At 43.4% G+C, this 261,286-nt stretch overlaps 1 protein-coding gene and 1 pseudogene across 3 annotated transcripts; one reads left to right on the top strand and one right to left on the bottom strand.

Moving 5' to 3' along the window:
- Positions 1-14,386: 14,386 nt before the first annotated feature.
- LOC119505685 lies at positions 14,387-15,452 on the top strand (annotated as a pseudogene).
- A 27,320-nt stretch (positions 15,453-42,772) lies between these two features.
- DAPK1 (death associated protein kinase 1) lies at positions 42,773-244,319 on the bottom strand. 3 transcript variants are annotated; one of them, XM_037851022.1, is made up of 26 exons: positions 243,938-244,319; positions 242,875-243,043; positions 142,202-142,423; positions 112,016-112,154; positions 109,325-109,454; positions 109,111-109,159; positions 109,002-109,028; positions 108,345-108,497; positions 107,926-107,971; positions 105,958-106,047; positions 104,028-104,120; positions 99,910-100,029; positions 99,346-99,444; positions 97,992-98,090; positions 96,572-96,670; positions 95,350-95,547; positions 93,689-93,886; positions 88,325-88,423; positions 82,449-82,526; positions 69,419-69,641; positions 59,177-59,365; positions 52,888-53,085; positions 51,631-51,769; positions 50,479-50,599; positions 47,872-48,060; positions 42,773-44,402 (listed from the first exon to the last, which is right to left on the bottom strand). In XM_037851022.1, the coding sequence occupies exons 2-26, from the start codon at positions 242,934-242,936 to the stop codon at positions 43,170-43,172; spliced, it is 4,293 nt and encodes a 1,430-aa protein (XP_037706950.1). In that variant the 5' UTR covers positions 242,937-243,043; positions 243,938-244,319; the 3' UTR covers positions 42,773-43,169. The 3 variants fall into 3 exon arrangements, with proteins under 3 accessions (XP_037706950.1, XP_037706951.1, XP_037706952.1); XM_037851023.1 differs by lacking the exon at positions 243,938-244,319 and adding an exon at positions 243,406-243,545; XM_037851024.1 differs by lacking the exons at positions 242,875-243,043; positions 243,938-244,319 and adding an exon at positions 238,135-238,157.
- Positions 244,320-261,286: the final 16,967 nt, after the last annotated feature.

The following is a 261,286-nucleotide window of genomic DNA, read 5'->3' as shown; positions in this document are numbered from 1 at the left end:
CCCCAGGGCAGTTCTGGGCTGCTGGGCTGTGTAGGGAGGCTCCCAGTCTGCTGAAATCATGGCTGAATGGGGCTTTGTTAATTCACACTGCTCTACCTTCCCAACTCTGGGACAATCAGCTGAGGTTGCAGGGAAGGCTAATGTCCACGCCCAGTTTTGTGGTGTGTGCCTGTTATTTGAAGCACTTCCGTCACACTGGGTTGTCTGGGGCAGTTCTGGGCTATGGGGCTGGCGATGGGCAGGAGTGTTTCCTGTCCACCAGGATGATGGCTGTGAGCAGACACCCCCCTTTTCTTGGGAAGTTGTGGTGTTTAGTGAATTTTCTCAGCCACTGGATTATTGCCTTTTGTCTCAGAGCTCTCCTAGTTCTGCTCTTGACTTGACCAAATTGCAAGTCTTTGAAGCTTTCTGTATTGGGCTTCTTAGAGTAATTGTTTTAGAAAAGGAAAAAAGGATTAAAAAAAAAAAAAAAAAAAAAACGGGCCCTCCTCAGAGATCTAATGGGTTATTGAAATGCTAAGAGACAAAGCAACCAGGGCCATTAAGGAAAGGTCCACAGGGCAGAGAGATCAGCTTTTCTTCTGGATTTGCATATGCGCCTCAGGGCCTGAGCTCGGGCCTGAGCTCTGCCCTTCCCCTTTCTATGTTCACCAGAACTCCAAAAATCCTCCGCTTTTATTTTGGAGTTTTTCGTGTTGTTTTTTTTCTATGCCTGTCTCCTCTCTGCTGGGCTGGCTGCTCTCAGATTCTCTGGTGTCTGGTGTCAGTCTATCTATGGTTGGAGTTTTGATCAGCAGAATGAGTTTCCGATAAGGGCTGCCACTGCAGTTCTCCCTTCTCCTTCCCGGAGCTGACAGCCCCTCCTCCCACGGGACTGAGCCTGGCAGGGAGGGGCGCGGGTCCCCTGGCCGCAAAAACTTACAGATTTCGCTGATCTCAGCAGTTCCACGTTTTCATGAGTGTTGTATGAAGTATGCCCAAAGTCAGATTGCTCTGTGGTGTCCAGTCCACGCAGTTCCTGGCTTTCTACCTACTTTCCTGGAGGAGTAACTAAAACATACAGCTCACCAGTCTGCCATCTTGCCCCGCCTCCCATAATTTCTTAATGCATTACAGAAGTGTGGTGTTGCTAACCATTTTGTTCTTATCACTACTCTTCTACCTCCCTTCCTTTGGAAAATCACTTTGAGTGCTAATTATTAAAATGTTCACATTTTAGTCTTGACCAAACCTTCACTCTGCCTTTGATGATAAAATGCGTTTGGCAGAACTTCCCGATTAGTACTTAAAATGCAGTATCTGTGAAAGTATATTCTTGGGTGCATCTGTGTAAGTTTCTTCTGCTTATGTGTAAAACAGGGTTTAATTCTTTACCTAGTCACTGGAAGTTTTAAATCGGAGGGGAACTCATAAATTCAATTGGTGATATTCAAGACATTGAAGTCGCTTTTAATGCCCCTCTCTAATATAACAACTCCCTCCAATGTGTTTAAATTCACAGAGCCCAGAATTTCTCCTAAAAAAACATAATCCAGAAACTGTCCATTTGTGAAGTGGTACAATACTATTTGGAAGCAAATAGATAGCAGCCTGTTTATGATTTGATGTTCATATGAGAACACTTAAATGTATTTTTGAGTTACTGTACCCTTGCTTTTCCTTTGGGATTAAACAGTCAAATAATTTGTCAATTCAGTCAGTCAATCAACAAAAATTAATATGTCCTTGTGCTGTTCAATAAGAATTAATTACACTCATGCCTTTATGTTGTGCTCATTGTCCTCTACTGGGTATAGTTCAATCATTTATTTAGATACTCTGCACATGTAACTTTCATAACAGCCTTTCTCAGGCTCAGCCTTTCCATTTTAAAATTTGACATTACCACAGTAATACTGATTTTACAGCAAATGGGCACACATCATGCCAGATATATTTAAATAAAATTATGGCCAGATATCTTGGTGCAGTGGGTAATGAGGGACCTCTTATGGACTGAATCATGTCCCCATGAAGACATGGTCCAGTGGATGTGAAGCCATTTGTAAACAGGATCATTGAAGATTCTAGTAAGACGTCCCCAAACTGAATCAATGTGAGCCTTCATTTAATATGACTGGATTGCTTAAAAGCAGTGGGAGTGAAGAGGGGACAAGGAGACAGATGACCATGTGACACATGCAGAGATTGAGTTAGGGTTTGCTGACAAGCCATCATCAGAATGCTACAGATTTTGGATGAAGCATGGACTGCTGATCACTTGATTTTGGACGTTTAACATCCAAAATTATGAGACAACAAATTCTTGTTTAGGCCAACCAGTCTCTGGTATGTTATAGCACCCCTGACCAAACAGGAACTGATTTTGTGGAACTTCCCCCAAATCCCTCTTGCCCACCCCGCAAGACTATAATCCATAATGTCTACTTTGGATGCCAGATCTAGGGGGAAAAAATCTTTTCAAGGCACACAGTACAGAGTGACATTAGCAAAATCATTGAGTAAGGAACTCCAAATCCCACCCTGTATAAAACAATGAAAAAATAGGCAAAACCTGTCAGAATCAACTTTATTGGAACCCTGGAAATTAACCAAGGGCTTGCAGCAACCCAAGGAAAATTTATTCATGAAAATATTTGATTTTCAGTAGGAACAGCAAACTTTGTGGCCATTTTAACTTATTGAGCTCCCATCACCTGCTTCGCATCTCGTAGTAGCTAAATGGTAGCTGGAAAAATAACATCCTGCATTCCCAGGGCTGGAGGGCCCAGGCAGGCCCTCATTGACAAAGAACACACCTGTCCGGTGGCTCCTAGAAGACAGACTCAAAAGGATTTTCTCTGTTTCAATGATTTGTTATTGCATCATTGTTTGTGATAGCAAAAATTTGAAAATAACCTAAATATTTATCACTTGGGGAATGTTTAATCATGGATTACATGTGTACTAACAATGAAAGGTGTCCTGCATACACCGCTGACTACAAAAAGCAAGTTTTAGAACAATGTCCATAGTATGATCCCATTAAAAGCGACGATAAAATAACTTTTTTTTTTCACTAAAAAGTTGGAATGTCTTTAATACTTGTAAAGTTGGCCCACGTATCTTTCTTCTCCGGGAGAGGATGGTGTGTAATTAGACATGAATAATATGAAGAGAAAAGTAACAGCACAAGATCAAATTAATTATATTTTTCTATTAGAATTACATTTTATTAGAATTGTGGGGAAAAAAAACCTCTAAAAATTTTCCGATTCTTGTAAGTGGAAAAGTTTCCAAAGGAATCCTTACACTTCAAGAGGTATAATTTTCTGAGATGTTAACTTGGTTTATCATACTGTACACTTTCTCACTGCAATAGGAGATATCAGAAGAACACAGTGTCCCTCAACATCACAGGTGCAAAGAATTTTGAGGAACCCATGTTAATGTCACATTCAAGTAATACGCCACATCCACATGAACATTTAGTTTCTATCTTAAGTACTTTCAAAAAGCAGGGACTAAAATGGGAACACAGTTCAAGATGGGAAGTTTCTATTTTGCCACTTGAGAGGGAGAGAAAAGAAACGACCTTCTTGTTAAGACTACATGTAAGGGACCAAAAGAGACGTAGCTGGAAAGGTCTTACTGTATCCTCACTAATGAATACAAAATATTTCGTAACAACAACTACATGATTGTCAGGCACTGTGACATGTCTTTACATTTAATCCTTTCATTGACTGCCACAAGAACCCTACAAGGGGGTAGGAGGTTTGAATCCCCAACTTATGAGATGCAGGCACTCATAAGTGTCAGGTAAGACACGTAAGTATTAAGAGAGGTTAGGTAACTTGTCCAAGGTCACACTGCAAAGAAGTGGGAAAAGCGTTCTAAATCACATCAGTTGAATACCAAAGATGCACAACAGTTCAGGCTTAATGAGGAATTCAACTGAATCTGCTTTTCAGTCCCAAATCATTGAGTGATCTTTTCACTTTTTTTCTGGTTTCAAATTGCTGTTGATGTTGTCTTGAGTAAAGGCTACTGACAGTCCCTTCTTCTGGTGAATTGGGGGAAGTATCTTGTTAGAGAGTGGCTTAAACACAGGAAACAAAAATAGGATGGATGAACCCTTCCTATAGACTAGATCCCTGCTAAAGTGGTTGAGAGCAACCTGGTGATCATCCTTACATGGGATCTGGCACAGGGAACCCATGGGAAAAGCTGCAGGCCTGATTTTGCAGTGGAACGCATGTTATGAAGAGATAATGCAAGAAAGTTCTTTCTGGGGCTACATGAGTAATAAAGTCACATAGTTCAAACTCTCCCAAATATAGGAAGAACTATGGTAAAAAGTTTCTTCCATCTCAGTCTTCACCTCCAACCATGTAATATCTGTTGTTGGTTTCTTATGTGTTCCTCCAGAATTTCTTCATGCATCTAAGAACACATACAAATATAGATTCTCATTTCATTCTTTTCTTTTCTACAAATGATAGCACATTATAGCCTAACACTTTTATTTTCTTTACTTTTTCCAATCAACAATATACTTTACACTTTTATATTGTTTGAAAAAAAATTTTACAATAATATTTGTTCCTTTGATATTAAAACAAATGAAAAATGTCGGGCTAAAATGGATGAGAAAGGGTTGCAATTGTAGAGGAAAGGGCTACTCATTTTCATTCACTGAAATGGGCAGGCCACTTCCAGCAGTTGGGAAGCTAAGCGATATTTTAAAAATTGAGACAAAAATAGCTATATCAGGCAAAGAAGTATATCAGTAGATAACGAATTTGCCCTCTGAGCATGGATTTTGCTCTATTTAGAAAGATAATTCCACATCTCTAAACAGTCACTACTTGCTTATCCTGAAATATCTCTGTTCAAGCACTCCATGCTATCTGTTCACCTTCTGCTCTTCAGCCCCACACTGTGTTGAGAGAGCAGCGAACATAGCAGAGAAGGATGTGGGCTTGGAGTTGGGGCCGCGGGTGAGTAGCTGCCCTGCTGCTTTCCAGCTGGGGGACCTCCTGACAGATTCTGTAACTCCCCCAAGCCTCTGTCTCCTCATTCAGAAAATGGAGATGATATTTATACTCTCCTTATAGGACTGTTGTGAAGATTAGATGAGATAATATGTGCAAAGCATTAGCACATATTAGGGCTAACTTAATACTGCCTTATTGTGGGGTCAAAGACAAAATCCTTCCAAAGGGCTTAATTAATTAGGAAAATATTTATTCCAGGATTTGATGGACAAGCAGTCCTCACCTTTTTCTTTACTTCCAGTGTTCCGGTTTGCTAATGCTGCTGTTATGCAAAATACCAGAAATGGATTGGCTTTTATAAAGGGGATTTATTCAGGTACAAATTTAAAGTTCTAAGGCCATAGGAGTTTGCAAACTAAGGCATTAACCAGAGGATACCTTCACTGAAGAATGGCCAATGACATCCGGAACACCTCTGTCAGCTGGGAAGGCATGTGGCTGGCATCTGCTGGTCCTTTGCTCCAGGTTGTGTTTCAAAATGGCTTTCTCCAAAATGTCTCTGGGGTTTTATCATAGTTCCTCTCTCTCTCTCAGCTTCCTTGCTTCTTTCTCCCAGGGTGTTCCTCTCTAAGCATCTGGGGGTCCTCTCTTAGCTTCTTGGGGCAAACCCTGGACTTCTTCTCTTAGTATCTCCAAATGTCCTTCTGTCAGCATCCCCAAATGTCTCCAAGTGTCAGCTTCAGTGCCTGTGTTGGCTCCTGGCCCCTTTAAATACTCCAGGGAGCTAATCAAGACCCACCCTGAATGGGCAGGGTCCACACCTCCATGGAAATAATTTAATCAGAGTTCTCACCCACAGTTGAGTGGGTCACATCACCATGGAAACATTCAATCAAAAGGCCACACCTTAATCAAGACTAATCAGTCTGCCTCCACAAGATTGCATTAAAGAACATGGCTTTTCTGAGGGACACAATATATCCAAACTGGCACATCCAGTGAACCAAGTTACCAAATTGGTCCAATAAATCATAAAGCTATAGAGATAATTAAGCATGTGTTAACAGCAAAGATACAGTTAGCTAACTTTATTAAAATATGCTCCCAAACTGATCAAGGTAGTCATACCTATCCTAGGACTATAGTCACAGAACCCAAAGTGCAATCCCTTGTTTCATGTGTTTGACCTGTCATAATAGAGTTAATATCACATTTTTAATTATAGATAACTTTACTTGCCTTATTAGAATTTAGGGGAGCTTTTGAGAGATGCTTGAATGGCTCAGATTTTCTTAAAAAGTGCACAAGATCACAATGCACTGGCCTTACATACCCACTAGAATGGATAAATTTAGAGAGGGTTGGCAATAATATGTGTTGGCAGGGATGTGGAACAAATGGACCTCTCCTGCATTACTAGTGGGAGTGTTAAATGGCAAAAACCACTCAGGAGACATGTTCAGCAGTTTCTTACGAAGTTAGCCGTACACTAACCCAATGACTCAGCATTTCTCATCTTTGGTAGATACTCAGATAAGACCATTCATAGCAGTTTTATTATAATAGTTCCCAACTTGAAATAGATGGATGAAGTCCATCCACAGGAGAATAGATAAACACACAGTAGTATATTCATACCCAGCAATATGGGAACAGATAGACAATATAAACTTTAAAAAAAAAGCTTTTATTTTGAAATACATTCAAACTTACAAGACAGTTGTAAAAACAAACCCCATACAGAGAGCTCTACCCTACCCCTACCCTCTACCTTGTCACCAGATAAGCAGATCCACTGATTTTAACTTTTTCTTTTTTGCCACCATATTAATTACGGCTCTGTAGGGAAACAGAATCAACAAGAGATATCTATAAATATAAGATTTTATGAAAGTGTCTTATGCAACTGTGGGTATGCACGAGTCCAAATTCCGTAGGGCAAGCAGCAAACTGGCAACTCTAATGAAGATGTCCAATGAAATCCTCAGGCAGCAAACTGGCAACTTCAATGAACTCCTCAGGAAACACTTTGCTGGTTAGCTGAAGAAGAAGTGAAGGTCCTCTGTGTTGCTTAAAAGTCTTCAACCGATGGGATTAAACCCAGCTGATTGCATTCTCTCATTGTAGAAGACACGCCCTTCGTTGATGTCATCTGTCACAGCTGCAGCCAATTGACTGATGATTCAATAAACCAGCCTTCTGGTTTATTAACCAGCCACAAATGTCCTTGAAGTAATGGTTAGGCCAATGTGGCAAAGTTGACACATGAACCTAACCATCAAAGTCACATTTGTCATAACCTATCTATGAATCCTTCTATCTTTCTGTCTATTTATTTATCTATCCATCCATTTACCCATTTTCTGAACACTTGAATGTAGGTTGTATACACCCTCCTCCCTGAACATTTAATATTGCCATGTACATTTCCTAAGAACAAGGATATTCACTTATGTAAACACCTTAAGAGTAGTTATCAAATTTAAGAAATTTAACATTGATGTAAAGTTTATAGCCTCTATTCCAGTTTTTTCATATGTTCCAATAAGGTCCCTTTGAGTCTTTTCTCCTCTCTTGCTAGATCCCATCCAGGATCTTGTATTTCATTTAATTGTCACTGTCTCTTCAGTTATTCCTTCTTCTTTTTTTAATTATGGGCACATGTTCTAGTTTGCTAATGCTGCCAGAATGCAAAACACCAGAAATGGATTGGCTTTTATAAAGGAGGTTTATTTGGTTACAAAGTTACATTCTTAAGGCCATAAAGTGTCCAAGGTAAGTCATCAGCACTCAGGTACCTTCACTAGAGGATGGTCAATGGTGTCCAGAAAACCTCTGTTAGCTGGGAAGGCACGTGGCTGGCGTCTGCTCCTGAGTTCTGGTTTCAAAATGGCTTTCTTCCAGGACGTTCCTCTCTAGGCTACAGTTCCTCAAAAATGTCACTCTCAGTTGCTCTTGGGGCATTTGTCCTCTCTTAGCTTCTCCGGAGAAAGAGTCTGCTTTCAATGGCCATCTTCAAACTGTCTCTTATCTGCAGCTCCTCTCTTCTCAGCTTCTGTGCACTTGGGGTCATCACCCGCAGTTGGGTGGGTCACATCTCCATGGAAACACTCAAAGAATTACAATCTAATCAACACTGATACGTCTGCCCACACAAGATTACATCAAAGATAACGGCATTTTGGGGGACATAATACATTCAAACCAGCACAGCACATATATACAATATTAACTTTCCCATCTCAACTACTCCCAAGCATAACATTCAGTGAGATTTATCACATTCACAATATTGCAGTATCCTCAATACCTTCCATTACTAAAGTTTCCCGTCTTTCCAAATAGAAACCCAAACACGTTTTGCTTTAACTCCTCATTCCCCTGACCCTAGCAACCAATACTCTAATTTTCATCTCTCTGAACTTGCATATTCTCTGATATTTTCTTTGTACTTACCCTGGGGCTTAAATTTAACATCCTAAATCTATAACAATCTCATTTGCTTTAATACCAACTTAACCTCAATAGTAGATGTTCCTGTACTTCTCTGTCCCCCCATCTTTATGTAGCTCTTGTCCCAGATTACATGCTTATACATTATGATTCAAAACCATTGATTTATCATTACCTTTTGTGCACTTGCCTTTGAGATCCTGTAGGAAGTAAAAAATGGAGTTACAAACCAAAAATACAAGAGTACTAGCATGTATATTTATTACCCAAGATCTTTGTTTCTTCATGTTGCTTTGCTCTATTGCCTGTTGTCCTTTCCTTTCAACCTGCAGGACTCTCTTTAGGGCCGATCTAGTGGTGATTAATTCCCTCAGCTTTCATTTATCTGGGAATATCTTAATCTCACCATTTTTGAAAGACAAGTTTTTTCAGATGCAGAATTCTTGGCTGGCAGTTTCTTGCTTCAGCACTTTAAATACGTCTTCCCGGTGACTTCCTGCTTCCATGGTCTCTGATTAGAAATCAGCATTTAATCTTACTGAGGCTCCCTTGTATGTGTCAAGTTGCTTCTCTCTTGTGGCTTTCAGAATTCTATCTTTGGCATTGACAGTCTGATTATAATATGCTGTGGCATGGGTCTGATTGGGTTTATCCTATTTGGATTTGAGCATCTTGGATGTGTATATTCATGTCTTTTGTTAAATTTGGGAAATTTTCAGCCATTATTTCCTTGAATAGTCTCCCTGCCCCTTTCTCTCTTTCTTCTTCTTTTGGACTCCCACAATGTGTATATTGGTTGGCTTGATGGTATCCCACAGGTTCCTAGGCTCTGTTCACTCTTCTAAATCTTTTTTCCTTCTGCTACTCAGACAGAATGATATTGACTGTCTTATACGCCTGCTCCAATCTGCCGTTGGACCTTCTAGGGAATTTTTAACTTCTGTTACTGTGATCTGCAACACTGTTTGGTTCCTCTTCATAATTTCCATCTCTCTATTGGCATTATGTTTGTGTTCATCTGTTGTTTTCCTGATTTCCTTTAGTTCTTTGTCCATGGAATCCTTTAGGTCTTTGAGCATATTTAGGACCAGGTTTTAAAGCCTTTGTCTGGTATGTCCCAGATCTAATCCTATTCACTGATGGTTTCTAATGTGTTAATCTTCTTCTTTACCTAGGCCATCATCTCTTGTTTCTATGGTTTGCATCTTTTTGTTGAAACCTGCATATTTTGATACTTTAATGTGTTATTGCTGGAATTTAGACTTTGTGGTGTCTGTTCCTTAAGTTTGTATTCAGCAAGTGTTAAGACTGAGTTTTCCTCCCTGAATTCCAGGAGATACAACAAAAGAAGAAGAAGGAGGAGGAGGAGGAGGAGGAGGAGAAAGGAGGAAAAGAAGAAATCACACTTCCCAGTCTTTGCAGATTGTGACCTGTGCAAGTGCTCTCCTTCAGGTCTTATCCATACAATGGGTTGTATGAGAATAGCTCCAGGCTGAGGCATAACGGCCTCCCTGATCCTTCCTGTGCATGTGCCTTGGCTTGGGCATGCACAATGTGGCCCTAGGAATTCCCCTGTCTATGGGGTTCTAAATGTCCCCTCTTCCCTAGAAAACAGTTTCCTCATGGTCCTGGGGCACTGCACTGTATGTCCTACAGCCAGCAATCCCTTGCCCCAGGCAGCATGATTTGACTACAGAAAACTGTGGGAGAGCTCAGTGAGCTGCCTTCTACATGCAGGACAAGTTCTGGGGTGGTGAGTCTCTCAGGCCACCACAGGATAGATTGTGCCAGACACACATACTCCCAGTATGTGTACAAGGGTTATCCTGCTCCCTCTGAAACTGGGACCAGGGATTAGCACTTGGGAGCAGGGGTTGGCTCTGCTCTGAGCTGGTGAGGGGGCAGTCAGTTTACCCTGAGATCTTACTGCTTTTACAAAGCCTTTTTCTTGATTTGGTGCTTGCCCTGTTACTGCAGTCCTTTAACTGTTTTCTGGAGCCCTGAGGGCTGTTTCTGCCAGTTGTTGCTGGATGTTCAAAGCAGAGCTGTAGACTGTCCCACAGGAAGGGGAAAGAAGCAGACACCTTTTAGGAAAGGGAAGAAGAAGGGGGAAAAAGCAGGGATCTGAATTTCTTTCAACAGGGGAAAAGCTTTAGTTTCTGTTTTTGATTTTTCTGTTTGGACAGTCTCTGCTCTGCTGAGGGGAATTTTGTCTCTATTACACTTTATGCCCCAAGTCATTCTACACAAAATAAAAACCCCAGAACAATACTGGCTTTCAAGTATTTATGATACATTTATATACTTAGGGAAATCTCTCTTTAAACAATTTATTGCCGTTTCTTTGGGATAGTTATCTGGTCTAGTGCTTCAAATTATTGGAGACTATGAGTTCTTTAAATGCAATTCTTCCTCTCAAATTAGATATTTTTTAAAAGTGCCCAGAAATCCAATATTTTAAGCTGTTTCTTTCATTTAAGCCTTTAGTGTACAACTGAGTTTGTCTTTATTTGATGACGTTTGATGTAAATAGGTTAAAAAGTGAAAACTTTACAGACAATTGATTTAGTTCCTTTCTCATCTTAACCTGGTAAGTTATTAATCCCAGCTGTCTGTAAATGCCTAATTAAAAATCATCATTTCAAATTATATTTGAGCGCATTGCTAAAAGGAAAAAAATCCAGTGTTCCTGTGCCTTGGCTGACCTTACTAATAGGAGCACTAGCAGATATAAGGGAAATGTGAACAAAGAAATACTGGCTCCCTCCTTCTGTTCCCTACATCTTCTGCACCCCAAAGAGTGAGTAGCGGGCAAGTGGGGGCAGGGAAAGAGGCCAAGAAGGTAGTGAGATGAAGGCTCAATGAGGTCAAAAAGTGGGTGCTGGCTTAACTGTCACTCAGTGCTTGAAGCACCCTCACATTTAGGGGGCTGGCATTTTACAGTTTGCACCCCCAAACGTGAGCCCACATGAACTTCACAGCCACCCCAGAATGGGGTTGCTAGTTAGGGCAGGTATGAGTTTCCATTCTCCAAGGAAGGAATCCAAAAAGTTACATGACTGATCATTTATTTCTCGTGTTGAGATGGTGACAGATCTGGGACTAGGAGCCATGGCATCTGACCTAGTCCACAGCTCCTCCCAATTTATATTGCTGAGAATGAAAACTAGGAAGGGTGAAACTGCATCTTTGCAGATGAAAACATCAGCTACAGGAGCAAAAGAGTAGCCTTTGATGCTGTCCTTCCAAGCTCTATTTCCCATTTAATGTTTCTGAGCCAAAAACAAAACAAAACAGAACAAAACAAAACCCCTCTTTTTATAGCATTCAGTTCTTTGCCTCTGGAGTAGAATTAATTTTGCCTATTCCAGTGAGTTCCAAAGGCAACAAAGTGATTATAACTATACAGAATTGCATCAGTAATGCATCTGCCTTCTCGTTTCTGCCTCACCTGGGCTCGTTTTACAGGTTTTCTGGTCAAATGTGACTTAGCAAAAAACACTGTTCTCTACATACTTTTTTGGGATCCTATGGTCCTTTATCCCTTTTTTTTCTGTACTTTACTCTGTCTTCTAAAATAGCATTAAATGAGACAGAAATGAGACACTGCCTTTCTCCTGGGTTGGTTTTGTTCATTGAAGGAACATGGAAAGTTGCAGGATTTTACAGAAAGTATTAACTCATTTGGAATTAAGGCTGTGTGATTGGAGCAATAAATTCCTTCTGAATGAAAAGCAACAGAGAAGAAATAAGATATGCTGAATTAAATACCTTAGCAATTCAAATTAAATCTCTATTTGATCAGCTGAGCAAGTTAAAGGTGACTGACATCTCAAAGGCTTCACCTCAAATTAACCTCTTCTCAATTTTGAGCAACAGCAAAGGGTTTTCTATGGCATATTGTTTGCCACTGTTTACATGCCTGCTTCAAAATAGCTGAAATACTGGTGTAAGTATCTTGTAACACATTCTGTAGGCTTGTTGGGTGACTCAGCCACTCAACTACTGCATTTGTACAATTGTTAGTTTGAGTTGTAGTCAACTGTATAAGTACATGTAAGCACTTGATCCAAGAAAATCAAATACTAACCAAACCTAAAGAGGTTAACAAAAACTATTCCAACTCAGAAAAAAGCATAATTTCTAGTTTTGAAATTTTCTTTGGAGCCATTCATCCACCTGCTTCTGTACCAGTATTTCTCTCCAGATGATGCATCTTCAGGTTTTGTTTGCCTCTCGTTGACTACCTAAAGCTAACTGGGGTAACAGGGCAGAGAGTTTGGTACACCTCCAAGGACAAATGTGCATGGATTGAAAACATTGGCTGGGATTTCAGTCTCAAGAAAGAGAATTTAAAAAGTCACACTTTATTATTTTATACAATGCTCATTATGAATGTCAAAATATGTCACATCTTCTGAGTAGCACCCAAAAGATCCAATAACGGAAGAAAAAAATCCTTTCCAGTCAATTTAACAGGAAGTGTAAGAAACACAAAGACCACTTGCTCTGTTACCATAACAAGCACCTTCCCTCCAACCTCTTTGAGATGCAAGCAGGAAGTGTTTTATTTTGCATGGGTCACATCATAGCTACTGGCTTCCTAATAATTTTCCATGGCTGTTGAGCTACTTAGTTCTTTGGGGTTCCAGTCTTTTTTAGTCATTATGGGGCTCCATTTTCTTTTAACCCATTTTGACAGTGTGCCATCAACATCATCTTCATCACCTTGGCTTCCATGAGCCTTCACAGCTGGCCCAGTGGCTTTTCCCATCTCACCTCTCACTCTCCACCATGAACACAGTTCCCCAGTCATACTGCTCTGACTACTTGAGGCTCCTTCCAGGAGCAGTCCCTGCCTCTGTGCCCCTGCTCAAGCCATTCCTTCTCCTTCCCATTCCACCTCCTTGAATGTCTGCCAACATTCCGTTCTTCCCTCAAGCCCTATGCCAAATGCCAGAAAATCAGTTTCTTCTAGGTGCTTCCACAGCCCCTGGACATTAGGTTATCCAAGTGCCTGTTAGAGTGTTTTATATGTTTTTGGTCATCCTTGTTAGGCTAAGCTCCTCGAAGTTGTGTTCTTGTCTAATAAACTATTGGATCCTGTTCCTGTTTGCTAATGCTGCCTTTTTGCTGAACACCAGAAATGGATTGGCTTTTATAAAGGGGGTTTATTTGGTTATAAAGTTATAGTCTGAAGGTCATAAAGTGTCCAAGGTAAGGGGGTATCTTCACTGGAGGATGGCCAATGGTGTCCGGAAAACCTCTGTTAACTGGGAAGTCAAGTGGCTGGCATCTGTTCCAGAGTTCTGGTTTCAAAATGGCTTTCTCCCAGGATGTTCCTCTCTAGGCTGCAGTTCCTCAAAAATGTCACTCTCTTAGTTGCTCTTGGAGTGTTTGCCCTCTCTTAGGTTCTCCGGAGCAAGAGTCTGCTTTCAAAGGCTGTCTCCAAAATGTCTCCATAAGCTGCAGCTTCTCTCTCAGCTCCTGTGTGTTCTTCAAAGTGTCCTCTTGGTTGTAGCAAGCTCACTCCTTCTGTCTGAGTTTATATAGTGCTCTAGTAAACTAATCGAGGCCCATGCTGAATGGGTGGGGCCACACCTCCATGGAAATTATCCAGAGTTATCACCTACAGTTGGGTGGGTCACATCTCCATGGAAACACTAAAAGAATTACAGTCTAATCAACACTAATACATCTGCCCACACAAGACTGCATCAAAGCTAATGGTGTTTTGGGGGACATAATACATTCAAACTGGCATAGATCCCCTACCCCAGTGACTGGGCCACTTGGTGCTTGATTAATAAGTAAGGTTGCATGCTGGATTAAAAATTTGGGCAGCGGTACACAGTGGCAGTGTGGCATGGTGCACAGGCACAGCAGCTCTCCCGGGGGCAGGGACGGGAGCTGGGCGTGGGCGGCCAACTCGGATCTGAGCTGAGCAGATCAGGATGGATGACAACCTGGTTACCACCTTTAAGATACTCCTCATTGGCAAGTGTGGGGTGGGCAAGTCCAGCCTGCTTTTGAGGTTCACAGATGATACTTTTGATCCAGAACTTGGAGCAACAATAGGTGTTGACTTTAAGGTGAAAACAATTTCAGTGGATAGAAGGAAATAAGGCTAAACTGGCAATATGGGAAACTGCCGGGCAAGAGCAAGTTCAGAACATTACCTCCCAGCTAGAACAGAGGTTTATGATGTCACAAGAAGAGACACCTCTCTTAAACTGTGTCATTGCTTAAATGAATTGGAAATGCACTGCATAGGAAATGCCACAGTAGGTATGTGTTAGTTACGGTTCTCTAGGGAAACAGAATCAAAAGAAGATATCTGTAAATATAAGATTTTATAAAAGTGTCTCACACAATTATGGGGATGCATGAATCTAAATTCCATAGGGCAGGCAGTGAATTGGCAACTCCAATGAAGGTATTTGATGAACTCCTCAGAAAACACTTCTCTGGCTAGCCAAAGAAGAAGTGAAGGTCCTCTGTCTGTCTCGCTTAAAAGTCTTCAGCTGATTAGATTAGATCCAGCTGACTGAATTCTCTCATTGTGGAAGACATACCCTTCACTGAAGTGATCAGTCACAGCTGCAGCCAATTGACTGATTCAATAAACCAGCCTTCTGGTTTATTAACCAGCCACAAATGTCCTTGCAGTAATGGTTAGGCCAGTGCTTGCTTGACCAGACACCTGGACACCATCACCTGGCCAAGTTGACACATGAACCTCACCATCACAGTATGCAAGTTGGAAATAAAATTGATAAGGAAAATTGTGATGTTGATAGAAACAAAAGTTTGAAGTTTGCATGAAAGCATTCCATGTTATCCATAGAAGTAAGTGCAAAAACCTGTGACAGTGTCTAACGTGCCTTTGAGGAACTTTTTGAAAAGATCATTCAGACCCCTGGACTGTGGGAACATGAGAACCAGAATAAAGGAGTTAAATTGTCGCACAGGGAAGACAGTCAAGAAGTCGCCTGTGGTGGCTATTGTTCCGCGTTATAAACTCTGGGAAAGGCCGTCCCTTGCATATTTGACCAGATAGTGGTATCTTGCTGTATATAATTAGCTCTAAGTGCTATTTTAGGGACCTTGACTTTTGCACATATTTGTTTTGTATCATGACAGTAAATATTTGCAAGAAATTCCACTCCCTGGCTTTCCCAGGTAAAGTTGTGTGTGTTATGGTAAGCATGCACTATTTGCAGTCTACAGTTTTTGTGTAACATAAAATAGGTGTACCTTTATGAGTACTTTTGATTTTATGAGTGACATTTGTCATGTAATTTTTAAAAATCTATCCATCTAGTATATATTGATACAAGGTCTGCTTTTGTTCTCCTCTTGGCATAAATCCTCCTATCAATTACTGAATTACTTGGTATGCAGAGCTCCTGGAAACACTGGGAGGTGTACATGTATTATCAAACTGGTGAATTCCTTCAGGACTATCAAAGAGCATGATTCCACAGCTTTTCTAGGATGTGCAGTAGCCGATTCTCTTTTAATACTGAGCAAAATTCTCGTTATGGAATGTAGCCCAGGCCACTTACAATTAAATCTGTATTTGTTTTGATGATGCTTCTGAACTAGCATTGATACGTTAAAGCAGTTTGGTCTTACTTTTAAATTTACTGCAATGAGTAACACGGTTGCTTACCTGGAGTTTTTAATTCTGTGGTACGTACATTGGATGAGTGTCCTCTTTGCATAGCCTGTTGAGTTATGCAGTTTGGCAGCATGGCAATAAGATTTCCCATTTTGGTTTCAGAAGGACACAAATAGTGTGTTTATTGTAACTCATATAGTACTTACCACTTTGCCAACCAACGCTTTTTTCATAAATGTTGGTATTGTTTGTCCACTCACCTTAATTGTAGCTTGTTTAATGTTTATAAAGACCTGTGTCTTATGACTTTGTAAATGGCTAGTTATTATTCAAAACCCATTTCTGTGTTTTGAGGGGTAGGGGTAGAAATACTAATTGACAATTAGAGAAAGGCACGTTGCATCCAGAGGCTGATATGTGTGGGAAAATACTGTTGCAATGAAAATCTTGGTTATTTACTATACCAAGTAACCAATAATTTATCAAAACCAGCTTTTACAGACTAATAAATCTTTTCCTCTATAAAAAAAAAATTGTGAGCAGCAGAACCAAATGATTCCTTGTAATTGCCTTAGATTTGAATATTTTTCAGATTTGCCAAGTTCATTCACGCAAAAATTGCTCTCATTCTGGTCATTTCATGAATGAGGAAATCAGGCTGCAATATTCACATGTATGTCTACAGTTTATCTGTTGTTGTTTTTTTCCAGTGGGTAATCTGTAATAATTCAACCAGGCAAGCATGAAACGTCTCTCTATATTATATATGAAGAAGGGATTTAGTGAAATCAATTAATATTCAAACAAGTGCAGGAAATATTTAAAAGAAAAAAATATTTAAAAATTGTAAGAATTGTTATTTTCTATGCTCAAATGACCAGCAAATTAAAAGTTGTCATCTACTTACTAAAATAATTGTTCTACTTGGCTTCACTTTATCAGCAATGAGAGCAAGTTACTTGGAACTTTTGATACAGATACAGATATTCTACAATTCAGGAAATCATCATTATCATCATCATCATCCTCACCATGGCAATTTTTGTCAATACCTTATCCTGTCTTAGGTATTGTTAAATAATGTAAATATTTTATTGCTTTTACTTTTTTTTTGAATTTTGGAAGGTTTAATTTTCTTGGCAGTTTAGAAAGTACAATGCTATTTTCTAAAGACCCCAAATGGGAGAGGTAGGATTGAAATTCTTATCAACTGCTGTTATTATTCGGGGTTCTCTAGGGAAACAGAACTGACAGAAAAGATATATGTATGTGACTGTGCAGACTGAAAAGTCTAAATTCCATAGGGCTGTCCGCAAGCTGGAAACTCTAACTAAGGTGTGGTTGAATTCCCCAGGAGAAGCTGGCTGGCTGAAGTAAGGGCAGAAATTGTTCTGTCTGACTTATGAAATGCTTAAGACCTCCAACTGATTGGACGAGGAAACTCCCCTCATTTGTGACGGCCATGACCTTTGTTAACTGTAGATGCAAATCCATCCAGGTACAAAATACCTTCGCCGTAACAATCACACCAGGGCTTGTTTGACCAAACAACTGCTTGCCACAACCTAGCTAAGTTGACACATAAAATTAGCTGTCACATATGTAATTCTATATTTAACTTTTTGAGGAACCACCATATTCTCTCCAGTGGCTGCATAATTTTACATTCCTACCAACAATGCACAAGAGTTCCAATTTTTCCATGTCCTCTCTAACACTTATTATTTTCCATTTTAAAAAATAGCCATCCTAGTGGGTATCTCACTTGGTTTTGATTTGCATTTCACCAATGGCTAATGATGTTGAATGTCTTTTCATGTGCTCATTGGCCATTTGTAGATCTTCTTTGGAAAACTCTTCAAGTCCTCTACCCATTTTTTTAAAAAATTGGGTTATTGTCTTTTTGTTGTTGAGTTGTAGGAGGGCCTTATATATTCTGGATATTAAGCCACTATCAGATATATGATTTACAACTATTTTCTCCCATTCTCTTGGTTGTCTTCTCACTGTCTTGATAATATCCTTGGATGCACACAGTTTTTAAATTTTTAATGAAGTCCACTTTATCTATTATTTCTTTTGTTGCTCATGCTTTTGGTTCCATACCTAAGAATCCATTGCCAAATACAAGATCCTGGTTTTCCCCTGTGTTTTCTTCTAAGAGTTTCATGGTTTTAGCACTTTTATTTAGGTCCTTGATCCAGTTTGAGTTAAGTTATTATATTTGGTATGAGGTAGGGGTTCAACTTCATTCTTTTGCATGTAGAAATCCAGTTCTGAGAAAGTTTTTTACTGTCTCCCTTAAAGCTCAGTCAAAAGATCCTGGCCAGAACTCTGGCTGCTTCAAACTCTTCACTTCTTTTTCTCAGCCTGACCAGATACAATGTGCAGTGGCCTGAATCTCTTGACCACTCATTCTCCAGACTGTGTTCTGCAAATGGGACCCTTCCAGCTCCTGTAGGCCTTATGGGCCAGGAAAGCCAAAGAAAACCAATAGTAAACAAAAATTTCAGAATCCGACCAGTTCCTGAGTCTCTTTGGGGGAAATGAGGGAGACAGTGGGCTTTCTACATTTGGAGAATTCCCTCCAAACTCTTTCTAACCAGGGAGAGGGGTCAGGGAGCTAATAGTGTGGGATTTTTCAGTCTCTGATCTTTGGTTTCTCATTCCCACCCCCCTTCTACCCCTCACCATTTGCTTTCCTCACCTGGGAAAATTTTCCTTAACATGCTTAATATTCATTTCCTGGCTCCTAGTAACTGTAGTCACCTTAGTTCTAGCTTTGCAGATGATAGAATCCTGAGGTGCTCCTTGGGTCACCTCAGATTTTCACTGGGGCCTTGGACCTCATCTGGTCTTTGAGAATTTCCCTAATAGGGAATAATATTATTTAGGGATCTCTAGGGAAACAGAATCAACAAGAAATATCTGTAAATATAAGTGTTCCAGTTTGCTAATGCTGCCGTTACACAAAATATCAGAAATGGATTGGCTTTTATAAAGGGGATTTATTTGGTTACAAAGTTAAAGTCTTAAGGCCATAAAAGTGTCCAAGCTAAGGCATCAACAATAGGGTAACTTCACAGGAGAATGGCCAATGGCATCTGGAACACCTCTGTTGTCTGTTAAGGCACATGGCTGGCATCTTCTTGCACCCAGGGTGTGTTTCAGCTCCTTTCTCAGCTTCTGTGCTTTCTTCAGAATGTTGCTTTTGGGACATTCTGTCCTTTCTTAGATTCTCTGGAGCAAACACTGGGCTGGCATTCCCAAAGTGTCAGCAAAAGTCTGCTTCCAGCAGCCATCTTCAAAATGTCTCTCTTGGCTGCAGCACCTCCTCTGTCAGTGAACTTTTTTATAGGACTCCAGTGATTCAATTAAGAACCCCCTAAATGGATGGGGTAACACCTCCATGGAAATTATCCAATCAAAGTTCTCACCCACAGTTGATTGAGTCACATCTCTATGGAAACACTCAAAGGATTCCAACCTAATCAACACTAATACATCTGTCCCCACAAGATTGCATCAAAGAACATGGCATTTTGGGGGACATAATATATCCAAACTGGCACAATAAAATTTTATAAAAGTGTCTCACTCAACTGTGGGGATGCATGAGTCCAAATTTTGTAGGGCAGGCAGCAAACTGACAACTCTGGTAAAGGTGTTCAATAAACTCTTTAGGCAGCGAACTGGCAACTCTGTTGAAGGTGTTCAATGAACTCCTCAGGAAATGCTTTGCTGGCTAGCTGAAGTAGTGAAGGTCCTCTCTCTTCCTTAAAAGTTCTCAGCTGATTGGAATAAATCCTGCTGCTTGAATTATCTCATGCCCTTCATTGCTGTGAACAGTCACAGCTGCAGTCAACTGACTGATGATTTAATAAACCAGCCTTTTGGTTTATTAACCAGCCACAAATGTCCTTGCAGTAATGTTTAGGACAGTGCTTGCTTGACCAGACACCTGGACACCATCACTTGGCCAAGTTGACACATAAACCTAACCATCACAGTCCGCCCCTTGTCAACTTGGCAGTTATACCCATCACCTTAAACCATACTTTATCTCTAAGTAGAACACAATAACAGAAATATATTTTGCCTAACAATACTCAGCTGTCCTGTGTACAACCAGAAACGCACTAAATCTCTCCAGAGTAGGGTGCAAGTCCTTGGGTAACATTGACTCCTAAACTAGATTTCCTTTAACTTAAATACTGTGAAATGAACAATACAGCTTATGTCATATGATAAGGATATAAGATTGAGAAGAAAACAGGTATTTGCTTTACGGACAAATAAAAACATGCTCATAAAATAAGGAGGAAATAATCATGCCATCATAGTCCTCACTTCATTAACTTGTCATGTGGTCATAGTTCATATTTATCACTACTTTCTCCCAGTACCCATTCCATGTTCTGTTTACCTTCAGCAAGCACTTCAGCTGGCCATGGTTCTTTGCCTGGTGGAGAGACCCAAACTTTCATTCCTGAAGTTTCTTGGCCATTGGTAGTCCTTCCTGGATTGGGTTGTTGCAGTTTTCCATTGACTTTAATCACAGGGCATGGCAGTACTAACAGATGCCCTAGGGGATCTCCTGTATTTCAGGAAAACTCTTCTTTATCTCCATTGTATAGTTGCAGTGCTATTTCCCCTTGATGGTCAGGATCAATCACCCCAGCCAGTACAGTAATTCCCTTCCTTGCTTTTGATTCAGAGGCATAAGAAGCCCAAAGTGGACAGGTGGAAGTCTTAACTTCCAGTTCAATGGAATTATTGTTGTGTCTCCTGGTGGAAGCACTCCTCCTTTTGGAACTAAGACTTGTAGACCAGCAGAACTTGAGGTTGCAGGGACAGGAAGCAAAAATTTCCCTAGTGGATCACTAGGAGTGACAGTGAGTGGTGCCACTCCTGTTTCCACCCCTTGATTCCTGGACCCATGAATCCTGGGTATGGGAGAAACAGCACCCAGAGTGGATGCTGATTCAAAACATACACAGCCTCCTGGAGAACACTGCCCCAGCCCTGCAAGGTATTGCCACCTAGTTGGTGCCATAATTGAGTCTTTAACAGGTCATTCCACCATTCTGTCAACCCAGCTGCCTCTGGATGATGGGAACATGGTAAGACCAGAGGATTCCATGAGCATGTGCCCATTCCCGCACTTCATTTGCTGTGAGGTGGGTTCCTTGGACAAAAGCAATGCTGTGTGGAATACCATATGGTGGATAAGGCATTCTGTAAGTCCATGGATGGCAGTTTTGGCAGAAGCATTGCATGCAGGGAAGGCAAACCCACATCCAGAGTATGTGTCCATTCAGTGAGAACAAATTGCTGCCCCTTCCATGATGGAAGTGGTCCAATGTAATCAACCTGCCACCAGATAGCAGGCTGATCACTTCGGGGAATGTTGCCATATCAGGGACTGAGTGTGGGTCTCTGCTGTGGCAGATTCGGCACTCAGCCATGGCTGTGGCTAAGTCAGCCTTGGGGAGTGGAAGTCCATGTTGCTGAGCCCATGGATAACCTCCATCCCTACCACCATGACCACTTTGTTCATGATCCCATGGCAATGATAGGAAAGAGGATGACTGGTATCCACAGAATGGGTCATCTTATCCACTTGATTATTAAAATCTTTCTCTGTTCAAGTCACCCTCTGGTGAGCATTCACATGGGACACAAATATCTTCATGTTTTTTACCCACTCAGGTCCATCCACATACCTCTTCCCCAGACTTCCTTGTCACCAATTTTCCAATCATGCTCCTTCCAAGTCCCTGACCATCCTGCTAAACCATTAGCAACAGCCTATGAATCAGTATACAAATGAACCTCTGGCCAGTTCTCCTTCCAAGCAAAATGAACAACCAGGTACACAGTTTGAAATTCCACCCACTGGAAGGATTTCCCTCACCACATACCAGAAAGGGGCTGCAGTGCTGCAGCTGTCCACTTTCGGGTGGTGCCTGCATATTGTGCAGAACCGTCTGTAAACCAGGCCCAAGTTTTCTCTTCCTCAGTCAAGTGATTATGAGGAATTCCCCAAGATGCAATAGCTGTGGGCTGGGAAAGAGAAGGTAAGGTGGAAGGAGTGGGGCTCACGGGCATTTGGGCCACTTCCTCATGTAACTTACTTGTGCCTTCAGGATCCACTCAAGCCCTATCTCATGTACACCATTTCCATTTTATGATGGCATGCTGCTTTGCATGCACAACCTTACGGTTTAGTGGGTTGGACAACACCCAGCTCATGATAGGTAACTCAGGTCTCAAGGTAACTTGGTGGCCCATGGTTAAGCGGTCTGTCTCTACTAAAGCCCAGTAGCAGGCCAAAAGCTGTTTGTCAAATGGACGGTAGTAATCTGCAGAGGACGGCAAGTCTTTACTCCAAAATCCTAAGGGCCTGCATTGTGATTCTCCTATAGGAGCCTTCCAAAGGCTCCGAACAGCATCTCTATTTGTGGCTGATACTTCCAGCACCATTGGATCAGCTGGACCATATGGCCCAAGTAGCAGAGCAACTTGCACAGCAGCCTGCATCTATTGGAGAGCCTCCTCTTGTTCTAGTCCTGACTCAAAACTAGAAACTTTTCTGGTCACACGGTAAATGGGCCAGAGTAGCACAACTAAATGAGGAATGTGTTGTCTCCAAAATCCAGAGAGGTCAACTAGGCATTGTGCCTCTTTTTTGGTCATAGGAGAGGCCAGATGCAACAGCTTATCCTTTAACTTAGAAGGGATATCTTGACATGCCCCACACCACTGGACACCTGGAAATTTTACTGAGGTGGAAGTCCCCTGTATTTTTGTTGGATTTACCTATCAACATAATGGACCAGTGTGATGTCTTTTGGAAGGGAGAAATCAAGATTCCTTCAGACCATATTATGACATAGGGCTGGAGAGTTGATATACCCCTGAGATAGCACAGTGAATATAAACTGCTGGCCTTGCCAGCTGAATGCAAACTGATTCCGGTCTCCTTACTAAAAGCTATTGAGAAAAAAGCATTTGCCAGATCAATAGCTGCATACCAGGTACCAGGGGATCTGTTGATTTGCTCAAGCAATGATACTACATCTGGAACAGCAGCTGCAATTGGAGTCACCACTTGGTTAAGCTTATGATAATCCACTGTTGTCCTCCAAGACTCATCTGTTTTCTGCACAGGCCAAATAGGAGAGTTGAATGGGGATGTGGTGGGATCACCACCCCTGCATCCGTCAAGTCCTTAGGAGTGGCATTAATCTCTGCAGTCCCTCTAGGAACCCAGCATTGCTTCTGGTTTACTATTTTCCTAGGCAGGGGCAGTTCTAATGGCTTCCACTTGGCCTTTCCTACCATAATAGCCCTTACTCTATGAGCCAGGGAACCAATGTGAGGATTCTGCCAGTTGCTGAGTATGTCTATTCCAATTATGCATTCTGGCACTGGGGAAATAACCACAGAATGGGTTCAGGGACCCACTGGACCCACTGTGAGTTGGACCTGAACTAAAACTCCATCGATCAGCTGACCTCCATAAGCCCCATCTCTGACTGGTGGACCAGAGTGACATTTTGGGTCTCCTGGTATTATGTCACTCAGAACCAGTGTCCAACAAACCCCAAAATATCTGATCATTTCCTTTTCCCCAATGCACAGTTACCCTGGTAAAGACTGTAGGTCCCCTGAGGAAGGCTGGGTGGAAGGTTAACAGTATAAATATTTGGCAGTGTAACAGGGTCCTTCCCCAAGGGTACCCGGACTTCCCTTCATTCAAGGGGCTCAGGGTCTATAAACTGTATCAAATCTGGGAACTGATTAAGGGGCTGTGACTCTCTGCTTTTGTAATTCAAGGTAGACTTTTGTTTACTTGACCTAGAATTCTTCTGCTTATATAGTTGAAACAAGAATTTAGTCGATTGCCCATCTATTTTACTACTTGGTACTCCATGATCCACTAGCCAACACCATAAGTCTCTGTGAGTCATATTGTTTTGATTGCTGCTTTGAGCCTGTTTTCCATTACGGTAGCCATGCCCACCTTGTCTGTGGCGATTAACTGCAGCCACTTGGTTTCTGCCGACTCGGGACCTGATTATCCCCATTGTATTTGAGGATTCCAGCTCAATGACAGCAGTTCCTACAGTAATATCTGACCTACAGAGAAGGGCGACTACAGAGCTCTTCAGGGATGATGGAGCTAGTCTCACAAATTCATTCCTCACAGTCCTGGTAAAAGGTGTGTCCTCTGGACATTCCAGGGGTGTATGAGCAGATCTTCCATGATAAATCCACTCTAACATTCCAATCTCTCTAAGCCTTTGAATCCCCTCCTCTACATTATACCAGGGCAGTTCTGGCATTTCAACCTTAGGTAATGTCAGCCACCTTTTGATCCATGTTTCAGCCAAATACCCAAACTGTAACACCCTCTCTAACCCCTTGAGCTACAACTATGAATGCAGAATCTCTGCTTAGTGGGCCCATATTAATAAATTCAGCCTGATCCAACCTTATATTCCTTCCATCATTATCCCATGCCCTTAATATCCTTTCCCACACATACTCCCCTGATTTCTATGTAAATTGGAAAACTCATGCAGTTCCTTTGGAGTATAGTATACTTCCTCATGGGTCACACTCTGTACCTCACCCTTAGGGGCCTATTGGGACTTTAGTTATAGGTCTTGAAGCAAAGACTGGTGGTGAGGGTGGGTCATGAAAAGAATTAGAAGTATCCCTCAAGCCATTTGCCTCAGGATATTTCATTGCAGTTTCATCTCTTGAAACAGGATTCATCTCTCCAGACAGAGGAGTGACAGCTGCTTCCTCAAGGGAGGTGATTACAGGTTTAGCAGTCACTGAAGGGTTAATCTCTTTAGATTGAGGTTGGATGGCAGACTCCTTAGGGCAGACTGGAGATCAGGAAGCTGTTTCCTCAAAGCAGGCTCTGGAGGTTGGGAGCTGTTTCCTCAGGGCAGTCCACTACAGGTATATCTAACAATGACTCAGCAGACTCCAGGGTTCCAGTGTCCTCAGTGCCATTTTTATCCATCCATATGATCCCATCTCAAGTTTCATGATCCCATTCTTTTCCAATCAATACCTTTACTTTAGTAGCAAACACCCTGAGAGATTGAGATTTTGGTTTACGTTGTAAATCTGCTACTTGGACACTGAGACTCTGCGTCTGGTTTTCAGAAATCTCAAGTCTTTGGACACAGAAATAAGATTTTCTTTCAGGGCACACATAGAAACCTTTACATATGGTGCTTAAGTTTCAAATTTGAAGCCTTTAGCTCATCCCTTTCTCTTATAACTTTATCCAGCACATCTAAGAGCAACCAGCCAATATCATTATAACTCTTAACTCTCCAAAACTCTGTTAAGGTGTCCCAAAACACTGTCACACAGAGCCTTGCTGCATACAAGAGTATGATTAGGATAATCAAATGGTGATATTTTGCTTATCTCCATTGCCAACTCACGCCATGGACAATCAGTGGCCATCTTGATTATTGGAAATGGAATCATTAGTGCCTTTGAATCTAATCAGAGTAGAAAACAAATTGTAAAAGCCCATTCTGAGATTCTGTTTCTCAAGAACCACTCCTGGTACCAAGCTGTATTAGTTAGGGTTCTCTAGGGAAACAGAATCAACAAGAGATAACAGTAAATAAAAGATTTTATAAAAGTGTCTCACACAGCTGTGGGGATGCATGAGTCCAAATTTCATAAGGCAGGCAGGAAACTGGCAACTCTGATGACAGTGTTCAATGACCTCCTCAGGCAGCAAACTGGCAAGTCTGGTGAAGTTGTTCAATAGCTGAAGAAGAAGAGAAGGTCCCTTGTCTCTCTTCCTTAAGGTCTCCAACTGATTGGATTAAATTCAGCTGATCGAATTATCTCATTGCGGGAGACATGCCCTTCACTGATGTGACCGGTGACAGCTGCAGTCAATTTACTGATTTAATAAACCAGCCTTCTGGCTTATTAACCAACCACACATATCCTTGCAGTAATTGTTAGGATAGTGCTTACTTGACCAGACACCTGGACATCATCACCTGGCCAAGTTGATACATAAACCTAACCAACACAGGAGTGTTTGAGAAATTACTGAGGTGGTTCTTCCTTCCCCAGCTGTATTAGTTAAGGTTCTCTAGGGAAACAGAACCAACAGGAGATATCTGTAAATATGAGATTTTATAAAAGTGTCTCATGCAACTGTGGGGATGCATGAGTCCAAATTCTGTAGGGCAGGCAGCAAGCTGACAACTCCAATGAAGGTCTTCCATGAACCCCCCCTAGAAAGGCTGGCTGACTGAAGAAGTGAAAATTCTCTCTTCTGCCTTAAAATTCTTCAACCGATTGGGTTAAATCAGCTGATTGAATTCTCTCATTGCAGAAGACACGCCCTTCATTGATATGATCGGCCACAGATGCGATCAATTGACTGATGATTTAATAAACCTGCCTTCTGGTTTATTCACCAGCCACAAACATCCTTGCAGTAATCGTTAGGGCAGTGCTTGCTTGACCAGACACCTGGGCACCATCACCTGGCCAAGCTGACACATGAACCTAGCCATCACACCAACATTTAAAAAGAGAGAATATTTGACTTTGCTCTATAACACTTGCTTGGCCAAAGAGTCCCAGAAGCTGGTCTCTGGCTTCCCAGCTGTCAGGAACACCATTATCAGCTGGCAGGGGGTGGAACATTGACTCCCTTATTCATGGACAGCTCAGCTTCAGGATGTTAGATTGTCAGCTGGAAGAATTGGATGCACCACCCCATGGGACCTGACTCAGATATCAGGCTAGGCTGTTTGGTGGAGAGTTGGCTGCTAAAGCCTCTGGCACCCAAGCTCAGAGAAATGTTATTAGCACCTGCAAGATATACACATGCTTTTGGCTAGTAGCTGTTCTGCCACTGCCAAAACAAGCCGTTTGGTGCTTGTCAGTTTCTTGTGGGTGGAACCCAGATCATTTCCTTGCTCCGGGCAAGGAGGTCAGTGAAGAGCTAGCTCAATGACTCAGCGAACATCATGCCGACAGGGCTGAACCTGGAGGGGGAAATCAAGTGCATTTTCCCAAATCAGAACCTGAACAAATGGGGCCCCATTGTTGACTTGCCCAGGGTGACTCATAACCCATGTGCTGGGTTTCAAGTCCATGGATGATCCCCATTGCTCTTTCCAGCTTCCTTCCGCAGAGGTGCTGGTGTTGGCATTCTTCATTCCTCATGATCTCCCGGAGGGCAGAGACCTGGGTTTTTGCATGCTCTGGATAAGCTCTCCCACACTGGGGTTGCTATAATAAAAACTATTAGCAAATAACCCAGCCCTGTAGAAGCAAGTTCACTGTGACTTGTAATTGCTGATAATATTATTTTTCACTAGAATCATTCCAGTGACTGGACAGCCTTTGGTGTGGTGCTGACGATTATCACTCATTACTGCGTTCGGAGTGATGAGGTTTTCCTTGCTTAGATAGAGGAACTGAAACCAACACGGCCAGCCCAAGCTTGCCCAAATCAGTCCCTGAGATACTCACCACATAGCCATGGGCCATCTTATCCTTTTTGTTACCTTCAATTATGGTTCCATTTACACAGGAAGAGGAGACTCGTGGAGGGAGAAGTATTAAAGACTTTGAGTTACTTGTAGTAATTCCTTATTCATTGGGAAGGATTGAATTGTGTCTCCCCAAAAGACATGTTGCCTGTCTGGAATGAGACCCTGTTGGGAATAGGATCTTTGAAGATGTGATTAGTTAAGATGAAGCCAAACTGGATTAGGGTGGGTCTTAACCAAGTATAACTGGTGGTCCTTATAAGGAGAAGAAATTTTGACACAGAGAGAGTCAGCCACATGATAGAGATAGAGATCCAGTTACGCTGCCACAAGCCAAGGAACGCCACACACTGCTGACCACCCACCAGAAGCCAGCGGGGAGGTACAGAACAGATCCACCCCTTTAAGCAGAAGCATGGCCTGTCAACACTTGATTTCCAACCTCTGGCCTCCATGACATAATAAATTTCTGTTGCTTAAGCCAATCAGTCTATGGCTCTTTGTCACAGCAGCCCTGCAAACCAAGACAGGGAACATGCTAGTATTTTCAGCATGTTGAAATGAGGAAACATTTGATTGACCTGGTTCCTAGTTTCAGAAGATGCTACCACCCCTCAAAGCCTCTAGTTGAGGGTGATCAGACGGAGGAAGGGGCAGGAACACAGATGTTACTCCTAACTGAATGAATGTCTCTGATCTGTGGAAGGACAGGTGAGTCCCCTGTCCCATAACAGTAAAGGTTAACAAGGGTCAAGCCTGGCTACTCCCGGCTGACTCGTACATTTGGGGTGGAGCTGGTCTTATCAGAATGAGCCAGGCACATGCAGGGCCCCTCTGCTTTCATCAGTAGCCTCCTTCTGATGGGTCTTGTTTATGCTCCCTAGTGATTCAGAGGTGTGGTCCTCAGTGGCTCAAAGAAATGTTCAAAAACCTTCCTAGAGACTCATCAATAATCCATGTATTACATTGAATACTTCCCTTCAGAAATTCAGACTTAGTAATTCGTTTCCTGCGTGTCTTTAAAAGTTCTCCAAGAAGACTTCAATAAACAATGTCTTACTCAGCAAAGTGCTTACGGGAGATGGGAGCCGGCTCACCTTCCTTGGACTCCTCACTCTGGGTCCTCTTTCAGACGCTGAGTCTTATTTTCACGAGCAGCCTTGTTATTTAGAATCCAAAAGAAGTGCACAGTTAGAAAAAACATGAGGAAGGCATTCGGGAGAAAGAAAGTGACTGAGGTGTTGAGGCTGGGGTCAGAGTAGACAGAGCGTCCCAGGGAACATGCACTGGACAGACAGAGGGACAGAAAGCAAGGATGTGGGCGGAAGGAGAGGAACAACGCAAGGGGAAAGGACAATGCTTGGGAGAAAGGACTCCATCAAAGAGGAGGAAGAGGTGAGATCAGATGGGTTGTAGAGGGGCATCAGAAAGTCAGAAAAGTCCCTCTAAGTGACAATGAGCTGCCTGTAGGAGGACCTTTGGTTTCTTTACAGGAGAAAACAGCCACCACCAAGCTATTCACTGAAGCTCCAACAGGAGGAAAACAGACCAGTTGAACACCCCATAGGGAGAGGAGAGGACGAATATCATTTTTAGAGACTGATTTCTTGGGAGAAGAGGTTTCCCATTTGAAGCTTGATTCGGTGTTCCCTTCTGAAAAAACTGCTTTGTTTATGGTTTTTACTTAACCTTCCCATTTTTCAACCCTGTAACCACTTGAGCTGGTTGATCTAGCAGGGTATTGAAAAAAAGAAAAAAAAAGGAAAAGAAATCCTACCAAAGTATTGACATGAAGTTTTTCCATAATGCAGCAGGAATTTCTGCTTTTGTACCAGGGAGCCACCACGTTGGGTGGACTGCATAGGGCTCTGATATTTCAATGAATTATGAGATAAAACAATAACCTGCCATTCCTCTATTATGCCTCTGTTCCTCAGCTTTTCAATGGAGATAATATCCAGTCCTTCCTTTCTTCATTCAACAAATATTTATTTAGGACCTACTATATGTAAAACACTATTCTAGGCAAGTGGTAAACACTATGGTCAATGGTCAAAGACAGGCAATAATCAAGTAAACATATATATAGTAATTAAAGATGCTGATGTTGGAATTAAATAGGTCTGTGTTCAAATAGTGGCTCTTCCTCCTAAAAGCCAAGTAACCTTGGGCAAAACATTAAATCTCTTAGAGCCTCCATTTTCTCATCTGTAAAAGGGGGCTTAAAAATGTCTACCTGTGGGGGTTACTGCAAAGATTAATGGGGTATAAATATTTAGTGCTTAGCATACAGTCCCTAGCAAATCACTACTATTATTTTTCTTAAAGATCTTTTGGAACTTGACTCTCCTCATATTGTTGAAACATCTTCTTTGGAGCCATACCTTAAGATATATCACTGGAGATCTTAGAATTGCCAGAAAACGTGGAAGAACGAGACACATGACAAGCCCTTGAGGGATGGGGAGGGCCAAGCACTGGAGGTCTTAGGACATAGTAGGAGTGGATGGTAGATTGGGGACATGAGGCAATCAACACTGACCATCTCAACATAGTCCCTCAGGTCTGCTTTGATCTTACGGTTCTGTGTAGGGTCAAAGCATTAATATTCCCTTGGAGTTGCCATCACCATTGTTTTCTGTCTGTTTTTCCTTGGTTGTTGAGCCCACAGATATGTGTGACATACTGAAATAGGACAACTGCGGGCAAAGTCATGGGCTAAAATGCAATGCTGAGTCCAGAGATTGCCTTGGCAAGTCCTGCTGACCCATCTGGAGAGCTGGTGTTATCCCCTTCTCCACTCGTCTATTCTCAGGAAAAACAAAACAAAAACATAAAAAATTATCCTCTTGACTTTTAGGGAACTGACCCTCTATTGTGTTTGTCCTGGCAAGCTAGATTGTGACCGAATACTTTTGTCTTAGAATTTTAATCTCTAGTTCCTGACCTATCCATAATTGAATGGAAAAGGGTTGGTTTGTTGAAAAAGTATACAGAGCATGTGAATGTATAATTATCAAGTAGAGCAATTAATCAAACTAGCTATTTGGCTAATGAGCAATAATGTCACACATTCCTTATGTTTTCTTCCTGGGGACGGGACAGCAAGTGCATCCTCTCCTTATAGGGAGTTCAGCTCGTCCATCTGGTTTGTTTTCCTCCTGTTGGAGCTTTCAGTGAGTAGCTCGGTGGTGGCTGTTTTCAAGAATTCCTAGAGAGACCTTGGTCAGTGTCCTTCTAGGAGTTTTTCTGCCAGTTTTTAAAAATATTTAAAAAAAAAAAAACAACAACAAGTAATCATTATAAAGAATTTAGAAAATACTGGTAAGAAAAGCAAAACGCAACACAAAAACTCATTCCAAATCATGCTGTACTTCTTTTGGCTTCTGGAAATCAGCAGACAGCCCAGAATGTATGGCTCACTGTGTAAACTTTTTTTGAGATTATGGCACTTAATCCTCGTAATAACCCTTATTCCCATTTTCCAGATAAATGAACGGGAGCTAAGAGCCAGCACACAGTGCTACAGGGATAAGAGGAGATTTCATTCGGAGACCAAAGGGTGGCTTTCAGCCCCCAACGTCCAAAACACTTTTAGACCTGCGTTGTATATGATGCATGGGGAGTTATGCGTTTCAAAAATGTTCGTGTTCTTTTCTATTTTGCATTCCTTTTATGGGACATGTTCCCTCTATAGCCGGAAGCATCCTTGGCTCATGGAGGAGCAGGATTTTAACAACAGGAATGCAAAGATAAAAAAAAGAATCCACGTTCAGCATTTGACTTCCCAAATACAATTGCTGAGTCTGCAATGGCCTTGAAAGCCAAGCTTTGAAGGGAGAGAAGATGGTTTTCTAAATTGTCCAGGCGCATCTGAAAACCTCCCATGGAAGCCTAGAGGTCAACGTCGTCAAGGAATTAAGATTCTGCTGCCTAGTTGAGTTGGAAGAAGAGGGAAGAAGGATCTTCCCCAAGGCTGGGAAAGGGGCAGGGGTTTTCTGCAAGCGGCTGAAAGCTGTCACCTGCTGTAGCTGTTAGGTTTTTTGATCAGAAAGAGAAGGGACATCAAAGGAGCTTTAGTGTCTGGCCGTGCACAGGTGAGCTGAAGCCTAAGATGGTGACAGCCCCGAGGGAGGGGAACAGTAAGGCTTATATAGAATGGTTAGTGGTAAGTTCTTTTTCCAGGGACAGGGAGCTGGCAGGTCTAAGTTTGCAGTTTCTCGGTGGCTACTTTGGGGAGCGGGAAAGTTTAAAAAAATTCTTTTTTCTTGTAATTAAGCTAGACTGAATGAAAAAAATTTTTAAATAAAACTTTACTTTTTAAAAAATTCTAGTGCCCTAAATTAAATTAAATAACTAAACATAAAGTTCTTAAAAAACGTTACTTTATTAAATATTATGATTACTAGTACAGTGTATAATCTATAATTATTAAAACAATGCTATAATCTAATACTTTTCTGTCTTATTAAAATTTTGCTAACCAAGTATATGATTTAATATACACTATTTTTTCTAAAGTTATAAAATATATGTGTTCTTAATATTTGTGTTTACAGTCAGCCTGTTTTCCTATTTATTTTAAAGTTCTTCATAATTGTTATAAATTAGTATTTGTAGCATTTTTGTCTTGCAATAACACATTAGATTGATAGACTTCAACATATAAAGCATGTAACAAGGTTTTTCCACTTGAAAAAAATGGGGTCCAAGCCAGGTTTCTTTCAAGAAGCATAAAGGAATATGATAGTTCTAGATAGGATGGTGGAGTAATTAGGCCCCAGGGCAGGTTACAGCAATGGGTGAATCTGAAAGGCATTAATTAGTTCCCAGAAAATGGAGGCGATTGATTCAGACTGGAGAAATTAAGCTTACAATTTCATTTTAGGCCAGCCCTATGAGTCCATATAAGGAATGCAAAATAGGAAAGAACACCTTATCTTCTCGCTCTATTCAGCTACTTACAAAGATAAAGGTTGACAAACATTAAAAAAAAAAAAAAGCCAGTCTTTTTATTGGGTAGTGACATTTTTGCCCCATGGGTAATGCCCACCAGTGTTGAGCCCGGGCTTTCCGGCACTCCACCTCCTTCCCCCTTGAGCTCAGTAAGTTCCTGTTGCAAAGATGAGCTACTCTTGGTCACTGCCTCACGATTTGCATAATAGAGTGTTCAGTGAACCCAGAGGAATCCAAGCAGAGTCTGGGCACAAATCCTGAGCCCAGCCTTGCCTACTCATATTTTTAGAACAGTCAGGGCTTGGAGCCAACGTTCACCTGTATGGGGGCTTTGTGCAAGGCGGATAGATAGGAACCCACATGCACAAGACTTGATGAGTGACATGCAAGCTGAAATTCAGCTCTCCCCTGCTTCCCTCCTGCAGGCATCCTTGTGCTGGCTACAAAGCACCCAGCCATGTCAGGTGATCTGCTGCTGCATACAAGATAGAGTGCTTGCAGTGGGTTGGATGTGGTCCCCCCCAAGTGTAGGTCCCATCCGGTCATGGCCCAAGAGGGCTTTTGTAACCAAAGGACTAAAGAAGGCACTGGACATGTTCTGAGACATGAGCCTTTATTATGGGGCTTACCTACAGGGTGGGAAGTAGAGCCACGTTGCCTTGAAATCAGGAGCTTCTCTGAATGGACTCAGGAGCTACGCTGAACGGTGGCGGGTTCAGAGTTCAATGTGGAAATAGTCTGCACTTTGGGGGATGAATAAGCCGGTTATAAGGGCTTGACATTCCAAGGGGGATGAGAGCATAAGGCGGAACTTGGCAGGTGAAATCACTGCCCTTCCAGGGTAGTAAATCTCCCTGGCAATGAGGACTGTGACTCCTGGAGAGGAATCTAGACCCGGCATCGTGGGATGGAGAACATCTTCTTGACCAAAATGGGGATGTGAAAGGAAATGAAATAAGCTTCAGTGGCAGAGAGATTCCAAAAGGAGCCAAGTGGTCACTCTGGTGGGCACTCTTACGCACACTTTAGACAACCCTTTTTAGGTTCTAATGAACTGGAATAGCTAGCAGTAAATACCTGAAACTATCAAACTACAACCCAGAACCCTTGAATCTCAAAGACAATTGTATAAAAATGTAGCTTATGAGGGGTGACAATGTGATTGGGAAAGCCATATGGACCACACTCCCCTTTGTCCAGTGTATGGATGGATGAGTAGAAAAATGGGGCAAAAAAAAAAAGGCACCCAGTGTTCTATTTTACTTTAATTGTTCTTTTTCACTTTAATTTTTATTCTTATTATTTTTGTGTGTGTGGTAATGAAAATGTTCAACAATTAATTTTGGTGATGAATGCACAACTATATAACGGTACTGTGAACAATTGAATGCACGCTTTGTATGACTGCATGGTATCGGAATATATCTCAGTAAAATTGAATTTAAAAAAAAGGAAAAGAAAAAAAAAAGCATAAGGCAGGAGCCGGGCTCTTGCAACAGTAGAGAGGGATTGATTGTAATCAACAGGGAGGAGGGGAGGATTATAGATTATCTTGCAGATAACAGTATTTCAGGGAGTCTCAGTGAGGAGGTAGTTTCGGGTATAGATTACATTTAGCACCTGATTTTACAAGGATAATAGGTCAAACCTCAACTGACCTAGATCAGGCAAGCTGCTGTGTGCTGTCTTCAAGGCCCTAAGGGAATGTCCTGGGCCCGGGGCTCCTACACATCCTAACACCACTCCCCCCCAACCCCCACAAAAAGAAAACCATATGACCGTGACCTCATTTGGAAAAAGTCTTTGCTGATAGAATTAAGTTAAAGGTTTCAAGATGAGGTCATCCTGGATTAGCTGAGTAGGTTCTGAACTCATAGACAAGTGTCCATACAAGAGACACAAAGGATGGACACAGAGAGAAGACAGGGAGACCATCTAAGGATGGCAGCAGAGACTGGAGTGTCCTAGAGGCTTCTGAAGGAGAGCCCGGCCCTGAAAACACCTTGGTTTCAGACTTCTGGTCTCTAGAACCGTGAGAGAAGATGTCTTTACTGTTTTAAGCCATCCAATGGGGGTGCTTTGCTACAGCAGCCACAGAAAGCTAATACAGCCCTCTGCTCCTGCTTTCTCAGACCTCACGCTCGAAGGTAATCTGGGCAAGTGGGCAGGCTTCTAAAGCTCACAACCCAGAACCAGGCAAGTTGACGGTCCCACACTGCTTTTCCAGGCTCTCAGGCTCTCACCATCCCTCTTAAGATCATCCCCCACCATTGCTCCCAACCCGTTTCTCGTCCTGGGTGTCCTCTTGCCAAGACATGGGGAGAGAGCTTCTCTTACTCCTCTATTCACTGGGAACCAGACTTAATTTAAAATATAATGAGGATAGTATTTCTGAAATGATAATGTTCACTGCCTGTTGACTTCCTTATACATGACCTTCTTTTGATTCAGCCAGAGAAACCCATTGCCTAGGGGGAATGTTAGGTTTCTTTTCATGGCCTTGTTTATTCCATCCCCTGAATCCTATAAACTTAGCCCACTGTTCAACAGGGAAAAAAGAGTCAAATGTTCAGGGTTGAACTCCCAAAATGAGATTTTGGAGCCCCTAGCTTTCAACAAAAGCCATGCTTTATATATATATATGAGAGAGAGAGAGAGAGAGAGAGGGAGAGAGAGAGAAACATGCCTTTCCAAATTCCAAACATTCCTTTTACTCTCAGAGGCAAGGCTGAAAAGCTGGGACAGGCACTCAGGATCTGACTCCAGATAATCTTGTCTTACACCATTGCACATCTTTAGGAGATGAAAAAAAAACCCATAAGATACATGATAACTATTAAGCATTTAAAAATATTTAAATGCTCATTGTGGAAGAGGAATCAAGACTTCTGTAGCCTGGAAGACAGAACAGGGATCGGATGGAAAGTATAGCTGGCCTGGGTGAGCTCATTTATGGAATAGAAATTGTTTTCCTAATTCTTTATCTCTGGGACTGTTCACGCAGAGACTGATCAAACCTTACTGTGTATTTTGTGGCAGAATCTGTGCTCTGGCTGAACCGCATGGCCTCTGGGTTTCCTCCTAAGTCAGGGACAGTGGTCTGGTTTATAGAGCAGCTAGAATTATGGAGCTTGCCTGAAGCAAAGACCTCCCTGTTGAACAGTGGGCTAAGTTTATAGTATTCAGGGGATGGAATAAACAAGGCCATGAAATGGAGTCTTCCCTGCACTGCTATATAGAGTAAAGAGCAAAGGATTTGGGGTGAAACAAAACACAGCAATAACCCTTTAAATCTGTGCAGTCCACGATGAACTTGTCACTGGACTACAAAGTAGAGAAAAATAGGGGTATGATTTTTTTCCCCTAAAGATAAATTATTCAATTGAAAGAAACATCCATTACGCTAAGACTAAATCTTTCCTACTTTTCTTTTTCTTTCTTTCCTTCCTCCCTCCCTCCCTCTCTCCCTTTCCCTCCCTCCCTCCCTTCCTCTACTCCCCACTCTGGCATTGCAATGTCTTTTTTGTTGTTGTTGCAATGATGTGTGACAGCATTTGGTAGTTGTTGCTGCTTTTAAGTTTTCTTATTTTGCAAAACAAAGTGTCAGTCCCCAAGGATCTTTAGGAAATTTTTTACTATTCCACAAAATTCCCAATGTCAGGAAACCATTGACACACAGTCAGGCTTCTCAGGATTCAAGAGTTAGTAAAAAAGGAAAAGCTGCTCTTTATTGGAAAAGAGCTTCAGACTACAGCTTTTGAGGGCAGGGATAAGTAAAACTCGTTTTCATTTCTCAGTTTTCAAAACAGCATCACCATGAAGCATTCTTGGCAAAATGACAAACTAGAATGCCATTAAGCCTTTAGCTCTACCTTTGTACAGTTTATGGAGGGATATCCATAAGTGTTATCAGCAGACAGCAATCAGATAAATTCACAATTTGGCACATAACCAGTTTTGCATTTTTGCCCTGTGGCTTCGAGCTCTGTACACCAAAAGGCTTGTAAGTGGGGTTTTCACTGTTTGTGGCCTATTGTAACTCAGTGAGGGCCTCCAGTAGCTTGTTCTCGAGGCTGTTGGCCCCTCTGAAGGCTTGTCCTATGAAAGCCTGGGCCTGGAAATTTCCCTCATCTGGAGGCTGGACACTCAGCCTGCGGCTTGACCTAGATTCTTCTTGGAGACCCTCCCCCATCCTGGGTACACGGTGAACTTCTATGCATCGTTTAAGTGTGTGTGTCATATGGCGCCTGGCCAACCCCACTAGTGTATCTGTTCCTGACAGGGAGGAAACACGGGGTCTTCCACCTGCAGCCTGAGAGCCCCGCCTCAACTTCCCGGACGAGCCCACTGGCCCTGGGGGATGGACGCCCGCTACTGCAGCCGACCTTGCTCTGTCTCCTCCCTGTGTGAGTAAAGCCATGACTTCCTTGGCAGTGATGACACCAAGGTGTCATGGAGTGCATGGAAGTAGCTGGACTCCGACTGCTGGTGGTCAGCACAGCTATCCTCTTTGCAATCCTTCACGTAGTGGGACTTCTCCCCTGGGATTGGTAACCCATGTTCTTCTGTAGGACAGAGGCAGGCAGGGGCCTGGTTGGACAGCTGCCTCCGAGGCTCAGCAGTGTTGGAGGCTGGAGTCCCTGTCCCTATGGACTGGGGGCAGTGCGGGCCTCACGACGGGGAGAAGCAGGGGGTCAGGGAGGTTACCAACCCAACGAGAGAAGCCTGCACAGAAATTCAGGACACGAAACCAGAAGACAGAGCAGTGGAGATTCGAGAGTCTTCTCAACAATATATGCTTTCTCCCTGTGGATTTTGGTTGCCAGATGCCAAGAGTCAAAAGAGTGTTTCGGGTTTAATCCAAATTCCAAAAGGGAACAGTTAAGTAAAGTGTGATACGACAAGACTATTGCACTATTTACACAGCCATTCAAACTGGGGTTTCAGAAGAGCTTCTAAAAATGTTGATAAATACATATCATGTAAAATTAGGTTATTAAAAAAAAGCAGGGTACAACATTGTACCCTTGGTGTGATTTCCATTTCACTAAAATACATCTAGAAAAAAGCCAAAGGGAATAAAACTTTCCATTGCATCAAACTGACCCAAGAGCAGATGGCCCTGTGGCCCCAAGGGTAACCGCACCAGAAGACTGGCCTGAAGGACTTTGCTGACCTACACTGCGGTGGCCGGAGTGTGGACCATCGGCAGTAAAGGCCTGGTTTTCTCCTTCCCATGCAAAGATCAGTCATGGCATCACATGATGGAGAGGAAGCAGCCCCGCCCTCACTCCACGGTGACTGGCCTTCTCTTCTGGGAAGACACAGCAGGACGCTCACTGTCAGAGCTGCCTGTGACGCAATCCGAGGACTCTGCAGAACTGTCTAGAGCCCAGACCCGGAGGCCTGCGGATGGCGTGCCGGGGCGGGGCAGAAGAAAGTAGTCATGATGCTCAGTGTAGTCATCCTGTTTGTGACAAACGGCTCTGGCTCTGGCTGCCAAGTCAGCGAGACTCAAGTCTCTGTGCCAAAGAAACAAGTTTTATCATCAGAGAATCCTGCATCTCACTGCATTACCTACATACACATGCACACACACAGACACACATGCTTTCACAAAGGATAACACACATGCACACAGTTGCATACACTTACATACACAACACACATACCCACACACATATGCACACAGCACACTCACACACATATGCATGTGTACACTTATATGATCATAATTTATGCACATGCAGATGTACACAGACACACTAACACACATGCACATATACACAAACACATGTACACGTAACACAAACATGGTTGCACATACACACTTTACATACATACATGTCTACACATACTTACACATATATACACATATGTAGGTGTAGACAGAAACTCATACACACACAAACACACACACTACTATAATATCAATGCTTAACCTAAACAATGCAGGGCAGTATAAAAGGCCCTCGGTTGTGGTCAGGGGGCCTGGCACTCTGTCTGAATTGTCCCCAGTGGAACCAGGCAATTTTGCCTGCACCTCTTTACTTGTACCCTCCAAAGAGTGTGAGCCCATCTCTTGGGGCTCCTTTAGCTGAAAATCCTGTGACTTCAGTGGGAAAAGATGGCATCACCCACCAAAAGCTTGTGTTGGTCCCTGTGTGAATTTTAAACAAAAGGAAACCAAACTCAGCAGCCCAGCGCGGGGTGTGTCCTTCTCTGTCCCACCGAGGGGGAGCCTGGCAGGTTGGATGGGAGGCCGCCCTCCTCGTACCTGGGTACCCCTGGGAGTGGGGCGCCACAGACATCAGGATCCCCATGGACTTCTGTAGATATTTTGTAACTTCTCCTCCTCCTTCTACTGTCCACACCCATCTTTACTCCTTGATCAAAGAATTGGCCTTGTTAGCAAATGCAGTTACGTGCCAGCTGAGTCTCGTGGTTCTGGGAAGGGAGGTTAGCAGATTTCTGTCCTGGGGTCATGTCCCTCCCCCACCCCCATCTCGCACATCCTGTTTCCACGGGGTGCGCCCCAGAGATTGCTTTTTGCCCCATAAAGGTGGAATGGGGCTAACTCCTCTTTTAAAAAGCCTCCTGACCAAGCTCTCTCCCTCCAGGGTGTTCAGCTGGAACAGATTCGTTCGTCCCTGCCCTGGGGACCCTGTCTGGACACTGCTGAGTCCCGAGGGGTTTTGTGGTTTGTGCCCCCTCATCAGCACATGACTTGTGATTGCGATAATCAAGCCTGACCTCACCCTCAGATCGCCACCCAGAGCAAAGCTGCAAACTCTGGAAATAGCTGCTGGAAGCAAATTCCTCAGGCAGCTTGGGTGAGCTGGAGGGGGGCAAGACACATTCCTTGCTTAGCTGTGGCCCTGCTGCTTGCACAGCGGGGGCTGCCACAAAGAGGGGCTCCACAAATGCTTCGGAAACTATGAATCAGAACACACTACTCCCCATAAACACTTTGATCTGAGTAAGTCCTCAAGAAGCCAAAGTCCTGAAAACACTGTAATGCTCATCCCATGTATAAATTCAAACTGAAAAAAAAAATTATTGAAGTGCAAATAAAATGAGAAAGGAAGCTCAACTAAATTCTTTCCCTCCTACAATGCCATTTCAAGTTTTTAAAATTTTTATTTTTTTTTTAAGTAATAAATATCAACTTGTTCCAAAAAGAAAAATTGACCACTTTTTCTATTCTCCCCCTCCTGGGGAGCCCTAGTTTGCTGGGCTGCTCTAAAGACGGCTTGTCTCATGCATTCTTCCCGGAGCAAGCTGCAGTGAGCGCTTTATTGTTACCTGGACACTTGAAGGTTCCAGGTTTATCTTTTTCCCTTTTAATGAAGACCTTCCACTTCTAAGTTCAGATCTTCCAACAGCTCTCTTGATTTTACAACCAGCCTGGCATCTTGCAGCTGTTTGTACAGAAACAATAGGCAGGCTGAGCCCTTTACTTTAGGGTAGCTTTTCTGGGGTCCTGCCACCAGTGAGTATGATGGGCATGGACTGTGGACACTCATGGGGCCACATTTAGTTATATAATTTTGGAGAATCCTGTAGTTATTGGAAACTCTTCCTATGAAAAAGACCACCACAACTAACTTCCACTGGGGGCTCAGATTCCTCTAAAAAGGTGTGGGGATCCAAAGTTGGGAACCAATCAGAACTCCCAGAAATGCCATCTAGCCCATGTCCTAGAGGCTTTGGGTCCCTGGGATGCTTTTGTCCACCCCGGAGGCCTCAGGCACCCCAGGGCATCCCAGGGTTGGGTTCTGTTCCAAGGGACACCCACAGGCTGGTAGTGATGGCACATGCTGCCAAGTGCACTTCACAGCCACTCCAGGAGAAAGCATCCCATGAGTAGCATTTCTTTCTGGCTCCGAAGAACCCTACCTTTTGATTCTCACATATGGCCACAGGAGGAAAGCTGTGGTCTGATTTCTTTCCTCCTGCTGGGGGCTAGAGTGGGCCATACACAGTGGGGCTTTGCTGGATAACCTGGTGAGAGCTAATAGCACTGAAGATCTCAAACCAGCCCCTTAAATGCCCCCCACTGCATCTCCCAGGGAGGAGCAAAGAGCTCAGTGATCCTTAAGCTCTTGAAGTTTGGAAGCCAAGTACAGCTTCAACTACATGAACTATATGAACTGGTGCCCTGCCTAGAACCTGCATACTTTGCATTTGTCTGCCCAGAATCCTTCCCCCTTCTTCTAGTAACAGAACCCACTTCTTTAGAACTGCTCCTCCCCCTCTATGTAGTTTTATAGGGAGGTCATGGACCCAGGGTTGGGGGCAGGCCAATCATAGCACTCTATTTCCTGTGGCACAGGGATGATCACATGACTCAAGCTGGTCCAATCAGAGTCCTTCCCTGGGATTTTACATATAAGCACGTGCCTCTGGTTTGTAACTACCTGGTGCCATACTTCCCCTCACCCCCTACAGAAAGCCCTCTTATGAAGTAGGAATGAAGCCAACACTCAGGAGGAGTTGAGGCAAGAATCAGAGGTTCCACTCTCCTTATGCAACTACAATTTCAATATCAATGTCATTCTTTCTAGGCATATTTATATACACTTTTAAGTCTTGTTTCAATTAATATTTCTTTTCTAATTATAAAAGTCAGTCATGTTTATTGTGCACATTATGGGCAAAGTGAAAAGGAAGAAATCATTACCATTTTGGTATTTTCCCTGTACAGTCTTTCTTTTATATCCATGTTTTGTTGTTGTTTTAAACCACAACCTTGTGACTTTACCATGTATAGGTTGTTTTTGTAATGTACAGCTACCATGTAGGTCAAACCTAGAGTTTCTAGTTGATGGCCTAGGGCAAGTGTCATTTGTTTTTAAGGAAGGAAAGGGAGATATGTACCTTTTGCGGTAAGTTTTTTCTTGCTCTTGGTGACCTCTCCACCTTTGTAAAAATATAGAAAGCTTCTTATGTTCTCTCATTGCTGAGACTGAATGATTCAGTTTTTTTTTGGTTCACTCAAGGAAAACAGAAGGGACCTCTTTCCTTGAAAGTGAGAACAAATGTGAAAACTGATGGAGCTCTTTCTTCCTCTCTCCATATCATTCCCAATTGAAGTAACAATTAAGCATCCAAATAAACTGGGTTATTTTCCAACCCCTGGAGGTTTAGGATTATTGACTTTCAGGATTTTGGAATGGTTTGTCCTATTATTTGGGTGACTGTAGCGAAAACACAGCAATGAAAAGCAATTTCTTTTGAATTAAAGACCAACAAAACTAATGCAACAAGCAGCAGTTTATTTATTTAAAAAAAGAAAGGAAAAGGAAAAAAGAACAAAAAAGAGAAAACCAAACTTAACTTTTTACTACATCTTATAGATAAGTAAAAATACCAGTATTAATATATATGTATATACATACTGCATATTTATATATATACACATATGATATAATATTAAAATTACATGCTTCTCAGGAAAGGAGAATTAGGACATGTTCCCTCATATCAATTTCAACTCTACCACAATTTCAAATCACTGCAAGAAAACTTGCTTCCTTTATTTGCTGATTTGTTTTAAAACTTCAAGTACAGGAAGCTATCAAACCAGAATCTAAACATGGAAAACCATCGGCTATGCACAAATGACAACGGACTGCCACAAAGTTGAGTCAGGGGTCTTCTGGATTCTTACACAGGTCTCGGTAACCCTACAACCGTGTCAACCGTCTACCTGAGATGAGAGGGAACGATGAAGCATGACACTTTGTAGGTTTCACATGGACGTTCACATTGATGTTTAAACAAAAGCAAACTAAAAAAAAAAAAAAAAAAAAAAAAAAAAAAAAAAAAAAAAAAAAAAAAAAAAAAGAGCAATGACACTGGCCATGAAATCACCCTAGAGGAGGATTCTGTTCTCCCCTTTCCTTGCCAAACAAAACAGAGACTGCCGAAAAAACTCAGGCCGAAGCACCTCTGGCCGTGATCAGCTCGCAGCAAGGGACAGAGGTAGCATTTCCTTGGGGAGAGCTCGAGCCGACTCAGATGCTTTCAAACACACCCTCTTCTGCAAAAGGCACTCACATATTGTCTGTTTATAAATCATACAGTGGGATTCCGTACATGAGAGTTTTCCCTACAAATATAAAAAGAGATAAGCTGAGGAGATGGCATAACAAAGAGTGTAAGAAATACACATTTTGGGTCAATGTGCACTTTTTAAATGTGTATTTTTTTTTTAAGGACAATCAATACAGTAGTTAAAAAAATTTCACTGAAAAGTTCGGAATTCCAGTAAAATGATCAGTAAGAAGCAAGGTATTGTGGGACGAGACGGGGAGTCCAAAACACTGAGAGCAGGTCCACGAGCTTTTCAAATGGCCAAAGTAAAAGAGATGGTCTGCTCTTAGACGGGAAAGACCATTCACATACAACAGAACTGTGAGAGGGAGGGAAGTAGTGGCAGAGAAATGGGTGAAGGGGTGGGAGGGGAGGGTAGTCCTTTGTTATGTGAGCATAGGAGGAATGCACCGGAATCTCCCACAGGAAGTTGGGCTGCATCCCCTTTGCTTCCGCACTCCAAAGAGACCCTGCCCAAACCAAAGGCTGCCCTCACCGGGACACGACCGAGCTAATGGAATTGTAAGATGTGCCGCTGTTGCAACTAGATGCATAGGCCTCCTGGCCGCTGGCATCCAGGTTTATTTTGAACACAGGGGACGCCTTCAGCAGAAAGTCCGCCGCGTCCCGGCGACCCAGCTCCCTCAGTTTGGACATGAGGATGCCAACCGTACTCTCAGGGTAGCTGGTCCACTCCCGGAGCAGGGCATGGACCGGGCTCGGGAGGAAGTCCCTGGGAGCCCCGTTACTGGTGTTGTACTTTGCCACGAGGTCGGGGAGGCCCAAGTTCATCGCGAGAAGGCACCAGTCCTTCCCCATGGGATCGGGCAGGTCCAGGAGACGACTGAGTTTTCTCCGGGTCAGGAGGTTGAGATCCGAGGCGGGGATGTCCATCCCCAGGCTGGCCTGGGAGTAGATGTCGTGACACCCGAAGCACGTGATGCTACTGAAGCTCTCCTTGTACCCACCCATGGTGTTAGCCAGCGAGCTCTCCCTCAGGGTCTGCGCCCGGAAGAAGTCCCGCGGCTGGTAAATCATGACGGGCTCGTGGTGCTCCCTCAGCTGCTGGGGGCTCAAGTAGTGCTTCACCGTCAACAGCCCAGGCAACGTGGTGGCCATGACGTTCTCGATGGTGCTGCACACCGAGTCCAGCAGGAGGCAGCACTTGATCTTCTCGGTCTCGAGCCCGCGGACCTGCACCTCGATGCCCTGGCCGTGGTTGACCAGGAGCACCAGCAGTTCTGCCCCGCGGTTGGCGATCTTGCAGCCGTTCACCCACAGGCGGATGTCCGCCTCGCCCTCGGCGCTCTGCTGGTGGATCCACCTGCACAGGTTCACCTGGACCTTGTGAAAGATGCCACAGGGGAAGGGGGCGAGGTGCTCCACGGGGACGATACGCACCCCACCATAGACCATCGCCTCGTCCTCCTCATCCATCCAGGAGCGGTGCAGGTTGTCTGTCTTGATCAGGGCCGGGATGTCCACCATGGTGCCGCTGCTCAGGTCTCGGGCGCAGATGTCCATGGCGTCCAGGATCTGCAGCAGCTCCTCCACATCACAGTCGGGCACCAAGCGCTGGATGTCCTCCATGGTGTAGCGGCCCCGGTAATGGTGCAGGGCTCGGGGTGTCTCAACAGACAGCAGCTTCCCCAGGACGCAGGTGCAGAGCCAGCGGGGGTCCAGGAGCAGCACGTCCTGGACCGTTTCACTCTGCATGATGTTGATCTGTTGAGGAGACAATCAGAGGTCACCCGTGGTTGCAGTATCCTGGCCGGAGACCCCCACTACTAAGCCTGATTGCAGCCATAAAACCCATGTGGCTGTTATAAGGAACAAGCCAGGGCTGCGCACATGTGTGCATCTCAAAAATCAAAGACTGAGAATGTCCTAAGAAAGAATCTGAAAAAGTACTACCCTTGGCTCTTTAAAAAGGTCAACGCTTGAATACCTATGCAGCTTATAAGGGGTGACAGTGTGATGGTGAAAACCTTGTGGATCACACTCCCTTTACCCAGTGTATGGATGGATGAGTAGAAAAATGGAGACAGGGACTAAATGAAGATTGGGATGGGATGGGGGGATCATTTGGGTGCTCTTTTTTACTTTTGTTTTTTATTCTTATTTTTATTCTTTCCGGTGTAAAGAAAATGTTCAAAAATGGATTGGGGTGATGAATGCACAGATATATGATGGTACTGTGAACAGTTGACTCTACACCATGGATGACTGTGTGGTATGTGAATATATTTCAATAAAACTGAATTGAAAAAAAAAGGTCAATGCCACAAAGATCCAAAGAGGACCAAAAAGAAAAGGAAAGGGCCAGGAGAAACTTTTCCATTAAAGGAGTCTAAAGACTCCAAATGCAATGAATGATCTCTGATTGGATTCTGAATCCTACAATAAATACATAAATGCATAAAAAGAGATTAATGGGCAGTTCTTGGGACACCCGGCAAACAATGGCAAACACTTGAATGAGGACTATATAATCCCCATCAGTAGTACACCAATGTTAAATTTCCCAAATGCGATAATTAATTATATTGTTGATATAAGTCTCCACAATATAATATTAATATGGCATTTTGTATCACACCATCTGGCATTCAGTTTTAAACAGTCATTTCCTCAGGTCATGAAAAACAAAGAAAGACAAAGATAGACTGAGGAAGTGGCAGCTCAGGAAACTAAGGAAACCCATGACTAAATGCATACTGGGTTGGATCCTACACCAGAAAAATAACATCAAGCGGGACAACTGATGAAATCTGAATATGATCTGCAGGTTAGCTAACAGCATTGAATCAATGTTAATTTCCCGGTTTCAATACTCTGGTTCTGCTATGTAAGATGCTGGTACTGGGAAAAGCTGTGTGAAGGGCACGCAGGAACATTCTGTGTACTTTTTTGTGACTTATTTAGTAAATTTAAAAAATTTTTTCAAGAAAAGGTTTTTAAAAACATGGTAAACTGCCAAACGTCAAGTATTTTATTGCATGAACTAATATTAATCCTGGTCTCAAGTAAATTTTTGAATCTTGAGAACAAGTTATCTCATGATTTTCTTCACCTCTTTCTTGTCCCTGTCCAAAAAAGAAAAAGCAAAATTAAAAAAAAAAACAAAACAGAGAGAGAGAGAGAGACAAGGATGAATTTATCATTAGTGGGCTTTGAAATGCCACTAACAGCAGGTGAGGGGTATCAAGTATTAAAGGCTAAAGGCCAGGCAGCTCTTGAGATTTAATCCATTTTAAAAAAAGCTGGCTACTGGCTCAGTCTACTTCCTTCGAACACTCCTGCATCTCTAGATGCAAAATGAACTTTCTTTACCCGTGAATTCTTTAGCTGCCTTTTGCGGAAGGCTAATTCTACTCTATCAGGTACTGGAAAGGCTACAAGTTGGGTGAGGGAAGAGGAGAGAAAGAGCTCAGGGCGTGGTTAAAACTTGAATGAGATCAGGCGTTTGCCAAATCACAGCCTGTGGGCCAAATCCAGCCACCCCTTGCATTTGTAGTTTACGTTTTAAAATGGTTGGAGAAAACAAAACCAAAATATTTGTGACACAAGACAATGATAGGAAATTGAAATTTCAATGTCCATAGATAAAAGTTTCATTGGAACACAGCCACACTCATTTATTTACATGTTACCTGTGGCTGTTTTCAGGCTACAATGGCCGAGAGTTGAGTAGCTGTGACAGAGACCTCTTGATCCCCAAAGAAGCCAGACGGATTGTCCATGATCCTTGACAGACAGAGCCATCCACTGACTTAGTCCCGGCACGAAAGTTGTGTGGACAGGGGTGAGGTTTCTCTAGGTAGAGAGCAATGTTTCCTGACTTCCAGGGCACTATTTCCTGTATATTCGCCATTTTTAACATCTCAGCCCAGTTTTCTTGACTGAGGACGGTCGGGAAACTTGGTTTGTTTTTTGCTGCCTTGACTGACATGAGCTGCACCCAGAGGTGATCAATTCTGCCTGTAAATCATCCCCAACCTAGCTGATGCCTTTATTGGCATCTCTGCCTCTACAGCCTTCCCAAGACCAAAAATAAACTGGCCACTGCAGATAGGAAGGGTTAGTAAAAAGGTAACGGAAATGATGGGTAAACCGGTCTGTTTGAAATAGCTGAGAAAAAATGATCTGTCCTATAGCACTGGAGGAGGTTGCTGGCGGCCAATCAGAGCCCGAGGCCACGTGATTTACATCCCCCTGCCCCACTTACTATTATTATTTTTTTAAGTCTTTATTTACTTACTAAATTCTCAAGAGCAGGGTGAGACTCTCAATAAAGTGACTTAATTATAGGCTATGATTGAAAAAGTTTCTGTTCAAATACTGGAAGGCAAGCATATTTGAGGTGAGTTTATTAATACGGTTAAAGTGTATTCTAGAACACCTTAAAGTCCAAGCTTTGATCCTCTACCTGTCTTCTTCCTTGAATTCACTCACTTTAAAGTATTGCTGGAGGGGTAAGTAGTAAAGTAGACGGTGGTTTAGTTGGGAGTTTAGACACAGATGGAATCACTGCTCGAGGCCCCAGGTTTTGGGGTCACTGGCTTCCGGACTAGATTTTAGTTTCAAGCATTTATGATCCATGCAAACTGGCCAGAGCGTCAGCCACAGCCCCTGTGATTAGAGAGGCAAGCTTCTGTATTTTAATATTCTCAGAACTGCTCTTTTTGGCTCAGACTAGCTTGTTCTGAACCACAACCCAGTGCTGAATGCACCACAACTAAGAGCGAAGCTTCCCATTTCTCAGTCAAGTCAGTGGATGGCTCTATCTGTCAAGGACTATTTTGCGGATCTGTGAGCTATTTTTCCATCTGGGTTTCTTCGGAAGTTGCCTTCCTGCCTTTTCTGGATTTTCTGTGAGTGCAGGAAGTCTGACTGGAACTAACAACACCCAGGCAGGAAAGCCACCCAAGGCTGAGAGAGACCTAGTCCCCCAGGGGCAAAACGGGCTCCTTAAAGAACAGAATCTGGAAAACAAAACAAAGCAAAACAAAACACTGGCTCCTCAGGAGAAGTAGGAGGGGACTGCAGAGAACCTCCATTCAGAAAAATCACCTGAAGCTATTCCCAACCGTCACAGGTCTGCAAACACCGAGCTGGGCTCCCACCACTCCCAAGACCCTGGAATTCAGGACGCAGAAATGTGTCCCCAGAGCCCCTCCCGGGCCCCTGGCACCTCGCCGGCACTGTGGAGCTGCTGAGCGATGCGCCGGATGTCCTCCTCGCTGGCCAGGGGGTTCAGCTGGTCCTGCACGTCGTACACGAACTGCTGCAGCGACATGAGCTGGTTGGGCCCGTTGAGTTTCCTCCAGGAGGGCAGCGTGCAGATGGTCTTCTCACACAGGTGAGTCATGGGAGGGCAGACCTGCAGGGAGCAGCAGAGGCAGGGCTTGCGGATGGGGGGCTGCATCAGGGGGTCCGCAGCAGGACTCACGCCACATGCTGGAGCAGCGTGGCAGCTGGGACTCTGAACGGGTCAGCACTTGTGTGTGTGTGTGTGTGTGTGTGTTGCCTTTAAGCAGAATCTATGTATTTATCAAATGGCAAATTATGTGGAAGGCTTTTCATTTCTAGTGCTTATGTCCCACGGAGGCTGAGACTTCCCAATCATTTTCTTTTTTTGCATTGTGGACTCACAATCAACTAATGTTCACCAACTTCTAATGTTAGTACTCACTTCCTCGCTCACTCAGCCTTTTACTGGTAGTGACTGTTCCAGCAAACAAAGGTCACTTTATACACAGAGAGAGAGGAAAAGAGGAGTGTAATTGTCCATATGAGTAGAGTCAGGTTTTACCTGGAAATTAGGTTTTTGCAGGGACTGTTGAAGTATTATTTCAAATTAGATGCATTCTTTGTAATTGGCTTGAAATGAGTTTTTAATCTTTTAATCTAGTTAAACAAGTCAGTCTATGTTACGGACTCATAAAATCAATACATCTTCCTAATGAGGCACACAAACCTTATATTGCACTGCATCATTTAATTAGAAAGGCCTCTCTCAAGGTTATCTTTTACATCAGTTAATTTCATCTTCTATTGAAATAACAGAATTCCCAGGGGTGGGGGTGGGGGTGGGGAATGGGTGGTTAATGCTTCCTGGGCAGAGGGTTTCTGCTTGGGGTGATAGAAAAGTTTCGGTCCTTGTGAATATAATGAACACCACTGAATCTTCCAGAAATACAGCATTTTATTTCTTTGGTGGGTTCCACCTGCAGGACCTCAAGAGTGGGGGGCAGGGGTGAGGCATGAAGCAGAAGGTCGTGCCACACCCCAACTCCAAAGTCTTCAGCCACCCTGTTCCTGTCTACAGAACACAGACCATAACTCAGCAGGGTGGCGAGACGTCTGCTCTGTCACCCCTACCCTGCAACCAAATTCCTCCAAGGCCAGGCCCTCTGCCATGCCAGGGCGTGACACCGATCGGAGAGCAAGGGCACCCGATGTGCAGAGAGACGCCAGGTTCTCTTGGGAGAGGACGGGCTTCCCCCACATTCCTAGAGCTGGACCAGAACCAGAGTCTGGCATTCTGAACGGGGCATTTTGCTGTGTGGAAGGGGGAGGATGTGACACGTGGCAGCACCGTGGGGCAGGAGAGGGGCCTGGCACTCACCGCGCGTTTAATCTCAATCCAGTCAGCAGGAACAGCCCTATGTACGTTTACACACTTTTTTGATTGGGATGTTTGTCTTTTTCTTACCAATTTTTAAAAGCTTCTGAACATTATGGCTAGTAAACGCTTTTCTGTCAAAGGCAATAAGGATATCATTTCCCAGTCTATTTCATCTTTTGACTTTATTACTAAAAAAAAACATTTGCCAAAACAAACAAAATATTAGCAAATAAGTGAATATTTTCTTTGAAAACTTTTGGGGTTTTCTATCTTGGTTAAAAAGGTTTCCTCAGTTACAAGAGGTTTTTAAGATAATCTTCTAATTTTCTATTCAAGAGCTATTTATTGGCTTTTTATTTGATTGTGTGTGTGTGTATGTTTTTTAAAAACATTTAATGTCTTTAATTCCCCTCAAATTTATTTTGGGGCTATGCAATAAAGTAGGAATTCAACCTTACTTTCTTCCAGGTGAACAGATTGTTGTGCCATTTATTAAATAAACATCCTTTTCCCATTTAATTGAAAGAGCATCCTCGTTCTTTATTAAATTTCTATACTCTCTATTCTGTTCCACTTATTTAATTGGATTGATTATAGAGCCATGACGGTATGTTTTACTTATTCTTCCATTCAAATTTCAAGACACAAAGCCTCAGTCCCTTTAGGATGCTAACTGGAATCATATTAAATTTATATAACTCGGGAAAAATAAAACACTTGACAATATCGTGCCATCCAGGAACACAGTCTCGTTCCACTTGTTTATACGTTATTTTACGTCCTTCAGTAAGTTTCATTGGTGACTGTTGGAATGGTGATTTTCCATAAATTTTCTACTTTCCTGCACTTCTAATCTTTCCACAGTAAGTTACCTTTGTATTGCTTCTATAACTTGTAAAAAGAAATCTTATTTAAAAAACCAAAAAAATTAAAAATTTAGGAATTTCATACAATCTGAAGTAGCTCCATCATTGTCCATAATAACCCTTCCCGTCCCGTCCTCTCCTTCTTTCTCTACTCTTCCCTCGTGCCAGGGCAAGAGAACGAGCAGGTACCACTGCCAATGCGTCCGAGGCCCCTGAACACAGACTGATCGGAGGGGGAAGCAAGAGGGGTCAACAACCTGGGCCACCAGGCAGGCAGAGGGAACATCAGAATGTCTGTACTTACAGAAACGATCTGGCTCCGTATCTCCTGCAGGTGATTCCGGAGTACTTTCATGTCCTTAGATCCAGAAGCCCCAGCGTCCAGAACAAACAGCTTATTTGAAATGTGAAGATCATTCCCAAACCTATGGGGAAAGCAGCGGCCTCATGAGCAGTGGCACTCACCAGTGGAGCACAGGCTCCTCCTGGCCCAAGAGGCTAGTAGGAGGGAAGGAAAGTTCTTGATGACCTGGCAAAGCCCTCCCCGCCCCTCCCCGCTGTGTAACGGGCTCTGCACCGTCACCCTGGGGTAGAGGCCAGGGGAAATCAGCCTGTGTTCCGAGTCACACCAATGGGCGCCTCGAGTTTCCAGACAGTGGCGAGAACACTGAGTGTGAAGATTTCAGCTTCGCTGACGCAGTGAGGGCAAGCTCTAGGGCTCTAGAAGAGATGCTGGTTAAAGTTACACCATAGATCTAAAACTATTACTAGAAGCCCAATTTTTCATATCAGGAAGGCAACATATTTAGCATCTAAAGTTGATAAATCAAGAATTTGTGTTACTAGCATAATAGATGGAGTCACAGTTTCCACTGTAAAAATGTCAGTAAAAATGTATATTTTACATTGCAACACTATGCAACGTAATAATATATATTATTATAAAATATACTTGAAACAAAAGTTTTATAAAATACTTGACATGCAATGTACCTATTCTATTCTATTCTATTCTATGCTATGCTATGCTATGCTATTCTATTCTTCTATTCATTTCACTTTATAAAGACTTGGTTGTGACCTTCTAAATGAATTTCATGATCCACTAATGGGTTGCAACTTACATTTTGAGAAATATTGATTAGGGTATGGTGATGGTCACCAAAAGAATAAAAGCTAAAGCAATTCAAAGAAGTGATGTGTGGGAAGTAGTACCGGGAGGTAAGGAAAGGGATTAGAGGACTGATGCTTTTTATCACATGCTCTTCACTTCTGTTTGATTTATTATGTGTATTCACTGCTTTGATAAACATAAAAAACACAACACAAAAGTCAACTGAGGAAAAACGCCTTAATTCCTTTTTCTGGTTCATTTGACTGCCCATTGCACTGCTCACACCCACAACTCGGAGTGGTTGCTACCACACGGGCTGAGGACCCAGCAGCCGTCCCTTACCTGTTCCTGATCTCTTTCAGCAACGACATGTCCTTGTCATATCCAAACTCGCCTCCGGCTGGACGAGGTACATTCATGATGTCGGCGTGGGTGGCCACCAGGACGACTCGGAGCGGGTTCTTGAGCTTGCCGCCGAAGGCTAGAGGGCAGGGCGAGAGCCGACTTAGGAGGTGGGTCCTCCTTCCCGGCTGCCCCTCCTCCCCAGCCGAGGAGCCAGCACTTTGTCCTCTTGCCCAGGTCGCCTCTCCAGGTGGACATGCCATCCGCCTGCAGACTTGACGGTAGTGCCCATCTGTGCCAGTGGGACCATTAGAAGCTCCCAGCCCAGCTATCAATAGGAAAAGCTTTTCCAAGTCGCTGCCACTTGAGACTAAGGCTTCTGGCTGAGCTCCAAGCAGGGATGCCCAGGAGTGGACCAGAACCAACCAAGGAGCACAAGGTGGCTTCTCGTGTCTGCCTGGTCCTCTGACAAGGGGACGCCCTTCTGAATGCAGCCAACTCCACAGAAATGGCTCATTTCTGAGAAACTAACTTCAACTCACGCAGAGAGCCTCTCACTTATGGGAGCATTAAAAAAAAACATTAAAAAAGAAATGAAAAAAGAAAGTGGTACCACTGGCAGTATACACAGAGGAGGAGTAAACCCAATTAGTTTTGTTATCTGCATGCTTTTCTAGAAGAAAAAAAAAAAAATCGACTGCTGAGTATTGCATTTCACCAGGGTAGGCTGCTTTTTTTATTGAATAAAAACAAAAGAAGTTTATTCCACAGTATCCTCTCCTCCAGGAATAAAGGTCATTTTCTCAGTCACCATGGTCGCTTCTCTAAGAAGTCTGCTTTTCTTCTCCTCTTGATGGAATCGCCCAATGAAGGAGAACTCATTGTGCTTATTAATTATGCAACCTTGAAGCAATCATAGAGTCCTGATCAAAGGAGATATTCCACTTTGCACCCAGCAAAGAAGACCTCTGCTCTAAGGTTTAGAAAGGAAGTGAGAAATGGCTACTGAGTGCCCAGAATTTGGCCTTTACAGCGAGAGCATGGGATCAGGGAACGACTTCCTGCAGAACAAAAGGAACATTTGAGCCTCTGAGCTCTGACAGTGCAGATCTTCCAGGAGGAGGAGTGAGATCAGGTAGCCTCAGCTGTAGGAACCGAGCAAAGTGGGACAAGGCCACCAGGGCACTGCAGTAGATGGCCGGCTCTCTGGCTGTCCACAGCAAGGACACCCCCCCATGCACAGAGGTCTCCACTTACCTATGGGTTCTTCAACGGGGACAAGAGACTTCAGGAAGCTCAACCAGAAGATCACTTGATTCAGCTGGATCTCATAGGGTTCTTCTAGACTAAAAACAACGATGTGGATCGATGTGGGATCATTGGCAGCAAAATAATCATAGCAGCAGAAATATACAGGATTTCCAGAGAACTCCCACACGCTGAAATCACCAACTCCTGTAGAGAACAACAAAGATTACTATCATCAGACACCACCGTCAAATGTCAATCAGAATTCTTCTCAGCACTCTAGGGATTACAAGTAGTAGAAGTCATGGTATCTATATTATTCATTTGCAAATCTCTACATCTACTTAAGTAGCTATCCAGATATGCAGTGTCATATATCTGTGTTATTTATATCTCTCTGTTTCTATGTCTGTATCTTTTTTTAATTTTTTTAACTTTATCAAAAAATTAAAACAAAAAAACACATTTCAAACAAAACAAAGCAAAAGATTAAGAAAAACAGATAACCTAAAGTAACTACTTTGCTTCCAACATGTTTCTACTATACCTCAAGAAAATTAATAAACCATATCCAAGCAAACGAATGAGAAAAACAAACAATCTAAAATAACTACATTGCTTCCAACATGTTCCTATCATACCCCAAAAAAATTAACAAACCATAAACAAAGGTATAAGAAAAAACAAATAACCTAAAATAACTACATTGAAGCTAATTTTTTTAATGCAATAATTTTTTACTTTATCAAAAAGTTAAAAAAAAAACAATTCAAACAAAACAAAACAAAGTATTAAGAAAAACAAATAACCTAAAATAACTGCATTGCTTCCAACAAGTCTCTACTATACCCTAAGAAAATTTTAACAAACTGTAACAAAACAAAGGAATAAGAAAAGCAAATAACCTAAAATAACTACATTGCTTCCAACATTATCCTACCATACCCAAGAAAGTTTGCAAACCATAATCATTCCTGAGCATTGCCATTACATTGAGATTTATGTCCGTATCTTTTACCTACATATCTACAAATTGGCTTATCTATGTATTTGCTAATCTATTTTCCTAAATACATGCCTCAGTTTGCCAGAGCTGCTATGACAAATACCACACAGTGGGCTGGCTTAAACAACAAGCAGTGAATGGCTGACAGTCTGGAGGCAAGAAATCCCAACATCAAGAAGTCAGGCTGGCCAGGCCTTCTCCTGGGGTCGGGAACATTCTGGTGATGGCAATCCCCTGTCACAGGGCAATGTCTCTCTGTGTCTTCTTGTTTCTGCTGAATTCTGGTTTCTTCCTACTACCTACGTCTGAATTTCCTTGCTTTACAAGGCCTCCAGCCATACAGATTAAGACCCATCTGATTCAACTTGGCCTCACCTTAACTAATAACAACACCTTCAAAAGGTCCTATTTACAAATGGGTTCACACCCACAGGAAAGTGGGTTAAGCTCTGAACATACCTTTTTGTGGGGTACATGATTCAGTCCCCAACAATGCCTATATCAGCTGTATCTGTGTATTTATAGCTATATCATATCTATTTATAAGACCCAGGAGTGGTGTATACACACAGACACACATGGGGATATGCCCAGATGCATTCATGGAAGTGTTTGTGTAACATATAAACATTGCCATTTTGCAAACAATCACCTGGGGAAAAGAACAAACATCCATCAGGCCAGATTACACAGAAGCATGGGTTATGCTAGAGAACCTCCACAATAATACAGTTTTAGACACATTCATACATGATACAAACATTCCATTTTTACATGTATTTACTTCTGCCAAGAGAGGAGTCTGAGAGCAAACTGCCCACTTTGGGTTCCCCATCGCCAAACTCACAGAATCTCAGTGAGGATTAAATGAGGCAACATATGTGAAAAGATTCTGTATACTCAAGTAAGCATACATTCTTTTTGGGGGTAACAAGGCAGGGTATAAAGCACAAAATGTAAAAGCCACTATGAAATGCAACATTAATTTCAATTAAGTGCTGATTCAATTCACTTGAGAAATGCTAAGAGCCGACACAGGTCCAGATGCTTGCTGATGCTTAGAGGTGCTTGGAGATGCAGCCAGAAGGATGTTTGGGGATGCTAAGCTAAGAGATGAAGCCCAGTTTGCCCCAGAGAAGCTAAGAGAGGACTCCCAGATGCTTAGAGAGAAATGCCCTGGGAGAAAGAAGCAAGGACACAGAAGAACTGAGAGAGAGGAACTAAGACAGACACCCAGAGTCATTTTGAGAAAGTCATTTTGAAACACAGCCCGGGAGCAAAGGACTAGCAGACACCAGCCATGTGCCTTCCCAGCTGACAGAGGTGTTCCAGACGCCATCATCATTCTTCAGTGAAGGTATCATCTTGCTGATGCCTTAGTCTGGGCACTTTTATGGCCTTAAAATTGTAAACTTGTAACCCAATAAACCCCCTTTATAAAAGCCAATCCATGTCTGGTATTCTTGCATAATGGCAGCATTAGCAAATCAGAACACCATACAACGGTGAGCGACACATTTGGCCTTCGTCAGAGGCTGTCGGCTGCACAGGTGTTAAGAGGAATAAGGAACGAGCAGTTCTGCCCATGAGGGGTGAGGGAGGAACTGTGAGGCAGTCCGGAGGTTGGGACCACTGTGCCAGGAGGCTGTAAAGGGTCACGCAGAGGTTCACTGACCGGTTTTCCCACAAGTGCCAAAGGTTGAGATTCTGACCCGGAAGTTCCTTAGGAACTGGAACCTACCAACGACTGTCCAGGCACCTGGATCTGAGACGCCCCCACCCAAACTGCCACCTCTGGCTACTGGCCTGTGGGGTGGCCCGGCAGGGATCTGAAGGCTCCTGAGGCCGGCTGAAATGTGTCCCCCGAGTCCTAACTCCTGGCAACTGTGACTGTGGCCTTGTTTGGAAATAGGGTCTCTGCAGATGTAATTAGTTAAAATGACGGGTGTCCTTATGAGAAGAGGAGGGGAAGAAAGCCCTGTGAGGACGGAAGCAGAGATTGGAGCGAAGTCTACAGCCACCAGAAGCCAGGAAGAGACCAGGAAGGAAATGTCCCTAGAGCCTCAGAGGGAGTGTGGCGCCGATGACACCTTGAATTTAGACTCTTGGCCTCTAGAACCACGAGGGAAGAAACTCCTATTGTTTTAAGCCACTCAGTTTGGGATATTTTGTTATAGCAGCAAAAGGAACCTAATACACCTTCTTCCCCCTAATTCCCAGCCTTGGTGCTTACTCTACGCCAGAAATTCTTACTGTCCAGTCATTTCATAAGCTCTGAAGTGTTTTTCTAGAGCCTCTCTGAAGCTCAGACGCTCCTGGGTGGAGCGATGCTCTAAGTCAATAGCTGAGGCCTCAGTGTGGAAAGTTCTGGAACACAGAACAGGTCCCTTGAGCATCAGGAGCCCTGGGCGCCAGCCCTGAGGGAGGCTTGGAAAGAGGAGTGGGGTGAGGGGTGGGAGGGCTGGGGTAGCTGAGAACAAGTTCTCCTTTCCTACACCGTCAAGAGCCAGATGACACTGGACTTCTAAGAGCATTACAACATTCTAAAGGTGATTAATCCCACTAATGGAAGGCTAGGGATGGGGTGGAATGGGAAGATTTAGGCTGTATATATGTTTCCACAATTGAAAAAAAAAAGACAGTCTAAATAGATGACAATTGAATGCCAAGGATGATCCTGGATGGGATTGCAGGATGGAGGAGACAAGGCTCAAAGGGACACAGCTGAGACATAAGGAAAAGGAAATATGGAATGTAAGCTTTGTATTGTTGTTGAATCTCTTGTACTTTTTAGCTGTGCTTAATGGGATTGCATAAAAGAATGTTCTTGTTCATAGGAAGTGTATATGTGAATTATAGTGTTTGTTCAAGGATGTGTGCAGCTAGCTCTCATATGTTCAGAAGACAGAGCAACAGACGATGGATGATAGATAGGGAGAGAGGAAGGGAATGAAATAGCGATGTGACAGCATGTTAAAGTTGGTGGATTGGGCTATCGGAGGAGGGGGGTCAGGGTATGCTGGAGTTCTGTGTATGGGTTTAGTATTGTTTTTGCAACTGTTCCTATAACTTTGAATTTATTTCAAAATTTAAAAAAAAAAAAAAAAAAAAAAAAGAGGGCAAGAGGCACAAAAGGAAATTCTAGTTAATTAAGGCTAGGGTTTCTGAAAGGGGACCATTGCCAGAAACGTCTCAGATCTACTGAATCAGCAACCCTGGAGGTGCAGCCCAGAATCTATGTTTCTCCAAGCCCTCCAGGTGATTCTGACACGCACTCAAGTTTAAGAACCACTGCTCTAGGCAATAAATGTTGATTACTGTAGGTTTTAGTGGGTTTAGGTTAATAAAAAGCCAGACCTGCAGATGATTCCAATTGCCATTTTCTAAGAGCCTCCCTGCACACCAGGCCCTTTAGTATATGTAAGTTCATAAAATCCTCTTGACATCTTTATAACATGGCATTATTAGCACTTACTGATGAAGGAATTGAGCCTCAGGAAAATTAAGTGGGTTGCCCTAGGCCATGCATAAGGATAATATCAGGTGCTGACACCCAACCCCATGCTTTTATACACTGCTCCTGCCTGCTCCTAAACACAGCAGGGGACGTGGGTTCAGTAACCTGGGATCAGCTGTAGAAAGTGTGACATCTTCCTCAGAGGCTCTCCCAGGGGCCCGGGGATCCTAGGAGTTCACGGGCATGGGACAAAGAGAATGTAGTGGTTTGCTGGATGAATTCCTCTGTAATATTTAAAACTTCACCCTCTTGGAAATGTGTGAAAGCAAATGTGCTGGTTTGGAGCTATTATGTACCCCAGAAAAGACCGTGTTCTTTTAATCCACTCTTGTGGGTGCAGACATATCGTAGGCGGGACCTTTTTATTAGGTTGTTTCTATTGAGATGTGAGCCAGACCATTCGAGGTGGGTCTTAATCCTTTACTGGAGACCTTTATGAGAGGATAAAAGGCAGAGACATTTGGAGAGAGAGCAGAGAGAGAAATGCCCGGAGAAATGAGGACACACAGGAGCTGAAAGAGAGGGCCATTGAAACGAGAACCCAAGAGAGAAGGACTAGCAGATGTCACCACGTGCCTTCCCATGTAACAGAAGAATCCTGGATTCCTTAGTTTGGACACTTTTATGGCCTCAGAACTGTACAAATTTTCAAATTTGTAACCTAATCGATCACCTTTAGAGAAGCCAATCCATTTCTGGTATTTTGCGTAACGGCAGCTTTAGCAAACTGGAACAGTGCCTTAATTTGGACATTTTCACAGCCTTAGTATTATAACTTGTAACTTAATAAATCCCTATTGTTAAAAGCCAACCCATTTTCTGGTATACTGCATTTTGGCAGCTTTAGCAAACCAAAACAGCAGAGAACACACTTACAAATTTGCCTGTGGAAAAAAAACCAATTGCCCATGTCTGCATCATAGCATTAGCTATGACGCTAGATGTATTTAAAAATAATCCTTTTAACATTTGGGTACATTAAACTACTAGCAAGACTGTATTTTATTAGATTTCCCATCCAAGTGAGGAGTTCTGTTCTACTTTTAAAAATGTATTAATTTATTCAACAGTCATCTATTAAGCACCTACTGTATGCCAGGTGCTTTGTTAGATGCTGGGGATTCCACAGTGCTTTAACTTTACTTTTTATGGATATTACCCATGCTTAAGTCCTGGCTCACCCCCCATATCAGTTTCTGCATTGGATTTTCTTCCATTCTTTGTACAGATATGACAAGATACTATTATGGATTGAATTGTGTCTCCCCAAAAGATATGTTCTGGTGCTAACCCTTGGTCCTGTGAATATAATCCTACTTGGAAACAGGATCTTTGAAGATGTTATTAATGAAGATGAAGCCAAATTGGATTAGGGTGGTCCAAACCCAATATGACTGGTAACCTTTAAGGAGAGGACGTTTGGACCCAGTCAGCAGGAGACCGTGAGAAGACGGCCACGTGACAGAGGCGGAGATCAAGTTAAGCCACAAGCCAAGGACCGTCATGGATTGCCAGCACTGCCAGAACCCTACAGACTTCAGAGGAAGCGTGGCCCTGTCGACACCTACCTTCAGAACCGCGGGACGATGAAGTCCTGTTGTTTTAAGCTACCCTATCGAGGTACTTTGTCACAGCAGCCCCAGCAAACTAAGACAGACACCACCCAGACAAGCTCCCTTCATCCCTTCAGGGAATTATGTGAGGGACCTTGAGGTCCTTCCCCTTTGGGGGGGCCAGACCCATCGCGTGGCCCCGGGGATCGGCGGTGGGTATACCATTCAGATAGGCGTTCTGGATGTCGATGGCCTTTGTGGACTGGTCATCGGCCGAGCAGTGCGAGTGGTGGGCCGGGGCCACAAACACCTCCAGCATCCCCTTGGTGAGGCCTGGCTCGAACATCATGCTGCGGCTCCTCACACTCACGTTCTCACAGCCGGGGTACAGGTTGTTGATGCTCACGGAGACTGCGGGGAGCAAGAAGGGAGGTTACACAGAGCCCAGGGCACTGTGCGTACTTGCTCTCCCTGCCCGCCCATGCACTTCCTTGTTCCTGGAACACCACCCCCCACCTCCACCTCCAAGTCCATGTCCACCTCCACCTCCATCTCCACCTCCAGCTCCATGTCCACCTCCACCTCCACGTCCACCTCCATCTCCACATCCACCTCCACATCCACCTCCACGTCCATGTCCACCTCCACCTCCACATCCATCTCCATCTCTACCTCCATGTCCACCTCCACCTCCACGTCCACGTCCACCTCCACGTCCATGTCCACTTCCACTTCCACCTCCATCTCCACCTCCACTTCCACCTCCACATTCATGTCCACCTCCACCTCCACATTCACGTCCACCTCCACCTCCACTTCCACATCCACCTCTATCTCCATCTCCAGCTCCACCTCCATGTCCACCTCCATCTCCACGTCCACGTCCATGTCCACCTCCACCTCCACGTCCACCTCCATCTCCACCTCCACCTCCACCTCCACTTCCATCTCCACCTCCACTTCCATCTCCACCTCCACTTCCATCTCCACCTCCACGTCCATCTCCATCTCAATCTCCACCTCCATGTCCATCCCCACCTCTACCTTCATGTCCACCTCCACGTCCACCTCCATCCCCACCTCCACCTCCACCTCCACCTCCCCACTCATGCTTTAGCCTGGGCTGTGTGTGTACCCCCCAGGGCTGGCCGTGTGGCTTTTACTGTTTGCTCCACCTCCCCGTGTCCCTTTGTGGCCCTGCTCTGTGACCTGAGAGACGGTCCCCTGTGCACTGCACCGCGTCTCCCAGGCTTCTTGCCATTTGGTTTCTGGTTGGGGTCAGCCAGTGGGAGGCACTGGAGAGGGTGGGAGAAGAAGGGGAGGGTATTTCTTCTCTGCTGCTTTTCTGGGACTAGTGGTGTCTCTATGACTCTATCCCCACCTCGATTAGTTTCTCCTCAAGGGCTCCAGCTTTCTCAGTAAGAACGTTTCTTCCTCTTATCTTTTCATACCTAGGGGAGGGAATGGTTCCCCTCTGTGGCTAGCCTCTGGGTACTCTACCATCTCATGCAGGTTCACTGGAATTTTTTTTTTTTTTTAACTTTTTAGTTTGAAATACTTTCAAAATTTCAGGATGGTTGCAAAAATAAAACAAATCCCACACAGAGAACTCAAACATTCTCCCTACCCAGATCCACCAACTTTTAATGTTTTGTCACATTTGCTGTATCATTCTATCCATCTATCCATCTGTCTGTCCATCCTTCACCTAAAATTTGAGAGGAGGTTATATACATCATACTTCTTGGATACTTAATACTTCCATGTACATTTCCTAAGAACAAGGACATTTGTTTGTGTAATCACCTTCAGTGACGTTATCAGGGTCAATAAATTGAACACTGATATAAAAATTAGTCTATATGCTGATTTCTTCATATGTCCCAATAGGATCCTTTTGAGCCTTTTCTCCTCCATTGTGAGATCTCACCCAGGATCATGGAGAGTATTTGGTTGCTATTGTTCCCATGAATTGAGCCCATGACGATGTGAGTGGTCCTTTCATTAAAGCTCTTTCGGTGAATTCTCAGGCCAGGACCCCTGACCGATGCAGGGGAGTACCACTCTTGTCAGTTGAATAGAAATGACTTTTGACAGTTGTAAGTCACGGCACTAAATAATGCTAAATTGCACAGTGAGAAAGTTATTCCTTTTAAAAATTCCCTTGAAGGTCTTTGAATTGCTCTAGTACGAAGTCTCAATTTGTGGCATTAAGTCTTTATACATCTCTTCAATATTTGCTAATGTTCTCTTTTCATAAAGAGAGTGTGGGCAACAGTATATTGCTGTTCATTGCATTTATTTTTATTTATGGCACCTGGTCCTGGTTGCCCATTTATGGTAATGACATTACCATAAATACCATAAATACCATAAATACCATAAATTTCATTTGCAAAACTGTGTATTTTACTGTGATTAAAGGTTTAATTCATGTGTCCACTTGGTCAGATGATGGTTTCCAGTTGTTTGGCCAAGCAAGCACTGGCCTGATTGTTTACTGTGAGGGTATTTTGTAGATTTAAATCAGTAGTCAGTTGACTGTATCTATGGCTGATTACATCTACAATCAATTGAGGAGACTGCCTTCAGCAATGACAGAAGTCTCATCCAATCAGTTGAAGGCATTAAGGGAGAACTGATGATTTCAGAGGTCAGAAGGATGAATTTCTACTTCTATTTCAGCCAGCCAGCTTCTCCTGGGGAATTCATCAAAACGTTCATCTCAGCTTGCGATCTGTCCTACAGAATTCAGACTTGACCATTCCCTGCAATCCCGTGAGCCAATTCTTACAATAAATTTTGTAACTTTTACATACCCATATGTTCTGGTTTGCTAATGCTGCCATTATGCAAAATACCAGAAATGGATTGGCTTTTATAAAGGGGGTTTATTTGGTTGCACAGTTAAACAGTCTTAAGGCCATAAAGTGTCCAAGGTAACACATCAGCAATTGGGTACCTTCACTGGAGGATGGCCAATGGTGTCCAGAAAACCTCTGTTAGCTGGGAAGGCACATGGCTGGCAACTGCTTTCCCTTGCTCCTGGGTTCTGGCTTCAAAATGACTTCCTCCAAAATGTCTTCGGGCTTGTTTGTCTTAGCTTCTTCAGAGCAAACTTTGGGCTAGCATCTTTGGCTGCAGCTACAAGCTCCTTCTGTCTGAGCTCTTATATAGGACTCCAGTGATTAAATCAAAGATCCATGCTGAATGGGTGGGGCTACATTTCCATGGAAAAATGTCTCCAAGCATCTCCAAAAGTCTCAGCTGCAGCACTAATCTCCTTCAGTCTGTGAGCTCTTATAAGGCTCCAGTGATTTAATTAAGACCCACACTGAATGGGCTGGGTAACACCTCCATGGAAATACTCAAACAAAAGTTTCCACCCGACAAGATTGGGTTAAAAGATTATTGCTCTTTTTGGAGAACATAATATATCCAAACCGGCATACCATATATAAAAATCTTGTCGGTTCTGTTCCCTTAACTGTAAATAATACATTTAGTAAATTTAAAAAGTAAATCAGTTTAAAGAAAATATTATGTAAATAGTCATGGCGAAACTGTACTGTATCATTTTTTTTGGGGGGGGCAGATCATTAATCCAAGTCTTACCAAGGCTATGGGGTTTCTCTAGAACAAGTTTCCCCATTTCCTTGTACCATGACCTCTATCTGTTGGCGATGATCATCTGTCAGGAACAAACCTTGTTTTGGTGGCACTGTGGGCTCAGGCTTATCAAGGGTGAGCAGATAATATTTGATAAATTAGCAAGATAAAAGGCAAGGGCAGGGTTTGTCTGTGGCATTATTAAAATAATAGTTTCACAGGGAAACATTGAAATCAGAGAAGAAACACTTTTTTTTTTTTGCTAATTACTGCCGCCTTGTGGTCAAAGGTGGCAGTGCCTGATGAAGAACCCATTTTTGCATTTTATCCCACTCTGTCTTCTCTGGTGAGATCAGGCAAGCGTTCATTCCTCCATCACCACGGGACAGTTCCCTTCTTACTGAGCTACAATGCTCAGCTCGCCACAAGCCGAGTGATGTGAGAAGACCAATAAGCAAGAAACACTCCCAGATTCACTGGAAGTCAGATCCTGCCAGCACCCCTGACATATGCTTCAGTCACGTCCAGAGTCACATCTGGGGATCTGCAGCTGTCAGGCCACCGTGTGAGCCCAGAATCCTCCAGCATTCCGCTCAGAGAACAGGGTTTGTCTTGTCCTTGGGCAAGTCACTCCACACCTCAAGGGTTCAGGGTATTTATCGAACAGGAATATCGCAATCTACCCACTACCACGTCCCTCCCACACTGCCCTGATCATCTAACGAAACAACGTGAGTGAGAGGGCTCCAAAGAGAAGGCAGGAAGAACATTGTGACACGGGCCTGGCTCCCAGCTGGTAGCTCAGCCTTTAGCCTCCAGCATTTTCCAGAGAACTGCAATGGCAGAGGGCCAAATTTCTAATGGCAAACAAACGTCCTGCTGTCTAAATGATTTCAAGGTCCCCACGTGGACATCTCTCCCACAGAAAGGAAAGAGGCTTGGCAATTTCCTTGGCTGGGAGAAGCCACAGGCTGTCAGGAGCATTGGCCCAAGGTGTCTCCATGAGATGAGGATGCTGTGATTTCTGGAACCAGAGTCCTTTTCTCAAGTGTCTGACAAGAGTGGAAACACAGCCAATCTGTAAACATTAAAGAGATTTACTATAGGAATTGACTCACAACCATGGGATTGACAAGGCCTCAACTTGGGAGTTCCTCGGGAGGTTTTGAAGAATTCCCCAGGAGGAGCTGGCTGGCTGAAGTAGAGAGAGAAATTCTTTCTGACCGTTGAAACCATCAGTTCTCCCTTTAAGGCCTTCAGCTGATTGAATGAGACTTCTCTTTGCTGAAAGCAATCTCCTTGGTTGATTGTAGATGTAACCAATCATAGATGCTATGCCGATTTGGATATATTATGTCCCCCCCAAAATGACATGTTCTTTGATGCAATCTTGTGGGGATAGACATATTAGTGTTGATTAGGTTGGAATCCTTTGAGTGTTTCCATGGAGATGTAACTCAATCAACTGTGGGTGAAACATTTGATTAAATTATTTCCATGGAGATATGGACCACACCCATTCAGTGTGGGACTTGATTTAATTACTGGAGTCCTATAAAAGAGCTCACAAAGAGAAGGACCTCAGAGCAGCTGAGAGGGACATTTTGGAGAGAAGCTAAGAGCTGACACTGATGTTGACCCTTGGACATGCTTGGAGATGCAGGCAGAAGGACGTTTAGCCAAGAAATGAAACCCAGTGTTTGCCCTGGGATATGCTAAGACAGGATCCCCAAGTGCTTAAAGAGAAACATCCTGGGAGAAAGAACCAAGAACGCACAGGAGCTGAGGAGCTAGAACACAACCCGGGATCAGCAGACATCAGCCTTGTGCCTTCCCAGCTAACAGAGTTTCCCAGACACCATCAGCCATCCTTCAGTGAAGGTATCATCTTGTTGATGTCTTAGTTTGGACACTTCTATAGTCTTAGAATTGTAAATTTATAACCACATAAACCCCCTTCATAAAAGGCAATCCATTTCTGGGTTTTGCATAACAGCAGCATTAGCAAACCGGAACAGATGCCTTCAACTGAGTAATGATTAAGTCCACGAAATACTCTAACAGTAACAATCAAGGCCAGTGCTTGACCAAACACCACAACCTGGCCACGCTGACACACGACCTTGGCCACCACAGGCCTGCTGCACCCACCCCCTGGCCGCGTGGGGGGCCTGGGCCTTCTGCGGGGGCAACTTCCCCAGCACTCACATTCCACTGTCAAAGCTGGGTCTCCCAAGGTCACACTCGTGGTGCTTTCTATTTGTGCCACAGTTTGCTTTTCAGAGGACTTCCTTAATCCTGTCTTGTGTTGGTAAACAGCTGTGAGGGATGGGAAGTCACCGGTGACCAGCCCCTTAGGGCTGGGGGGGATCTTCTCTTTCCCCAACCACCTTGGGGTTCAGGTCCCACCCCATGCTGCTGCATCCAGGCTCACTCAGATGTGAAGCTGAAAGTGTACCCACCCCCCAAGTGCTTGAGTGCCATCTCCTGGGGGTGGTGGGGTGAGGAGCCAGGAGGCTACAGAGCCTACAGGGCACAGCCTTCCAGGCTTACTGCTCTCCCAGAGGTGCTAGCTTCAACCTAGGATATATTTAAATGCAGGTGCATCTTGTTACTTCAAAGGACTGGACTGATTAAAATTTTATCCATCTCTCTGGAACAGACCAGCCATCTTGGCATCACCAGTCAGCTCTTGCTGGTTTTATGCTTATCTTCTTTGCTCGTCTGGAGCTCTCCCGGAGGCCGGACAGAGCTGGATTTGACTTCCACCTTGCCATTCACTAGGCTCGACCTTGGCCCACGGGTCACACACTCCAGTGGATGGAGACCAGCTCAGCACCTCTTATTGCAAAGTCACCTGTCACAGGGCAAATATTCGTCCATGGGAGGGGAAGTCTGCTTCTGAGCTTACTCTCCTGTTCTATGGGACAGCTGGAGTTAGGTGTGCTGAGTGCAGACGGGGACAAACTGGGGAGCCTGGGTCCCCCAAACCGGGCAGCAGCCCCTTTTGTCCACTGACTGGTACTAGGCAGGCATGCAGGTCCAATTTCCCACAAGAAGCCAAATAGCCAGATTTTGTGGTGAAATCTCTTGATTTTTAAATGTTGACAACTAATTCAATTTTTAAAAAAATTTTGTTTTCTAGGTTCAGATCAGGGCTCTTATGGTAATTTTTTTTCTCTTCTAAAGCAGTTTTACTCAGATATAGTCACACACCATACAACCCATCCAAAGTACACATTCAATGGCTCACAGTATCATCCGAGTTGTGCATTCATCACCACAATCAATTTTAGGACATTTTCACTACTTAAAAAGAAAAAAACAGAAAGAAACCCCAAACACCCCATATCCCTCATCCCCCCCATTACTGATCCTAGTATTGGTGTAGTACTTTTGTCACTATCGATGAAAGAATATTAAAATAGTACTGTTAACTATAGTCCATAGTTAGCATTAGGTGCATTTTTTCCCCATATATCACCCTATTATTAACACCTTGTAATAGTGACATATTTTTATAGTCCATAGAAGACCAATTATATTTGTACTATTAACCACCTTTATTGCCCCAAACAGGGATCATTATGTTATACAATCCCATGTTTTATCTTCTAGCTTTCCTTCTAGTGACATACACAACCTTAAACTTCCCCTTTCAACCACCACATACATAATTCAACACTGTCAATTACACTCACCATAATGTGCTACCATCGCCTCTATCCATTTCCAAACATTTACATTCAACCTAGTTAAAAATCCTGCACCCATGAAGCATCCACTCCCCATTCTCTACCCTCATTCTCTCTCCTGGTAACCTATATTTTAGATTTGAGCTCCGTGAGCTTACTTATACTTAGTTCATATTGGTGAGATCATACTCTCTCTGTCCTTTTGTGTCTGACTTATCTCATTCAACATAACATCCTCAAGGTTCAACTCTAACCCTACCCTCCCACCCCAGAACACCACAGTTTGCCGGGTGGGCCTGCCGGGGGCTGCTATCCCCCTCGGCCTTAGGCTGACACACCACGTGTCTCTGGGCCTCGGGTTTTCTCTGAAATGGGCTCACGATACCACCTCATAGAGTTCTGAGAACCAAACGAGATGCTACGCATGCAGCCTCCGAAACACAAGTAGCACGGACTGTGTTCCCAGTCAACACGTGCTCCTTCCCAAGTGTCTCCTGGCTGCAGTGTGGACATGCACGTGCACGTGCGCCTTTCATTTTATTTTTGTCTCTCCCAGGAGCAGCAATCTTATGGGGTGCACCACCTTCTGGGGTTCCCTCTGTTTTCTCCCTCGCCTCTCCGGCATTTGTCACTTTGCTACGCCCTGTAAATCCCCAAGTGGACGTTTCTTTATATGAGTGATGACAGAGACCATCGTGCTTCCTGAGAGAACGACTACGTTCCACTCCAGGAGAAGGAAAGACATTTTGAAAGTTTTCTCCTTTCGCATCCTCTGAGGGTGACAGGACACAGGTGAGCCTAGAAAATTAAACTGTGTGGGATCTGGGGAAGAGCCGCGTTCACCCTCCCCACTGTCCTTTCAGAGGGGCCCGGCTCCCGCTGGTGAGTTAGCGAGACATCGGCTGTCAACGACTTGCAGGGGCCAAAAGCTCTGAACCACGGGTGAGCTGGAGAACGAGAGAAGCTGCTCCCCAGAAGACCCAGAAGCCCTGCTGCTTGTTGGCGAGGACGGTGGCCAGATGGGCCGTTCAGTTCAGGGCCTCGGACATCTCGCAAGCATGATCAGGGCTCTCTAAGCATGGATGGAGGAGAACGAGGCTTTGCTGACCAACCAGCCGGCCTGAGCTGTGTTTTGTAAAGAACCACATATGAAAAATAGCAGAAAGGAAGATGAATGGAGACGTTACTTCATAGGAGCGAGGGGTGAGCAGCAGATAAAGCCTCTCCCTCCTGGGGAACCACATGCCACCTTATGAGCAGAGGGGATTTGGGCGATCGGCGGAGACCAACAGGGAGAGAGAGGACCCCATGCTGGAGGCAGACACAAGTTAGGATCAGCCAGCACTGAACCCTACAGGCTTAGAGAAAGCACAATCCTGCCGACACCTTGATTTGGGACTTCCAGCCTCCAAAATTGAGACAAAAACTCCTGTGGTTTAAGCCAACCACTCTGGTCTTTGTCATGGGTAAACTACAGCAGGTTCCTGGGCACAATCGGGACTTAACAAGAATTCCAGATCACAGATCCAACAAAGCATGTGTGCTCTTTCACTTACACACACACACACACACACACACCTCCACTGGCGGAACTGCCCCATGGGGTCTTCTGTCCTTCCTTTTTGAGCTCTGAGCAGTTCCCACTCACTGGCTCCTCCCTGCTCAAGTGACACATGAGGATGACCTTACCCCACAGCAGGAGAGAGCTGGCTCCCTCTAGGGGTGACTCCAGGAATTGCCAGAGGAGCCCATCGAGTGCTGCCCTAGCTTGGTCCATAGACGGGAGCTGAACTGAATCATTACATTCAGAAAACTACTGGCGTCACGGAATGTGTAACCCATTTTACATCCTCAAATGGAGCCAAAATTACAGCAGGAGGTAGAAAATGTTCACACAAAAACGCTCTTACTTGGGCACTGGCTCGCGAAGTCGACACTGGGCAGCTTCCTTGCCTCACTAAAGGCTTCCATAAGACAGTGGTAAAAACTCCCCGGGAGGTGGAGATTAAAGAGGTGTCACTGGCACCACGTTTTGTCCAGTTCCTGGCACACAGGCAGTGCTCAATAGATATCAGCAGTAAGTATTAAGAGTATAATCACACTCATTATTATAAATCCACTTGTGTTTTTTTACTTCTTCCCCAGGTTTCAATTCTATTGCTTGTGTTCAGAGAAAAGAAGTAGAAAGGGGCACATAAATCTCAGCCAACCGTTCACTCCCTGCTAATGCTTCCTGGATGTCCTCCCTCTTTGAGACATGGATTATACAGAAACTCAAACTTTAAAAATTGGCGTTCAACCCCGGAAACAGGTAAGAGGCACAAAGGTACAAAACTGGCATTGTTTGGAAAATCTCCAAAGACCTTTGTTGTTCTCGTCTCAAAAATTAATCCCCTCGGTCTAAAGGCAGATTCAAGAGTTAACACCCAATATTGCAGTTTTCTTTTGCTCACTGCAGCCATTCGGTTCTGGGGAAGGAAAGGCAGCTCTGTGGTTCTGGGTTTGAGTCCTGACAGCCTCCTGGGGTGAACCTGGATAATCTCATCTGTGGAAGGATGGGGGAGGCCTCAAAGCCCCCTTCCCAGCAAGAGGCAGTCCTGACAGCCTCCTGGGGTGAACCTGGATAATCTCATCTGTGGAAGGATGGGGGAGGCCTCAAAGCCCCCTTCCCAGCAAGAGGCAGGGTGAACAGGTGGACCAACCACCAATTGTGAAAACCATTAACGCATCTTTCAAAACCACTGGCTACTCTGTGTTCTTAGGTCACTATTGGGTGTGCCAAGGAGGAGGACCATCCTGGGGTCCATATGGGATCTGCACTCTGCTTGAACTTGTGCTAGACCAAGCTCTTTCATCTTCGAGGGCAGAGTCCTTGTGCAGAACATGAAGTAATTCTGTTATTTGTGCATTTGCAATTAAGCACCGGTGCACTTATGACCATGCTTTCAGAGAGGCCCCGTCTTGCCAGGTGGCAATCGCTGGCCCAAGGCGGGTGGGTCCCAAGGCCCTCAGCCAGCCTGGACCACACCTGAAAGACGCCAAGGCCACGGGACAGGGCCAGCCACCGGCGACCAAAAGGAAAGCAACCATCGGTCCTGGACTTTGATGCATGAGTGTGAAAAAGCAAACGCCAACCGGCCGGACAGTGGGCAGCTCCTACCTGCTGGCTTGGAAGCCAGGGGAGACGGTGGGAAGCGGGTGGAGTTGGTGGAGGAGAGCCGTGGCCTCCGCCTTCTGAAGAAGCTCCTCAGCAGCCCGCACTTGAGCGATTCCACCAGAGTGGTCTTCCCGGCGCCCGAGTGGCCAAACAGCTTCAGTTTGATCCTCGGCTGCAGGTTCTGCGTGGGTCGAAGCTGCTGGATGAAGAGTCCTCGGTGTGTATCCTGAACACAGTGAAAAACAGCTCATTATTCACAGGAGAAGACAAGGCCCTGAGAGGACGGATCGATGCACTGATTCTCACGGGTCGGAATCCCGGTGTGCATTTTTCACCCATGTGGCAGAGACATTTTATTCTGTCTCACTTCATTTTCTTTTAATTGAGGTAAAATTCACATAATATGAACTCACTATTTTAACCATTTTAAGTGTCTGAATCAGTGGCGTTGATACACATTCACAATACCGTGCAAAACCATCACTGCTCTGTAGTTCCAGAACACTTTCATCACCCTCCACAGAAACCCCACACCGGGGAAACAGCCACTTCCCACTGCTCCCACCCCCACTCGGCCCCCTGGCAACCACTGATCTGCTTTGTGTCTCTGTGGATCTGCCTATTTCCATTGTATTTAAATGCCAAAACTAATTGGGTGGAGCAATTCCTGTGAAGCCATCAATTTAAAACTGAAATAGAACAGCCCTGTTTGACTAGCTCGGGGCACCTGCTCCTCTGTGCATAGAGTCCTTTTGGTTTATGACACCGTGATGGTGCAATGCAGAAGGCAAGAAGAGGAGGCATCGTCGGGCTACAGGGCTCAATGACGTGCAGGTGCCAGAAAACACAACATCCTTTTCACTTGCTTCTTTCTCAGCTGATGGGGAGAAGGGATGGAAGGAAGCAGGAGGCTCCCTAACACCCCATAATTCACAGGTTCACTCACTCATCAACAAGCATAGCTGGGGACCTCCCATGCCCTAGGCAATTGCCCAGAACAGAAAGATCTAGACATGTCCCAGATCAATCGTCCTGGGGAGACAGAGACATGGAGACAGTCCTTCAATGGGATGGTATTTGCAAGGTGCTATGTGAACCCGCAGAGGAACTTAACTCAATCCTGCCACTCTGACTTCCTCTCTGCCTCCCGCTCTGGCAGCCACCACCTGTCTGGGCTTGTCTTGATGCAGCCTGATGGTTCTTACTGTCTGTCCTCCCCACGCTGCTTCTTTCTGCGGTGACCCATCCATTTCCACGCATCCCACAAGACTGAGCTGCACGTCACCTCCTCTGGGAAATCTCCGAGGCGGGCCCCGGCCGCCTCCCCATGCTGACCCCCACGAGCCTGTGTGATAATTATGGGATGCTCTCTGCGCTCCCCCCTTCTCACCTGGGAGCCAACTTGAAGGTAGACAGTGTGTATCCTGAGCACCTGGCACATAGTAGGGTGCTAGAGATAACTTGGCTCGGGTGACTCGTTCAGGGAACATTTCAGAGGTAAGTCCCTGCCTTTCTGTCTCAGTGCGGTCTCAGAAAGGTTTCTGCTCTCTGGGTCTCAGTACCCGAGAGGGGCTGACTCACTGCCGGTCTCTTCCAGGTAACTACCTGAGCTGTTAAACAAAACATACAACTCTCCCGCAGCCGCCCCTGAGCCTGTCCCTATTTTGGGGCTTAAGCAGTGACCAGGCTTTCGGAACACAGGCAGCACTGCCATCTAGTGGCCGTTTTGGAGACTTGAGGTGGCTTCTTTTCATGATCACGATGCTGGGGAACAGGGTGAGGCTACGGTGTTCTGCTAGGATCACCTAATGTCCTGTGCCCTGAAGAACTCTCCTGACTTTTGAGTGTCCACTGAGCATTTACACAGAAAACCTGTTTAGGATGAGTGTTTGAGTTTCCTAGCTGCCAAAGCAAATACTATGCAATGGGTTGGCCTAATCAACAGGAATTTATTGGCTCACAGTTTTGCGGCTAGGAGAAGTTCAAAGTCAAGACATCATCAAGAAAATGCTTTTCTTCCAGGGGACTGTGGTGTTCTGGGGCTGGCTGCTGGCGATCCCTGGTCCTGGGCTCCTCTGTCACCTGCGATGCACGTGGCAGCCCCTCCTGGCTTCTCCTTTCTCTTCCGGTTCCGTGGACATTCAGCTTCTGGCTTTTCCTTCTATGACCTTCCTTTTAAGGCCTTCAGTAATGGGACAAAGACCCACCCTGATTCAGCAGGAACCCCATCAAGAGGTCCTATTTACAAGAGTTCACACCCACAGGGACAGATTAAGTTAAGAACCTGTTTTTCTGGGGTGCACATAACTCCAAACCACAATATCATCTGTGCTTAAAACCTAACTGCATTTTACATATAATCTTAACTGCATTTTACATATAGAAAGTTTTTTTCTTTTTTTTTCTTTTTTAGCATGGTTTCAAATAGACTTGAGTTTTCCAACAATGCAACTATTGTGTAAATTGTGGGAAAAATATACTTCAAAAAAAATCTTTCATGGGAGAAGTTTCCCGACCTCTGAAAATCGTGTCACCATGTTAGCAGGCTGCTGGCAGGGTCTGAAGGTGATGCTTTCAGTGATTCTATGGATGGGCTGAATATCTGTTTCACGTCTCCTCACGCACGTGAGCCTGAGCCCTCTACATACTGAAACATGTCCTATTTTATTATAATGAATTATTTTCCTTCAATTTCTATTTCTTTGCTGTATTATATTTTAATCAATTAATCTATATTGTACAATATATAAATAATCTAGCAATATATTTAATACAGTAATCTATTATCTTGAGATATTAAGACTGCTATATTACAGTCTTCTAAAATTAACTGTACAGGCACATTATTACCTATGAATTTTATTTCAGGTGAATAAAGTGGGAATCACAAAAAGTTGGTCATAAAATATTGGGTTTGCTAGGGGTGAAACCATGCCTGTAAGACATGAGGTTGTCCTTATTCTGGTTTCTTCTTCTAACCTCAAATCTCAATAGGTTCAGGGACAAAGTGCTTCAGAGGACAGAAAATCCCCTGATTTATTACCAAAGCAGCACACAAGCTGGAAGCATTCTACTCTAAGACGGTTACTTATCAGGGAGATGCCGCCATCTGGGCTCGAAGGAATGGGGCACAGGGATTCTCCCCAACACCACTGACAGTGGCGGATAAGAATACGTTGCTCAGGAGGACACTGATCCCCTGAAACCAAATTACCTTCCCCCATTCCAACTGAACCTTCAAAATCAGCCCCTTTCTCTTCCTTTTCAATCAGACAGCCTTGTAAGGCAGCCACGATAAGCATTTTAACTGCACTCACCCTGTCTGACCAGCCATCACCTTTCTTGATGAATATCTCCCTGAGATGAAAAAGCTCTCCGCTCATTTCATAATGCACAGCTTATACCATGCTTATAAACCCTTTCTGTGGGTGGGTGCTGCTTCCCCTAAGACAGGGGAGAGGCTGACAATCCGCTTCCAGCTTCAATTCAATCACTGGACCACAGGTGCATTCATTTTGGTAAAGTAACCACATAATTGGTTTGCAGCTCTTTTCTGCCTGTTCCATGCATGTTGATGTTGACACTTTGAGCTCTGGCCAACACATCTGTCCCAGCAGCTGCCCATCCCAGCTGCACACCTGTCTTGTCTGAAGGAATAAGGGCAAGTCTATCTATTCTGCCAGAGTCCCCAGGCCCTTCCACTCCAACAGGCGTGAACCCTGGTAAATGATGAGCACAGATGTCACAGGTGCCCATGTGGCTTCCTGAAGCAAATATCTGCCTTGCCCCCGAGTAGCTCAGCACTGCCCGCAATGGAGGGTACAGCTCGGCCTCACTCCTTCCAGTTCCAGACAGGGCAGGAGTGAGTAGGAAGCTGTGGGGAATCTGTTTCCCCGTCCAGCCCCAGAAATGGAGATCAGCCGGAAGAGTTGGAACAGATGCATTTCCCATCTGCAGTAACAACTTCCAGGCGTCTGACATCGTATAGCTTATGCTGTGTTTTCATTCCCATTGATGATTTAAACCTCCCCAAATCCTCTGTGGGAACTATCATTGTCCTCCCTTTCCGAGGAAGAAACCGAGGGTCAGAGAGGCACAGTCCATCCCACTCAGAAGACATATCTCAGTTAACACAGGTCTCCACTGCAAGGGTGCTGAGGGGGCAGCCGGTTTCAGAGTAAGATTTACAAGAAATTGCTACAAAAAGAGCAAGTAAACTTAGAAAGAACCCTCCCTGCCCTGGATTTTCATGGCAAGGCACATCTCATTTCAGCATCTCATTTTAGTTATTCTTTAAGCAAATCAGTTTGACTGCTGGCTTCAGTGTTTGCTCAGCTAAGCTGCAGGAGGGTTGAATTTTTTGTTAGATGTGGTTTGAGCACAGAGCCTTTATGCTAGCAGGGCTGTGTGTGTCTGAGAATCAGTTATACAAGTTCACATGCTGTTTGTCAAATAATAACTATCCTTAGGAAATCCTATTTTATCTAAGAAAATACTCCTGTACTGAATTTACAGCTTGGCTTTTATGATGTCCTTGATTCTGGATGATCATAAGATACACACACACACACACACGGTCACTTTTTGAGTGGGGGAAGAACGGGATGGCGGCTAGAACAGGATTTTGAAGGCTGAAGATTGGGGGAAAGTGGCCACAGGCCCGGGTGCTCATTTTGCCCAGGGTGTGGGCTATCTTTGGTTGCTCCCTTCCCATCTCACCAGGGGCTCTTGGCATTGGCTGAGATGGACTCATTCACCATGACTCTGCGAAGATACACCTCTAAACTACTCTCTTCACCACACCTAGCAGGATCTTCCATAACCCTGTCAGACAGCAAAAAGCAAACTATACTGAGGTCTCCTTTCTAAGGAAATCCAATCTTGAGCCTGCACCCTGCCCACTAAGAACCTTGGAGAACCTCTGCACGGCCATTTTCAACACTGCTGTCCACTAGAAGTGTTTCCAACGGCTCCCACATTAGGGGAGGGTGTGTTTTCACCTTTAGCCGCTAGATGGCGAAGTAGGGCTGGGTTGCAGGACCCCAATAGGCCTCCCCAGGGAAGGCAGCTTTCAACAACCTCAGAGTCTATTCTCTCGCTGCATATTGAGGTTTTATAGAGGTGATGGGGAGGAAGGTAGTGAGTTGCTCTGGTGTGGTGTGGATATCCATTTCTCGGGTGTGTTCTGGGTTGAAACGCATCCCCCGCAAACATAAGTCCTAACCCCAGATCTGTGAATGCGACCTTATTTGGAGATAGGGCATTTGAAGATGAGGGCAAAGTGGACTGAGCTGGCCCTGGTCCAGTATGACCAGTGGAGACACAGAGACAGACCACAGAGGAAGAGGACAGAGGCAGAGAAGGAGTGACGCATCTACAAATCAAGGACCTCCCTCCAAGGATTTCCAGGAAAACACCAGAAGCTGGAAGAAGCAAGGATGGAGTCTTATTGTCTCACGGTTTCGGGGGCCAGGGGGCTTGCTTCCTCCCGGGGTCGGTATTGCTCTGGTGCTGGCTTGCTGCAATCCTCGGGGTCCCTTGGCTTGTATCTGTGCTCCCTTCACAGGGTGATGCCCTCCCTGTTCTGCCCTCGGTGATTTCTGGGTCCTCTTTACAAGGTCATCAGTAATCCCTATTAAGACCCATCGTCATTCAGGGGCCACAACTTAACTAAAAGCAACATCTTCAAGAGGTCCTATTTACAAGGCTCCACACCTATAGAAATGGACATTAAGATGAAGAACACATCTGAATCAGGGTCCATAATCTGATCTACCACACACCCTCCAAGGCCCCGGGCTGACCACAAGCTCCAGGTGGTCAGGCCCTCCCTGGCTGGCTGGACACCCTGTGTCCTGTGCAGTGAGCACCTCCTGGGCAAGGGGAGGGTTGGACTATGTGTCACCTACACTTTGGCTACTGCCCTGAAACAGTCTCCTGTGTGTGTCCCCCTTGGTCAGTGCGTGTGGACGGGACACAGACGTGAGGTCTGGGGTGTCCCTGGGTGTGGCCAAGACCTCCGGCACTGAAGGGCAGTTGGGAAGACAAGGGCATCAGGGCACCCAACTCTGAGGAGTCCCAGAATTCTCAGTCCGAACCCGGTTATTTGAGAAAGTGGGAGGCTCGACACAGGACATTTACCTGTTTGTTCTGATATCACGCACTGCCTCAAGTGCCCTGCTCAAGCTCTAACGGTGTCACCCCCCCCGCACTGTTTGTTTCACTGAACACACTCAACTCTTTACTGCCCCAGGCCCTTTGCACTAGCTACCCCGAGCCGTCCAACAGCCCTTCCCCAGCTGGCTCCTTCTTGTTCTTCGGGTATCAGTTTAAATGTAGACCTCGGAGAGGCCTGCCCTGACCAGCCAGTTGAAAGCAGCTGCCCTGACACTTCATCTCACTTCACCCTATTTTATTCCCTGCAAAGAACTCACACCAGGGGCAGCAAACCTTTTCTGCAAAGGGGAGGTGTTCTCTCACAACTGACTACTCACCTCTGTTGTATATCTTGTGACTGGTCACAGGCAAGAGTAAATGAATGGGCGAGGCTGTATTGCAATAAAACCTTATTTACAAAAACAAGTGGCGGGCTGGATTTGACCCGCAGGCCATTGTTTGCCAACTGCACTTATACCATCTGACATTTCTCTTATTTGCTTATTGTTTGAGTCTCGTCTATTTTGTTCTCTGTATTCTCCCCAATGCCTAGAGTAGTTCTTGGTATACAGTAAATACCTGCGAATATCTATCTATATATTTTTTAATTTTTATTCTAGTAACATAAATATGACCTAAAAGTTCCCCCTTTAACCATGGCCTGTGAATATCTTTTGAATGAATGAATGAATGAATGAATATTATTTTAGGTAATTGCATTGCTCTTGGAAGCCCTGGTTAATAGAGGTTTCTAGTTTCCTTTCTTTCCCCTCTAGCAAGTTAGCTTTCATTTTCCCATCAGAAAAGATGACTAAACATCAGCAGGCTGACAGGGAAGACCATCCACAACTGGAAACGCCAGATAACAGCATGGATTAAGTGATGTGGCTTCCTGCACGTGGCAGGATGCAATTAGCCCCAGTGTGGTTGGGAGCTGAAACTCTTAATTATGCAAATACAGTTTACTTGTGGTGAATATCTAATTCTCCGCAACTTCCCCAAATCTGTCCTAGTCTCCAAAATACTCCTGGGCACCTTTCTTCACAGTCCAGTCTCAGAAAGCAAACTTTTTTTAATATCAATTTAGGGAAAATCTGATTAGAAGGGTGATCCAACTAAATCAAACAAGCAACCTCATTCACCCTGGAAGTATTATTTAAAAAAAAAAAAAAAAAAAGGCAAGAATGGAATTGCAGTGATAGAGTTAGCCAAATCTAAAGGCTGCGTTCCTGCCTCCCTGCCACCCCTCCTTTTTTCTGCGAGAAGGAGCAGTGGGTTTGGCTAAGCCACAATTCTTGGGCAGCTTTGGAGGGCTGCCCTGTGTCTTGTTCAGGGGTGCCAGTGGGCACACGGCACAGTAGCGGAGCAGCCTCCTTTTTGAAATAAGATGGAACCTGGGATGTAGTTGTGGGAGCTTCCAGATACTTCCAAAGCAGTGGTGTGCTAGCAATCCAGCAAATTAGAAAAAATAATAAATAAAGCCTGATGAGTTGTAGGGTTTGCCGATTTCTATGGCGTGAACGCTCCCACCTGGCTGAATTCAGGCTCCCTGAGTGATGCTGGGAAGAGCCACGTATCTTCGGCAATCCTGGCAGCCACCCAGCACCACGCTGCCCCTGAACCACTGTATTAAATTGACAGTGGACCTGAAGCCAGCTCAGCCACGCTCCGTGCTTTTCCTTCCCCTTAGGAGCCCTGGCCTGGGCCCGCCACCCTCACCCCCAGAACGCACTGGCTGCAGGTTCTCATTTGCTCCCCGGGTTAGCCCCTCCACTCTCTATTGATCCAAATATCTTCTCATTCTATGCTGCCCCTTACCTCACTGGTGAGTGCAGGCAAACAAGATGATTTGCATTCTATTTCTGGAAGACTAAACCCCACTGCTTCTCTAGCAAACATTATTTAAAAATACTTTCTTAGGCTCTGTCAACTGATCAGAGATGAAAAAACAGGGAGTGTTCATTTTGCTAATGTGACCCATTTGGGAAGCAAATAGAATGGCAAGGTAATTTAAGCCTCCCACTACTGGTCCACCGGGAAACAAACTTCTCTACAAGTGAGCTTTGGCTCAATGTGCAGTGGCTCTTACAAGGGTGGCATCACTTCTCGATGTGCAGATGTCTTTTGTTTTTTTGTAATGAATTGGGAGGAAATGCTGTGGCATTAGATGCTTAGGGCAGGGATGAGAAATGTCCTGTGAGGCCAGGAAATCCCACCGATCCAAAATGCCCTCAGCACCACAGTGGAAAACACTGGAACATATCAAGGGGAAAATGACATTTAAAAGCAAATGGTATTAAGATGCTCCTAAGTATGAATTATTAGCTCCAGTACCCCCAGCTCCACTGTATATTTGATGTGAACCATCTCTTCTTCCATACAATCTGAGTTATAATTGCAATAAATCTATTTACTTGGCTTTCTCTGCAAGGATCACCTGCTCCTGGTGGCAACCTACCACAAATCCTCCCCCCATGTACTCTCCTGGGATGCAACAGTGACATCTCAATCATTGCCAATAACCCGCTTGCAGTATCAGTGTGCCCCATGCCAAGCAGTTCTCTATTTTAGGATTTATTCTCAAAAAAATTTGAACATGATTAGAAATGCTTGACAGACAACTCCTCCCTTTCTGGCTAATCAAGAAGGTAGAGTCTAGAGTAGTGTAAGGAAATGACTAAGGCAAAAAATAGTAAAGATATTGTTGATCTAGAAGATTCCACTAAATGGAACTGGCACCCTGTTCCACCCAGCCGCCAGGTAAAGGTCACCTGTGCACATTACAGGGCAGGTGAGCTCAGCTCCCAGCACAGTGGTGCATCTGGAAAGGAAAGCTTTCCAGGGGTCAAGGGATCTGCTTGGAAGAGGCCCCTATGATCACTAAAGGGCCCGGGAGTCGGAAGTTTCTATCTCAGGTCCGAGTCTCAGTACCACATTTATTAGCAAATTGCTTGACCTCCTTGTATCCCGGTTTCCTCATCTGTTTACCTTGGGGATGTTGTAAAATGATGGAGCCTGCCTCACATATTGAGAATTAAGCAGTGACTGTTATTAAAAATGACTTGCCAGGGTACCCTGCCACAGCTGCCACTGCTGCCACCCCAACACCCTAACAACTGCTCCCAGAGACTGGGTCTCAGGAGGGGCTGCCATAAGGAAACTTCTACGTTTTCTCAGGACTTGGAGAGTGGGTTGCAGCATAACAATAAGGGCAAACACATGGTGCTTACCATGTGCAGGCACTGTTCAAAGGATGTCCTTTACATCAACCCATCCAGCCCACTGCCGTTACATTGCCATCATCCTGCGAGATGGTACAATCATTACCCTCTTTTGGCAAATGGGGAAACTGAGGCCCTGAGCCATCACCCAGCCGGAAAGTGGCAGAGCTGGGATTTGAACCCAGGCTGCCTGACTCCTGAGTCTGTGCTCTCAGCCACTACCCTGTATTTTGCCACTCAAAACAGAGAGGGGACCTCAGAGGCCTCTGTGGATTCTGGGTGCGAAGGGCAATGGTGCCCTTTAACCAGAGGCAACAAAACAACTATTCTTTGCCTTGATCTTTGCCATCTGTCCTTTAAAGAAAAATCAAAGGACCAACAGTAAAATACTAGACCTTGTAATATTTCTGCTCTCATTCTTCTTTGAAAGATCCAGGCACTAAAACCCAAAGGTACAAAAAGATGGAAGAAAGTGAAGGAAATTCCAATTTGGGAATCTGTGTTCCCAACTGGGACTAATGCTAGACCCCACCCTGTGCCAAGTTCAAAATGTGGGACTGGTAACCCTCAGCCACAGAGTTAGTAGCCGTGCCACAGCAAGCTTCTTTTTCTTTATATCTTTAGTTATAAAAGAAATCTAAGCACATGGCAGAAAATGTGGGAAATAGATTAAAGCACTTTAGCCTCACCAATCCAATCCAACCCATGCATTCACTTCACGGCTCTCTCTTTACATTCTGTTTCTCAGCATTTCTTTTTTTCAGACTTGCCATTGTCACGCACACACAGCCTTGCATCTAGCATGGTTATGTATTTTTAAATAACAGGACCCCTCCTAAGGGGAGGAGATGGGCTGCATAATACAGTGAAATCCAACAAAAAGCCTGGCCAATCTGGAAGAGTGGTAATTCCTGAAGTGACTCACCTATTTGGGATCATAGTTTGGCAGCTGAGTTTTGCTCAAAGATGAGCTGGCTCCACACTCCCCTGGGTCACTGCCCTACCCCAAGAGTTTCTAAGATGATAAACAGCATTCCACACCAAGAAACGACACGGCAGCCAGATTTTCCAGGGTGCCGTGGTGGCGAGAAGTGTGACCCGCTGTGCTGGCCAAGGGAGAGCCGACAAACATCGAGAGGGATAGCATGGCACTCATGGACGATGGTGCTTACTAATGCCAGGTGCTGCAGGTGGTTTACAATCTTTCTTTGTGGAATTCTGTAAACCTGAGAAAACCTGGCCCAGACTGTTTACATGCCTGGGAAGGTGTTAAGCCTGTTAAAGAAGTTCTTCACTGTTCCTTAATAAAGTGTTTCTCTCTGCCAGTGGACTAGAATAGAGACCTAATATTCGTTAGCAAAAAAATCTGTGCTCCTTGAGTCTGCAGAAACACCAGATTTCATTTCAGGTTCTCTCCACTATTGATGGATACTAGAATGGGTAAGCAATTTAAGACAGCCCTTATCATTGACACTTCATTTAAAAAGCCTAAGATTCTACACCCAAATGTAGGGCTTCCTACTATAAAATCCCCAAATATCATAGGTTGAAACTGGTGGTCCCTGAATCAACTGGGTTTCAAGTTGTGTTTCATTTGGCTGACACACGGCTTCAAAGAGACTGAATTTTAAAATTTCGGAGAATTTATGTGAACATTATTATTGATTGGTTATGATAAACCCCACTTTCTTGTTTTGTTTTTAAACAAAGAGGCTTTTCTCACTCATAATGAGAGAGCCCATGGCGGTAGATAAAGGGAAAACGCTAAGCCTGCAATTAATTTAGTATTTCTCGTATGGACATGTGACCAAAGCGAGGGAAAAATATCCAGACTTTCTCCTTCTGGAATATCTAAAACAAGGCTCAGCTTAAATCCCTCCACTGGCCTGGGTGGTCTAGTGTCCATTGGGGTCGATCTGCCCAGTGCCTTTGTGGCAAGTTCATGGCATCCAAAGCACACAAAGCACACATTATCCCACCAAGGTCAACTTCAGGGGGTTTTAAATATGCATATGAACTTGAAACCACTGGGTCTTTCCAAATCTATATTCTATACAAGGAAAAATTTATTCTAATCTATAGATCCCCTACTCCATTTGACAGTTCAGGAAATGAAATGTAAGATAGTGTCATCCCTCTCTGTGGTGGATTGAATTGTGCACCCTAGTTTGGTCTGCATTTTGGTGGGTGTGGACCCGCTGTAAGCAGGATCTCTTTAAGATGTTACATCAGTTAAGGTGAGGCCCAGCTGAACCAGGCTGGGCTTTAAATGGGATTACTGGAGTCCTTTAGAAACACAGTGAAAGTCAGACAGAGAGAGAAGCCACAGGGAAGCTGCAGGGAGCAGTCAGAAGCTGGAAGTCAACAGAAAAAGAAAGAAAAAGGGAAGAGGCTGCCATGTGCACTGTCATGTGGTGGAAAAGCCAAGGCCCGGGGATCACCAGCTGCCAGCCCAGAATGCCACAGTCCTTGGGAAGAACACCGTGCCTTGCTTACACCTTGATTTTGGACTTCTAGCCTCAAAACATGGAGCCAATAAATTCTCACTGTTTAAGCCAACCCATTGCATGGCATTTGTTTTAGCAGCTAGGAAACTAAAATGCTCCCCCCAGCCACATTTCAAATTTATAAGGCAGGACCCAAAGAATATTTTGGACAATATGTTTTTCAATGATTGCTTACATATATTGAATGATCTTTTAATTTCTATAAATTTGTGGGGTTTTTTTGAAAATTATTACATGATCATTAAAGAAAATTTGGGAAAATATAGTAATCTTTAAAGTAGAAAATGTTAAGCACTCACGATAGCAAAATCCCAAAACACTGCTTAATATTTTGGTAGTCTCTTTCACATTTCCTTCCTATGCATTAAAAAAAAAGGTAGCAGGGATTATAATGTGTACACAATTTATATCCTGCTTTGAAGCCCAGGGACATTATGAACATTAAACTCTGGTTACTAAAACCTCTTCAAAAACATTTTAATGGCCAAAACCATTCTATTCTACAGCTGTACTACAATTTACTAGCCATTACTGAATTATTAGTAACACTGCAATGAATGTCTTTTTTTTTTCTCTTTCTGTATTTCTTTTATTCCTATAGGAAACAGTCCCAGACGCAGAGTTACTAGCTTAATGGGTGTGGCTATTTTGAAATCTCTAGCTACACATCGCTATGACGTGAGGTAGAAAGAGTACAACTACATTCTCTTATTTTTGTTATGCTTCCTTAAATAGAGGAAGGATGTTTGATAAACAAGAGCGTAGGTGACACCTTGGAGCTCAAAACACTATGAAGGAAAGAGGCAGAGAGCCAACTTTCTCATTTCCCTCTGCTCTGGGGGAAGAAGGGGAGTAGCACAAAGAGGGTAGGAGAAGAGAAACCAGGTGCAAGAACCTGAGAGAGGACAAATGATTTCCAACTACAAATACAGAAGAAACTGGATACGTAGTTTAGGCATTTATGCAAATTGACACACAAATCACAAGGAAGGGAGAGATGCCTCTTTGTAAAACGTTGCATATATCCAAAGCCTCGTTTGGGTCATTCTAAAAGTTCCTAGGAGGAAAGACTGAGATTTTTTCACTGGGGAAAAAAAAAAACAACAACAAACAGTAGAGAATTGCAAACCCACAAAGAGAACTTCTCACCTTTCGGAGTCTTGCAAGCAGGCAAGCTACATGGTCATGTTGTTCTGATTTAGCAAGATCTTCTGCCGTCTTTCCATCCTGTTGGAGAAAAATGAGACGTTTCTTTTCAAATGCAAGAGAGAGATGCATGCTGCATCCAATTCTGTTCGACTGAGGGGGAAACAAGCTTAAAAGGTGTCGGAGAACAATAAAGTAGAGAAAAAGGGTGCGTCTTGGATTATTTCCCTATCTGTGCACACCTTACTTTCCTTAATTGTCCAGAAAAAGAAGTTAAGTAGGAAAAACAGCATATGTTGGTGTTTCAAGGTCTGATAGTGAGATGTCTTGGGCACATAGGTTTTAATCAGAACTCGGCAGCCCTGTTAGTGGGCTGATTACTTCAGATCCTAAAACACTCTTCAATTAGGCAGGCAATAAAGATTGTCATTAGATGTCACATTCTAGTTAGTACAAGCTAATGTCTCAAAGTCTGCTCATGGAAAAATCTCAGCACTTGCAGGATGCTGGTTGCCCAGCAATTACTGTGGATTTCAAAGAAAAGGCTTAGCTTTATAGACATCTTTGATTTAAAGATTTTCGGTGAACATAAAGGGAGGAAATAAGAGTCCGCCACACTCTGGTGCTTGCAGTTTAATTAGAGAATTTTCACGGGGCTGCAGTTTCACACTGAATGGATCCATTTCTGTCTTTATGCCATGACTGTGAAAAATAATGGCTATCATTAATTGAGCACCTCGTAATAATGTGTGCTAAGTGCGGTTGTAAGTGCTTTGCATGCACTGACCCCCACGATCCCTGCTGGGAGGTGGGAACTATTTTATTCCCATGAGGAAACAAGCAAATGGACTGTTCTGGTGCAGTTTTAGAGATCACTCAAAATTCAAAAGTCGAAAAGAGAAGAAGCGTTCGAAGAAATAAAAGCTAATTTTTTTTTAAAGCAAAAAGGATTTTGATTTCCTATCAATGTTTATCAATATCAGACTTCCATGCCCATGGAAACCTATGGATACCCTAAACCTGACTGCTACCACACCTTCTAATCCCTCGACTCAAGTCACCTGAGTCGCGCACGGGGTCCCAGCAGACTGGCGCTTGTCAACCTCAGCGCTACTGACATTTTAGCCCAGACAATTCTCTGTTGTGGGGAGCCCTGTCCTGTGCAGTGGAGGATGTTTAGCAGCAACCCCAGCCTCCACCCACTAGATTCCAATAGCAGCCCCCACCCCGTCCTGCTTGTGACGACCAAAGATGTCTCCGGACACTGCCAAATGTCCTCTGGGAGGCAAATCCACCCTGAGTTGAGAACCACTGCCTCTGGCTGACTGATCCCAGCTCCAGAGTCATAGTTTCATAGTCATGACCAACTATCTCTCCCACTCCCCAGAAGTCCCAAAAGGTCTCCAACAGGGGCTCCTAGTTTGCTTTAGAGATGAACTGGGTGCCTTATAAGTAACTGCATCCCAATCCAGGGACTCACGCGTGTTGACACGGAAAGAGAAGGCCTTAGTTTGGTGGTTCCCAAACTTCACTGTACATTGGAATCACACAGGGATCTTAAAAATTCCTGCTGTCTGCTCCCACCCCAGACACTGATTTCCTCAATGGGGGGCATGGCCTGGGAATTGGCATTGCGCAGCACTTTACAGTTTGCGAAGCATGTTTCTCTCAGGGACACTATTCAGGCTTTCAAAAGAAATGCCTCCCAGTGTTGGTGGGAAGAATTTGAACTTTGAGAGTGAGAAAGTCCCACGTTATACCCCCTATCTGCCCCTCATTGTCCATTGATCTCAGTTTCTTCATCGGTAAGATGGGGAAACACCACACAGGTTCTTGGGCAGATTACAGAAAACTAAACGTAAATAACCTAGCATGGTGCCAGGTATGGAGAAAGCAAGCAGTGGTAATCTGTAATAAAAGGCCTGCGGAATTTCCCCGAGCTACCTGGCCTTCTGTCCTGGAGGGGATGGGGGAGAGCTGGGTCTTGGGTTCTGATCTGCATCCTACCACGTGCTCTGGGCAAGGTGCAAAGCTCACGGGCTGCACTTGGCCCGAGACAGGCTCTCACTTGCTGCCCTCTTCATGACAAACAGTGGGTGCATGGATCTAAGGAGGAAGTGCTTTAAAAAGATATAAAAAGAGGTTCAAATGTATATAAGCGCCACTATCTCAGTGATGTTGACCTGGAAGACACAGTGGCTTAAGCAGGATTTGTTGGGTCCAGGACCCAGTGTGCCTGTTTTGACACCAGCAGCCCCCAGCTGCATTTTGAGGCACTCAGAAGCGATCCTCAATTTGGCAGCGTTAAGCCGTAACAAACACATTGAAGTGGTGAAAGCCATTCACGCTCTGTGTTCAAGAAGCCCCGACGTGCTGACCTCCTGGGCCCCTGGGAAATCTGCATTGGAAGTGTCTTCCCGATGGTGCGAATGGCTGGGACCTGGATTGGGGGTGGCACACAGGATTTGCTTGTCGATACCTGGGTGGACAGGAGAAGCTCGGGTGCAGCTGCAGCCATGGGGGCTGGAGAGGACCCTGGGAAGGTGCCAGAAATGGGAGGGAAGGTGGCCTGGGATAGAACAGCGGGGAGAAGACATGATGATGTCTACAAGGGGAGCTGGGAAAGCAGCAAACAGGGCAGAGGAAAAGGAGGAGAGAGTAGGATTTTTTTCTATCTAGGGCCCGAAGAAGTGGCAAGAAAGTGCAGAATCCTGGAGAGAGAACTGATGAAATAAGGATTAAAACTGGCTACTGGCGTTCGGAGGAGTAGACTATCAAGGAAGTGACTGCCACAAAAGTCAGCATGGTGGTGACATCTGGGGGAGGGAAAGGGCTCCAAATGGGATGGGACAAGGGGGGCCTTGGGGGCAGGGGCTGCAAAGGTCAATTATTTGACCCGAGGTGGGTAAAAAAGGTCCCATAATAATTCACTAGGCTTTACATTTGCTTCGTGTGTGTGTGTGTGTGTGTGTGTGTGTAAATCAGCATGAAATGGTTCAGAAGAAAAGAGGTACTGGGAGATACTTGGTGACTGTTGAGATTGAAGAGAAGAGGACACACTGTGGAGGGTGGTACAGGTTGCTGGAGGGAAGGAAAAATAAAACAGGACATTTAAAATATTTTTTCCAAAGTTGTCTGGCTAAAAGGAGAGTGAGATTGAACTGGTAAAAGCTAGAGGGCGCTGCGGGGACAGGGGTTGTTTTTAAGGCTGGGAGAGAATGGAGCATGTGCAGATGAAGACAAGGAAAAGCTGGCAGAGAAAATGGGGGAGAAGCACTCAGAATGTGACGGGGCCGATTTCAGACATGCCACGAGTGCAAAAGACACACCAGGTTTCCAAGACTTACTACAAAACCAAGAATGCAAAATTGCTCATTGATAATTTTTGAATACCGATGACAGGTTTGGAATGAAAAAATTTTGGATGTACCACGCTAAATAAGATACATTACTGAAACGAGTTCCATCTGTTTCTTTGTCCTTTTTAAACGCAGTGACTAGAAAACGGAACATGACCCAAGAGGCATGGATTATATCTCTGTTGGAGAGTGCCAGGTTGAAGATGTCCTCGGCATCGTGTCTGAAGGATCACGCCGCACGCCTGCTTGAAATCATCAATGCCTTTCCAAGGCTCTTAAGACAAAGAGCCAAATTTTCACCTCAGCCGGGAAGGTTTTCCGAAATCAGCCTACTTACTCCTCCAACCTGGCCTGGTACAGCCTTCCATGCTGTGCTCCTACCTGCTGTTGTTTCAATTCTTGGAATGTGCTTGCTTCCCCCAAGCCCAGGCCTAAGTGCATCGAGCTGGTCCCCTCTTTGCCTATGTGAAGACTATTCACCCTTCAGTTGTCAGGTGAGCTATCACTCCTCAGGGAGCACGCCGAGCCCCCTGTAGGTTCCTTCACCACACTCGTTCCATTTGGTAAAAATATATGGCTCATGGGCCATATCCAGCCTGTTGCCTGTTTTTGGTGAATAAAGTTTTATTGGAACACAGCCACACCCAGTTGTTCACTGATTGTCTACGGCTGCTTTTGTGCGACAGTGGTAGAGTCCAGGTGTTGCAACAGAGACCAGATGGCCCCTCAAAGCCCAAAATATTTACTTGTGACTCTCCAGGCCATTTGTCTCCCGTGGGACTGGATGCTTTTGGAGTGGGGAGCCTCACCCGTCTTCTCCTGCTGTATTCCCCGGAGTTGAATCCCTGCCTGCTACAGTGTGTGTGCTTGGTACTTGGAGAATGAACAAATGGATGAGTAAACGAGCGAGGCTCTGTGAAGTAGACCCGGGTCCCAGTGGGAGGGCTTGGCACAAGCCAGAGGAAGGCTGTCCCTCCTGAGCCGGGAAAGGTGGTATAAGGCATAAGAGAGCAAGGAGGTGCACCTGAGGGACCGCTGAGGAGGCAATGGGTGGGAAGCCAGGGGCAGTGGCGAAGGTAGAAATGGTTGTCATGGGGAAAGGCAGAGGGGCCGACCACAGGCTCACAGAAACTGCATGTTTTAGCAGCCACAACCCACCCTGCATGTATGTCAGGAGTCTGTGGCATCTTCAGAGCATCATCCTCACTAGTTTTTTTTATGAGGTAACATCTGTGACAAAAAATTAGTTTATTTTTCCTCATAAAAATACAAATGCATACAACTATGGTTGGACAGGCACATTTACCGTAGCAGGCTCCTGCAAGGTGGTGCACTTTATATTGTGTGTGGGTTTGTGATGGGCAAGGACATGCCCCCAAAAGGGGAAGATCCACATAGATCAATTTCTGTTAATAACTGGGCCTGCAGGGTCAACACTGCAGAGAACTACAGCCTCTTTATTTTGGGGAGGGGATGTCACCAAAATAACATTTGTGTGGTCAGGGAGGTAACTGCCAGATCAGGAGTCAGCACCCATTTCGGGCCTGAAGGTAAATATTTTGGGCTCTGAGAGGCCATCAGTTCTCCGTTGCAACCCCTGGACTCTGCCACTGTAGCACAAGAGCAGCCACAATCAGTGAGCAAACGGGCATGGCTGTGTTCCAATAAAATTTTATTTACCAAAAACAGGCAACAGACTGGATATGGCCTGTGGACTGTATTTCGCCAACCCCTCTATGACTTGCCACAAAACAAGGCTTCAAGCCTCAGGGCCCCGATTTTTCCAAGTTTAAAACACCAATGGATCTCCTTAGGGAAACACTTTACGTCAGCAAAGCTCTAATCTGTGAGTTTCAGGAACTCCTTTTTCTCCACACGGGACTCTGGGGAATGGAGAGTCAACCACCGTTGGGCCAGAAACGACTCACGGGTTTCTTCTGCATGGAGGAACCAGGTCCAGAATGGGGAGTACAGGAATGAGGGGAAATGAGGAAATCACATTTGAAAATATGCTGCAAGCCTAAGAGCAAGATGGATTTTTTTTAAACCAGAGAGAGTGGCTCTGTTGCCCAATGACAGCTGAGCAGCCAGGCCTCCCAGGTCAACAAGCAGACCCCGTACACTCCAAGCACCACCCCCCGCCTTTCCTCCAGCTCCCCCAAATGCCCACGTGAGCCTCCAGAGCCCTGGAGTCAAGTGGGAGCATTCAGGAAAGGAAAAGACACACCCACTCAAAAGCGCTGTTGTGTAGCAGGGAAAACAAAGAGGTCAGTGGGAAACAGCAGGGGCTCCTGGCAGCGCAGGCCCTGGTGAAAAGAGTCGGGGATGAAACATTAACTAGATATTAAACTTGGTTTGTGTGGGCAAATGTTTATGTAACTACAGTGGAGGAGTTAAAGCTTAATAGGAGCTTGTGTGTTTTAGAATGTCGTTGCCAAGCAATACTTTTCTCCTGAAGCCCTTGAGGCCTGAGAGTTCTCAAGTGCTTTCTCCTGCCAAAAGTGCTCCCCGCACACTCACAGAGGTCAGTGCCTCCACGTTGGCTCCGGTCAGGCAGAGGTAGCGGACCACGTCCAGGATCCCATTGTTGGCCGCAAGGTGGAGAGGGGTTCGTCCATACTGGGAAAAGAAAGAAAGAAGACTTCAGAAAGTAACATTTAGGCAGTGGGTCCCACCGGGACAGCATTAGCTAAGGAATCTGGGGTTCACCAGAGAAAAACAGAAGGCACGGTCCCCCTTCTCCAGAAACTTGCCCTCCACCGAGGGAGGCAAGCCAGGCAGAATGTTCTCAAGTCTTCGTCAGAGTGAAAAGAGTAACTTCACAACACAGCTTCAAAGGATGAAAGAGTGGGAGACTTTTAGTTATCGTAAAGGAACTAAATTAAGTTTCCTGTGTGCTGGCCGAAAGGAGATGTGAGTCAAGGGCTTGAGGCCAAAATGTCCAGTAAGCGTTGAAATGTGGACACAGCCACAGAAGAAGAGACGGAAAGCCAGTTATTGAAGACCCTCTAATGAGGTGAAACTGCAAGGCCATGCACACCATTCCTGGATAAAGCTGTGCCAAACTGTGCACCGTTTACATGGAAGGCTCTCCCCTCATCCATCAGAAAGTATGTCTTCTGCCTTGACATTTGAGGGTTAATTCCAACCCAAAGTATCTATGCTACAAACTGGTGGTCTACAAGCTGTGTATGGCCCTTGAGGATGTTTTCTTAAAGATGTGATATACTTGGCAATATTTACATATCCAGAGAGTTCACACACAAAAATCCATCTTTGCAGCTGCCCTTTAGCCAATGCATAGTCTGGCCATGCTGAACCAGCATCTCCCTTCTTTGGGCTGGGCAGGATTTCCTCATTTATGTTATATGCATGGGCCTTATGAATTTTCTGGGTTTGTGGCTGTGAGATACAGATGTGGACATAAGGACATTTTCAACTTGGAAGTACCAGTGATAAGAGGAGTAAGAGTCTGTGCCTTTTAAAAGGCAAAAATTATGTCATGTTCATCTATTATAATAATTGAAATACTTTGACTTTTGCTATTTTATTTTACACCTGTGGTTCCCAAACTGTATGCCAAGGCACCCTCGGGCACTGCAGGGAATTCAGGAAGTAGTGAGGACAATTTTAAATTTTTGATAGAACCACCAGGTTCGGCACCAGATGAACCATTCACTAAAGGTAGTTTAGTCTTAACATTACATTGTGCTGCCTTCCTTTCAAACAGCTGAGTTTGGGGCACTGGTTTTGGGGAGGTTGGTGTGATTAAAAGCAAGTATCCTGAGAAAATCGGTGTGGCGTGGGAAATGAGGGTGTTGGTATTCAATCTGGCTCCCGGGTACACACATCTCATTACTAAGTAATTGTGGTGATTAAAGAATGAAATAAAATATTCCTTTTCTTTCAATTTATGTGTGTGTGTGTGTGTGTGTGTGTGTGTGTGTGTGTATGTGTTTCAACAGCTACTGAGTTGTTAGGACAGAAATACTTATTAAGTTGTTTGGACCGAACTACTTAATAAACGGAACTATAAGGTATTTCTATTGTCCTGGGGGACCAAACAAATATTTACTCAGACACTAAGAGCTCTGCGAACTGAGGACACTTGGGAATATCTTTTATGCTGCTTATTTGCAAACACAGGGTTTTGTTATGAAGTTAACACCTGTTCATTTAAAATACCCAAGCATAAACATCATTTTAACCATTTTAAGGAGCCAATTCTTTTACATTAAGTACATCAAAAATACTGTGTAACTTTCACCACTATTCCAGACTGTTTTCATCCCAAACCAAATCTCCTATTCATTTAGTAATAACCCTCATCCCATATCCGAACAATACAGAAGGATCTTGAGTAGAAAATAAATGCTTCGTCCTCTAATCTACTTCCCTTCCCCAAGTTCCCCTACTCAGAGCTCTCCCTTCTTAAGAGTTTGTGGGTCTCCTTCCAGGATTTTATCAATGAATCCATACAAAGAGATAAATAATTTAAAAAGTCAGGAAGTGACCACACACTAAATTCTACTGTTACTTGCTTAATTCACTTAACAATAGACAGTGAATAATTTTCCATGTCTGTAACTATAATCAATTATATTCTTAATTATGGATGTCATAACTCATTTAGCCAGTCTGCTGGTGATGGACACTCAAGTTGGCTGCAATTTGTTGCTATTATAAATAATGCTGCAATGTGAGTGCATATTTATGTTTCCATATTACCTTCTACAATGATTTGAGCTTTCAAATATCCTGGAGTTAAATTAAAATGAGAAGGAAGAGAGAAAGTTTGGAAAATTTGGATGCAATGTGAAAGGAAGATAATTTCGTTTATAGAATATATATAGTTTATAGAGGGGAAGGGAGTTGAAGAGTACTGTCGAAAAGATCAGGGACTCTGATATTTATACTTTTGAAGCCTCTCAATGTTTGACAGAACAATACCCAAACTCCTTAGCATTATATTCAAGGTCTTTCACCATCTGGACCCATCTTCTCTTTCCAGCTTCCTCTTTTTCTTTCCCTTCTTTCATCCCCTCCCCAAATATTTAGGATGTGCTCCCTGAATGGGCTTCTAATCAGCCCCCAAACATGTATATTTGCTTCCCTCGGCCTGAAATACACTTTCCCCTCTTCTTCATCTGTAAACCTCTAATCATACTAAAGTATTACCTTTGAAAAACGCTCTGATTTCCTTAATGTGCAAATTGTTGCCTGTGTTTCCTTGGCACCTGGTGCCTCTATCACAGCAGCTCTTTCAACAGGAGATTCTATTATATTTAAATTTGGTTGTGACTGTCTCTAAGCAACCGGAGGGCAAGAATAATTGTCACTCACACAGGTGTTTTGTACTGTCAGAAAAGGTGATGAATAAAAGCTTCACATGCACTGAATTCTCTCAACTGAATTCTCTCTCATAAGGGAGGGGTGTGTGTGTGTATGTGTGTGTGCGTGAAAACGTGTGTTTTCTCCACCTTTGCCAGAGCCGATGCTCATGCAGAAAAGAACAAATGGCTAAGGGTCCTGCACTTGATGGATTCTATTCCTTCTCACGGGTTCTTGGCAGAGTTTGATGGCCATTCCTGATATTCATATGCAAAGAGTGATGACATGTCGGTTTCCCTGCACTGAGTGTCAAAGACAGTGACAAGTCCCTGTCACACACTGGTGACAGAGGGAGGATTTGAATGGTTATTTTCATCTCTGGTGGAAATTAATCCAGGTAACAAAGGGCAAGACACCACCATGGGGAAAGACTGACAGTTTGTTGGAGGATTATGGGGGTGTCACCACAGAATAGCCATGGTGATAACCCCATTACTTAGTGAGTCCACATAAGGAAGGATGTGCTGGGATGAGAAAGAAAGCCTTGTCCTTAATTTTATGCACGTCTTTCAAGCTCCTTTGGCACCCCCATCTCCTTTTCTCTAAACAAATAACAAACAGAATAGAATAGAAAAAACAAGGCTGAAGAAGGTGTGGGACCCACAAAGTCCTGATGGGCTGAATAGCTGAGCATTCCAGGAAACCCGGCGCATCCCTCTGCCGGGCACAACAATGAGCAAGCACATTTCTGTTCCAAACGAGCTCTGGATAATTGATCTAAACTTTATTGCTGATTCAGACAGGTTGACAATGTGGAATTAATGATTTTCAATTTAGCTGAGCTCAATTCAGGGACAAAACCATCTACCAAATGCCCTCTATGTACCCTAACTGTGCCGTCTATAGTAAAAGCACAAGGAAAGCATAGGGTGATTTTAGGTCAGAATTTATGATGACCACAGGCATTGGCAGCCATCAAAAACGTAGGGCTTTTCCAGTAAAGTAACTAGTTGTTTTTAAAGATGAAGGTCTGAAATGAGCATATTTAATAATTGCACCTTTTGCATTTAGGTACGGGGTAAAGGTCAGGAAGAACGTCCCATTCACAAGGACAAGCAAACACCAGATGCTGTGCACACAGCAGGGCAGCCCTCCCTGCAATGGCTAGGTCTAAAAGTATTCAAATGAGTGTCCCGGGTGTCCCCTGAAGCTGCTTTTTACTCATTTATAGAATCCTGGAAGAAAAGTCAAGGCTTTGATGCTACTTAATATTTGGCTTTCCCCATAAGCGACTTACATAACTGATTTGCAAGATCTGAATGGAATAAACTCAGAAAGCAATGAGCAACTAATGGCTAAGACCTAAGGATATTGCCTTTTCACATTTCCAGAATGCAAAGATTACCGCTTTCAATTTCCACTAGAAATAATCTCATAATGTGCAAGAGGAATACTTTTTTTGGTAGAAGTATAATTTTCCAGTGGTTTCAGATATTAATTCTTTTACTTCAAATACATCACAATGAAATTATGCTAGCACCAGGTGTGCCGTTTATAAATAAGCATTGGCTGCAATTAAAAAAAAAAAACCCAACTAATTCTACTTGGACTTCATTTTCAATAGAATCATACCTTTCATCCAGTTGCATTCCTACAACCACATGAGTATCCAATTGTTCTATGTTATTTGGTGATATAAATCTAGATGGTATTCCAGGAAAAAGGAAGGAGTTAGCTAACTTCTAGAAGTTCACACATGGGATTTTTATAAACATAGCATATAGTTCATTTTTTTCATTTGTTTGTTACTCACCTAAAGATAGTATCCCCTTGATCTTATCAAATGTACTTAACACACAAAAAAGGTGTTATGGACTTAACAACCACAAAACTCTCAACGGGGAAAGCTAAGAAAAGAAAGCTGCCGCCAGGAAACGCACTCAAATCCTATCATTAGTTGTTTTTCTGAAGACCCAGAAGTCCAGAAAGATGCCCCAATTGGTAGCAAGTTCTCTGATTGCCCTGCAGGAGTACACATACAAACACTCGCACACGTGCACACACACACACACACACACATTCACTAGTTACCCAAAGCGGCTGACTTAAATTTTCCACCAGACCAGGCAGGAAGTACCAGTTAAGGTAAATAATTTTCTGTAGCCATAATCATTCGTTAAAGCCTATCTTCTCCAGTACAACTCCTCCCTCTCATTTGATCATTCTCAATCATCGGGGATATCTGGGCAATCACCATTCTAACTTCTTCATGTCGAAAAGGGGTGTTGACATTATGGGGTAGGGAGATGTACTTGGTTGATGTTCTTGGACAGACTAGGACCTCTGGGTGTTGGGGCTTGACAATTATTCGAGTCAGGCGTGAAACACAACTTAACACGGCAGAAGCCCTATAAAAACAGAACACGGTCCCTTTGGGCGCGACTGACTTTGCACAGTGAAGAGCTGAGAATAGAAGCTTGGGGGGCAAACCCGGAAGCAGGTCGACCGCCACACAGCGTGGGACCCTGCAGGGAGCTTTCCCCCTGCGTGTACCTTGTTGGAGATGTCCACGTTGCAGCTGGCTTCGCAGAGGGCGGCCACGATGGGCGCGTTGCCATCCTTGCAGGCCACGTGGAGCGGGGTGTTGCCGTGTCTGTCTTGGAAATCGACGAAACATCCTTGGCTGAGGAGGGTTTTGATGACCTCCATCTGACACCGCCGGACAGCAAGGTGAAGCGCAATGTGTCCGTCCTGGAAAGTAACACCGGGGGCCACGGGCTCTTGTCACTTAGGCACACGCGCCTGGCATCTGCTGTTCCTGCCTTTCTTGGGCTAGGTTTTATCAGCTATGGAATCACGACTGAAAGCCTAAAGGAGGACTAAAATCCCAAACTGTCCTTCTGGGGGGTAAGGTGGGGAGCTCTTTATGCATTCCACTCTGAATAACCACAAACCAGGCTGAACATTGGTTTAACTTAATTTAGGTGTGGGTCGTACAATCAGATAGGAAGACTCTACACAACTTTTGGTCTCTGCATTTAAAGGACTTAAGTAATATTTGGTACTCTGAAGGCCCATTTCTATCAAAGTATTTATAAAACACTTTAAAAAAACATTTGCTCTTTACCGGCTTCCTAAATCTATTATTTTATTTTACAGAGAAACTGATAAAGTAATGTGACATAATTTGCTCTAGGGTTATATCAAAAGAAACAAAGGCAACATGCTTAACATCTGTATCCCAGAAAAGACCAGTCTGGAACTTCATTTCACCTGTTAATAGAATTTTTGGTGAATAGACCTATTGAGTTTTAGGAGCTGGGTAGAGTTTTGAACCATTTCTGTAACCCTGTCCCAGGGTTTCTCAACCTCGGTACTATTCATATGATGGGCTGGATGATTCCTTGCTGGGGGTGGGGATGGGAGGGGGCTGTCCCGTGAGTTGCAGGTGCTTTAGCAGCATCCCTGGCCTCTACCTTTCAGATGTCAGTAGCAACCCCCATCCTCAATTGTGACAACCCAAAATGCCTTCACACAATGGTAAATGTTCCCGGGGAGCAAAATCACCCCTGGTTGAGAACCACTGCTCTATATCAAGACAACACTCCACAAGTGGCAATTACTCAATTAACTATGGTGTCCCAAACCTAACCATATATAGCAACATCACAGCCTCATTTTAAGTGCAAGTTTGCTACAAAAACAGATTATGCTGAATTTGCTTGATTAAAAAAGGGAATGCATAAGTCTAGAATTAAGATCGCTAGAGAAATAAGAGCAGTTTATTATCGTTCTACAGAATAGCAGGTTTCCAAAGCAAATAAATAAACCTCCTGTTTCTTCCTTTATCTAAAAAGTCATAGCACATTGCCAATTTTAGTCTCAAAAGAGGATTATTTGGGGTTCAGGGATCATCATTGTACCTGTTTCAAAGCTAAAAAAGAAAAAAATAAGAGAGACTTAAATCATTTGACCAATTCATAAATTTTGTTACATGCCCAAGTGAATATTAATTATTAAAAGGAATCGAGAAATGTTCACAGAGAGACCCTCTGGAACAGAGAAGAAACAGGAGAACTACAGTTTGCTGCATTCAAGTGTGTTTTTTTAGGTAAAGTAGTTGAGGAGTCTTGTGGTCCCTCCATCCCCCCGGATCGTTCTCAGTAAGCGCACGTCTTTCACCCTAGAGCACCTTGTCTTTCACCCTAGAGCACCTTGTCGGCAGCATCCAGGTCCGCTCCGTGTTCCGCCAGACACTCCACGATGTCGTGGTAGCCCCTGGCGGAGGCGGTCAGGAGGGGCGTCTCCCCTTCACGGTTCTTAATGTTCACATCGCAGCCAGCTTCACAAAGGGCTTTGGCCACGGAGTAGTAGCCATGCCAGGCAGCAGAGTGCAGAGGAGTTTCTTCTTCCTGGCCAAGGAGACCAGAGCATAGAGGAAGAGGGAAGCAGTAACATGAAAGAAAGCCCAAGATGTGGTCAGAGTCCTGGCTAAGCTTGGCAGCAAAGCCAACTCAAGGCAATGGAAAGAAAGAGCTCGCAGCGACCAGAGCTAAATACTAATCCTCAATAACTAACCCAGGCATGAAGCACGGCTATTAAGAGGTGGCTCTGACATCTCTCCTTCCTTAGTTTTCTTTCCTCAACCCCTGATGCATGCTTGAGAAATTCAGCTTTCTCAGCACCCTACGACAAACAACTTTTGGGAGCCCATTGGAACCCCTGGCTCAGCTGTTCTGAACAACAGAAGGTCAATGTGGGTGAATTTATAGCATCTTTCTTGTAAAAGTGCTTCATTTACGTAATCTGAGACTATTCGTAGTAAGAGACCATTTCTCTGAACAAGAATTCTTCTACCAATCTTGAGGCCTCAAGATTTTCTGTCACGTATATAACAGAAAGATGAGTGACAGAAACGTATTATTACTTTGGCAAGGAGGTGAGCAAGACAACCATGCTTTATCAAATCAAGGAAAGGCCTGCCAGTGAGGTATGTACAAGATATAAAAGACCTATATCTTCATGATCAATATCATCAGACACCTATATCTGTCTAGGAGAGGCCATTCTGGTGTAGTGGTTGTGAGTGTGGGCTCTGGACCCCAACTGTGTGGGTTCGAGCCCCAGCTCTACCACTTACCAGTTGTGTGAGCTTGGGAGAGTCACTTAGCCTCTCTCTGTCTCAGCTTCCCCCACTGCAAAACCAGAATGATAATAATAGTAATCTACCTCACAGGGCTGTCCAAAGGATTAAATGAATAATCAAGTGTTCCTGGTATTAGTACTTAACCCACATTGGACCATGGTTCTGAGACCCTGCCCTCCACAGAAAACCTAACTTGGATAAAACTCTAAAGGCATGATTGTATCATTTGGCTGCCTATAAATCCATGCAGAAAGCAAAGGGCAGCGAGGACACTGGCTACCACAACCCACCTTGTCCTGGAAATTGGGATTAGAGCCGAAACTGCAGAGTAACTGGACCACGTCGGCATGGCCATAGCGAGCTGCCACATGTAGGGCTGTCTCTCCAGACTGCAAAAGAAATGGAGCCAATGTTTCAGAGCCACCGTGAGCAGGCTGTGAGGACTAGAATGTAAGTGAACTGAGGCCAAGCACACACGTGCCCAAGTCGGCTGCTCCTGGGGCCAGAAGCCCCTTTGCTGACTGGTCCAGGGGCCCAGTGTGTCCATCACACAGCTAATATTATGCCCATCCTCCTCTTGTAATAAAAACCGCAAGTGTGCACAACCCAGTGAGAAGCTGTTCTCATTCTTCTTTACATACTGATGCAACTATTTGCATGATTTTTTAAAAATACAGAATTCCCTTTTTAATATTAGGTTCATCACATGGCAGTTATTTGAATGTATTATTTTATTTATTGCCAAGTTTCTAACTTTATTGTGTAGCTATGTTTAGAGGTTTATTTCTTGCATTCCCAGATTTTTTTTTTTAAATCACTATTAGCCCAGATACTACCTTTCTGTGAACTAACAAGTACAACTTCCTTCCTACTTTATCTCTGCAAAAAAAAGTTAGAATATATTATTGTTTACTGAAGAAAAGACACATCATTGCCATCTGCCAGAAACTTGCCATAATAAATATGCATCTTTGATGTAAATGTTGTTCCTTAAATAAAGTGCTGTTGTGCAGTGCACAATCCATACAACTGTATATGGCAGCCCTGACTGAACGTAACAAATTAAGTCTACAAGTAATGGAAGCAGAGAAGTGCTTCACAGCAGAATAAGTAATAGATGAGAAGGTAAGAATCCTAGGTTCAGATTCCAGCACCATCAATTAATTCACAGGACTGTTGTGTGGACTAAATGAGATACATGTACATATGAAAGCAAGGTATCTTACTAAATCAGTAACTTGTATAACTTCTTTGGTCCCCCAAAAGGCTCTACTTAATGTGTATTATCTCATTAATTCTTCTGGTGCCCGTGACTGAAGGTCAGCCTTGTCAGTCACTTCAAAGCAGTAAAAACTTCAAAGAGGAAGAGAATGGTAAGGAGATTTGTTTAAAAGCACACACAAGCCAATAAGAGAACTAAGACCTGGGTCTCTTTCTGGTTCTCTTTCTATTAGAACTTTCTTTGAGTTTTCATGTGATGGGGAGGATAATTTACTGCTTGCAAACTATGACAACCAACTGGCAGAGTTCAGATCAAGGCAAATTTTAACAGCCACCAGCAAAGGGCAACTTCCAACTTACGCTCTCTGCAAAAAGATTCTGGTCCTGCATATTTGTTTCTTTGAGTCTTGATGCCCATGGCAAACATACCCTCAAATGCATCTTTTTATTACTCCCTCTTGTCCCTCCTAGGAAGACAAGTGGCCTTACCTTATCTTTAACATCCAGAGGACATTTGTTCTCATTGAGAAATTTCAAGGTATCTACGTGGCCATGCCGAGAAGCCCAGTAGATGGCATTGGATCCGCCCTGTATGAAACCAACAAGAAGTCACATGTCTGGAGGGCTGATGGACTCTAATACATGCATCACTCAGACTCACTACTATTTCCCTCCCTATGTGATGGCAAACCTTCAAGGAACAACTGTCAAGAGGAATAAAACCCTTGTTTCATTTTTCAGCTTTGACACATGTATAATGAGTTACACAGGACGGTTGAAGGTATACAGGAACTCTGTGCTATCTTTGCAACTTTTCCAGAAATCGAATGATTTCAAAATGAAAGTTGTTTTTATTTTTAAACCCTCATTTCAACCTCTCATTAGAATTCTCTATATTCCCTATATTATCAAGCTCTGCTGGAAGTCTATGGAATGTGATGAAATAACCATTGTTATGATTATCAGCTGCTAGTCAATTGCATCTGTATTTCATACATGAGACTCATCTCGGAGTCTGTCATCCTTCTCCCTTGCTCTAGTAAACATCTGGACAAATATATTTCTGATGAGATTAATTAGATAATGAGAACTTTTTCAAATGTGACATCTAACCCTATTGAGTAAATGTGATCCATAAGAATGAAATCTGATGTAGTGTACAAAGAAACACTGCTGGTGAACATCAGTATCAAGAGGAAGGTAAATGTTTGCCTTTTTCGTTCTCATATGGGGTGGTGCATTAAATCGCTTGGACAGGTTCTTGGTCTTGGTCTGCAATCTGTTGGGTGTGGACCCGCTGTAAATAAGAGCTCTTCAAGTTGTTATTTCAGTAAAGACGCGGCCCAAGTGAACCAGATCGGGCTTTAATCGGGATTACCAGTCCTTTACAAGCGGAGTGAAAAGCTGGACAGAGAGAGAAGCCACGGGGAGCAGCCAGAAGCCGAAGTCAATGGAACATGGAACTGAAAGGCGAAGATGCCACCACCCTGTGCACTGCCACGTGCCGGAAAAGCCAAGGAACCCCAAAGATTGCTGGCCAGCCAGAAGACAACCACCTTGGGAAGGAAATCAGCCTTCTAGCCTCTGAAGCCATGAACCTACAGATTCCTGTTGTTAAGCCAACCCTTGGTATGGTATTTGTACTTTAGCCGACAAGAAATTAAAACATACGATTTAGATTATACCAGCCTATTTAAGTGGCTCATCTTCCTTCATGGAAAGCGATAAATAAATTATAGGACATACATACATGTGTTTTTTTTTTTTCCTGTTATCCCTATTATTAAGAGACATTTGGAAACAAATAAAAACTTAGTTCTTTTGACGAAAGTAAAATTTTGACCTTATCTTGGACGTCGATTCTCGAGCCTCTTTTAATGAGCAGCTGTAGTATTTGAATATTCCCACAGCCAGCAGCAATCAGTAACGGAGGTGTCCCATGCTGGAACAGGTAAGACAAAATACATATAATATTATTTTTCAGGTTTGGTAGAAAAGGGAAGGCCCAAATTATCATAGTTGTCCCCACATGACCTCCCATGTCTCAACAGGCACATAACTACTGCTCCATAAAAGGAACGGGACACTCAGAAGGATCCAACGACACTTCCTCTTTTGGATTCACCATCAAAGGTGACAGTTTCATTTGCAGGATGAGGAGGTTTACAGTTTCATGGGTAGAGGTACAATGCAATTTAAAAGGCTCTGCATGAAGAAAGATCTCAAATGCAAAAATACCTTATTTCTAACTCATATCACTCTCTAAACAGAAGTGTTTTTCCTTACAGTAAGGAGTCTGCCTAATTGGAAGGGAAAATGGAGAAGCAGGTGGAGCCACCTTAGCTTTTGAGGTGTTCAGTGAGGGTGCTCCACCCCCCGTGCTACCCCTGGCCGAACTGTATCAGACCTTGTTGGGTTGGTTAACATCGTAGTTGGACAGAGATCCCAGAAGGTGCTGCAAGCCTGGGACGTTGTCATCATTGATGGCATGGATGATGGCTTTCATCACAAAGGAGTCTTCCTCATCCTTGAGAGGCGGCAAAGAGGAAAGGGAAGAGTTAATTTGTTGGCAATGATCCTCTTATCAACAGAAGGGATCTCAATACTCATTTGTGAAGAGGAGCATTCAGAAGAAAGTAGGCCATTTAATCCCCAAATCCACATAGTCAAGAGGGGAAAGTTACTTTGTGCCTCTCCCATGTTGGAAGCTAACACCATCTACCTGTTCCTTACTATCACTGGAGTTACAGTCCAGAGAGCAAACAGCTTTCAAGATTGAGATTTAGAACAAAGATGACAGCACACTACACTTTGTGTTTATCTTAGGAATCTGTCAAAACATAGCCCCAGACACTACTGTGAAAAATTTCAGGTGTAACCCAAAATGCTTTGGAGTCTCTTTCTGGATAAGAAAAAAGAAAAGCCATAAAACCAAGGAAATTGTTATCTTTGAATAAGATGTTCTTAATTCACATTTTTTCCAACTAAAGAATTGTCATTTTTTCATTCACCTTGAGTTTTTCCTTCTCTAGGTAGGTATAGAATAACACAGCAAGCTAATCTCAATTATTTTAAAAACTAGGCCCCAAAAAAGGCAAGAAAAGTAAAAATAAGAGCCAGAAAGAAGAAAATGGATGCATTTCTAATTATAAAGAGAAAATAACTAGAGAATGTTGAACAAGTTTGTTAAATCATTACCACATTGTCAAAATTCCTTAGATATTTCCAAAATATGCTACATTAAAAACAAAAAATAAGCTAGGAAAATTCCAAACAAAATTTCCTGATTTATAGAGGCTGAATCTCTGCTTGTGGGGGCAGAATGGAGAAGAGGCTTGGCTAAACTGTGCTTTCTCTTCTCTACATATGTGAATACAAACAAATTTCATATGATGTGAAAAGATTACATGTTTCACAATGCCACTGGTCATGCTTTTTTTGGTAAACATTTTTTAGGATGAAATATAACATACATGCAGAAGAGTGGTAAATTTCAAAATACAGTTTATCAAGTAGTTATAGAGCTAATCTCAAAATAAGATACGGGTTACAGTTTTACAATTTCAGGTATTTCCTTCTAGCTGTTCTAATACATTAGAGACTATAAATAAATATCTATACAGTGATTCAGTTAGCCATAATCATTTGTTAAATCCTATCTTCTCTGTTACAGCTCCTCTCTCTCATTTGATCATTCTCTCAGCTTCAGGGATATTTGGGCAATGACCATTCTAACTTCTTCATGTCAAAAAGGAGTACTGACCCCTTTGTCTAGTTTATGGATGGATGAGTAGAAAAATAGGGGATGGAAACAAACAAACAGACAGACAAAGGCACCCAGTGTTCTTTTTTACTTTAATTGCTCTTTTTCACTTTAATTATTATTGTTATTTTTGTGTGTGTGGTAATGAAGGTGTCAGGGATTGATTTAGGTGATGAATGTACAACTATGTAATGGTACTGTAAACAATCGAAAGTACAATTTGTTTTGTATGACTGCGTGGTATGTGAATATATCTCAATAAAATGATGATTAAAAAAAAAAAAAAAAGGAGTACTGACCCCTTTGTCTAGTTTATGGATGGATGAGTAGAAAAATAGGGGACGGAAACAAACAAACAGACAGACAAAGGCACCCAGTGTTCTTTTTTACTTTAATTGCTCTTTTTCACTTTAATTATTATTGTTATTTTTGTGTGTGTGGTAATGAAGGTGTCAGGGATTGATTTTGGTGATGAATGTACAACTATGTAATGGTACTGTGAACAATCGAAAGTACGATTTGTTTTGTATGACTGTGTGGTATGTGAATATATCTCAATAAAATGAACATTAAAAAAAAGGAATGCTGACATTATGGGGTAGGGGGGTTTAACTGGCTGATGTTCTTGGAGAAGACTGGGACCTCTGGGTTTCAGGGCTTAGCTGGCATAGAAAAATCTGGAGGTTTTAAGTTTCTGAAATATAAACTTAGTGAGCGAAACTTGTATACAGTTTCAGCTAGAGCCCTGGGTATTCCTTAGGGTTTTCAGGAATCATGTTGGTAGGGGCTTTGCATACCATGGCAATTTGCAATGTCTGGCTGAAGCTTTCATAAGAGGAGACTCCAGAATAGCCTCCCAACTCAATTTGAAATCTCTTAGCCACTGGAACTTTATTTTGTTAAATTTCTTTTCCCCCTTTTGGTCAAGACAGCATTCTTAATCCCATGATGTCAGGGCCAGACTCATCCCTGGGAGTCGTATCTCACATCGCCAGGAAGACTCACACCCCTGGAAGTCATGTCCAACGTAGCAGAGAGGGTAGTGAGTTTAATTGCAGAATTGGGCTTAGAAAGAGAGGCCACATTTAAGCAACAAAAGAGGTTCTCTGGAAGTGACCCTTAGGCATAATTAAAGGTAGGCTTAGCCTCCTCCTTACAGATATAAGTTCTATAAGAGCAAGCCTCAAGATCGAGGACTTAGCTTATTAAATTGGGAGTCCCCAATGCTTGAGAAAGTATCAGGAATTTCCCAGTGGGGAAGTTTAATAGTTCTATATTTTTCCTCCTGTCCCTCAAGGGACCTTGCAAATATTTTTATATTATCTTCCCAACATACTCTGGAATGTAACAGGGTATTACATTAAGCTCTATGGAATTACAAGATCTCATTCCCTATTCTAGGCTCCATGTGTTTACGTTGTTTAAGTGAACTGGCCAGACAGATTAAGTTAGGTTGTGTGCTACAGAAAATTTAAACGGTTATGCTTTTTATTACAATTAAAGTTGACGACTAAGAGTCATGTGCATGTAGGTGAAAAATCAAGAGAAATGGAACAAATAAAGCAGACTGTTGTAAGCTGTTCTTGTGATTAGCATGATACGGAGACCACGAGACTTCACACAGGACCCTGGGCCCATCACACACGGCACTGCCCATTAGGACACAAACATTTTCTTCCAACTGATCATCAGTTTGATTTTAATTTACAATCTTAACATCCTCATTATCTTACTTAGATTAATCATTTTTATCTTTCCCTGGTTCCACTGCCACCCTCAAACACTCTAAGCCCTCCTCCTCCTCCTCTTCTTTTTCCCACCTGTTTCTCTGCCACTTCTTTTTTCCATGCTTCCTGTCTCTTTTGACGCTGAAAGCCTGGATCTGGAGCCTCAGTGAAGCCACTAAACTCGGACGGCGGGGCAGCCAGTGTCTGTGGACGTGTGATCCCGGCCCTTGCCCCCGGAGTCCCCGCATTCCATTTGGGAAGCATTTGCCTATTCAGTTACGGAAGTGGGGTGGTTCCCACAGAACTGCTCTTTCTATCTCTTCTGGAGCCACTTTAACTCCAGAGTGAACAAAGCCCCGTTCTTTGAGTGTCAGGGGAAAGTCTTGTTGAATTCAGATGCATTCAGATATCTGAAGGGTTAATCTGTGATCGGGTTTCAGTTTGGATTAAGGAAAAGAAATTGTGGGTTTGTTCTTAAGGACCTTTAACAGTCAATACAGCATCAACAAAGCAAGTGGGTTCAGCCTTCTGGTCTACCACAAGACAGGCCAGCAAGCTGCACTGCATTTTCCCTGATTTTCTGGGGAGTGTGGTGGTGGTGGTGGTGGTGGTGTGGGGACACAGGACAATGGGAACAGGTGACACATCTACCCCTTTTCTACTATCATGATCTAAGATTCTCCTATATCTATGGCAACAGAGGGCTCTCATTTTAGTTCATGCAAATTAGAATAAGCTTTTTCCTCTTCTACCGGCTGGTCTCTCTTTCACCAAGGTGTGGGGCAGGGACGGTGTGAGAGGAGATGGGGTAGGGGTGGGTGTAGCGCCAGCGAAAACAAAGAGAATAAAGGAAGAAAGAGGCAATAGAGTACTTCAAATCAACCCCCCGCCCCCCACTACCTCAAGAGAAGTAAGAACAAGCCTGACATTTCTGTGACTTTAGGTTCTCTGGGTTGTTGAACAAATAGAACAAGTAAATATTCTAACTACACAGTGCTAGCAAGGAACCTCGCCGAGGCAAACGGGTTAGCTTACCAGAGTATCGTCACTTCTGGCAACGCTCATGTTACTTCTGGACAGGAACGACCTGGATAATCTTTGGCACAGTGATATCAAGCGAACGGATTGCTTAAAAAGAAAAACACACACACACACACACACACACAAAAGAAGAGAAAGGGCAGGGGGAGGAGGAGAGAGCTTATATAACAATACTCAAATTAGCAGCAGTGACCAAGTCTTTGAGACTGCATTCTCCGATGACAACCCATATTGCTGACGGCACATATTCTTTAGGGGTGGGCGATCCTACAGGTTGGATCCTATTTGCTTAGCAAATAATTCCACAGGGCTTAGAAATCAAGACAACAGGGTGGAGAGGGATGCTCCTTCTGTCGTTCATGATTAAACGACAGAACTGGATGCCCCATATCCCTTCTCTCCCGGTATTTTGCTCTCTATTCTTTGGACCGTGACGTCTTACCCTCCTCACATACCCTTTGCATGTCTCCCTGTAGTGGCATGCTGGGGCCTTGCTCTGGGTCCTTTAAGCCTGTGAGGGACTAACGAGGAAGCAAACAATGGTAGATAATGTGGTCATCGGACCACACACAGTTGGTGGAAACCAAGAGGTGGAGGTGAGGAGTCCAGCTTCTAGCTGGCCCAACCACAGGTAATTACAAAGGCTTTACCTGGCAGCCCAGGGGTGGGGGGACTGCTGCACGGTCCCTGCACTGCAGATTATGGAAGGAATTGCAGTCAAGGACTCTCTCACATATATCTGCATTCCAACCCCAAGGCCTCTCTGCTGAGACCCGCTTAAAGGGGTGGGGGAGGGGAGATCTTGAAGACACCTCTCTCCACCGTGACTCAGTGTTCAATACTTTTCCACTCCTAGCCCACCACCTCCCAGCCCCTGGGTCCTTTAGTTCAGGGCTCCCTCAGCAGTGTTGATCTCTCAGAACGGGAAGGAGCAGATGCTCTCCCCGCCTCCCCCACAACCACTTGCTTACACCATCCACCATCACCTTAAGTGATAAACGCTTCACTCTGACTTTAATCAGCTACCTGTGACACCTGATGGCTCAGCTCAGATCTCGGCTCCACTCTTGACAGGGGGCCCTCTTAGTCTACAGGACAAATACCTCTGTATTGTCTTTCAAAGGCAGAAGCAATATGTAAAGAACGCGTTGTGCATTGTGTGCGTGTAGACTTCTGGCAGTTCACGCTCCATTTTAAGCCTTATTTTAAGAGCTTTTTAGAGACCGAGACAAATCATTATGTCATTTCATGGGGTGGTCTTCCTCATTCCTTTCGTGGCACCCCAAAATTGATGCGTATGAAAATAAAGTGCATTTTTGGCCCAGGGCTGGGGAGACGTGGCAGGTATCTGCTTCCCCTGGGTTTATGTGGCCCTGTGCATAGGAAGCCTTCCTGCCCCCCGTGTAACCCAGAATTTTGGTTTGTTCATGGATGGAGTGCCCGTCTTTGGGGACGTGTCCCACATAGCCTCTTCAGAGATCAACCAGAGGGAGGAAGTAGAGAAGGCACCACACCTGCTCATGGCCCCACCTCTCTCCCCAGGACTCAGAAGCACTTATGTAAGTTCTGCTATAAATATAAACCCATGCTGCTTACTGCAAATTCACATAAAATATGGCTTGTTGCCCTTAGAGAAAGACCTGGCTATATAATGTTAGTGTGGATTTAAAATTTGCCTTTGGAATGGTTTTGATTTTTTTAAAAGTGCAATATTACATTTAAAAATATGAGTTAAATAAGACTGGAATCTTGTTTTTGCTTGCCTTTGAAAATAGGGTAATGGTGCAGAAGACTAGAGTGAATTTTTTTTTTAAAGATCAATGCATTTTTCATATTACCAGTATCAAAAGACACGAAACTTGAATAGACAGAACTTTGCAGAGGAAAGAGAATTTGTTAATCCCTCCATGTCAAATCATCTTACTTTCCATTTTTTTCGAGCTGCGAACTTCTTGAATTTCTCCATGTTTACTGCCGATGCTTTTCTACTAAGTGCTTGCTGTGTATCTTTAGGCTAAAATACAAGTCCAAGGGAAAAAAAATTAGCACTCCCAAATTACAGAAATGTGTTACATGACAACTTTTTGAAATCTCTCATTATTCAGTGTGCCTGCACATGGTCACTTCACTAAAATGCTGTAATGCATTGGGAAAGAACGCAAGACCTAGATAGATGTCTACCTAGTCTCAGGAGGCGAAACGTCTTGAGGCTGAGGGTTTGATATAATCCATAAAGTCCGAATCTCAGGAAAAGTGAAAAGTCAACCTTGGAGCCAAGCAGAAGTATAATGTTCAACACTGATAGTTTGGGAATGACAAGACTCATTGTGAGGACACATCCTAAGACATTTTAACTTGAATAAAACCAAGTAATTTAAAGCTTTGAGGGACCTCATAGGTTAGCAAATTCTGTCTGTCCTGAAGTACTAAAATCCCTTACACTGACTCTTTTGCAGGGGTGGCCATTTAGCTACTGGGCTTCCATCTCTGTAAGAAAGACACCGTTGTCTTCTGGGAGAGGCCAAGCAACTGCTGGGAGTGTGCCAACTGCAAAATGTGGAATCACTGATGGGTGAGAAATGATGTGGGGGGCAGTCCACAGACACAGGTGGGTGAGGTCCGAGGAGGGGGTGTCAGTTGCCACCAGCTCCCCAGACCGCGACCACCTTGAGACGCGGAACGACTGGGGAAGGCGGGAGGCAGGCAGAAGGTGCCCAGCCCTTCCAAGCGTGCAGTTCCCATGGTGGGCCATGGACCCCAGTCAAAATGCTCCCCAGTTGCCCACACCTGCCTTTGTAGCACCCACTTATGGGTTGTATTTTATTCGGTAACTGTCACATTCCCCATTCTCATTCCTCTCTATTCTAGGATGAAGCACCTTCAGTTTCTTTGACCCAACTGCAAACAGGGTCAGAAAGGTCATGTAAATGTGTAATATACCAGGGCAGCCACATGCCCCAGTAAGCAAGGGCAGCTGAGTTGAGTTTCCTGGGGCCAGGGGGAAAGAGGCTTTAGTATAGGAAGACCTTCAGATTTTTTCAAGAGAAGCTGGGAATCCAGATTTTGAGGTGATATTGAAATGCTAGAAATTAATTCAAAATTTTTCAAAGCACTGTATGGGCCAACAACTCGCTGGTCAAAGCAAATGTGGCTGCTGACTGGGCTTGACTTTCAGGCTCTCAGTTTACAATTCCTGCTCCGTAATGGCTTACTCTTCCCATCTCAGTTATAATTAGGATACCCTCTTATCTGTCAGTGTCTCTTAAAATATAGCACCCATAGCAAACACAATACAGTTATCCCTTCCACATTGTGGGGGTTAGGGGCATGGTGCCCCAGCGATCTGGAAAATCCACGTAAAATTGTTTTTTTCAGGGTTTCAGAAAACGCCAAGCCACCTCTTGATTGGCAAATGCTGCCTCTCCCATTACTGTTACATTATGTGGGCTAAACCTCTTTCTAAAATTCTCAAACCAGCCTTTGCTAGTCTGAAAATCCATAGGGGTAGACCTCCACCTTCATTTTCCTTTAGAGAATCACATAAGGACTGAGCCTTTTCTTGTATGATGCCAGGGTCTATCGGAATGTTTTTTTATAACAGTCCTGCACATTTCTAGCCTCTGTGTGTTGTTGTCTGCTGGCCTTTGCATGTCTTCTACATCTTCTGCAAAACTCCCCCCAAATTCCCACTTAATTTCTTATACCAACCCGCAATATACTGAAACCATAATGGGGAAGGTCAATGTGGAAGGGGTAAGTGTACTCCAGACGTGGCCTGTTGTTAAAATCCACAGTAACTAGTGAAACTCTAGGACAAATGAATTCTAGGATGCCTTCTGACACCCAAGCCGCTCAGAAAATGATTTAAAATGCAACGTAATAGGCAACTGACCTTGATCCAGGGATGCTGCAAACTATCTTGAATTGTCATTCTCTTCCTGTAGGAGGAGGGGAGGGAGAAAAATTAAAAATGCTGTGACCACAGCAGCAAGTTCTAGGGGCATTTCCATGCTGGCCGAGACTACCAAGCAGAGAATCTGGAAAAAGCAGCTGGGGAACCACTTCATAGAAGAAAGCTGAAAATAACATTGGTCTTTCACTGGACTCAGGGGCTGACTGGGTGGGTGGAAAAGGCTGACTGGGTGGGTGGAAAGGACATGCACTTTCATAAAGTTTCACATGGCCTGCTTCCCTTGGCCAGGTGGAAACCACCGGAATCTGATAAATGCTATCACCTGTACGGGCCGGGTGCTAACACTGGGCTAGCTGAGATCGTGGCTGAGGCACCTTTGAGTAATAACGGACACTCACTTTGGATCCTTGACCAGAAGTCTTCTTATGAAATCTTTGGCGAGGGCACTGGTGTTACTGAAGTATTCATCCTCAAATTCATAGTTGACAGCAGACACATTTGCCAACGTTTCTTGCTTTGTGTCTCCAAGAAATGGGGAGGCCCCACTTAGGCTGTTAAAAATAAAGTGAGGTACAGAACATTTATAATTATCTCTTGAGTTGCCATTCTGTTCCCCTAATAGCTGGAAAGGGGAATGAAGAACAAGATTATAATTTTGCTTGGGTGCTTGGGCAGTCACTTTAGAGTTCAATTACATTTTATAGGACATTTAACTGTCACAAACAAAAGCTTTAGCTTAATGCAAGGGATTCATTTACAAAGTATGTTTGGAACAGCATCTAGTAGCTTTCTTTAAAAAACAAACCTTTTCCTGCAGTGATAGACAGCCATGTTTTCTTTTAGTGATTATGCTACAGTTTCTGCTGACTCATTTAGAATCAGGAGAAAATGTGTAATTAGCATAAACTAAGTGTATTCTGGGGGTGTTAAATGAATATGTTTACATTAGAAGCATGCATAAGCTGAGGAGCTTAACATGACACATTTACTGGTTAATAAACATATGGTCTCAAAGGAAAAAGGAAAGAATATGAGTTGTAGATTTTGGTACTTACAGAATGTAGGTTATTACCCCGATACTCCTAGACATAAAAAACAACATGTCAGAAGAAAAGTAAAATAAATGGTAAAATAAATCAGCCACACCAGCAACCAGCTCCTTACCACATGTCCGCTTCAAGACCCAGAGGTTCATAGTTGACGATCTCAGGAGCTAAGAGGAAATAAACACACATTTAGTTCGGGAAGAAAGCAAACCAACGGAGTCTATCTTTGTGTATAAACCAGAAACATGTACTGGGGAAACTGATCCTGTAGCAGATGAAATTTTGCTGGCATAACACTTACAAGAAATGATCACAGGGGCAAAAATGCTTACCAACAAACTCTGGCGTCCCAAATATGTTCTTGAATTCATTTCCAAAGTCAATTTTATGAGCCAACCCAAAGTCAATGATCTTGATCCGAGGTTTGGGGACATTTCTATCCAAAAGCATTATGTTCTCGGGCTTAATTAAAAAAAAAAAAAAGAAAGAAAAAATTATGATAGAATGGCAGAAGATTCTTTCCCTCTCCTAAAGAAAAAAGAAAAGAAAAGAAAAAAAAATGAAAAAAAAAATAAAATAAATAGGGAGAAAAGCACAGTTGAAAGAGATCACCAGGAAAAATTAATGTCTTGGTTTAGGTTCTCCCAGAAGCAAGGATTGATGTACAAGTGGATTATGCAGGAAACACTGGCAGGGGAATAAGGACACAGGAAAAGGAAGGAAGAAGCCAATACAAGGTGCCTTATCCAGGTGTGGGTGGCTGGAGCTCAGTCCTGCTGAGGAACTCGTGGGAAAGCAAAACACTGAGTTATTCCAAACGGATCACGAGGCAGTTGGGGTATTTAGCCACTGTCTCCCCATTCTCCATTGTTGACAGCTGCTTGGATGGGCATGCACTTTTGGCACTTTCAGCTCTCCTGAACAGTTAAAAGCCTTCAGACGGAGAGCTGCAGGTGTCTGCAACAAGCAGCCCTTTGGGTGTTTACTAGTTGAGGGGATACAGGTCACTGGAATAGCAGTCTGTTTTATTCTCCCAACCGTGCCCAGCCTCTAGCCTCTTAATGCCTCTGCTACAGTAAGTACAGAGATTATTCTGGCTCCTTTGAAGTCTTATTGTATCACTGATTATCTGAATCATTCATTAAGCAATTAGTCACACACTGCTCTGTGACATCTCTTCTCACTGCTTTGAACTGTCACCCTACCTTCTTAATTCCTGTTTCACATGTTTATGTTCTCCATTTCCAAAAAGACCATAAATTTTTTTGACGGTTGGGAGTAGGACACACATGCCTTTTTACCTCCCAGCCAGGCAAAGACCCCAATTAGCCAATCTCAGAGTTCAGTTTGATTGATTGCTGGTGGCAGGGTCAGGTCCATAAGCCTTTGCAACAAGAGGAGAGCACAGCTCAAGACACCTTCCATCTTATGTGCCCAAGAGCTACAGGAGTTTGGAAGCTGTGTCAGCTTATGGTCACACCAAATTAAACGTGCCAGTAATCACGAGCAGCCGCCTTGTCTAGAGACCTGACCTTACGGTAAGACTCCTTGAGTTTTCCACCTAGGATTCCAGAATATAATCATTAATCCTAAACCTCTAGCACGTGGAAAGAATAGAAAGCCCTGCAGCAGGCACACATTATCACATTATATGGTTGCTGATTTATATGGATAATTCTGTTTGTTAATCCATACTGGGAAAAAAGTGTCTCTTTCAGTTGCTTCTTTTTTTTTTTTTTTGTAACAATGTGCTTATACTTTTTTTTTTTTATTAAATTCAATTTTATTGAAATACATTCACGCACCATGCAATCATCCATGATATACAATCCACTGTTCACAGTATGATAACATAGTTATGCGTTCATCACCACAATCTATCTCTGAACATTTTCCTTACATCAGAAAGAACCAGAACAAGAATAAAAAATAAAAGTGAAAAAAGAACACCCAAATCATCCCCCCATCCCACCCCATTTGTCCTTTAGTTTTTATCCCCATTCCTCCACTCATCCATACACTAGATAAAGGGGGTGTGATCCACAAGGTCTTCACAATCACACTGTCACCCCTTGTAATCTACATTATTATATAACTGTCTTCAGGAGTCCAGACTGCTGGGTTGGAGTTTGGTAGTTTCAGGTATTTACTTCTAGCTATTCCAATACATTGAAGCCTAAGAGGTGTTATCTATATAGTGCATAAGAATGTCCACCAGAGTGACCTCTCGACTCCATTTGGAATCTCTCAGCCACTGAAACTATTTCGTCTCATTTTGCATCCCCCTTTTGGTCAAGAAGATACTCTCAGTCCCACGATGCCAGGTCCACATTCATCCCCGGGAGTCATACTCTGCGTTGCCAGCGAGATTTACACCCCTGGGAGTCGGGTCCCACGTAGTGGGGAGTGCAGCGAGTTCACCTGTCGAGATGGCTCAGTTAGAGAGAGAGAGGGCCACATCTGAGCAACAAAGAGGTACTCAGGGGGAGACTCTTAGGCACCATTACATACAAGTTTAGACTCTCCTTTGTGGTAATGAGCTTCATAAGGGCAAGTCCCATGCTCCAGGGCTCAGCACATCAAACCACCAGTCCCAATGTTTGTGACAACATCAACACCAGCCCAGGTGAGGATGTCCAACACATCCGCACCTTCCCCCAGATCCTCGGGGCTGGGGAGGGGGAGGCTGTAAATATATTTTTTATTATCTGCCCAAATTACTCTGGGATGTGTCACTATTTCACTCCAGCCTATACTAACCTACTGTATCTCACTTCCTATTCAAAGTTCCATGCAATTGTGGTGTTTGAACAAATCGAATGTAGAGTTGTACTGTTTAGAAAATTTAAATCCTGTACCAAATAGATATCTATTCCCTTGGTCTCATATGAAAGTTGAAGTTTTAAAACACAATCAGTTTCAACCTTTTTCAGTTGCTTCTTATTGCATTAATTTTCTTCTTAGCAAACAAGCAATGCTGTGGTTTGCCTAAGCTTCTGCCTGGCTTACACCCAGCGACATACCTTAAGATCGAAGTGAGCAATCTGAAGGGAATGCAGGTAATAAACACCATTCAGAATCTGTTTGAGAAATTCGGTTGCTTCCTCTTCAGTCAAAGACTCCTTTTCTGCTAAAAAGTCAAACAGCTCGCCACCTGCAACACTGAGAAGCAGGGAACAGAGGTTACTGATGACAACTGTTTCGGATTGATTTTTCTCTCACAGAGTATGGGAACACATGAATTTCTGGCAAGAAAACAGCATAAAGACATGCTGAAACTGCTAGCACAATCAGTTCACCTTCAGATGAGAATTCTACATTAAGATACATTTGTGCTCAAATGCACTTGGTACCATTTTCCCAATGTGCCCTGTTCACAAACAAGCAAAGGGAGCAGGGGCATGGTGGGGGGAAAACATCAATGAATTTTCCAGACATTTTAATCAAACATATTTAGAGGCGAAGTCTTAACTAACTGATGAAGGGGGGGAGGATGACAAGCCAACTAAGGGCGTGATTTTTAGATGATGTCTTCCCATCCCAGTTGGAGAGCATCTGGCAAGTTTGTAATCTGTATGTTAATCCATTTAAACTCAAAATCATCATATATGGTCTGACAAGTTTTTTTTTTATTATATTTTGCACTCATTCGTATGTAAATACTGATAAATTTATAAAAATCCTATTTAGTCATGAATCTAACAAATGCCCTAATTATCCAAATGCATGATTCCTTCAGTATTAATGTATCATTTCCCTCATTATACTGGAATTCCCACGAAGGCAGGCTCAGCCCACAGGTGTTGGCCCCCTGTTGCATCTATCCCTACCTCTAGGTGCAATGCCAGGAATGCAGCAAGCGCTCAAAAGTTTTTTTTTAATCAAGTAGATGAATGAACCAACTCCCCTAGAAAATCCACGGTGGTAATTAATGGCAAATAGCAGGGAACTTTTAATAAGAGTTTTTATAAGTTAATCTTTATCAAGTTGAACCATACATTCACAACACAATAATTAACTGCAATTATGCACATAACTGCTACATTCATTATCTTTCTTTCGGCTCCATAAACAAGACAGCCCCATAAACACGATACCTACCGCATCCGCATCCATCCAGAGTAAGAAAACCAGGGCTCAAGAGATTAAACAGTAATGCCGCAAAAGTGCTTTTCTTATAAAAAATACAGTTTCAGGTTCTGCCTCTCACCTCCCAAGTCAGTGTCTTGTTAGTGTGGCCCAGGATCCAACAGCAGCTGAACCGCTTGGGGTACTTTTTTAAATGTGGATTCTGGGCCTTAGATCCAACCTGCTAGGTGAGATTTTCCAAGAGTGGGGCTCAGGGCATGCAGTACTTTTAACAAGCATCCCGGGTGATTCCTAGCACACTAACAACTGAGAACCAATTTTAAGGGGCCATGCTCCAGCCCCAAGGCCTCCCTCTGATATTGAACTTCAGGATATTTATAGGGAGGGCAGGATGATGCTCCGTCTCCTGCACCCTGGCCAAAGCGGCAGCCCTGGAGACAGCCGTCCTTCCCTGGGTCCCAAGCCTGGAACTCGGGGTCTGCAGGGTGCACCTGCCAGTTGGGGGTACACCACAGAGCCAGGGCCAGGCCAGGAAGCAAAGGAGCCCCAGGCAGGATAACAGAGCCTGCAGCCCCAGCCCTCCTCCCAATCACCCTCCTCCCTGCAGCCGTCAGTCTGTCCTGCGCTCTCCTCCCCATGGTTCCCTCAGCCCTGCATTCCCCAGTCTCCCCACTCAACTGAGCAAGTCCTCCCTCTTCTCACTTTCCTGTCTTTTTATTCCTCTTAAACCAACGACAGTGGAGAAAGGGAACTGTTTGGCTTTAGGAAAAAGGAAGAAAAAATGGTAAATCTGTGAACCGATCGGCTCTGAGAAAGACATCCTACGACACATCAGCTCCTTCCGTGGCTCCAAGGTGCCACCTCAGTCGTGCGCTTTGAATTCGCACCCAGCCCCTACCCCCGCCGGGGGCAAATCTTAACTCTGCAACGTGCTGGCCCTGGAGGAGAAGGTTCTTTCTCTCTGAGCCTCATGTTTCTCCTCCAACAGGAATAAGATGACCTATTTGTGTGAGGGTTAAAGATAATAAATATATGTGAGACCCCGGCCGGTTTCGCAGGTGGTTGAGGCTTGGTGAGGGAGAAGGGAACGATCTTTCCCATATAAAACATTGTCCCCTACTTTGCAGGTTCCAACAAGAAAGCTTCTCTTTCTGTTCTGCCTCTCTCTTCCCCTCCGCTCTTATCTTCAAATCCTCATCTAATCACTGCGCTCAGCAAGGAGGAGGACAAGGAAAAGGAGGAGGAAGAGGAGGTGGAAGAGAAGAAGGGAGGAGGGAGAGGGGGAGAAGATGGAGGAGGAGGAGGGAGAGGAGGAGGAGGGCAGGGAGGAAAAAAGAAGGGGGGGAGGAGGGATTTCTTCTGCTGCAAATCCAGTGCCGTCCCCCCACCCCCCAGAACATTCCTCTCTCTTCAGGGGCTTCCCCATCTCACTCACCCAGACTATCTACATTCTCCAATACATTCATCACTTTTTCCAACAATGAGAAACCGCTGGGATCTGGCTGCCTAGAGTCGGGGTCGATCTTACAGTTCCCAAACAGCTCCACAAGGTTTGAAGGCCCCGAAGAGCCCCTTTCGGTAGCTCCGTCATAACAAAGGTTTCTGCACCCAGGCACGCTGGCTGTCCCTCTGGGCCTGGGCCTTTGGCTGAGGTTCCCTCCCTCACTTCTAACCTGAGCTTTCCTCAGTTCAGTGGAAAAGTGGTCTATTTTACTCTCCCAGCTGCACCAGGCCTCCAGCCTCTGTGAGGCAGGACAGCAGAGGGAGAGGAGACCTGGGTTCAAATCCCACCCCGCCCTACCCCAGTTACCCAAAGTCGCTGCGGCTGGGATTCCTCGTCTGAAAAAATAAGAGGTAACATTACCTTGCAGCCTTGTTCTGGGGATTCAGGATGTGTAAAGCACCTTGGTGCTCACAAATGCCTCTTTCTACCCCTCTGGCTTCAAACTGAAATTCCCCCCTTGGCAGCTGTCGTGTGCTGGTAAATGGAAACAACGGGATCTATGGGGTGGTGTGGGGGTGGGGTGGGAGAGGAAAGCCCTGCTTTGTAGCATTTGTCGATTTCCAAGGTGCTTCCCACCAAGGTCACCCCCAGGCCACCAGTGGGGTGCCAGTGATTGTGGAGTTGGGAAGAGAGGAGCACAAACAGCTCTTGGGAGCTGGAACCAGCCGGCTCCTGCACAGCACTGCTGAACATACATACTTGGCTGACTGTGGCATTCTGCATCCCAAAGAGGGTTATAACAGTATCTCCTGCCCCTCAGGCTCCTTGGCGAGGTGGTCTCTACATTCCCCACCAAGAGGCACACCCTTGGCTCCACTCCCTTGTATCTGGTCAGGCCCCAGGAGACCTTGGATCAGTGGGACGGGGCAGAAGTGACACTGGGCAAATCGAGGTGTAGTTCCAAACTGGCTCAGTTGCTTCTACTTCCTGTCTCTCACAGCCAACCATCCTGTTAAGAAGTGCAGCTATCCTGAGATCCCTGTGCTATGCAAAACCCCAGCTCCTGAAGACAGAACGAGGCCAAGAAGCACTGGGCAGCAGACGGGAGCAGGGCTCGGCTCTTCCCACTCCGAAGTCAGAAATAGACCGTCATCTACTGGGCCTTAGACAATTCCTGACCCACAAAATTGTGAGCAGCATAAAACGGTTGTTTTAAGCCACTAAGGAGGACGTGGTGGGCACCATGCACGTTCCCCTCCAGTGAAGGACTTGTTGCCCCCACTGCTGGGCATGGACTCAGCAGGAAGCCCTAGGCTTTCCACCCCTTCAGGGATCGCCTCTGTGGTGGAGAACCACCCTGCTAAGGGACATCCAGTGATTGGTCAGGGTGGGAACATAAATGGCCAGACACTAAATCTTTCAGGCATCGCAGACCATACGGTGTCTTCTTGCAACTCCTCAGCCCTGCGGATGTGATGCACAAGCAGCAACAGACAAACACAAATGAATGGGTGTGGTTGTGCTCCAAGATGACCTGATTTATACATACAGGTAGCGAGTTGGATTTAGCAGTGGGCTGTAGTTTGCCAACCCCTCGTATAAAGGCCAGGCCATCTCAGTCCAACTTGAGGCAACTGTGAAGGGTCATCCTGGCTCCAGAATTCCCCACAGAGTCCATGGGGCCTACCATTAGGCCTTCAAGTAGAGCAAAGCAGCTAGACTTCTCTCCCCTCTGCCCACTCCTGCTCCCACCCCTCCTTTCCAAGTTCTTAACCCAGAGGGCAGTTTTTTTTTTTTTTAAATTCAGTTTTATTGAGATATATTCACATACCCTACAATTATCCACAGTGTACAATCAATTGTTCACAGTATTATCATATAGTTGTGCTTCACTGCAATCATTATTCCAAAAAAAAAAAAAGGTAAAAAAGAACAACTCCCCCCATCCCACACTATATTTCAATTAATTTTTGTCCCCGTTTTTCTACTCATCTGTCCATACAGATAAAGGGAGTGTGAGTCACAAGGTTTTCACAATCACACAGTCACACCGTGTAAGCTACATAGTTTTACGATCGTCTTAAAAAAATCAAGGCTACTGGGTTGCAGTTCAACAGCTTCAGGTATTTCCTTCTAGCTATTCGAATATACTAAAAACTAGAAAGGGACATCTATATAGTGCATAAAAATGCCTTCCAGAGTGACCTCTCGACTGCATTTGAAATCTCTCAGCCACTGAAACTTTATTTTGTTTCATTTCTCTTTCCCCTTTTTGTCAGGAAGGCTTTCTCAATCCCACGATACTGGATCCAGGCTCATCCCTGGGAGTCATGTCCCACATTGCCAGAGAGATTTACACCCCTGGGAGTCATGTCCTACCTAGCAGGGAGGGCAGTGAGTTCACCTGCAGAGCTGGCTTAGAGAGAGAGGCCACATCTGAGCAACAAAAGATTCTCAGGGGGAGACTCAGGCACAATTATAAGCAGGCTTAGCCTCTCCTTTGCAGGAACAAGCTTCATTAAGGGCAAACCCCAAGATCGAGGGCTCGGCCAAGGGCAGTTCTTAGTAAGCATCCTGCACACTATTCTCCATCTCAGAGTCTGCCTCCCTGGGAACCCAACCTGCACCAGCCACTCAATTTGGGGTAGTTGCCGTGTAGCAATAAATGACATGAACATCCACCATCTTAAGCTGGGCATGTTTAGGCTCAACCAACGGAAACCAGACTTGCCTTTCTCTGGGCCCGGTCACCTCCTGCCTTAGCCAGTCCTCTTGTGCTGAGCAACTCAACTCCAACAGCACTTCCTGATCCCAGGAGGGGGCTAGGAACAACCACGGAGTCCTCAGATTCAGGGACCAGGACTGCAAGGTGTCAGTGTTTGATTAAAACCAAGAAAGGAGGCGCAAGTCAGTCCTCGAACTTTCTCTGTCTACCCTTCTCCCAAGACCCTGCTCAGATCTCACGTAGTTCATGATGACACTAAGGCTGTGGCTTGTCCCGAGAGCCACGATGTTCAGCCGGACATCAGGAGGGCCAGGGAGCCCCCATTTCACTGGGCCAGCCTTCACCCCAATTTCTTTTCTCCATTCCTGATTTTTTCCTGGGAGGGTAGATGCTCTGGCCATAAACATCTACCGATACCATCTCTAGTCATTAATCAAAAGAACTGAAAGTAAATGAATTCAATAGAGGTTTGGGAGCATGAAAAGAAACATTATTTGAAATTTTACTTCCCTGTTCAGCCCTCAAAATCTCAGAGGGTAGAAAGTGACCTGTCTTAGCTTCCTAGATCTGCTGTAACAAGGTACCAGACTATTCGGCTTAAACACAGAGTTGTATTATTTTCACAGTTCTGGAGGCGAGAAGTGTGAAATCCAGGTGTCAGCAGAGCCGTGCTTCCTCCGAAGCTCGCAGGGCTCTGATCGTGGCTTGTGCCATAACAGTGTCTGCCGCACAGCCGTCTCCCTCTTACTACCTCCAAATTTCCTTATTCCTAGGACACCACGCACATCCACACTAATCTAGTTTGTCCTCATATTAACTAATAACATACTCAGGGATACTATTTTCAAATGGTGTGACGTTCACGGGACTGGGTTAGGACTTCAACAGCCTTTTGGGGGGGACATAACTGAACCCGTAACCTGGACAAAGGAATTTTTTGCACAGGTACTGTCTCATGCATGCCACTTCTAGGACCAGAACAAAAAGCTCACAGTTGTTGCGGAACAACAGAATAATGTCAGCCAGGAAATCAGTCAAACCGTTGTTACTTTTACTCTTTGCTCCAAATTTTACATTTTGCTTAAGAGAAGGAAGATTGATGGAAGAGAGATGAGCAATCCATGCAGCAAATTTAGAAAGCAAGTTTAACCTCCTTTATTAGGTCTCTGAGTCAGAGTATTTCAAATTACAGCATTATTATGGAAATTGTGTGAAATGCATGCTAATAAGCATTTGCTGTTTCCACCAAGAGATCTGGAAAATATGCTGTTCCCTCTCTTCCCCACGCCTTCCAACCACCAGAAATGCCTCCCTGAATTACACAAACTGATATTAGAACACATATAAGGGTACGGCTTTATCAACAAGGTAGACCTGCAGAGTGACTTAAGAGACCTTATTATAGGATTGCAATTTCTAAATGAAAAAAAACAATACTCCATACACTACAGTTGCCACCACTGATTCCTGTTTTGCTGGCTTTTAAGTTACTTGGTCAAAAATCCTGCTTCCTTAAAACAGAGAGACTTTTGAGCATTTCAAGCTTTTTCTTTTTCTTTTTAATGATGCATGTCCAACAGAGTATCCTGGCATTCTCTCTCTTGTTTGGCATATAATCATGCATGACATTTTTAATTCTTTGAGGTGAGAGTACATTTTTATTTCTTAAATGCCATACAACAAAGATCAAATTTTTAAGTGTGTTTGCACAGCTCAAAAATAAAGATATATTAAGAAAAAAACAAAACAAAACACTGGTCTAGGTGCAAGACAGACTTGAAGCAAGTTGTACTTTTGGTTGTAGGTTCTTTGTATATTATAAGCATTTATTTAACTTGCTGCAGTTTCAAGTAAAAAAATTTCCAAAATGTATGCTCAACAATAACATTAAAACGTTTGCAGCATAAAAGCAACAACAACAACAGCAAACACACTACAGAGGCCCCTGACTCTTGTCAGGAATTGATTCGGTGCTAAATCTGCTCATGATCTTAACTGCAGTGCTATGATTTGTCATTGTAAGGATGGATTTCCCCATTTAGTGTTACAGATAATGTGGGGTTGGTGAATTCGGGGCCCATGGAACAACTCAGGGACCAAGTATGTTCCCAGCTGCACCTGCCCAGGGTCTTGGGCTGGATGCAAAGCCCTGGGAGGCAGATGGTGCCCCTGACAAGAGGACAAACTGGGCCCAGCACGCAGACCCCCAATTCCAACTTCAGCCCTCTGTGGACTTCAGCTTTCCGAGCTGTAACATGAGAGGTCAAGTGTGTGCTACAATAATTTGGGGGAGCGTATTCAAAAGGCATTCAGACTCAGCCAGTGGGGCTCAAGAATCTGCATTGAAGTCCTGCCAGTGATCCTGATGCAGATGGAACACATGCTGAAAAGCTGATCTTTTGGGTCTTTTCCAGCTTGGATATTTTAAGATTCTATGATCCTATATGTGTATGTGGCAGAACTACAACTATGTTCCCGCCAAACTTACCTTTTCCTCCCGGATGCTTGGCTAGCCTACATTTCCAACTCCCTTGAATCCAAGACTTGTTCTAACAAATGGAACACAGACCGAAATGATGTGCGCCACTTTCAGACCTGGCCCCTGACAAACCCCACATAATCCTCCACTCACTCTCTCTCCGCTCTCCTCTCTTTGGCCTCCTGAACACGGCTGATCCAGCAGAGGATTCCAAGGAGGACTAGAGTGTGGCAGAGGCTTCAGGTAAATGAAATACGGATCCCTGAGTCACTGCTTGGAGGAGAGCCACCCAAGGAGCATCCACATAGGACTTCGAGTGAGTGAGAAATGAATCCTACCATGTTAAGCCACTGAGATTTTAGGGCCGTGTTTTGTCTGCTGTAAATATAAATCTACTTACCAGCAGCAGTAACATACAGTAGGGCCCCTGTATCCACTGGGGATATGTCCCAAGACCTCCCATGGATGGCGGAGACAAAGGAGATAAGCCAACACCCTGTCGTGCACTGTGGCAGTGACTTCTGCAGTTTGAAATGCAACAGAAAGAGTAGGATGGATTTTGTCTTTATGCTTCATCATGTCACAAGTCAAAGATTCCTTCTTCCCATATAACCTGACACTCTATCTCCGCATACAATTTTCTTTCTTTTTTCAATTGTATCGAGAATTTTTGCTTTTTTACTAATAGGAAGCACTTCATTGGCTTCTCTTAGCCCTACCAGCACCACTACTCTTGCACTCTGGGGCCCTTTTTATAGTAAATAAGAGCTTTCTTAAGCAAAGGCAGCATGCAAAGTGCGAATGAATGCAATAAGGTGATCCCTGAGAAACCTAGAGGCAGCCTGGAGGAAGGTTTTCCATGGAACTGTGAGTCTGGGGTCAATGGGAGATGACTCAGGTACTGGGCTAACAGGCTTCGCCATGTTATAGCCTGTACTAGTTTGGTGGGCAATTTGCAACTTATGAAATATTTTTTATTTTCTGGAATTTTCCAATTTTTTTTTCTTTTTTTTCCAATAGTTAACAGCAGATAACTGAATCAGCAGATACTGAATCAGCAGACATGGTGATACATTTTTAAAATTAAAAGAGTATATCAAATTGAAAGCACCAGGCTCACCGTTCCCATTTTCCATTTCTGTGTAACACTCTCCCCAGAACTTAGTGGCTTTCAACAGAACTCACACTCGTTACACACCCATCCTCTCTTTAGGTTTCTAAGGATCAGGAATTCAGGAAGGGTCAACTGAGTAGTTCTGGCTCAGTGCCTGTCAGTGGCTCAAACAGAAGTTGCAGGGTTGCTGGGGCAGCCTCTCTTTGTGTGCAGCCACCTGTCACCATGCGGTCTCTCCATGTGGGCTATAGGTTGGCTTCCTACCAGCATGGCTGCCTCAAGGTAACTGCTGCATTGAACTGGCAGGTCAGGGCTCGAAGGAGTGTTCCAGCAAGTAAGGCAGAAACAGCCTCAGAATCACACAGATTCAAGTGAGTCACTAGCCCATCCAGATTGAAGGGAAGCTGGTGTTGACACCACCTCTCGATAGGGGAGCTTCACACGGTTCTGGATGAACATGGATGACAGGATGTAATGTCACAGCCATCTTTGGAAAAATACAATCAGTCACACAAACTAGGACAGATGAACTGCAATTCTCAACCTTGTTTCATCCTAAATGTATCTTTTCTAATGGTTGGGTATAGGTAGAAACTAACTCCAAAGTTGCAAACAAAATATCACAGGATGGCTAGAGCGACTCAGGAAAAGAAGGGGACGCAGGATTAGAATTCACCAATGTTTTTGTTAGTCTTGCTTTTGGACTGGGAGGTCAGACTAATGTGGGTGAGAAATGTATATCTGGTCTTGTCTTTGGGGCTTAAGTAATTTCCCTAACATTCTGAGATGATGCTTCCATTAAACAACAATTCTGGTGTATATGATGTAAAGATGCAAAGTGAAATACAACAACCATCACTTGGTTTTGCCTCTAATTAAACCAAAAATTAAAACTCAATGCTCTAGTGTCCTCATCACGTGTTGAATGTTTTCTTGTTAATCCAGAGGAAGCCACTCAGAGTTTCACTATCTCACCTCTGACATTCTAATTTACATTTCTTGGGTAACTGAGGGCTTTGCAAATGCAAAACTGAAGCTGGGGGATAGAAAGGGAAGATAAAATGTATCACCTATCTTTTTTTGCATTTGTGAAACAGGTGTGAATTTAAGGTTGGAAACAGAGAGACTTGGGTTTGAGAACTCTTTGCTTATACACTAGGCTGCACCAGATCAAATAAATAATATCAAAGGATTTCCTCACTTTATCACATCTCTGAATTAGCCCTACATCCTTTGAATCCAAAATGCAAACTCTATATGAAAATACATTTCCCTTTTTCACTCCAAGTTCAAGTAACAACAAAGGAGTTCTGGGGATTCTCCTGGTAAAACCTGCCTGGCACTCAAAATTCACAGGGGCAGTGATCTTTCCTTTTCACCAAGGAGGTCATGCAAAAAGCAGGAGGCTTTTGAAGGTTTCTAGGACAAAACCCGTGAGGAAAGGATACTGTTCAGTGGTGAAAAGGCACTGCTGGCAGGCATCCTAGAGTTACATCTGGGCCCGTTAACTCAGACAGGTTAAGTTAAATTCTCAGCCTCAGTTTCTTTGTCTGCAAAATGGGGGCATTAGTTCCTACTGCTAAGATTACTAATGGGGCTAACAATACGACTTGGGAGATGAGTGTCTGGCACAGATGGCCACTCCTATAAATATTCCTAGCAACAATTCGTGGCCTTAGCTCCTCTTAGCCAGGGGCCTAAAAACCCTTGAAGCTACTCTGTGTGTACCTCTTATCCAGATGCTAGGCTTACGGTGTGTGATTGTGATGTGTCTGTCATGTTCACAATGGAATGTGGCCAGATGAGCCCCTGTGGTTATGGTTTAAGAGTGGGGTTTTCCTGAAATAGGTGGATTCCTGGAGCCAAAAATTTCGGTGAGAGGTTGGTTCTTAGAGATGAAATAAGCAAGTTGGAAGATGGGCCTTGGCTCTGTGAGAGACACCTCCCCCCCCCCATCTGAATCTTTCTCTTGCATATAAACATAAAGGGGTGTAGATATGCTTGAGAGCAGCCCCGGGGCAAAGGGGAGGGGGATAGGGGAAGGTGGGGTAGGGTCTGAGCTGGGGGAAGTGTCCGCAATCCCAAACTCAACCGGAGAACCCCGCACTTTATCAGCAAGGCCATGAATTAATGCAACTCTCTACCTGTTCCCTCATGTCATTCCTAGCCCTGCGTAAAGTCTTATTTAAAACCTTCCAGTCCAGTCTCAACTGTACAAAAGGAAATTGAGGAAAAAGGTGTGTCCCTGACAAGCAACTGTTCATTGGACTGTTGCTGTTTTTAATTGGTTGACAGGTGTTCCTTACATGTTCCAGATACTAAACCTTGATCTCTTATATATTACAAATATTTTCTCCTGGTCTGTCTTTTGTCTCTTAACTTTGCTTAAAGTGATTTTGTCAAACAGAAGTTTTAAATTTGGATGCAGTCAAATGTATCAATATTTTCGTAGAGAACAAGATATTCTAAACCAAACATGAGGACAATGAAACAGCAGGTGGAATTTACAAACTTAGTAGCTCTGGGAAACAGGGTCAGGTACTTAATCTTTTCATGCTCATGGATATTGACGATGGCTGCCCATGAACCTGCAGTGGCAAGTGAAATTTCAAAAGTTATTTTCAAGTACTACTTTTCCTGCCCTGAGTGTCTAAATGTCTCTATACCAGGGTGAGAGAGACCTCTGAGAAGTGGATCTGCCAGGCCCAGTCAAGCTGCCCCAGCTGAAGGTGAGAGAGCAGAGGCAACTGTTACCTACTGAGCCTGCTCCAATTGTAGCTCTGTGATCAAAATAAATAACAGCTGCCATTTTGAGTCAGTAAGCTTTGAGGTGGTTTGTTATGCAGCAATAGATACAAGAGATAATCAGAAGAGCGGCTCAGAACCCTACTGCCTTTGGTGTTTGTGAGGAATAAATGACATGAGGGACAGAACGTGTTTAGTTCAATGCCTGGCACATAATACATGTTCAGTAAATGACAATTTATATTATTCAGGAAAAGTGTAGCTGCAGGAACTCAAAAGAGTTTTATCTCCTGTCTTAGGGGATTTGTTCCTCGGGCTGAGCTTTCTAGAGTGGTTGATGCTTTTCATGGCTTCTTCACTAAATGAGATAAAATAAAAGCATTTAGCATAAAGTATTTCACACAGTAGCTGCTCAGGAAACGTTAAGCCCCCATCAAAAATCCTTCTCTTTGATGTCTGGAAATTTTTAAAAGAGCTCTACATTGTCTCCCACCACCACTCCCATCCCACCCTCCAAGCCCGCTTCATAACCGCTGCATCTTATCCTCAACTTCTCCACAAACAGACAATTTTATTTCAGTTCTTTCATATAGATGTTGACACAGGGCCTCCAAGGTTTCAAGGAGGACAGACTGCGGCACAGAAAACCTTAGATGATGGTGAACAAATGAAGAGCTGGTCTATATTCTTTTAGAGACGGATGCTGTGTGCACTGGTGCGGGACACTGATTACGTGCTTCGACTTGGCGGGCCTGGGCTGGGGGGCCTGATCAGCCCCTGGGGAAGGTGGTGGGCACGGGCGACAGCGCCCTCCACAGCCCCCCAGGCCTGAGAAAGTGAGGCCGGAGGCAGGCCCCATTTCCTCACCCCAAAGTACAATCGTTGGGGAGGGCTTGCCGGAGAAAAACCCCACCCCCGTGCCTTACCCGTACCCTCCACCCTCTTCGTCACCGGAGCAACTCCCGCACCTTTTCAATCAACCTTCACGCCCTCTCAGAACCAATCCAAGCCTTTAACCCCTACAGCTACCCCACCCTCTAAACCGCCCGATATAAGCTTGTACTCTCCCCTAATAAACTCTCTTGGCTTCTTCATCCTAAAAGAAAGGTGTCCCGCCTGTTCCTTTCTCGCCGCCCTCCATATTTTGCACGCCTCCGCCGGGGACCGGGCCCAGTCCCCCGCCTCTCCCTCGCCTCCGGGAAAGAGCCCCCGCCGCCGGTACCCTCCGAGCAATCCTAAGAGCCTAGGATTTAGCAACCGGCTGCCACTCCCCCCCACTAGACGAGTCAACGACGACCGCACACTGGGGACCAAACCCGTTGGCTCTGCCAACTGGGACAAGAAAAGGAAGATTCCAATATTATAAAAAAAAAACAAAAAAAAGGAAATAATTTGGGACCCCTTAAAAGTAACTCCCCTTGCCTCAAAGATCTGGTATTTAAGTCATGGAGAAATAATCTGTGAAGTTGGATTACGGTATGATCTCTGCAGAGAAGTGAAGACTTAAAAGTAATCACTTTCATTCATAAATGAAAGAGCAGAATCATGACTTTCTTTTAGCATCTAAGACGGAAATAGAATGCTGGATTGGTAAAAAGAAAATGCATCACAATTTATCAATATCAGCAGGCACCATACAATGTGGGGCTACACTCAGCTGTTAAGAAAGTATGCTTTGCTGACAAAGCGTAATAGTGATTGTACTTTGAGTCCAAGTGGTCCCCTGATACGATTATCCAACCCCATCACTTAAATGATGACATGCTCACATTTGGGCCAAATGATTAACTGGCAGTTTGCTGAAGCAGATGTCCAAGCAGGAGGCTGCATCTCTGATTTTCCTTTTCTAAACGGAGGGCTCATTATGTGCAATAAAATGAGACCTGTATAAAACTAGCTAACAAGCTAAAAAAGTTTTTGATATTCTCTTTCTCTTTAAGGGAACAGACTCTACCCTCCCTCTACTCACCAAACAGATTGAAATAACTGTAACTCTTGAAAATATGCTATTGGTTCAGAAAAGTAGTTTACAAGAGTCATCTCTCTGGAGAAGAAAGCTTTGATGGTTTTTGTGCCACTGAGGCCTCCTGCCCAAGTGGTGGGTAAAGCATTACATCCTACAGAGTGTCTTATAAGGGGAATCATGACACCTAAAATGGATTAACATAAACCACAGCCCTCCCACCCCCAGTTTGCACTTGCTCATTTTTTGATTCTCTACTTGCATTTTTGTTTCCACAGGGGATAGGGAGAGAAGGGGCACAGGAAAGAGAATTAAATGGGGCAGGTAACATAAAAATAATCCAAATAGATCAAGTCAGAATTTGTTAAACGCTCCCAGAAACCTCCCAGGTTTCAGGAAGGAAAACAAGAGAAAAATATAAGACAGCAAGAATGAAAAGTATTCATAGAATCAAAGTATTTGGGCTCAACATGCTTCCCAAATAATTTCATCAGGCCAAAGGATGTTGTTGGAGAGAGTGATAATGGGGGAGAAAGAGCCATGCTTTGGCTGAGGCTTTAGGCAATCCAACATGGAAGAAACCTTGAGAGTCTAGGGTTTGGGGGCTTAGCAGGCACGGCAGCAGAGTGGTAAGGAGTGTAGATACTTGGAGACACCCAGGCTTCAGTTCTAATGGGGGTGGTGGGAAGAGGAAAAGGAGGGCAGAGAAGCAGGCTCACAGTGTCCACTGACAGCAAAATTAATAAACAAATTCAGAAGAGAAAAAACAGACGCCAGCAGGTAAGAAAGGGAACCCGGAGTCAGAGTAGATCCCTAGCTACTTGTGTTGGGAATGCAGCATGGATTAAAAACCTGAAGCACGAGAGTGGTATCCATCAGTCAACATCCAGAGGACTGCAGACAGTCTTAAACCCTACATTTTAAAAGAGATGCGGAGTCTAGAGAATAGTCAGAAAATGTCACACAGACAATGGTGGGGCGCATATAAGGAAAACAATAAAGATTGTCCTGTCTCTGGAAAACTCAGAGAGGAGAGGAGATGCAGAAATGCGTAATGTCACCAGAATGGATGAATCTTGGGTAGGCAGGTTCAGGCAGAAAATCCTGGAGTTCAAAGGCCAAGCTTGCCAACTGGGTTACCATCAATGGGTTACAGGTGTGCAGACATACACACACCCAGCCCTCCAGTGTCTGGATGGGGCCTTAGGGAGCCTAAAACTTGAGGGTGGTCATCTCCAGCCACAAACAGACTCATCCATTTACTCTCATGCTCCCAACATATTGTCATATTCAACATGTACTGTAATAACACGAAAAGGCCTGAGAAGCATTGCTATAGGTAATGTAGGGGTGGGTCGGTGGGCTGAAGAGAGGTTGAGAGACAAGCTGTAGATCCGCCTTCCAACTGGGCCATGCAGATTTCTTAACTAAAGAAACTACCCCTATAAAAAGAAATAAGAAACTCAACAGCTAGAATGGCCAAGCATATGCCAAGCCTCTTTTGACTTTAATGGCTGTGGTCCAAGCTTTGGAGACCCACAGAAATAACCGGGCCAACTGAAAGTGGGGCAAATGGAAAATCCGGGCAGCCAGACGTCTTCAGGCTGGGTAATCATAACTGGCGCTAGAACAAAAGGTAGGCGGGAAGTAAACCAAGCTGGGGAGCCATTCATGAAGGTTTATTCCAAAATCAATCTCTCTCGTCTACTTGAAAACAAGGAAAGGCTGTTATCCAGGGGAAGCACAGAGTCCCAGCTCCACCCACTCCTTGACTAGGTTTTTCTCTGACCACTCCGCCAAAAGGGCTAAAATGAAAGCTGCCAATTGCTGTGTAATGACCTGGAAATCCCAGGATGAAAGTCCACCAGCTCATCAGACAGGGGGCGCCAGCCAATCCAGAAGATGGCGTGGCCCGTTCATTAGCCACACACTGTAATGCTTTGCTTCTAGTCAAAATGGGCACTGAGCACAGTGGCCCTTCCCTTCGGTGTGAGGATGGGTTTGGACAGGAGTTAGGAGAGTTGGAGGAGGAGGAAGAGACAGATAAGGTGGAAGAACTGGAATTTCACTCAGCAGGTGGTGAGGCTGACAGATTCCTTCCTATTTTAGCTTCTTCCCTTTGAAGAGCCTGGGCCACTTGATGGAAAAGTGGGGAGGGGCAATCAGGGCCAGAGGAGGGGCCTCCTGTTGACCACCTGGGGAAGAGGGAAAGGGAAGGGGCACCTCCACCTGCTGAACATACCCCCAGAAGCCTGACAATCCACTCTGCTGGAGGAGGGGGCTGAGAATAAAGAGCCGCCCCCAACCAGAGGTGATGAGATTGGCAGCTTTCTTTCAACAGCATAGTCAGTCTCTGGCTACAACAAGGAATAAAGAAGTTTGCAGCCACGCAGAATGCCACGATAGCCAAAGGTGATTTCCCTCCATCTCTCCTTCCTTCCTTCCTTCCCACGAAAGGGGGGCTACTTAATGTAGGTCACAAATTATGTGGAAACTTCTGGAAGCAACATCTTATTGCTTTGTTTTGTCTCTTCATCCCAACTGTCCTTACCCTACAAAAACCCTTCAGTGCTGGTGCTGCTCATCAATAGTCTCCCAGATGGTCTCCTTACCTGAATTCAACTTCAACCACTTTTATGTAACACCAGTTTGTGCTAGTAGTCACATCTCCCGGAAAGTTCACAGTCCATTAGAGAAGAAAGACATACATAAACATTTAAAATATAGTAGGGTAAGTGCTATAATCAACACACTTCTAAAATGTCATGTAAACATATGAGAAAAATGTTAAACCTAACTAGGATAGGTAGGAAAGCTAAAGGGAGGGGGTAACATGAACTGGGCTTTGATGGATGTGTAGAAGTTCTCCAGGTGAAGAAGGTATGGCATTTCAGGCAGCAGGCATAGCAGAAACAAAGGCTTAGTGGTGCCTCAGAACCTGGTATGATCTGGTACGGACAAGAGGTTCTCTGAGGGTTGAGCGTCAGGGGCAGAAATGAGAGGGCTGGAGGGAGAGGGCTGGGATATGAGGAGGGGGCTGGGCAGGGGCTCAAAGAGCCCACACAGTCTTCAGAATCCTAGGCCTCATTCTGGGCACAGTGGGGAGCTATCAGCCTTTTTAAAGCTTTATTGTGACATAATACACATGATGTAAAATTTGTCAACTTAAAGTGTACAATTCAGTGGTTTTAAGGAAGCTCACAGAGTTGTGCAACCATCACCACAATCTAATTTTAGAACATTTTCATCATCCCAAAAAGAAAACCAGTACCTATTAGCAGTCACTACCTATTCCTCCCCTCTCCTGAGTCTCTGGCAACCACTAATCTACTTTCCGTCTCCATTCATTTGCCTATTCTAGACATTTCATATAAATAGAATCATACAATATGTGGTGCTTTTTTGACTGTCTTCTTTCATTCAGCTTAGTTCATACATTTTGTAGCATGTATTAGCACTTCATTCTTTTTTATTGCCAAATAATATTCCATTGTATGGATATACCACTTTTTGTCTGTCCATTCATCAGATAATGAACATTTGGGTTGTTTCTATTTGGGGGCTATTATGATGCTATGAGCATTCATGTACAAATTTTTGCATGGGCAAACGTTTTCATTTATTTCAGGTATAATCTTAGGAATGGAATTGCTGAGTCATATGGTAACTCTATAGTTAAACACAGAGTTTTCCAAAGACTGCATCATTTTACATTATCACCAGCAAAGTATGCAAATTCTGGTTTCTCCTCATCCTCATCTTCACCAACACTTGTTATTGTCTGTCTTTTTTTATTATAGACAACATGTGGGACGTGGTATCTCATTGTGGTTTTGATTTGCATTTCTCTAATGACTAATGGTGCTGAGCATCTTTTCCTGTGCTTATTCATCAGAGGTTTTTAAGCAAGAGAAGTAGCTGTTTTGAAATAAATCTGGGGGCAATTTGGAAGGAACATAAATTAGAGGATGCTGTTATCATTAATGAGATACTGGACTATGAGAAGTATGAGAACAGTAATACAGAGAGAGATTCAGGAGCTACTTCAGAGGCAGAATCCATGGGACTTAGTAAAAGGTTGCATGTGTGACACAGTGGGGGTTAGGGGAAAGACACAGGAAAGAGATGAGGATGGTTCCAAGATTTCCAGTCTGGGCAACAAGGCAAAACCACTGACAGAGCTAGAGAAGAAAGAAGAAGGAGCAGGCTGGGAAGGGGAGATTATGAGCTCATCTGGGAGATGCTAAGTTTGAGGTAACTGAGGGAGATCCTCTGGATGGAGGTGTCCAGTAGGCAACTGGAGAAGGATATATTGAGCTCAAGAGAGATCTAGAGACCTAGCAAGATGAAGACTGAAGATGGGTCACTGGATTTGGAAAGTAGGAAGCTTCAGAAGAAGATCCTTTAGTGGCAAGCAGAGGGATGAAAAGGCTGACTGAAGTGATCTGAAGAGAGGATAAGAGTCAAGAAAGAAAAGGAAGGAGGTATGGATTTCTTCCTATCTCCATAACAACCCCACTCCATTACATCCATCATACACAGAGATGCCAAGGAGCGTCAAGTCAACCGCCATTCCTTCAGAGATGGATGCAGAACCCAAGGGACAAAAGAGCCTGGAGGGCATAGCTATCCTCCTGGGTGAGCCGCCCTCGCAGCGAGAAGCTTCCACTTGCAACAAGCCGAAACTTCCAGCCCTTGCCCTCTATGTCTCCACCTCCCCATTACAATAAAGTTTTTAATACAGTGGGAAATAGGGAAAACAAAAGGAGGTCATGCTTCAAAAATGTACTTTCTTTTTAAGAATTTGCGTTGACTCTCTCTCTAGCTAAGCCAACTTGAAAGGTGAAATCACTGCCCTGCCCCCCTACGTGGGATCAGACACCCAGGGGAGTGAATCTCCCTGGCAACGTGGAATATGACTCCCGGGGAGGAATGTAGACCTGGCATCGTGGGACGGAGAACATCTTCTTGACCAAAAGGGGGATGTGAAAGGAAATGAAATAAGCTTCGGTGGCAGAGAGATTCCAAAAGGAGCCGAGAGGTCACTCTGGTGGGCACTCTTACGCACAATTTAGACAACCCTTTTTAGGTTCTAAAGAATTGGGGTAGCTGGTGGTAGATACCTGAAACTATCAAACTACAACCCAGAAACCATGAATCTCGAAGACAATTGTATAAACATGTAGCTTATGAGGGGTGACAATGGAATTAGGGAAACCATAAGGACCACACTCCCCTTTGTCTAGTTTATGGATGGATGAGTAGAAAAATAGGGGAAGGAAACAAACAAACAGACAAAGGTACCCAGTGTTCTTTTTTACTTCAATTGTTCTTTTTCACTTTAATTATTATTCTTGTTATTTTTGGGTGTGTGCTAATGAAGGTGTCAGGGATTGATTTAGGTGATGAATGTACAACTATGTAATGGTACTGTGAACAATCGAATGTACGATTTGTTTTGTATGACTGCATGGTATGTGAATATATCTCAATAAAATGAAGATTAAAAAAAAAAAAGAATTTGGGTTGATATATCAGAACATGAGATAAAATGGATCCTCATCATTCAGTGACAAACTGTGCAGTCTTCAGTCCTGGATGGATTCCATTGGGGGCACCATGACGTTTGGACTGCAAGGATTGAAGTGTCTGAAGGAGAAATCCCTTTGAACACAGAACTTGATTATTTTCTATTTACCCCTCCAAATCCATGCACCATCCTTCTCCACCCAGTTCTGGGTCCAAGGAGGCTGCTCATAGGGCTGAATCCAAGGGTTCCCTTGTCAATTGGCTTCTGGTTTGGTTTGGCCAACAGGCAGCACTGAACAGAAAGGATAGCAAGGTCGGCCCCATCTCATCCCCGCCAGGCTGTCCCTGGGTGTCTGAATCACTGGACTGAAGGCTCAACTACCATTAGGCGGTCCTCGCCATAAAGTTATCCTTTCTGGGTCTCTAAGACACATCTTTCCTTCTCCTTCAGGCCTGAGGGTGATGATAGCTCCTTGCTTATTCTAGGCTGCTTTCCCAGCCCTTGTTTTCCTTAAACCTTCCACACGCCCTTGTTGACAGTCCCTTTAAAAAACGTTCTTCACATTCCCGTTTGTGCATGCCATCTGCTTCCAGGCCCTAATATTCAAGATTTCACTCCTTACTCTTCAGGAAACTTGGTCCAGAGCACATTTCCTGAGGCTCAAGAAAGCAGATGGACACCTCACAAAGCATGCCCTCCTCAGGGGTTCACTTATTTTCTCTTGAGTCATACGGGACCTTTCATGACATCATGTAGTTCTCAATCTACTTGGACTTCACAAACATTTATCAGGGCACCCCCAGCCTAAAGAGCTGTGGAAGCCAAAGTAAGGCACGGTCCTGCCCTCCAAGAAGTTTACCAAATATGCACATGGAACTGAAAACCCAGAATGCCAAGAGTGTCATCCACCTCCAGGGCTTCATTATTCCCACAGAAAATCTAGAAGATTTTCTGCTTTCTCCCAATTTCATGGGGATGTTGAGAATCAAGGGGCAAGAACAGCCTGGCTGCCAGAGAGGCAGAGTGGAGAAGGACTCGGGAAGGGGAGGGGTCTTCAAAGTCCATGTTGGCTGTCCAAAGCTTCCAAGTCACTTCTTTGAAATTGAGAAGCGGCAAAAGTGACTCACAATTCACTGAAATGAGAGAATCGCTGCTCTAGAGGGTAAGGTCAAAGCTCAAAGGAGTGAGGTAGCTTGGCCCTCTCCCAATACTTGAACATCCTGCTCCTGAGTTTGTCTTTCTTAATTCACCCCACCCCACACCACCCCTCAAGATGACAGCTTGGCAAAGATGGACAACGTGGTCTTGTAGGCTAGGTCTTACAGTGGCTTTGCAGAATTTAGGGCTCAGAAAAGTCAAATAGAAGAATTCCCTTTCCCAGTAGCTACTGTCTGAGAATTAGAAAAAGCTCCCTGCCCATTACCCTACCCCAAATCTCCCTCCTGCCCCTGGTGATCTATATCTAGGTAGAGTGGGTGCAGATTTCCTTATATAGAGGATCAAATAGCCAAGACAAATGGGGGCGATAAACCACCCTTGTGGAGGCATATGCCAGGATTAAATGAGATGATGTACAGGAAAGGGCTGGGCACAGCGGCCAACCCACAGAGGTACCAATGAAGCCGTTTCCCCTTCTCCAAGGAGAGCTACTCTCATCGTGTAACTACAGCCTCTCTCAGGGAGGTTGGTAAAGGTCCATGCCCAACTGGAAGGCGAAATGAACATTCTTCCCTAAGCTTCTGAAATGACTGATCGATTCTACTTGCATTTTTCCATCAAGATATTGAAAAACAAATTACCGACACTTCTTTCATCTAGGGAAGATCAGGTAACTGAGTCCATGTCTCATACCTCATATTGATTTTGTCAATAAAGCAGCGGTCACTTCTCACTGTAGCTATGCTTAGCAACTGCACTGGTTTACAGTCTGGAGATAAACCCACATCCAAGTATGGAACACACAAATATTTACTGCTGTGCAGCTGGGGCAGTGATGTCTCTCATTTGTAACTAAAAACAAGTTATGCAAAAGAACAAACAAAGTGGTTAAACATAAGAAAGTGAGGTAATAGTTAGTTGTTGGGAGATATAAATTAAGACATGAGGCAGAAGGGGAAGCCCTAAGTGACTCAAGAATGGTCCTGGAAAGCTTGATATTGACCTGCACCAGATCCTAATCCAATAAAGTAATGCTTCCCATGACCTGAGTCTCGGCTTGCTCACTTCTGGAGCACCAGCCAAGGATGAATTCTCCCCCAAAGTCCTGTCCCCAACCCTGACCCCACCACCATCCTGGGATTCTGAGTGGCAGCAGTGTCCACATGTGGGGGAAAGCCAGGCTGATGGTTTGAGCTGAACTGAGACCACTAAACCGGCAGCCCTTGGACCTGGGCAGGACCTGGGCTCTGGGTGCAGAGAGGCAGCCAAGCAGCCATAGCAACAACCACGAAGAGAGCCCGTCACCGGGATGGTCTCTGCCACTCAGAGAGGAAACCAAGGCAGTGAAGTGAAGGCACAAGGGAACAGGGGAAATCAAGAGCTGGGGGGTGGGAGGGGTCAGTTAAAACCACAGCTCCACAGTTCCCTTCTAGTACATTCCTCTCCATATGTGGGTGAGGTGAGTGGCCAAATCAGAAAGAGTAATAAGACTTGCGACACGGCTGTGAGTTTCCAAGAGAAGTGTGCAATGAACTAGAGTTTGTGGTTCCCAGGAAGAGGGTCTGTGATGGTTAATTTCACGTGCCTACTAGGTTAGGTTATGGTGTCCAGCTGTTTGGTCAAGCAAGCACTGGCCTGATCGTTACTGGGAGGATATTTTGTAGATGGATTTGCAACTTTAGTCAGTTGACTGCATCTGTGGCTGGTTGCATCTACAATCAACAAAGGAGATAACTCAGCAATGAGGGACGTCTCCACATTCAATGAGATGGAGATCTTAAGGTGAAAACAGGATTTCAGAGAGTAGAAAGAAAAATTTTGGCCTTTTCTTCACCTACCCACCTTCTGGGAAATATAACTTCACCTTCACCAGTTTCCAGCTTGTAGTCTACCTGACAGAATTTGAGCTTGCCAATCCCCACACTCATGTGAGCCAATTCCGACAATAAATCTCACTATGTATACACACACACACACACACACAATATATATATATATTTGGTTTTTCTGGAAAATCCTGACTAACACTGGGTCCAAAATAGAATGGCCATTTGAACTGGTGCTATGGAAGTCCCTAAAGCTGCCTAGTGGCAGCAATGTCACAACAGTTTTCCAAATCTTAAGTATTATGGGGCTTTCTTGGAGTTAAGCAATAATCCCAAATACTCCCTGGGTATATATCATGTACAGAGAACAGAGAACATTAAGCTGTATATTAAAATTATGATACAACCTAGAAACCAAAGATCCATGAGCAAACAGACTACATATGCAGTTTGCTTTTATGACTTCTTTTGTCCCAGTTTTTCTAAGACCATCCAGAAACCAAATAATCCACTTAAGTGAGTAAAAATACCCATTTAATAATTCTCAGGAAACACTTTTCAACTGAATTGGCAAGAAGTAAGAGTGTGGGGGAAGGCATACATACAGGCTTTTATTTCTCAGAAGAAAGCCTGAATGGAAAATAACCTATTTTATGTGACTTAATTCATTGTTGTGAAAGGCTGAGACTGTTGCCAAATGCACTTCAATTCTCTGTTCCTATCTAATAGTTGATATCTGAAAAGCAGGTTGCCAAAATTGTAACCCAGAGCAGCTCTTGAAATTAACTTTGTGAATAAAAACAAAAGTTCAAAAAGTCAAAAGAGCTGGCTTGAGCTCAGGGAAGAAAGAACAAATGGAGCAGCAAAAAAAAAAAAAAAAAAAAAGGCATTTAAATTCTATGTGTGCTTTTGTGACTCAAGTACAGGGAGAGGAGAACGGCAAAATGGAAAGGCTTCTGCATTAGAGACGACTCATTGATCAGTGTCACTTAGGATTCTATTCCTGTATCCAGTTTAAGAGAACTTTGACACTTTCAAGGTAGTATAAAACTCCCTTTGATCCACTGCATTTATTTTTTGAAAGGCTGTTGTCATTCTGGGATTTCTGATAAGTGTACCAAGTATTCATCCACATATATCCACTGCATGTATGTATAATTTAAAAAAAGACATTCATATTCTTATCGTTTGCATCATAGTTGGGCTGTGAAAGAGAGTAAGCCAACTTAGCAAGGATCCTGCACAAAGCGAACCAATATTGTGCAATTGTCTTGGTGGTTGTTTGCGATGAACAAATTCAGTTTCAGAAATTATTAACTTGGCCAAAGTCAAACAGACACCTCAAGAGGATTACTCTGTTTCAAATATATGCTTCCAAATTGAAGCAGAACAAATATGGGTTAAGGAAACAATTAGGGTTAAGAGTCCAAACTGCCTTCATTTCTTTGGAACAATCATGCCAATGCTTAAGGGCAATTTTAGCATTTTCACTTTATAAAACTTTTTTTTTTCTGAGTTCTTTCCAACAATAGATTTTTTTAAACGGTGATTTGTTCTGGTTTGCTAATGCTGCCATTATGCAAAATACCAGAAATGGATTGGCTTTTATAAAGGGGGTTTATTCGGTTACAGTTAAAGTCTGAAGGCCATAGCGTGTCCAAACGAAGGCATGAACACAAGTATACCTTCACCAAAGGAAGGCCAATGGCATCCGGAAACCTCTGTTGGCTGGGAAGGCACGTAGCTGGCGTCTGCTGATCCCAGGTTGTGTTCCAGCTCCACTCTCAGCTGCTCTGCATTCTTCAAAGTGTCTCTCTTGGCTGCAGCACCTCCTTCTGTCTGTAAACACTTTTATAGCACTCCAGTGATTCAATTAAGACCCACCCTGAATGGGTAGGGTAACACCTCCATGGAAATTATCCAATCAAAATTCTCACCCACAGTTGACTGAGTCACATCTCCATGAAAACACTCAATTAAAGGATTCTAACCTGATCAACACTAAATGTCTGCCCCCGCAAGATTGCATCAAAGAACATGGTGTTTTGGGGGACATAATACATCCAAACTAGCACAGGGTTATACATACATTTATATATGTAAGAATAAATATAAATGAATGTATGCAAATAAACACAAAATTTCCCCCCTTTTAGTCACTTTATATCTTAACATGTCAACCTCTTAGACAGGTGATTTAAAGCTACAAAGGTAAATGCTACAAAGCCGACAACAGCGGGGTAACATCCACTCCTTCCTTTACATTAGGATCAGAACCCTGCTCTCCTCCAATCCTTCTCTATCCAGGCCTAATATAGCAATATCTACGCATAACATTCTTTTTCAGTTGCCTGGTGGAACTACCAAGATGGTGTATTTTGTTTGGTTTTCAGTAGCTTATAGCACTTCAGATTAATATGTGAGTGGGCTCCCAGCTCAGCAGTGAAGTTACCTGTTCATCCAGTGCTTCTCAAAAGGAAGACCCCCAGACCAGAAGCAACAGCATCAACTGGGAAATTGTTAAATATGCAAATTCTTGGGTCCCACCTCAGACTCACTGAATCAGAAACTGTGGAAGTGAGGCCCACCAATCTGCATTTTAACAAGCCCTCCAGGAGATTGTGATGCATGCCAAAGTTTGAAAACCTCTGTTTTAAGCCATTCTGTACATTTTTAATCAGCTTACAATGCTAAGTGTGTTTCTTGTCCCTCCAACAGAACTAAATAGTCTCTGACTATATCAATAGCTACTCATTGCTTGCAAAAAACAAGCTAGAATCTGGAGGTCTATGGAAGCCATGAATGGCCCTCAGATATGTTTTATTTTGTCCATTCATGAAAACTATGCCAACGTTAATATTGTTGACATTGAAAACCTAGATATAAAAAACAAAATGCACCTTTATTACAGGCTTTCCTTAAAAAGTTGGAAGATCTGTAACAATGAATTCGAAATTCCCCATGGCAACAAGCAACTGACTGGCAGCTGCCCCCTCAAGATTGGCCCCAGTCCCCACCATTCCCTAGTGCCTCCCTTACAGGTTTTACGCAGAGCACCCTCACTCATTCATATTGCCTGCCTTGTCCCTATGGGCCTTTGGGGTTGCACCCTGGCTAGGTGGAGGAAAGTGAGACAGAAAAATGTATTGCCATCAAATACCAGAAATTTTTAGCTGCTTCTGAGCAGCAAGTTTAGGAATGCAATTCCACAAGCCAGTGCTTCTGATGAGCAAGGCCACATACTGAAGAATTCGCACCAACTTTAAGTTCTGTGAGTTTGGCTTCACTTCTCATCAAGTAACATGGTGTGCCAGTTTGAAACTGTTAGAAACCCCAGAAGAGCCATGATCTTTTCAGTCAAATCTTGTTGGGTGGAACCTTTTGATTGAGTGTTTCCATGGAGATGTGACTCACCCAACTATGGGTGAGACCTTTGATTAAATTACTTCCATGGAGGTGTGGACCCTGTCCATTCAGGATGGATCTTGATTAGTTCACTGGCGTACTTAAGAGAGCTCATGAGCCGACACAGAGGCTGACGCTTAGAGATGGTTGGGGAAGTGGATAGGACATTTGGAGATGCTAAGCTAAGAGACGAAGCCCGGAGTTTGCCCTGGAGAGGCTAAGAGAGGACTCCCAGAACGCCCCAGGAGGACCAAGCAGAGAGATGAGAGAAGCTAAGAGAGACAGAAGCCCAGAGACATTTTGGAGAAAGCTATTTTGAAACGCAACCTAGGAGTAAAGAACAAGCAGACACCAGCTACATGCCTTCCCAGCTGACAGAGGAGTTCTAGACACTACTGGCCTCCCTCTAGTGACGGTATCCTCTTGTTGATGCCTTGGTTTATAGACACTTTTATGGCCTTAGAACTTAGGTTATTTGTAACCTAATAAATCCCCTTTACAAAAGCCAATTCATTTCCGGTATTTTGCATAATGGCAGCCATTAGCAAACCAGAACACATGGCAAGTTATGAAATGATCCAAGTGCGGAAGATGAAAGTTCTGTGTTGGCTTGCTCGTGCGACAAGGCACAGCATAGTATTCACAGATTCACAGATTTCTGAATCAGCATGACTTCACCAGGGAGCAATGAGATGTGGAGGACACGAAATCACGATTTGAAGACATTGCCTGTGCCTCCTTTCAATGTATTTGCCATGCTGAAGGGCAACAGCAGATTAGCTGTGAAAAGATTATTTTCCAGTGAAACAAGCATAGGGGTGGGGAAGGGGGAAGTCACTTCTTAAAGCTACTTTCAGGGCTTGGGAAATTTTTAATGGGCAGATCCTGGACCACAATTTGACACCTGTGCCTTTAATGTAGACACCAAACCATCTCTGCACAAATGAAAGAAAATATATTGTTGCTAAATCTCATCCAGGTCTTTGGGGCCTGGATGGTGAAGTAGCAAATGAAGGAGTGGTTTGGAATCTCTTTATTTCAGCATTAAGGAAAGGCCTGGAGTTTGGAGGAGAGGGTTTACACATCAAAGTGGAGACAGGTAAAAGGTTTCAACAAGGGAGCAAGCTTTATCAGTAAGCTTGGAAGGAAGTTTTGCTCACCAGAGACCATATAAAGCAGTAATTGCCCCCAAAAACATACCCATTCAAAAATGAGTGAAGTAGAGGATTCAGATAAATGGCCACTATAATGCCCTGTGGTTATTTGCTGACAAATTCTTAACTTTTATTCTCTCCTTAGGCAACAGTATATCTCAGCATGAGTAAGAAAGAAATGAGGAGATGGAATATATCACTGATGACTCTAAAGCTTCCTTTAAGGCTGTGTGAATTTGGAATGGTGATAATTTTCTCAAAGGCAAAGGCAAAAATGACTGCTTCTCTTAGAAAGATTTAATATGCTTAATAGTCTACTGAAAACTGAAACCTCTTCATGGCAAAGTAAATGCATAACAAAATGGGACAGGCCTTCCGAAATAAAAACAAGGGTGCACTTTTCCTTTTCGGCATGTCCACCCAAGTCTGGCGGATGAAAAAGCAAACACAATCAGCTCACAGGTGAGGGTGGAGTTTGGGAGGAGCAAATAACCAGCATGTGTCTAACCCTGAGAGGAAGGGGAGATGGGAAGCTCTGCAAAGGGCCATCTCCTAAGAAGTCAGGAGGCTGGCGACTGAGGTCTAATAGCTGCTCCCAGGGAGCTGGCTCAATTCGTATTACAGATCACCAAGCAGCAAACTATACAACTGTATGTCGTCACGACCTAAATAATAACGTACCAACAAGATCAAGTGCAGGTGGGGCAACTGGAATCCTCATCTATTGCTGATGGGCATGCAAAATGGCGCAACTACTTTAGAAAACAGTTTGGCGGTTTCCTGTAGACATGCAAACATACACTTGCCACACAGCCCAGCAATCACACTACTAGGAATTTGCCCAAGAGAAATGAAAACTTATGTTCTTTTAAAAGCCTGTAAGCAAAGTTCTATAACAGCTTTGTTCATGACCACCAAATACTGAAATTAACCCAAATATCCTTCAATGGGTGAAGAGATAAACAAACATCTATGCAACGGAATACTATCCAGCAATAAAAGGAACTACTCATAAACACACGTAGATGAATCTCAAAACCATTATGTAGAATGAGAGAAGCCGGTTTTCGAAAAGCTATATACTGCATAATTCTACATTTATAACATTCTCAAAAAGACAAAGCCATAGCTCAACTGTTGCCATGGGGAGGGCTAGGGGAAAGGTGACTATAAAGGGATAACACAAGGGAGTTTTGGGCGGTGATAGAATTGTTCTGTACCCTCATTGGGGTGATGGTGACATGAATCTGTACATGTGTTAACTTTCAGAGAGCTGTACACCACTTCCCTCCAAAATCAAATTTACGGTATGATAATTAAAAATTTTTAAATTCAAATAATAAAAAAATAATTGAATGCCATCCAATTTATGCATAGAACAAATGCACAAAACAGAAAATATCTGTGAAATGGGGTCAGTCAACAGAAGGTGAATCTGGAATAAACACACAGAATATGGTCAGTAAATCACGGGAGCCATTCCTATATTTTGTTATGCAAAGGGACAAGTGACTTTCTTGAGTCACAGGGCATAGCCTGGTAATTCTTTGAAAAGGCAAAACAGCTGTGATTTGTTAACATTCTTTTTCTAGGCACTTTGTATTTGTGGCAGCTTCCGACATTACGGAAGGACATGTAGGCTTAAAGACAGGGTCTTTACCCAAGGATTTTGATCTCAGTTCTGTCTGGCTCTGAATCCCCAGCAGCACTGCAGCCTGCGGCTCCTGGAAATCACAGGGAGGATAAAGCACCATCATTTGTCTCTTTACCTTAGCTGAACGCTGAATCCTCTGACCCCATAATATCCTGTTTTTCCCTTGAAGCCGTGGTTCCACCAGGGGGAAAGATTTTGCCTCCCAGAGGGATATTTGAAAATGTCTGGAGACTTATTTTGGTTGTCAGAGGCGGGCAGATGGGGACGTAAGGCATGGAGGTGTTTACTACAGCATCCAGTGGGCAGAGGCCAGGGATGTTGCTAAACATCCTAAAACGCACAGGAATATCGGGCCCCAAATGTCACCAGTGCCAAGACTGAGAAACTCTGACGTGAAGGAACCAAGCAAGCAAGCAAGCAAGCAAATATCTACTGAGCACATTGTGTAAGCCTGGCACTCACTGTGCTAGGTATTTTAAGCCTTTTATCTTGCTTATCTCCCCCAAACCCTTTAGGGTGGGTTATTATTAACCCCATTTTGTAGTTAAGAAAGCTGCTGCTCAGGCCTGTAAAGGAATGTGCCCCAAATCCCAGGGATAAGTCAAGAGCTATGGCTGGACCCCAGGTACAAACTTCCTTTCACTTTCATCTCCTCTGGTCTCAAACATGCCCTTTACCTCCCCTCTCCACCCTCCAGAGATATGTGCAAATAAGAAGAGCTGTTGGGCTGGCAAAAGAGCAAATCTCAAGTCAAGAGGTTCCCAGGAAATGGGTGGAGCCTGTTATCACTAAGAACCACCCCAAATTGGGTTTTTACAGAACCTTCTCCTGGGTGCACCCCTCAGTGCCTGGGCCCCTGGATGGCATCCTCTCCTCTCCGCAGCTCTTCCCACTGTCCTGCAAGAATTGAGATTCAGCACAAGGCCTGGGGCTCTGTGCAGCCAGCACTCAGTGGGGGCCGGGGAACAGGGAGGGGCAAGAGAAGGAGACGGGCAACCTCACAGGGCAATGTGCTCCAACCGGCTCCCCAAGGGCAGAGCTTGCCTGAGAAAATAATCGAAACACCTGGAAAACAAGTCCCATCATCACGTCTGAGTGACTCTGGTTCAGCTGCATCCCTTCATATAATTAGTCTTGAAAGTTTCAACAGTTCAAAATGGGGTGCGCCCACTGAACTGTATACTTGCAAGTGGCTACCATGGGAAAATTTACGTTGTATATATGTTACCACAATAAACATTTAAAAAACAAAAACAAAAGCATAGAACTGTACAACACCAGAGTGAACCCTAATGTAAAGTATGGATTTCAGTCACTAACGTAACTAAAGTATTGGTTCATCAATAGTAACAAATGCACCATGCTAATGCAAAATGTTAATAACAGGGAAACTGGGGGGAAGGGGTGTCGTGGTAGGGAAGACAGGAACTCTGTATTATCTGCATGATTTTTCTATAAACCTACAACTGCTCTAAAAAAATTAATTTTTAAAATGGGGTGCGTGTGTGTGTATAAGATTGAGGGTGGAGGAGGATGGGAGGGAGAAGAGAAGGAGGGAAAAAGGAGGAGGAAGGAGGGAGGCAGGGAGGGAGAGAGAGGGAAGGAGAGGCAGAGAAGAGGGGGAAGGTGGGGGGAGAACAGAGAAAAAGAAGTGGAAATACAGGAGAGGCTAAGGAAGAGAGTGAGAAGAGAGCATCTGTGTTTAGAGTTTAACTCAGGTTGGCGATAAATCCCGGAGCCACAATCCTGGAAGCTGCTCTTGAGAATTCCTGGACCTGCAGGTGAGTCTCAGGTGAGCACACCCTTGTTCTCCCACGGGGCAAAGCCAATCCAAGACTCCGGGGCTCGAGAGCCTCCGACCCGGCACCGTGTGCCCCACTCGTGCCCCAGCCCCAGCCCCACCAGGCTGCAGGCGGCACTCACAGTTCTAGAATCAGGATGACGTCCGTCTTGTTCTCGTACACCTCGTGCAGGGTGATGACGTTGGGGTGCTGGATCTCCTTCAGGATGCTCACTTCCCGCTCGATGTCCTCGCGGCTCACGCCCCGGCGGCTCGATTTCGTCCTCCTCTTCTTGATGAATTTGGCGGCGTACTGCAGACCGGTGCTTTTCTCCCGGCATTTCTTCACGACCGCAAACTGCCCACTGCGGAGAAGATGGAGGCAGGTCGGCAGTCATTTAAATAGTCTTTACTGTTCATTAAAAGACAGGGTTGGAGCGAGGATGTGACATTTAGGATGTTACCCCTAAAATGTCTCCTCTCACGACTGCCAGAGGGCAATGGAATTGGGAACAGAATAGTTCAAATTGTGGAAAATTTGCAAATTCAGTTGGGATATTTCTTATTATAGTTTACTTTTATTAAGTACATCTTTACAAATTGTGCACAAGGAATAAAAATTATTTTCTTATATTTTACTGAATGGATACTAATGTCTGCATTTCTGTGCTCTCCTCTTTCCTTCCCATTCCAGATTCTAGGACAGCAGGAATGAGCTCCCCCACCCGTACTCACTTTCCACAAACACTGTTCCTAATATGTGTAGTCTCAGAACTAAGGAAAGAAGGGCTACAGACCAGGGTTTTGGTAAAAAAAAAAAAAAAAAAAAAAAAAAAAAGGGAGAGCCCTGCCTCTGATGATACATTTCTAGCACCGATATCTACCAATTCTAATACCCAGAACACAAAAAGCTATATATTGTGGTCACAATTCAGGGAATGAATGGTAAGCCACATGAACTAGACATTTATTAGCTGCTTCTCTAGCATCCAACTCCCCTCTCCTCCACTTCCAACAATTTCTATGTCTAGGGATCCTTCTGGTTCTGGGAAGCTAAGTCTATCCCCAACTACAGATGTGGATGGTGTGACTTAGGCTAAGGAAACCAGAGCTTTGAATTCTCCTGGCTCCAGTGACAGATATATGGCATAAGTTAAGACCTTTCAAGGTGAATCTCAAGATTTTGTGGAGAATGTATAGAAAAAGTCTTTTTCTGAGATTGGATGTGACCATGGAACTAGATAACCCCAGAAACTTCTGCCAGTCATCTTGGGACCATGACGAGGGAGCCAGTCTTGGGGTGAAGACAACCACTGCAGAGGCAGAGCTGCTAGGCAGGAAGTAATGAGGTCTGTGGTTAACACTGTGGACTGGCTGGATCAACCCTAGCCTGAAGCCATCCCTTTGGATTATTCAGTGACAGAAACCAACAAATTCCCTTTACTGCCAAAGCCAGTTTGATTTGGGTTTTCTATTACTAGCTAAGGACAGCACCCAGGACATGTAACCAGAGCCTTCTTCCCATACACAAAATAGTATAATAACAGAAATTGACAAAAAATAATAGGGTGAATACGCAAGCAGATGAGATCTTGAGAGCTAAGGAGGCTGGCCTGAAAGTAAGTGAAACACAAACGAAAGACCTTTCCTGAAACGGTGCTGGCACCCCCACCTCTTCCCCAGCACCCAAGAAAGAGTCTACCCACCCCTCACAGGATCTGTACATTTCTCGGCACCTGCTGGAGAACTGCTCTGTAAAGAATTATCACACTTATCTTTAATGAGCTTTATTCTCCTAATATGAAGACAAAACAGGGAGAGGAAAATCAGGTTAAGGATAATATTTTGATATGAAAAAACAGACACTTTAAAACGTTACTCATGCACATCGGCAGCAGGAGGCCAGCAAAGGTAAAACAAAGAGTGAAGGATTATTTTTAGAGTGGCGTCAAATTTTTTGCCTGGCAGGTTATTAATGCCCTTTGAGCCTGTATTCTCTCCTCACAGAGACGTTATGTTTCCCCCGGGGAGAGGACTCAAAGCTGACCCAGGATGGACAGGGGGCAGTGCCCGGCTCAGGACAGGCAACCCACAGGCCGCACAGCCACTTGCACCTCCTCACACACGTTCATAACAACTTCTCTTAGTTGAACTTGGGTTCAAATCATGTTGCTTTAAAAAGCAAAACCAAAGAGGGAAAACACACTTTCTGTGGAAGAGCCACACAGATCTTCAACGCAAACCTGGATTCAGAGACTATTCTGCATGCTTTTTCACCGCCCAGTGGTTCCTGTTAGATGGTGATAACCTCGAGGCCCAACAACCCAAGAGCAGGGCTGAGGAAATGTCTGGGCCAACCTGAGGGTGTGATGTCAGAAGTGTGCACCAAGCACACCTCAGTTAACCATGTTGCTGAGTTTGTGGCGAAAGGTCCAGAGGTCACTCCCTCACCAGCCAATTGCTCCTTCCCACAACTCTGGGTCCCCATGGCGGGTGGGGGGCTGGCTGGAGTGGAGGGGATAAAGGGCCAGCAGGTGTGAAAGGTCCCTACCCAGGGACAGGGTGAGTGATTCTAACACTCCATTGCTGGTTAGTGCTAACCCTGACAGCAGCAGCTCCAATGCAGGCCTAGAAGGATTTGGAGGAACACATTTGTGCCGGTTTGAATATATTGTGTCCCCCAAATGCCATTATCTTTGATGTAATCTTGTGTGGGCAGACGTTATCAGTGTTGATTAGATTGTAATTCTTTGAGTGTTTCCGTGGAGATGAGCCCCACCCAACTGTGGGTGATGACTCTAATCGGATAATTTCCATGAAGTGTTGGCCCGCCCATTCAGGGTGGGTCTAAATTAAATCACTGGAGCCATATAAATGAGCTGAAGAACAGAAGGAACTCAGTGCAGCTGAGAGTGACATTTTGAAGAGGAGCTACAGCTAAGAGGGACACTTTGAAGAATGCACAGAAGCTGAGAGAGTAGCTGCAGATGAGAGACAGTTTGAAGATGGCCATTGAAAGCAGACTTCTGCTCCGGAGAAGCTATGAGAGGAAAAATGCCCCAAGAGCAATGAAGAGTGACATTTTTGAGGAACTGCAGCCTAGAGAGGAACATCCTGGGAGAAAGCCATTTTGAAACCAGAACTTCGGAGCAGATGCCAGCCACGTGTCTTCCCAGCTAACAGAGGTTTTCCAGAAGCTTTTGGCCATCCTCCAGTGAAGGTACCTGATTGCTGATGTGTTACCTTGGACACTTTATGGCCTTAAGACTGTAACTGTGTAACCAAATAAACCCCCTTTTATAAAAGCCAATCCATTTCTGGTGTTTTGCATTCTGGCAGCATTAGCAAACCAGAACAACATTCCAGAGCTATCTCAACACCACCTCTTAAAAGGCACCTTTCCCCATTTTCCCCCTCGCTCCTCCAACAACACCCTCTGCCCCTGCCAACCTTTTGGCTCCAATCCAGTGCCATCTCCCACATCCCTTATCCACAGAGCCCTTTCAACCCCTCATGGCCTGTTTACTGTTTCCACCCCTCCAAGGGCTAAATTCCTTGAAGATACAGAGGACATCAGGCTCATCTTTATATCTCCTAAGGCACTGGACATTGAGCTGTTCCCTGGACTCATTGCCCAATGCTTACCTGCTGTTTTAAATGTTGACCCTAAAATCTTAGAACCAAAGTATTAAAGTGAAGATGCTTTGTTAAAACACAACAGAATCCTGTATCAGCCAGGAGCACAGCCTCGGCTCTGCTGCCTATTATCTGCGTCATCTTGGGTTTACTTACTACTTCAGCACTCAGTGCCTCAGTTTGCATACCTGTAAAATGGGTATAATAATAGTACTTTCCTCAGAGAGTTACTGGTGTTGGAGGAGGATTAAATTGGCTAATAGGTGTAAACTGGTCAGAACAGCACTTGGCCATAAAAAGTATTCAATAACCATTAGCTATTATTAATCATAAACAACCAGAGTTTTTTTCATTAGTGCACTATTGCTTAACTCTCAAAGCACTGCTGGGTTACTACTAAAATGTCACCTCTCATGACTGTCAGGGAGAAAAGAGCCCTAAACAAAAGGGAGGGAGGGAAAGCCCACAAAAAAAGACTGTACTGTGTTAAAAATGTGTAAAGCTATGGCTAAATCTGGCCACTGGCTTCAACCCTAAAACCTATTCCCTTCCCGCCTCTTTCCCTCCCTTTGCTCCCTCCATCCCAGGAGGCTGGGCGGCTGCTTAGCCAGCGTGCCCACCTACTGGTGGAGGCCCCGCCTACCTACCGGCGGCAGCCTCACTTTGAGAACTAAGAACCACAGGCTGGAACCCTTGCAAGCAGCAAGGCTCATGAGACAGCCACCGGGGAACCTGCCTCAGATATTTTCACACAGGCAACAAATGTGAGGACAGACTCCTAGCAGAATAAGTTCTCTACTCACGGGAATTCAGCTTTGCCTAAATCTGCTGTGCCTACTTCCAGTGGAACGTTTTGTTACTCACTGCTCCTGCTCCAATCCTTTCCTTCCGAGGCAACTGGCCCTGGCCCTGCCATCTCCCTCTTACCCACTTTACACTTGGATTGCCATCCCTTGGAGCTGCAGTTTCCCTTCACCAGTCTCCCCCACCCCCACCCCACTCCCAACAGCAACAACTCAAAAGAGCAGCTTTTTATTTATTTGATTATTTTTAACAAAGGCCTCTAAACCACAAAACCACAGAGCTTGGAGGGTGAGCTCAGATGCAGCAAGCAAAGTGAATGCACAAAAAGAAGCGCTGCCTCCACCACCCTGCCCACTTTGGAGATGGAGATGGCTTCTCATTTTCTTTCCTTCTACAAACATACTGGATCTAGGTGGCAATTAACATGAATGTAGATGACGGCAGCTAGAGTTAGGGCTGTTCCACAGAGAGGATACGTAGCTTCTTTACTGGAAAGTAGAAATTCATTGTATACTATGACATTTAAATTGGATGAAACAGAATGTCATTTAAAAAATGCACTAACATTCTTTATCATATAATAACTGGTCGAACAGTTTGTTGCATTAGGTATAAATAGTCAAATTCATTTTGACATTAAAACTTCCAGCTAAATTCAATAAACTTTTACTAATTACTAGTGGCAAGGAGCATACAAGATGCTAGCTGATGAGGCATAATCCTTGCTTTCAAGGAGTTTTATACTTAAAGCAAAAAAAAAAAAAAGTGATTCAGAAGTAATCACATTTTATTACATAAGAAAATTCTGGCTAAAAGGAGCAAAGCTTCATGAAAAACAACCTTCCATCTAATTTCTTTTCCTGACTTACTAATACACTCGAATTTGATGACTGCCCTTGTAATTACTCAATGAACGGTAACCAGGATTACAGGAAAGGTTCTTTACACATATTATCTTATTAATAACCACAAGTCAAAAAACAAAAACAAAAAACCACAAGTCTGTAAGATACACAGCACTGCCATCTCTTCCATCAGTGAAAAACCAAGTCGCAGAGAGATTTTTAAACGTATCCTAATTCCAAGTGAGCTGCACAATTGAGAAATGCCTCTAAACCCAAATGTATCTGCCTCCAAAGCTCCCTGCACCGAGCCACGTTTCTCTAGTGACCTTGTGTCCATTTCATTTGCTACAAGTCACCTCCCTGTGAAGTTACAGAGGAGACTAGAGCATCTTTCTAGGAAAATGCTTTGTGAGGGGAAAACAAAGGACAGGAGTCTGTGGTTAAATAGATTTGGGGAATGTTAACTTCTCCCTGTTGAATATTAACAAAATGTTTTCATTAATTAAAACCACTGCTTTAACATGCTCTGAGTTTTACTGCAATAAAAAGTAAATTGTGCGAATGAATGTATGCTTGGGAAGCACTACACCAACAACTGGAAAGAAACACAGAAGAGATTCTCATGCTCAGTGCACATGGATGGCATGCATAAATGTATGAAGCATTTCATTTTTGTAGGTCTTATATATTTTGCAGTGCATTAAAAAGAAACCTGTCAAAAAATAACGAAATAAAAAATAAATGAACCTGTCGAACTTTGTTGACTCCAGCCAGGTTTTATTTTCAAATTTATTTATTTGTGGGATCCTTTGTTCACTTGGGAGAAAGAGGGGAAAGACATAAAGCTTTAGAGAAGCAGTTGCTTTCAGAATGGAGGAAAGAGCACGCTGGTTGAACATGGCAGTTACTTTCTCCCTCACAGGATGGTACCAAACCTAGTGTCCAACATTTTCCTTGCTGATTTTGATCCAGAGGAGCCTACATTAGAACAAAACCACCACCTGGGAACACAGGTCCCAATTAAAAAAAAAAAAAGTGATTAAAACAGCATATCATTTTTTATCTAGTATATATGATATTTAAAAATTATTTCTGGTAACTATTATTATGATTTCCCTATGTTCATGCTGGAAACAGTTCTCGTTTAAATCTAACAGGTGGTAAATTGCATTTACCCTCTTCCCGCAGGTCTTTGCATTAAAGTTTCTAATTAACACAGATGATTTTTACTTTTGAATGCACATATCCAATTCCTGGCACAATCTGAGTGCTGATTTATGGGTTACCTGATTTTCTCAATCAGCATGGCACAGAGAATAAGAGTGGCTTGAATCCTGCTAGGAAACTGGAATTCCAGGCCTTAGTTATTTAGGAAAGAGGTGAGGTGACAGGCATGGTTTTTCAAGGATGAGTTCACATCCTACTGGGAAAGACCCTGGGGGGGTGTTACAGAGACAGGGAGAGGGACAAGCACATGACATCATAACCTAGGGAGGGCAGTGGGAAGGACAAGGCCATCATGGGGGAGAGGCTGAGGTCAGGAGACGCCCCGGGAGCTGACCCAGGCTGTGTCCAGAAGGTCATGTGCGAGTCAGGAGTTGAAGAAGGTGTGTGGGGTGGGGACTGGGTTTCCCAGTGAAGCAAAAGTGGGAGCAGAGCCAGGGAGGCATGTAAAAGCCTGCTGGGGTATTTCTAGAGAGGAGGGGAGTGACAAGGGGGCTAGCTGTCAGAAGAGTCACACAATCCTAACCCCACATGGGAGGGTCTCCCTTGGTGATCCTGCCTTAAATTCCCAAAAGAGCTCATGCTGGGGAGGGGGCTATGGCTCCAGAGGCAGAGGTGGTTGGGGCCTGGCCTCTCAGAACTGAGGGCGCTGGGAAAGGCAGTGGTATGCTCCACCAGCCCGTCTTGGCTGGGTCTTTGGGCCCAGGGACCACCAAAATGGCCTGGATGAGGGACAGCTCAAGGGCCCCCAGCCGTCCAGGAAACTGATGGGGTGGGTGCCGCTTTGGGGTGCACATCTCCCTCCATGCTGCCCAGACCAAGCAGAGTGGGAAGTCTGCCTCCAGGGGAAGGCAAGGGCTGCATCACACTCACATCCGAGCTTCCCACACCCAGCACAGGCCTTGCTCAACAGGAGCTCTCAGCAAACCCAGCTCTGCATGCAATGAAGCAAGGCCAGCATAACTCTGCTGCTAACTGGCTTCAAGTCCTCAGGAAAGTCAGGAACCTCTTTGAGCCTCAGTTTCCCCACCTGGAAGAAGGTGATGACATCATGAAACAAGGCCAGGTGCATGAGCTCACAATAGGTTCTCCAAACACATCCAGCACATGTAAAGGGTGAAGATTAGTAAGATGTCTCAGCTTCCCACTTCTCAAGGAGGCCAAGAGGGCAGTATTTTAGTGGCTGAAAATCACCCCCCAACGTTTGTCCTTGGAATTTTTCTACCCAACAACTTTGAGACCTATATGTTAAATGTCCAAATTTCCCCCCATTAGGACTCAATATAGCTATTTTCATTGTGGATGGAGAAATATTCAATTTGCCCCCCATGCAAAGGACCTTGTGGCTTTGCTTAGATGCTGATGCTTTAGCATGCAGGTAGATGATGGAATACAGACTGTATTTTGCAAAGATGGCCTCAACAGTGTCCCCCATCTTTTCCATATGCCTTCTGCATTGTGACCCTACCATGCCCCCACCAAGAGGTGGAGTCCCCTTGAACCAGTGACAGGAATCAGTGACTTGACCAGTAGAATGTGTCAGAAGTTCTGGGATTTCTGCCTGGGATTCCTGAACTGAGCATTCTTGGGCACTCCCTCTTGGAACCTGGCTGCCATGCCGTGAGAAGTCTAAGCTACTTGGAGAGACCATGTGTAGGTGCTTCTGTTGACAGCTCCAGCTGAGCTGACAGCCACCCTGAAAACGCCAGCCGTGCGAGTTGGCTGCCTTGGTGTCTTCTGATGACTCCAGCCCCAGCCAACATCTAAACAAAAGCAAGAACCATCCAGCTGAGCCCAGTCAGCCGACAAGAGGCATGAGAGGTAAGGGCTCTGTTAAGCTATGAAGTTTGGGGGTGGTTTGTTACGCAGCAATGGATAGCTTGGATAGTGGCTTTAACAGGTCACCCTTAGAGCTATGTGGAGGAGTACTCAATACAGAAGGCAGGGGCCATAAACAATGACATGGGACTATCTAACAAGAAAGCAGGGGGAAGGAGCCATCCTGAGTGTCGGTCACACTGAGGCTCACAGAGACAAGCCCTCTCGTGACATCAGCACATGGTGTCTCAAGTTTCAGGATCCTTCCTTTTCTTGGCACCAATTCCCAATCTATCAAGGAAAGTACTGCATCATTTAGGAGGGGCCTCTGTGCCAAAGCCCAAAACCCAAAGACTTTTACTGAAATGCCTTAACTGATTTCTGGCTGAGCTTAGCTGGTAGCTAGTTGGTCTCTCAACTTGGAAACCATTTTACATTTTGGTCTCTGTGGTGGAGCAGGTCTCCACCCTGGGCAAAACACAACTGCAATGACAAGTTCCAGTGGACAAAAAGCTATGTCACCTTCATTCCGAAGAGGCTGGATGTCCAAGGCATCCACGCAGTCCCATCCTCTTTAGGAGAATGCCACCGGAAGTGGAAGCACTTTTTTTTTTATCTCACTCGGTAGAAACCTCTCCTTCTCTCTTACCGCCAATTGAACGGATTTCGGCAGATGATGAAGGCTAACCCCATAAGGAAACTTGGTGCTTCAGCATCAAATTGTTCACACTTTCCTTGGAACATTTCCTTGATATATCCCACACTTGAAACTGCTCTCTTTCTGCCATTTGAGAAGCTATTCGTGATAAGAAACCAAGCCATTTTTTATGAAAATACAGAATTCCCTTGAAAAGCAAAGCTAGTGATTATTATTATTATTATTACTATTATGATTAAAAAAATTCAACCCTCCAAACACTATTGTGAACTGTTACAAGGGCTCAGTTAAAATGGAGGGATAGGATTTGGAGAATAAGGATTCCCCAGCTGTGGTGGCAACATAGACATATTCTTAACCTTAATCTGCACTCCTGTGGGGGTGAGCCCATGGTAAATAGGACCCCTTGAAGATGTGATATTTAATTAAAGTGTGGCCCATCTGATTCGGAGTGGCTTTTAATCCATACTACTGGAGGCCTCATAAAGAGAAGAAACCAGAAGCCATAAGTTGGAGAAGGCCACACAGGAAAAGCTGGAAGTCAGAGGAAACCAGAAGAGCAGACAGAAGGAGAGGACATTGCCATGGGATGGGGCAGAGATGCAAGCCAAGGAATCCTAAGGACTGCCAGCAGGCAGTGCCACAACATTACAGACTCGAGAGAGAGATCTTGATATCTTGCCGACATCCCAACTTTGGACTTCTTCCAGCCTCAAAACTGTGAGCCAATAAATGCCTGCTGTTAAGCCAAAACCAGTGTGCGGTATTTGTGAGAGCAGCTCTTGCAAACTAAGACACTCGCCAGGAGAAAGCACGTAGGCTGCCACAGCACCTGCTGGGAGAAGCAGAGTTTACCGAGGGGGCAAACAGCAGCATGTCACCCACCCCTGGGGTAGGAACACCACACACAGGCCAGGAGCAAGGTGCAGAGAAAGGTGTGCTACCTAAGGAGGGCTGGGAGGACATGGCACCCTCCTCCAAGGGCAAAGGTCCAATGGAGAAGGCTGTGAAGGAGAAGATGGCAAAACCCAGGACCCAAGGCGAGGGTGGTGTTGGGAGGTGGAAATGCATTTCCCCCTAAAAGATATGTTCTAGTCCTAACCCCTAGTCCTGTGAGCGTGACATTATTTGGAAACAGGGTAGTTACAGAAGGACTTAGGCAAGTTAACAGGGAGTCACACTGAAGTGGAGAGGACCTTTCATCCAATGACTGGTGTCCCATCAGAAAGAGAGAGCAGCCAGCCCTGTGATGATGGAGGCTGCAATTGAAGTCAACCGGCCCCAAGGAATGCCCAGGAATGGGAGCGAGGCATGGTGCAGATTTTCCTACAAGTGAGATGCTACATTTCTGTTGCTTTAAGCCACCCAGATTGTGAGGCATTGGTACAGAAGCCCCAGCAAACCAAGACAGGTGGGGAAGGGTCTGGCTTCTTCCACAAGGACAGGGTATACAGATATCGGTGGCTCACGTGGCCTCGCTCTAATGGAAAGAATGGCCAACCAGAGCAGTTGAGGACTCAGCAATAAGCAAGATTAGAAGGCAGCAAATTTGTTTACTCCATTTGTCCCTATGATGTGTCTTTGGGCTGGAAGGTCTGAGATCAATCTGGAAGAGTATTTCCCAGAGTGGGTATTCTGGGGTGCACATGGAGAGATGCTACAGGTGGAGAAAGGGTTTCACGGTCAAGCAAGTTTAGGGAAAACTGGATAAGCAGAATCACAACAGGGTTTAAGATTCAGCAGACCTGCCACTCTCCAAGAGTGAATATACCATGTAGCGTTTCAGCATTTGAAGTTCTCTGGATTTTTTTTTTCCCCCACAGAGCACTCTGAAGTCCAATTTTCTTGGGAAAGTTTTATTTGGTTTTATCTCCCAGTTAAAATGGTCAGCTTTTGAAGAGCCAGGAATGGATTCTGCATTCACCTTTCCTTTTCCTTTTCAACAAGGAGCCTTGCATTTTGGGGTTACTTCCTAAGGCAAGATGCCTTCCACTGGGGCCTCGGTGGAGCAGAGCACAGAGCTGGAGGCGGGAGGTGCCACCGTAGATTCCAACCCTTTTGGGGATCATTCCCATGAGAAGCGTTGGAGACCAACTAGGCCAGTTCTGGGAGAGGAAGCTACCTGCCTCCTTGGATCCTGGGGCTCCTTCACCTTCCTCTGGCAGCTGATTCCATGGCTGCTTGGAGAAGAAAGGCAGATCCGGGACGGCCTCATCCCCTCTTTACCATTCGAGGCCAGGAAGGAATTTGGAGTTTCTCTTTTTATTCAGTCAGTCAGTTGGGTTGGGCATCTTTGGTGGCCACTGAAAGCAGGCCAAGTAGGTACAGAGAGTACATGCTCCGAGCTGCACTTAGCAAATACTTCCTGGTTGGTTTGCAGGAGAACTCTTGAGCCCTTGCTCTCCCCTGGCGCCCTGGGAGCTAGCTACCCTGGGCAAGTATGGTGGTGACGGGCAGGAGCTTGGGTCCCTGAGGACTCCATGGAGCAGAGTCGCCACACTGTCAGCAGGTGGACTCCGCAGCACTGGCACACATGGGCCTAGAAACACACTGCCCTGTCCTAGGGACTGCTACTTTGATTTCTGTTACCAGCTGCCATACCTAATCTTATTCAAAGAGATTAACACGAAATTTCAACAAAATGCAGTTTCAAGTGCCAAATGACAGAGGTGTGCACAGAGTGGGGGGGGAGGGCTGCTTTTGCTGAGGGGTGGGAGGGGAGCCTGCTCTAACTCAGCCGGCCTCAGAGCACCATCCCCAGAGCCCAGCTCTGGGCCCGGCACATGATCCAGGCTTGGTGCTTGATATGTGTTTATGTTTGTTTTGTTTTCAAAGGCAAAAAGAAAAGGAAGGAAGCAAAGAAGTGTTGGGAAAAGGCCATCTGATTAAATCTAAACAGGGCTCCAATGGATCAGAGAAATAAAACACACTGCAAATATCTCCTATATGATAAGCCCCACGTCAGAATCAGGGTTGATGGGTGATCCCAGTTATATGTGGAGTAAAATGTCCTATAAGGACAAGGTGCCTGTGGATTACTGTCAGGACAAGATCGGCTGTTGTTGCATTTCACTGAATTATGATGTCAGATGACCAGAGATTGGGGCTTCCTGCTGCCCCAATATCCCATCAGAGCCTCAGGGGGACTTCAGATTGTTCTCTCTTGAGACTCAGAAGGGGTCAGCCCCTTATTTAATCATTCTGACTTTGTCAGGTTATCCCCTTGAGCCAATCCCATTACTTGATCAACTTGACTTTATCATGTAATCCCTTTTCAGCTACTAGGCTAAAGTTAACTGGGTCAGAAGTACGATCTGTTCTCAACTCAGCAAGCTGCTCTCGGGGGAGAACAGCTGAAAAAGAGAGCAGGGTGTTCATATAACTTCATGGGGAAAGAGAAGACAAACAAGGAGCTAAGCTGAAGTTCCTTATTCCAAGACAAAAGAAAGGGGGAAAGGGAGGGAAGAAGAAAGAGAGAAAGGAAACAAGATTTGTTTAAGGTGCCAAGAGTCAAGATGGTGAACAACTAGCTAAAGGTAAAGAGAAAGACAAAAGCTGGGCACAGGCTGTGGACATAGGTTATAAAGCCCCCAGATACTGTACTGAGTTGCAAAGACCAGAGGAAATGTGGGACAATCCTCCCCAGTATTTACTCTGCCCATTTCTGAAGAACAAGAGGGATTCACAAAGCTGTTTTAAGTGTTTTCATTTTTCCCCCTCTCAATTTAGGTAGAAAAATCATTTGCCAGGTTGTATTTCCATGGTAGGGCTCTCTGCCACCTCCTGCCTGTCATCAGCTTTAACTGAAGGAGAAAGAAAAGTTACCAGCACCTGATTCCAAGAAGTCAGGTCTGCTTTGGTGAAGATTTAGACTTGAGTGACTTGAAGGAATTTCCAACATGCTGGGCGTGATGTGGCTTTTAATGCATGTGGTGCATCAGAGGGGATGTCCCTCAGCTTGCTCTGCTAGGAAGACCAAATGCTACTGAGGGTAGCGGCACTTCTTCAGGGTTTTCCTTTTTGGATTGCAAGAGTCCCGGGCCCGGGCAGCAATGAGGCAGTGAGTGACTGTCTGGCTGCCAGCCCGGCCGGGATGAGTCCTTTCTGCAGCGCTCTTGGCAGGGCCCTTTCCCACGATGTCTGCAGACCTGTCACCCTGACTCTGAATCAGGGGGGACTCACATCACGGAGGAAGGCGGAGGGGAGGGGAGAGCAGGGAGAAGACTGAGGGGTGACTTCAGGCCAGGCAAGGAGAGGCTGGCAGGGAAATGCACTGCTGGAGTTACCTGAAGAGAGAGCCACTCAGATAAAACTGAAAGATGATCCGTTAAGGAGAAACTGGAGCTCCCGGGACGCCTGAGTATTCCCTCAATGGAAGTAGAACTCCCTGGAAGCCTGCCATGAGAGCTCATCTCACCCCTGCAATCCGAGCACACATGAAGCTTGTCGGAAGGACCGGGGAAGGCTGTAATAGCCACACGAGACCAACTACACTGATGACTTTACTTCTCCTGGGAAGTGACACATTTTAAGTAAGAGCACATCACTGTCGAATCTTCGGTCAAACACTAAAGGAAATAAAAATAATCCATGAGCATGAGGTATGATGGTGATACCTTCCAAATCAGGGTTTGCAAAGCCAATGACCTTTCTGTAGAGTGTTGCTTCCTACGAAAGTGTGGGATTTGAATTCGGTGAGACTTGGAATGAATCATGGGGGTCTTCAGAAGCTTTGTCTAATGGAAACATCATTTTCTGGCAGCCAACGGCATCGTCCTGGGGAATGTACTGGTAGGAGAGAAGGAAGACCGACTTCTCCTATCACCCCTGCAATGGGGTGGGTGACACACCTTCGTCCTGCTTGGTTTCCACTTCTTCATCTGCAATGCAGGGAGCTGAGGATGTCTGCATCCCTCCCACACAGCCAGCCTTTGACTCTGGGAGCTGAGTGAAGCTGGTAAACTGCTCCTCTTGGGTTATATAACCAATCTTACCACCCAAATTAAAAGGCTGCATGTGCTCATCTGTAGTGATGTAGGAACACTTCAATCAGGCAGGCTGCCTGGCTTTTAGAATTCACCACAACTTCCCAGCAGTGTAATGAGTTCAAAAGGAATAGGGTCTGTGGTGCCTTGAAGTGTATCACCCCAAAAAGATATGTTGAATTCCTAATCCCCTGTTGAGTGAATGTGATCCTATTTGAGTACAGGATCTTCCAAGATTAGTTCAGATGAGGCCAAATTGGATTAGGGTGGGAGCTAATCCAAGATAATAAATGTGCTTATGAGAAGGGGAGATTTGGACACTGTCAGTAGGAGACAGGCAGAGAAGACAGCCATGCAGTGCAAGGAAGGACTGAGCTATGCCACCAGAAGCCAAGGAGCACCACGGAGTGCCAGCAAGCCACCGCCAGGCCCCAACAGACTTCAGGGGACACGCGGCCCTGCTGGCACCGTGATGCAGACTTCCAGTCTCCAGAACCACAAGACAACCCATTCCTGTTGTTTTAAGCCGCCCAGTTTGTAGTGATTTGACCTAGGAAACCAAGGCAGCAGCCGCGGCCTCCATGTCCTGATGACCCAATGTGGGAAGCAGAACGTACCTAAATGACGTGCACTCTGCAAGGTCACAAGACTGGCACAGAGGTCACCCACAGATCACCACGGGCCCCTCGCTTAGCACTTTGGCTCTAAGGAGCTGATTTCTGGAGGGTCCGTAGCAACACCAGAAATTGGAGTAACTGGACTCCAGTCTGGTTAGAAGCCTTCATGGTGAAGTCTGGGAAGGAGGTACTGGCTGAAAAGCTGTGGAGCCTTAATAGACACAACCTGGAGCACTTTCCACTAAACAGCAAGTGAATGGCTTAAAAATGGAATTAACTCTTTTTAGCTACCTTGTGATTTGTTAGGCATTTATGGGAAATGCATCATTAATTATTACCTTTAGAGCCACAAACAAATATCGTGGAATAAGACCAGAAGAACCTGGTTTATTGCATTAGAATTTTAATCCCCTTCATAATTATCTACTAATATATTAACTTCTAAAAATTGCTTTAAATTACACTTGTACGTAAGATTCTTTCTGAAAGTTAACACCAGAGCCTAACACGGTGCCTGGTAGAATTAATGTCTGTCATCTCGATCACGTTATGGGTCCTTAAATTTGTGTGCTGATTACCTATTTAGTTAAACTGAATTGTCTTCACCGACCTTATGGACATGGTAAAGCAGTGGCTCCAGCATTTAAAAATACCACACAAGACGTCTCATCATTTGTTTTAAGAACATCCTGGCCCCATGCAGTTCAAGAGTATTTATTTTTCTCAAACATTTACTGGGCTCCAGCTTTGTGCAAGTCCCAAATGACCCTCTAGGAGCTGCCCACTTGCTTTAGAAGCTTGTCAAGGAGACAATCAGGTTATTTCATCTCATATGTCCAGGTATATTAGAGCAATCACAGAGCCCACTGATAGTACTCAGGAAATTTATCCCATATTCTTGCAACAAAGTGCTTTGCTTAAGCACTTGCTTTATGCCACAACTTTAGATAACTGGTTATATTCCCTAATTGAAGCACAACCTAAATATTCTTTAAATAACACTTCTTTCCACAGACTTTAAGCAATTTGTAACTTCCCCTTTAAAGGCTAATGTACGTGATCTCCACAAGGCTAGCTTCCTAAAGAATGGAAAACTGGAAGGCAGGACAATGATCTTGTATAAATACAACAGAGCAGCACAAATTAGTCAAAAAGCGTAAGTGAACTGAGATTGGGGAGAGAAAAAAACTGCACACCTAAGATCAGTTCTGACCAAGACGACAGGGAAGGGCTGAATGGGCTGGTGAGAGCAGATGGTGTAATAGAAACAGAAGAAAGAAAACTAGGCAACTCCTTTCAGCTTCCATTTTCTCTGCAGGGCCAAGGATCTTCACGTTAAGAAGGGCGGGGAAAGACACTCTTAAGAAGGAACTGAAGCTTGAGTTTAGAAAAGAGATAATAAGAGTGCCTGGCCAGGCATTTAACAGAAATTCAAGTCTCCAGGTCTCAAAAAGTGTGGCAGAAGCAATCTCAACTCATTTCTCTTAACTCTGGACAAATGTCGAAGAATGAGTCATGGTTACCAATGATCAAAAGGGGACCAAACTAGATCCTCTCTCCAAGTTCAATTAGCTTGATTCAAAAATCAAGAATCAATTATTGATCAGATAAATAACCCTCAGCAGGTGATCAAAAGGCAGCACAATCAGTAAGGACTAATCTCCCAGCATTCGACTGGGTTAAAAGACAAGTAAAATAGGAATCGATATAAACAAAGTGCTTTGAATTCATCAAGGCCTGTGATACAATTTTTCAAGGTACTTTTGTATTTGAAGTAGTAGGTCACCATGAGGTAGATTTTGGTGGGCCATAAGGATCTTGTATTTAGCACTGTTCTAGGCAAGGTATTTTTCAGCTCATGAGATGAAAACATGCTTACCAAACATATGAATAACTATGCTGAGAGGAAGAGCTAATATATTCACTGTCAGAACCTGGAGACTAAATTCTCCCAACAGGCTGAATAATAAAATTCGTAAGAGGAATAAACAGAAATTCCTATATTTAGGTTCAAAGGAATTAACCCCACAAATCCAGGATTGGGGAGACCTGGCATGACAGCAGTTCATATGAAAAATACTGGGAGGTTCTAGCTGACTACAGACGGCATAAGCTGCTGAAACCAAGAGTGAAGCCCTAGGTGTGTGTGGCGGTGCAGTGTCACTGTGCTCAGGATGAGTCAGGGTCCCATCCTGGGCTGACAGTGTCAAGAGCACTCGGTGGAGGATGACCAGGACACAAGAATTCTAAATTCCTTACATTAGAATATGTTTAAGAGCAGTAAGGTGGTTTTGAGAAGTGCTCACTGATAAATGAAAGGTTTCCAAGAGGGTTTAGGTCATCTGCCAGGAATGAGATGAAGGAATTTCAGCACCCGGTGGGAGGGTGGAGTATGGTCTCTAAGATCTTTCAATGATAACACGCTCTGCTTCCATGAGCTGAAGGAATCTGGACCACTCACATCAGCCTTCTGTGCACTGTACTCCTTGCATAACTAAAAGAAATATATTGTAATGTACCACTGAAATTCTTCTTCATGCATTTTCTGAATCTCCATTACCCTCATGATACTGCTTAGCTGGAAACTTAAAATGAAGCCATATTCAAATTCATAAAGATGGTAAGAAGGTTAGAGGTTACTCAGGAGCTGGAGGGAGGGAGGTGGAATGGGAAGTTATTGCTTAATGGGTACTGAGTTTCTGTTCTGAGTGATGAAAGCGTTGTGGTCATGGATATTGGTGATGGTTGCAAACACTGTAAATGTAGTTAAGCACAAAGAATTGTACACTTAAGACTGGTTAAAATGACAAATTTTATGATATATATAGCCACAATGCATTTTTTTTAAGAAAGAAGCCGTATTGCCATTCATTTCTCTAGCCTCTATCTGGAAATACATTTTATAAATCTATGCCTTAAAATTAACTTTTAAAAGTGACATGGTATCTACAATCTGAGAGGAAATGCATAACTGGGTGGGAAGAGAGCTAGACCAGATACAGCAGAACTGGGGGCTGACCCCACCCTGTCATTTAACATCTTTTTCTCAGTCTAAGCATGATCATTTGGGAAACAAAACATAAAACGAAACTGAGATTAACAATACTTAGCCTACAGGGTTGTTGTATGACGCAAAAGAGGTAGAGAGATGTGATTATATTTTATGTACTTTTGAAAATACAGAAGTGATATCACAGCTGGGAATAAAACCAATGTGTCTAGGTCCAAAGGTCACTAATAGGTTTAGGTCATTTTCTAGCAGGTGATGGAGAGGAAGGAAAAGGATACTTTTAAATAGGATTTAGAAAGAGTTGATTTGAGTCTTTCAAAATTGAAATGTAACATTAATATCTAGACAAGTAAAGTCATTTTAATCTTATGCATGGCACAAACTTTGGAGGCAGAGAGCCTGGTTTTGAAATCTGGCTTTGCCATTTAGTAGCTGTGTAAACTTGGGCAAGTTACTCAAGCTCTGGCTCAGAGTCCTCTGCTGCAAACTGAGATTAAAACAGTATCTGCCTCAAAGGGCTGCTGAAAAGATCACAGGAGTTACAGGCGCAAAGTGCTTTGAACAGTACCTGAATCATAATATAGGGCATTATTTTGCTGTTACAATAATTCTTAATGCATATATTTGTTTAAAACCATCTGCATTTCTTAGGCACAGGCAAAGGCTCATCCATACGTGAGCCTATTAGAGAATATAAGAGAAGGAAAAACTATGAAAGTTCATCTCTACCCTTTTCAGGAGATGTCGTCTTAGCAAGGGCTGCTGATGTGGCTCTCCCACAAAGCTTGCTGACATTAAAACAGTTTGGCTAAGTGGAGAGAGTGTTGCCGCAGTCATCTAAAGCTTCTTCGATTTATGAAATATTGACAGAAAATAATGGCAAAAAATTTCCCAGATTTAATGAAAAACATGAATTTTCACATCTAAGAAGCCCAATGAATCCCAAACAGGATAAACTTGAAGAGATCCATGCTCAGACACTTATAATCAAACTGTCAAATGCCAGAGACAAAGAGAGAATCCTGAAACCTGAAAGACAGAAGAACACATCATGTACAAGAAAGCCCCAATGAGATTAAATATTGATTACTCATCAGAAACCATGGAGGCAAGGAGACAGTGGGACAAAATATTTAAAGTCCTAAAAGAAAATAATTACCAACCAAGAATTTTACATCTCGTGAATCTGTATTTCAAAAATGAGGGAGAGATGAACACATTACCAGATAACAAAAGCTAAGGGAGTTCATCACCACTAGATTTGACCCACAGACAATGCTGATGGGAATTCTTCAGACTGAAGAGAAGGGACAGTAGAAAGTAGATCAAAACAGCCTAAAGAAATAAAGATCTCCAGTAGGGTAACTACATGGGTAATATAAATGCCAGCACTGTTGTATTGTATTTTTGGTATATAACTCCACTTCTTATTCCTTAAGCTCTAAAATGCAAATGGCATAAGAAGTAATGATAAATCTATGGTTGTGTGAAAAGACAACCTACAGAATGGGAGAAAACAGCTTCAACCATATTTCACTTAAGGGTTTAATATCCAGAATATATAAAGAACTTTTACAATGAAACAACAAAAAGACCAACACATCAATTAAAAAATGGGCAAAGGACTTGGATATACATTTTTCCAAAGATAATACCAATGGCCATAAACTTATGAAAAGATGCTCAACAGTATTAGCCATTCGTGAAATGCAAATTAAGACCACAAAATACCAATTCATGCACACAAGGATGGCTATTATTTTAAAAACAGAAAATAACAAGTGTTGGAAAGGATACAGAGAAATTGGAAATCTAGTGCCGTGTTGGTAGGAATGGTGCGCCGCTGTGGAAAGCAACATGGTGGTTTCTCAAAAAGGCAAATAAAGAATTACCATTTGATCCAGCAATCCCACTACCAGGAATGTACCCAAAGAGAGTGAAAACAGGATTGCAAACAGAAACCTGTACACCAATGTTTCTAGCAGCATTATTCACAACAGCCCAATGCTGGAAACAACCCAAGTGCCCATCAACAAATGAATGGATAAAAGAAAATGTGGTACATATACACAATGGAGTACTATTCAGCAATAAGAAAAAAATGTCATGCAGCATGCTGCAACATGCAAGAACCTTGAAAACATTATGCTCAGTGAAATAAGCATGACACGTAAGGACAAAATATGTACAATACCACTTAAAAGAGATGACGAGAAATAGCAAATTCACAGAGTTAGCAGATTAGAGGTTACTAGGGAAAACAGAAAATGGGGGAGGGGGTAAGGGGATGTTTGTAAAATTTTTTTAAAAAGTAATGATAAATCTATGGTTTTGGGGCACAAATTCATGCAAAACCACAAAGCATTATTAGTAAAATTTAAATATGGTAAGGGAGCAGAAAATTACCTGGTTTCATTTTTTGTTCCATTATTAATGTAAATGTAAAATGCTATCATCAATCTTTATGAACACAGGTAAACTGAGGAAATCTTTATACCTGGGAGCTAGCTTGCAAACTGTCACTATCAGCCTGAAATGATGACCCTAAAATGACATGCAGCTACTAGAACATATCAAGGTACTTCCAAATCTACACTTTGGGATCTGTCCACAAATCCACGGAATCTTCACAAGTGAGGGAGAAGAAGGGGTTTCGACTCTGTTAGAATATAAAAATATAAGACACAAAGACAGTGTTTTATTCACATCTTATCCTCCCCCTTTCTCTCAGCAAATTTTTGCTGAATGGGTGGATGAATTGATTTGTTTAGCCTCAGTCCCTGGAATTCAAATTTCTCTTGTTAATGTTTGATTCATGGCCCTATCACTCAAAAGAATAATTAATCAAATGTTTTTCATTACTAAATACTTAGAACATTATGGAGAGATATGTAAACAAACTGAAGAAGGTGAGTTTTAGGGTGCTTAAACGAATTTTAAAAATGCTGTATTTCTCTAATGATATAAAAGATTCAGAAGGGTTAATGTTAATGGTTCTGGGTAAAGCAAACAGAATTGAACTTTGCCCTGGCTCCGAAATTTGAACCTCCCTCAAGTGTACATACTCATACAGAATAGAAGTTCACATAAGAAAAGCTATGAAAACTTACAATCTGACTACAGCAAGGTTGATAAGATTTACATTAATCTATTTAAATATTAGCATGTATTATTTGTTCAAAAGACGTGTCCAATATTTTCTTAAATTTTTTATTCTTGTGCCATATATCCAATATAAAATTTCCCATTTTAATCACTTTCAAATATACAATTTGGTTGTGTTAATTACATCCACAATGTTTTGCGACCATCACCACCATCCAATACACCAAAACTTTTCCATCACCCCAAACAGAAACTCTCTACCAATTAAGCTTTAAACTCTCCATTCCCAACCGCACCCTGGCCCCTGGTAACCCGTATTCTAGTTTCTGACTCCATGAATCTGCATATTCTATCTAGTAATTTCTTTTTGTACCACAATAAGTGAATTATAATTTGATATGTGATCTTCATAATTATGCCATACATGTAAATTTATGTTTTAAGTAACATACATGTATGTATTAAAACAATGACTTCGTTTTTAAGACAGAGCTGCCCAATAGAAACCTAATGCAAACCCCAAATGCAAACCACATGTGAAATTTTAAATTTTCTGGGAGCCACATTAAGAAAAATAAAAAGAAACAGGAGAAATTAACTTTAACATATATTATTTAACTCAGTACATCAACATATTATAATGTCAACATGTAATCACAATTATAAATTATTACGAGATATTTTACATTTTTTGGTGCTAAGCTTTGAAATCCATTGAGTATTTTCTCCGTTTGGACTAGCCACATTTTAAGTCTTCAATAGCCACATGTGGCTGGTGGCTACTGTGTTGACCCTCAGAGCGTTAGGCTAATTTTATAGCTATAATATAAAATGGGTGTGCGGTTTGATTATTTTATTTACAGGATAGAAATGGAAGAGATACTTGTGAAGTCACTGGGAGGTCAGCCATTGTTAATTTAGCACATTAATCATTGGAAGATGAAAGGATACTCCCTCTAACCTTGTTAGAACAATAACAGAGACCAAAATTCTCTTGGAAACCCAGACTATGTATTCTGAGTATTTTTACAATCATCTAATTCTAATTATATTCATTCACCAACTGTATCAAATGTATCATGCTGATGCAAAACGTTAATAATAGGTAAAACTGTTGGTGCGTGTGTTACATGAAAACACTGTAATTTCTATACAATTTTTCTGTAAATCTAAACTGCTCCAGTAAATGAAGTACATTAGGGGGGAAAAAAAAAGATCAGGGACCAGGGGATGCCTGAATGAGTCACCTCAGGAAGTAAATAAAAATAAATGAATAAAAAGTTTGATCTTATTTGATAAATTGGGTTTTCTATACGATCTTTTCTTTCACAGTTAATTACTCCCCACCCCACCCCCCAGCACACCCAAGAACTGAAATAAAGAAAGGAGAGCAGTGATGGATAGTGAAAAAATGGTGGACTAGAAGACTCTAATGAGGCAGAAGGCTTGTAATGGCGGAAGGAGGGGCAAGACAGTGGGAAGGAGGTGCTTTGACAATGGGTGCCTGGACACGGAGGTTTTGGAAGAGTTTCTGGTGATGTCGGTGGGGTAGAAGTGGAGTGGAGGAAAAGGTCACTGAGGTAAGGAGGTCAAGTTACTACAAGGCAGGGTGCTGTTGACATCATCGTAGGCAGGATGATGGCAGAGGTGATGGGTAAGCCTGCCAGCCCCCATCTGCACTGCTCCCAGAAGTCTCCCTCTCTATGCATTGCACTTCTCAAACACAAGGCCGATTGACTTTTGCTTCACTTGCCAGTGATCATAGTACTGACAGCGGTTTTTCCCCCATGCCTGTGAAAGTCCTAAGAATTAACATGTCTATCACATGTGACACAATAAATCTGCAAAGGGTGTAGAGCACTCAGTGTATACAGAGGAATCTGTAACAAAGAAATGCTATTCTTCTCTCTCTTGGCTCAGAATGACAACCTCTTAAGCGTCTTTCTACCATTTACCATTTCTTTGCTCCCTTTCTTCTTCCTATTAAATAATAGAAAGATAAATGCCATGCCATTATAAAGCAGCCGACCAAATCCAATGTTCACCTGGAGAAGACAAGTCCCAAGATCACAAGTCCAGTCACATCTTCATGGAACATGTAGAGACCTGGCTGCTAAACTCGCCATGCTACTGCTGTGGTTCTGATCATCGGGTGTCCAGGGTCCCTTATCAAGGAGACCCCATCTGTGCGGGTTTGGATGTATTATGCCCCCAAAATGCCATGTTTTTTGATGCAATATTGTGAGGGCAGATGTATTAGTGTTGATTAATTTGGAATCCTTTGATTGAGTGTTTCCATGGAGATGTGACTGAATCAACTGTGGGCGAGACCTTTGACTGGATAATTTCCATGGAGGTGTTTCCCCACCCAGTCAGGGTGCGCCTTAATTGAATCACTGGAGTCCTATAAAAGAGTTCACAGACAGAAGGAGGTGCTGCAGCCAAGAGAGACACTTTGAAGAATGCACAGAAACTGAGAGTGGAACTGGAACACAATCCGGGATCGGCAGACACCAGCCACATGCCTTCTCAGCTAACAGATACCATTGGCCTTCCTTCGGTGAAGGTATACTTGTGTTAACGCCTTCATTTGGACACTTTCATGGATTTCAGACTGTAACTTTGTAACCAAATAAACCCCCTTTATAAAAGCCAATCCATTTCTAATATTTTGCATAATGGCAGCATTAGCAAACCGGAACACCGTTAGCATTAGCAAACTGGAACACATTACCCATCGGGCAAGGTGATACAGTCCTTGAGGACCCCAGTGGCAGCTATTTCTCTCTGGGCTCTTTCATGACACCCCTGGCCTTCTAACTCATGTCACCTCTGACTCCACTTGGCTTGAAAACAGTTGGCACGATCAGAAAAGCTGCCAAGATTCCAGCCATGCTTTCAGTATTATTTTACACAAACATAATTCAGATTGCACAAGATCCTCCAGCTCATCAAGCCAGGCACTGCAGGAGAAGAATGTGCCTGGGACAGGGCCACGCTTCAGCAAAGCACAAAGTAAATCTTTGCTGAACAATTAAAGTGGATTATTCTAAGTCATATAGCTTTGAAGGCCTTCTGGATTTGTTTTCTTTTAGTGTAGCTGTTTTTTTTTTGCAGTGTCTAAACTCTGGAAGAGAGTCCCAGTTCAAATTAAATTTCAGTTAAGATTTCTTATTACATTAAATGAAGAGTTTCAAATGAAAGAATATGAGAGGGAAAAAATGTTTAAAAATACATATGACCTCAGGGCACATGATCTACTCCAGAGGGAAGTTACAAAATGAATTGCTAGTTTGTTCCCCAGCAGCCAACGCTCTCCCCCACTTTATGAAGGTTCTCCAAGTTTCCCAGCTGGTTCAGCCAGGCAGGTTTTAAGGCTGACTGTTTTGTAGGTTGGTCATGTGAGCATACTACTTTTGACCCAGAATAGCATATCTTCCAAATGGCCCAAAGGGAACTGGGGTAGTTAGGAAAAATTAATCTATTTCTAACTTCTAAACCAACCTGCCAAAAATATACACTGAACATGTGGATTTCAAAACTGACATGGACTTAAGGTCCCCCCAAAACAAAGGCTCTGGGTCAATTTTCTCTACTACTGGAAATGATAACTAAGCTATTTTAAATCCACTTTGATTTCAGGATTTTGTCAAAAGTAAAATTAACAAAGTTTTTTTAAGAAGTCACACAGCTTGGTTAGTCATGGTTTGTGCTCAGGCAAATCTGAGTCTAAGTGCTACAGATGTAGGAGCTTTGGAGGGACTCTTCAGGATAGTTACCCCCCCAACCAGGCCTCGCCTGTTGCTATTCCCAGCTCCTTCCTCCAGAAGAAAAAATGAAAATGAAAGCACAGAGGCACGTGCAATTTGAGGAACATCATCTGTGTCCCAGGAATAATAAATGCATCCATTCATCTCCAAAAGCTAGGATTTGGGGAGGCTGTTCTGAGCAGCTGAGTTTTATGGGTATGTCTGAAAGCAGTAAAGGACTGAAAGCAAGTGGAGACAAACAACTCGTATAAGTTACCTGATTTTTATCTAACTCGGTCAGGGATCATCCCGCTGCCTTTGTAGCTGATGGGTGGTAGGTTTGGTGGCCCCACAGAGGTCCACGCAATCTATAGTTTGCAGAAGCGTCAGGCTGAGCTGAATGAAGGACCACACTGGAATAATGACAAAACACTCACATTAAATTTTCCTCACCTTCTCTCAGATCTGTACTCTGAACGCTGTTTTCCCTTAAAACTTCAGAAATAGTCTTTAGAACTTTAAACTTTCAGTCCTACCTGGAAAATTTGTATTATCCTACCTTTAGAAGGGCAACCTAATCACTATTTGAGACCAAAATGATGGAAGATGCAGAGCAGGAACACAAACCAATCTTTGTCATCACTTCCTCATACACTATAATTGCTCAAAACATATCTGATGAATGGGGCTTTAGAGGAAGAAATTCCTCAAAAGGTAAAGGCCTGGGGGTGATGGATGCACAACTATATGATGGTACTGTGATCAGTTGATTGTACACCATGGATGATTGTATGGCATGTGAATATATCTCAATAAAACTGAATAAACAACAACAACAAAAAAGATGATCCAACAATAGTTCCACAGTTGGAGACAAGTTTTTCCACCCCAAACCCAAGAAGAGTTGGATATAAAGTTATTTACGTTAACTATGTCTAGTACTTGCATTCCTCCTTTTAATTCTGGTATTAATCCAGTTTTATTAATTCTAACATGATCTGGCAGCATATCAGATCAAGGAGAGGTAGATGGGAATTGAGCAGTAAAAGAAATCCAAAAAAAAGTCCTATGGCCTTTTGAAATATGACTTAAAAATATGTATGAACAAGAACATTTTATTATTTAATTTGAACATTGCATTTTAAACATTATATTATTATTTTAATAATAATTCTACTTATGTCTGTTAAAATGAAGCACATAAATGCTAACTCAGTTTACAAAATTCTAAGAAAGATACTGTGGAACATTCTGGAATTTATTTTTACTAACAGCTGCTCTGACCGTTCCAATTTGTTAAAGAACTCATTTATTCAGCTTTGCGTGTCTCACAAAGCACACCAATGTTGTAAGCACCTTTCAAAAGAAACCCTTCAAGCACCTCACAATGGGAATGTTAAAACTGCTATACCTCAAATTGTACTGTGGAATATTATTTATCAGAATATTAGAAATATTTTAAAATAAATTATGTATTTCATTTACATACTTCAATTATGACATTTATTTCTTATGTAGGTGCAAATACACAATACATTTGTAAGGACAGAGATATTGCTACTTTATATTCTATTAAGAAAATTATGATCTACAATGTCATTACCCTAAATTGAAAATTGAGATATGATTAAAAGCTATGATACCAATTTTAATTTTTTAAGGTAGTGAAGAGTTGTAATCTCTAAATTTGTTTTTGAAATGTAACTCCTGAAAACTTAGAGGAAAAACAACTCATTATTGTAAAATGAGTTGGAGAACCCCCCCCACAAAAAAAGGTAAAGCCTGAACGGTAAAAGTCACTACTGTGTGGTCTGCTATGGAGACCTCACTTTCCAAACCAAAAACCAGAACATGTGACCTAAAAAGTAAAAGTATACTTATGAGGACAAAAAAAAAGTGAGATTGTTTCTGTACTGGACAACTCCCCTATATTAGTGTCTTCTGGCTGCTGTATCAAAACACCACAAACTTGGTGGCTTACAGCAACAGAAATTTATTCTCTTGCAGTTCTAAAGGTCAGAAATCTAAAATCAGTTTCACTGGACTGAAGTTGACATGTTGGCAGGGCTGATTCTTGCTGGAGGCTGAGGGGAGTGTCCATTTCCTTGCCTTTTTCCACGTCCTTGGCTTGGGGAGATGGGTGGATAGATGCATGGATGGGTGGGTGGGTATGTGGATGGATGGGTGGATGGGGGATGGATGGATGGGTGGTCTTCAAAGGACCTTCTCTTCTGTCTCCAACTCCTTGTGCAATCCTCTTATAAGGATCCCTGTGAATACCTCAAGCCCACCCAGGAAAATCTCCCCCTTTCAAGATGCTTAACTTAATCACAACTGCAAAGACTAAATATTTTACCATCTAAGGTCACACATTCATAGGTTCTATGGATTAGAATGAGGACATCTTTGGGGGCCATCACTCAAGTCTCCCACAGACCCAAAATAAGCGAACCATAACCACAGGCCTTTTTTTATTGTTAAAATTTGGAATTAAAGGAACTGTCTGGAAGAAGTAGGGGACTGGACAGTTCTATCTGTAATTATGGAAGTTCCCTGATCCACAGTTAAAGAATTCCCCTGCCTGCCTCTTCAATCGCTCTATCTGCTGTAGCCCATTTTCTTTGAATGGTTAAAGCCTTATTGGCTAATTCTCCCTTTGTTTTGCAAGTCTAGGTTCAACAACAACAACAAAAAAAACAAAAACAAACCCACAAAACCAACACTTTGCACTATACCAGTGAGTCCACACCAGGCCACTCCCGGCTCTCCAGATACTGAATATGCACCCCTGTGTTGTACATCATTGCTGTGCTTTAGCAAATCATGAACCACAAGGATTTACTCTGTAGTACTAGAGGTTCAATAAATATTTCTTGGTAAGATGGATGGATGGATGAATAGATGGTGGATGGGTGGATAGATGCATGGGTGGGTAAATGGGTGGGAAGATGGGTGGGAAGATGGATGGGTGGGTGGATGGGTAGACAGATGCATGGATGGGTAGGTGGATGGGTAGATGGGTAGGTGGATGGATGAGTGGATGGGTAGGTGGATACATGGGTGGGAGGATGGGTGGATGGGTGGATGGGTAGGTGGATGCATGGGTGGGTGGATGGGTGGGTGGATGCATGGGTGGGTGGATGGGTGGGAGGATGGATGGGTGAGTGGATGGGTGCACAGATGCATGGATCGGTAGGTGGATGGATGAGTGGATGGGTAGGTGGATACATGGGTAGGAGGATGGGTGGATGGGTGGATGGGTAGGTGGATGCATGGGTGGGTGGATGGGTAGGAGGATGGATGGGTGAGCAGATGGGTGCACAGATGCATGGATGGGTAGATGGATGGATAAATGCATGGGTGGAAGGATAGATGGATGGATGGGTGGGTGGGTGGAAGAATGAGACTGAACACATCCAGAAGCCTTCAGGATAAAAGCAAGACCTTCATTTCCTTCCTGCAGCATAGTTAGCTGATTTCCCTAAACTCAAAAAAGAGGAATCATTTTGAAAACAAATAGAGGAGAATATGTAAATTAGTGGCCTTGACCTTGGAATAGAAGAGTTGGATCCTTCCTCCCCTTGTCCCTCTTGGGTTTCCCAAATGATGCCAAGTTCTTAGAATTCACAATGGCTGGGCCTTTGCTATTATTCTGCGTTGAAGATGATCCTACTCTGGATCCCTGATGCTCTAAGCCAGACATGAAACTCAAGCTGACAGATTTATACTTCCAAAAGTAGAACAACTAGGATATGAAGGTCCCAGAAGAAGCCTCATGAATTAGAACAATGAGGATTCACTACTTTCCCACTGCCCCTTCCAGCACAGAGCTTTTCCCACGACAATCTCAAAAAAAAAGACAAGTTATCTTTACTTAGCCCACTTGGCTTAGCCACTGTGACAAGCTGGGATGGCTGCAAGGTGTTAAATGTAATTGTGGATATGTTCTCATCGTCTTCTACCTAAGTAATGAGTATTTGGTTTGAAAGAAAAGTCTGCATCATTACAAGTCATTCGGTGCTTCAATCAAGCATCATTTTCAAGAAAGGCCAAAAGTCTTCCCTACATGATGTGGGAAAGAAGTGAACTTGAGCTTGTGTGTGTGTGTTTGGGGAGGGGAGGGGGTGGTTATAGTAATGAAAGTACAGTGTCATCTCTACCACACATTCTATACACCTTGGAGATATAAAATAACTCAGCTTTGACTGTAATGCTATATACGGCTTTTACTGCACAATTCCTGAGAATGCATTTGGAGCCTCCTGAGGATGTGGTCCTGCTAAGTTCCATGTCAGAATGGGCTGGCATGCATGGCATGAATGAATTAAAGGTAAAAGGCAATGAAGATGAAGCCCAGATACAAGGAAGAAGGAACTACAAAGACAGCAAAGTTGAGAATACCATATGGACTCAAATCCCAAAATAAGATGAAAATCCCCAAACTAAAGCTATGAGATACTGAAAGATAAACATGACTCCAAAAGGTGAATAGAAGAAGATAAAAACACAGGGGTTTAGAAATCTGTGATCAAGCTCACAGTGGGAGAGCAAGCCCACAACCGCTTGGCCCAAATGCTTTTTTAAATTTAAAGATAATAACTAATGCACAAGATAATAACAAAAGCACAAGAAAACATGCCCTCTCTCATACATAGTGGCAGTGAAATGGCACAACTGTTCTGGAAACAAATTTAGCACTATGTCACAAAACCTTTACAATGTTTATAACTTTTGGCTCAGTGACTCCGCTTCTAGGAATCTAACCTAAGGAAATAATTAAAAAAGCAATCAAAGGTTTAGTTACAAGAATATCTGTACTTAACATGGAAGAAAAGAAGGGACTTAACCAGAGGAAAATGACTGCATCAAGTTATGATATACTCACATGGTGCAATCGAATGCCAAGCTTGAAAATGGAATTAAAAAATTACCATGCAAAACTATCATAATATACTATATGGAACAAAGCAAGATATGCAAGTATATACATTACAAATGGTATATGTGCGTGCAACACTGGAAACCAATAGAGTAAAATCTTAACATTTAATGGGCTCTTTGGAGATTAGGATTATGGAAGATTTCTATTTTATTCTTCAAAGTTTCTGTATTTTTTCAAAATTTCTAAATGAGCATGAATTGCATTTAAAGTCAGAAGAAGACTGCCATCAAAAAATATCAGAGAACCGTAGAAATGGGTAAAGGCAATGGAAATTTTTGTCACCTGGGGGTAACCAGTCCCTATTGTCCCCTGAGTACCCTCTCCCCAATTCCAACCTCTAGCTCCAAAGAGTAGATGAAGGAAGATGAGAAGAAAGGAAGAGAAAGAGGGAAGGAGAATAAGAGGAGAAAGAGGGAAGGAGAACAACAGAAGGCAGGAAAGGGACAATTTAGAGCAGAATTTTTCAACCCTGGCTGCACATTAGAATCACCTAGGGAGTCTTTTTTTAAAAATCCCAATGTCCAGGCTCTACCCATTATATCAGAATCTCTGAGAGCAGAGCCCTGCCTATGGTATTTTAAAACACTCCCCGGGGAATTCTAAGGTCCAGCAAGGGCTGAGAAGCAGGACACAGAGAGCGGTCAGCATAAAAAATAAGCATATATCCCAATCATCTGAAGTCTGGTTGAAACACCTTTTGCTGGGACCCACCCCCAGAGCTTCCGATTCAATAGGTCTGGGATAGGGCAGAGAAGGTCCGCGTCTACCTGGTTCTCAGGGGACCAGGCTTTCAGAACCACTCAAGTAGAGCAACAGCTTCTTGGGTTTCCCCATTGGCCAGGTCTCATATAATTTTTAGTGACTAACCAGATGATTATTATTTCTTCTCCAAACAACCGATTGGCAGGGTTTTCTTCCCCCACAAAGAAGAAAAAAGGAAAAATCAAGACAGAGGAAAGAAAATGGCCAATTGAGAAGCCTCAATAAGCCAAGCTGCTGGGCTTGTGCTTTGACTACTCCAGAGGTCATTTCATCCTAATGACAGTCTTGCATGGAGGGTACAACTTGCTCTATTTCAGGAAAACAAACACTGCGATCCAGAGAAGCCCGGTAATTTACCATGGACAGGCAGCTAGTGGAGGCTGGAGGTGGAAATGCAACCAAAGCTTGTCAGATGCCTGAGTCCTGGCTTTCTCCCTCCAAGAACACACACGGGACTAAGATAAAACTTTTCCTATGGGCAGACGTAAAGCTGCCTAGACAGACGTACTTGAATAAGAGTGAGGGAAACATAAGAGCAAATATATGAATTCACTATGTATTCTTTCAATTATCAGTAGAGCTAAAGAAGCAATGCCTGAAGCCCTGGTTCTGATAACTGCCTCCCAAAGCACCCAACTTAAGCTCAAATCCTACAATACCTTTCCAACACCCTCTTCCTGAGAGGTCCCAAGCTTTCCCCAAAGTGTGTGTTGATCCTCCCCGCAAGAAGTGATAAACCCAGATTGGTGATCTTTGGCTGGAGGACTCAAGCAAATTTGAGCCCCTAGGACAGAACTTGGCATTCAGAAAGAGTTCAATAGACAGTAGATGAATGATAAGCACAGATTTGAAGCTATAACACATTTGTAAAGGACTGATCTGATATTATACATCTTCCTTTATCAAAAAAAAAAAAAAAGTCTAGGTATTCTCTCAACTACATTCTGATGAAAGTACTTATTGCATTCACTATTTATCTACACAGTGCTAGATTTACCCATAAATAATGGTCTGGGACCCGAATAAATATGTCCCATACACATATGGAGTGTTCACATGTATAAATGTTCTCTGATTAACAAAATGCATGTAAATGCGAGTTTATGCATTTAAATGCGAACCACCACAATCACCACCTCCAAAAACAAAGCTACAATTTCAGTACAGAAAAATATTTGCTCAGCCTGCCTTTAGCACAAACTCAAACACACTGTCATTCCCTCTAGTCTGTGTGCCTGTGTATATGTGTGCAGATGAGCCCATCAAAATCCACTCTCATTTCGATTACACAAAAACAGACACCGCACTGCTGCTAACCGTTGCTAGTTAGGAAAAGCAAAATATCGAACCTGGAAAGCACATTTGTAAAGCACATGATGTCGACTACTTTGGCTTCAGGCGTTACCCGTACCCACAGGCCACCTACCTGAGGAGGGTCCCAGACCTAGGCATTCTATACACAGCCCCTGCTCTGCTCTAGGTCTCACATACTGGGGCAGCTCCTAAAGGGCTGTGGACACACGGGTTGTTTTGTTAAATTGGGGATGATTAGGTTGAAGAAAATTATTCTGATTCTTTCACATCTCTTGGTAAATTCTCCTCTATAGGGAAAACTTTGTGTTTGCTGTTAATTCCCCCAAAGGCATGGTTGGGGTGGGTGATGAACTATCAACTCACTTATGAGACTTCACTTGTACAGAAATTTATCCTTTTGACAGCGGGTGGAACATGCTAGAAAGAACACAGAATGGTCGACTCAGTCCGGCACTAGATCCAGAAATCTATTTAACTCTTGACGTCCAAATAACATTGATGCCATTCCCCAGATGACTCCTTTCTAACCCCCAAGGAGGAAGAAGGACAGGCCAAGTTTCTTCAGCACCAGGCTTTTGTTTTTCAAAGCAAGGATCCCAGAAACCAAATGCTCCTTAAGATTCAGGGGCCTCATCGTGTCCTATAAGGCGACCCATGCTGCTCAGAACCATCTATTCCTTCCCGTGCTAAGACTCGGTCCATTCTTTTATTCTTATGGTGGTTATGGTTATTGTTGATCTCTTTGCCTGGCTCTAAACACATGGGCCAATGTCCCCAGCAAGCTGAAAATGGCACTAGGGGAGCCACTAGGAACTTGTAAATCTTGCCCTCTGCCTTTAAACTTAGATTTATTGCAAGCAGCTTTCCCCTTGTATTTGTGTCCCATATCAGCCTAATTAATTAAAATAAGTGAACACCTATGAAGGCCAGCTGTGGCTCCTCCTGGAGGAATGCTTAAGAGTTCCAGTGTGACCCTGAACCTCTTGTGGTGTAGCAGGTGGCTGGGAAGATTCAATCTGAGAGGTCTGGACTGTATCCAAACACTACCAGGGTTTGAACATGACCTTAAGACCCTGGCAAGGCAGAAATGGAAGTTGTCTACCCCAATATTTGATCTTCCCTTTGTCTTGAGTCTGGAATTATGAATTTGGGCTGAGAATCTGGTCATGTGATAAAAGACCACATTTCCCAGCCTTCCTTGCAGTTAGCTGTGGTCATGTAACTATGTTCTGGCTGAGAGGATATAAGCAGAAGTACTGTGTGCAACTTCCAGGAAGTGTAATTCAAGGGAAAGGACATGCTCTTCTTCCTCCCTTCTTACTTCTTGCTGGGTGGAATGAAGATGTGATGGCTGGAGCATGAGCAACCATTTTGGACCATGAAATGAAGGTCATGTGCTTAGAATGGCAGAGCAACGTGATAAAAGGAGGCAGAATCCCTGTGGTAGTTTGAAGCTGTATGTACCCCAGAAAAACATGTTCTTGAATCTAATCCATTCCTCTGGCTGTAAACCCATTGTAAGTAGGACTTTCTGATGAGGCTACTTCAGTTAAGGTGTGACCCACCTCATTCAGGATGGGACTTAATCCCTATTACTAGAGGGAATGAATACAGAGAGAGAACAAGAAAGCCATGGAAGCAAGAAGCTGAAATCAATGAAACCCAGATAGGAAGGGAGAGACCAACTGACGCCTCCATGTGCTTTGTCATGTGGCAGAGGAGCCAAGGATCACCAGCAGCCGGTCTTTAGGAAGAAAGCATTGTCCTGATGATGCCTTGATTTGGACATTTTCTCGGCCTCAAATTCTAAGCTAATAAATTCCAATTGTTTAAGTCAAACCCGTTTTATGGTACCTGTTTTAAGCAACCTGGGAAACTAAAACAATCCTTGACACCACAGAGCTGCCACACCAGCTGTGGACTCCTCTTATGTGAAATTGTAATGAACTACTATTTTCTTTAAGTCATTAATATTTTGGGTTTTCTGTCGCAAGCAGTCGAAACTAATCCTAGCAAATATTCCATTATGAAAATAGCTCTAAAGAAACCTTCAAAACCCAAAGTGATCAAGGGTCCTTGGATTAGACTAGAGATCAGGGGCATGAAGTGAATTCTGCAAGTCTATTTCCAACAGTTTGTTAAGTTCCTGGATACTGGTATCTCAGCCAAATAGATTCCTGGACACTAAGGGGGTATTGGAGTTGCATCAAAGTGATGAGAGAAGGATGGAGTCCCAAGGCTACGAAGCACTAGTATAAAGTGTCACTGCAGGATTGGCTGGAGTTGGGGCCACTTACTCCTTCTACAAGTCTGAGCCTTCCCTGTCAAGGACGGGCAGCAACTGCTCTGCCATGTCACCACGGAGGCGGAGAGTCTACCAGGTGTGTTGCCCACCTGCTGCAAACATGCCAGGCCTTCCTTCAGAGCCACACATACCCACTGCCCCCACATTTGCCCCCTCCCTCTCCCTCTTTCCCATCATCTCTGGCTGTTACGTTCATAAAAGGCCATGTGCAAAGGACAGCACTGGAGTGTCACCAGCCCTTCAGAGAGCAGTGTTTCCATCCTGGAGAGACACAGGTTGAGCTTTTGTGCCACCTGTGAAAAATGTGCAATGCACGCTGGGCCTGCCAGGAAGGAAGTCCAGGCTCAGGTTGCATGGCAGGAAGTGAAGCTCATTCCTCATGGGCAGCCAGGGGGGGCTGTCAGCTGTGCAGATGTCAGCAAGAAAGACACGAAAGTCTGTGCATCTTTCAGCACCCCAGGCTCTTCACAGCTAAGTCAGAGGCAGAACGGGGTAGAGCATGTTCAGGGCCCCAGGAGGCTGTATTCTTGCTTTTTGACCTTCTGTAAGTCACAGATGCTCTCAGGGACCAGGTTTTCTCATTGGTAAAAGCACTTCAAAGGCGAGAGGGAAGCTGTGTTTTTCAAAATCTCTCTGGGGAATTCTTATGATCAGCCCGGTCTGGGAATCCCTGACTTGGAAACTTGCTGTCCAAAGTGTGGCCCCTGGGCCAGGAGCACTGGTGTACAACTAGGTGCTTCCTTGCTAGAAATGGAGGATATCTCAGCCCCTTCCCAGCCTGAGTGAACCGGGAGCTGTGTTTTAACAAGACCCCCAGGTGTGCACAATCAAGGACTGGCTTAGGTGATCTACGATGTCACGGCTTCAAGGAGAATATTATATATTTAGCCACGGTCATGGGGTCCAATCTAAATGCCTGCTTTTCATTTTTAAAAATAAAAACCACTTATTGTTAGAATTACAGAAGACAATGCATATAAAGGATTTGGCATTCAACAGGAAAGCTCAATAAGTGGTAGCTTTGTTATTTATACTTCTATTAATATCAGCTGCTCTATTCATTGTTCGAAATGCACCAAAAATGACAGAACCATTGGGTGAAGAGAAATTCCAAATTCTGAAGCAATTAAAAAAATTATATTTCTTTTAATCCAATATATTCAAAATAATATCATTTTAACATGTAATTAATATAAAAACTAATGAGATAGCTTACATATTTACATACCAAATCTTTGAAATTCAGCATGTATTTTTTAATAGATTATTTTTTAGAGCAGTTGTCAGTTTACAGGAAAATTATGGCGAAAGCCCAGCATTCCCATATACTGCTCCCCCTCCCCACGGGTTTTCCTATTAACATTTTGCCTTAGTGTAGTACATATGTAACAACTACGAACCAATATCATTAGAATTCTATGATTGATTAAAGTCCATAGTTTGCATTAGGGTTCACTCTTTGTGCTGTATGGTTCTATGAGGTGGGTTTTTTTTTTTTTTTTTTAAATTGTGGCAATGTATATACTGTGTTGTGTATAACATTTACCATTGTAATCATTTTCAAATACACAATTCAATGGTATTAATTATAACCATAATGTTTTTCAACCATCACCACCATCCACCCCTGGCATGACAACATTCCCCCACTGGACAAAGACACCCGAAATCTTAGTCTTGAGAGATTTCCCGAAGGCAAAAGAAATCACAATGCCCTGGAAGGAAGATCCCTGGGCAGTCAGGGTCATCAACCAAGGAGAGCTGGCTCAAGCCAATAATGGCAAAGCCCCCTCTTAGCCGCTCTCAGGAGAACAGAGGCTTTTTATGTCACCATGTTGGGGAATACAGTTGCATCCCATTCATGTGGCTGAAGAATCAACAGCAGTATCTACCCAAAATGTCAAATGCCCACAAATTCTTGCTGCCTGCAGATGACTGAACAATGTTTAAAGGCTTTCTACATGGATTTAACCAAAGATGAGCTGCTGGCAGGCAGAGGGGCGGAAACCAACTGAGGATGCAACCAGCAATTTGTGTCACTGGAGCTTTTGGAGGCAGATGGGGTGGGGGGCCCAGCTCCCTCTGCTCCCTTCTTAGTCTCCTCCTTCTGCCTTAGTTCTGGTCTTTGCTGGGAGGGCAGAGGTGGGCTGGTGAGGGGCCTGGATTCTGGGTCTTCTTCAGAATTCTCCAGGTCCCCACCTTATCACGTTCCTCTTATTTTTAAGCACCAGGAGAAACCACTCTCTGAATTACAATTTCACCCACAAACACCAGCCGTTTGCTCTGAGGCTCCTTCGGAGAGGAAAGCAGGGTAAGCAGAAGCCTGGGGTCTCCCGTCTTGTCCCCAGGTAACGGCTTTTGTTCTCAGGGCACAATTAAGTCGCTGTTCGCTTTGAGTGTGTGTGTGTCCCGAATACACAATGCCTTCTATTCTGGGAGTCTAAAGAAAACAGACGTTGGCATGAGGCGTCCACATTTTCCTTAATGAACTGAATAGCCCAACCCGAAATTCAAGGGCTCAACTTTCAGCTGCACACAAAAGGCTCGTGTTCCAGTCTGGTTCACTGAAACCAAGTGACTTTTATATCAGCCTCAAACCCTGGGAGCATTTACTTACTCATTCTTTTCTTATCAGCGCATTTAAGGGTCAGTTGCACCGTGTAAGCAAAGGAAACAAATTGAGCATATGACACTTTGGATGAACAACACAGACACACACATAAACCCACAGAAAGTCATATTCAACACCTTATGTGTTATGGAACGTTTTCTCTCCCCTTTTTCCTGTCCCAGAAATTGGGGGAATTTGAATAGGCAATTAAATCTCCGGGAAAAAAATGCCACAAATGATGATTCTCTCCTATAAGGAAATTCTGTTCATAAAATACTGAGAAGTAGATGTCTGTATTAAGCAGGCTTTTTGCTCTCCCAACAGTTCTCTGCTTGGAGGTGACACTTAAACGAAAGCTCTGCAGGGTAAAACCTGTATTATATATTCAATGTGCAACTTGCTGTTTATTTACCCAGCAAAATACAAACAGAATGGAAAAGAGCACGGCTCAACTGGAGGGTAATATTCTTGGAGTTAAAGCGAAGTATTCGACAATATAAAAAGACACAAACACAGATTTACATCAAAGCCATTTTTGAGAAGTGATAAAAACAGTTTCCTAAGCATAATTTTTCTCCCGTTTGCTAACTGACATCTTGTAGTATCTCCCAGTGTTAATAATTACACAACTTTGGGCTCAGGAGGGAATTTTCTACAGAAAGAGAGGCCTAAACAGAATAAGAATAAAGTGTGTCTCGTGTATATTTAGGAGGGGAAATGAAGTTAAGAGTTCATAATAGCTCTGGTGATATTTAATCGCCAGGGTTTTTACCTTCTCTTTCCTGAACTGCAAATGACAGAAATTCTTCTGTTATCACAAAGCGTCAAATCCATAGGGGCTCAGTCATGCAAACAGCAACGTTAAAAGCGCAACTCAAACTTCAAGAAAAGAGGTATAAGACTCAGATGCGGGAAAAACAGACTGCTTTTGTTTTTATAAGTTTTCTTAACCCATTAAGAAATACAAAGACGATACTGACAGAAATAAAGCCATGACATTCCGAGGTCTAGAATTAGAACGTTATGGTGTCCTCATTAGTCAAAAGCGAATCCTACAACTTAATTCCCCACGCTGGTCAAAGTTGTTTTCTAGAGTCTGAAATTTAAAAGAAGAACAAAGCAAGGGGACAGAGTCCTCAGCTTTGCATTTACAGCTGTTCTGCACTTTTTCTATAAAGCACCCCTCCAGGCAGGGAGCAACAGCACAAGACAAATGGATTGGAAGTCCTCTCATAGGGAAAGGGGGGTGTTGTCCAATTGGAAGCTGTCTTCCAGCAGTGGAAGTGCCAAGGAATCAGTCTCTGAGCCTTAACTGACATCAGTTACAGGAAATAGATTTTCCCCTCCAGTGCTTATCAAAAGCGGGACACAAAATACTTGTATCTGTTAATTGCAAGTTAACGTATGTGTGTATGTATTTGTATGTGGATTACTGCCCACAGTGGAAGCCCTTGTCCACCTGGCTAGGTATAGAACAGAAATGTGACTTCTAAAAATACAGATTCCAGGGCCCTCCCTTAGATTCTAATTCGGTGGATGGGGCACGACCTGGAAACCTGCATTTTAACACACTCCCTGGGCGATGTCCACGCACAGTAAGTTTGAAACCCACAAACCTAGAGGGGTAGTTCCCAACCAGAGAGTCACTGAGGGAGCTGTTAAAAATCCAGACGGCCAGACCAGGCCCCCAAACAATTAAATCCTAATGTCTGCGCCTGGCACCCAGGCAGCCCCAGGCAGCAGAGGTTTTTAAAGTTCACAGGAGATTACACACCAAGCCAAAGCTAAGCCTCACTGAGGCTGAAGCAAATTGGTGCCGCCTGGACAAGACAAGAGATGGCCCAGCATGTTTCCTCTATCAGGTACTCAAGAGACAACCTCCTAAGGTATATATTTCAATCTGTACTTTCTTTCAGTGGCCGATTCTACAATCCTCTAACTTTCTCAAGGCAGAGTCTTCTCATTATGTCAGATCACTGCGCCCCCAGAATAAGGGCTGAGCTCTTGTTAAGCATTTACCTTGCAGCCTGGAGAGCTGCTCTGTCACACACACACACAAACACACACACACACACAAATGATTGACAATTAATTCGGGAGTGGAACTGCTTTGCCACACCTCAAAACTATCAACTCTGGCCCAGACAGTCCTTTGTACACTTCTCAAGGATGTTTAAAAAAATGATTTCTTAATGACTTGTGTGCATCAGCCAAAGTACATTTACATGCCATCCCCCTCTCTGTCCAGACACTGTGCACAGAGGACACGGAGAGCTGTAGCTAAGCTACAATGCCACCAGCACAAATCTCATTCCCCTACTCCCTTCTTGCACTATTTGGTGAAGCTGGGGGACTTGTGCCACGGATGAAAAATCATCTCCCCTGTAGACTGCATTCATTAGAAACTAAATTGCCTCAACAAATTCTATTATAAAAAGGCAAGTACCCTCAAAGGAAGCTAAGCCCCATTCACCAGGAAGTGTTACTTTAATCCATTGATTGAAACTGGAGACTCAGGGCGAGTGTTTTTTGTTTGAAAGAACCAAATTCATTGTCAATATTTTAAAACTCTAATTCCCGGCATTGCCTGGTGAATTGGAGGAGTGGGCAGCGCTGGCTCACATCCCCACACGCAACGGTCACACAGAGGAAATAACAGCTGCCCCCTTCAGACAGGCCATGGACTTTCAGGCTGGACACGGCCGCACTGCCCCCTCACGCCTGGTCAGCTGCTGCCCGTATAGCGCCTACAGGCATCTGAGTTTGCAAATTGCTCTAAGCAGTAATTCAACCCAAAGGGCAGAACGGGTGATACAAAGAAGCCGGAAAGGATTAGTCAACACGTTTTCCCTCTTCTACTCGTCTGCTACGAAATCATGCACATTCACTATCTCATCAGAGCCCATTTCCTCGGCATTACTTACTATTCCTGTTGACTATGACAACTTCATGGGGTGTGTATGAGGACAAGGAACTGCATATTAATAGGAAAGCATTTGGAAACTAAAACTGTTCGCACCTGTGAAGGACAGCTAGGGAGGGGCTGGGCAGCCTGGGGGTACACCAGGACGTGGGGGGACGGGAGGCACCTGGATAATGAGATGTGATGCTTAGTTTTCTGGGTCACTCTGGCTAGGGGATGGCACCCAGTTATTTAATCAGACACTAACCTTGGTGTTGCCGTGAAGGTATTCCGTAGATGTGGTTAACTTCTACATTCAGTTGTCTCCAGTGAAGGATTACTCTCTAAATGAGCTGAAGGCCTTAAGAGCAAACGCTACAGTTTTCTGGAGAAGAAACTCTTCCTGAAGGCTGCAGCTTCAACTCCGGTCCATGTTTCCAGCCTGCCAGGCTGCCCTATGGATTTTGAACTTGCCAGCCCCTATAATTGTGTGGGCCGAATCCTCAAAATAATACACACACACACACATATCCTCTTACTGGTCCTGTTTCTCTAGAGAACACTGATACAGAAGGCAACCTCTAGATAGTTGCCCCGTGAGTGCAGCAACTACAAACCCGGCACCAAGTCCAGTTCTGACAAGGGCCCCTACCACACACACGGAACACTGCAGTGGAAACCAAGAGGATGCCAGAAGCCAGATCTTGAGTTCAAATGAAAAAACTAGTTTGGAAGGCTGCAAAACACATCTCACAATTGAGCCTAAGTCCCTCATTACTTCCAATCTGATCCAGTCTCTCCGATTTAGTCCAGGGTCTCCTGACCCATACCTGGTCTTTTAGAGGAAGAAATGGAAGAGGAAGGAAAGACAAAGAGGACAGAGAAGACAGTCAGATACTCCTCTCCCATCCCCCACTTCTCTCCCCACCCCCATCTCCTTCCCCAAAGACCTTATCTCCTTCCCTATATTATCAGTTGAGTAGGCTATTTGCATTTTGGCAGGATTTTCCTTTTCCAAGGCCTATCAACTGAGTCTGTAGGAGATGGCAGATGGTCTGCTGCACAGTTAATTTGAGCACATATTCAAGACAATAATCAGCTACAGATTGACTTGGCACCAGCGACCAGGAGGGGAGAGACCAAGCCTCCCCAAAGTCCAACATGTCCCCTCGACTTTGCCTGCACTAGACTTGCCAAAAGAAAGCGTATATTTTAATCTCATGATAATCTATTTTGGAACGAACTAGATTTCTTAACCATTCCATCCATATTTTCAAATAAACTATCAATATGAACTCTGCGGCACTTCTCTTTGCACTGCCAAATACTTCATTAATCAGCGTTCTTGCTATTTCGTTATCCAACCAGTCACCTAAAGGTATAGGTATCAGCTCACAGTCTTCCCATCATGAGGGACACTGATAGGCACCCTGCTAAAATCCCAGGAATGCCACCACTACATTCCCTCATTCCATCACTCCAAAGATCTTTTCGAGTAAGGAAATAAAAGTTGACCTGATGTGACCAGCTCCTTCTAAGAACGCACCAAGGTTTCCATTCCAGGCTTGTTTGTACTTCTTGTTCACAACATAGCTCCACAAAGCCGTGTGTGTGTGTGTGTGTGTGTGTGTGTGTGTGTGTGTGTGTGTGTGTGTGTGTGTGTTTATTCAGTATTTGCCATAATCAGCCAACTGGTTTAGGCTAATTACACAGTCATCATTATTTTTATAACTGATTCTCCCCACCTTGTTCTTCGGTAGATTCTTTTAAAATCTGAGCTTATTTAGAAAGTTCCTTTGCCAATAAATATTTCTCTCTCTCCACCTTTTCTCCTCAATTGGATTATTTGTGCATTCTTCTACTTTTGGGAGTTCTTATCTTCTTGAGCCATAATCCTCTCTATATATGTACATTCTGCTTTCTTAAACCAGTAGCATGAGAGTTGATTACCAAGCCTAAAACGGCACCACCTATTTCTCCCCAACCCCATTATCAGGCAGTTCCCCTTTGTTGTTGCTCAGAGTTAGGTTCACGATAGGGACAAACCTTAATGCTTTCTCCACTTTTGGAGACAAGAAACCATTAGTAATGCAAATGAAATATTTATCAGAGCTTCTGCTTTTAGCAAAATGTGACTTTCCCTAGATAAATGTGCAGACTCTTAAGTCCCATATCACAACCAAGTTTGGTTTTCTGTAACAGGAGACTGGAGCCAAATCCTTACTGCAGCTGAGAGCTGTGTGCTGTGTTTCTATAAAAACATTAGATCTGACTCTCTCTTTTTATCCTCACCAAATAGCACCCAAATCATAGCCTTCCAGACCTATGCATACCTTCTAAAAATATTACACTCTCCACTCCCCAACCCCTTTTATTAGTTTTTTCTTTTAACAACACCCATATTCAAATCCCACGTGCAATCCCACCTGGTCCGGTTGATACCTATGGGGCCATAATTGCATCCTTAAAAATACCGAGCTCACTTTATCAGTCACCTTCTGGTCACTCTGGTCATGCGTACTTTTGTCATGGCTCATCTCTATTATTTTTTTCTCCAGGAATCACTGACAACCTGTTACTACTGATGGTTCTCTTGGGCACTGGCCACCCAAAGTGTGTTCTGTTGGAGCTTGTTAGAAATGCAGGATCTAAGGCTCCTCTCCAAACCTACTCAATCAGAGCCTGCATTTTAACAAGGTTCCCAGATGATCCAATACACATTGAAGTTTGAGAAGCGCTGCTGCATTTATCCAGTTATACCTACGATTTTTTTCTTCCTTCCTCTGTTGGGGTCTTAAGGTATAACCCCCTGCTGCTCCCATCCTTTGCTCACTCATTCCCCCAAGTCCATCAGGTTCCTACTCAAGATTTTGTAAATCACCATTGATAAGAGTCCAGGATCTTCTGGTGTAACCCAGGCCCTCTGGCACGTTTCAGGCTCAGAAAAGGGCACTGCTCCCGCCAGCCACTTTGACTCTACAAACGGCAGCCTCTTCACAACGGGTGGGGATCCTCCAATCCCCTAACCATGCAGAAGCCCGGCTGCTGCCACGTGGTTCAAAGAGCGCTGCAGAAGCCCAGACAAATCCCAGCTCTGCCTTTAGACACTGTGTGGCCTCAGGCAACGCACTTAAACTTTCCTGGGTCTCGGTTTCATCATTGGGAAAATGAAACTCATCGTTCTTACAAGGACAAAATGAAATAACGCACGTAACGAGCATTACTCTTTAGCACAGTGCCTGGCATATGGTAAAAATAAGCATTCAGTATTTAGCTAGGAGCAGCGAGTAGCAATAGGAAAAATGAGAGAAGGAAAAGCGGGAAGATGAAAAAGGAAAAAAGAAAAAGCAAACAGTAAATTTCAAATTGGAAATGTGAATGCAAATCCAAGCCCCAGCAGGTTTCATGAACCCAATCTACCATTCAAATTTGGGCTCCTTTCAGAATATCCAGCCTTCTTTGGAAGTCTGGAAGCTCAGGAAGTAAATGCTCTTTAGACTGTAAATTAACCTGAGTAATAGTTACCACTTGCCATTCTCCCATTAACCAGCTGTATGGCCTTCAGCAAGGTACTTAACCATTCTGAATTTTATTTTCCTCAAGTATGAAATATGGAACATTGGAAGAGACGACTTCTCAAGTGCCTTTGACCTTTGATCCTGAGAGCTGTATTCCTCAAGTCAGCTTCTGTTCTGAAGAGCACAGCATACGGTCTGATCCTTCAAAGCATTTTGCAACAGCCTCTCAGAGAAGCAGTTTTAAGATGCAGAGTTACTGCTCCACCAGGTCTGCCATGACACTAGCTTTCCATGCTCCTCAACTCTTTCTTCTTCCTGGATGAGTTTTTTCCAGGTTGCCAGGAACCAGGGACCTGCTCTGACATAGAGATTTGCAGAACACCTCCTTGGGATTGTAGGAAGAGCCATGGTGTTGCCTGCCTTTCTGGAGGTGAACTCAGATCCTTTGGGCTCCTTCCTGAAAAGCCCGCCATAAATTTCCACAGTACGCTGCCAGGTGTTCGGTAAATGTGTGAAGAGCCTCATTTTCAAAAGTGGTTTTTCTCCCAGGTGTAAAGCCCACCTGTCTTCAGCAAAAACTAGTAGAAATGAACCCACAGAACCCTGACAGCTCTTCCTCTTCAGAAATCCAAGTGTTCTGGTTGCTTCTCTCTTAACTTGGAAGGGCCAACGACACCCTCATTTTCCAGGTAACAGAACTAAGCCCTCGACTGGCAGGTGGTTTGTCACACAAGCATCAGTGAGTGGGAGAGCAGTCAAGTCTCCTAATTCCTAGCATGGTGCTTGCACTCAGTATTCTAAGCCATGTCACCCAACAAACCGCCATGGCTACTTGGGTGCCGGGATCAGAACAGGGGCTCACGAGTTAGGGAAGGAGAGGAGATAGCTTCTAGCCCTTGGGAGTTCAGTATCCGATGGGAGACACTCACCCATAAACAAATAGCCACAGGGCAATGTAGAAAGTGCCAATTACAGTGGGCCATCAGCTGGGCCTCTCTCTCCACGTGGTCTCTCATCTTCCAGGAGGTTAGACAGAGCTTCTTTACATGATGGTGAAGTGTTCCAGAAGGGCAAACCTGCCTGGCCTTGGAAGTCAAGCACCATCGCTTCTGCAGGACTCTACTGCTCAAAGCAAGCCACAAGGCCAGCTTCAATCCTCTTAACAGCAAATCCAAACTGTAAAGGGAATTGCACAAAGGGAGGCACCAGGACTTGGGGACCATAAGTGTAGCACCAATCTCCCCCCGGGTGGAAGGAGCTATTCCGAGTGCATGCACCCACACTTTATCTTCCAATTGGAATGTGACTTCCTTAAATTCAAACGCACTCAAAGAGCTTAAAATCACATTCACCTTGGTACTCCCACTAGCAACTTCCACAGTTCTTCCCACAGTGGGTGTTTAATAAATTGCGTGAATTGATTGATTAAATTCTCACAAGTGCACGTGCTAGAAACTTAGAAATTGGAGTTTAACAGGAGGGAAGACCCAAAGGCACAGTTAATAAAGACTAATGTGTCTCCCTGGCTCACCAAGAAAAAGCTGAATGAAGACAGAATAGGAACATCATCACTTCACAGACAGGGGTCCAGTTCCTGACCTGAAATTTGCTAACAAATCAATGGGCTGACTGGGGCCGACCTGCCGTTTCCCCACCCTCACTCCCAATCACATTCTTTGTAATGAGGGAAGTAAAATCTCGAGAGGTCAGCATTTCTTTTAGGTTCCACAAAAAAAGCAGAGCGAGTCATCATGTCTGGGCAGAATTCTCTTTAAATCATTCTTTCTTTAAGCTTAGCATACAGCAAATTGTCTTTGCCAGGCAATCGCAGCAGACTGCTGTTTCAGTCGGTCTTCCTAATTTGGGCAGCTGACGTGCTATCATTTTATACTTAGACTTGGCAAGATTTATTTATTTCCTTCTGGACATTTTGCCTGAGATTAAACAAAATAGTGTGCCTGGTATGAGGTTATATGGACAACCTCCACTTTCTTCAGATGTAAATAATGGAGAGACTTGGGGTCAACAAATGACCCATTTTCTGTAAAAATATAACGCTCTATTAAAATAACCACTGTGCCAGTGCTATTCACCAAATATTTCAGAGGCCTCTCCTTTGAGCACATGGCAGGAGGCCACACAACTTATGTGTGGCCAGGAGACTGCCTTTGGCCAATGTAATGTGAGCCCATGTACTTACTTGTGTTGGTTCCAGATGAAAGTTTTAGGAGCCGGTCCTCGAGGTGCCACATGCTCTTTCCTCCCCAGTGCTTGACAGGAATTCTCCAGATGGCAGAGGTTCATTGGGTTTGGGCCACAGAAGGTAGAGCTTTCCAGCCAACGTGCAGTAGCCACTGGGGTTTTGTTACAGCAGCTCAGCCTCACCTATCCTAACTTGATAGAACCACGATGAACACATAACTACCTTTAACCGCTACGTTGAAGAAAGGGATAGCCTGTGTTAAGCAAGATGGCTGTTGGTTTTAGAGCAGTGCTCTCTACCTTCCTCTGGCTAACTGCCCTCACCCCTTAAGAGAACCACCCCCAAATCTAGGATTGAGGAACCAGAGGACATCTGTGCTGCCCACAGGGACCATCTCACCCACAATCCTGACCCTGAGGGGCGAAGAGTGAACCACTTGCTTGGAGTAAATGGCAACACTGGGTCCAGAGCCTAGCCCTTACGGTCCGGTCTGACCTCTCCCCTGTCCTCCAGCTCTAACTCCAGAGCCCAAAGCCTATCATCTCTGCTTACAGCGATTCAGAAACAAAACCTCGACTGGATGCTTTGGCACTGACACTGAGCCTCAGATTCATGGTTCTGCCTCCCTGACTGCCCCAGCTCCTGCTTTGCTCCCCACATGCCCCAGGCAGACAGTGAAGCACAGAAAAAGATTAAATTACCTGTCTGGTAAAACCCACTAGGGTATCTGTCCAATCGCAGTCCCTCCAAACAAGCTTTAGTAACTCTCCCCATCCTTTCTGATGAAGGCCTACTAGCTACTGAATGAGTGTCTTTATTAAACAGGAGTTTGACGAACTATGATCTGAAAGAGACTCCTTAAAGGGGCCAAACCTTTTTTTTCCCCTTTTCATGTTTTAAAACTCATTTAAACAGAAGCATTTTAAAGCAGATCCATCCAGGGACCCTCACCGGCCTTTATCCCACACTTCTCCATGACCAGACACACAAAGAAAGACACAAGAGACATAACACACCCCCTTTCCCTTTAATGTTGGAAGAATTTAGGACTCACACCCACAAAGAGAAGTTGGTATGTTCTAGTGGCAGACAAGGCAGTCAGGCACCGCTAGTGAAGGGCAAGCCATTTGAAAGGTGTCTCTGCCCCAATGCTTTGTCCCGTTGCCTGAACCCCGAGAGGCTGGACACCAGGAGCTGCCAGCTCCCTGCCCTATGCCCCTCTTTGTCCTATGTACTATGTTCCTCCTTCCATGGGAATCCCAATCTTGTTCTGGGCAGCACTGTGCCTAGTCTCCTATGATAATCCGGGGATCGAGGGCATGGCTGTGGGGTAGGGTGGGCTGAGGGGGCCTGGGCACAGCTCTGGCCAACTAGAGGTGACCAGAAACCACTGGGTGGGGCTTCTGGGGAAGCTCTTTAAGGGGGAGGATGAAGCAAGTGTGCAGCTCTTGTACCTGAGCCATGTGCATAGTGGATGGAACGCTGGTGGCCATTGAAACCCCAATACACCCTAAGCACAACACGGCATAAACCCAGAAGGAGCTGGAGTCTCGAAGGGCATCGAAGGGACTCCATGAGGCAGAGGTCCACCTTGCTCCCTTTCAAATGAGAGAAAGGTTTAGACTTTTAACTTCTTTAAACTGCTGTTTGGGGAGTATCTGATTCTAGCACCGAAATGTACCACTTATCCAACTCCCCATGCTAACAAGTTAATCCTGTGGGGCAGGTTTGGGGAATATCTTTTATCTATGGAAAGTCAAAGGCCCAGAGAAAGAAAAAAAACAGTTTCATTAGAATAAAAATCAATTCTGGTGAGCCATGTTTTGCATATTTTGGAGCAAGGGCAGGGGACCATAAAGCCCATTCTTAAAATTTCAAGTAAGTACAAAGTGCTGCTCATCTAATACAATCATTGTTTGGATGCTTCAATTTATATTTGGGGAGAAAGAGGAGACGACAAAAGGCAGAAGGAAGTGGAGAGTAGAGACGGCACAAAACCGAGCAGGGGAAGAACAGAAACAGAGGAGACAGAGGAGGAGGGAGGTGGATGAGGGATAAAAAGTGGGAGAGGCTTTTGCACTACGGATACCTGGTTCACTCAATGGGCACAGACATCAAAGGTCTACATCAGAGCCCTTTCAAACCCCCTCAACAGTTACAGACATTTGACTGCTCTTGGGTCTTAGTTCAAAAAAGCAGCATGACGTGGTGCTCCATGTGAGCAAGGATTCTGCCTGCCTTTGACTCCCCTGGAACACACCCATTTCTGGAAGATGCTCGATGAGGACATTCTAAGTCAATCAATGAATGAATCGCCCCAATAGAGTCAAAGGCTGGCCAGTGGCTTCCAAGGAGGGCCCACGGCTACACTCTGTGTACAGGGAAGATCCCTTGCTGTTCCGTCCTGTAGCCACTAGCCATGGGGAGCTATTTAAATTTAAATTTAAATTAACTGAAATCAATGAAAACTAACAATTCAGTTCCTCAGTTATCCTAGTCATACCCCAAGTGCCCATTAGTCACATGTGGCCTAGGGCTACAGCACTGGACAGCACAAAACATTTCTATAAATGGGGAAAGGTCTACGGCATAGCACTGGTACAGACACTCTACTGTGATGAAAAGAAGCCTTCCTGGAGTATTACAAACTCAGGGGCTACCGGTGACGACACACAATGTCTCCATGACTCAGTGTCCTCATCTGTAAAACAAGGATAATGCTGGCACCTAATTTACAGGGTTCGCATGTGGATTAAGTGAGATAATACATAAAAGGACACAAATACCTGGCACACAGTAAGGACTCAATGAAAGCTAGGCACTGATATTTTTGGAGGGGAGAGCTGGTGTGTGCATGTATACTAACACACGTTTGTGACTCCCTGCGGAGAGAGACCCACGAGTTGTTCATCTCTGTGCCCACCCCCAGAGCATGAAGACTCTCAATAACTCTCAATAAACAATTGAAATGGGTGGCACCTCCCAGATGCTCCTCTAGGTACAGGCCCTGTGACTAGGCTTGGCAGGGCATCTAGGCTGCTTTCTCCTAACTTCCCATCAGAAGTTCACCCACAAGGCGCTGGGGAATGGGAACCAACCATGCTTTGGGCATGTGGAGCCCGAATTGGTGGGTGCAGCCCGCAGAGCAGGTTTCCTGGCTGAACCTCCACCCGGATCAGGCAGGTTTTCAATGAGGCCATAAAGTCTCCACAGAGGGAAACCACTGCCTGTAACAAAAGAAACCCCCCAGTCACATCTGCTTCTCTGCAACTACGTTGTAATAAAGAGCAGAAGCCAAGAGACCAGCTAATACCTTGGAACTGTTCATTTCGGTCAAAAGGGATGTTGGCAAGCAATGACTGCCTTACAACTTGTGTGCGTGAGAATGGCTATGGATGTGTATTTATGCTGTGAAAATATTATCTAGTGGGTCTGAGATCCTGTATATATTTAAGATTTTTAGCCAGAGGCTATCAGAACATCCTCTGATTTCTTTTTTAGGCTTGCTTTATTTGCTCTTCCCCACTGGTCGGTGGGTTTAGCCTCAGGTTTTGTAAGGCTGCGCAATGAGTCGTTCACGGCGAAAGGGCACAGCCAGATGAACCTTGAAGAACTCACATTGAGTGAAATAAGTCAAGTATGAAAGGCCAGCTATTGTATACTCTCACCTATATGAAATAACCAGAATTTGCAAATTCATAAAGACAGAAAGTAGATCACAGGGTACCCAGGGTGAGTGGGGAGTTGCTGCTTAATGGATGCAGGGTTTGTTTGGGGTGATGAAAAAGCTTTGGTAATAGAAGGTAGTGATAGCAGCACAATGGTGTGAATGGAATTAATCCTACTGAACTGTACACCTGAAAGTGGTTAAAATAGGATATTTTCTTTTGTATATACGTTACCACAATAAAAAAGAGAGCGAGCATGGCCATTTGTTTAGCATTCTTCCTGGGATGCCGGACGGAGGGGCAATTCAGGCCAGGATACCCACTGTGCAGATAAGATGCCAGCCGCCGGGAGATTCTGTAACCATCACAGGAAACTAAACAGCTCGCTGTCAGCTCCTGCATTCAGCTGCCATGCGACAAGCTGAGATGGTCAGACCTGTGTCGAGCTCACTACCAGTTACCACTCTGGGCTCTTCCTCACCCATTCTGATGATTAATAAAATTAAAGATTTATTATGGTCAGTGTAGGCAAACAAAGGCAAACACTGAAAGGAAGGCAACCTGACTTATCCAAAAACACAGACTTCTAAGTATTTTAAAATAACTAACAGATTAGGTACATGTTTTAAAAACCCAGTACTTTTCTTCTAATAGCTCACTTCTGAGAGAGTAATGTTTTAAACAATATGGAGGAAGGGGTTCTGTGGGAGTTAGAAAGTCTAATGACTGTGTTCCAAGATTCCTATTTCTCAATAAAAGCTATGGACATTTGATACTATTTTAAATTTATAATGGCTTAATCTGCATGTCTTCAGGGCTCACGGAAAGAAAACGTCCACTTTCTTCATGCCACGGATGATCTACATTCAGAAAGGTAAGGACGGCAGCTGGGGCAGTGAATTCAGAGCCAGATGGGAAAGCAAGGGAAGGACACAGCTTCTCCCAGGGCTCGGCCAAGATGGAAAATGAAGGTCCCAGGTTCCGGACTCTTCTCAGAGAAGCCCCACGTGTCCCTCAGAGGACGCCTGGGCAGAAGAGGGGCTTCCTGGTCACATTCGCTTTGAATAAACGGCTCTGAGGCCCGAGAAGATTTGAAAACCAGTGGCCTTGGAAAGCCGGAATGATGGGCGTCTATGGCCGCTGTACTATGCAAGGGCTGATAGCAAACAAAAGCGGTAGGTTCCCTGCTCAATGCACAAGACAGCCAGTCCAGGACACCAGGGTTTCAAAGAGAAAGAGTTTCATGCTAGGTGCGAAGCAGATCAGAAGGCCTCTCAACCCCAAAATCTGTCTCTAAGTCTGAGTAAAGGGAGTTGAAGGTTTTTATGGATTCAAACAACGGGACATGGAGTTGTTACCATTACAATAATAAGTAAACACTGGGATGAAACGAGGCTAGAATGACTATTAAATAGTAAGTATAAACAAGGGAGAGACTAGTTGATTTTCAGTAATTTCAGGTATTAACTTCTGCCTATTCTACAATATAGAAAGAAAAACAGCTACATAATGATTCAGTATTCATACTCATTCATTAATTCTTAATTTCTCAGTTACTTGCATGGGGTAGAGATAGGCCTTCTCCTTCCTCTTTTCTGCCCTTTAGGGGATGTGAGTAGCTGGAGCCAGAGGGGAACAGCTGCAGGTCACCTTAAACCACCTCCCCACTCCACTTCTCAGCATAGGCCTGAGGTTCACCACCACAGGGCGGCCACAGACGATGCTCAGGCCTCTCCCAAAACAACCTGTCCCACTTCCTCTTTCAGGGTAATTCATTTCTGTTCTTAGACCCTCAACTGAGGGCAAGGACAAGGAAAGGCAACTGCACCATATCTTTAAGTAAAAACTTGAGGAGCCTCAGCAGGTGAACTCACTGGTGGGACCTGACTCCCAGGGGTGTAAATCTCCCTGGCAACGCAGGATATGACTCCCGGGGATGATTCTGGACCCGGCATCATGGGATTGAGAACACCTTCTTGACCAAAAGGGAGGTGCAAAATGAAAAAAAATTAAGTTTCAGTGGATGAGAAATTTCAAATGGAGCAAAGAGGTCACTCTGGTGGACATTTTTACGCACTATATAGATAACCCTTTTTATGTTTTAATGTATTGGAATAGGTAGAAGTAAATACCTGAAACTATCAGATTCCAACCCAGTAGCCTTGACTCTAGAGGATGATTGTATAACAATGTAGCTTACAAGGGGTGACAGTGTGATTGTGAAAACCCTGTGGGTCGCACTCCCTTTATCTAGTGTATGGATGGATGAGTAGAAAAATGGGGACAAAAACTAAATGAAAAATAGGGTGGGAGGGAGGGATGATTTGGATGTTCTTTTTTACTTTTATTTTTTATTCTTATTTTTATTCTTTCTGGTATAAGGAAAATGTTCAAAAAATAGATTGTGGTGATGAATGCACAACTATATGATGTACTGTGAACAGTTGATTGTACACCATGAATGACTGTACAGTATGTGAATATATCTCACTAACATTGAATTAAAAAAACAACAACAAACCTCAAAAAACTTGAGGAGCTAATTCCTTTTCTGGAGGGGAGGGGCTGGGGGGCCAGGGAGGTGTTGGTTGGAATCTTCTCTGCCCTGTGCAAAGTACCATGGCCTTGAGCAAATGACTTCACGTCTCAGACCAAGACTCTCCTCGGTGAAACTGGGTTCAAGGCTCCTAACTTCACACGATTTCAGCATGAAAATACCACTGCCCCAGCCCCTCGGACCCCGGCAAACCACCTGAGCCCCACAGACGTTAGCACCACGAAGTTAGGCTGCCTCTGCTGTTCACTGCTGCATCCCCAGTGGCCAGAATACTGACCAACGCTCAGTAGGTTTTCAGAACATATACTGTGCATAAATACATGAAGCAGAGAGCAAACTGAAGACCTATCACCTAAATGGATCACATGAAAGGACAGCATGCATGGCTGACATCAGTGCATGCCCGATTTTAACACCTCTGACGAGGGAAACCAGCTCAGGTTTCCGTGCCTCAGTGTCCTCATCCATAAAATAGACACAATACTTATGCCCACCTCAAAAGACCATACTGAGGATTAAATGAGATGATACATGCAAAAGTCCACAAGAGATGCTCAACCACGGTAGTCACAGTTCATGAGATAAGACTAGCCGCCCAAAGGGCAAAATTAAAATAAACCTTCTGCACTTGGCTCTTCCCATTGCTGATGAGTCCTCAGTGACCCAGAGTAGAATGCAAATAAAGGGACTCTTACCTGGTCCTGAACAGTAATTAGGATAGTCATTCACTCCGGTTTCTTCCCTGGTGATACCTCATTTTCTCACTTGTATTTTTAAGAATCAAACGGTCTCTCCCACAGTGGTAGAACCAGTGAATAATGTAAAATAATTTTCCCATCCATTGTTTAATCTTTGTAATATGATTAAACTCACTTAATTTTAGTTAGCTAGTAATTTTTAAATAGTGTGCTCTTGCATGAATGCATATTTATACTCAATAGTTTCAAGGTGCTTCTCACGCTTACGGAGTTTTTAAAATTTGGGCATAAAAATATCTTTGGTGGGGGGGTTGTTTTTTGTTGTTTTGTGTTATTACTGCTTGCTCAGAGTACTAGTTGGCTCCAGAGTGTCATTTGCATCTCCACCCACCACCCAATCCCAAGTCAATGAGAGCGAGAAGGAAAAGAAAGATGACAAAAAGAAGACAGATCATTGCTTTAAAAGGCTAAGACCAGGTTTAGTTCTGACCTAACCGCTTCCTGGTTCAACATCTGCCTAAGAACACCATAAACTACAGAAATGCCTCAATGAGACAGACAGATAAGGAACTGGGCTTTCTGGGAACGCAAGATTCAGAAAAAAAGGAACCTATTTGGCTAAGAAAAAGGGATGTTATTTAAACCCCCAAGTCCTCAAAAGTCATAATAGTGAAACTGCCTTGCTGCACGCCCAGGTGACAAGGCCTCGGCCACACGCCCTGACGGCTCTCCTCACGCCATCTACCAGCCGCTTCTACCAGCATGCATCCACCCACGGTGCCAGCAGGTCAGGGGTCAGCGCAGCCAGCTCCCTGATCCTTTACATGGAGAACAAGAGGCTCCCAAACCCAGAGTCCAGCCCTAGAGTCCCTGTCATCATTAAACCGTGCCGTGGGTTGTTGCAGAGAACTTGTCACCAACAGGACTTCTCATGAGAGACCCCTAGAGAATTGGCCAAAGCCCAGAGCAGAAGACACTGCTGGCCTCCCCTGTCCTTCCCAGAGCAGTCAGAGGGTCCGACGAGACCAGTTTATTAAGCTTGGCTCATTTGGGTCCCGGTTGCCATGGAGATCGGCTGTCTCCTCGGATGCATGCTCACTACAGAACCATTTGACGTATTCCTGATGCAGGATCTAAGGGAGCACTCCTAAGCCACATGGGTGGGGAGTTCCTGTGTGTGGAGCGAGCAAGCCTTAGCCACTCACTATTACGTCCAGAGGCGATGTTTGCTTTTTGCTTTTTTTCTTTAACTTGAATTTTTTAGATGAAGCCAAGATGGCATTTTTAATTGCATTTTTTATTTTAATTTTTAACTAATGCATCTTCCAGCATTTCACAATTATTTAAATTAATGATTGCTATTCAGCCAAAAAAATGCCTTGAGGCATTGAGAAGATGGGAATAATAATAATAATTTTTAAAACTGTAGTCAGCAACAAGAGCCCTTAAAAGCACTAGCGTGACTGCAATGCAAGAAATAACTTCTTTTGGCTTCCTTGGACCGTTTATGCAATGACTGATGGCAAAATCAAGCACAGAGTTTTAATAAGTCAGTTCCTCTTTATGAACCTTGCTACTTAGATGAAAATTAAAATTTTGTACGTGCTTTATGCCTTGAAACAGGATTTCTGGGCATGGCTGTGTGAATCTGCTGAGACTGTGGGCCTATATGTTGAGGGCATGGTATTTGGAATGAGGCAGGGGTATATAGCTCGCACTGGATTCTCACAGAAGTTCCCCAAAATGTTAAGTTTTCTTCACCTACAGCAGTTTCCCAATCTGGTTCCCCCTTTTTTTCTTTCTATTACATAGAATAAGTCAGACATTGGTGGAAGGCATATTGGGGGTGTTTTCTACTCTCCACTTTCTACCTGCATCCTTTCTCTTCACCTTACTTTCCTTATCTCCCTCATCCAAAAAGCATATATTGTGTATGTAATTAATGCCACTGAATTGTACATCTGAAAAAGGGAAAAAAGGAGAAAATTATAGGTTGTATATGTTACCACACACACACACACACAAACCATAGAACTGTACAACAATGTAAACAGAATGCTAAAGTTAACAGCATAATTATAATATTGCTTCATGAATAGTAACAAAGGTATCATAGAAATGCAAAATGTTAGCAACAGGGAACACTGCGTGCAAAAGGAGAATATATGGGAACTCTGTACTTCCTGAATGGTGTTTCTGCAAACCTAGAAGTGCTCTAATTTAAAATACATATATGTAAATACATATGCACACACATACATGCACACACAGACACACATATACATGCCCACGTGCCCACATACATATTGTTAGTGCTGGGGATACAAGGACAAAAAAAGACATCATCCATGTCCTTAAGCAGCTTGTCATCTGATGAAAGAAAATGACACATAAATGGATAATCTGAAGAGTGTAATAATGATTAATATGCATATTCACAGAATCCTGGGGGAGGTTTGAAGCTGTTGCGCAGATATCCAATGTTCCCAACCATCCAACCCCACCCCATGTAACAGACCAAAAAAGTCAAGGAAGAAAGTACTTGAAGAGTTAGCTGATTAGGGGTTTGCTTGGTTTCTTGCCTAGGTGACCCGCTAGAACTTAAATATCAATAACAACATCCGTGATGAGAACACGTCTTCTCAAAAGTTGATTTTTCTATATGTACTAGGCAAAGAGATTGCACTGGTGTTCATTTTTTGCCAGGCAGCTAGAAGAAGAGAGTCTGCTAGGCTGCAAGCTTCACAAACCTTAGTGGATGTTAGACTTTTCCTTATTTTCCACACAGGTGTGTCCCTGTCACCCGCTGCCGCCCAATGCACTGCCCTCCCTCTGTAAATATCCCTCCTTTCTCCTCTTTGGGGTGGTCAGTGGCCTCCAGACAACCCTGACCGCTTGGGGCCTCCTCCTTCCCTGACCCCAGAGCTGGCATATCCTGGACAGCCTCCTACAACCACATCTCCACACTCCCAGCACTGCCACCAGCCAGGACCGAGGGCTTACTGTCCCATAGCGTCTCCTCCTGCTTCCTAGCCCGGTAGGGTCTCTACGGGGCCCCAGGGCAGACCGGCCATGGCCCTTTCCGGGCTGGGAGGCACAGTCTCATCTTTCCACGGCCAGCAGCCTGGTAAGCGAGCTGCCTCCCGGGGAAGCGTGGCCGGGGAGAAATCTACAGACCTCTTGGTCACCTTAGAACTTGATATGAGGCTTCCCTTCTCACCCACGAAGCCCCTCGGGTAGTCTGGCAGCCGAGATTATTCGGAGTTTAGTTCTTCATCTACATTCCAGCCCCTCCGGATCATTGTCAGACAACGGCATCTGAAACCTGCGCATCTGCTTCGGGCTAGACTTTCTCAGGTCTATCAGCATAGCTCTGCTCCTCCTCGGGAGATTCTAGCACCCGGGTTGATCGTTATCTTCAAGAGTCTCCTCCTGGGTTCTGCAGCTGCAGTCTCTGGTTTAGTTACAGCTTCTATGCCTTGATGTATTGGAACCTGCGCTGACCTGGACGCAGATTGTGGAGCTGATCCCCTCCTCCTGCTGGGATGAATGGGGACATACTGCTGGGCCTATCCCAATCCGTGATGGTTCCCAAGATGATTCCTGGGTGCCCTACCCCTTCCCTGATCAGGGGGTTTTCGCCTGCTTTCCTGCCCTTCTTCGACTGCTGCCACCAGCCTGGGAAACAGGACCATCTTCCCCTCTTCCCTGCTTTCCCAGATAACAGGCTCTCAGCCTCTGGGTCTTCAAACAGCATCCTTGGTCTGGAATTGCTGGCTCTTGGGTGGACTCTGCCTCAGTAATGATCCAGCAGGAAGAGCTGCTCACAGCAGATCGGGGACCCTGCTGCTGGGCCTTCAGGGCCTGAGAAGGACAGCTTCCAACATCCTCACAAGATAAGCCCCATTTCCAGGGTCAGGCCCTCGGACTTTTCTTTCTCAAGCTCCCCAGGATTTCTACCTTAGCACCAGGCTGTTTTGAACAACCTTGAGACTGCCTTTATTTATTTTCATTTTTATTGCACATACACACATTTTCTCCTTTGTCTTTCTGAACACTGCAGTTCAGATGCTGAGACATCTCAACCTTGCTCCTGATCCCAGGTCCCTGAGATGACACCAGACTTCAGACTACCCTAAACTAACCCATTGCAACATCTCTTCCACTTGCCCCGAAGCCTGCAAGCCCTGGTGGGCCAGCCTTCTCCTAGGGCCCCTTTCTCTTGCCCTGCATGCTCCCCATGAGCCTCTCCATCATTTTCTGTTGGCCTCTAAGGCTCTGTTCAATCCCAGGTGAGCTGGGCATCTTCATCCCTCTTTGGGGTCTGTGCTTACCTCATGCCTTGGCTAAGGGGTCCTCCAGGCACCATCACACCAGGCCCCACTCGGCCTCTCCAGTCTTTTCTTGGCTCAAGCAGCCCTCCCCCCCCCAGCACCTCGGTTTCAGATAAGTCAGGTATCTCCCATTCACAGCTCACAGGAAGCTGAGATGACTGCAGGGCCCTGAGCCCGGGGGACACAATGGCGGTTCTGTCCTCACTCCACCCCTCCGGGGGCTCTAACTCAGGAGCCCTTCCTAGCCCCACCCCACATCCCGTAGACATGGAGCTTTACAGAACCTCTGCTTAGCTTGAAAATAAGCATTGCTACAACCCCAAAGAAACTTGAACATGTTTAAGTGCTTTCCTGGAAAGGGGAAAGGGGGTCTTTTTGGTACATCTGTGTGACCCTGTGTGTCATCCGTGACTTAAAGACGACATGGCACACACAAATCTACCAAATTTGTTAAACCTCCCTCATTAACCAAGCAGAAACCGACTTCCTCGTTGTTTTATGTAATACCTTCCATGTCGTAATGTAGGAATATTTGTAGTCAAAGGAGATTCATTCTGTGGGAGCCATTTTAAGGCAAATACAAAACTTGTTCTCCCACTTGTCCTGAGTCCTCGCAGCAAATATTTAATGGTTACTGTGGACAGGGCAGGTGATAGGACCTGGCTCACTGGAAAATCTCCATCTCTTGGTTAGTGTTAGAGAATAAGTACAGATATTCTGAGCTACTTTCTTAGAAATTATCTATTTAGTCTAATAATATTCATTTCACAGATGTTGAAACAAGCCTGCAAATTTACCGGTGAATCTCAGTAGAAAGGAAGCACGTGTCCACACAAAGAACTTTCCTAGAAGCTTTATTCATATAGCCCAAATTGGTGGTCATCAAGCTGCACTTTACTTACACAATGGAAAACTACTCTGCAGTAAAGAACAAATTCCTGATACATCCAAAAATCTAGGTGAACCTTAAAATCATCTTGTGGGCAACAGAAGTCTTACATAAAAGAGTATATACTGAATGATTTCAATTAAGTTCTAGAACAGGTTAAACCAACCTATGGTTAAAAAATCAGAGCCATGGTTTCCTTTGGAGGGGTGGCTGGGAAAGGGTATGAAGGAATTTTCTGGGAGCAATGGCAAAATCTTCAATTGTCTTGCCACAGGTTTGGGTTCCACAAGGGTATGCATTTGTTGAAAATCATCAAAAAGTGCACTTAGAATTTGTGCATTTCACTATATGCAAATTTAACCACACATAAAAAGAATCAGAAACAAATAATTGAACTCTAGGAACTCAGATGTGCTGCAGTGTGAGTGTACTGATTTCTGCCATTTATTTCAAAATGCATCAAAAGACTATTAAGATGGTTTGATAGAGGGATGGGTAAATAGATAAATGATGGAGCAAATATAATAAAATATTTGTTGTAGAATCTAGGGAATAGTACATAGATATTCATGATACAATTTTTTTTCTGGTTTTTCTGTATATTCGAACAATTTCCAAATAAAATGTGGTAAAAATGTCAACATACCCACACTGTGATTTTTCTCTGTGAAAGTCGTCTGAACTTAAATTAATAAAAGGGCTTCCTAAAAAGGCTTCCTAAAGGAAATTGAGTTCTGGGAGGAAGGGAACATTATTTTCTGCTAAAATATGTACTATTTAGAATCAGACATGTTTTCCCACTCTAAACAATTTGGAAAATTAGTTTAAATTGTGTGAAATGCCAACTTAAAAACCAAATAGGGTATTGTTAGTATCAAGAAATTTTTCATCATTTCAGAGATGCATAGTCTTGAATATTCTGAGGATAATGCAGACCAACCAGCTACATAAAAATTAAATTCACTCTCGGTGGTGAGTTTGAAAAGGAGCATTCTTTCTAACCTTCCATGGAGGCTCAACCCTGACCAGGATAATAGGAAAAGGAATAGGAAAAATGTAGGAGGGGGGAGGGAAAGGGGAAAGGGGAGAGAAAGAGAGACAGAAGAAGAAAAGGAGAGAAGGAAGGGGAGGAGGGAAGGGGGAGAGAGAAAAAAACAAGATATCAGGACCCTCATCCCCATCCCATCTCCCCAAAAAAACATGGAGGAGAATTATACCCATTTTACAGATGATGATATCAAGGCTCAAAGAGGTCCAGTCACACCACATGACAGCTATTTAAGGGGAAGAACTGGGGTTCTAAACCAGCTTTCAGACTTCAGCACCTTTGAGAATAACGGTCCATGTTTGGGATACAATTTAGTGCCTCAAAGCTAAGGGAAAGGGTGGTGGTAACAGCGCAGCCTCTGTAGCAAGATGTCTGAGCCGTGACCTTGGGCAAGCTACTTAATCTTTCTTGCTACATCACTGCCATCTGTAAAATGAATAATCAGAGCACTTATCTGATAGGATGCTAAGTGAGGTGCTTAGCTCCAGACACGACATAAGCACGTTGTCTCTAGACCTCTGCCATCCACTATAGCAGGTAATCACTAGTCAGGCGTGGCTCTTTAAATTTAACTGTGAATGAACTAAGATCAATAAAATTCCGTTCTTTAGTCTCACTAGCCACATTTCCAGCGCTCAAGAGCCACACATGGCTAGTGGCTACCGTACTGCATGGGACAGATACAGAAAATGTCCATCGTCCCAGAAAGTTCTTGGGACAGCACTGCTCTAGAGGAAATGAACCTTTTCCCAAGGAGCTGGCAGCTCTGAAGGAAAACGCTCGCTAAGATGAGAGCATGGCTCTTGGCTTTATTAATATTATCTTTAAACAAAGTTTTTAACTGCCCCCAGTGAATTTTTTTTTACCTATAGAGGTAAAATGGAATATAACTTGCCCTAGTCAGTGAGGACAGCCTGAACCCGCTGTCAACAGGAAGGGTGAGGAAAAGAGGCCAGAGGTGGAAGATGGGGGGCAGAAGCGAGGAAAGGGCGGGGTGCACATAGAGGATGTGGACAGAGAGAAGGACGTCAGCATTTTGTCATCCAAAGCCCACTCGTTATCACGTCCTCCTGCACACCCACCCAGCTTCGCCACAGGAAAACTCAGGTTTGTTTAAGTGTGTTACACAACTATGCTCTGGGGAGCACTGAGGATGCATAAGTATTGCAAGAAAACCTCTAGTTTAACACTTCTTGGGCATTTAGCAAAATGGTGCCTCTTACAGAACCATGTGGAAACACTCAGCCTTGACATTTTAGGGAAACTGTGGGAAATTGAAATGCACATCCTTATTTTACAGCCCAAACGTCTCGTTCAAGGTCACGGGCAAGGGCAAAGCTACGATTTGAACCTCAGCCTTTTGATGGATGCCTCTCTGTCTCATATATATTTTTCTCAGTCTGTTACACATTCACTCCAAATAAGAAAGAAACTAATGAATTACTTAGACGTTTGCTTGTGGTCTGCTAATCTTCCAGTATTATGCATATTTTAATTAAAGCAGCCATTGAGGTCTCTTTATCCCAACTAACTGCCAGATTTGCAATTATTAACAGCAGTTTAGCTGTTGATTCAGGGACCTTTTCTAAAGCTGCTTAAGCACTTCCTTGCACCTCACCAGGGGAGCTTAGTCTGGGAGAAGTAAGGAGTCCAGGCTATTGTCAGCCTCTGTTTTTTTGGGAAAAAAGGTGGTAAGCCCTTTAGCAGCTGGTCTGCAAACATCTGCGCTTCAGGAGTTCTGTACTTGCATGCAAAGTTTGGGGGTGGGTGGGGGGTAGTTGGCAGTATCGTTGAGATAAAAAGGCAAATTTGAAAAGCAATCAATCAGATGCCCAAAGTAACCTAAGGTGTGTGGGGAAACCACCCACAACTATTTGAAGATGGGCGTTGCTCCCAGCCCAAGAGAGCTGAAGGCCCTGAGAGGCTCCCAACAGCATGCTGCAAAGGTACAAGTGTTTACCTTGAGAAAGCAGAGCTGTATTGCCATTTCCACCCAAGCAACCAGGGACCAAATTAAAATCTTCATTCAGCCTCTAGCAAAATGGCTTTCTTCCTGCATTTTGGAAACTTGTGGAGTTAGTTTTATGTCAATAATATTAAACACTTATTTACAAATTCCCATTATCCAGTTCTCCCACATTTCCTGCTTAAAGTCATATATAGGTTATCTGTCTTATTATTTAGAGCTTCAAGAAAAGCACTGTCTACAACGACTATTTGCTATTTAAAATAAATATTACCAGCCACTAAATACATCACAAAAATATTCATTTTCAGAAAGGTGCAGATTGCATTTTGGAAGAAACATCAGACAAATTTTTTGATGAGTGTGTATGTGTGTGGATATACACTTATTCTCAAGTACAATATATTCTTGAGTACGGCACATATGAAATTTTTCCCTGTTCACACATGCAACACTTAAAAATGAAAATCTGGTGAGCTCACTGGTTTCATCTTCATTGTCAAATGTTGATTTTATAACCTGAAATCATGACAGAGGTATTACTGAGATAGTGTGATTATTAATGTTTTTGCCACTCTGTCCAAAATATGGATCATGAATTATGTTGTTTATATAATTTTTTTAAGTTAAGCCAGTATATTTATAGACTTAATCGGATGTGCTCCTCTTCTGAGACACCAACCTGCAATAATTTCAGATAGAATCTCTGCCTTCTACGTATTATATATTTATAATTTCTACATTTATTATCTCAACACAAGTTTATTTTTAAACACAAAACCACTAATTAAGGCCTCATGAAATCTTCTGAGTCTGCAATATAATAAACAAAATCCAAACACCCACAACTATAATGGATTTAGTCCATGAATTTAAAAAGTGAGGCTTTTATGAAGTTTTTATCACTTTATCCGACTCATATTCTGTATCACCAAACAATGCAGTGCTTAATGAAGCAACTGTAGAAAAACCTCAAATAAGGACGTGCAGAAAGCTCCAGGAAATGAAGGGATAATCCTTAGTTATTTGGGCTGATCTTTTTTTTCTTTTTGACTATGTCAGAATCCACTTACCTACCACCAAAAAACATGTGTTAACAATATATTTTAAAGAAACTGGGACCGAAGTATTGACGGCTGTACTTAACTTGTAAGCAAGTGAAATGTGATTCGTGTACTATCAGCATTGAGAAAGACTCAAACATCTGCCCAATTAAGGTCACTGTTTTGTGTTTTCATAAAGGTTTCCGCTTCCTCTTCTGTGATAAGGGCAACTTCCTTACTGTGCTAATCTGCTAAGTCTGGGTGACCATCCAGCCACCATAGGGTTATATATTATTTTGCACGTAAGTGTGAAACCGTAAATGGAACTTGTCTTAGTTTCCTAGCTGCTAAAACAAACACCATAAAAAGGGCGAACTAAACAAGAATTTATTGATTCATGGTTTCAGAGGCAAGACAGCTTGCCTTTTCACTGAGTGGGTATCCTCTGGCTGGCTGGCAATCTTTTTGAGGGTCCTTGGCTTTCCCATCACATGGTGATGCACATGGCGGTGTCTTCTTATTCCTCTGAGTTCTGATTTCCAGGTTCTGGTCACTGCCCACGTTTTCTCTCTATGGCCAGATTCTTCATAAGGCTCCCAGTAATAGGATTAAGACCGACCCATCAGTTAAGACTGACCCATCAGCTGGCCACACCTGAACTAAAAATAACCTCATCAAAAGGTTCCAATGGGTTCACACCCATAGAAATGGGTTAAGATTAAGAACATGTTTTTCTTAAGAACATGTACCTAGGTCAATCTGCTATATTACTTTTAAATGCTCTTTTATGTTAACATTCTCTAACTTGTTCAATACACCATGTTTTAAATGCTTAGTCATTAAAATAATTTTTATAAAATGTCTACACACTTCATTGTAGAAGCTATAAAAATTTATTTCTGATATGTCACCCATACCCTTGAATTGAGATATTTAATTATAAAAAGATATGCTCCCAATGAGCCAAGTTACTTAAAAGTATCATGACCATGATGGCATTTTGTGTATTTTAATCAACTGTCTCACGATGGGGATGAGGAAACGGTGCACTGGCATCAAATCATTTGGAGGCCCAGTGGAAGGTTTCTGCACTGTCTCTGGAGTCAGACAAACCTGGGCAATGGCAAGTGTTAATTTGGAGTTGGATAGACTTGGGTTCTTTCATCTCTCTGAATTTGGGTAACTTAGCCTCACAGGCAGTTTCTTCATCCTTAAAATGGGAATGCTCTTTCCTACCTCATGTAGGGTTTCACGTGGCTCCCATAAGTCACTGAACATGAACAACTAAATGTAGATGCTTGACAAATCCTGATTCTTTTACCAAGTAGAGTACACAGGGAAACCAAACTGGAATCCCTCCAGCAGAGGGTGGCTCTGGTGAGGTAATTTCATGCATGTAGCTGTAATTTTATGCTGAATTGTTGACAATGTTAGCAATGGCAGGTGGAGCACAGGGCCACGGTCCAGGATGTCAGACACACCTGGGTTCATAGCCTGGCTTCATCCCTTCCTCTCCATGCGACCGTCAGCGAGTCACTTCACTCATCTAAGCCTCCATTTTCTCATCTGTAAGATGGACACAACAGTCCCAACCTCTTACAGTTGTTGGGTCATGATTCCTGGAATAATCCACAAAAAACACTTCTAAGCACGACACTGTCTGACCTGCCTTAAGTATTCAGGAAATGTTACCTATTATTATTAATTATTAATAACTAATTTTTCTACCTTGGAAAATACAGTATTAATCTTTCATTGTCAATCTAGGATGAAGGTGAGCTAAATCATTAAGAAGTCCTGTAGGTACAGATTAGCGGGAATCTTTGCTGACTCCCAGACCAAGCCTGTAAATTATCAGAACTGAGTGCTTATAATTACTTCTGCTGTCCTTAAATTCAACAGTCTAAAACAATCTGCTGATTCCTACTTCTTAAAAAATTCTTTTTAACATTTTGAAGCTATCAGTACCATTTAAATTGAGCAAAGAAACACTTTAATCCAAGACACAGACAAAAACAAAGTCTAACTAATAAACTGTAAAAACATAAATATATATGGACTATACAGATATGATAGAGATATAACAGAAAGACAAATCTTATCTCATATTAGTAAATGCAACAGCTGTACAAACTTCGGTAATATCTGGTAATCTCCAATATGCAAACAGTAGCTCACTGAACTATATCTTTGAGAAGTTCTAACTCTCCTCTAATTCTACCTTCAATTTGAAAATAAATGTCACATTTCTCCTTCTGTGTTCCTTTGCTAGTTAACCCAGAATGCTCTGAGGAACTTTTCTTCTGGTGAGATGCAGTTTGATCTACAATAGCCTTATGCTGTTTTTCTCTGTCATCCTTTCACTGTTGAAAGAACAACAACTTATTTTTGAGATGGATGTAAACTACATGGGAACATACAAGCATTTACCAGAAAGGGCTGATTGTGGAATAAAACCAGTAACCCATATTCAACACTTAATAAAAAGATGTTCTATTTGAATACCCTGAATTGCCTTTTCTAAAAATAATTTCAAGGATTTATATACAATAAAAATTATTACTGTTTGAAAAATTGAAATATTATAATTAAAAGATGGTAAACTACAGAAACACTCCTGGAAATTATTTCAAATTATTTCCATTCCCACGTGAGGTTAGGTTTTTAAAACAAACAGATTTCTGAGGTGTGTATGTCATAGTTAGTCAAAATGATCCCAGGTAAAGAGAAAACAGTTTAGTGATGGGCACTTCGTTAAATCAATTACTATTTATATGTCAAGTACATGTCAGCCCTAGGGATTAAAAGATGATGAAGACACAGGTTTCCCCTCAGAGGCTCACAGTAGGGGAAACAGACAAACAATGCAATTACCTTATGGTATAACCACGTAATGACAGAATTATTTATTACAGCTATGCTGGTAGCCTTAGCTTTCATAAGTACATATAATCTATTTATCTTAAACTAGACTGAACTTCACTAAATGTTTTAATATAATTCTTATGACTTTTAGAAGACTTAATTTAAGCTTACACCCAAAGAGTTTTCACAAAAGGCCTACTATTTCACAAGGGCCTACTATTTAGCTCATTATTTTAGTGCCCAAACAGATTAACCGTCTAAAAGCACAGAGATTCATCCCACAGTTAAGATTCAAAAACAGTTCATTTTAAAAAGTGTTCAAATTAATTAAAAAAAATCAAGAATCAACAAATGAAAAGTTTATAAAGCTATACCCATTCATTTGTGTTTTGTGGCTTAAAATTTTCAAAATTCAGATAACTTTTTAATTTTTAACTAACCAGTTAACCAGAGAGGTTTGTTTTTTGTTTGTTTGTCTTTAAATCCCTTATACCATTTTCTTTTTAGTTACATGAATCACTCTTGTAGAATCATCCAGCAAGAAAGCACCTGGGCAGAAAGTCATACCTGAAGTTTTGCATAAATACTGGTCTCAATTGTTTCAATATTTTAAAAGAATTGTGTTCAAATTTTTGTTCTAACAACATGTTTCCAGGACAAGTGAACAATATCATTATTGAAGATTTCAGTGGACTTTAGCCTTTGAAGGTGAGAAAATAATATAATCTTAAGGCAAATGGAAGGACATACAACCTGAATGCAGATCTACAAAATAAAGCAACACACACACACACCCCTACATGTGTGATTGGCAAATGTCTAAATATTTACAATTATTCTTTCCAGGTGGTGGGATTACAGGTAATTTTTATATTTTTTCCAGATTTTTTCAATAACCATGTATTACTTTTACAATCAAGGGAAAAAACCCTTTCTTTAAAAAAAACGTATTCCAAGGAGACAGATGCCTAAATCATTCTTCAGTACAATTATTTTGTTCAATTATTAGTAGGCTATACTTCTGTGGGAAATTAACATCTTAAATTTCTTCTACAAAGATTCCATGACTACAGTCTTGGTGAATGCATTTTAAACAACGACACTGAGATTGTAGCTTTAGCTTAAATTAGAATCCTTTTGACCTTAAAGAAAAAATGGGAAGATACCGAAGTCTTCAAGTCATCTGCTGAATTACAAAGAGTTTCGGAGCAGCAAAACAATTGTAATTCCTATGGGACTATCGACAAAAAACTGGCAATCACTACTTTTGTGAATGAGAGCAATTTTCAGCTCCTCTCAACCTACTGTTGCTGAGGGCTCTGCTCTCTGATGTTTACAGCTGCAGTGGGTTGATTTTATGAGGATGCCCCTTCTTTGACCTCAGAACCAATCTGGTCCTCCCCGGGATTTTCTTCTTGCTTTACAGCTACAGACTTCATACCATCTGCCTCTTCCAAAAAACCTTCTCCTTCAGTAAGAACAGAGGCTGAGAAATCCATCCTTTATGGCATTCTCCACTGTTCATTCTGACAACACACAAACACACCTCGTCAACCTTACCTACTCCATAAACATGCACACATAGTGCATACCCCACATAATGCACATGCCATATTCATAAATACCCCACGGACCTGTATGCTGTACACACATATATCATATATATCACATATTCCACACACAAGCACACCATATCCTCCACATACACATACACCACATACCATATACATCACCTACTCCACACGAATGCACACACAGCACACACTCCACATAATACACACACCATATGCATAACTACTCCACAGACCCATATGCTATACATGCATATATCATACACATCACATACGCCACACACCATATATTCCATACACACATACATCACATGCCATATACATCACTCCACACACATGCACACACATGCACACACTCCACATAATACACATGCCACAGGCATGAATACTCCACAGACCCATATGCTGCATACACACACAAACCATATACATCACACACTCCACACATAAGGATGCCATATACTCCACATACATACACCACATGCCATATACCTCACCTACTCCACACATATACACAAACACATCACAGAACACACAAACATACACCTTACACACAAAAACATGCACCACACATACCACACATACACACCGCACACACCCCATATACAACACACACACACACCATCCTCAGAAACATCACCCCCTACACCCAAACTGTCAACCAGAGCAAGCTAACATAGTCTGCCACATACCAGGGCTTCCAAACCACATTCAAACCTCATTTCAATGTAAGATTTAATTTTGAAAAAATTATTATTGCCCAGATCACAAAACTAATATTGCTTCTCCATTATAAAAATATAAAACAATCAAGTAAAAGTCTTTCCTATCCTTGAATTTTAAATAAATTTACTATTACTGTGTCTATTCAATACAATACAGAATTTAAACAAGAATGAAATACATTCAAAGCGGGTATCATTTGCCCTAAAACCAACTGGCATGGAAAATATAGTTATAAATGCAATAATTTATGGAACTAACTGAATGCAACATAGTACTAGTTTCATTTCAAGCTGATATGTGAAAGGAAGGATAATAGGAAAAATCAAGTATTGATTATCTTAAGTGCTTTAAAACTGTTATCCCTCAAAACATTTTTACATCTCCCATATGACTTGTGGATTTGTTTTCTTTAGCTAACTCAACTGTCTGAATCTTAGGCTCTTGGTTTTAAAAACCAGTACAGACAGATAGAAGCTTTTAGTTATTTAGCATTTTCCCTGAGAAAAGAATGTGTGTCATCAAACAACCTTTGGATCACATTCTTATTCACATAGTGCCTTCAAAAAATCTTTCCCTGCAGACATGTGTGATGACTTCACATCTGCTACCCTCATTCATCCTGGGAACCCACCTGCAGAGGGGAACCCAAAGGATGAGTTCTCTGTGCTACGTGCTTCCAATAACAAATGCAAAGATTCAGTTGATTGAAAACTCATTGAGCTTTCAAGCCTTCCACACTTCCGCTACTTGTCTTTAATCCAGCAACTCTAGCTTTTCCTGAGGTTTTGAGGCTTTGGTGACAGGGCAAGTGAGAATCAATTTGAGCAAAACTGCAATCTGGAAATCAATAAAGAACCTAAGTCAAAAGGCATGCAAGACCAGATCTCAGGTTGTGGGTAAATATAAGTGATCTTTAAAATACAAGAAGGTATTGTTTTGTTTCTTTTTACCAAAGTAAGGCATCTAATGTTGAAACTTGAGAAAACTGATGCGCAAAAGAAAAAGAAAAATACCCAGATATAATCTTTCACATTTTTTCCCACCAATACATGCAAACATATTAAATTGCCTTAACAAAGGACATTTACTACACCATCTATTTTATTAAAAAGATAAATTGTATCTAAAAATTTGTAAAGAATTGGTGAATAAAGTTTATGGATCTAGAAATACTCTTCCCAAAACATCTTGAGCTTTGTTCTTATGATGTAAAGGGAAAAAAAACTCTGAAGGATTATATTTTTAAATTAACTAGGGCAGAGACTATATACCATTTCTGGGGGAGAATCATATTTATAGACAGTCTTACATTAAAGAAACATTATGTGTTTGACTTCAAAGGACACTTTCACATCCAACAACTCCCAGTAGGATCAACTGAACTCTGTAAATTAGCCTGAGTGTTCTAGTTTGCTAATGCTGCCGGAATGCAAAACACCAGAGATGGATTGGCTTTTATAAAGGGGGTTTATTCGGTTACACAGTTACAGTCTTAAAGCCATAAAGTGTCCAAGGTAATGCATCAGCAATCAGGTACCTTCACTGGAGGATGGCCAATGGCATACGGAAAACCTGTTAGCTAGGAAGGCACGTGGCTGGAGTCTGCTCCAAAGTTCTGCTTTCAAAATGGCTTTCTCCCAGAACGTTCCTCTCTAGGCTGCAGTTCCTCAAGAATGTCACTTTTAGTTGCACTTGGGGTATCTGTCCTTTCTTAGCTTCTCCGAAGCAAGACTCTGCTATACACGGCCATCTCCAAGCTGTCTCTCATCTGCAGCTCCTCTCTCAGCTCCTGGGCATTCTTCAGAGTGTCCCTCTTGGCTGTGGCTCCTCTTCAAAATGTCACTCACAGCTGCACTGAGTTCCCTCTTGTTTGTCAGCCCATTTATATGGCTCCACTGATCATGGCCCACCCTGAATGGGTGGGGCCACGCCTCCATGGAAATATCTCATCAGAGTTATCACCTACAGTTGGCTGGGGTGCATTTCCATGCAAATCTAATCAGCACTAAAACATCTGCCCCACAAGACTGCATCAAAGAATATGGCTTTTTCTGGGGGACACAATACATTCAAACCGGCACACTGAGTGCCTATAATTTACAATATAAAATCCTGATTCCATTTAAGAACAAGTTTCAAGGTTACAACATGTTTGAAACCACATTTAAAACTTAGCAGAGCTTATCTTTTTATGTGATTCAATACAAAAAACAAATGTGTTTCATGTAGAATAACAGAATTAATCACTGGTGTGATAACAGCATGTTCAGAAAAGTCTCTGGGCTGATATTCTGCTTGATGACGCCAAGAGAAGAATAACCCAGGGTCAAGAAAGCCCATGAAAAGAAACTAACAGAAATGCAGTCTGAAACCAGTGAAAGTGAGGGCTGTTTCAATAGGCGGAGCGCACAGTAGGATCTGCCTGGAGCTAGGCTAGGAATACCCAAGAGAACACAAAAAAATGGATGGTTTCCGTGTCATCTGTTTGTCCATTTACATCATGGGTCTTCAAGATGCTAAGAATCGATAAGAGAATTTATTGTTTAATCTTCTGAATAGCATGCCTTCTAAAAAGTATTTCTATTAATAAATACATTTGCAGACATTGAATCTATTACAGAAAAAGAATTGAGTCTATTATAGAAAACAAATCTAGGAAGAGGCTCACACAGTTTTAAAATAGAGATACTCAACAGGAAGGCATGTAAACCAAAGTCATTTTGCGTGTCCACAATTGTTATCTACCAATGGGAACAGTGAATATGTTGAAAGTTGGTTTTGCTGATCCTGGAGTCAGAAATAGAATCAGAGCTCAGGCATCCTGCCAAGGAACTAAGAAGAAACCCAATTGAAAGTAAATATTCATGGGGTATCTACAAAGAAATCATCATTGTGTTAAGGGTATTGGAAGATCCAATGAAGGGTCTTACAAAGTATCCCTGACCAAGGAGCAATGATTAGGAGAACAAACTGTCAGTTAAAAAATTTCCAAGCCAAACCAAAACCAACTGGTACAGCACTGAGTTGTAAAAAATAAAAATGGAAGTTTAATAGCCCATTTGGATTTGGGCCACATGTGGTACATAGCACTAGTGTACATTTACTGATAAATACACCTAAATTAAACATTGTTTCCCAAGAATTCAAAGCAGTATGCAAAAAAATTTTTTTCAATCTTTCCTATGAAATTCTAATAATAACTTCCCCAGGATCATGCTGCATGTGAAACACTACTTTAGACATTGTAAAGCACTATGCAAATATGAATTTAAATAGGTCTTTGAGGATAGGGACAGAAGAATTGCCAATAAGAAAATGAATGTACACAATGGATCAATTAAGGACTAACTGTTCCTATCATAAAAGGATTCTTTGATCATCGAGAGGTTCCATCACCAGGTCCTTCAGGTAGCAGGTTACCTGATGCATGGAAAACATATTCCAGGAAGCCACCTTTGCTCACCTAGCTGCTCCCAGCACGCCGCAGACACAGCCACACTCCAAGTCTGCACCTGCTTTGGTTTTGCATGCCACCTCTCCACCCACCTGAAGCTGCCGGTGAACACACAGACGCCACTTCTCTTGGCCTCTTCCTACTCGTTGGATGCTTTCCTCAAGTGGTGCCAACAGATGCAGGCAGAACTGCAACCCAACTGTGTGTGCACTCAGCTTCTCTGGGGAATTCACCTGGTGACAGGGCTGATGGGGAAGTAGAGGCCACCTTGGCCAACAGAGCATGGAAGGCACACATTGCACAGATGTGGAGTACAACACACCCTGACAAGAAGGGCTCACATTCTCATCCTCTCTCCACAGGATCCTTGGCTTTTAAAAACACAATTACTCACAATCTAGACACTCAACATGGATATGACTTTGGCATCTTTAGTTTCCCAATCCTGTTCTGATGTCCAAGCCTTGCTCGATAGTCCTCTCCCAGCAGATAAATAACCATAAGAAAGTCAGCTTCTCAAAGACTCCAGTCTTTCATGGGAAATTTTATTTCTTTATTATACACATACAAATATGTGTATACATTTATTTATATGTGTATATATAATTGTGTATATATCTATACACTCATATATTTTTATGTGTGTTTGTAGTCACACTTTGTTTTTTAATAAAATGTATTTTTTAAACCCAGGCTTTAATTACATGATGGTATCTTTTAACTCCCCACTTTTATTCCATTCAGGGATTTAATGCCATATGCTTCAGACTATGCCTAATCAACAGTAGAAATAAAAGTAATCCATAGCTGAAATGTATTAATATCTGCAATTTATTCTGAAATGCATTAAAATGAGATGGACTGGTGGATGGACAGATGGATAAATGTGATGGAGGGAATACAGAAAACTGTCAGCAACTGTATGATGTAGGTGGTGGGTACATTGGTGATCACTGTATGGTTCTAACCATTTTTCTGTATATTTGATAATTTTCATAATTAAATGTTGGAAGAACAGAAGGATGAGTGTGTAGAGGAGAGGTGTGTTTTTTTCTTTTGAAACACTACAGAAACCTGGTTCTGTATATTCCACAATTTAAGCATTCACTCTTTGTGTGGTATTTTCAGATTTTTATAGGGGTTATAAAAAATGCTATCAAAATAAGAATTGTTGCATTACAATATAAATGGAATTACTTTAGTACATTTTAGATCTCAGAATTTTTTTTAAAACATAGGATAAAGACAAAACACACCTACCCCAATGATGTAAGCTAGGCGTAGGCAAACTTTCCTATAAAGGGTTAGATAGTAAATACTTTCAGCTTCTAGTGCTACACTGCCAAAACTACTCAACTGTGCCATTGTAGCCCGAAAGCAGTCATAGACAACATATAAACAAACAGGCATGGCTGTGATTCATAGAACTTTATTTATGGATACTGCAATTTGATTTTCATATAATTTTCAGATGTCACAAAATCTTATTCTTCTTTTGATTTTTATTTCCAACATTTCTTAGCTTGTGGGCCATATAAAAAAGGCAGCGGGCTGGATTTGCAAAGCCCTGATTTAAACCACAGCTCCCTGGCCATGGTCGGTACAGCAAAACCCCACATGATGGGCTTGTGGACACAGGGAGACTCAAGGACGGCATTAACCTCAGTTTTGCCAGAAATCTCACCCCACCTGAGTGCTCAAGCCTGTTTAGGACCATGATATAATAACGACGGTGCCTCACAAAAGGCAAATCCAAGAGCCAGGCTTGCAAGCTCTCCGCATGAACAATAACAGATTACGGAAAAAATATGGACCCAAGGGATACACGGAAGGAAAACGTCTGCATAAATAAAGGAGTCATTGGGGATTTCTCTGAACTGATCCCCATCTCTAGGACTTCCTGCTCTTCCTGCATTCCAATGTTCTGTGAGCTTCCCTTCAGGCTGGTAGCAAACAGTACACAGGCAACATGCCTTCCAACTGGCCTTTTAAACTACGTACGATAATAATCACCTGTATGAAATCCTGAAGGCAGCTCAATGGTCTCTGTTGGTGGAAAGGAGATTGTTGCCTTTTCTTAACACTGAACTGCAGAGTCCCCGCAGGGAAGGAAATTATTTGAAAACAGTCTTTGAAGGGAGTAGACATATGTGAATATGGGAGCAGACCCCTTGGAATTTTCCTCAGCTGTTTGCTCCCACCTGCCACAGAACACTCCTCCCCGTCTCTGAGCATCCTCTTCGTGGGCACCCCAAACCCCACCTACAAAAAGGGGAATCACCTCATTCAGTCTGTCCCAAAATATCAGTTTCACATGAAGGTGGGGTTTAAAAATTAAATGACATGGTCATCTTTTTAAAGAGCCTACTTAATATTCCTCCAACAGTGGGAAGTTGTCCTGAATTTCTGAAGAAGTACAATGGATGAAAGAGGCTTTCATCCATTATTAAACCCAAAAGAGAGTGCATGTGGCTGTGAATTAACTCTTTTTTTTTTCCAATTTCTAAATGGGTCAAGAAAAGCGGTCATATTCTTTGACCCTCAGAGCCACTGAGGCTATTAAGGTGCTTAATACATATTGTCCATACAAAATAAACTTGAAATCAACTTGCGAATTTAAAATCAAGGTACCCTATCAAAGGCTAAATGTATGAACTGATAATACAACCTGTGTTGGTAAGGTAGTCCAGTGTGTCTTTGTGGTTAAAATTAAAAGTTAAAACAGTTCTCAACTGCGTCCCCTGGACTTCTGACAGCCGCATGAAACTGACTGCCTTTTCCTCAAAGTTCAGTGGATTTCTCACCTTCTGGAAAATGCCATGTTGCTATGGTGTATGTTATGGTGGGTGGAATAATAACAATAGAACACAAGGAAAACTGAATAGGCTTTTGTGGGCAGAAAGGAGGATGAGATTTGGGTTTGTTTTTCGATTCTAAATATTTGGGGTGGAGAGGGGGAGATTAACTATTAGCCATAGCACTAAGATAAGAATTTATGTACCTTATGTCATTTGATCCTAACAGATCTCTAAGGCAGCTCTCATGATCCTCTTTTACAGATGAGGAAACAGGGGTTCTGAGAAGTTGGGGAGGCTTCGGAGACACCACACCACACATCCTTATGAAACTCCAAATTTAAAGGGCCAGTGTGGACAAAGAGGAGATTTAGATCACAGGGTAATGGGGTGACTGAGGGGCAGGTGACCAGAGACCCCCCCTTCAGGGTGCTCTCCCAGGCCAGCCTGAGCCCCCTGGGTCTGGTGGCTCCATGCCCCCCCAGCAGGCTCTGTGCAGTCAGCTGTCCTTGCCCAAAAAGGAACGTAGGCTGCAGCCAACAGTGCTGATATTACTCCATCTCTCCCAATGCAATCTGGACCTTTTCTCCAGCTTTGCCATCAAGAAAAGAAAACAAACTCATAACCAAAAAACTATGCCATGCATCCCTTCATGCACATAAGCATTCGATCCACAACTTTTTTATTAAGCTCCTCCTATGTATCAGGCACCCAGTAGAGATGTCTGAGATAAAACATAGGGCTCTGCCCCAAGAGTCAGAGAATTAAAAAAACACCCTTAATTACAAAAAAAAAAAAAAAATGAAATATAAGGTTATGTTAGAAGTACATTAAAAAGTGCTGAATCCTATCAGCAAAAAATGGGGTATGGTGAGGTTGAGAGGTGATTTTTATAGGGAAGTCAAGCTTGGATTCACTGAGAAAGTGACACGTAAGCAAAAATTGAGGGGGCTGAGAAGTTAACTGTGTGGCTCTCTAGGGAAAGAGAATTCCAGAAAGACCAAATAAACAATGCATTGTAACAATAAGCTACCAAATGGACAAAGCATTGAAGTATGTAGTCACAATGAAGTTCTCTCAAGCCTGATTAATATAGGGAAGAGTTCAGAGTATGTACATCAGTCGCACACTATCCACCAGTATTTAGTGTCATCAGCTGTCTCTGCACAAATGTGGCTTGAAATACTGATGCATGGAGCTCAAACTACCTGTGTATGTGTATACATGTATATGCATATGGGTACAAAATGCAGTGCAATGCATATGTGCCACTGGGATGCTTCCAAAATTTAACTTTCCATTTTAAAGTCACTGGAATGCAGCAGCAAAGGAAGATGAACGATTTCTGAATTCGGGTTAGCAAACGATCACTTGCAGATGAGACCTTTGCTCTGAGATGCCTTCCCATCACAGGATTTTCTCCTGGCTTAACACTTAAAAGGATAAGTATTTTAAATGCCACTTGCAAGAAAAGGAGGATGTGAAATACCCACCTGGGGGAAGTCTGAATAAGGCAGCCAGTAATAGCTCAGAAGGAAGCTCAGAGTTTGGAAACTGTTCAAAGAAAAATTTAGGTTTGTTTAAAATATTTGTTATTGAAGGTCAGTATTATATGCACAACTAAATAAAGCGAATTTTAAAGGCTTTGAGGATGTTGTGTCAAGATCATCTTTCTTACAGGCCTGGATTCAGAAAGCATGTGTTTCCAGGGACAGGAACTCAGAGAAGTTTCCTCAAAAGGCTCACCTCCTGTGGGAGCAAGCTCGATTTTACAGTCTGCTAAGGCCAGCGAGCAGCCAAAGCTTTGCCTGTGAGGGAGAGCACTTCACTCACATACGTCTGGTGGGCAGTGACAGCAGCAGGAGTCTTCCTGTGGCACCCAGTTGCTGCTTCTGGACTTGCAGACCCTGCAGACTGCAGAGACCAATTATGCTCTGGGTCCTGAGAGGGTCGAGACAGGGTCAGAGACCCAAGAGCCGTCTCCTCCACACCCCTCATCTTAGAGGGCAAGTGATCTGCCCAAGGACACACACTGCTCAAGAGCAAACAAGTCAAGGTCAAAGCCAAGTTTCCTCAATGCCAGCTGGGATTTTTTTTTTTTTTCCCAGATACTAGAAGACTGGGCTGAATTGTGTTTCCCGAAAAGCTATGTTCAAGTCCCGTGGAACCAAATGTGACTATCTGGTAACAGGATTACTGCAGATGTGATTAGTTAAGATGAGGCCCAACTGGAGTTGGACAGGCCTTAGTCCAATACGACTGATGTCCTTTTAAGATGGGGGAAATGTGGACACAAGAGAGACACTGGGGAGAAAGCCATGTGAAGACAGAGGTGGCTGCATCTAGAAGCAAGTAACGCCAAGAATCACCTGCAAACACCAGGTAGAGAGGCAAGGCAGGATTCTCCCTGACAGGTGCAGGGGGAGAGTGGCCCTGCTAACATCTTGATTTCAGACTTCTGGCCCCAGAACTATGAGAAAATAAAATTTTGTTGTTCTAAGCAACCCAGTTTGTGGTACTCGTTACGGCAGTCCTCAGAAATAAAGACAGAAACCAACATCTACAGAGGCAGAGGGTTGCCTGAAATGACACAGCCTGTGGATGACATATTTAGACATGAAGTTCCTCACCAGGCCCTGCCCTTGGGGATACTCACCACATGGCCTTCTAGAATGTTTACGGAAAGACAGGCAGCTAACAACTTCTTTGGCCCCTCACCCTTGAGGTTTCCAGTTTCACAGCCTGCCCGAGATCAGTGTATTCAGCTTTTCCTTTCCCCTCCTCTTCCTACTTTGCTCCCACTCTTAAGGAGTTCTCCCCTATTCTAACAGGAAGAGGTTTTGGTAATGATCCTCCAACTGTCTTTGAAGTAGAAAACAGCATATGGAGTTGGTTTGGTTTGGGTTCTGAGTTTTCAGAGAAATCCTCTAATAACATTTCTAATTGGCCTCAACATCAAAGAAGACGTGTCACTCACAAGACAAAGCAGCAGAGAATAATTAGGGATGGCCGAATGGTGAGATGGCAGCCAGATTTTGGCACAGTGACACGCTCACCAGCATCATCCTGAAGCACTGTAGGTGCACAAGTTATGCAGGATGTCTTAGCAGGCGCAGCCAAAAAAGTTCTGCCCGCAAAAGACATACTAAACACACCTGGTTGGGATCACAATGATTCTTCAGAAAGCTTCCCATCTACTACTAAATGGAAACGGTCAAAAGAGTAATAGAGTGAAATACTGGAAACCACCCTATGTCCTTCAGCTGGATAAAGGAGCCCTGGCACCTCCAGATAATGAAATACTGCTCAGCAATAAAAAAAGGATGAACCATACAGACAAATCTCAACTGCACTACACCAGGTAGATTTAAACGGCTATGTAAGCTATGATTCTATTTCTATGTCATTCTTGAAAAGGGGAACCACCAGGATAGAAAACTGATAAGCAGTTGTCAGGTGCTGAGGGGTAGGGGTACGGGGATAACTATAGAATCACAAGGGAATGGTGGGATGGGGGTGGGGCTGTCAGAACACCTCTATAGCTTGATTGTGGTGGTAGTTACATAACTACATGAATAGAATTGTAGTATGAAATTGTGCAATAGAACTGTACAATACAAAGTATGACTGTTACTGTATTTAAATTATACCTTTAAAAAAAAAGACCACAAAATCTACTATAAGAGCAAAATCCAACAAAGAATTGAAATTATGTACCATTTCCAGGTAAATTTCATTTCAGTATTTCAAAACTAACAAACACTCCTTCACTGTTGGTGGGAATGTAACATGGTGCAGCTGCCGTGCAAATCCTCAGAAAGTTACACTGATGCTCATAGCAGCACTATTCACAACTGCCTAAAGATGAAAGCAACCCAAGTGTCCATTAACTGATGAATGGATAAATAAAATATGGTATATACATACAATGGAATATTATTCAGCCGTAAAAAAAGAATGAAGTCCTGATGTGGATGAACTTTGAAGACATCATGCTGAGTAAAATAAACCAGACACAAATGGCCAGACATTGCATGATCTCACTGCATATGCTTATTAGAATAAGCAAATTCATAGAGACAGAAACTAGAAAATAGGTTACCAGGTGTTCCAGTTTGCTAATGCTGCCATAATGCAAAATATCAGAAAATGGATTGGCTTATACAAAGGGGGCATATTTGGTTACAAATTTACAGTACAAAGGCCATGAAAATGTCCAAATTAAGGCATCAACATGAGTATACCTTCACTGAAGAAAGGCCATTGGTGTCCAGAAAACCTGTCAGCTGGAAAGACACATGACTGGCATCTGTTGATCCCAGGTTGTGTTCCAGCTCCTCTCTCAGCTCCTGTGTGTTCTTGGTTCTTTCTCCCAGGATGCTTCTAAGCGCCTGGGAGTCCTGTCTTAGCATATCCCGGGGCAAACTCTGGGCTTCATCTCTTAGCTAAATGTCCTTCTGCCTATATCTCCAAGCATCAGTGTCAGCAAAAGTCTGCCTTCACAGGTCTGGTTAAGACCAGGGCAAGCCAAGCCAAAGGGTAAAGGCTGAAACTGCTTGTGTTTTAAAACTTCAACTTCCATATGAGACCAAGGGAATAGACATCTATTTGGTACAGGATCTAAATTTTCTAAACGGTACAACCCTACAGTCGATTTGTTCAAACACCACAATTGCATGGAACTTTGAATAGGAAGTGAGATATGGTAGGTTAGTATAGGCTGAAATAGTGACACATCCCAGAGTAATTTGGGCAGATAATAAAAAATATATTTACAGCCTCCCCCTCCCCAGCCCTGAGGATCTGGGGGAAGGTGCGGATGTGTTGGACATCCTCACCTGGACTGGTGTTGATGTTGTCACAAACATTGGGACTGGCGGTTTGATGTGCTGAGCCCTCGAGCATGGGACTTGCCCTTATGAAGCTCATTACCACAAAGGAGAGTCTAAACTTGCATGTAATGGTGCCTAAGAGTCTCCCCCTGAGTACCCCTTTGTTGCTCAGATGTGGCCCTCTCTCTCTCTAACTGAGCCATCTCGACAGGTGAACTCGCTGCCCTCCCCTCTATGTGGGACCCGACTCCCAGGGGTGTAAATCTCCCTGGCAATGCACAATATGACTCCCGGGGATGAATGTGGACCCGTCATCGTGGGACTGAGAGTATCTTCTTGACCAAAAGGGGGATGCAAAATGAGACGAAATAGTTTCAGTGGCTGAGAGATTCCAAATGGAGTCGAGAGGTCACTCTGGTGGACATTCTTATGCACTATATAGATAACACCTCTTAGGTTTTAATGTATTGGAATAGCTAGAAGTAAATACCTGAAACTACCAAACTCCAACCCAGCAGTCTGGACTCCTGAAGACAATTATATAATAATGTAGATTACAAGGGGTGACAGTGTGATTGTGAAGACCTTGTGGATCACACCCCCTTTATCTAGTGTATGGATGAGTAGAAAAATGGGGATAAAAACTAAAGGACAAATGGGGTGGGATGGGGGGATGATTTGGGTGTTCTTTTTTCACTTTTATTTTTTATTCTGGTTCTGGTTCTTTCTGATGTAAGGAAAATGTTCAGAGATAGATTGTGGTGATGAACGCATAACTATGTTATCATACTGTGGACAGTGGATTGTATACCATGGATGATTGTATGGTGTGTCAATGTATTTCAATAAAACTGAATTTAATAAAAAAAAAAAAAAAAAAAAGTCTGCCTTCAATAGCTCTTTCCAAAATGTCTCTCTCAGCTGTAGCAGTCTGGGCCTGTGATGGCTCTTTTTAAAGGGCTCTAGTAAACTAATCAAGACCAGGGCTGAATGGGCAGGGCCACACCTCCATGGAAATAATCTAATCAAAATTATCATCTACAGTTGGATGAATCACATCTCAGTGGAAACAACCTAATCCAAAAATCCCACAAGATTGGATCAAAGAAGATGGCTTTTTCTGGGGGACATAATATATACAAACCAGAACACCAGGGGATGGGGTGGGGGTAGGGAATGGGGAGTTAAGGCTTAAATTGTACAATTTCTATTTGGGGTGATGGAAAAGTTTTGGTAATGGATGGTGATGATGGTAGCACAACATTGTGAACATAATTAACAGCACTAAATTATATACTTGAATGTGGTTAAAGGGGGAAATGTGGGGCTGTATATATGTGATAGTACAAAAATTTTAAAAAACAAACATAGGACTGTACATCATGAACAGCGAACCCTTATGTAAATGATGGATATAGTTAATAGTACATTTACAAATAGCACATCTATGAATTGTAACTTGGGTTGCTTTCATCTTTTGGAAGTTGTGAATAGTGCTGCTGTGAACATCAGATGTGACTCACCCAACCCTAGGTGATAATTTTGATTAGATCATTTCCATGGAGGTGTGGCCCCGCCCATTCAGCCTCAGTCTTGATCAATTTACAACTACAAACTGTAACAAATGTACCACACTAATGGAAAGGTGTTGATAACGGGGTGGTATATGGGAACTTTTGGGTTTTTTTTTTTGCACATTTTTTTGATTTCTTTAATTAAAAACAAAAAAACTAACTTACAGACTCTATCTGCGTACTTCTGCTGTGTCCTTTGGAACAGGTGACTTCTCGCCCTGTAGTTAAAGCAAAAGGACAGACTAACTGGGTTCCTCAAATGTTCAAGCACCTCTCTGCCAGGTGCAGGGGGAGGAGCTGGGAGACCCCGTGGAGGAGCCACAGGCCCAGGACTTGGAGGAGCTCACAGGCAGAGGGATGTGAACACACGGAGGAGGGCCACCAGCCGTTCCCGGCCTCAATCGCTCCGACAAACCAGCTGCTCTGACAAAAAGGACTATCTCAGGTTAGTTTTAGAACTTGACATTTTGTCATTCATGTAGTCGCCTCATTTTTGAGCTAAGCAGTGTGCTGGACCCAGTGAAAATCAGAAGTGAAGGAAGTCCTGGAACTCAACACCCCCCCACACCCCCAAACACACACCCACATAGAAAGACACATTCTTCCACCCAGCTTCCACTTCCACAGGGAGGCCAGCAGGCTTCTACAAAATGTGACCCTGGAGACCGTAGAGCACATCAGTCATTTGCACTGTTTCTATGTGAATGTTGGAACATGAGTGTTGTCCCCTGAATTCAGTCAAGAGGAGGTTTTGGCAGGAAATGCACTCCAGATGCACCTTGGAGCTTCAGAGAAAGATGCAATTCAAGGTCTCCAGTTGGTGCTTCCCAACCTTTCCACCTCACCTCATGGAGCACACAGAAAGGAGATCCATGCTGCTTCCAGCCTGTCACAACTACCCCGGGGGTTCCAATGCCCAAGCCCTGCCAGCTGTCCTGAGAGCCGAGGGGGTCAGCATCCCAGCACACCTGGACCCCAGGGGCTGCTCCTCCCCTCTCCTCTTAAGGAGGCCGGGAAGACGGATCTGGCAGGATACTTGTCGGTAAGTCTAGAGATTTACTCTCATTTCCAGCCTACAGATGAGAAACTGAGTTCTAATGATAGAGCACCTCTAACCTATTTGGAGCCTTTGGGCAAATTAGAAAGAGGTATCCCTTCCTTAAGGTAGAAGCCCCAGAGCATCAGCAGACTTCAGCCCCCTCACCTCCCAACCTCCCCTAGAGCCTCTGTGCAGTGCACACACTGAGCATGCATCCAGGATGGCTCTGCCCAGGAGATGGTGAATTCTGTTTTTACCTGCTATACCTGTCTTATCCAACTCTCTCATTGGCAATAACTATGCCTGTCTTTCAGCTGTCTTAGATAATGTCTGACAAGCGTATCTGTGGTTTTATCTGAGGATAGCAAACATAAATACCTTGGAGCTCATGTTTTCCTAGAATGGGATTTCATCTATCAGGGTCAGGCTTAATTTCTGAAGCCCACCACAACTCACATGGACAGCTCCAACGGCTGCTTTGATGCGTTCCTACAGATACTGACGATGCCATAAACCTCCACAGTTGAATTCAATTGGCCCTCAAACCATGTTCTGATGACTGAGATGTCATCAGGGGCTCACCATCTTGAGAAAAGGTGTTGGATCCTGAGAAAAGGCGCTTGGATCCATATCTCACCCTTTACACCAAAATGAACTCCAGATGGACCATAGAGTTAACCTTAAGAAACAAAACCAAGTACTGGAAGAAACCATGAGAGAATATTTTCAAATATATGCTGACTAGCAAAGGCCTTTGTAACTGTGACAAAAAAATCACAAAAGAGGAAAATACTATGATAAATTTGACTACGTTTTTAAAATATCCATGGAGGTGGGGGGGGGGCAGGGAGAACATCAGAAACAATGCCAAAGGACAAATAACAATCTGGAGAAAATATGCACAAATCATAGCATCAACATAAAGCTATCTTTAATATATGAAGAACTCCTACAAATTAATAAAAGTCCACACATCTATAGAAAAATAGGAAAAAGAGGACAAACAGAAAGTCAACAGCAAAGAGAAGACAAATAGTTCTTAAACAAATGAAAAGATGCTTGCACTCATTCATATGTAATGAAACTACATTTATCAAAGTGACAAGGACCAAAGAGTTATGGGGGGCGGGGGGACTCACTCTCTTACTTGTGCCTAATTGGATTGTAAACTGATTTATCTTCTATGTGCAACAATTTGGCAGTATCTACCAGCATGACAAATGCACACACTCTTTGACCCAGCTATTCCACTTGTAGGAATTTATCTTACAGATGGTTTCAACATTTTATACAAAGTTACTCATTGCACAATTGTTTGTAACAGCAAAGTTGGAAAAAATAAAACCTAAAAGTTCATAGATAGGGAAAGGGTTAAATAAATTATGGTAAATCCATAGAACACAAAGAGACATGTTGTTTTGTAAGGCAATGGAATGATTTTCAAGATATGTTGTGAGGTGAAAAAACAAGGGCAGAATTTGTGAGCTGGTTGTTAAACACAGCAACGGTTAAATAAGGTTGAGTCAAACAACGTTCAATTCATTGAATGACACCAAAAGCTTAAAGGATAGCACTTTTGCAATCAGCGGTACTGAAGCTGAAAAAATGTTCAGTTAAATGAATATACTATGTATGAGAGTGAGAAATAGTCTAACAGGTGATCATATAACAAATTTAATGGCAATAAACTTACTGGGAAAAGAATTAGCACATTAGGATACAATTCCATTTGTCAAAACATGGTCAACTATAGGTCGGCCACAGCAAAAAACATCCTGTTAGCCTCAATGGGCTATATGGATTTTACAATAAAGATTATGCTTCTTTGTAAATTATGTTAACATTCTTTATGTCAGTAAAATTTATAATAATTGTATGTATGTGTATACATGGGTATAGATACACAGAATATACATATGTATATGTGTGTATACATACATAAACACATACATACACCCACACATTTCAATACACCCCTGAATTGAACTCTGCTGCTTTGAGCTTAACTTTCCTGAGCTCTGATTTTTCTGTTTGTAAGACAGGCATAAAAAACCACTGCCTACCTGTCTTCAAGGGGCAGAAAGAAACTGCTTGTATAAGCTAAAAAGTTTAAACTAGTTGTTACCGAAATCCTAGTTATTCCCACCCACAGTCACTGAATTTTAAATGCCTACTCCCAACACACCTTCCCTTTGTCTGTTACTGTTCAAGCGACTATCTTCTTGTCTTTAACTTATTTATTATCACAGAAAGAAGTACAACCCAAAGAAAAAGAGCTCTCCTGAGTTGAAAATGCCTGATCCTCAGCGGTTTCCATTTTCTTGGAGCAGAGTTCAGCTCTCCACAGGTATTTTCACAGCCTCTCCTTCACTTCCTCCAAGTGCTGGGAAGGCTAATTCACACCTTGTTGAAATGCTGGCAGTGCTCCTACATCCTCAGCGGCAAAACCTCTTTTCCCATTTTCTATTGGGAACCTTTTCTTTCTTCTCCCTGGGTGTAACTTCAAGCATTTCCTACAGAACTAATTTTGAACCATAATTACATCCAATCCTTTCAGAACACATGATACACCTTTCTATGTGTACTAGAATCAATTAAAATTTACCAGGGAAAAAAAACTCGATTCTATATTAAGACTTCCTCTTTTCCTTTTTGAAGCCCCAATTTCCAAGCATCATTAAAAAGAAAGCAAGATTTGACACCACTGAGTGACAGCAGTGAGACTGCGAGTGAAAAGGTTTAACACCAAGTCCCTTAGGTTCTCACTTTTAAATTGCAAATATTCCAGGGCAAACAGTTGTGCTGTAAAAAGCCTCTGCCAAGGATGCAGGCTGCTTTCTTCCAGAATCATGCTAGATATGACCTGGGGCAGATCAAGACCCAAAGATCAACTACCTGTTGGTATCCACTTCCCTTTTGGTAACTGAAATGGGGTCCACTACATTTTATTCCTATTAACCCAAACACCTGAGTTGGTTCACAGCATCCCCCTACCGATACTTTAAACTTAAAAGTATACATGACACTGAGAATAGCTAATATGTTAAAGAGTATCAAGAGATTCGGGGTGAAATGATTGGTATGCTACAATAGAAAGCATGTAGCTATTTTGCCTGGATCCTACTCCATTTCAGCTAGCAGAGTGATACTGGGACCTGCTAAGTCCACTTACGGGGCTGGCACTTCACAGAGCTGTCGTGAGAGCAAAAACGTATCCAAGCATGCTATTCATCTATAGGGAACTCTTTAGCGACTACTTGGTCCACCTTTAAAACTCACGGGAACTATGGCTACATGTGCTGCTTTTCCGAATTTTGTGATTATGACCAGTTAGCAGAACTGATCATCAAACATATTTCGGGCATACCTTCTCCTTGCAAGGTTGCTGGAAACAAAAGAAATTATGACACTTGGAGGGACTCACAATCTTGATAAGGTACACAGACACATTTACACACAGACAACCAGCAATGCAACGATGGGTAGGCTAAATGCTGGCTGAATGTGCCAGGAGGAATTGCCCCCTACAGTTTGCAACAGAAGAGCATCATTTTGAGTTGCCATGGTCAAGAATGACTTCACAGGGAAAACGGAGTATGAATCCAGTATTTCGAAAATTAGAGAGGGAGGTACAACCTGTTATCAACATGTTGATTTTTTATTTATTTATTTATTTATTTACACCAACAGAAAGAAGCAGTAACCTAGCTAACCCATTCTCATTTCACTATTGTCACTCCTGTATGTTCCCTTCCTGGTTATTCTCCATCTTTCCACACACACACACACACCCCATCCCATCTGCTTTTTACTTTTCTCTGCCCAGCCAGGAGGCTGACTCTGAAGTGGTTCCCACAGAGTTTGGCTCATGAGAGGCACTGGTGGGAGCCAGGCAACCTACAGAGGCTATTAGAACCATCATTCGAACCATCCTGAAGGAATTTATTCATACCCTGGCGGCTCCAGCTCAACCTGAGGGGTGGTATCAGCTCCCCTCTGTTGCCAGACAGACAATGCATCCTTGACCATCTCATAGCCTTTAACTGAACCACTGGGCATGAATTCAAGTTCCTTTTTCCACGGTGTACCTCCAAATCAGCCCCCGCCTTTTGCCTCCTCCTCACTGACAAGCTTGTCCAGTTGACTTCTGTAACAGTGCCCCTTCTGAGCCTGAAAAGACTCCAATCCCCAGCTGCTAGAAGAGCTGGCAGAAAGCTGAAGTATTCTTTCCGCATCCTGCCAGGGGTCCCAGCCCTGACCATTCACCTTCGAAAACCCTCCCTAGGAGGAGGGGGCATTTGAGTAAACATTTAAGCTATGTGCATTCCCCAAGGGCACACAGCTTGGTCTCTCTATACCATCCATACCATCCAGTCTGCTTGAGAAGCAATACCTGGGGGCCTCAGAGAATAAAGAGAGAATAAAAAGCAAGGAACTACTCAGCTTTGAGTAAATCAGCCCAGGAAAAAAAAAACCACCACCAGCTATTAAGCAGTTTAAAAGCCGAGTCATCAGGGCGGGCGGCAGAAAGCCACCCATGGGAGAGGATGGGGTGGAACAAGGTCAGGCAGTGCTGGGAATCGAGCTTCTGGGGCCATGACTCACCCAAGCCTGCTCAGCAGGGAGGGGCGAGGGTGGGAGTGCAATGTCAGCCACGGTGGCTTGGAGCCCTTCTGGGGGTCAGCCTAGACTCCAGTGGCAGGGCAGCATCGATGGACAAACCCAACGTGGCCTACACCACAGCTATGTCCTGGCCATCAAGCCCCGTGGAAGCTGCAAAGCTGGCAGCACGCAGGAAAATCTGGCCAGGCCCACTCTCTAGCTGGAATCAAGTGGAGGCACAAGAGGGAAACAGTCATGCTGGAGAGAGAATCCCAACTTCCACACCAAGGAAAAGGGCAGAAGCTGGGCAGTGAGTTCAGCCTGAGTGTGAAGCTCCAAGTTGGCATCAAGCAGAAAGAGGGACACGCTGCCTTGGGATCAATTGGAAACCCTGTGCCTGCCCTATGCTCCCCTTTGTGTTCTCCCTGTGGATTCCGTCTAGACCCAGTTCTCTTTAAGGCTAAGTGATGGATGTAACCAGAAGCAATGGAAAGAGGGAGGGTCACTTGCTGACCACTGCAGGCAGTGTGGGGAGGTGGGTGGGACTGTCCCAGCAGGAAGCAGACGTCAGGAGTAGGCAGGAGAAATCAGCAAGCTTGATTCCAAGAATGGGGAGATAGTGGCAGTAACTGGCCCAGCAGCTCCAACCAAGTGGAGGCCACCGTTCAAGGGCAAGAATTGCTCTGATGGAAGCTGTCACCTACATGGTTTCCTTTTGCTGATGATCACAGAATCTTTGAGCTGGAGGGATCTTATCAGCTCCACTCCCTCCTCAAAGCAGCATTTCTTTCCTAAAAATCCAAGGTGGGTGGGCTACTCAGTTTGAAGGCCTCCAGTGTATGGTGGCCCCTGCCTTCCCATAGCCCACTGTGCTGTTGGATACTTTTAGCTGTTAGCAAGTCCTTACTACTGAGCCACACACGGTCTTCCCCACTGGTCCTACCCACCAACCCCCAGTTCAGCATCTTGGTGTCCATCTCCATCCAAGAGGCCATCCCATGCATGTTTGTGAACTGCATGCTAAACTTTTTAAAAGTATAAGCTTTGGAGCCAGACAGACTTGGGTGTCGATATCAGCTCTGCCAATTACTTGTTTTGGCAAATTAAATTATCTAATCACTTCGAGCCTTGGTTTTTCATCCAGAAGATACAGCAGAAGTCGCCAAATTATGGCCCATTGGCCAAATCCGGCCCACTGCCCGTTTCTGTAAATAAAGTTTTATTGGAACATGACCACACTCATTCATTTACATATTGTTTGTGGCTGTTTTCATGCTACGCCAGCCGAGCTGAGTAGCTGCAACAGCAACTACATGGCCCATAAAGCTGAAAATAATTACTATCCTCATAGAAAAAGTTTGCCAAACTCTGAAATAGAGGAGCCCCTTTAGAGGCTACTGGGAGGAATTAAACATAGTAATATTTTGGGAAAGGAGTGGATGGTATCTAACTTCATAGGGAAGCAATACGCCAAATCTACCAGTGACACACTTAAAGGGACCCAAAAGAGAATACTACCCTGTTCCAGATGTAGGGTGACCCTCAAAGAAAAAAGAGGAACCAGCACCTCCCCTGAGGAGGATACTCAGTCTCTATAGATGCAGCCTAAAACTGTCTTCTCTTTTGAATGCAGTCATGAGTCCACTGGTTCCCGGGAAGTTCCTAGATTATGAAAACACTCAGCTTCTTTTCCAGTCAGGCCTCCGTTTATCTGCTTTTCTTGGGCAACTGTTCTTTCCCCCCAACTTAATAGCCTGGCTTCATCTTCATGTCTGTTAAATCCAGTCATGCTGGGTTTGGTTCATCTCAAAAACTGACGTTCACCCTCCGATTTTAATTCAAATCATCCCTTCAATAAATATTTACTGAGACCTGCTTGGTGCCAGGTCACGTGCTAGATGGGAGAGCAGAAAACAAGACACAGTGTCTGATCACAAGGAGCTTCCAAGTTTAAGGAAGAGAATGACATTTAAAATAATTATACATATATCTCAATAAAATGAATATAAAAAAATAATAATTATACAGATAGACAATCATTACAACTGTGCTCAGCATTGAGAAGGAAAAGTGATTCATTCTAGTAGCCATCACGGCCAGTAGAGTGACGTCCAGAGTTCTGCCCAGCAGGTCCACTGTGTCTTAGTCACTGTCAGTCCCACCCCAGGTTTCTGGCACACAGCAGCCCCGTCCACATCTGAATGGAACATACAGGCCAGACTAAACAGCCATGCCCATTTCCAGGTGACTTCCCCAGAACTCAGGCTCACACTGTCTGACAGCCGTTTCTCTTCCCTCCTCAGCTTTGGACATCCAAGGTCAATATCTTCTTTTAGCTCATTCCACCGGCGGCTCAGGGTCATTTCCTTTGCCTACTGGGTGCAGGATTCCCGTTGCCTGCAATCAGCTCCAGCACCCTAAGTCCATCCAGTCAAGACGTCCCTGTCTTCATCCTGTAGCCCACTGGTTCTCAATTTGGGAAAGGGAGAGCAACTTTGCCCCTAACCCTAACCTAACCCTAACCCTAACCCTAACCCTAACCCTATTTGGTAAAATCTAGAGGCATGTTTGACTGCTACAAGTGGAGAACGGGTGCTACTACACCTCATGGGTAGAGGCCAGGGATGCTGCCAAATATACAGAAGAGCCCCTCAAATGGAGAATTAACCAGAATGTCCCTAGTGCTGAGGTGAGAGCCTCGCTTAGCCTCTGCCCTAATAACAGCCCCCTTACTGTGCTGCCCACCTACCCCCTCACATCACCCTCACTGAGCTAAAACACAGGGTTTCTTGAAAAGGTCCCTTCGAGAGCTCCTACCACTGAGACAGATTTTATTTGAAGGGATCTTTCTCAGTCCCTCAAATGTATGTTTGGTCCCACCCAAAATAAGTGGAACCTACTCCTCACAGCTATTCCTCCCAAGAGAAGAAGATTCCATTTGTGCCATTATTCTTTAACTGTCTTCCAAACGAATGTCTTCTGGAAAACGGCAAATTTATTCTTCTAGATTTACATTGGGTTTCAGATATGGAAAAAAAAGAGCCATCCTGTCATCTACCATCTCCATGGTTTATTTGTTCATTCTTAATAATAAAGCTTTTTGACAAGCAAGAAAACTAATAGGAGAGGTAGAATTTTTATTTAAACCGACAATAAAATTAAATTCAATTAAAACATGCATGAACTACAAGTGCTGGAGAGGTTGTGGAGAAACAGGAGCACTTATTCTCTGCTGGTGGGAATGTAAAATGCTACAGCCACAGTGGAGGATGGTTTGGCGATTCCTCAGGAAGCAAAGTATAGAGCTGCCTTATGACCCGGCAATCCCACTACTCAGGATATACCCAGAAGATCCAAAAGCAGGGAAGCAACAGACATCTGCACACCAATGTTCGCAGTGGCATTATTCACAATTGTCAAAAGATGGAAGCAACCCAAGTGTCCATCAACAGATGAATGGATAAACAAAATGTGGCACGAACTTACGATGGAATATTATTCAGCTGTAAGAAGGGATGAGGTCCTGAAGCATGCAACAACATGGGTAAACCTTGAAAACATTATGTTAAATGAAATAAGTCAGACACAAAAGGACAAATATTGTATGATCTCACTGATATGAACTAATTATAATATGTAAACTTATTGACATAAAATATAGAATATAGGTTATCAGGATATAGTATGAGGCTAAAGAATGGGGAGTGGTTACTTAATATGTACAGAATGTTTAACTAGATTGAAATTAAACATTTGGAAATGGACAGAGTTGACATAGCACATTATTGTGAATATAATTAACAGTGCTGAATGGTGTGTAAATGTGATGGGAAGGGGAAGTTTAAAGTCATGTATGTCGCCAGAAAGAAAGTTGGAGGTTAAAACATGGGAATATATAACACAGTGATTCTTGTGGTGGACAATGTCCATGATTAACTGTACAAATAGAAAAAAGTTCTTTCATAAAATAGAACAAATATATGAAACTATTACAAGGAGTTAATAATAGAGGGGTTTACGGGGGGGAAATGTACCTATTGCAAACTATGGACTACAGTTAACAGTGATATTTTAATACTCTTTTATCAACAGTAACAAATGTACCACACCAATACTATGGGTCAATAATGGGGGGTAAAAGGAGTATGAGAGGATTTGGGTTTTCTTTTTTATTTTTATTTCTTTTTCTGGAGTAATGAAGATGTTCTAAAATTGATCATGGGGTTGTATGCACAACTATGTGATGATACTGTGAGTCACTGATTGCATGCTTCATACAGATTGTATGGTGTGTGAATATATCTCAATAAAGTACATGAAAAAAATGCATGAAGCAAAAAGCCTTTGAACAATCCAGCCTTCTTTCCTGAGGACATGGAGACACACTCCCTGGCTAAGAAGCAAAACCAAGTTCTAGTCCAGGTGACAATAACAGATTTGCCGTGTGTGACCCTGGGGAAATCATAACTTCTCTCTCAGCCTCAGTTTCTTCTCTTGAATCCTTGGATCCTTGAATCCTTAAATCTCTTGGATCCTCAACCAACCTTCCCTTCTTCCTTATGTGGACAGTCTCAGTTTCCACACTTGTCTAAAAAGGATCTTGGATTTATCTACAAGTTTCATCCAAGAGTGACTGCCCTTCACTTACCCCAATCTTCTCTCCCTATTGACCCCCTACATCAAAATCCAACTTGAATGCTCCTCTGACGTAAAGCCTTCCTTGATCTGAACCACACCTTTGCAAGAGCCAAGGAGGTTGGCCCGCAGGTCCCTTCCAAGAGAGCACGAAAGAAGGGGTCACAAAATGAGCTGCCACCACCCATCACCCAATTTCCAGGAATAGTTTAGCAGATGGGAGTCCAACTGTCGGCTCCACCATTTTAAACACATTATCCAGGGTCAATGTCTTTCAGAGTCTCAGTTTTTCTATCTCTAAAATGTGGGCCATAATATCTACCTCTAGTTCCTGGTCTAGAAGCAGGTTCCTAGTAAATCTTAAGTTTCTTTCATGTCTGATTTTCACAGTTTCTTCCAGGGAATACAGGCAAGGAGATGTACGCACGTACCCACTCTCGTACTGCCAGCGTACACTTTTTTGTTCCCCACAAGGATCTGAAGGAATAAATGGATGATTCCTCCAAGTCAGAATGATCCCGCTATGCCTGAACTCCAAAAACATTTTTTCATACTTTGCTTACCTATTTAGGCACTGTATTACTGTCGGTTGTGTTCTGTCTACCCTACTTGATTGGAAACTCGCTGAGATAAAAGGATCTGCCGAATTCCGCAGCAAGGGTTATATCATTCAGATGTTCAGTAAACCCCCAATGTATGAATAAATTCACTCATGATGTTTCGAATGACAGTTCTAACAGCCTATGTAGGTTGCCTGTATATAATGTAGCATTTCCATTCTCTGATATTTCACCTGAATTCACCTTACAGGACCAATTTCCAGACATTTTCCTTTTTAAATGTAACCTTTTAAATTTAATGTTACCTTCATAAACTAAACTACCACTAACGATACATACCCAATGGGCCCAAAGAATAAGGAAGCATCATTTTTTGAAGCAGCCTGTCATTCTGCAGCCATGTTCCTTGAATAAACCAGACTCCACTCCAGGGAAACAAGGACGAGCACTCAAACGTGCGAGTGGGCATTCACCCACGGCAGCTGGCAAGGCCTCGCCATTAAGCAAATCCCAACAATTCAGCCTTTCAGCCACCAACCTAATAGGCTTTTCTTGGCACGGACAGTTTTGGCTTGGCAAAACACTCATTTTCACATCTTAAATTAGTATGTGTCAGAAATGAATGAAGTTTCAGAATCTGCCTTATGTCTTGCATTCTGTGGCAAGCTTATCTGGGTCAGGAACTCTCAGTGCTCACTCTTCAGACTCTTTTCCTCCATACAGATCCATGATAAAAATCAAATTATTTTTTTTCTCTGATCAAATTCATAGTGTCTTCTTTGGTTGCATAAGACTGTGTTTAATTTTAAAAGAAAGCTGCTCAATTCGGGAATTGGAGTACACCGTATTAAAACATGAATTTCTGCGCTGACACAGGCTTTGGATTCCCAAAGGTCAAAATGGCTATGCCTCAAAGCATTTCTCTTACAGAGCAGCTAACTCCTTTCTGACTCTAGGGCAAGTCTTTAGCTGCCCTGGGGTCCCTGATCTCATCTCTAAATCTTAATAGATCCTCATTAACGTGAAGCTTCTCCCTCCCTTTTCCCATGGTGTCTGGGTGGACTTTGAAAGTGGCATCCCTTTAAGCCCTGCCTCCAGCACCCCACTTTCAAATGCACAGCTAAATCCCTAGTTAATTTGTTTCCCAGGAACCTTAACAATCATCAGACGACTCACCAGGGAACCCAACCCATAAAGCCCAGTCAGAATGGGGCAGAGCACAGCTAGAAGATCAGATCAGGTCAACAAAGTCAAACTTGGCAGAATGGGCCCACCCAGCAGGCTAAAGCAACAAGGGACACGAGAAGTAGAGAAGAAAGGGAAAGAAGAAGGAACTGAAAAGCCGAACCAGAGCCTGGGTAAGTAAGAGGAAAAGAGTCCAAGACCCCACTCAGACAGATTTAGAAGCATGTTATACAGGCTCTCTCGCTCTCTTTCGATCTCGCTCTTTTTTGTTAAACAATGTCCACCAATTACTGAGCACTTCCTGTGCCAAGCACTTTACACACATTTCGTGCAGGCTCATTTTTAATCCTCACAACAACTTCATGAGGTAGGTATGATTATTATTCCTATTTTACAGATGGGAAAACTGAGTCTCACAGAAGCCAATGATTTTTCCCAAGGTAAAAGCTAGTGTAGGGTGAAGTCAAGGATTTGGGTCCAAAGCCCTAGACCACTATTCTAATTTTTCTTATTTTTTCAAAAAAGTTTTTATAACATTTTTCATAACATTTCCCATTTTAACCACTTTCAAGTATGCAATAAACTGGAGTTCACTGCATTCACCATATTGTGTTACCATCACCACCATCCATTTCCTTACATCCTAACATGGACCTTTATAAGACAAATAAGCAAGGCCTAACATGCACTTAGCTTAACAGCACCCAGCATAAGAGACACAAAAAGCCACATTTTCTACACTCAGGCAATGTGCAGTCCATAGGGGGAGCCAAGAATCATATACATACACCAATCAGAAAACCATACAGAGTGATCAGTTGCTTAATCCTAACAGTGAAGGGATGTGGGAAATAAAGAGAACGCTCAGGGTGGAATGGGGTGGACATGCTATAGAGAAGGCTGCGGGCTGAAACCTACCAGGTCATTTCATATTTGCTTCTTATTTCTCTGGGTTTTCACTTGTTTCTAATGCAGGTGATTTTTTTTTTAAACTATCCACGTTAAAGAGAATGTTGCTTCTGACGATGAGGTCTACAAAGGATGGTCCGTGTTAATTAACAATATTCATAAAACAGGGTACACCCATTCAATGCCCAAATCACATTTAGCAAAAGCAAAGCACTTCACACTTTCACACTGCAACTATGTTTATGTCCCCCTGTCCACTGCCATATTCGCAAAGCTTTCCTACCTTCATGCCAAAGGATGGGTGGGAAGGAAAGCACACACTGATAACATTTCATCCTGGAAAATATTCAGCTTTTGCTAAATCACTTCCTCTCCCAAACAATTGAGTCAGATGCCTGACGCTCTACGTGAGGTGGAATCTATGACGGTGCTTGGAGCAAACAAACCGTTATCAGTTCTAAATGTAAATAACTTCCATCTATTACAAAGCTTGTTTGAATGACAGTGAAAAGAAATGCCAAGAATAACGTCCCAGGCCTGCCACAAAATGTGATAACAAAGGAAGATTCCACTTCATTCCTATTGCACGATGTGGCAAAAGCAATTTCAGTAAGGAAAAAAAGAACAGCAGTACCTAAAGCCAGCGGGCCTTGCTGGTGAACACACTGGTGCCACTACATTTACAGACTCGAGTAACTCAACCAAGCAAGGAAAAGGGCCATTCCAAACGCTGCCGCGGGGAAGGAAGCAAAACTGTGAATATCTGAAGCCAGCGGAACTCCTGACAACAAAATCGATGAGTTTTTTGCATCACTCACAGCAGTTCACATGCTGATTAAAGACGTTCTGAGTGGCAAAAACAATGTCTAGAAAGAGACAGCTTTCTATATTCACATCCAGGAGTATGTACGTACAGCAGAAACCATTAACAGGTTCTGCTTCCAAGTATACAGAGTTAAATAAGACATATATTCTAAGGACCAATAAAATATATATTTTAAGGTAGCAAATAATCTCAGTGCTTTTTGGCTTACTGAATTTCTAAGGACAGCTCCTCTGTGTTTCCTGTGTCATTCAGTATCTCAAACTTCAGTGCTAACCCATTAAAAAGTCTGTTTTCTGCAGCACACATGTACCTGGAACTCCCCTACCTTTGTTTCTGCAAAGTGAAGCAGCTTTTTTTCTTTTTTGTAAAATGAAGCAACTCCCAAGTCTATTAAATGTTACACGCAAAAGGTTGCATCCTATCATCACATAACCAGAGACACACGTTTCTGCAGCTTACCCATAAACTGCAGATTGCAAAAAACAATTGAACTTTAGACAGAAGAGGTGGAACAATTTATTAAAACGTCTCAAAGGGGAGGTGGAAACGTTAAAACTGAATCAGCATTATATACTGACGTCTTCTCCCCCAGTCATTCCCTCTATCCCTCTGTTTCTTGCATCATGTAAATCACACCTTCCCTCCTTCCCATACAGCCCAAATAAAGACAGACCAGTAAGTTGCTAGACAGACCCACAGACATGCAACTCAGAAGAAAATCAGATTCCTTTCAGGACACAACAAATGAAAAGCATTGAATACTTCTTCTGCATTTCTTTTTCAACTGGAAAATTAAACACGGGGGTTCAGAACAAGAACACAGAGGGCTGAAGTAAGGTCTCAAAAATCGTGAAAATCTTTTTAAGTTCAAAAGGAAAAGCTTGCATTATTTCAAATGTGAAGACGCTGAACTGAAGAACTATTCAACAATGGAAAAAATATATGGAAATTAGTTCATTCCTTGTAGGAGAAAACTTACATATCAACTGTACTGAAAATATTTTTAAAAACCAGTCCCATTTACCACAGACATCTAAGTAAGAATAATTAGGAGGTTTTGCCAGAAAATAAAATGAATCCCAAAAGAGATTCCATAGTCACCAAATTTCTCGGCCCCAAACCATCAGGTTTATGAATTTAAGCACCATTGACATAAACTATCCAAACCCAGAGATCAGCAGTTTACAAGCATTAATTTGTTCAAAAATTATGTACTTCACCCAAAGTTGAATGTTTATAAAGGAAAAAAAAAAATGACAACATTCTCCCAATCTCCTCCTCTTCCTAAGATCTCAGTGAATATAGATTAGACTATTGAATAACATTTCTTAAGCTCAAAATTGAAATGTCAGCAGGTAGGACAGAACATAAAAATCACATGGTTATTTCTCTATGGTAGGCAACATTATACTTAAATGACCCCAGTGTGATCTGTAAGTCACACCAGCTCTCGATATCACCTAAAAAAGAGAAGTGATACACATGCGTCACTATGGATCAACTTGTCAGGTACCACTCAAGATTAATTACTACCACATGACTGTTTTTGTTTTTTTGGACTAGGATTGAAAATAAAACACAAAATATTTTAAGCTGTAGTCTTTTTCATTGCAAAAACCCACCTAGCATAGGAAACCTATATTTGGATGTAACTACACTTGTTGTTTTATCAAAAAAGGCTTCCTAGTTGGAGAAAGTTACCACAATCATTTCAATTAGAAGAGGTAGAAAATCCAAATGCCAACTTTTTCTTCCCCCCTTTCCTAACTTCTTAAAGGAATTCATTTAGAATGTTAATGAATGTAACAAAGTGATAAATTGGATTTACTATAAATAATTAGACTGCCAAATAATCTCCTTCAAGGCCGAGAGATGATGCATTCTGTTTTCATAATTTACCATAGCAAACCCCAGCAAAATAATTATTACCTTCCACATAAAGTCCCACACAATCACCCACCAGGTCTAAACTAGACAAACTGGTGCTGTTTAATGAAATGAGAAACTGTTGATCATTTAGGGGGTAAGCCCACCTGGCACGTTTAATTCTAGATCCAAGACTCGTATACATTACATTACTCAAAGGTTAAATAATAAAAAGTGTGTTTTGTGAATGTTCTAAAAAGCTAACCTATTAACTTTGGGACTTGGGTAAAACTACACCACACACTGACACCGTTCATAACTGTACACAAGCCATCTGGACAAGGAAAAAAAGGTTCAACCGTGAAGCAAAGTGCCTATAAAAGTTGTAAGCTTAAACGGTAAACCTGGCTGCCTTTGGCTGGGATTAAAATGAAAAGCTTCGAGAAGTGGTTCCCACTTTTCCCTAACCATCCTTTCCTATGCAGAGATTGAAATGGATTGGCATTAAATGGCAGCTCAAATCGCTTCTCTTAAATAGCAATATTTATTTTAGCTTTCCAAAGAAGGAAAATTGCCAAAGCATAAGTAGTCTGGGAGACCACGATGGAACAGGCCTGGCCTGATTTTCCAGTTCTATCATTTGTTATTTACTAACCAGCTGCCTTGAAAACGTCACTTGACATCTCTGCACACCAACCACTTAAAATGAGAAGGGTGGCCTCGCTGATGACCAGCCTTCTTCTAGGTCTAAGAGTCAGGTTCTCCGGGCTTCCTTTGACCGACAGAAGCCACTCTCCTCCCACCAATAAGTGGCTTCCCTTTACTTGTGAGCAGAAATAAATTTATACTAAAGTTCCATTTGTACAAAATGCCTGGCTAGGTTAGGTACCCACAGCAGTTGGCGAGAATTAAGGGTGAAAGTTCACGGCTATACCACCTTTCCCTGTAGGAAGCCACCTGGTCATCACTGAGGGTAGAGAACATATAATCCTGACCTTGTTACATGCCTGGCTGAGAACTCGTCTGACACCACTACACCATTCCTGAAAGGTAGCTATCAGTGAGCATTTGTGCCTCCCACCCACTCATCCTCTTTCCCCAAACTCACTTACAAAGAACGGGTCCCTGCCTTGGAGGGGATACAGCTTTGCTGGGAGACAAGAGGACAAGCTGAAAGAGACGATGCTGTCTCTCCTGATGTAACATCTGCCTATACTTAAGAGAAATTAATCTGAGGATCCACCTCTGTAACGTTGCTGTGTTTTTCAAGCTTTGCAGGGGCGTGCAGTGCTACGGGGTCTTTAGATCCATAAATGGTTGGGTGAGATGCAAGGGCACAGAGGGAGACCAAGAAATCTGCTTCAAGGATCCTTGGCTTCTCCATCAGTAAGTACTCTGATCTCCTATATTCCTGGACCCACCTTACCTAACGTATCTCTGCACGGTAGTCCCAGTAGTTCCGAAATACGTGCCCGGTGCCAGCAAGACAGCATTCAGCCCAACTGCTGCTCTCTACTGTCAGGATCCTCTCCCCTCGCATCTTAGAAGACTATTATTAGACCTCCCTAGAAGGCACAGAATTTTAAAACCATTAAAATGGCCTTTACTTCTAGTATATGTTTTTGAACTTTATCTCTCTTAAAACTTCACAGCCCTTCCTATCAGAGGACACATCTGAGGGTATGTAGAATCAGAAACACAAAAAAAAAAAATGTGTTTTTTTATTCCTTTGCTTTGCTTTGTTTTGACTTTTTTTTTTTACAAAGTTAATAGTTTTTAAAAAAAAAAAAAGAAATGCAAAGAGAAAAGTCACACTTGGCACACTCCCAAAAGGATGATCTACTAGTCGACATGTTTGTAGCCTGTAGTTCCACTTTGCAAAGAGAAAACAAGCCGGAAAGTCTCTCCCTTTTTCAGTTCACACAGGATTTCTATTATTCTTAGGACTAACTCCTGTAATCCATAGTAAACAAACTGAAAAATGTAATTGGACTGTCAGGGTTTATTACAATTCTTTGCTTCAATTAAAATGCCTACGGATTTTATGCCAAAATGGGAATGCTTTAAACTGAATTTTTAGCTTCCACTGACCTTCCAAAACAATGTAAAATATGTAATGTTCCACTTTATGTTGTGTTTAAAACTAATCTTGTACTTGGAGATTTTGGATGCCATGCACATGACTATTCGGCTACAGAGAATGCAAAAGCAGTTTTTATTTTTATGAGCTAGGAATTTTAATATCCTCAGTTCATCTCCATTACAATCATCATTTTCTGAGGGCCCATTATATATATTCAAGGTGCTCTGCATATATCAGTCCATTCAGTCAGTATTGATTGAGCACCTAACTAAGAGGCATGCATCTAACTGAGCACTAGAGATAAAAAACAAATGATGAGCAAGTGCAAGGTTACGACTTTGGGAGGAAAGAAGATGATCAAATAAGCAATTACTATGCAATGCAGTAAATGCCGTAAGGGGGAAAACAGATGATTAAAAATAATATATTAAGCTGTGACTATGTGTCATGTTCTCACCACACCCTGCAAATGGAGGCATCTCCCATTTCCCAAATGAGGGCACAGGGCTGCCCCTCAGCACATGCTGCCTCTCTATCAGCATCAGCATTCACCAACAGCATCTTAAATCCCCACCTAGCCCCAGTATTGCATCTGCCAATTTGCATTAGCTCCTTCAGTTATTGATCACATATCTGCCCGGTATAATACAGCACACTGCAGGCCCTGGGAGAAAGGACCACAACATCACGGAACCGCAGAGCACATGCTAAGGGAACTTACAAGCTCGTATGAGAAGTATTACAATAATTACAATAATTATAATTCTACAATAACATGTCACCAGGCAGTCCATGGTCATGGATCAAGGGCGAGTTTCCCACAAGTCCTTCAGCTAGTACACGGGATTTCTCCATTGTGGATGGATTTATTAAAGAGGTGGGACTCAGGTCACTAAGATAATGTAAGATCAGATAGGGGAAGAGGAAAGGCGGCCAGTCCTTCAGGAGAGCAGTGTCTGGAGAGGTGCCCAAAAAGCTCACAGGTTAGGCTAAACAACAACCAGGGATGTAATCAGAGCCTATGGTGGGACAAGCCAGCCTGCAGCTGCCTGAGTGCCAACTGATTAAGAGATGCTAAAGCATCTTGGGCACTAAAACAACAGAAGTATAAAAGCAGACGGAGAAAATTGCATTCCACCTAATAGAAGCAGTTCTTGATTCAGCCTCCTGGGTAAGAGGGAGAGATTTCAACAGGCCTACTGAAGTCAAAACAGAAAGTCACCAAACAGTCTAAAAGAAGACTGTCTTTAAGAGAAGACGGCAGGTTCCATTTATAGCAGGGACTTGTTTTTGCTTGGAGGGGTGAGCAGGTTTGAGCCAGAGCTGAATTATTCAGAACCAGGGTGGCAGTGGGATTCCCCATAACCCTTTTTCCGCAGGGCTTCCCCTCCCCCAAATAGATGAACAGATAATTCAAGAATCTTGAGCCTCAGGCCAAGTTATCAGCCTGCCTAGAATACCCACGTTTCAGCCAGCCCTGCAAATAATATCTGTATTTGTGTAGCTCTTTACTGCTAATGAAATGTTTTTATATATGTGACCTTGCTTGATTCCCACAGCAGCCATGAAACAATTTATAGATAAAAATCCTGAGGGTCAGAGAATAAATGAACAGTTTATTACGCTAACAAGTTTCAAAGGTGGATTCTGAATCAAGATATCTGTCCAGTGGTGATCTGTCACTGCTGTATTATAATCGTAATACTTTATAAAGTTCTTTACAGTTGACAGCTAGTTTTCATAGCAGTTCTGGGCGATACGGACACACAAACACACACGCTCACATATGCATACTCTCTATCAGTTTTTCTAAAAATAAAATAATAATAGCACTATATTCTGCTTCTTTAAAAACCTCCTCTAGCTATAGTCTTTGTCTCAGTACATTTTTAAGGTTAGTAGCTATTGTTTATGTGACTGCAAAAGATATGCAGGAAAAGTCTTAAATCCTGGGTGTTGGTGTCTTATCACTCACTGCTAAGAATGGTTTTGCATTTGTCCTACATACCTGCCCATTTCTATTTCTCTGTCAGTAAACTCCTCCCAGTGGCCTAAGTCAGAAACCAGCATCTTTCCCATATGCCCATCTTAAGTCAGGACTTGTTTTCAGAAAGTGGCTATTTCCAAAGCAGACATAAAAAAGTCACAGGACTTGCAAATCCTTCAAAAAAACCCAACCATGTACCCCATTTTAAGGCAAAAATGACAACAGCTTTATCAGATAGATGAACATGTGCACTTTATTTTTAAAAATCCCCAGCTTCCAGTTTTTCAAAGCACTTCTTTCAAATTCAAAGTTCACACAAACGGAATTATTCAGTAAACAATTTGTCAATTAGTCTTGCACAGTGGGGAGAAAGTTGTACCCGGAAATGTATACAGAGCCAAAATCAAAGCGAAATGCTAGTGACAAATGAGCAAACCACCTACCTCCCAGCAGAGGCCAGGGTTTGTCATCACGCCCACGAAATAAGGAGCACAAACTCTCCTCACCAGCCACAGGGAGGCCTCATTTTCTGTTTCTTTCTCATAACACATAATTCTACCGAAAGAACCTTAATGAAAATAAGCCAATATACTTATTTTCATAAAGCAATCACCTCACCTAATTTTAATCACCCTTTTCAACAACAGATTTTATATTATCAGGCCACAGAGCACAAACTGAATTACAATTTTTTTTACCTTTCTTTTCCCTTGGTCCTCAAGGAAAACTCCATATATCACTCCTCTTGCTGAAAACCACAGGAATAAAGTGATTGAATTCTAGTTAAGCCAAGTATTTTAACCACATACTCTACAAGCTCAATGGGTATGCTTAAACATACCCATGACATATGATTTGGGGGGAGCTTTCCTTCTTATTCATTTACTTACAGTTCCCATCACATAATAAACACAAGGCTCCCATCCAGGTTTTGAGTCAATACTAAACATATACAGAAATACTGTTATAATAGCTTTTTTTAAATAACTTACATATTGCACTATGACTTGAATTTTAAAAAAAATTGAGTTAAGCTCAATTTTCATATTTGTCAGGTAATCTGGGATGTGGGTGTTTTGAATTTCCTTTTCATGAAGGAAAAAAGGAGGCTTTGTAACAGGACATTGGGTGTGTATGGAAAAATAGTTATTTCTATACGTGCATAAGTAAACACATACTTAAACTTTTTCCTACTTTACTCACAATGCCAATATAGCACAGTCAAATTCCATATGTTGGATTTTAAATTTAGGTAAGAAAATTGGGTTTTCTGCTAAAGTAGACTGGAACTCAACAACATCTCTGAAACACCCAATAAAAAACAGTATGAAACGGAATGCAGTCCTTAGAAATCTCCTGATCTGACCCTCAAATTCAACGCAGCAACTGCATAGGAAAGCCCCCCAAAGAAATCATTCGTTGTTCATCTACAAACTGAAAGAGTTTATACTGAGAATCACAGCTCCTACAGCTCCAAATCCAGACAGCCATATTAGACTCTCACTGATCTGTTAAAAATTTAATATTGTAAATGAAGCCAACCCAACCACCAATACCCACCCATAATTACATTCCTGGATTGAAGAAGTTTCAAAACCCAAACCCAACATCAGCATCTGACAAGTCTCCATTTACTGCCTACCAGTACTTGCTCATGTTACTCTTGACAATTAAGAAAGAGGGGATGCATGAAGGTTTTTAAATTCTGCTAATTAGTTTGCACTCTTTAAATCACATATAAATGCTGCCTCCGGTTGCAATTATAATCTTAACGTTTGCCTCATTGTCTCAGAAAGGTAAAAAGCTTAGGAGTGTTACTGCCGACGATTAAATCTGCTCTTGTCCCGGGGTTGTGATCAATAAAACACTTTGCATCATAATCTAGCCTCTCCCCCACACCCACATCCTGTGGATTAGGTGGTTTATTTCTAGTCCTTGGCCCTCGCTCAGTTAGCAACTCTTTTCTCTATAATTTGCCCATCTCCTGGAAGAGCGAGGGAGATGCCTGATTCCAACTGCATTTGTTTACCGCCCACTGCCCCCAACAGTATGCACCCCCACATTTCAGTTGCGTGAGCTTCCGGCACCCCTTGTACCTGCCAAGTTCTTCGCCGGTGTCGTAGTAATCATCCACGTTTTCCTGCCTGAACACAGTCATGATAAACTGTCACGCCTCACAAAGCCCAGCGCACTTCAGCTCCTCTTGCCAAACCATCACCACAGCTCCTGCGCCTCCCTGGGCCCCTCAAGCATCAGTCTCCAGGCCTTAAAAAAAAAAAAAAAAAAAAAAAAAAATTGGCAAGAATTATAAAATGACAACCCAAAAAGGAAGTAGACATCCCCAGGGCTAAGACTTGCTCGCTGAAGGCCATGTCTCCAGTTGGGGGTGTCCAGGAGACACCGAGCTGCCGCTCCCCGCCGCTGGAGAGGCACACCCTTTGTTAAACCCGGATTAGGGACGCCCCCCAACCCTTCATCGCTGGCGCGGGCGGGGAGCCCAGCCAAACCGCACCCCGAGGTCCACATCCTCGAAAGCCGGACGGTCCGCATAGATCAGAACCCGCTCCGGAAGGGGCTGGCATCCCCGCCTCGCCTTTCTCTGCACACACGCCCACCCAGCTCCCCACCTCCAGGGGCGCCGCGGAAGAATGAAGCCCTCGCCCGGGCGGAATGCGCCTAGCTGGAAGCATCCTTCTCCAGCCCGCAGCGGCGATGGTAGCCCCCGAGCCGCCTCTTGACTCCCGCTCCTCCGCGGCTAACCCCCTTTACCTCCCTCCCTCCTCACGAGCCAGGCAGTCCCTGGAGGCACATTCCTGGCGACTCCCTCTCCGTTACCCGGCCGACCCGGCGTGCAGCCGCCCGGGGGAGCAGGGGAGGGAAAGGAGCGGCCGAGGGAGGCGCGGCCGCCCGCTCCGGTCCCCACGCCGGGACACAAAGCGCCCGGCCCGGCCCGCGCCACCTGTTCCGACCCGGCCCGCCCAGCTGGAGCGCCTCCCGTCTGCGATCCCACTTCTCCCCGCAGCCAAGTTCCACCCCCCCCCCCGGCCTTCCCCCTTGCCGAGGCGCTGCCGGGGAAAGCCCCGCCGCGCGGCAGCCGCGATGGCAAAAACAGGCGGCGGGGCCGGGGAGGAGCCCCGGGAGGCGCGCGCGGCCACTCACCCGGGCGCCCGGGAGCTCCTCGAGTCCCTCCGGAGCGCTGTCTGAGGCCGATCATAGGCGCCAGCGCCGGAGACCAGCGGGGTGGCGACGAGAGTGGAGGGAGGGACCGAGTTGGGGTGGGGGGGGTTGGGGGTGGATCCCGTGCGTCCGCCGCGGTGCCGGCTCCAGACCCTGCAGCCGCGAGGGTTGCCGTGTCCCCTCCGCGGTGGGAACAATGTCCCTGGCGTCGACTCGGCCGGGCTCTCTCTCTCGGGCTCCGGCGCAGCCTTTCGGCTCCTCGCCACCTCTGGGGCGGAGGGCTGCCGGCAGGCGGCCAATGGGGACCCCGCGAGCGGGCTGGCAACGCGGCCCACCCACCCCTCAGCTGCCTGGCCCGGCCGGCGCTGCTGGTTGTGCGCGGCGCTGCCTGCTTTTCCCAAGCTCCGCGTTCCCGGCTCGCTGGCGCGCTCTACCGCGCACACCCCCGCACACACCCACTCACCCCACACCCACGCCGCGGAGGGGGAGGGAGCAGAGCCGCCTGGAACTCGGTCGCCCCACCTGTGACACGCGGCGAATTGCCCCCTCCGGCTCGGTTCTAGAAAGATGAGATTCGCTGGTTCCGCAAAAGTGTCCTGAGGGCCTTGTGAAGCAGGCATGGTGCTCGGCAAGGCGAAATCTCTGAAAATAAAATAGTATTAAAAAAAAAAAAAAAAGGAAACCTGCCCTCGTGAAACTTACATTCTAATGGAGAAGATAGACAGCAAATATGCAAGGAAATAAGATATTTAAGAAAATGTAAGTTCTGTGAAGACGATAAAACAGGCTAACTGGATATAGAATGACAGGGAAGGGATTGGGGGAGGGGGTTGGGGGATCCCTTCGACCATTAGACAGGGTCTTCTCTGGGACAGGTGTTTTGAGTTGAAGTCTGAACGTTGAGAAGATATGCAATCAAAGAAGAAAGGCTTGGGGTCCCAGAGGCCCAACAAAACAGCAGAAACTGAAGGGTCTACTTGTGTGGTCCAATGTTGTATTGGCTATTGATCAGTTGAAATGTAGTTAGTTTCAGTTGAGATGTGAAGTGTAAAATACACTTCAGATTCAAAGACATTATGGATATAAGACTGTGAAATATCTGGTTAACATTTTAAAATTGATTACTTGTTGAAATGATAGTATTGGGAGTATATAAGGTTAAATAAAGATAGTTATTAAAATTGATTTCACCTGTTCCCTTTTACTTTTTAAAATGTGGCTACCAGAAAATTTAATTGTATATATGTGACTTGCATTATATTTCTTTTGGGCTGTGATGGTCTGCTTAGGGACCCCATAACCACTGGAGACCCCCTTATCCATTTTCTCTGCTTCTCACCCCAGGCTTCCACCAACCCTTTGGGTGGGGAAAGCAGAAAGGATGCTTTCTGCTAGGGGATCTCCAAATGGAGGAAAGCGCCTACAGGGAAATTTATTTTATATCCTGTAAAGACAAAAACTCATACAACAACCCTCCAAGATTTCAGATCCATGCCGTTGTTCAAATTCCCAGGTTTTCTAAAATGGGTTAGTTTGCACTCTTTTTGGTTCAACAGAAATTTTTAACTGTGGAGATTTGGGCTGCTTGAAAACAAACAAAACAAAAGAATGACCTCAGGCCTTAGGTCAGTAATCTTAAGATTACTTAAGGAATATTTCATTTAAAGGTCCTTAGGAGTGGCCTGAGATCCATCAATCATGATAATGGAATCAAGGGGAAGGTTCCAAATTGAGAAGTGGCATTAACCTATGTGGTGGGTTTGAGAATTAATATTAATACAAAAGGATCTTGAGAGGTGAGAAATACAGTCAGAAATAACAAAATAAGTGATTCATCTGGGAAAAATGCAAATGAATACATCTGTTGGGGAAAAAATAAAAGACGCAGATGTTTGGGAGAAACTTGGAAAGTGCTTACGCATGATGGCTTCATGGGTAATATTTTTCCTGCAAAAGAAATGTGTGTGTTTTGCCAGGCAATCAAAAGCATTGGATCTGTTTGGATGCTTGTTTCAGTGTGCCAGTATATTTTACCTGCCCTATTAGACAGTGCTGGTGACGGGAGATATTCTGGGATAGTGAAAAAGAGCATGGAGTTTGGAGTCACAAAAATTGGATTTAGTGTCATGGGGCCAATGAACAGCCGAATGACTTTGGTTGAGTCACCTACCCCTGAGCTTTGTGTCTGCACTTATTTAGGCAAGCATTTTGGAGAGGGAAAATGTGGTAGTTTAAAAACCTGTCTGCAAATTACTTGACACTCCTGCAATCAAAAGTAGTCTGATTCCGCTTTCTATGAGTAAGGGCTGGCCTTCGACGCTTGCTTCCTAGAAAATGTGGTAGAGGTGACACTGTGCTTCTTTCCAACGCTAGGTCATAAGGTGTTTGAGGATCTCTCTCACTGTCCCTCTCCATCTCTCAGTCTCCACTGTCTGGAAGCCTTCAGCTGCCAAGAAGTACTGTCTTCCTAAGATACCATGAGGAAAAACTACAGAGAAAAAAGAGGAACCCCCCCCCCCCAGCTATTCCTGTTCCCCACACACCCACTCCCAGTTATTTGCATCTTTACAGTCCGAGTTCTGTAAACAAAATAAATTCTTGTTTTTGTTTTAAACGATTGTTTTGGGGTGGTTTGTTACATAGCAATAGATAACTGAAACAGGAAACTTAACTCTCAACACATACTAGGTGCCAGGCAGACTAATTCTCTCACCTAATCTCCAAATAACTCTGCAAATTAGTTGTTATTTCCACTTTATACTTAACTTTCTTAGTCTTAGTTTCATCACCTGCAAAATGGGGACAGTAATGTTTCCCCTGCATATTCCTCTGACTTGTTGGGAGAATCTAAAGCGATAATGCATGAAGCCATGCTTTGTAAAATACATCAGAGTGCTGGGTATTATTACATTTTCTATCATATTCCAGCAAGAAAGGCTCTGGGGGAAATTTCTCAAATAGAAACAAAAATAAAATAATCCTCAAATTATGAGACTCAAGGTGGAAATCGCCTCCATAAAAATGTGATTATGATATGAACCATGGATTATGATAATCATGATGGTAGCATTTGAAACAGACTCAAGTGGATTTTTGAAAATAATTTTATGATTGTATTAGTCAGGGTAAAGTAACTGCTGCTATCAACATCCCGAATCTCAGAAGTTTAACACATTAAAAGTTTATTTCTTGCTCTCGGCACAGATGTTTACTGGGGGTCCTAAGAAAGCTCTGCTCTCTGCTCCACACAGTCATTCAGGAACCCAGGCTGCTGCCACCTGCTGTTTCCATTGTCCCCCAGGGCATTTGTCATTCCTATTGGATCCGTTTCATCTGTTGACTGATAGGGGAAAAGAAGAGAGAATACAGGAGGGATTGCATCAGAGGTCTTTTTGGGGAGATGGGAAGGCAGAGCCTGAAGTCTAAGGCTTAATCATTCTTTTTGCAAGATGGCCTAAAAGCAACCAAAGTGGACCACATTAGCTTCTAAGTTACTTTTTAAAACATGTCTTTGGCTTTTATCAAGGGCTAGTATGTTTAAGTGGTCCATAAGAATTTTCCTGCACCTTGATTTCACTTCTAAAGCTAAGTCGACTCATTATGCAGTTGAGTTCCTCTTATGCAGGCTGTCACATGAGTCTTTCTGATTCCTCCCACATTTAGCACTAAGGGAACTTGTCTCTCCTGACCAAATAATGTTTCCTTTTATCAGGCAATGAAAATTATATAGCTCATTCTGTTCCCCATTCCACCCTGGCTTCCAGAAATCATGTGGCAAGCTCAGAAAGCACGTACTAAAAGTAACACCTAATTCACCATATTTACTGATTCAATCAATATGCCATTATTGAAAACCTAGCATATGTTATATTCTAGCGTTGCAGAGATTTTTCTTTTTTTTAAAGAGCATTTTCTCTCCCCAGGTAACACAATCTAATTAGGGAAATCGATGAGTAAATAAACAATTCCAACAAAGTATGGTTATGCTAGATATAATCCACTTTCCCCTCCAGATATACTCTCTACCTTTCCTTACCCTTACAGGTCAGGAGGCTAATCTGTAAGATCATTTTATCCTGTTCCCTTGTCCTTGGGCTTCTGGTTGGTTTGGCCAATAGGGAGCCCAAGCATGAAGTTGAGTAGAAGGGAAAGGAGTAAGATCAGGTTAGCTATTCCCCTGCTTTCCTCCCTGTAAGGTTGCCTTGGTCGATGTCAAATGAAGGTCACAGTTCCTTGCAAGTTGACTTCTTGTATGTGATTTTTCTCTTTCCAAATTTTGGTAATCACACTCTCTCCTGTCTCTTTGGGCCTGGGGTTGGTGCCAGATCCGCTGTTTCTAGCCTGGGGCTCCTATTTCTTCCCTTACGGCTCCCTTACACCCGTCCCTCACCTCCTTGAACCATCCTAATTTGAGTGTGCCTTCTCTTTTTGGTAGGACCCTGATTGATACCCTAATGAGAGAGGAATCCCAGAGTGCTGTGGAGGTACTCACAGAGAGCACTTAATTCAAATAAGGGCCAGAAATGGGATATGGAAGTAGGAGTGAGGTTGGATCTTCAGGGAAATTTCTGAAGTAGCTGACATCCAACCCAAAATTTGAAAAACAATTAAGAGTTAGCAGAATAAAATGATGGACAATGGGATGGTGGGTTGTAAGGCAGTAGGAGTGGGCAAAGACAGCATCTAGGCAGAGAGTACAGCCAGGGTAAAATCCTGGGTTTGAGAAAGACAATGGTTCATTTGGGCATCAGTAAGTAATCAGGGCTCAGGCAGTGAAGTGGCAAGAGATTAAGAAGGATGAATGGTCTTTTCCACCATGCCCAGGATTTGGCTAAGAGTGGAGAGGTAAACCTTGGCAAAACAAGGTATATCTTGATGGTCATGCCATTGTGCACAGCAGGTGGATCTTCATTCTGAAGACTCTGATACCCAGGATTGATATGGATAATTTGGTCCATCCTTTGAGCACTCATAGATGTTTTAAAGAGTGAGAAATCATAGGACTTGGTATCTGAGGAAAGGGATAGAGTCAGGATGACTACCACGGTTTTGGTTGAGTAATTAGGTAGATATTGCAGCCTGTAGGCTGAAATACAGGAGGACAGGAGTTTTGGGGGAAGATGAGGTCAGTCTTAGAGACATGACATTTGAGGTACTTTGGGGCATCTAGAAGATTTTCTAGCAGAGATGGGCACCTGTGTCATAGAGGGGTTAAGTCTGGTGCACACCAGTGGGAGCTGCAGGCATGGGAGTAGATGAGATCCCCTAAGGCTAGAATCCAGGATCCAAAAGAAGAAGGCTAAGAGCAGAACTCTTGGGCACAGAAGCACATTAATCTAAGGAAAAGGAGAGGGTCTCTAAAAGAGCCTAAGAAAAGATGTTTAGTAAACCATGAAAAGAACCAGAAGTAAACAATTTCATGGACACCAAGAGAATTTCAAGGTAAGAATGATAGGCAGAATTAAATGTCACAGAGAAGTGAAAGAGGATGAAGAGCAAAATGAGTTCATGGGATTGGACAATTAGAAGATCATTGTAACCTTTGCCAAAGTGGAGATAATGCCAATCCATTTAATCCTGTACCTATTACTCATGCTTCATTATTTCAGTTTATGTCATGCAGCTATCTCAAAGAGAGACTGCTTTGCTAAGATCCACAAAATCTTGGAATGGGATGGGAATGAGCATATTCCTGATAAATTGAACACTGCCTGTGCTTGAACAGCTCATTCTATTTTCAAGCAAAAAGTTAAAAAGTCATTCCTTATGTTGAACTGAAGAATGCTTCCCTGTAACTTCTATCCCTAAGCCATTTCCAGGGCATTTAGTTTGCTTTTAACTGATGGCTGCACAGCTTTAGCATTTCCAAGAGATGGCAAGCTGTTGAGATGGGAGAGCAGGGGACATGTCTTGAAGTTACATTTGCATAGAAAATGTGGAAAATGACAATTCTCTAAGTTCCCCAAAGTCACCCACCCTTGGTACCTCCAGGGCCTAAAGGATATGTGAGTTTGCACAAATGATGCCCCACTTCTGTCCATAATGCATTCCTGAAAACTTGTTCAGAGGTTGGGCTACGATTCTTGCAGGTGCTAATTCCCTGAAACCCAGACTCCCGATGGTCGGCCATTAAATGCCCCTGGACAGCTTGTCTAGCAGAGAATAAAGTGGGGACATTTTGTTCTCATTGAGTCAGTGCTCCTCTTTCCAGGTGAGTCAAGGGCAGGGTGGCCTCTGATCTTTAAACCATACAGCATCCATGGGCTGGGAGTCTGGGGCAGTGGTGGGACAAGGGCTCTCAGAGGTGCTTCATAGCTCAGAGAGAGGTGTGTAATGTGAACTTGCTGTTTTATCTGTGAATATCCAATTTTGCTATAGAAAATAAGAAAATAAATGGGATGGATGACACTCATAAGATGTGTTAAGCATAGATAAGGAAGCATAGAAGCATAGACCAAGAGAAGAGCAGATATTCATGATGGTAGCATCTGAGGCACTCAGTATTGAAAAAGTCTCAATTCAGTCACCCACTGGTGATGTCCACTCTGGCCCCATGTATTCTCTGCCCAAGAAACACAAATAAAACCCATAGGTGCTCATCAGATAGTTGGTGAGCTATAGCTGCTGGCCAGGAGTGCCTGTTCCTACATCTTAGCAACAGAGCAAAAGCCTGCCACTAGCCCAGGCACCTTCTGTCTTCTTGGGCCCCTGCTCAAACTCAACAACTCTGGTCCTTGTAACCGGAGTTCATGGCAATGACAGAGAGACAGGACATAGGAACATTACAGAACCCAAGATTCTGGGAGCATAGCCCTTCCAACCCACATACACCTTGTCTTAACTGTGTTAACCAACCCCGTCTCTTTCCCTGTGCTTCTCACTCTATTTTAAATTAATTTCATAAACTGTGTGATTTGAGCATTTTAATTTGGACTGGAGCCTTTCTGTTATGTGGCCTCTGGGCTAGCTTGTTTAGTCATCTACATGGAGACCACCACTGCACCCAGGAATTTTCCACACAACAGAAGCGGCGGTGGAGTGGGCATGGAGTGGGGAGGGGTGGGCAAGTAGCAGTGGGTGGAAGGGAACACCTTACAGGAATGGGGGTAGCCCATTTAGTCCCCTTCACATGTCCAGTGGTGGCTGCATCAGCTATAGCTCAGCCTGGGCCAATCTCCCACAAGCCCCACAACCACAGTCCCCACCACTCCCTATTGCAGCACACCCAGCCCTCCTCACTCTAACATTCCCTGCCTAGCCCTGCGAACTGGGACTTTGCCACTCCAGGTTTACAACTACTTTGCATATAATTTGTCTGTCCTACTTCTCTATCTTCACTTTTCCTGTGATGCAGTTTCTTTCCAATTTTCATTTATTATACCCTGTGGTACTGAATGCATCTCAGTAACTCTCACTAAGTGCTTTTTGAAGACAAGTGGGGCATGAATAAATATATATATACATCTTTGACCAGCATCTCAAAGGCCTGAGGAGATTATAAACATCTGAGCTTACAGGTTTACTTGCCCTTAGCCTGATTTCATTTATGGTTGGTCTGATTTCTTTTAGGTTCTGATGTAAGCTGAAGGAAAACATCGGTAACACACAACAGCACTCATAAAGCATATGGCCCCAGGCTGTCAATCAGGTTCCTAACAAAATTTTTAATATGTCCTCACCTTCCCCTCACCCCCACCCCCAGGAATCACCCTGCCATTGGATTTTGAGTGCAGTTAGGTACTAGCCTCTAATTTAGGGCAACACTAAGAAAAAAATCATCCAGAAAGAAGCACTCAAAAATATTCACTCATTAGAACTAGATGTACAGATCGCAGTTACAGGTAAAATCTAAGCTTACAGCCATGCTGATTTAGTGATTTAGTTATGTTCTCTATCACTTCAAATAGTGTTAATTTTCTTTTTCTTGCTGATGACTCATGAACCTCCTTAGAACCACTAGACTTAACACCATTGATTTCTTTCCTTTCAGCAAAAAATGATGGTAAAAATATTTTTTGTTGGTATCAAAATTCTTCTTTTGGAAGGGGGTAGGAATTAAATATTACAGAAGATTCAATATCAGTGAAAGCCTGTAAGTTTCTTGGCATGGATTCATGAAATAGAAGTTCCATTACTCACGTCAGGGAAGTGATTTACAGCCTTATTCATGGCACTTTGGTAGGATTTATAGAAACGTTGCTTTGGAAAAACAGACAAACTTGCCATAAATTTTCCCTGAAGTTTCCGTCAGTTTGAAGATTAGTGAATAGAGCAATAAACTTTGACCCATTCACTGCTGTATTTTCATACCAAGAACACTAAATGTGCACATCTATAAAATTAGTGTCTTTTGCTTATATAGACTTAATAAGTCCCACTATGCTCCATTTTAAAAAATATATGAAAATAATTGGTACAATTTATTTTGTTGCTTAAATATTTTCTGCCATTTTCTATTGTTTATGAGACATTTTGAGGGGATGAAACTTTCTAAATAATTACCTTTCAAGAACACTGTACTAGGTTTTCAACACCTGAAGAACCAAAACTGCTTCTAATAGTTTAATGCTCACTCACTCATTCATTCACTTAATTATTCATTGAATGATAAGGATAGTGATGAACAAGACAGACCCAGGGATTTCCGATTTAGAAGGAGCCACATTCGGTATTTCTTTAGAATCCTCTTAAAGAAAGGATCCACTTGTCTTTCTTAAAATTTCCTGCTTAAATTTTCTAGAAGAAATCCCCCAAATGGAGCACTCCAACTACAATCAATAAAAGCAGTTGCTAATCAAGTTTATAAGAAATGGCAGAATAGTTGAAAGCGCATTTCCCACCTGTTCTGCACACCGCCACTCTCTTCTCTCCTGACTACTTCACCCTCTTAAGGTTTAAAAATCATAGACACTCCCAAACCTATCCATCCTTTTAGCATAGGCAATTAATTTTCCAAATACATGAAAAAGTTTACATCTTAAATGACTTAAATATCTTTTTAAAATGTTTCTTGCCTGTGAACTAATTTAATTAGCATTCACTTATAAACCACATTGTAAGCTTTTTAAACACTTTGAGCATTAGAATTCTCTTTAATATCTTTTAGAATACCTCAAAAAGTTAATTAACTTGGCATTAGGCATATGGTGGCACACGGTTAAGATTTTGTCTTGTAATAATCACCTTTTAGTATCATTAATTAGCTACAATAATGTCTGATATACAGACAGTCTTCAGTTTTAACCAAGAGGCATTCCAGAAAATTTCAGCATTATGTGATTCATGGTCAAACAGATACCATTTTCCATTGGAAGAGTGTTGTATTTGGAGGCTGTACTCCCGTTGAAGGATTTGGCATCAAATAACTCACAGCAGTAAATGAACTGTGTCATAAAAGTCAAGGCCCAGCAACCCCTATGAAAATACACAGCAATAAAATTGTGCCCAAGTCTAGTAAAATGGGTGTAAAGACCTTGTGCACATCCATTACACACTGCACTGCTACAGGTATGTGTGTGTCAGTATCACATAAAATGCAACTTTGTAATGTATGTAATATATTTTTGCATCCAAATGTCACATAAAATGCAACCTTATAATATCATGCATTTTACATAAAGTAGTATGCTGAGCAAAATAAACATTAACTAAACATTCAGTCACTAATAATTGTGCTTGTCTTCTTAGAGTTTAGAAGAACTTGGGGGGTGGGAGAGGAGTTGACATCAGGCAAGTTTCTAATATCTGTCCAAGAAGACTTGAGCTGATACCCCTTTTCCTCTTAGAAAAAGTATCCAAAACAACAAGGGCTTTCAGATATATTAATACTGCTTCAAAGGACTGTATGAGGTACTAAGCATGGGTTAGTTGTTCACATTGATGGATGCTGCACTAAGTATTTTTTTGAGGACCTCAAATTTGTCCAAAATTATCTCCACTTCCCTCTTTGTTGCATCCTAAATTTATTTTATTAGATAAGAAATAAACAGAAAAGGTCCCAGAAAATAATAAACAAAAATCTTTTCCAGTTCATTTGGAAGTAATGAATTTATAATCGTTTTATGTATTTCTCACAGAGTTGGCAAGTGAGGCATATAAGAAAATTGGCCAATCTGAGCTGGACAGAAGCCATTCAAGGAAGGCTAAATTTTGGGGGCACTCTGGTGAACTTAGAAACCCAAAACCTTCCAATTGTGAGGTACCTAGTAATACAAATAATCTATAACAAGCATCCATTTAAATCATACCTGCACCTGAAAGAAACTAAGATACAACCAAAGGAAAAAATAAAGAGGCTGTGAACTGACCCTGATGGCCCTGGGGATGGGTTTCTGGCTTGGAAATTTAAGGGTTTGAACTTTTAACACAAAGTGCGACAGATGATAAGGCTTCTGGCACTTTTGAATAACATAGGGACTCTCCAAGAGATACAACCTCCAGTAAAAGTGGACTGCATAAAAATCCACCCATTTATACAAGCTGATAACAAAAAAGCTGACCTGTCATGAGTGCATAGGAATCTGTAGCCGTAGTTCTTGTACTGGTTTGTATATATTTTGTCCCCCAGAAAAAGCTATGTTCCTTGATGCAGTCTTGTGTGGGCAGACATATTAGTGGGGATTAAGTTGGAACATCTGGATTAGGTTGTTTCCATGGAGATGTGCCCCACCCAACTGTGGGTGATGACTCTGATTAGATAATTTCCATGGAAGTGTGGCCCCACCCATTCAGCATGGGCCTTAATTAGTTTACTAGAGCATTATATAAGCTCAGACAGAAGGAGTGAGCTTGCTACAGCCAAGAGGGACACTTTGAAGAATGCACAGGAGATGAGAGAGGAGCTACAATTTACAAAGACCAAAAGATGGCCTTTGAAAGCAGACTTTTGCTCTGAAGAAGCTAAGAGAGGACAAATGCCCCAAGAGCAACTGAGAGTGACATTTTGAAGAGAAGCTGCAGCCTAGAGAGGAATGTCCTGGGAGAAAGCCATTTTGAAACCAGAACTCCAGAGCAGACACCAGCCACGGGCCTTCCCAGCTAACAGAGGTTTTCTGGACACCATTGGCCATCCTCCAGTGAAGATACCCGATTGTTGATGACTTACCTTGGACACTTTATGGCCTTAAGACTGTAACTGTGTAACCAAATAAACCCCCTTTTATGAAAGCCAATCCATTTCTGGTACTTTGCATCCCAGCAGCATTAGCAAACCAGAACAGGTCTCTTCTGCACATGGATTTATATTTGAAATTTATACTTTGGGGCTGGTCTAGATACACCTAAATCAGGGACATGGTCCCATACTAGTCAACTCTCATGGAGCAATTGCCAGAAGTAAAAGCAAAAGTGCTCTGGAGGAAACTGCCCTCATCCTACATCAGGAGGATGCTTAAGATGAGCCCCACTGAAGACACGCTCACAACTGCAAACTGCAAAGCCCTCAGAACCAGTGTAGCATGGGGATGAACCAGCAGATTTAATAAATATCAGGGATAGCTTTCCTCCGAAGAACTTCAGACAACAGAAAAATTGGATAGAGACTATAAAACACGAATGTTAACAGTGAATAAAGGCATAAAGGAAGAAATCAAACTTAATAATGATAAAAGGGCAAAAACTGAAATAGGGTTCTTAGAAAACTGTCAGACAGTTTGGAATACAGGGACTTTAATACAAAAAGAAATATCAAATGGGAGCTATGGGTCTTACACATGCTCGGTTGATTTGCATTCTTCTCATACACGCCATTAGCCATGCTTCTTTTTAATGCCTGTCTTTTAAATGGCCCATTTCCTAAAGAGAAATAACAAATGTGTGTGGTCAAAAAAGTGGACGATGTCCCTATGAAGTTGGTTGGCATTTGGAAATTCTTACTGGAACGTGTACCATCTCTGTGGATTCACACTATTTTGACATCTCTAAAGACCATAAACTGTCTTTCCTTTATCAACATTTTTTTAAAAATCACATGTATTTCACCACATTTGAGTAGGTTAAACTTTAGACTCCTATTTTTTTCTTCTCAAGATGATTGTGACCTTTCCCTGCTCTGTTCACCTGTCTTTTCGAGGGTTTTAGTGTGCAGATAACAAAGCATCTGTACAGCTAGAACCTTGTAGAACAAGCAAGAGATTGGGCATGAGAAGATCTGCACTCACTGTGCCATTAGCCCAGCTGTGGGGCCTGGCACACATCACATAAGAGCTCCGGATATCAATTCCTCCTTTCTGTTCATGCCAGGCAGGTAATGCAGGTAGGGAAAGTGGCAAGGTGGGAAGGGTAGGGAAGCAGACAGTGAGGGCTCTACATTTACACATTCCCATTCCTATGTTTGCTGAACCCCTGGCTAGCCAAACAAAATCTGTATGAGGACCAGATTTCATGGGCTTGTAATCCCCTCTTTACAATTTCCAAAACTATGCCCCATGTGGTTCAGTTCCTTGGGATGATAAAAGGTATGTTCTGTGAGGAAAAATATGTTCCATTGTCAGACAAGCTTGAAGAATTCTTAGGGAAACAGAGTCAAACAGTTTCTTAGCAGGAAGATGTTGCAAATCTTAATATACTGTGTGTGGTGTGACGTCAGGTCTGGAATTTGTGAGCCACGTTGCTTTAACTTATCTAATGCCTGTTTTTGTCCAGGAATGCTAGAAGAATAAGGAAGGATGTTGGGAGACTCTACTTTTTTTATACTTACTTTTCTATATTTTTTATCTTTCAGCTCCATTCTTCTTTATATAACCATATGACTACACTTTTATTTATGTGCTATTTCTAAGGCAATTTAGGTGGGTATAAATTTAGGCTATGCCATTCTATCGAAATTATGACTGTATGTACCAGAGTATTTCCAAATTAGGGAATTCACTCTTAAAAATGTTAACCATCCCTTAGGCCTGGCTCATGTCCTGTTTTTTTTCAGTGACACTTTTCCTAATATTTACAATCTATGTTGATCACTCTCTTCTCTAGACTGTTTTATCCCTTTGGTTTTCTCCTGTACAATTCACTCTCTAAGTATGTATTCCTATGCATGAGCCTCGTTAGTCCATGTTTGATTTTTTTCAACTCTCAGTAGATTGATCACTTCTTCAGGAATGTGCCTTGTGTTAACACTGGGTTTCCCACTGCTTAGTAGAGTGTCCTGACGTGGGAAATTTTAAAGTAAAACTGTCGAATAACTGTTTCCTTCCTAGGTATTCACTTACTCACTCACTGACTCACTCATTCCTTTAGCTTTTGATTAAATATATGTTCATTAAAGGCGTACCCATTTAATCTATTTTCTGAGTGGACTATAGGAGCACTAAATTAGATCAGCTGGCTTCTAATGCTTCCTACAAGCTGTTCTGATAGACGTCCTGAAAAGTTCAAACTTTATGGCACCCTTCAACTATGCATCGTGACCAATAGATTGTACACCTGCCAAGAAGCATGGAAAAAATTATCTAATGATGACTAAATGCATTGTATTTTGACAGTGGAATAAAACATTTTAAAATATGATTGCAACAGGATGGAATTATAAGCAGCATTGCAAATATTTAAAATATCACAGTCTTCCCTTGGAGTATTTTGTGGTAGTAAGTAGGATTAGTCAGGTGGATTTCTCTGTATTCTGATTACAATGCAGAGGCAACTAGATACTGTTCAAATTTGTCACCAGGGAAACCCAGGTTTTTCAACCTAGCTAGCAAGACCTGTGAGTTTTGTACAAATGGATAACCTAGAAACAGGAACAACCAAAATACCTGAATTGATTGTGGTTAAACACAATACATGCTTTTAGCCAGGGATGATCACTTTTTAAAAGAATGGCAAAATGTTCTGAACATCATTGAATTGAATATTTAAAAAGAGTCAATTTCAGTAAAGCTGTTAAGGAAAAAAGGAACTGCAGAATTTTCTTCAGAGTGATATTGAAAGTGCTCTTGAAATTCTTGAAGGGAGCTCTTCAAGAACACATAATCCTACATTGAATTTACAGTATAAGCATCTTCTTAGAATCCCCCAAGTATGGCTGAATTAGTTGCCAGACAACCTACAGAATTAACATCCTTATCAATTGTTACCACAATAATTTTGTTTAAAATAATTGTTCACAGTTGTGTGTTGAAGGACAATGTCAAGCACAAAGACATTCAAGATATGAATATATGTGTATATATATATATAAAAGCTTTCATCCTGTTTAAAACATGATCTGTTTATCCTAGCACAAGGCCATAACTAAGTACCTGAAAATATACAGCAAGACATCTCTGGACAAAGACATTATTCGATGGCCATAAGCATGCAAACAGCGGAATAAAGCATTTGTTAATTGGCCTTGAAAGGTTGTGTTTTGTTTATGAAGATAATAAGGATGTGAACTCAAAGAACCACTTGCTAGCAGTTAGCAATGGAAAGTTTTCAATTAGCCCCTTAGTTTTCTGCTTATGATTTTCCATCGTCCTGCCTTCCGTGCAAGGCATTTAAACCAGTGTTTACAGTGAAGAGAATGTGATTCATCCTTTACTTTCAAGAGATAATCCAATAAAAGTTCCTTTTACTTTAATGTATACCTTGGTTCCACACCAAGAGGATGGGGTTACATGGGGAAGCATCAAATTTCTTTTCTAACATCAGCACTTGCTGAGTTGTGTTTGATTAACAATTACAGCTGCTGAGGTCTTATCTTTTCCTGATTTATGATTTTATATTTTGTGTGTGTTTTCTCATTTTAGTTGGCAGGCTTGAATCAAAGGGAGTTACTCAGAGCTCTTTCAAGGGTTAATCCCTTGACAGCACTAGGCTGGTTTGGTTAAACGTTAAACTCATGTCATTGTCAAAGTGGTGACAGGACCTGCCATCCTCACGATTTGGGTGAGTCTCCAAAATACAGTGATGTTACTTAACATTGTGAAGGGGCAGGCAGAGGAGAAGAAAGGGCTGCTGGAGGTGTCCTCCTGTGCCAAGAATGGGCCCTTGTTTGGGAGTCTGTGGTCATGGCCGAGGAAACCTGCAATGGCTTGGCCTCCGTGGAAATCACATGCCCACATGCAGGCCATTGCTGCCACAGCTCCTGAGGCTTTAGAGAAAGATGGGACTGGGGGCTGGGGGGGGGGGGGATTTGGGGGGGTGGGAAGGAAAGTGAGGGAGAGAGAAGGAGGGGGAGGAGGGGGAGAGAGAAAGAGAGACAGGGAGGGGGAGAAGGAGAGGGAAGGGGAAAGAGAGAGACATGGAGAGAAGAGAGAAAGGGGAGGGAGAGAAGGAGAGGGAAAAGAGCAAGAGATGGAGAGAAGAGAGAGAGGGAGGGAGGGAAGGAGAAAAAGAAAGAAAGAGAGGGAAGGAGAGAGAGGGAGGGAGGAAACGAGAGAGCGAGAAAGAGGGAAAACCAGAGGGAGGGAAGAAGGGAAGGAAGAAGGAAGGAGGGAGAGAAGGAAAAGGAGGGAGGGAGAGAAGGAGAAGTACGGAGGAAGGGAAGGAGAGAGAGTGTACTGTGATCAGCTGTGTTACAAGGATTTATCATTCACAGATAATATTTTAATTTATAAGCATTTTAGGGGCAGAATTAGCAAAATGGGATGGTACATATAGATAGATATATGATAGGTAGATTGACAGAAAGATACATACACATAAAATGAAAAGTTTGTGAAATGTAAAATATCCTGCATACGTCAAGTATTAGTTAATTATTTTTCACCCCTGCTGTACTTCCCCTGCCTTCTCCATCTCCTTAAAGCTGTAAAACTGAGATCCTCCCCACAACTGCTCCACTTCTACCCACAGCCCCAAGCTCCAGAGTTGCCCCACTTCCTGTCCCAGATGTCAGTAAACTCTGCCTCCACTTTACCAACAAGACTCCATTTAGACGTGCTCCCCAAACTGTGAATCAGTGGCCTGGAAACAGTCCTGCAGGGCTTTGGGGAGCTTCTCTGTCTTTTGCTACTATCAAGCTGGCCTGGGACAGAGGGTAGCAGGGCGCAGGCCCACGTTGCACCCTGGTACTCATGTAGCCCCCAAGGTGGCCCTGTTCAAGAGCTCCTTCAGGACCCAAGTTATGTCCCCTAGATGGGGCGGCTGCACCCAGGGACTGACAGAAACGGGGTAGAAAAGCCCATTCCCTTTGCCCAAATTTGGGACAACTTTGAAGGGTCCTCTCAGGTTCAGAATTTCAGGTGGGCCTGTCTATAGCCTTTGACATCGTACTTGATTCTGCCCATACCTGTTTCCTGCCCAGCTCCCTCAGATGTGCTCCCAAGAGAGCTCTCTAATTAACCTTCTGCAAACTCAAAAGAGTCTGCTTCCAGGCATATCCTGGCCTGAAGACCTTCTGGAATGACCACCTCTGCTTATTGGTTTTCACCTATTCAGAGCCACCTTTGCTGGAATCTGCTCACCTGGTTCACCACCCTCTTTCCTAATATTTCCTGAAGTAGTGCTGAGCTCTACTGCTTTAAATATGTAAGTTTATTGAGGCTTCATGTACATGCTTGAGGAAGCTTCCCCCTGTGTGTAAAGCAGAAAACACAATATTTTCTGTGCCTAATAGACATTGATACTAGATTATATATTTTCTCTCTGCTGTCATTTTGTCAGTTTTTCTTCCAGATATACTTATAGCCCACTGATTTTTCTGGAGAGACAAAAAGACTGAACTCCATCAGCTTTTAACTACTCCTGCCTGTCCTACTGCTTGGGTTAATAAATATACTCTGAGTTCAGAGGATGCAAGATAAAATGTCATCTACAGAGACACAATAAAATAGATTGCACGTAAGTAAAACTGCACAGACCATAACGTTATTGTCCCCTTAATGATCCAGAAGGGATCACAAGATCTTGAAGAATTACAAGAATTACAAGAATTACAAGCATCTTTTATGGAAGTCCCAGTTAGTAGAGATGAGCTGCTGGGACACTGCCAAAACCTGCTTTAATGCTACATAAATGGGGAATATCTTGAACATTGATATTTTTCTGGGCTCTGTGTTTTACTTGCGCTGTTGAAATTGATTTTTTAAGCCATACACCTTTGCCTAAACGGACCTATTTGAGAGTCCGCTAGGTGTAGAAAAATTGGTTAACTGGATAACTTGTTCTAGTTTTATCAAAATCTTACTTTGTGAATCCAGAGAAGCCACTTCCCCACTTTAGAATTTGGTGGTCACTTTTGTAGAAAGAGGGAGTTGGATTAGGTTTCAAGCTCTATGTCCATGATTGCTCATAAGGTTTGCTCCATCAGAGAAATCATCATATGGTTCTTTAAGTCATGTGATCTGAGCAAATGGCCTCCCAAGTTTTCATATATTCTCAGGAGTGGATTCACCAGGCACCTGAAGGATA

The sequence above is a fragment of the Choloepus didactylus genome, chromosome 10 (assembly GCF_015220235.1).
Source record: "Choloepus didactylus isolate mChoDid1 chromosome 10, mChoDid1.pri, whole genome shotgun sequence".
Lineage (NCBI taxonomy): Eukaryota > Metazoa > Chordata > Mammalia > Pilosa > Megalonychidae > Choloepus > Choloepus didactylus.
The sequence above is the reverse complement of the archived record's forward strand: the minus strand, read 5'-3'. Positions and strand labels throughout refer to the sequence as shown.

Excerpts from the sequence above, each read along its gene's own strand:
- DAPK1 (XM_037851022.1), bottom strand. The coding sequence starts at position 242,936 with ATGACTGTGTTCAGGCAGGAAAACGTGGATGATTACTACGACACCGGC. Across the intron at positions 96,671-97,991 it reads CTCTGGATGTTAAAGATAAG|TCTGGAGAGACAGCCCTACA; the intron begins GTAAGGCCACTT and ends TTTCTTTTGCAG. Across the intron at positions 48,061-50,478 it reads TACGGAGCCAGATCGTTTCT|GTCTGCCCTCCCATGACTCA; the intron begins GTAAGTACAGAC and ends TGCTCCCTGCAG.